General features: G+C 41.5%; 27 protein-coding genes and 5 long non-coding RNA genes across 60 annotated transcripts; 15 read left to right on the forward strand and 17 right to left on the reverse strand.

Moving 5' to 3' along the window:
• Nucleotides 1–9,753: 9,753 nt before the first annotated feature.
• Nucleotides 9,754–13,344, forward strand: LOC144196957 (uncharacterized). 2 transcript variants are annotated; one of them, XR_013326431.1, is made up of 4 exons: nucleotides 9,754–9,856; nucleotides 11,080–11,138; nucleotides 12,265–12,401; nucleotides 13,030–13,344. It is a non-coding gene; the product is annotated as an uncharacterized LOC144196957 (long non-coding RNA). The 2 variants fall into 2 exon arrangements; XR_013326430.1 differs by lacking the exon at nucleotides 9,754–9,856 and adding an exon at nucleotides 9,908–10,718.
• Nucleotides 13,345–13,815: 471 nt separating this feature from the next.
• On the forward strand, nucleotides 13,816–18,493 carry LOC144196918 (uncharacterized). The gene is made up of 6 exons (XR_013326416.1): nucleotides 13,816–13,942; nucleotides 14,309–14,526; nucleotides 15,723–15,801; nucleotides 16,010–16,088; nucleotides 16,152–16,277; nucleotides 18,035–18,493. It is a non-coding gene; the product is annotated as an uncharacterized LOC144196918 (long non-coding RNA).
• On the reverse strand, nucleotides 16,379–20,938 carry oma1 (OMA1 zinc metallopeptidase). The gene is made up of 8 exons (XM_077717427.1): nucleotides 20,427–20,938; nucleotides 19,638–19,866; nucleotides 19,381–19,554; nucleotides 19,198–19,305; nucleotides 18,535–18,663; nucleotides 18,154–18,228; nucleotides 17,309–17,458; nucleotides 16,379–17,235 (listed from the first exon to the last, which is right to left on the reverse strand). Exons 1-8 carry the CDS (start codon nucleotides 20,726–20,728, stop codon nucleotides 17,035–17,037), a joined length of 1,368 nt encoding a protein of 455 aa, XP_077573553.1. The 5' UTR covers nucleotides 20,729–20,938; the 3' UTR covers nucleotides 16,379–17,034.
• A 22-nt stretch (nucleotides 20,939–20,960) lies between these two features.
• Nucleotides 20,961–25,805, reverse strand: mysm1 (Myb-like, SWIRM and MPN domains 1). Its single transcript, XM_077717429.1, has 19 exons — nucleotides 25,695–25,805; nucleotides 25,302–25,365; nucleotides 25,149–25,219; nucleotides 24,995–25,069; nucleotides 24,829–24,916; nucleotides 24,663–24,761; nucleotides 23,719–24,215; nucleotides 23,515–23,645; nucleotides 23,345–23,448; nucleotides 23,148–23,225; nucleotides 23,006–23,076; nucleotides 22,882–22,936; nucleotides 22,734–22,784; nucleotides 22,555–22,629; nucleotides 22,297–22,485; nucleotides 22,092–22,224; nucleotides 21,676–21,781; nucleotides 21,547–21,604; nucleotides 20,961–21,480 (listed from the first exon to the last, which is right to left on the reverse strand). The coding sequence occupies exons 1-19, from the start codon at nucleotides 25,748–25,750 to the stop codon at nucleotides 21,226–21,228; spliced, it is 2,256 nt and encodes a 751-aa protein (XP_077573555.1). The 5' UTR covers nucleotides 25,751–25,805; the 3' UTR covers nucleotides 20,961–21,225.
• A 235-nt stretch (nucleotides 25,806–26,040) lies between these two features.
• Nucleotides 26,041–48,085, reverse strand: suco (SUN domain containing ossification factor). Of its 6 annotated transcripts, XM_077716827.1 has the most exons (23): nucleotides 47,824–48,085; nucleotides 39,722–39,848; nucleotides 38,346–38,429; nucleotides 37,934–38,265; nucleotides 37,228–37,368; nucleotides 36,829–37,027; nucleotides 36,289–36,400; nucleotides 36,053–36,180; nucleotides 35,903–35,970; nucleotides 35,723–35,830; nucleotides 35,380–35,485; nucleotides 34,727–34,747; nucleotides 34,355–34,410; nucleotides 33,763–33,854; nucleotides 33,609–33,674; nucleotides 33,444–33,527; nucleotides 31,706–31,796; nucleotides 30,309–31,508; nucleotides 30,133–30,220; nucleotides 29,732–29,836; nucleotides 29,355–29,652; nucleotides 29,080–29,135; nucleotides 26,041–28,202 (listed from the first exon to the last, which is right to left on the reverse strand). In XM_077716827.1, the coding sequence occupies exons 1-23, from the start codon at nucleotides 47,874–47,876 to the stop codon at nucleotides 27,663–27,665; spliced, it is 4,155 nt and encodes a 1,384-aa protein (XP_077572953.1). In that variant the 5' UTR covers nucleotides 47,877–48,085; the 3' UTR covers nucleotides 26,041–27,662. The 6 variants fall into 6 exon arrangements, with proteins under 6 accessions (XP_077572953.1, XP_077572955.1, XP_077572950.1 ...); XM_077716829.1 differs by lacking the exon at nucleotides 34,727–34,747; XM_077716824.1 differs by having other exon boundaries at nucleotides 29,080–29,652.
• Nucleotides 48,086–48,500: 415 nt separating this feature from the next.
• tmed5 (transmembrane p24 trafficking protein 5) lies at nucleotides 48,501–51,753 on the forward strand. The gene is made up of 4 exons (XM_077717918.1): nucleotides 48,501–49,386; nucleotides 49,943–50,040; nucleotides 50,113–50,281; nucleotides 50,848–51,753. The coding sequence occupies exons 1-4, from the start codon at nucleotides 49,198–49,200 to the stop codon at nucleotides 51,040–51,042; spliced, it is 651 nt and encodes a 216-aa protein (XP_077574044.1). The 5' UTR covers nucleotides 48,501–49,197; the 3' UTR covers nucleotides 51,043–51,753.
• Nucleotides 51,754–51,954: 201 nt separating this feature from the next.
• On the forward strand, nucleotides 51,955–54,466 carry pigc (phosphatidylinositol glycan anchor biosynthesis, class C). The gene is made up of 3 exons (XM_077716669.1): nucleotides 51,955–52,067; nucleotides 52,660–52,892; nucleotides 52,969–54,466. Exons 2-3 carry the CDS (start codon nucleotides 52,665–52,667, stop codon nucleotides 53,623–53,625), a joined length of 885 nt encoding a protein of 294 aa, XP_077572795.1. The 5' UTR covers nucleotides 51,955–52,067; nucleotides 52,660–52,664; the 3' UTR covers nucleotides 53,626–54,466.
• Nucleotides 54,467–54,582: 116 nt separating this feature from the next.
• On the reverse strand, nucleotides 54,583–73,247 carry dnm3a (dynamin 3a). 2 transcript variants are annotated; one of them, XM_077716666.1, is made up of 21 exons: nucleotides 73,082–73,247; nucleotides 72,368–72,633; nucleotides 71,310–71,383; nucleotides 70,987–71,136; nucleotides 70,714–70,917; nucleotides 70,100–70,198; nucleotides 69,011–69,171; nucleotides 68,804–68,946; nucleotides 68,379–68,514; nucleotides 68,097–68,164; nucleotides 67,885–68,023; nucleotides 67,722–67,808; nucleotides 67,558–67,619; nucleotides 67,453–67,486; nucleotides 65,437–65,541; nucleotides 61,308–61,417; nucleotides 58,392–58,503; nucleotides 57,365–57,490; nucleotides 56,285–56,508; nucleotides 56,113–56,217; nucleotides 54,583–54,868 (listed from the first exon to the last, which is right to left on the reverse strand). In XM_077716666.1, exons 2-21 carry the CDS (start codon nucleotides 72,502–72,504, stop codon nucleotides 54,835–54,837), a joined length of 2,310 nt encoding a protein of 769 aa, XP_077572792.1. In that variant the 5' UTR covers nucleotides 72,505–72,633; nucleotides 73,082–73,247; the 3' UTR covers nucleotides 54,583–54,834. The 2 variants fall into 2 exon arrangements, with proteins under 2 accessions (XP_077572792.1, XP_077572793.1); XM_077716667.1 differs by lacking the exon at nucleotides 56,113–56,217 and having other exon boundaries at nucleotides 73,082–73,245.
• Nucleotides 73,248–73,520: 273 nt separating this feature from the next.
• Nucleotides 73,521–77,588, reverse strand: mettl13 (methyltransferase 13, eEF1A lysine and N-terminal methyltransferase). Its single transcript, XM_077716668.1, has 9 exons — nucleotides 77,345–77,588; nucleotides 76,648–76,920; nucleotides 76,099–76,573; nucleotides 75,803–76,002; nucleotides 75,538–75,727; nucleotides 75,290–75,439; nucleotides 74,767–74,979; nucleotides 74,513–74,644; nucleotides 73,521–74,308 (listed from the first exon to the last, which is right to left on the reverse strand). Exons 1-9 carry the CDS (start codon nucleotides 77,495–77,497, stop codon nucleotides 74,034–74,036), a joined length of 2,061 nt encoding a protein of 686 aa, XP_077572794.1. The 5' UTR covers nucleotides 77,498–77,588; the 3' UTR covers nucleotides 73,521–74,033.
• Nucleotides 77,589–77,764: 176 nt separating this feature from the next.
• itpa (inosine triphosphatase (nucleoside triphosphate pyrophosphatase)) lies at nucleotides 77,765–79,689 on the forward strand. The gene is made up of 8 exons (XM_077717180.1): nucleotides 77,765–77,988; nucleotides 78,203–78,260; nucleotides 78,350–78,414; nucleotides 78,495–78,568; nucleotides 78,779–78,810; nucleotides 78,957–79,069; nucleotides 79,134–79,210; nucleotides 79,367–79,689. The coding sequence occupies exons 1-8, from the start codon at nucleotides 77,926–77,928 to the stop codon at nucleotides 79,491–79,493; spliced, it is 609 nt and encodes a 202-aa protein (XP_077573306.1). The 5' UTR covers nucleotides 77,765–77,925; the 3' UTR covers nucleotides 79,494–79,689.
• A 1,248-nt stretch (nucleotides 79,690–80,937) lies between these two features.
• On the reverse strand, nucleotides 80,938–82,478 carry rangrf (RAN guanine nucleotide release factor). 2 transcript variants are annotated; one of them, XM_077717540.1, is made up of 2 exons: nucleotides 82,353–82,478; nucleotides 80,938–81,662 (listed from the first exon to the last, which is right to left on the reverse strand). In XM_077717540.1, exon 2 carries the CDS (start codon nucleotides 81,613–81,615, stop codon nucleotides 81,043–81,045), a length of 573 nt encoding a protein of 190 aa, XP_077573666.1. In that variant the 5' UTR covers nucleotides 81,616–81,662; nucleotides 82,353–82,478; the 3' UTR covers nucleotides 80,938–81,042. The 2 variants fall into 2 exon arrangements, with proteins under 2 accessions (XP_077573666.1, XP_077573665.1); XM_077717539.1 differs by having other exon boundaries at nucleotides 82,174–82,430.
• On the forward strand, nucleotides 82,186–87,258 carry vamp4 (vesicle-associated membrane protein 4). Of its 3 annotated transcripts, none has more exons than XM_077717542.1 (9): nucleotides 82,186–82,381; nucleotides 83,107–83,219; nucleotides 83,343–83,450; nucleotides 84,274–84,320; nucleotides 84,561–84,611; nucleotides 84,883–84,983; nucleotides 85,686–85,765; nucleotides 85,843–85,894; nucleotides 86,550–87,258. In XM_077717542.1, exons 2-9 carry the CDS (start codon nucleotides 83,217–83,219, stop codon nucleotides 86,573–86,575), a joined length of 468 nt encoding a protein of 155 aa, XP_077573668.1. In that variant the 5' UTR covers nucleotides 82,186–82,381; nucleotides 83,107–83,216; the 3' UTR covers nucleotides 86,576–87,258. The 3 variants fall into 3 exon arrangements, with proteins under 3 accessions (XP_077573668.1, XP_077573669.1, XP_077573667.1); XM_077717541.1 differs by having other exon boundaries at nucleotides 82,187–82,367; XM_077717543.1 differs by lacking the exon at nucleotides 83,107–83,219 and having other exon boundaries at nucleotides 82,186–82,367.
• Nucleotides 83,686–85,032, reverse strand: LOC144197012 (uncharacterized). Its single transcript, XR_013326454.1, has 3 exons — nucleotides 84,856–85,032; nucleotides 84,241–84,376; nucleotides 83,686–84,124 (listed from the first exon to the last, which is right to left on the reverse strand). It is a non-coding gene; the product is annotated as an uncharacterized LOC144197012 (long non-coding RNA).
• A 1,983-nt stretch (nucleotides 87,259–89,241) lies between the features above and the next one.
• On the forward strand, nucleotides 89,242–93,789 carry myoc (myocilin). The gene is made up of 5 exons (XM_077717910.1): nucleotides 89,242–89,783; nucleotides 91,255–91,320; nucleotides 91,409–91,483; nucleotides 92,018–92,229; nucleotides 92,372–93,789. The coding sequence occupies exons 1-5, from the start codon at nucleotides 89,312–89,314 to the stop codon at nucleotides 92,951–92,953; spliced, it is 1,407 nt and encodes a 468-aa protein (XP_077574036.1). The 5' UTR covers nucleotides 89,242–89,311; the 3' UTR covers nucleotides 92,954–93,789.
• A 692-nt stretch (nucleotides 93,790–94,481) lies between these two features.
• prrc2c (proline-rich coiled-coil 2C) lies at nucleotides 94,482–110,686 on the reverse strand. 4 transcript variants are annotated; one of them, XM_077716372.1, is made up of 34 exons: nucleotides 110,318–110,686; nucleotides 108,326–108,497; nucleotides 108,079–108,253; nucleotides 107,888–107,997; nucleotides 107,684–107,815; nucleotides 107,302–107,600; nucleotides 107,150–107,229; nucleotides 106,871–107,007; nucleotides 106,711–106,798; nucleotides 106,353–106,530; nucleotides 105,631–106,276; nucleotides 105,312–105,484; nucleotides 104,936–105,206; nucleotides 104,569–104,779; nucleotides 102,041–104,491; nucleotides 101,649–101,803; nucleotides 101,407–101,561; nucleotides 100,691–101,099; nucleotides 100,521–100,606; nucleotides 100,142–100,339; nucleotides 99,694–99,954; nucleotides 99,523–99,615; nucleotides 99,344–99,445; nucleotides 99,049–99,217; nucleotides 98,736–98,957; nucleotides 98,506–98,627; nucleotides 97,696–97,850; nucleotides 97,384–97,615; nucleotides 97,133–97,243; nucleotides 96,737–97,054; nucleotides 96,459–96,559; nucleotides 96,216–96,342; nucleotides 95,705–95,986; nucleotides 94,482–95,625 (listed from the first exon to the last, which is right to left on the reverse strand). In XM_077716372.1, exons 2-34 carry the CDS (start codon nucleotides 108,441–108,443, stop codon nucleotides 95,332–95,334), a joined length of 8,661 nt encoding a protein of 2,886 aa, XP_077572498.1. In that variant the 5' UTR covers nucleotides 108,444–108,497; nucleotides 110,318–110,686; the 3' UTR covers nucleotides 94,482–95,331. The 4 variants fall into 4 exon arrangements, with proteins under 4 accessions (XP_077572498.1, XP_077572497.1, XP_077572495.1 ...); XM_077716371.1 differs by having other exon boundaries at nucleotides 96,207–96,342; XM_077716369.1 differs by having other exon boundaries at nucleotides 96,216–96,353; nucleotides 96,458–96,559.
• A 909-nt stretch (nucleotides 110,687–111,595) lies between these two features.
• LOC144196324 (flavin-containing monooxygenase 5-like) lies at nucleotides 111,596–116,089 on the reverse strand. The gene is made up of 10 exons (XM_077716373.1): nucleotides 115,958–116,089; nucleotides 114,902–115,040; nucleotides 114,277–114,465; nucleotides 113,955–114,120; nucleotides 113,639–113,781; nucleotides 113,368–113,564; nucleotides 113,147–113,294; nucleotides 112,811–113,018; nucleotides 112,548–112,620; nucleotides 111,596–112,200 (listed from the first exon to the last, which is right to left on the reverse strand). Exons 2-10 carry the CDS (start codon nucleotides 115,031–115,033, stop codon nucleotides 111,780–111,782), a joined length of 1,677 nt encoding a protein of 558 aa, XP_077572499.1. The 5' UTR covers nucleotides 115,034–115,040; nucleotides 115,958–116,089; the 3' UTR covers nucleotides 111,596–111,779.
• Nucleotides 116,090–117,440: 1,351 nt separating this feature from the next.
• plpp6 (phospholipid phosphatase 6) lies at nucleotides 117,441–119,235 on the reverse strand. Its single transcript, XM_077717153.1, has 2 exons — nucleotides 118,567–119,235; nucleotides 117,441–117,862 (listed from the first exon to the last, which is right to left on the reverse strand). Exons 1-2 carry the CDS (start codon nucleotides 119,204–119,206, stop codon nucleotides 117,495–117,497), a joined length of 1,008 nt encoding a protein of 335 aa, XP_077573279.1. The 5' UTR covers nucleotides 119,207–119,235; the 3' UTR covers nucleotides 117,441–117,494.
• Nucleotides 119,236–119,528: 293 nt separating this feature from the next.
• prdx6 (peroxiredoxin 6) lies at nucleotides 119,529–122,143 on the forward strand. Its single transcript, XM_077717154.1, has 5 exons — nucleotides 119,529–119,731; nucleotides 120,748–120,904; nucleotides 121,397–121,540; nucleotides 121,679–121,825; nucleotides 121,896–122,143. The coding sequence occupies exons 1-5, from the start codon at nucleotides 119,640–119,642 to the stop codon at nucleotides 122,019–122,021; spliced, it is 666 nt and encodes a 221-aa protein (XP_077573280.1). The 5' UTR covers nucleotides 119,529–119,639; the 3' UTR covers nucleotides 122,022–122,143.
• A 12,690-nt stretch (nucleotides 122,144–134,833) lies between these two features.
• Nucleotides 134,834–137,596, forward strand: LOC144197261 (peptidyl-prolyl cis-trans isomerase FKBP3-like). 3 transcript variants are annotated; one of them, XM_077717938.1, is made up of 7 exons: nucleotides 134,841–135,857; nucleotides 136,056–136,155; nucleotides 136,720–136,812; nucleotides 136,902–137,056; nucleotides 137,122–137,266; nucleotides 137,335–137,394; nucleotides 137,513–137,596. In XM_077717938.1, the coding sequence occupies exons 1-4, from the start codon at nucleotides 135,844–135,846 to the stop codon at nucleotides 136,971–136,973; spliced, it is 279 nt and encodes a 92-aa protein (XP_077574064.1). In that variant the 5' UTR covers nucleotides 134,841–135,843; the 3' UTR covers nucleotides 136,974–137,056; nucleotides 137,122–137,266; nucleotides 137,335–137,394; nucleotides 137,513–137,596. The 3 variants fall into 3 exon arrangements, with proteins under 3 accessions (XP_077574065.1, XP_077574064.1, XP_077574063.1); XM_077717939.1 differs by having other exon boundaries at nucleotides 134,834–135,857; nucleotides 136,720–136,832; nucleotides 136,902–137,266; XM_077717937.1 differs by having other exon boundaries at nucleotides 134,843–135,857; nucleotides 136,902–137,266.
• A 47-nt stretch (nucleotides 137,597–137,643) lies between these two features.
• Nucleotides 137,644–158,415, reverse strand: LOC144197262 (uncharacterized). Of its 2 annotated transcripts, XR_013326503.1 has the most exons (11): nucleotides 158,294–158,415; nucleotides 157,753–157,785; nucleotides 156,828–156,953; nucleotides 143,759–143,941; nucleotides 141,647–141,708; nucleotides 141,323–141,498; nucleotides 139,670–139,905; nucleotides 138,988–139,206; nucleotides 138,211–138,296; nucleotides 138,087–138,147; nucleotides 137,644–138,018 (listed from the first exon to the last, which is right to left on the reverse strand). It is a non-coding gene; the product is annotated as an uncharacterized LOC144197262 (long non-coding RNA). The 2 variants fall into 2 exon arrangements; XR_013326502.1 differs by having other exon boundaries at nucleotides 138,988–139,905.
• A 14,269-nt stretch (nucleotides 158,416–172,684) lies between these two features.
• jun (Jun proto-oncogene, AP-1 transcription factor subunit) lies at nucleotides 172,685–174,603 on the forward strand. The gene has a single exon (XM_077717762.1). The coding sequence runs from the start codon at nucleotides 173,005–173,007 to the stop codon at nucleotides 173,983–173,985; it is 981 nt and encodes a 326-aa protein (XP_077573888.1). The 5' UTR covers nucleotides 172,685–173,004; the 3' UTR covers nucleotides 173,986–174,603.
• A 1,183-nt stretch (nucleotides 174,604–175,786) lies between these two features.
• Nucleotides 175,787–178,089, forward strand: LOC144197201 (uncharacterized). 3 transcript variants are annotated; one of them, XM_077717857.1, is made up of 6 exons: nucleotides 175,787–175,845; nucleotides 176,127–176,333; nucleotides 176,440–176,480; nucleotides 176,614–176,688; nucleotides 176,774–176,963; nucleotides 177,236–178,089. In XM_077717857.1, the coding sequence occupies exons 2-6, from the start codon at nucleotides 176,267–176,269 to the stop codon at nucleotides 177,598–177,600; spliced, it is 738 nt and encodes a 245-aa protein (XP_077573983.1). In that variant the 5' UTR covers nucleotides 175,787–175,845; nucleotides 176,127–176,266; the 3' UTR covers nucleotides 177,601–178,089. The 3 variants fall into 3 exon arrangements, with proteins under 3 accessions (XP_077573983.1, XP_077573984.1, XP_077573985.1); XM_077717858.1 differs by having other exon boundaries at nucleotides 175,807–175,892; XM_077717859.1 differs by having other exon boundaries at nucleotides 175,832–176,333.
• A 136-nt stretch (nucleotides 178,090–178,225) lies between these two features.
• Nucleotides 178,226–181,974, forward strand: faslg (Fas ligand (TNF superfamily, member 6)). Of its 3 annotated transcripts, none has more exons than XM_077717853.1 (5): nucleotides 178,226–178,970; nucleotides 179,503–179,850; nucleotides 180,710–180,764; nucleotides 180,847–180,924; nucleotides 181,418–181,974. In XM_077717853.1, the coding sequence occupies exons 2-5, from the start codon at nucleotides 179,563–179,565 to the stop codon at nucleotides 181,843–181,845; spliced, it is 849 nt and encodes a 282-aa protein (XP_077573979.1). In that variant the 5' UTR covers nucleotides 178,226–178,970; nucleotides 179,503–179,562; the 3' UTR covers nucleotides 181,846–181,974. The 3 variants fall into 3 exon arrangements, with proteins under 3 accessions (XP_077573979.1, XP_077573981.1, XP_077573980.1); XM_077717855.1 differs by having other exon boundaries at nucleotides 179,583–179,850; XM_077717854.1 differs by lacking the exon at nucleotides 178,226–178,970 and having other exon boundaries at nucleotides 179,387–179,850.
• LOC144197202 (uncharacterized) lies at nucleotides 179,356–183,041 on the reverse strand. Of its 3 annotated transcripts, none has more exons than XR_013326488.1 (5): nucleotides 182,854–183,041; nucleotides 181,562–181,749; nucleotides 180,684–180,831; nucleotides 179,946–180,005; nucleotides 179,356–179,804 (listed from the first exon to the last, which is right to left on the reverse strand). It is a non-coding gene; the product is annotated as an uncharacterized LOC144197202 (long non-coding RNA). The 3 variants fall into 3 exon arrangements; XR_013326487.1 differs by having other exon boundaries at nucleotides 179,946–180,009; XR_013326489.1 differs by having other exon boundaries at nucleotides 179,946–180,009; nucleotides 180,684–180,835.
• A 318-nt stretch (nucleotides 183,042–183,359) lies between these two features.
• LOC144196666 (uncharacterized) lies at nucleotides 183,360–185,705 on the reverse strand. The gene is made up of 7 exons (XM_077717032.1): nucleotides 185,457–185,705; nucleotides 184,996–185,048; nucleotides 184,843–184,917; nucleotides 184,603–184,753; nucleotides 184,412–184,519; nucleotides 184,222–184,261; nucleotides 183,360–183,937 (listed from the first exon to the last, which is right to left on the reverse strand). Exons 1-7 carry the CDS (start codon nucleotides 185,661–185,663, stop codon nucleotides 183,360–183,362), a joined length of 1,212 nt encoding a protein of 403 aa, XP_077573158.1. The 5' UTR covers nucleotides 185,664–185,705.
• A 1,490-nt stretch (nucleotides 185,706–187,195) lies between these two features.
• hook1 (hook microtubule-tethering protein 1) lies at nucleotides 187,196–194,170 on the reverse strand. 2 transcript variants are annotated; one of them, XM_077717656.1, is made up of 22 exons: nucleotides 193,932–194,170; nucleotides 192,888–192,973; nucleotides 192,616–192,688; nucleotides 192,404–192,454; nucleotides 192,068–192,200; nucleotides 191,843–191,910; nucleotides 191,521–191,583; nucleotides 191,304–191,378; nucleotides 190,617–190,780; nucleotides 190,306–190,446; nucleotides 190,018–190,219; nucleotides 189,769–189,879; nucleotides 189,616–189,703; nucleotides 189,443–189,509; nucleotides 189,229–189,369; nucleotides 189,067–189,154; nucleotides 188,953–188,984; nucleotides 188,699–188,781; nucleotides 188,521–188,621; nucleotides 188,338–188,439; nucleotides 188,204–188,272; nucleotides 187,196–188,130 (listed from the first exon to the last, which is right to left on the reverse strand). In XM_077717656.1, exons 1-22 carry the CDS (start codon nucleotides 193,974–193,976, stop codon nucleotides 187,969–187,971), a joined length of 2,145 nt encoding a protein of 714 aa, XP_077573782.1. In that variant the 5' UTR covers nucleotides 193,977–194,170; the 3' UTR covers nucleotides 187,196–187,968. The 2 variants fall into 2 exon arrangements, with proteins under 2 accessions (XP_077573782.1, XP_077573781.1); XM_077717655.1 differs by having other exon boundaries at nucleotides 189,443–189,512.
• Nucleotides 194,171–195,397: 1,227 nt separating this feature from the next.
• On the forward strand, nucleotides 195,398–198,619 carry LOC144197211 (E3 ubiquitin-protein ligase RNF170). Its single transcript, XM_077717871.1, has 6 exons — nucleotides 195,398–195,601; nucleotides 196,385–196,472; nucleotides 196,723–196,819; nucleotides 197,594–197,667; nucleotides 197,913–198,023; nucleotides 198,119–198,619. The coding sequence occupies exons 1-6, from the start codon at nucleotides 195,531–195,533 to the stop codon at nucleotides 198,395–198,397; spliced, it is 720 nt and encodes a 239-aa protein (XP_077573997.1). The 5' UTR covers nucleotides 195,398–195,530; the 3' UTR covers nucleotides 198,398–198,619.
• A 41-nt stretch (nucleotides 198,620–198,660) lies between these two features.
• On the reverse strand, nucleotides 198,661–208,270 carry pfas (phosphoribosylformylglycinamidine synthase). The gene is made up of 26 exons (XM_077717870.1): nucleotides 208,115–208,270; nucleotides 206,897–207,016; nucleotides 206,532–206,667; nucleotides 206,289–206,394; nucleotides 205,909–206,107; nucleotides 204,889–205,135; nucleotides 204,703–204,827; nucleotides 204,357–204,485; nucleotides 204,141–204,278; nucleotides 203,936–204,064; nucleotides 203,578–203,651; nucleotides 203,353–203,509; nucleotides 203,224–203,285; nucleotides 202,972–203,133; nucleotides 202,141–202,377; nucleotides 201,823–202,053; nucleotides 201,586–201,766; nucleotides 201,299–201,382; nucleotides 201,080–201,235; nucleotides 200,811–200,933; nucleotides 200,589–200,734; nucleotides 200,311–200,518; nucleotides 200,128–200,219; nucleotides 199,777–200,041; nucleotides 199,236–199,376; nucleotides 198,661–199,172 (listed from the first exon to the last, which is right to left on the reverse strand). Exons 2-26 carry the CDS (start codon nucleotides 207,012–207,014, stop codon nucleotides 198,862–198,864), a joined length of 3,957 nt encoding a protein of 1,318 aa, XP_077573996.1. The 5' UTR covers nucleotides 207,015–207,016; nucleotides 208,115–208,270; the 3' UTR covers nucleotides 198,661–198,861.
• Nucleotides 208,271–208,691: 421 nt separating this feature from the next.
• On the reverse strand, nucleotides 208,692–228,534 carry ipo13b (importin 13b). Of its 2 annotated transcripts, XM_077717424.1 has the most exons (22): nucleotides 228,020–228,534; nucleotides 223,771–223,896; nucleotides 223,346–223,702; nucleotides 222,996–223,249; nucleotides 219,597–219,737; nucleotides 219,385–219,526; nucleotides 219,129–219,295; nucleotides 218,925–219,045; nucleotides 218,626–218,773; nucleotides 218,370–218,551; nucleotides 218,261–218,287; nucleotides 217,965–218,099; nucleotides 217,063–217,215; nucleotides 216,816–216,896; nucleotides 216,589–216,726; nucleotides 216,135–216,231; nucleotides 213,746–213,798; nucleotides 211,745–211,811; nucleotides 210,973–211,031; nucleotides 210,805–210,894; nucleotides 210,499–210,680; nucleotides 208,692–210,404 (listed from the first exon to the last, which is right to left on the reverse strand). In XM_077717424.1, the coding sequence occupies exons 1-22, from the start codon at nucleotides 228,089–228,091 to the stop codon at nucleotides 210,308–210,310; spliced, it is 2,889 nt and encodes a 962-aa protein (XP_077573550.1). In that variant the 5' UTR covers nucleotides 228,092–228,534; the 3' UTR covers nucleotides 208,692–210,307. The 2 variants fall into 2 exon arrangements, 1 of the variants encoding a protein (XP_077573550.1); XR_013326415.1 differs by lacking the exons at nucleotides 208,692–210,404; nucleotides 210,499–210,680; nucleotides 213,746–213,798.
• Nucleotides 228,535–229,591: 1,057 nt separating this feature from the next.
• Nucleotides 229,592–237,423, forward strand: LOC144197063 (uncharacterized). The gene is made up of 5 exons (XM_077717624.1): nucleotides 229,592–229,758; nucleotides 232,828–232,992; nucleotides 233,949–234,437; nucleotides 235,415–235,572; nucleotides 236,236–237,423. Exons 1-5 carry the CDS (start codon nucleotides 229,689–229,691, stop codon nucleotides 236,278–236,280), a joined length of 927 nt encoding a protein of 308 aa, XP_077573750.1. The 5' UTR covers nucleotides 229,592–229,688; the 3' UTR covers nucleotides 236,281–237,423.
• Nucleotides 237,424–237,681: 258 nt separating this feature from the next.
• Nucleotides 237,682–241,946, reverse strand: LOC144197061 (uncharacterized). 3 transcript variants are annotated; one of them, XM_077717619.1, is made up of 12 exons: nucleotides 241,445–241,946; nucleotides 241,271–241,348; nucleotides 241,032–241,074; nucleotides 240,795–240,952; nucleotides 240,351–240,432; nucleotides 240,193–240,268; nucleotides 240,038–240,111; nucleotides 239,821–239,897; nucleotides 239,634–239,728; nucleotides 239,502–239,557; nucleotides 239,021–239,140; nucleotides 237,682–238,140 (listed from the first exon to the last, which is right to left on the reverse strand). In XM_077717619.1, the coding sequence occupies exons 2-12, from the start codon at nucleotides 241,334–241,336 to the stop codon at nucleotides 238,007–238,009; spliced, it is 981 nt and encodes a 326-aa protein (XP_077573745.1). In that variant the 5' UTR covers nucleotides 241,337–241,348; nucleotides 241,445–241,946; the 3' UTR covers nucleotides 237,682–238,006. The 3 variants fall into 3 exon arrangements, with proteins under 3 accessions (XP_077573745.1, XP_077573746.1, XP_077573748.1); XM_077717620.1 differs by having other exon boundaries at nucleotides 240,795–240,916; nucleotides 241,445–241,943; XM_077717622.1 differs by having other exon boundaries at nucleotides 240,795–240,883; nucleotides 241,445–241,941.
• On the forward strand, nucleotides 241,879–248,832 carry mmachc (metabolism of cobalamin associated C). Of its 3 annotated transcripts, none has more exons than XM_077717611.1 (7): nucleotides 241,879–242,214; nucleotides 242,314–242,486; nucleotides 242,589–242,786; nucleotides 242,909–243,058; nucleotides 243,441–243,617; nucleotides 243,703–243,867; nucleotides 248,424–248,832. In XM_077717611.1, exons 2-7 carry the CDS (start codon nucleotides 242,376–242,378, stop codon nucleotides 248,823–248,825), a joined length of 1,203 nt encoding a protein of 400 aa, XP_077573737.1. In that variant the 5' UTR covers nucleotides 241,879–242,214; nucleotides 242,314–242,375; the 3' UTR covers nucleotides 248,826–248,832. The 3 variants fall into 3 exon arrangements, with proteins under 3 accessions (XP_077573737.1, XP_077573739.1, XP_077573738.1); XM_077717613.1 differs by lacking the exon at nucleotides 248,424–248,832 and adding an exon at nucleotides 243,937–245,897 and having other exon boundaries at nucleotides 241,882–242,214; XM_077717612.1 differs by lacking the exon at nucleotides 248,424–248,832 and having other exon boundaries at nucleotides 241,883–242,214; nucleotides 243,703–245,896.
• Nucleotides 248,833–251,129: the final 2,297 nt, after the last annotated feature.

Below are 251,129 nucleotides of genomic sequence, written 5' to 3' on the forward strand. Positions count from 1 at the left end.
GAAATGGAATTTGATGGGAAAAAAGCCAGGAAAAGCTTTAAGAAGATATTATACATCAGGGGTGGGTAAACCGGTCCTCAAGGGCCACTGTGGGTGCAGTTTTTCTTTTCCATAAACAGTTTAACCAATGAGGATTCTGCTGAAATAAGAAGCACTCTGCTGCAATTTGCTGATTGCACTTCTAAGATAGCTGATTGTTGGAAAGGTTTTCTCTTATTGTCTAAATTACGGCCAGCCGCCTCACAATTCTGGGGTCCAGGGTTCGATGCCAGGTCAGTCCTCACTGTGTGGAATTAGCATGTTCTCCCCGGAGTTGCTTGGGTTTTTTCTGTACTCTGGTTTCTTCCCACATCCCCAAAACATGCACGGTAGGTTGTTTGAAGACTCTAAATTGCCACAGGTATGAGTTTGAGCGTGAATGGTTCTTTGCATCCGTGTGCCCTGTTAGCTGGGATAGGCTCCAGCACCACCCGTGACCCTTGTGAGGATAAGTGGAACGCAAAATGAATGAATGGAAGAAACCTTATGATGGTTCTGCTTACAAACACTCCCTCAAACACAACTTAAAATGGCTAAAATTGATGTGGAAGAGTGTGTGGTGCCAATTTATCCCTGAATTTAACAAATGGAAAGAAAACGAGTCAATGCAGCATTACAGCAACTCTCTTTTAACTGCATTTCATTCTAAATCAATTCAGCATTCTATTTATTATGAGGTGGAATGTAAAAGAGTTTGGAAAGCATTAAGTGTTTTGGAATGGAAGTTCATGGTATATTTAGGCTTTAAACTACTGCACAGAGTGGCGCATTTGTTGGCTGAATACAGACGAATACATTTGGTGCACTCAGTTAGTGCAGAAGATGGTGGGTGGGGGGAAAACACACTCTTTACTTACTCAAGCAGCGTCTCCAAAGAGGCTTTCAAGTAAATTGAGTTTGGGTTTAGGGGCCTGTTTATATTAATGAGTCCTCGGCCGCTTGAGTTAGAGCCAGTGCTCTGTGTTATTACCTGCTTGATAATGAATGCCAGCTTGGCTAGCAGCAGTCAATGGAGGCCCACACACACATGTACACACACATGTACACACACACACACACACATGCACACGGTGCAGATAATGCTGCAAGCTGCCACTGGCAGCCTATAAAAGATTAGCAGCGTCCTCTCTACTTTCATGCAGAGAGATGCAGTGGCACTCATGCTAATGTTAGTGTACCCTGCTGTTGTGCCGATTGCAGTGTTATCCTTCCTGCCCCTCGTCTCCTTAGCGTGGCCGGAAAGTAGACGCCGTGATCTCCTCCCTGCATGGTTTTGTGACTAACCCTGCAGCTGTGCCTTAGCTACATATTTATGTGTACCATAATCCTCTTTAATGAGGTCTACTGCAATATGAGAGTGAGCGATCCAGTGTCAAAGAGCCACAAGTGTGAGTTTTGTTGATTAGTTGATGATCAACTCATCAAGGGGGATCAATGGGGATATCTGTTCTTACTTCAAGTTAAGCTGCGTGATCAAGTTTAGTGTTTTAATTAAACAGCAAGACTTGGAGCGGGTTTTTGGTTTGTTGACATTCGAACCACCTCAAAATATGCACCTAATAAGGTCATACGTACTTCAAATCATATTTAAGGGGTTTAATTTTTACAGATTTGTTTTCTTCAACAAACTATATCAACTGTTTCCATATTAAGATAACAAAATTTAGAATTTAGTGAACGGAATAAATGAGTTGTCCAGACAAAAGTTGCCTTTTTTTATTGTATTTATTCATGTTGTCATGAAGTGGTAAAACTTTGGTTTAATTCCAAATTGTGTTATTTCCCGGTTTTAACAATGTTTTTGCAGCTGTGTATCCATCTTATAATGTTGTAAAAATAACACAGGGTTACATTGAGTTGACCATTTCAAGACAGCAGCACGAAAACTTGGTTGGTTGCGAGCGCCCTTTAATTGTGACTCACGAATAAAATAATTTTGCAGTGCCTTAAATCCCATTTGGATTTATAACAACAATCCAGTTTGTGAACCTGCAGTACCACATTATTTCTCCACTGGTCTTTATCTGAGAGGAACAGAAACTGCAGTAAAATGCATCTTTAAACAGGTTGGGGTGCGAGCAGCCGCTCTTCGGAAATCTTGCCTAAACTCACGTCCAGATTTATAGGACGCAAACAATGTGACAGGAAACTGGATGCTGTCCAATACACGCAGCAGGACTTAGGGAAATTTTGGAATCCACCAGCTTCACTCGGAATCATCGTTCGACATTCATTATGGAAAGTAACTGCCAGCCTGGCATGGTGTGGCTATTACCGCTTCCCTCAGTCTATAGTATGCGTGTTGTGGTCTCTTAGTGTTCAACTGTCTCACTTTGAGCGACACTTCAGAACTCTTTAATAATTCAATAGTTACTGTTGCTCACAGACAAATTTGCTTCATACTGGCAGTGGGGGGGGGGGGGGGGGGGGGTTAGGGAAGTGAGTATACAGGGTACTTGGACTTATCTCAGTTCAAGGTCTGGCAAACGTGACAATCTGAAATGCATGTACGAGGAAGTGTAGACTGTATGGTTAACATGTCTTGATTTTACTTTGAAATGTCTGCACTCGAACTGTACGATTTACACTTTTGCTCAGGCATGCGTTGTCAGTTGCACATTTTTTTCGTACTATTTTTGGCATGGTTTGCAGATGCTGTAAACTAGTAAGGCTTCACGAGTGAAGCGTCACTTTTTAACTGTGAAAATTGCGTTTTGTAGAAGACTGTCATTGGTTTATAGCAGGCTGAAGTGGTTCGTCTTTCACCATTAACGTCAATGTAGAAATGCTAACAGTGTATATTGTGTAATATTTAGGCGTGTCTATGGTTGGGTGATGACTAAAAAGCATCTGGGAAAAGAAATGGAGTCTCGTATACAATCAGTTAGTGATGTTTAAACACGGATGGATGCAGAGCTTACAAAAAATTGAATAAATTAAAATTACCGACATCATTTACTGTGCGATTAATTGACTTATTATAGCAGTTTTAGTATGTATGTAAACATTAATTGACTTATTATAGCAGTTTTAGTATGTATGTAAACATTTTGATTTGTTGCCTTCAAGAAAGCACCTCAACGACACGAGTGAGGATAAGCAGAACAGAAAATAATTGAATGAAAAAAAATCTTATTGCATTTTAATAGTTTTCAAGTTTAAAGCAGACCTGAACTGTTTGAGATCAGGTTTAATATATCTCGCTTTAAATGTGTTATCTATAATACCAACAATGTTAATTATATTCATGTAAAATGTAGTTTATTATTGTAATTATCTTGGTTGCAGGCAAACATTCATGCCCTATAAAAGAATTGTTTATCAAAATGTTATCAATATCAATAATAAATGTTTTCTTTATAATGTATTTCATTTTATTGAGTTAAAATGTGTGTTTTTCAACCTATTAATTCAATTACTGTCAAGTGTGCAGCCCTTGAGCCCAGTCTTGTCCAACCAACCTCTGTTCTAAAGAACACTGACGTAGTTTGCTATTAAAAAAAAAAAAAAAATCATATCTCCATTTCTCTATGTGCTTAGATCATGCTGCATTTCCTCAACCACGACAGAAAGTCAGGAGGATGTGATCAAGTGCAACGCAGAAGGAGAATACATGCAAGCGTCTGTCAAGGTGTGTGTGTGTGTCATCTCCTGTAGATTTCAGCCTTTGCTAGCCCTCAGCTTGATGTCAGATGACAGCATCATAATCACATTGATTCATAGTGGAATAATGCTCGTAGAATCTGCCAATCCAATGCATACGTAGGTCTATCCGTCATTCTTTAAAAAAAAAAAAAAAGCTCATTATTATGTATCCTATAAGGACTTTTAAAGGAATTATCATACAATAATTGCTTCTTCTCCCTTCACTACATCCCACTGTATCATTTATTGATATTGAGGATGTGCCCAGAGATTGCTGTGGTTAATATTCATGGGTATTTTCATAAATCAGCATACCATTTCCCCCCCCCCCCCCCCCCCCCCCCCCCCCCCCTTGGATTCCACTGAGAGTACCTTTTGAGTTGTGATTCCAGCCTCAACAAGAATATACATCAATGGAAAATATTGACCCTTGTCCCAACAAGAGCTTCATGGAGATGTAAGAGGAGGTTGCTGAGTCCCAAATACACTTCTGCATTCATTAACCTGCCATTTTTTTTTTAATTTAAATCAAAAAGAAATATACCATGCTTATAAATTGTTAATTTTGTAAGTAGAGGTACCACACTGGACAATAAATATCCCCCTTAGAGAATAGCTTGACTTTTTCCATGGGAAGTTAAAACATTTGTGATAGTTCCACATCAGTAGCGTAGGTGACAAATGTGTTTAATTACAGCTGCCCACAGCTTGCTGTGTGCATTGGACTGGCCCTCCGCGGTTTGGCTTGTCAGCGTGCGGCGAAAACGCTTAGCGACAGCGTGCTCTTTCCCCCGTAGCCCGTAGCCAAAGAGTATGGCGGCGTGCCCCCACCCTGTTCTATACAGTCAGGTGACATTTAAGGCGCGACACATTTAACACTTGATGCCGCTTTAAAATGCGTACGTGCATTTTGTACGCCATGCTGTCGAGCTTAATGTGGCATTTCCACACTTAGGCTGATGCCTCATTAAAGGTTATCCGTTAATTATGGCGAGGAGTCGAGGTGGTGTCAAGGGGACAGTTTGGCTTCACGCTTGCTTGTCTTCCAACACAAAGGCCATACAGAAATCCCTTCAATATCGTGGATCATCGAAAATCCGCAAAATAGGATCCACATTATTATTATATTTTCAAAAATGTCTGTTTCAAAGTTAGTTTCTAAAATTCAAATAATACTTTTACTATCAAGTTGAATCCATTGTAGAACGACTACTACAAGAATCCATTATAACTTCTCATCACTCATATTTTATGAACCGCTTTATCCTCATTTGGGTCGCGGGGGGTGCCGGAGCCTATCCTCCAGGCCCCATTTTAACTTGGGTGACCAAATTGAAATCAGAAGGGCAAGTGTTTATTTTGCTCCGGGATTTTGGGGTCACCAACTTGCATATCTTAACTCATGGAGTTATTAAAAGATGTCCAATCCATGATTGGACGCCCATGCTGTCATTTTTTTATACCAGTTTTCCTCTTTTACTAACTACCACAAGACATACTGTGTAATCTGAGCTGGCAGCGAATGAGTTCATCTCATGATAACACTGGATAGACATTCACTGTCATAACAAGAGTCCCCAAAAATGTTAACTGGGAGGGACGGCAGGGACTCATTACCGCAATTCCAAAGTGCATGATCTCGCCATGTTCCAGATTCTATGCTATATGAAATAGGATCAAAGGTGAGCTCCAACGGACAGAAAAGCAATGTGATAATGATGTCCCGGGGTCACCTGCAGATCAATAAAAAGGAAAATGCGCTCCTGGCGTGTTTATTATTGACTCGCAGAAGCGCAGCCACTCAGCAGGGAGGCGGCTAGCATCCTTCTGGCTCCATTCCACTGCGTCAATGTAATCACGTTAGCGCACAGGGAAGCCATTGTGGCGCTGTCCTGCGTCCGCACTACCCGGCTTTACGCAAGCGAGAGGACAGAGTGGAGATACTTTGCGCTTTTCTTTCTCAATCCGGCTTTGGCGGGGTGAAAAAAGAGCTGAAGGCTTCCCGATTGGACAAGCCTCACGCTGGCTGTTTCATTTCGCAGCAAAACGCAATTAGTGGCCCGTAGAGAAGATGCCAAAGAAAAGGATTTTTGTCATGCTCAAAATACACCTAGTGCATTATGAAAAGAGGTTTTTCTATGAGGGGACTGAGCGGAGTGTTAGGGTCACATTGGAAAAGAAAAAGAAAAAAAGTATGACAGCCATTTGCTAAATTTTGTGAGTAATGCACTTATATTTTTGTTATTGAATTTTTTCAAATGTTATGTTAGTACAAATTGTTAGTAAAGTTTTCCAAAAATTCATATTTGTGAAAAAGTGATGACCATTTTTTGGGGAGCAAAAATGTTCTTAGATGAAGGTTGTTTTTGAGAGAACAAAATTAATAGAGAACTTGAAATATTTGTGGAAATTATATTTAGAACTTATTGTTGCAGTCATTGGCATGACGTTTCATTTTGCTTGCAAAAAAGATGAATACAGTTGTGTATTTTTCCATTCAAGTTTTATTGTAACATTCACCATAATCTTGTGTAAGCTGTAGCCTGGGCCTAAGATAGGATAAAATGCCCAGAGTTGCAACAAGAGATGGTATCCATCTTTCCAAACTTGGCCCAACAATTGCTGTATTTTGGGGGGAATATAAGACTCATCGGATTACTGTTACAAAGATCTGGGTTTGCTTGGTAGCTGTGATCTGGCGTCCCCCTCCTGGCCTTTTGGCCATTTGGCTTTTCTTCCCCCACCCCCTACTTGCCTGCCAATGTGATCCATGCACGAAGACTTGCTGAGGCAGCAGCAGTAGCAGAGAATATTTACTGATCAGTCACAAGGCAGCCGCACGCTCGCAGCAGCTCGTCGATCACCGCCGCCGTGCACACGCGCACGACACGTAGCTGCGAGCGACCAATAAAACCCGGCTAATGACATCCAAGTTCCGTTGACACCGTGAGGAGAGCAATTTCTTTTTTAGATGGGTCATTATTGTGCTTGTAAATAATCAACAGAAATGACTTGGAATGGTGTTGACCTATTCAACAATCCAGAATTGGAGGACATTTGGGATTCAATACTCATGAAAAAATACACATATTTCATCAAAAATAGGTAATACACTATTAAAGGTTCAGGATGTAGTTCATTATTTGTTTTTTTAAACATAATTTATGAATATTTTGGTATAATTATTTATTCGTATAACCACAACAGGTTTCCAGAGAACAGGAATTTGATTAATTCTTGCGCCCCCAAATAGTTTGCGCCCTGGGCAGTCGCCTGCATTGCCCATAGCAAACACCAGCCCTGTGTTGAGACTTAATTTTGTTTCCAAACTGATTGGAATCAGCCAAAACATGTAGTTAGAGTTGCAAATTTTCTCCAAGAGCACATCATTCAAATGCTCTGCATCAGCTGAGGTGAATGTGATGATTTATTCAAAAAAGCAAATTCCACTTCCTTTTCCTGCAACCTTGAGATTACCATCGGCTCCATTCAAAGGCTTCACCGATGGAATCTCTAGTGCACTTTTTCTTGCGGCTGATGTCCTGCTGCTTGCTATTGCATTATCGAGGCAAAAACAAGATGGAGGAAAAACACCAGTGGTGTGCTGTCAGGGCCTACAAGGCCTTCTCTGCTGGCCGAAAAAATATCTGAATCATATATTATAGTTTGTCCATCAATACTTATTAACTAATTCCAAATTGTCTGTTAGTTTCCTTTCATTGCTTTTCCCCTGGTTGCACTGCTTCCAGATGTGTGTTTTCATATTGAAGCATTTAACCAATCACATTTCAGCCATTATTTGTTGCCAGAAGTCAGAAATCTGCATCAAGGCCTTCAAACTCAGTTCTGCAGGCTCTGTTGCATTAAACAAGCATTGATAAGACTGTTGCTTTAACCAATTAGAATTTGATTTGGTATATTGCTAAATAATATTTCAATTGTATTAGGTTATTATTGATGATTTTTTATGTGTCACAGCTGCAGTAGAGGTTTTATAGCCATGAAATAGTTTTTGATGGTTGGATTGATTCTGACAGCTGAAGGCGTCGCTAGGAAATTCACGGACCACCACTGAAAAACACACACACGCATATAAATAGAGGAACTACACAAAAAAAAAACACAACAGAGGCAAAGATGTCGTCGCCGCGAACTGTCATCTGGACAAGGGGACAGTGCCAAAGCATATGGTGCACGTCGTTCATCACACTGACCCGGCTGACTCGTTCGGGGTCCTCGGTATCACCTTCAGGCCCTAGCAAAGGTGGGCCGTTGCTCGTGTGTCACTGGTGGGGGAGGTTTAAAGTCACACTTTGAAGCTAAAAGCTCAAAGCCTTAAGGAGAGCTTGACGCTAACGGGCACTGACAAGTGCATCCGTCGGAATGCTTGCACTTGATCGCGGGGGATACATTGCAAACACCCCTGACATAGGTCAAATTACGACATATATACACATCTACATGCAGTAACACGTATAGTTTATAGAAGGGCAGACAGAGGGAGAGAGATTTGTCTATTTCAGAATTTATCTCAGAAAAAAAATGAGTATGACGGCTATTAATGGCTAATTTTTGGATGTGGAATCGAGAAATGATGTCCGTTTTTCCGCTATCAATTTCTTTTAAACAATAGTATTTTCCATTTTTTTCAAACTAGGAAAAGTCATGTAGATATTCATTGCCTGCCCTCGACAACATTAGGCGTCCATTTCATTCAAACTGAAAGGACCTGCTGTTAATGCTCGTTTCAGCACCACGGAGAGTGCCAGACTTCCAATTCGTTTCAATTGGTAGGGTGGCAGCCACAGCCACTCATTTTAAACAGTGAGGACCCACCTAGGATCGAACTCTCGACCCCAGAACTGGGATGGCGACGCAATAACCACTCACCCACTGAGCTACGGTCAAAGTACTTGGTGTTCCAAATGTTTGACCACATTTCGTAGGCCAATAATTTTGAGAATTTTCATTGGAATGACCTCAAATTTTCACAGCTTGTGTAGAAACGTTTCAAGTTTTTGTTGAAAATGTTTAGCCTTTTTTTTTCTTTTCAGGTTAGGAAATACCACACACTTCAAAAGTCATTAACAAAATAACCTAGTGTACACAATTCTATCATGAAGTCCATCCACTAAATTGGTTAATCCCGAGAACTAAAAACCCACTGCTCAAAATATAATTGATCTCTCATATAAAGAAAGGACTTGGTGGTCCTCCTGGTGGGAAAATCCTTAGGGGCAAACTTGAAGAGTCAGTTCACTTCATAACTGATCCCAAAGACATAAATGAAAGATGAACTGGCGTTCATCTCATTCCACCACACGCCCTTTGTTTATCACATTTGGGGGGGGGGGGCTTATTTGAATGAAGGCTGAAGAATGAAAGAAAAGTTGTGCCATGTATGAATAATTGAACAAGGCATAAGAGGAGAGGAGAGAATGGCTTGTGCAATATTCATTTGTCATATTGAGAAGATCGACAGCCCAAAATCACACACACACACACACACGCATCCACCCAATCAAACACATGCAATCCCAATAAAAAGTCAGATTATTTAAATCTAAAACCAAATTAAAGGGGCTCGTTTTGGATGATTTCTTTTCCCAGAACACTCAGAAAGTCCGTTTTGGTAAGTGAAATAGTAATGTACTATTTTACATCACTAAGAAATAGTGTTGTAATAGTTTGTAATTTTGAAATTGTATTCTCGTGCAAAACCAAGTTTTCCACAAAGACTATAATTTAGCATTGGTGAAGTGTCAGCTACAAAATATTTCCTTTAAGTGAATAACAATTGCTTTTTTTTTAATTTACCAGGAGTATTACAAATGTGTCTAAATTCCATTATTATTGTATTTTAGGAATAACAATGAAACTGGTTCCAGTCATGCTACATTGACAGCATTCATAATCGGTTGTTGTGATCTTAATTTTGGTGCAAAAAAAAAAAAGAAAAATGAGGGCTTCTTTAATCAGCTATGTTAAAAGGCAAATGCAGAAAAAAATCAAAGAGGACAAGCTGAAAGGCATCATTAGTAGCATCAATCTGCTTTTTTTAATTTATTTTTTAGGTATGAGATCTCAGATTCAGTTTGGCCAATTAGGGAGTGCTGCTGCAAGCGACCTCACTTTTCCCCGTCGTTAAATCTCCAACCAGCAGGGGACGCCGGTAAGTAACCTATTTTCTTTTTCTTTAGTTTACTTTTCCAGCCAAGCTTTTACTTCATTGATATGTCTTTGTTTTTGTTTAATTGCTCTAGTTCGACCCCATAAAATAGAAAGCCTGATGCTCTTACTTTGAAACATTTTTCCGTTTCCTTTAAGATGCTCATCTCCTCCAAAAATACTGTCACTATCTTCATAAAAAAAACTGTAGGACACATAAACTACTTTACCAAAGAATAACATTCTGAATCTACATCCCCTTTAAAAATAATGAACACATCACACAGCAAATAAGCACTTAGCATACCTTATCTACCACTTAACCTCATCTCATGTTATTCATCGACAAAAACACAACAATTAAAAGCACAATTAAGCCAAATGATGGTGCGGCGTAGAAAGAGATATGTTGTGGAAGTCTTTATGTTGCCTTCACCGCCAGATTGACCTCTTAATACACACGCAAACACACCGGAATAGTGTGGGTTTGTCTATCGTTGTTCTGCAAGGGGGATATTGGCGCTACTGCTGGCAACCTATCCACACTCCTCATAACAGGGTCTATATGTGTGTGTGTGTGTGTGCCAGGCAGGCCTGTTGTTGTTGATAAGAGCTGAGGGCTTATTCCTCTCTCTCTCTCTTATATACACACACACACACACACACATTTACAGTCACATGCACACATACTGGAGGCATTAATGAGGCCTGGGCACAGAGGAAGAGCACGTGCCAAAATCAAAAGAACTCTTTATCGGCGAGCATGTGGCTTGATTGTGTTTTAGTTGTTGTGTGTGTTAGGAAGAGTAACCTCATGAGGACACACGCGAGATGTGGAAAGTTGACAAAAAGTGGAAGAAATTAAGGTAAAGTACTCTCACTTTAGAAAAATTGGCTCAACTAATAAGTTATCTTCTGAAGGATTTTTGTTTCACTTATTTTTATCTAACTATCTTAGGTCTGAGCTTTTGTAACTGTGGGATGCCCACAAAAATTATATTTAAATTAAATGTACTTTTTCGCAGAACGCCGCAAAAAACGGGGGAATACTGTGGAAATATTTTTCACAGCATTCCCTAATTTTTTGCGGCTTTTGCAGTACAACATGAAAAACAGGGTTAAAAAACAATGGAAACTTTCATTTTCTGTGTTTTTTTATTAATATAATTACTTATTTGTTAGAATATGGTCAGATTCATGTGTTAAAGTGTGTCTTCCTGCTTCCAGAGTGGCCCAATGGCGAGTGTGGATTGTTGCCATGACAACAAAAAAGGCCGAACTCTGACGTAAGTAACCACTTGTTGAGTCTTAAAAAAAACACGAGCAAAAACTACGAGGGGAATGCAACGAAACAGCAAATGAGCATGAAATGCATTTTCCCTGGCGGCGGCAGCACTTCACCACCAAGTCGGCCAATTACAATTAGCTAATTAGAGCCTCGCATCCGTCAGTGTGGCGCAGGGTAACAGTCCACAGATTGGTTTCCTCAGACGGCTGGTGTCGACTTTTTAGAATTAGGAGTCATTACGGCACCGGCGCAACGCACGCAAGTGTCCGTCACGTTATCAAAGCAACCGATAGCTTATTACTCCGCCTCAACGCCACTCAATTATTCAACTAGACTCCGTGGGGAGTTAGGACGAACACTGTAGCCGTCCGTGTATGTGTGCTACTTACAGCACTAAGTAGGCCAAAGAGACGCAAAGCAAAGTGGCACACTCACACACACACACACAAGATGGGGGACAAGAGTGAATAACACAACACAGAAGGCTGTTTTGCCATTCATGCGAATTTGTGTTGAATAAGTGTATATGTAGTACTTGTGTGTGAGTTTGTGTGTGTGATGACCGAGTGCATATGTTGAGCACAAGCCAGACAAAAGTATCTCCAGGGAGAAAACACAAGATTAGAAACAGTGTGCCTGGCCTCCAATTGACTTTAAACTAATGGCTTGTGCCACTTTGTACAACAATATCACATAGTAATGTGTTTACACTCGTAGACATGAACTGAATTAGTATTAAGACTTAGTATTTTTAGCATTAGAAGTCACAATTTTTCAGCATCGGCTAAAACTGCAAAGAGGCTTTTTTTGCAGATAATATAACTTGGACATTGGAAAAAATTCAAGTTAGGGATCTTTGTGAGTCCTAATCAATAATTTATGAACTCTGACAGGATTCTATCATTTAGATGGTGTGCAAAAAATCTGAAAGTGGGCCTTGGTGAGTGGATGATCAAGTTTTAAATGTAAACAATGTGTTTTGATTAATAATAATAATGATTAAGATGCTATGCCAGCATACTAATTATTTGACGACTAATAATGGCATATTAGGTTTTTTTTAAGTTTTAGACACTGATTTTGTGCAGGATTTTGTTATTGACATACTTTCTTTTCTATTGTAGGTCTGTATTATCGTGTTTTTTAAGGTAGGGCAACTGGGCGGGAAACCATGACAACGAAGGAGATGGACCAACGCAGTGTGTCACACCTCGAGTGCGATTGGGATGGAATGGTGTAAAATAAGAAAAACAAACAAAAGGTGACACAATCATCCAGCAACCGACAGGATTATTGTGTGAATGTATTCTAATGTATTCCAAGCTTAATCCCTCCTCCATCCCACTAAGTAGTTGTAAGCGCATTCGCTCACCATCATCTCGCATTAACAACGTGATAACACACAACAGGAGCAGTAATCACAATTTTTTCCTTTTGCGTACCTTGCATTTTACATGTTTAACACGTGCCGCTTTTCATATTCTTCAAAATAATGAAGAATATGAAATGAAAATTGCAATGGCATGAAAAGTAGTGCTACATTTATTATTAATGTTTATTTATCAACAGTTTATATTACATTCATTTGAAAAAATATATACATTTGAAGCTTCATATTGCCGCTGTAAAATGATTATCCTTGCATATGAACTAAAATATTTCTTGTAATATGTACAAAATCTCTCCTTTTTTCGATTTACCAGCACTCGCAACAAAGAGTGTAAAAATGCTAATCCAAAGTAAAACTTTGGCAATTAAAGAAAACTAACAAGTCTTAATTTTGGAGTATATCAAATAATTTTCAGTAGACGACATAGTTTTTTTTTTTTATAAGTATATGAAGTATTCCTTTGTTATATATGTAACACCTACGTACCACATGTTTGCAGGAATGGATGCATGGCAACTTTTGCAAAGGTCAAAGTTGATTCAAGGTGTATAAGTGGACTGGCCCCGCCCACATAGCATCTGCATTCTGCACACTCTCACAATGATACCTGCGTGGGCGCCTTTTAGGAAGAGAAACACAAGATTGCGCACTACTCTCGTCTTCTCCACGCACCAGCAATCATATGCCACCTACAAAGTAAAATCCAAAGTTTTTTTTTTTTTTTTTTACCCCCTTCCCCATGATAGCGCCGTTTACTCTGTGTGTCAAAGCCTTCTCTGCTGGCCTAAGAAATATCTGAATCATATATTATATTTTGTCCATCGATACTTATTAAATAATTCTAAATTGTGTGTTAGCTTCCTTTCATTGCTTTCCCCCCTGGTTGCACTGCTTCCAGATGTATGCAGTATTAGCCATAAAATAGTTTTTGAGGGTTGGATTGAAGGCGTCACTAGAAAATGCATGGACCGCCGCTGATACATATATAGATGGAGCCTTTCCATAACGCAGTCTTACTCTTGGGATTTCTATCCTTCCCTCTTTTCTTTTCAAAGACATCAAGAAACAGTCTCAATAACACAGTTTGGCCTATTCCCTGTGTGAATTCATCAAGCGTTGTCGCCGTTATATAATGGCAACCAGCAAGTCGACCCAATGCCACATAACAAAGGGCTGGCCGGGCCCGTATGGGGACACATGAAATATGGCCGCCAGTGACGTTTAATACAAAAATATCCCAAAGAACTCAGACGAAATCGTATTGGAGCACAGCACATTACGTCATCGATGTGCGACTATTACGCATTCCAACAACACGAGTTGCTCAATTGCCGTCAAAGGCCGTCTTTATGTCACAGATGAAGCATAATCAGTAGAAAAATCAGAAAAACAAGCGATCGAACTCTAACAAGGTAGGTGGACCTTTTTGTCTTTTGGTCACAAATACATTCGCTCACTCGCGGAAACACACACTTCTGTCCCGTCCAGGACGAACTTTTTAATGTTTGCACGAGATCTAGAATATGTATCTTGTCTATTGACGGTGTTGTCCATCCTGAAAAAAAGACGAACGACTGACGAGTAATACGTACTGAGCTATTTTGACATGAAATCTTATTAATTGCATTTTGAAACGCCGATTTCAACAGCAGGCGAATTTCACTAAGTATAATGGAGGTCCGTGAGAACAGAACAAGCGTCACCTAACTTGATAGCCTGATGAAATGAGACCAACTTAGATTGTTTATTCATTGTCTGAACCGCTTTGTCCTCCCTAGGGTCGCGGAGGGTGCCTGAGCATATCCCAGCTGACTTCGGGACACCCTGAACCGGTGGCGGAGGAGACGGACAACATTCACGCTCACATCTAGTGTGCAAACAGCCTATACAGCCTTTGAAATGTGGGAGGAAACAAGAGTACCTGGAGAAAACCCATGCAGACCTGGGAACAACTCCACACAGGTTTATTGACCTGGATTCGAACCCTCCATGTATAGTAAGTCTTTTTTTAACGTCATAGTATAGTAAGGCTTTAAAAAATGACCATATATAGTAAGGCTTTTCTTAAAACATGGCCATGTATAGCATATGTGTCAAAGTGACGGCCCGGGGGCCAAATCTGGCCCGCCGCATCATTTTGTGTGGCCCGGAAAAGTAAATCATCAGTCAGTGCCGACTTTCTGTTTTAGGATCAAATTAAAACAAAGAGTAAAGATGTATATTAAATTTCTGAATTTTCCCCCTTTTAAATCACTCATTGTTCTTTTTTAATCATTTTTTTCTGTGTAATTAGTTAAAAAATCATTTTGTAAAATCTAAAAATATATTGGATTGGATAACTTTATTCATCCCGTATTTGGGGAAATGTCATTGTGGCAGTAGCAAGAGGGTGATTAGACAAAACAGCTAAGCAAAAGCACAAAGTACAAAGCAAATCTAAGTTAATGGAATCATCAAATCAAAGAAAGACATAGTATAGTGAGGCTTTTGTGCTTAAAAAACAACAGCAATGTTTAGTATGGCACCGTGGTGTAGAGGTTAACACACGCGTCTCTTGTCTGGGAGACCTGGGTTCAATTCCCGGTTGGGACACATTTTCACTTATTTGTTTCTGTGGACTTCTTCTCAAGACACTCAAATGATTACAAAGAAAAGTGTAGTCACTTGGTTGGCGCAGAGGTTAGTTCACAGGACTCCCGTGTGGGAGACCTGGGTTCGATTCCCGCTGTCGCCCTTTGGCTGATCACCGAACCAAGTGGTCTGGAAATTGGAATAAGAAGAAGGAAAAAAAAAGAAAAACTTTTTAATTTTTATTAAACACTTAGTCATACTTTTCAGCAAAAGGTTATATTCCGAACTGCCTTCGGCAGTTCGGAAGACACTTGATGGACCTGTATGTGCGAAAGGCGTTCTCGGGTCGGCCTTCGGCCGACCCTCGACCGCTTGCTTGGTCAGTGAACCGCCGACACCGGGAAGCGAACTCACGTTCTCTCGGTGCAAAGGCGAGTGTGCAACCCACTACACCAACTCGTGCCCCACTTATACATAGGTGTTGAAACGTTTTATCCAAGGAAATGGGGTGAAACACTTAGTCATTTTTTGACTAAATGTTTCATCCACCACTGAATACTTATACACTTAGCCATTAGAACTTATTCTTTTAACTGAATAATATTTGGAAAATCTTTGCAGGCATTGGGATTTGAACCCAGGACCACACCGGTGGCAGACTGATGTCTTAGCCACTGGGCCACCACCCTGTTGAGAGAAGGTAGTAGTACTTATACTTTTATCTCATTCATTTACCTGAATAATATTGGGAAAATCTTTGCATGCCCTCGGATTTGAACCGAGGACCACTGATGTGGGAAACTTATGACCTATCCACTGGGCCACCACTGAATACTAATACACTTAGACATTTAGCCATTAGAACTTATTCTTTTAACTGAATAATAATATTTGGAAAATATTTGCAGGTACTTGGATTTGAACCCAGGACCACAGAGGTGGCAGACTGATGACTTAGCCACTGGGCCACCAACCTGTTGAGATAAGGTAGTAGTACTTATACTTTTATCTCATTCATTTAACTGAATAATATTGGGAAAATCTTTACAGGCACTAAGATTTGAACCCAGGACCACAGAAGCACGAGACTGATGACTTATCCACTGGGCCACCTGTCTCTTTTCACTCCCAGATGACACTTAGTACTTTATAGTACCTTCAAGTGGGAAAAGTTAGGTAAGCAGAGCAAACCAGGATTTGAACATAAGGCTTAAACATTTTCATTGTGCGCTCGACTCGTTTGAATTTTTCAAAAATTGGAACAAACACTAAACAAATAAATAGCTTTCATTTTATTTTTGACTCGGTAGAATTGAACATTTTACCATTTTTACTTTTATCGTACGATTGCTGCCAAACCTCCCTTTCCAAATTGATTGGGCATTTTTTCACCATCAATGACAAGACATGAACATTTTTTCTCATTCAAAGAATGTAATATAACAAGTATTAAATCATTCAAATATTGAAGGTAATATACTTTTTCTTTTAAACATGAATTCAAAGCTTCAATTGATCGCTTTAGATCAGGCGTGGCGAAGACTCGGCTCTCGAGCCGCAAACGGCTCCCCGCCAAAATAAATGTATTTTCTTTTACCTCGTTTTAACCTTATTTTTAACATGTTCGCTACCCCTGCGCTAGGTAAATGTATTATTGTGTTTTTGTACAAGTGCCAAGTACAAGCTAGCATAGCTAAAGCAAAGTCATTTAAAAATATATCCTGTCAACCAGGCATGTTTTTTTACATTAAATAAAGTGCCCATCGTAGCCTATTTGAAGAGACATGGATGGATAAATTCAGTTTGAGACCCTCTGCGCTACCTATAAACAAACCTGACTTAACTACTCACATAGTGTGTATTCAGTAGCATGGGTGGGCTGGACTGGCTCTGGGTGGGACAGAGTTGCTTTAGTACCGCTCAATGAGTTCCTTCAGGTGGAGGGAGGGCTTTGGGCTATTAGAGCTGCGGGGGCCGTCACGCCAGAAGGTAACCGCGTCCCGTCTATAGCCGCTTTGGGCTTGCTCTTGGTCTTTGCGTCCTCCAGCAGCACCCGCACGCTCTTGGAGAAAACCACGCGTGGGTCTGTGGACGACAGGGGGGGACATGCGCAGGTTTCCCTCAACTCCAGAGCCTGGGAAAAAATGGGGAGTCCTAGAGTTTGCAACCAGGTGATCGACAAGCACGTAAAAGGGGAGGGCTCATACTTGCGGCATTTGGCGGTCCAGTTGCGCCACGCGGTTCTTGTGCGACGGATGCGTGGACATCCACTCGGGGAGGCTGGCCTCGCCACTCAGCTGCTCCCTCATTTCCATCTGTTGCCAGAAAACCGAGGCCGCACGCACGTCTGCACACGCCTGTGAGGACACGCACACATGTTTGGATGTGGCCTTCCTTGCTCATTATTTTTGGATCGTTTCGAACGACTGGTTTCGTAAATTGGAACAGTGGACTGGGAGATGCTTTGCTTGTTTTTGACAATGGCCCTCCCTAGTGGCACGCATCCAAAGTGGAACAAGAAAAATTATGTGGTCATTTCAGTTGTTTGGTATTGTAAGATGATTATTACGTTGCTTGTCATACTTTGTTAGAATTTTGTGTCATGCAATTGTAGGTAGTGTTTTTCATCATTTGAATTTGAATTTTGTTTAAAAGTGTTATTTTCCTTTATGTTTTACCCCAGTTTATGAGTTCATAATTAATGTACGAGTTCAAAAGAGTAAACGTTTTTTTGTTATCCTATAATTGTCAAAACAACCATTTTATCATTCATGACATTTGGTTAGGTTTATTATTGCTTATTTGAAATAGATCAACATTTGTCAACTATTTTATGGCAAATGTTTAAAAATATCTTCAGCTATCTACAGTTTCTTCTTCTTACTTGAATTATGGTATCTGATTGTCTCTTTTTATGCTTGCTTCTCTTGCAGTAACCTCATCACAATTTTCAATGGATGCATCAAACAGTGCATTAATGCACATTTAGTCAAGTCCAATGTATTAAAAGTGTTACTGAATTGCAGCGTTTTGTGTGAAATTGCGTGGTTACCTTGGCTGCCAACTGTAAGCCGACTTGATCAGCTTCCGCCTCCAACTTCCTGCTGTAAGGACGGTTGAACATCACCTGCAAGAAGCTAAATGTTATACATTCCTTTACTGCAAAACATTGATTAAGTTGGTCAGAATAATTTTTCATTCAAGTGTGTGTGTCTAGTATATGTCATCATTTATCTTCAACCTACACAAGAGACTAAAGAGCGAAATTAGCCCTTGGCTACAATCTTATATGTCTCATATATATGTTCATTAACATGAATATGGAAATGTTAATGGATATGTGCTGTCCTTTATGAAATAAATCCAAGTCTAAATAATTACTCAATGAATCGCCCTTCTTTTAACATTCCTCTTAGTTGTGCGTGCAATTGACCTTGGTGAGCTTTCCCTGGACCCATTGGCCAAGCAGCGCCAAGCTGTCGCGTGGACACACGGCCCAGATGGCGGCGAGCAAGACCACGGAGAGGAGGTCCACCACGTGGGACAGGCTGGCCTGCTCCGCCTGCAATAGTACAAAGCCACTTTAAGTTAGAAAGAGTAAGCCACCACGCACTCGAGTCTGTGAAATGGGAGTTTGTGGTGCCAGCGTGTCGTTGCTTGGGTCTAATTAGCATGTGAAACTCTCAGCGTGAAAGTCCCAAAGCGCACACTCGCTCACGCGACGGCAACAATGGACTTATAACGAGGCTGTAAACACTGGGCGGCCGCCCGAACTACTCCGATGTCACGTTACGCACGTTCAACGGCTTTTTAATGAGCTCAAGGTGTAATTGCGTTATGATTGGATTTTCATTTACTGGCTAAAATATTGGCGAAACAAAACACCAATTCAGCTTTAGGGACTTGTTACAAAAACAAAAAAAAACAATTATGTGTTGTCTTGTGTATAAAGAAGGTCAATTCTACCAAGTAAAAAAAAAGTCATATGGTTGCCAATGTCCACGTTCAGTTCTAATTATAATGATCTTTTTGATGAAATCTTTCAAAGTCAGTAGTAGTGGGTAAGATAGCATGTGTACCTAATAAAGTGACTTACAGCGTGTCCCAGTAAGGCGTGGGCCATCTCATGTCCTAGGATGATGGTGAGCTGGTGGATGTCTGCTACAGCTTCCAGCATGCCCGTGAACATGAACACTTTGCCGTTCTGAAACAACAACACAGTGGCTCATGAGTTTTACGTGAACTTTGTGCGAGGCGCGACGGTCTCCTGTCTTCCGACCGGAAGCACGAAGGCATTGGTGGTGTCGCTCTGCACCACGTGCACGGTCCAATCCACGTTGGCCATTTCGGGGAGGTCCAGATTCCGCTGGGCCAGGTGCTCCACCACTCGCTCCACCGCTTGGTGCCGGGCGTCACTCTTGGGCAACATAAGCTCCTCAAACTCCTCCATGTACTATGCCCGTAAAAGTAGAAAATATGACATTTGTTTTGAACTCAAATGGAATATTTCTATGAAAAATGAAGAGCTCCACTCACTGCTTTGGAGGTGAGCGCTGCAAACTCCATGTAGTTCTGCCTGCTGAAAACCAGGAGGCGTGTGCGTCCGGTCACCGGGGACTGGTCCAAGTGCGTAAAGACGAGGAGGGCCGTGACGACCGCCACCGCAACCGTGGCCACCAGCAATCTCCAGCGCTGCCGCCACGCCCACTGGCGGAGGAGCTGACGCCGGTTATCAGGCAATGCCACCCACCATTTCCTTAAACTCCTGTAAATTGTATCATTGATTAGACAGAACAAAATAGGGAAAATACTCCCTCAACATGTCATTAAACCAGGGATTAGGATTGCAAGACCTCGGAAACTACAGTCAACTATATAGCCGTAATTAAGTCTTCTAATTAATTAGCACTCAGAAAAAATAGCCTTAAATGTGTGTATAGATGTGACTATAAAATTTCATTTGGATCTGTCCATTATAAAAATAAAAAATCTCATACAGAAAAATAAAAGGGTGAAATTTGAAGTCCTTTTCAAAACATATATATAAATGATACAATACTCTGATCCAAACACATTTTAGTTCCTTATCTTTCGTGTCAATATACTTGGACTGTCAGAGAATTTAAACTTTTCAAAACTTATGAAAACACAAATAAATGTATCATATAATATATAGCCATACAAAACATTCTATTTTTATTTTTTTTTCACGGCACTTATAATTTAAATCGTTAACTAATGATTAGAAAATTCAGGACCCATTTCAATTAAAAAAAAAAACATTTTGAACTATATAAAAAAGTAAACATAGATATAGTTTCATACCTTCCCAAAATGATGGCCATGAGCTTTTGGACGGGTTTAAGGACCATCCAAATGAGAGGAGTAGGTATGGCTTCTACCCGTGCCGAGGTTCGAAACTGAGCCCCACGCGGAAGCAAATGAATGCACGGTGGCGTTTTAAACAAGAGCATCTCGGGGGCTCCGCGTGGGGCCAAAAGTGCCCGAGAGGTTCCATGGAGATGACGATGTGGCGCTCGATAAACGCGGACTTGGAAGGCGTGTGAGCGCACCTGAACGTGTCGCGCCAGCTGGGTCAAGGGAGCCCCCTTCAACAAGGGAAACATCGTGGGACCTTTCACCTTAAGTTAGCACAATGTCAAAATGTCACTCTTAATTACAACTGATCGCCATCAAATAGTTTAAGAAGAGTTCCGGTAGAACAAAAACATCTCTCGTTAGATCCAAAAGTTGTTTGATTTGACAACGTTTTGCAGAAATGAGCGACATTGACAACGAATAGTTCACGCGCTGGGGTGATTTGGTCCGGCATGCAAAATGAGTCCCTCTAGAAACAGATCCGGAAATGAAGGTTCCTTTATTAGTCCGAGTTATGAACAGGGTTATTTTTTATTAGAACACATCTAGTCATACTGGCAAATTCTTATTATGATCAGTGCCATGCTTAAACAAATAACAGGAATCAAATGTCCGAGTTCAAATTGATGGATGTCTATCACCATAGGTGTTCTACTAGGTAATATGGATTGAATGGCTATATAATGTACACGTCTGTCATTAAAAGCTGAATAAAAAAAAAAATAGTACTTATATATATATGATGTCATAGTAAATAGTCATGGCCAGTAGACAGTACAGAGCCAAGATGCAGCACATTGTTGTCGGCTGTCGAGTCGCCTCCCGAATCTTCCTCCAAGTCACCCGAATTCACGGGTTCGGGCGAGTTATTGGACAAAGTATTCTCCTGCTCCTGTTGGGCGAGGAAGTCGGACAGGAAGACGGCATGGATCTGATTGAGGAAGGCTTCTCCCTCCTCTTCGGGAAGGGGCTCCAGATACCTTGCAAGCGACGACAGCATCTACACAAAGAAAGGAAGTGTGGGTGCGTGTTGGGGGGGGGGCTGTTGCTCCACAGTTGAGGTTACCTTTTCCAGACAAGTGAGGTGGGAGTCCCTCCGGAAAAATCGTTCCATGTGAACGCTCCTGGAAGAAAAAGTGAGGAATTGAAGCAAGCCAAAATGAAATAGTAGCTGAGTCGGAGGAAGATTTGTCACCCTGGTTCTTGCGAGTACTTGTGGATGATCCACAAGGCTCTTCTTAAAGTTTGATCCCAGTCTGGAATGTCCTGTGATGGCAGGAAGTCAAATTTGTAGGGAAGCTCTAGGAAGAAAGAAAAAATACACTTTAATCTTGAAATTGTGACTTGATCTGGTATAACGTGAATTCTTGTTGTGTGACACATTAAATGTTACTCAAGACAAGTCCATGTCTAAATATTTGACAGAAAAATCCTGTGCAATATTAATCTTTTTCTTGTAATATTACATCATGGATGTTCTAAAATAAATAAGAATAAAATATAGTTATATATAAATATATGAAGTAATTTATTCCTCACAAATAAATTATGAATTTTGCCGTCAATGAGTTCATATCAAAATCAGCTTCAAACATTTGAATTCCAACCTACTTTGCGGCGTCGACGTCTCTTGGCTCTCCTTAACCAACAAGCAGGTGGTTTGGGAATGCGGCGAGGGATTGGCGGGGTCGTACGGGCTCACGATCATCCCAATAAAAGGTGCGCCGCCGCGGGAAAAGTACTTCTACAAAAAAAAAAAAAAAATGTCGGCTACTAGTACTTCAGTAAGCCCAGGCCAGCTTTAATTTCGCATCACCTGAAATTGGTCCTGCGTGTGAATATCCCGCACGGACGGGTTGGGTTGAAAGGACGGGTGGGAGTGGTACCAGCCCACCACGCCGAAGCCCAGCGAGGAAAGCATGTCGCAGGCCTGCGTCTGAGACAGAGGGTCCATTTCGCACTGGAGCCCCGTGCTCACGCTGTTGCATGGCTCCGCTACGCAAATCTATTAACACACTTGGTTCTGTCAAGTACATGTGGCATCTGGGGAGACTTTTACAAAGTGTAGGCCCACCTTTAACACATTTTCCACTTGGTTGAAAGTTCCACCCAGCAGACCGATGACTTCGCCTCGAGACACGTGAGCATGCTGAACAGAAAAAGAAAAAAAAAACAATAATAGAAACTCATGCTTAATAAATGAAAGCCTTTGTAAATATAATAAAACTGATAATTAAGTGAATGTGTGCTCACCATGTCCATAATCAGCAGCGTCTCAGCACAAACAATGACTCGGAATGGTTCCTAGAAGAAAAAAAGAAATATATTAAACTCTCAGCAATGACTTTTACTGTTAAATTCCATTCATTCAATTGAATTCCCACCCATGTTATTCACTAACCTGCACTTCTTTACCAAAACAGCGACATGGAATAAGTTGAAAGGGATCAAAAGACCTGAAACGTGGAAACAAAGTGTTCCTAAACATGCACGTGATGATCGCTATGTGAAAAGGTGCTTCTCACTCTTTGTGTCTTGACATTTTGCAGGCTTTGGGTTGCTGTCTGCGCATGGCTAGCTCCTCAGCGCTAAGATGCTAACAACAACAACAATGAAGATATTGACATGGAGCAGTCAAACCAAAATGAATGTCTTGCATTGACCTACCTCGTATGTCTGTCCCTCCAAATCTTTGGCATTGCACCAGTTACCCCACGTGTCCCTAACGCGGCGCTTCCTGGTCCGCTAAAACAAAAAAATGCACCACCTTCAACTCATTGGCTGCCATTGGCAGCCATTGACGTCCATTCCATTTGAATTGGGAGGGGAGAATGGCCGGGGTGGTACAAAACTTGTCAACTTACCATACTTTGCAGCCTCTGGGCCAGCTGGTAGGCCTCCCTCACGTCTTTGCCCTCCTTCTGCTTGGTCCGATCGGCCACCTGCGGCCGATTGTAGACGGCTTGCTCTAAGAAAGGCAATCAAAATGAACATTGGGAAGATTGAAACCACAGCAGCGGTGGCCGTTCTTTACCGCAGTTGAAATTAATGGCCCCGATGAGCTCCAGGTACGTGTGAATCCTCCCGATGCAGTTGACGTCGCCACAGTTCTTCAAACCCGGTCGGACCGACGTCTTGTTCAGATACTTGGGTTTGCTCCTCAACCTGTTGCGACAACGTTAGCGTCGGAGGTGCTTGCGCTAGTAGGGCGTTTCCTGAATTTTTAGCGGCACTTCACCACTGGTCCAAGATGTAGTTGCGGATCTTCAAGTATCTCTCAGGCGTCTTAGAAGGACGACCCTCGAAGAACTCTGGGATGGCTTGCTTCTCATCATCGCTGATGATTCCCACATCCAACTCCAATTCCTGTTCTGGAGCATTTAGCTCCTCCCCCTCATTATCATCATCATCATCTTCTTCTTCTTCCTTCTCCTGATTTTCTTCCACTATGTCAGGCGCTGTTGCTTCCTCCTCCCCTTCATTAGAGTCTGTTGATGTTTCAGCTTGGATCTTTTGCTCCTCCACGGGCTCCTCCAAAACATTGTGCGGTGACGGTGGGCGTGGAGGAGGGCTGGATTGCCCCTCGCTGCGGGTGTCGTCTGTGATGTCCACGTCTTCGTCCTCGTCTTCATCTGGTCTATCCATGTGCACCGTGTTGGTGGGGCTAAGACGAGCAGGTGGGGGAGGAGGCGCCGGGACAGTAGAGGGCGCTGCCTCATCGGGGTCAAAACTGACCTGAGCGGTGGGGGAGAGGGAGGGGTATGATAGCAAAATGAAATGAAATACTTTTCATTTATGTTGAATGTATGAAGTAAGGAAATTAGATGAGTCAATGAAATAAAAAATAAATAAAAAGCGTAAAACGTGCTGAGCTTAATTAAAAAAATGATTTGAAAAATAATATTTTAGTTATTTTAATAAACTAACACAACAAATAAAGTTAAGAGTATACAGCTTACAACAAAAGAACTGAATATAATAGATGTTGGTTAAATAAATAGAAAAAAATTACACGACTAAGAATAAAGAGATATTAAATACTATAAGTATTCATATTAAACTTGCGGTCAACAGTTTTGCGACACATTCTCATCCTACTGAAAGGCTAAGTGTATCTTGGCTTTCTACACAAGTCTACAAAAAAAGGTTACATTTAATGTCATCCTAAAAAGCACAACTCACTTTGTGTTTCAAATAATGCCTGGCATAGTTCTTGACCTGGAGGACGCTGCGGCTGCCCACAAACTTGGCAATCTTGGTCCATCTTCTCCCAAATTGAGCCTAAACACCAAGGCACATATACTTATATGATGGGAAAATAGACAACATTTTAAAAAAAAATACATACCATCCCATCTTCAAACAACTCTTTCTCTTGTTTGGACCATCGGGACGAAGAGGACGATGAAGAGGAGGAAGAGTTCTTGGCTGGAGACCTGTAGAAAAATATTCAAGGGGTGTCGACTCATTTGGAACAGGAAAATGTTGGAAAAAATGAAGAGGATTGTACTTACTTCTTTGCTTGAGGCTTGTTGCCATCATCACTGTTCCAAATGTGATTGGGAACCGCTTGACCTTTCAGGTAGTATCTACAAGCAGTTAAGGTCAATAGGTCAAGTGACAAAAGGATGTTGCATTCAAAGACACGGAGAAAAATCGGATACGTACTGCTCCTCGAGTAGCATTCGTTGGATGACTTCTCGATTTTCTTTACTAATGGATGTATCCAGCTCCCATGGCTAAGACAACAAAAACATCAGTTGAAAAATACTTACTACACGTTTGTTAAGCTCGATGCTGTATTATTATTGAGTTTGTTACCAGAATCCCCACGTTGCTTTTGAATTCGGGCTGCTCGTGAAGTAAACTTCCTGCATGTTGGTCACTGAATTGAAATGAAACATTGACTGTTATTTGAAATACTTTTAAGTTTTTAAACCAATCAGGATGTTAACTTATGTGATGATCACAAGACAATAGAAACAAATAACTCACTACATATTATGTATTTTGTAGTGGGAAACAAAGCAATTATTTAGTTATTTTGAGTATTATGAATTTTACAGAATCTTGATTTTCATGTTCATCTTTTGCTTAGATCGTGTAACGGAGAATTCTAGACCTCAGGCCCGGAAATTTACGTGTAACACAGCAAGTCAAACATCTAAAGTGTGGAAAAAAAGCGAAAATCGTCTGAAATAGATAGACCAGTACCCGATATTAGACTCAAACTCGTCTCCCTCGATGTCAACAACCACTTCGTCCTCCATCTTGAAAGATGAACTAAAACGCCTTGAAGCGAACGGAAATGACAGCGACACCTTGTGGTTGGAGGAGCAAACGAGGTTACCATTATAATAAAGACAGGCCAAGACTTTTGTTGTTGTCATTTTCTGTGGCATGGTTTCTTTTTAACAGGATATTAAAAACTCTGACTCGCAATATTTAATATTCTTACAATAGTGATATTTAACAGATTCTTAATATAATTTTGCTACATTAGCATCTCATATTTGGCAGATTTTCTCTTTGCTCCAGTACTGAAAACAACAAGCCTAAGTGATAGACAAACAAAAAAAAAGATTTTATTTAGAAATTCACAGTTTCTAATGGCACTACAACTTTTGTAGTAATTCAATCCTGCTAAAAAAAAATACTGTGCAGCTTTTCAAAGGGAATCAGAGAGACCATTATGGAGACAGAAAGAAAAAGACTGCTTTAAAAAGTTGAACAAACAACCCAAAAAGAAAAAGGCATGGAGTCATTTTAAAAAAGTGCACACGGAGCTCATTGAGCAACCTCTTTCCCAAGTTGGATCAAAGTTGTCTCGTCACACTCAACAAATAAAATCTCAGATAGACACTCAAGACAAAAGCGATGACGTGAAAATAGTGTTGCGTACAACCCTCTTTTGCCTACTTTCCCTTTTAAATGAAATCCGCGCAAAACTTAGTGAGTGAACAAAGGACACACACAGATGCAGACTCACAAAAAGCTTATGATAAACATGTTCAATCTTTCTTCACAGTTTGTGCAAATAAGGCGGAAAAGTGGGGTCTTGGATTTCCCAGTTTGTCAAGATAAACAACCACAAAGAGCCTATCAGAAAACTTTTTTTTTATGGTTCGGGGTAAAAGAAAGAAAAAAACTGCAGACATAATACGTGCAAACTTTGCCAGCAATCAGAAAGCAGCAGCAGAGTGATAATTGTTTACTTAAGTCATGTACCAGGAAGTATTTGCAAGTATGAGAAGATATTTAACCACTTTTTTTTGCTGTTCTTTTTTTTCCCACTACCGAGACTGGCCAGCCAGTGTGTGAAAATAAATAGATAAATAAATCCGCTCTTTCAGGCTTGTGCGATCGATCCCCGTGCTTGGCTCAGTTATAGAACAGACATGGGTGTAGAAAAAAAAGTTTGCTTTCAAGCATACAACAATATGTAATTCACTGGATGAATTGAAATGACAAGATTTTGTTTTAAATGGAAAAAGTGACTATTTCTAAAAAAAAAAAAATGTCAATGGCCACTGTGCAGTTAAAATATTTGACTGCAAGATGAATTGTAATTAATACATTCAAAAGAAGTACTTAGCACTTATTTAACACGTCATCTTAACAAAAAATAATTCATCTATATGAACTCCTGATGATTTGATGTATTGTTAAAATGCTAACATTAGTTCTATAGGGGTTAAGTTTAGTTCTGTCGGTCACATGGCCTATAGTGTTCAAATTTCCAACAAAACTATAAAAAGGCAGTGATTATTATTATTATTATTAAACAGTGTGTGCTGCTGCTCTACTGAAAACTTGGTGAAACGTACAAGTTGTTGTTTTCTTCATCAGGCTGCTAAGGGAGTCAACAGACAAAAAGAAGCTGGGAGGAAATACACGGTATAAGACGGTGGTCCCGGGAGACAATGGCGAGCCAGGAAAAATATGAAAAGCAACAAAAAAAAAGAGGAAAAAGGTGGATTTTGTAACTTGGTTCTCTCACTGTGTGTGAAATTCTTTCAATACTTTATGGATGCTTCCAATTGACTTGTCCTTGCAAACAAACATCCGTGTTTTCAACACATTCAAAAAAAGGGGGGGGGGGCAATAAAAGGCACATAATCGTTAAAAAGTCTTTTTGATGGGGGTGGGGGGGATGAATACGGTTCTTTGGGATGCGGCGTCTCAGATTTGTCCGCCGACCGCCGTAACGCGGCCGAGTTCTTTACCGCGCTTCATGAGCTGTCGCACGGCGGGCTGCGAAACCGGGCGATTGTCCGCCAACTGACCGTGACGTGATTTCCGTCGCTTGGTGAGGCGCTTCTCTTGCCGGGATTTGGGTGGGGGCGGAGGGGGGAGTGCGGCCCGGAGTGCCGTCGTCGGGGGCGGCGCGCCGTAAGAGAAGGCCAGCGAGGGAGGCTGCAGACGCACGACGAATGAATCCTCCGAGTGGGTGGACGAGCTGGAGCTAGAGGGCTCCGAGGGGGGCTCCTTTGCGGAAAAGGCGGGTGCTGATGGGGTGTCCTCGGGGGCAGATTGAGTAGTAGTGGGTGGTGGTGGTGGTGGTGGTGGTGGAGGAGGGAGCCATGGTGCTGGTGGGAGCAAAGGGTGGGGGCTTGCGTGGAAGCCGTTGCATTTAATGACGCCATTGGTGAGGGGTGCAGAGGGGTCAGACGCCTTCAGTGTTTCCACCTTGTCTAAAGATTTTGTTTTACAGCGTTTTTTCTGTAGGAAGAAGGGAAGAGGAATGTTAAACTTCAAAAGGGGACACAAAACATCATCATGTACATCCCAGGGGGGAAAAAAATCCTGCTAAATAAAAAATAAATGTTTTTTTTCTGTGTCATAGTGGAGAAAAAGGTAAATGAAAGGTATTTTATACATGCTGGTACCATTTTAGTCAATCAATCAGATTTGCCACTCTCCTGTTAATCACAGTGCAAAAGAGTAGCAGGCAGTGTGTATGTGCATGGGCCAGCCATAAGTGCTGTCATTTTTTTTATGTTTAAGCTATTTTTTCTAAGGAATTTGTGCTTTGCCTGTGTAAGAGTAAACGTCTTTCGCATAATTGTTTAAACAAGGGTCCAGTTAAAATGCATGTTAACATATTGGTGGGGAAAAATGTTAAGGTTTTGAGAAAAAGTTGGATATTTAAAAAAAAAATGGTTTTGATGATTCCATTATCTGAGGTCATGGATGACAATGTTAGCCATTTAAAAATGTAATTTGCTTTGAATTTTCTTGAAGAAAGTACTTACAAGTTAGCTAACTTCAAATTTTGATTCAACCAATTTCACTTGCATTTGCGAGTAAACCAAAACAATTTTAAGAAAAAAAATAAAATGATTAAAAGGAACTTTGATACTTTTACATTAAAGTTGCAAGTTTTCTTTTGGCAAGTATATATAATATAGCAGGGCAACAAAAAATATTTGACATGTGAAAGTGGAGTATACATCTGTCAGACTGCACTATAGTACCACCATCTCGTCTGAAATATACAATGTAAAACATATTTTTGAGTGTTGTAAAAGAAAGTGCTCTAAAACTCCAAGGCATGATTATATTGATCAGTATTGATTTGACATGGGAGACACTTTACCTTTTTCTCTGGAGAAAACCTTAGCGGCTCTACAATATACAAGTCATCTGGACCTACTGTAGAGAAAAAAGGAACAGGAACACAAGTTGAAGAACAGGGACACATGTTCAACGTTTGAATTGGAGGGCAGCTGGCTTTTTTAAAAAGCCTACCGCAAGCCACCAAAGCTTCACGCGCCGTTCTTATTCTCCTTAAGCCTGCGTGTGCACACGAGCCGCCACCGACGGCTTTCAGTCTGAAGGGCGAGGTGGTGAACGGATTGGTGTCATGTTTACCTTCGGCAGAAGACGACAGGTGGAAGGATTTGGAGCGCACCAGCGGACATGACACCCTGCGCTTCAGGCTCATGTCGTCGTAGGAGGAGAAGCATCTTTTGGGGCTTGGGTAGTTGTTGCTCTTGGGCGCCGTTGCCGTCGTTGTCGTCGTCGTGTTCGTCGCCGCCGCCACGGTGCCGACTGTCGTGTCGGCGTGGGGGGTGGCGCAGGAGCTGCGGCAGCACTGTCCGCACATCAGCAGTCCCAGGGACAAGCACAGTACCAGAGCGAAGACCAGGTAGCACTGACGGTCCGACACCTGCGGGAAGGACATTTATTGAGTTTGCGCCTCATTATTGTATCATCGTCCATCATTGACTACTAAGGACAATTTTCACCTCTTTCTGAAGTTTTTCCACAGTGACAGTGAGATTGCCCAGCAGTTTTGTGAGGTTCCCCAGCTGACTCTGCAGAGCCTGGATGGAGTCTTGCTGTTTCTGGTCCTGTGGATCAAAAGAAAATTAGAGTCAGTTCATTCAATAAAGGGTCAATGCACAACTTTTATCATGTCCCTCTTTGTCCAAAGAATCGCAAAAGCATGCAATCCAAAATTTAGGTCCACAAATTTGCGAAACCGGTGTCATTTCCTCCCAAAACGGCGATAAAAAAAGAATCAGACATATTTGGAGAAGATTATTCTTTAACTGGTCATGCATGTGGGGCATACTTGATTGCAAATGCACTATTTACTGCTTTTAACCGTCCTTTTAATACCGACAATACATACGTGCCCGCCCACCTGTTTCTCTGCAATGCGTGAGGTGTTCTGCAACTTGATGATGGTCTTGTTGAACGCCCTCTGCATCTCCTCCATCTGTTTGCGGTATCTAAGCAAAAAATAAGATGGTCAAAAAACCTCCAATAAACCTCCAAGAAGAAACTCAAAACACAATTCCGATATGTCCAATGTTGTACCTCTGGCTAAGCTCTTCCAGGTATCTCCCCGATAGACTCATGTTCATCTCCAGGGCTTTGATCCGGTTGTTCAGCCTCATGAAGACGCTCTCTTTCTGGCTGGAGCCGTGTACGGCCGCCCCATTGGACGTGGTCGCACTGTTACCGCCCGTGGCCACACCGTTGTTGTAGTCCACGCCGTTCTGCAGTTCGGCGTAGAAATCGGTGGCCGCTCGGTTAGCGCTGCCGTTTAATAGCTCTTCATCTGCGCTTTCTACCCGATGGGGTTCCCCTCCTTGGGGGTCCACGTGCTCTTCTAGAGTCACGTTGGAGTTTTGCAGGACGCCGGTTTCGTTAGAGTCCGTTACGGGCGGAGTGGTTAGTTGCTCGGTGGGAGGGAGGATCAGGTCTTCGGGGCGTGATGCCGTGGGAAGATCTTGTTCTTTAGGGGTGGGGAGAGCCGTCTCGGGGGTATCCGCCTCAAGGCTGGGAAGCGGTGGTGGGGAGATGGGCACCAAGGGAGGAGTAGCGGCGCTCAAAGGCTGCGTGTCAGGGAGAGGGGTAGCCTGAACAAGCGGAATGGAAACGGAGTTCGGGGCCACATCCTTGATGGGGGGCAATAGCAATTCCTCGTGGGTGGGAGTCATGGAGCCGTAGATGTCCGAGAAGCTGTTGGGGAGGAGGGTAGACGTCCTGCTGGGCTCCAACTGGAGCTCGAGCAGGGGAGTGTGCGGCGTGAGGGGGAGCTCGCCGAGCGGTCCGCCCACGTTTTGGCCTGGAAGCGTTTCCTCCGGCTCTGGGGGGTTTTCAGTGAGGGGGAGGACTTCCCGTGTTGGTGTGGGGATCTGTACAGGCATGGATGGGGTGCTGGGGGTGCTTACGACAGAGCTGGTCTGGGTGCGAAGTTTACGGAGTCGCTCCTGGGCCAAGACCACGGCGCACCAGCGGTGAAGCAATTCCGGTAGCGTGGCGAGGCAAGACATTGATGTCAAGAAAGGACAGTATGCCGAGCTGTCCCTGTCTAGCACCTCTTCAATTTTCTCCTCGTCCTCTTCCTCCAACAAGGTGACGGTAGACTGTCGAGGTTCTTCCTCGTCGTCTTCTTCTTCTACGAGGGTCACAATTCGCCTGTCCACGTGAGTTTCGGGGGAAGAGATGGACGTGGAAGAAAGAGCGGTGTCCTCAGCGGCTGGGGGCTCTTCTGATTCTACGGGGATCTCTCTGAAGAAATCAATACAAATTATTAGCAAAAAAAAGAGACAAAATGCAGATGGGAATAGAATCCAATGCCAAACTTTCTATCCTGCATGAGAAATACATTTTTTTTTAAATCATTCGGCATGTTGATTTACACCCTCATAATTTCTTTCTTTCCAGGTTCACTACAAAAAAGACCACCCATACAGTATTGCTCTTACACTGTCGGGTCTTGAGGGGTTTCCACTGTTGTGTCGGGTTCAACCTCCACATTCTCCTCCTTGTTGGTCAGCAGTTCTTCTGTCACATTATCTATAATGAAGAAAGCGCATTATAAAGATGAAGGCCTCAGACTAATGTAGTCCTTCGCAACAAGTTGGGCAGCCTTCCAAAGGTAAATGTTTTTTTTTAAATGTCCATACTAGCATGTAATTGCACATCCAATACAGTAGAGGGAAATGATGCTCTTACCGTGAGAGTATGCCCCTGGAGTATTAGCACAAAGGATTGTGGTTTGATAATTACTACATATTGCTATCTGGAATTTTTTTAAGTAGCACATGGTTTTGGATTTGGCCAAAAAGTCGAGGCCGATTTGGTTTTCAGAAGTAAACCACAAGCCCAACTATTACTAGAGAAACAAATGATGTAAAAGAGTATTCTATTGTATATTATTTGAAAAAGCATTTCTTGGAGAGGTGCCAGCAGAGGCCATATTTATGCCAAAATGTGTCGCCTGACAGCAATTATTTTTCAACTTATGACTTATTTTGCATAACACAGATGTATTTTAGTCTTAATATACAAGTGACAAAAACGCATGAGGAATAAAATCGCAATGAAATGAGCCCTCTTACTATGATTATGATGTGCGATGTACTAAGATTGATGTTAATGGTGTCTAAAAAAACATTTGGCATACAGCATAAAGGGCAAATAAATTCATGCGTCACTTTGACTTTATGTCCAAATCATTCTATTAAGCTGCTTCAATTCATTCTATGAAAATGTGCCTATTAATTCCACAAAACTACACTTTGAGCAATTTAATGGAGAAATGTATTTAGTCTCTCCACAGAGTTGGGGCCAAATGATTCCTCTTTTAGAAAGAAAATAATTAAAAACTTGATTCCTGATTTCACAATGCCTGCAGGCTGTAAGAGAAAGTGTGGAGAAGAGACCATTTTGCTAGCAGTTTGACTCACAAGCCTATGTTTGGGCAAGTCAAGAGGCAGAACTGGTCTGATCCAGTTAGAACTGATCATGCCTGCAGCAAAGCAAGCGGGAGTAACAGGGATATAAAGTCTATCATTTAAAGCCATTGTCAGCAAGGATCACTGCCATCCCTGCCAATTAATTTGAATTGAATGTCCGTCATTGTTCATTTAGAAATGTTATGCAAGTATTACCAAGAGATATAAAAAAGATACACCTATGGTGCCTTATATAGTAATAAGTTACAAGCAACAATTTCTACAAATGATTTGTACATGTTAAAATGGCATTTGCTTCCAGTTATTGAAAGTCTAGGGATGTTTTCATCTGACTTTAGCGACTTGAGTCATATCCTCAATGATCCATGTCATTCATTCAAAAGGGCAACAATTGGAAAATGGAAAATACAGTGACTCATTCAGCTGTTTAGGAAACCGAGATAAGACTAAATCACTACATCTTTCCAATTTTTCTAATCCTAGACATTTAAACAAGTCGGGGCTTACTCTACCAGCAAAACAAATACAGTATGCAGCGTTCTAAATCCAAACAAAAGTGCCATAATTGCATAATTTTCAGTATAGAATTATAAAATGGACACATTAATTGGGCAAAGTCTTCCAAATTGGTACTTGCAAATTAATTAATTAACTAAGACTACACGACTGACCCAAAACAGAATGTTAAAAAAAATAAATAAATAATAATAATAATAATAATAAAAATTAAAAATAGCACCCATACCTTGAACGCCTACATGGCCCTCCAGTTCAGGTTTCCCACCAAGCACATTAGCTGCTAAGTTGTTGACCATGTTGAGGATGGCATCTAAAAAGTGTTCAAATAATATAATAATGTCTGTTAATATTTTTTTTTAAACTGGAAAACTTGGGTTTTGTGTGTACGTACTGGTTGCGGATCCAAGCAGGTTTTTAGATGCCTTGTCATCAGAAGGTTGAAAACCAAACGGATAATCTAGAAAAAGAGAAACATTTAAAAAACATTGGGTCACTTTCACAGTGGACACCTAATGACCTTTTTTGTGTGTTTTTTTTATGCTTACCAAAATCTTCATCCGGGTACTCTAGCCTTTCAGAAGGATACTGAGAATCTGAGATCTCCTCATATTCCTCCACCATGCTGGTACCAAACACCCTGTCCAAAACAAACATACACTTTGATACATCCTGTTGTGACTAAATAAGTGATGATGTCATTTTTGCTCTATTGGACACGCCACTGTAAACTTATTTGGGGCATGTGATGAGGAGAGACGGTCATATTTTGAGTTTAATCGAGTAAGAATTGATTACATTCCCATTGGAATTTGTCAAATAAATGACATTGGAAAACACATTCTCAACTTTAACATAATTTGGTCATTTTCTAAACTGATTTAATAGTTAAAATTAATTGAATACAAAACCATTATTTAAAAAAAGAAAGGAAAGTTATGTCATGTTGCTGCAACCAAAAACAAGTCAACACACTGACTTTGTTTAGAGAACCAAAAAGCTACGCATAGCTTTCCCCATTCTTCTTCTATGTGAACGTAGTAATTAGTTTGCTTGACAAAAAGACTATAATTAACGTTTGGTGGTGTAACTGGAACCCAAAATGGTTCCTCAAATGCCACTGAAAGCTGCGTGTCTTACCTGAAGAGACTCAGAGGACAGAAGTGTTCGGAGCCAAAGTGGGAAAGCAGCTCAACCTGCAAAATGTCAGCCATTAATTAGCAGCAATCCTAAAAAAAAACAAATGCTCAACACCCCCACACACAAAAACATTCACCTGAAAATCGCAAACTGGTGAGCACCAAACGTACATCCCATTTATCAAACTCTTAAACCACAAAACTGCCAACAAAGTGAATTAGATAGCATAGTCCGTGTGGTTTTGAGTTAGTACTCCCATGCAATGGTCACAAGCGCTTCCCATTCCCAACAACTCACCAGTTAAAAGACAAACAGTTAAAGACAGATGAACAGCCTGTGACAGACAGACAGACAGAAAGACAGACTTCTAACCTTGATGTACTTGATGAACATCTGAAGCCAGAGCAAGACAGCAGCACGGAAGGTAGGAGAAATAAACAAGAAAATATGTTCAATCAAAAGAGCTGCAAGCATTTACTTAAAGTTGAGACACGATTATTAAAAATATATTGCTGACGGTTCCACGTAATGCCGATGGAGGTAATTCTAACAAGCTCTAAAGAAAAGAAGCAGACTGGCAGCAAGAGTAGGCCAGAAAGAAAAGAAAAAAGATGACATGTTCATACAGAATTTTGCGGGAAATCCTGAAATTAATTACGCAAATGTGTAAAGGAAAAAAAAAAGATCACTGGCAGTGAATGAGTTCAATCAAATTCCATTTTTACCAGGATACAAAAAACATCTAACCTTCAGCTCAAGCAAGCAGAGGAACTGTGACTGATACACAATGTGACGGCAATTAACACGAGTCACATTTCGCCATTCACTCACTCCCCAGATAAAGTTTCGCACAAATGTGGCAGTGTTAAATTACTGATAAGTCATAAGAGGGGGTCCCCTGAGCTTTAAACCATGATGTCAAATCATGCAGATAACCACTAAAAAAAACACACTCTTCATGACTCTTGTCCCCTTTCAGCAGGATTCCACTTTCACTGAGAACAGAAAAAAACCAAGCCAAGTACCTTGACATATTTAGCATAAAGTTGTTCATCCAGTGGAAAGCTCTGTATGATGCGCTCGTCACGGGCGTGAAAGGTCCCCAGCTTCACCCACTTGTTGGTGGGGTATCTACAAAAACACACACACACACAAGCCTTGAATTTCCACCAAACATAGTGTACATACATTGAGGCTGGCGCAAAATGCCAGACAGGTGGAGATATTTATGAACCAACTAAAATGAACTAATTTAAATGATGTCTACTAGTCTAAGAGAAGAACTGTTGCTTTCATGCAGGGCAGTTCTTTTTAAAATGAAGTGCTTGTGTGGCAAATGTTGGAGCTAGTGATTTGTACATGGTGTACCTGTCACTCAGTGAGACAAGGAAGTCTTTCGGTGTCGATGAGAAGAGTTCAAAATTGGCAATGTCCAGCTGTTTGACTTGAATGGGCTCACAGAGCTCGATCACAAACCTGCAGAGCAGTAGATTTGAAACACAAACTCCTACATACGCTAACACAATTGCATCGCTTTGTGGGACTTACCAGATTTTGTTGCTGCAGGGATTCAGCATATAAAGATCCATATTCTCCATGAGAATAGCTGACGTGCTCTAGACGGCAAATATTGAAATCAATTTAACACTCCAGAGGGTAATACGTATACGAGTAGAAAAAAAAAAAGAACTCACTAACCTTGGCCTCATTGTTTGCAGAGAGTATTTTAGCGCCACACTCCACTGAGGCGTAGTTGTTTTTGAAGTTTTTTTGCACTTTCTTCACAGGATTGACAACGCCGCTGGTGGCGGTGTGAAGATTTTGACCTGCATGCAAAAATAGGAGTTTGAGAGAAATGGCGACGACAGAAATTAGTTGTGAAGTGCAATAGAAGGTTCTCCTGGATCTACAGCATGGGTTCTGTCCGCTCTTACTTTTTTCCTTCTCCACCTCCATGACTTGTTTCTTCCACTCGTCAAAGGTTGGGATGTCATCTTTGCTGGGGACTGAAGGATCGGACTCCTTGCCAGCAAAATTCTCCCCCGCCTGTTGTGTACACAGTTTCATAAACACAAAAATATCTAACGTTTTTTTCTGGAAATAAAAATGCAAATCGTAAAAAAAAAAACGTTTTTTTCCTCATATATTAAATTACAATTTTGACAAGTCAAGATTAGCTAACAAAATCCCAAAAGGCTCAACCAATAGCAAACATCAACATAGAATAATACATCAGATAAACGAATAATGTAGATAAAATCTGTCACTCTGGCAGCCAATGAGTTGATTAGGAAAAAAACAAAAAACTAAACATTAAAGCCATTAAAAGAGCACTAATAGTGGTTAATCTGTTTCTTTAGTTTCAGTGTTCATTTAACAAAGTTGCTGTGTGATAAAAGTTGAGTCGGTTTTGTCAGTCTCATCAATAAACTGATAATTCTTGTTTTTGCCTTCAAATTTCCAACACAAATGACCTGATTCTGGTGCAAAGAGGCATTGTCCTGCTGCACTTTGCCGCTTCCCTCCTTCTCTTGCTCCTTCTGCTGCTCCTCCTTCTCCTTTTGTTCCTCCTCCTCCTGTACCTCATCCACGTTGGCCAAAGTGGACGAATCCCCCATTTCTAGACTGCAATCAGGGATCTTGCTTGATTTCTGGTCCTCTTTATTTTCCTCTCTGAATAAAAATGCAAGGAAAAACAAATGAGTGCTGAATACATCCATCTGAAACAATTAAATTAGCAGCCAGATGATTGAGCAAAATTAAATGGGGCTTAAAAGGGCCAGCGAATGACATTGCCGAACAGCCGACTGACCTTATGTCGTCATTGCCTGTGATTATTGTGTCCCATTAGGGGACGTGAGGGGGAAACTTACCTGAGGAGGGGGCTGCCAAAAAAGGAGTTTTCACAGGTTGCCAGTTTGGGGGGGTCGAGCCCACACTGCGAGTCAGGGCACTCGGCAAAGACAAAGATGTCTGCTGGGGGCTCGTCTCCTGCACTGGCAACCCGCATTGCACTACGGGAAAGAAAGGACATGGCGTTTACCACATCTCCTTACAATGGGGATGGAAGGAGACAGGAAAATAGATGTGCAAAAAGGATGGGCCGCCGAGGAGGGGCTCCAAATGATGGCTTTCATCCTTTTAGCGGGTCCCATACATAAGAAAGATGGAGGGGGGTCCATTCTCAATTCCTTTTAGTATGACCATTCATGTCTGAGAGGGTGCAGTCATTTTCATTGTAGAGATTAGGGCTGGGAACCTCTGGATACCTCAAAATACGATATACGATACATGGCTCATGATAACGATCCACTCCCGATATGGAATTGTGAAATAATTTGACAACCAGACAAGAATCTCTGTTCGTACTTCTGCTGTGAGGTGAAAAAAAAATCCATTTGTAGTAGAAGGGTGGAAGCCTATTGACTTTCGTTCATTGGCTGTCATCCCTTATACTTCAAACATATCTGATTTTATGGCTGTCAGTTTATAATTTGAAAAATGGAGCATTTCCTTGTGTGACCAGTTTGCACCTAATCATCATACAGAATAAGAAAATGTACATAAAATGACTCTTACTCCGAAGAAGACGTCCCATCGCTCTTTGAGGTAGGTGTGTCGTCCACTTCATGTTCAGGTACAGATGGATCCAAATCGGTTGGGAGTTGATTTTCGGCAGCCTCCTCGACAAGCAGTTCCACGGTATTGTCGTTTTCATGGTCCTGTTCTGGGCTCAAATCCGAGACTAAGGCTTCCTGTTCACCAGGCTGGTCTGGGAGCTGCGAGTCAGTCTGTAGCTCTGACTCGATCTCAGGTTCCGATGAGAGTTCATCCTCGGAAGCAGCAGGTGGTAGATCAGACTTTTGGTCTGAATTTGTTACATCTTCTTCAACTGTTTGTGGATTTAACGTCTGTATACAGAGGGAGAAAAGAATATTTACTGCTGTTTTAGTTTGAAAGACTTTCCATGACTCAAGTAATTAAACTGGACCTCTTCTTGGTGTACATTATCTGCTGCTCTCTCAGCCTCTAGTCCAACATCATAGGAGGTCTGTATCGTTTGTTCTTCCGCCTCCTAAAATATAAAAATGACAATCAAATCAACCAATTTTTGGCCAACCCACTGGTCATGTGTATTATTAAAAAGGAATAATGTTTTATTTTAACAATCTTTGAGAAAGGATTTGCGTGTTATGACGGTTAAACCCATTGTGGTCACTTTGACCCAAGTGCATGTTGAGAAGAAAAAATAAAATGTTAAATATTGCAAAATTTTGCTTCAATAAAGAATCAAATTTGTTATTGTATGATAATGCCAACTTAAGAGCACACTAGAAATACAGTCCAATAGTTGATAAACATCAAAGTGTCAGTCAGCAATGTTACTTCAATCCATAATACTATTTTCATATCATATAAAATGTATTTAAAAGCAAAAATGCAAAGAAAATAGACTGAAGAACTGTAAATAATAAGACTTATATACCACAGAGTTTCCCTTGGCATTTGTTCAAAACCCAGACATTCTAGTATTTCGAAGGCCAGCCGCATTGAAGAGGATTCTTATTAGAATACGAGAAATTCCTGTGGTTCGGGTTTGTGTGCATGATGTGTCAAGTGACATGGCCTTGTCATCCCCGTTGCCAACATACTGATTTGTCTTGTTAAGACTTCATATTCACACAAAACTCCCAGTGTGCACAAAAAAAAGATTGCTAAATTTGAGCAAAGTGATTTGTCAAGATGGAGGTTAGCAGTTGCGTGTTTACTTCAATTAGAGATACAGCTCAATGAAGACCAGTTGACAAAAATGTCTCCCATCTAAACATTTACAATGAATGATAATAAACAAACAAGTAACACAGCTGTTTTCCCGAGTAGGTATCCTACTATCAGACCTTCTTGCACAAGGCGTGTTGCCCTGAACTTTAAACCCAAGATGCTGGATCTAAACTACTTAATATTGCTACTCCCTGTAAAATGACTCAACTGGCGAAAAGGACCTTGACAACGTGGAACCAGGCTTCTATCTATGAACCACGTATCATCAATTTGATACTTTAGTGATAATCAGACAGCTATGCTAAATACGTTTTCTGGAAAAAAAAGAAGAAAAAAAAAGGAATGCCTTTCTTGGAAGTACATTTACGGGCATCCAAAACCCGGACTAATGCCGGATCTTCCTACGTCTTTTACCAGGTCAATAAGCGCTTGACATCACCATCTGGGTGTGTGTACACTTGCCAGTCTAATGCTGCTGCTAAGCAAGACACCAGATTGACGCAGTAGTGTTCATGTTAAGTTAATCGATGGCTGCCACATCTATTTTTCCAAGCAAAACACACCAAAAAAAAAACAGGAACAGACCTGGAGTTGCATGGAGACCTGCTCCTGCGTATGCTCATTAGGCTGGTTGTTGTCGTCTTTGTCAGCAGCAGGCTGACCTGGATCAGACAAGCTGTGCTCTGAACAATTGGCATGATGATTGGGGCACCTGAAAAACACAAATTCGACTATTAAAGAAACATTTTTTTTTTTGGGTTAGTGATCATCTTTGTAATTAATTAAACTATAACATTGCAAAGGTCTCTTTTAGCTTAAAAAATTGACAAAAAATGTGCATACTTTTCTATGCATTAAACCAGTAAAAATCATAAACTTACAGAAATAGTCAAATCTTGTAGGGAAACAATGCAGTTATAGTACAAATAAAGTGCAATTAACAAGAAACAAAGTACATATTAATTCTTTCAAAAAAAATGTGAGTAGTTGTAGGTACATAAAACTTCCAAACAAAATTAGCTGTGTTAACCAAGTTATGCTATAATTTGAAAAACATTTTTTACTCAGTCACGAGTCATAAGTAGACAAGAAATATATTCAATGAGAAACTGAAAAACTGCCTTTAAACACATGCCAAAAGTTACTGAGTTAGTGAGAAAGTACACACCATGTCAATTCACGAATCTATACAGTACATGAGTAAATAGAAAGCATGAGATAATATAAGCTGCAGGCTAAGTTTAGGAGATCTGCTTTTAAGTATCTGGTGTTGCATGAATGTTTCCAATGCCCTTCTGCTCTGTGGTCAACCACGCCAAGAATTGTGAATGGCCTACAGCATTTCAAGCTCCATGACATATAGCTTATATAGAAAGACGTGGTTGGGCAATAGAAATTTGGACAAAAAGAAGACCTGGAGGTTGGTGCTTATTTTGCAAAGTAAATCAGATTCTGTGTCTTACTCATCAAACTGGTTTCAAAGCATTAGTCACCTATTAGGCAATTAAAATGTTATAATTCATGACACCCAAATGACAATTATTCACAACATCCCATTTATCACAAACTGATGCTCATAAATTCCCTAAATAGGCCATCCATCACTCAAATAAGCACGTGAAAAATACCCAACTTTCTTCCATGGTGTAACACCACTATTTCAGCAAACATCCAGAGTAAACAATCCTGTACAAACGTTCACAATGACAAGCACAAAGACCTCTTGGCTACTGTAAAATGGCTCAATGCCAAGCCCTTAGGCGTCCCTCCTAAAACACATATTTACAAAGAGTTTAAAAAGGTACTGCGGTTGCCGTCATTTTGAATCCCAAAGAGGAAAAGACAAGATTAGAGCGTTCCTTCTGAATGAAAAGAAAACAGATGAAAAGGCCGGCCGGGGGTGCAGTGTGACCTACTTTTGGCCAACAACTGTTACGCAATAGCGAGAGCAGCAAAGAACGTTTGACAAAAGGATAGAAGGCGTATGGTTACTACAGATTATAAATGTTTAAGGGCACAATTATTTACTATATAGTACAACACAAGTAAGGAAGCTCCTTGAGCAAGACTAACAATTTGGCAACTGCATATAATCTCATCTGTTTGAGTCCAGGTTACTCCTCTGCTACTTCAAACAATCAGTCATTTTAAATGTACTCTGTGGGAGTTTCTGAGATATTTAAATTCAACATGAAACACTCTCACCAAGACTCAATTATGTCCAAATGGAACAAGTCAAAATTTTTAAACCAAGTTAAAGTGAGCTAGCCAGACTATTGAGCATGTGGGTCACACAACTCTGTGTTGGATCACTGCACTATGGATGTTTTTTTTCTGGGTAGTACTACTATGGCTTCCATCCACTTTGTTTCACACAGCTATTTCTGATAATAACACGCCCACGCAGACAACAGATTTGACATCAATGGCACTTAAACATTATTCACCACTAATAATCCAAATCAAAATGGATTAGACATCTATCGCCAACAACACGTTCAAGAGTCGCAGTTCTTTATTCAGTTCATAGCCGTTTGTGCCTTTAATTCCTGTTGGTTTTGGAAATCAGCAGGTAAGCCCATTAAAACGTCAGTCCAGTAAGAGTTAACTGTGAGGCGGTAAGAAAACAACAACAGGCTGGAGTTGGTTAAATCTGCTGGGTCAAATAATGCAGACAGCTGCATGGCACACTATCGGTTCTTGATCCCTTCGAGGTCTGGATGTTGGAGAGGTGATTACAAGTGTTCCTAGGTGTCGAGCATGACTGCACACGTGAGCTTATTTCACGTCAAATAAACCTTGGGCCGCTGCCATTCCTGTATGAAATGTTTAACGACTGACATGCATTCCAGGGCAGTCCGATAATGCTGACTCAGGGCAAGCTTTGCCCCCGAGTATCAAGGGGGGGTTGGGAAGGATGTGGGCCGAGTCAGAAGATGACGCTGCCACCGCTACTGTAGTTTGGAATGGAATGCGAGCCAAGCTGCTTGGTGACATGGAAGAGCTATCCCTCCTCTCCCCTGGACCCCCGGCCTCTCGCCTTGATGTCAGATCAGCTGCTCAATAAATTTGCTCGCACACTGCTGTTGCGGAACAAAACCGCCAGTTTGTAATGAATGCTAAATAGTCACGTGTCACGGTTCTAAACCTGTGGCAACATGAAAACGGTGGAGATATTAGGGATTAGTTAACTGCTTTGAGGGACAGAAAGCTTTTATTGTCTATATATATATTTTTTTTTATCTAGATCTACAATGTCCTCTGTGTCTGTATTGCTATTGCAAACAAGGACATTTCCCAAATATGGGATGAAATAAAGTTAATAAATAAATAAAAATGTTTTTTAATAAACTGTCGCTTCATTTTCGGGATGTGTAGTCAAGAAAAATGTCAATAAAAGCCAGAATTTCCAGGAAGTGAATGTGCAACATTTTATTACTGCCAGAACTATTCCAGGCAATGAAATGTAAGGCAGATTGCCTGCCTTACTTCCTGACATCATTAATATTCTATCATGTTGTACTCAAGTGCATTAGTGTTTATGTTTGTAAATGACGTAAAAAAATGGGTGCAATCTTAAGTAGGGGGATTTTCTTGTGTTTAAATATTTTCTCCATAAACAGGTGTAGGAAATGTGTGATTTAAAGACTTAAATACTTTGAGCAACCATCTCTCACATGTAGGCAATTTTTACTAGCTCTCGCCTTTACCTTTAAGTGCAGCCACTAATAATAACAATAGAGATAGGACAATATTTCATCATAATATCAAAATGATCTAGTCAAGTGATGTGCACATGGCCCCGTATCATTCAGATTTTGCTAGGCACTAAACCTGTGAGCCCTCCAAATTGACAAAGAACTTTATATAGGACTGTGCCAGGGCCGTGACGCTTGCAAAATAAGTACACTGACTGGAGTCTTTCTCCTAGTGTGCAAACAGGAACGTACAAACACCTCTCCCTATGTGTCACCATACTGTAGTGGACTGACAAGTTCACTGAGATTATTGACACAGGCCAGTTTGAAAACGTCAAAATACGCAAACAAGGCTAGGGAGAATGTAAATTTGCAAATCTCCGTGGCGGTCATGTGTTTTAATGTCGTATGATAGGATGGGCCATTTTGCTTGAGGAGGGGTGTGGTAGCGTATTCGTGGTCTCGGCTAAAAGGGGGTGGGGGAATTCATTAATATGTCAGAGCTGTACATCGTGTACCCATTGCACTAGAGGTGGTAAAACATTGGCGGCATGTTCTTAAGTAAACAATGGTCAGCTAATTAGCATGGGGATTCCGTGTGAAAATTAGCTTGATACTTTGAATAATGGAATTTTCAACATTTAAGTGTGGCCCACGAAAGAATATCATTTGCATCGACTTTGTTTCTCACTAAAGTAGCAAAATATTATATTGTTTTTGACTGTTTGAAACGTTAAATGTCAGCATTTTATGTAAAAGTGTCCCTTTTAAAAAAATGATAGTGAAACTAGTGTCTTGCACTGTATTGATACCAGATCTCAAATTTGTACTGAGACTTTTAATTAATGCAGATTTCAATCATTTCCAAAAAGTATCTATTTTTTTTGTTGACAGGTTTTTCTGAACTGCTAAAACATTTTATTAGTAATTTAGATAACATGATTTAACATTTTAATTTACTTTGCGAGTCCTTTTTAAATCAATTTGTTCTACTTGCAACCCTAAAACATCAAGTTGGGGTAAGACAAACAATTGTGTGGCATAACTAACCCTAACTACAATGTGGCCATGACAGATGAGATTGACACAACTTTTCTTTAAAGATCACGTGAAACATGGGGCAGCTTGCCTATAGGTCTTCCTGTTAAAAAAAAAGGCCATGCAAGCTTGAGAACACAATGTTCTCATGCACTACTATGGACAGGCCTCCTTTGTGATAATGACCCTCAGCTGGGGGTGTGGAAAGACGCCCAAAAAACTTGATGCAAACAAGACGGATAAAGGAGGCAGGGAAATCGGTGCCAGGAGAGCAAGGTAAATAGTCAAGAGTGAGAAAGGGGGAGGGGAAGCACAGCATGTTCTGGAAAGTGAAGCAATCACAGACGTGGGGGGTTATTTTCTCAAAATTTCCCTTGAATTGGACTATGTTGTGTAAAAACAGGCGTCACCAAGTTGCCTGGAAAGCTCATAGTATTGTCAAAGTTAGCCTGATCACAGATAACGGGCATACTTTGACAAACAGTAAAAAAAAAAGCTTGTTCATGCCTGAGGAGTTATGTGATGTTCTATGAGCTTGGTGGCACACATTAAAAAAAACAAGCTATGCAAAGAACCAGAAGCCAAGTACTGCAAAGTTTGTTTTTTCTCTATCGGTTGTCTACAGAGCTTAGTGATCTCCATGGCCAGTGGGCAGGAACAATCGAGTGCCAGTCTGGCTCAGACTCCATGCAATGCATACAGAACTGGATCTGGCCAGTTTGTCATCTAGAAACAAATCCAATGTGAAGGCAAAACTGTAATTGACAATTTCAAATTCATTTTAATTTTCAGGTTAAAGCTACTTTTCCAAGTATTATCCAAATACATTGAAGATGTGCAGTGCAGCTTCAAGACATTGGCAAAGTCCTCCTTATTTCTCATATATTAACGTGAATATCTTAGTAACGATGCCTCTTACATTTTATAAAAACATCTTCAGTGATCTTTGTTTTGACGAACATTACGTTGAAAGTTACTAGTCACAAAATGGGAAAACAAACATGTTAACATGTTAAGAGTACTTCCATTTGTTTTCTGGGGCCCAGCACCAATACCCTTACGCGAAGCCACATACAGTTGGTCTGCCATTTTATCACAATCCTATCACTCCAGATACTGTACAGAACCTTATGAAAGGCCCCACCATTAAACATGCGCAAAAACCACCACATTTGATGCCAACATTCTCCAATATCGATGCAATGAGAGCCTACTGGCATTGAGCCATAACACGTCCGTACCATATGGGTGTGCGTCCACATGTTTATGACCACCACAATGTGACTTGTCGAGTGTAAGAGGAGAAGAGGCCGAGGGGTTATGCAATAGCATGCACATGCCGACAAACCAAATTCATCCTGCAAGCCAACATCTTTTATTCGGCCGAATATTAGCTTGAGGTTCCTGAAGGCTGGCTTTGTTACTGTTGAATCCCCCTCCCACACCTCAGTATGCCATGCACAACAAGGACAGATAGCACTCAGAGTCTTTTCTTCTCTGTCATAGCCATTCACTTGGAGTGTCTAATTAAAAAGGTGTCGCTAAGGGTTTCCTTGACAAGCCAAAAGTGTTTGCGCTACGCTTTGTGAGACTTTGACGGACGGCAGGTTTGTCAAAAGTATTAATAATACGAGTCATAAAAATTCTTAAGAGGCCAGGAGTCGTTTTAAAAATGTGGCACTTACATGACAAGTCCTGTTAACACGAAAGTTGAGAAAGGCATTCACTTTTAGGACCAAAGATCGGAAAAAAATCGAAGAAAATGTTGGCGTTTCAGTTTGGGTGGGTTGAAGGAGTTTGATAAAGTGCCAATATATAGACTGGGGAACAACCAACTACGCATAAAGAGGCTAACGATTGACTGTATTCGTCACACGGTCATGGTTGACACGGTATCTCGTCGAGCAAAACGTCACATTGTGTATAATCTCTCACTAGTCAATTAGCTGCAGCTTTATCACTAAGCGAGTGATAGTACTGTTGCATCATGTTTTTGACACGGACACAAAATCAATGTAAATTTATGATTACGGAGGCTGTCAACGGCTGTTGTTTCCAATTGATTTATCACTGTAATTTGAAAATGATTAAAATACATTGGATTCTTCTGCAAGTATAAAAGACCTACCTGGGAATAAATATTCTGTAAGGATAGAGCTGACATCACCTTACATCTTCTGGGTCACAGTTAAGAGTGGGGGGCCACAAACAGCAAGGTTAATCATTATGAATGCGATATACGTGTCACTACATGCTCATTACGAATCATGTGGAGAAAATTAAACATGCAAGCAGGAAAGAAGGACTAGTTGGTTATTTTGGACTGAACTCTTAAAATCTGGGCACTTTTGCACATAGGCAGCCCCAAAGTAATCTCAGCTAATTAAGAGTTGAATAAACCTAAAACGGAGTGTTAACGTCTGTGACCAACAGATATTAAAGTTAATTTAATACTGTCCAAATTATTGGAATGTAAGTGAAAAGTGTCAGCCTTCATTCATATATTTGTCTTTAATGCAGTTTAATCTGGTAATTTGTGAATGCTCAAAATAGTCTTTTTAAAGAGTCCAACATCGTTGGATTTTTTTATGAGAAACAGCACCACTCAAATTCACAGAAGCATCAATTTCAATAAAATATTATTACATTAGAGTCATCAAAAGCTTTTTTCAGTCTTCCTGGAAATGTTTTCTCCCTCACTGATCAGACCTTTAGTTTTCCTGAACAACAATTTCAAATGTAAATGTCTTAAATTGTCGTAAATAAATGCGTCATCTATCATCTTAGTGCAAAAACTGCATAGCAGCAAAGTGAAGTAAAAGTAAGTCATTGCGTTCTGCTGCAATGAGGAAACAATTCTATCAGTAAAATCACCTAGAAATTAACCATGTGAACAATAGAGCAGAATCCAAGGTGGCAATGAACATGTTAGATTTGTTGCATGAAGATTTTTTCAGACTACCATTAGTATGTCAGCAAAATAAAAAAAACAAAATCAATCAGTTAAAGCCACAAAAAGATGCTGACGCATTGACAGCCAATGATATTGCAAGTTGGCAGCCAAATCCAAATGGATTGGTCCTCTGTCAATGGCAGGCAACGAGTTAAGGTTTCCAATTAACAACAAAGCCACGTAGTCAACATGACGCTCCTAAGAGTCAACGTTTAAATTCATCTTGTGAATTATTGATCAGTGACCTTTGGCCCCTTAAAAAAAGGAGCAACATCAGGGATTTGATTCTATGGATGATGATAATAAGAGTTGGATTGGGCATCAGTTTTCAAAGCCATGTCTAGATAGTGACACCATCACGGTTGTTTTCACGTTGAATATTAACATTTTGATTAGAAAGTAAAGAGTATGTTCAATAAAAGAATGACTTTGGAAGTATTTGCTCTTTGCACTTGGGTGTTGTGGTTGAATGAACATGGATGGGGTTTCTCTGCACAGTACATATTGGGTAATTAGTCAAACCAATTAACCTAACACAAATGCTTTACTGTACACCTGTTAAATTGTTATAAATCCAGTTAACAATGGTCATTACACTTCATTTTACCATACCACCCATATTTAAAGACAAAATGTCTATTTATATCTAAATAATGTTCCTTAAGGACCACCATACAAGTGACATCAAGTAGTGAAAACGAAGGTTTCTGAGCCAACTGATTAAAAAGAAAATAAAAACCCCACTTATTCCAATTCTAACACTAAACACAAACAGTAAGAATTACGATCGTAAATATTTATAATTAATTATTGAATTCGTCAACATTATCCGCCAACACTGGTGACAGATGGATCACGATCAAAGATACACGAAGGCAAAGACGTGCTGTTTCCCCGATGCAAAAACAAATCGCCAGCTAAATTGATGTGAACATCGAGCTATTTATTCCCAATTCCTGAATTTTGACAAAATCACGTGACATTGAAGTGTTTCTTACCAGCATAAGAGAGCTACAATGAGGCACACGATCAGAATACGCAGCCTCTTCATTATCTTCCCACTGGGAGCAACATCCTCGCTCTTTGGAGCTTCTTTCGAATCTATCACATAAATAAAAGAGAAAATATTAATCTCAGTCTTCCTTTTTGTCAAAAGTTTCAAAATGACTTCGCAACAGTCGACTTGCAGGCCGGTGATAATCTTTAAAGAGTGCTAATTTCCATTGTGCGTTTCAGGCTGCTGTTGACGGCTAGCCTGGAAATGTAGCCCCTCCCATATCGGGAAAGGTGGCCAATGACAAGGCAGATACAGAATTGGCAGCCAACCAGTGAAGACTCTTCAACAACTGTGCGGAAATAGCACTGTCCACCAGAATGAGTTGGACACTTTTAAACACGACGCGTCATCGTTTACCTTGATAATAAATTGATTAGATGCATGTTGTAATAGAGGTGCAACGTCGCACTTGGAAATCATGCTTTTTGGTCCACATTTATTTAAGTGTTTTCTGGAAGATAAATAAGCCTGCTCGATACGTCATTTATGCCCCCAGCTGTGTGTGAACATTGCGTACTTTTAGGATTTTTGTGTGTTCATGTTATCATTGATAACAAAACGTTAAGCAACTTGCATTAAAGTCCAATTGTATAATTATTTTTATATAATTTCCATGATTGCTTCTAATAGGTGTCTGAAATATAAACTATATCATTTTACAACCTGTAAATTGAATTGGAAAAAAATAATCAATCAAAACCGGAATTTTACCAGAAAAGACTGTTATCCTTTTCTGTTCAAAACATTTGAAAACAGTACCGTTAAAAAATATTAATGAATGTGCTATAGCCGAATTCAGATGTTTTGCCACATTAAACACGATAGACAATGATTTATTTAAAATCCTAAATGCTTTCAGTAATTGAAATGCCCAAATTACGAAAATATATGACGTATTGAGAATTTCTTTGGCAATATTTTTGCTCTAAGCATGTTTTGCTCGATGCTGAATTTAAAGAAAAACATACTATATTGACTAAAAGGCACGAATGACAAAAAGAGAAAACCTTTGCATTGTCGCCCCCTAGCGTTAATTTCTGTATCGCGTTTTTAATTATAAAGCGTGGGTGGTTGTGCTTCTAGTTATAATAATTTAAAAAATAAAGATCAGCAACAACGCGTCTTTAAATCGATTGCAAAAACTATTATGGAAACATACAAACATTAATGCTTTTTTAAATAAAATAATATGTGATCAGGCGGGGTCCTTAGATGTCGCGTGTTTCCCGGACTCAAGTCTAGCAAGTTTTTCCCAGTTAACCCAAACATAGGAGACTCCATCACTAGCTTTACTGGTCGCATTACTTTATCGACAATGGCCACGGTGAGGTCGTTCACATGTGTATTGTCGGTATTACTTGTCGCTCTTTCCGAGAGGTTTTCGGTGCTGGCCGTCTTCTCACAGTCTTTGGACAGCGACTTTACGTTCACTCTGCCTGGCGGTCACAAGGAATGTTTCTACCAGACGATGAAGAAAGGCGCCTCACTGGAAATAGAATATCAGGTGGAGACCACTCTAGTCAAATGTATTGTATTAGTGAAATTCATATTTTGCCTGTCTTAGCATATGGTACGTGATCTGGACAATGTCATAACGAAGTTGTGATGCATGTTCTCCACTTGCTTATTTATTGGAGATGAAGTGACATACTATATTTGGAAAAAAAATATTTGGATAGAAGACAAAAGAAGAAATGGAAAGGGTAAAAAGAAGTGTAACCACTTCAAAATAAAAAAAAAAGTGTTATGTATGATTTATTGGGCTTTTATTTCTAATTTGCCAATCAACCCTTTCCAATATTGAATCATGATATTCCTGGACATTTCTGAAATAGATCACCAATATGTTTAAAACTTCTTTTTGTTCATACTCAGTTTCAAATACTATTTTTTTTATTTGTGTTATCAAGAACTAGGGAATAATCAGACAAATATACTGCCTATTTGTTACCTATTATTCCCATGACCTGCCAAAGCACTTAAGGAACCAGGAAGGAAAACATGACAGGAGATAATAAACGTTGTATGTAATAATATCTTTGTACTGTATGTTAACACAGGTCTTAGATGGCGCGGGTTTGGACGTAAATTTTGACATTTCCTCTCCGACTGGGGAGCTGCTGTACATCGACCATCAGAGGTCGGACGGAATGCACACGTGAGTTAAACATCACGTCATCATCGCCGGAAAAGGTGTTGTTTTGTAAAAAGTCAAATATTCCTACTTTAGCGTCGAGACGGAGGACGGCGACTACGCCTTCTGTTTCAACAGCGACTCGGAGAAGCTTGTCTTCTTCGAGCTCATCCTGGACAACATGGACGCCGATGAGGATCCTGACGATTGGAAGGAGTACATTCACGGGGCGGACATGTTGGACATGAAATTGGAGGATATAATGGTGAGACGGCATAAACAACTACAAAATAATCTGTCTTAATGTTTCTCTTCATTTTTATGAGTTGGATATTGATTGACAGGATGGCAATAGTATTAAAGGGAACTTTGTCCAGTGGCGTATTTGCCAAATTGGGTGCAAAGTGACCTAGCAGACTAAACGGGAAGTATTCCAAGCCAGTTTTGTGAACTCTCCCCTATCAGTTTCTAAGAATCCAGGCCAATTGTTTTGCGACAGCGTGCTCCGTCCTGGTGAATTGTGTCAAAGGGCGCGCAGGCGTCACTTTATGAGGGGAAGTGCATCTTCTATTTTTTTTCCTCCATCTCAGTGACTGCAATTGAAAGTGTTAGGAGTCCAATTTATTTTGACTGGGAGGGCTACAAATAATGATTTGGATAGCGGATGGTTATTTCTGAGATAAACATACATAATTAATGTATATTATTAATTTGATTCATCGTTGCAGCTGCAATTCAATTTCAAATGGACCCAATGAATGTATACATTATTTTTGGCTCTAAAAATGATTCATGTTTACCTGTTCGGCATCAACTCGACTTCATTTCCAGGAAACCATCAGAAGCGTGAAGTCACGACTGGGCAAGAGCGTGCACATCCAGACGGCGTTGCGCGCCTTCGAGGCCCGAGACCGCAACCTGCAAGAGAGCAACTTTAATAGGGTCAACTTTTGGTCCATGGTCAATCTGGCCGTGATGGTGGTGGTGTCATGCGTGCAGGTTTACGTGGTGCGCTCACTCTTCTAGGACAAAAGGGAAATTACAAACTGGAAGGGGGAGCAACTTCTATTTTTTTAGGGGATTTTTCAAAAAAATCCATCATTGAGCCTCGTATTTAATTCTGTTTTTTCAGTCCACTGGATATTGAAGTTTTCTTGCCTGGGTCAACATCATTGCTGCGTTTTTAATACTGAATGGATGTGCTTTTTTTGTCAACATTTTGCGTAGAACTCCATGTTTTATTAAACAGACAGACAACAATTATCATGTGCATCTCAGCCTGAAGAATATTTTTTCATTTAAAAGAAATCAAATATATTTTTCTGATGTTACAGTGGAGGAACACATGAGTAAAAGCCACTATTTCAAAAAATATTTTCAGTTATTTTTATATATAACCAGTCATTTTGGGGGGCAAAACACCACAAGTTTGAAGAAATATTTCATTCACATACTTAGAAACTTTCAACAAACTTTCACAAGAAAGTATTAATTAAAATTGTGTTGTCTGTGCCTTTAGGTACCAAATGTACACCTGCCCACATACTGTTTATTACTATATTCGCACATACTTGTCTTTTTTTGTGATTTTGGTATGGATATCTACCACTTTGCGAATTGACTGTTACAATTATAAGTTATGTATGGAGTTTACTGAGCAAGACTTGACTCAAGTTGTATCTAAAGTGGAGATATTTACTTGTAAATGTGTAAATTAATAAATAATTTTGACTTGTATATACTTTGTATTCGTTTCCACATTCTAACGCTTGGAGACACCGCTCACCCTGAATAAGCATAGATATCATTTATACAATGTATAGATGTAAAATTGAGTTGCCAGCGTAGTAACTTCCATCTTGCGGCAGAAACCTGAATGGCTCTGCGGCAAGCTGGTCATAAGATGACGCCCAATTTCGTTGGCTCACAAAGCCCATCACACATCTAGCCTCAAATGTACATACTATATTCATGCAAACCAGCGCACTTCAAGTTCCGGGTCTCTGTCATGCGTCTGTGGTAACATCCGACGAAGAGCTATACGTTTTCAGGTAAACAGGATAAATCTATCGATAAAAGTTTGTTAACAAATCAGTAACTTTACATTTAATGACCAAATATTTAGAGACATCTTCTTCAAGTGTTGTCAAATACCGAAATTGCTGGTGGCAATTTGAATCAGGGAGGCGCGTTGACGAGACGCGTCTAGGTGCAGTGCAACCAATATTAACCTAAGTTAGCAATGTTTAGATTTCTGTAACGTTTTCTGAACATCTGCATGAAAGGGGGAATTCTTTTAAATCAAGTACAGACTGTCCTCAAATGATGACAATGGGTTAAACTGGTGTCATATTATTTTTTCTATGTATTTCGATTTGACACCTAAATCTGATTGCGATTTTTAACTGCTCCCGTCGTCATATTTTTTCCATGTATTTCCGTGTTTTATGTTAATCTATTTGTTTTCCAATACAGTTGTTCATAGAGAGCTCATCACAGATTAGGATTATTATACATGGTGGACTAATCGCCAGCCATTCATATGTGCGCAAAAAGCAATGTATACCTTGTATTGGTCGTTATTCCTTGACAGCATCTCCTTTGTTCCCAATGAAGTACTGCATCTTAATTTTCCGTGTCCAGGGGGGATGGGGCCCGACGACGGCCCCTGTGCGGCCGTGCCCTGGAGGAAAGTACTGTGGGAGCGTCAGTCGTATCCAGACAACTACGTGGACCACCGCTTCTTGGGGGAGTTGCGGAGGAATGAGGGCATCCGCCAGTACCGCTACTGGGCCGTGGTGAGAGAAGCTGTCCTGGTAGGACAGCAGCTTTCCTGCGTGGCCATCTTTGTCACTCTCTGGCTCTACATGGAGGAGGTAAAGCATCTGGCAAGATTTATCTTCTGGTCAGTCTGTTTATTTATTTTTTTAAATCCATGTGCTTTCCTCTTAGGGCCTTCTTTCCCCAGACACCCTCCTGGTTATCAGCCTCGCGACCTCATTGCTGGGCTACGGACTGTACCAAGCCCTGGGGGCGTGGGCAGAGCCCGTTGCCCCGGCTGGAACTCATCTGGCCGATTTACAGAGCGCCATCATCTTCCTCTCCTTCATTTTCGGCTTCTCGCCCGTCTTAAAGACGCTGACCGAGTCGGTGAGCACGGACACAGTGTACGCCATGTCAGCCCTCATGCTCCTGGCTCATTTGGTCTCCTTCCCGTACGGCCATCCGTCGCCCCCAGGTAGCCTGTCTCTGAACGTGGCCCTGTTTGCGTCCGTGTGTCTGGCGTCCCGCCTCCCGGGCGCCATGCATACGTTCACGATGCTCAGCTGCGCTCTGATGATCTTCGCGCTATGGCCATGCCTGCTGAGGCGGGTGAAGGACAGAGCCCCGTGCCACTTCGTGGTGGTGTGCGTGGGGGTGTGCGCGGCAGGGGTGGGCGGCCTGGCGTCGCGCTGGCCCGGAGGGGCGGTCCTTCTTGCACTGGCCTTGATCTCTGTGATGCTACTTTGCCCTTGGCTGCTGGTTCAGCTACAGAGGCATAAAGACAATATCCACGGGCCTTGGGATGAGGCGGAGATTCAGGAGGACCTTAGTCGCTTCCTCCATTGAAGGATGGAGCGTAGATTTCAGATGGCCACAAACTGGAACACTTTACAAGGATAAACTCTTGGAATACCTGTTTTAGAATTAAGGAACTGGAAGAAACTTTTAGAAAGTGCACCATCTTTATAACAGTGTTCATTCTGATCAATTCTGTTGTATTTTTAACAGTGTGCAATATATTTGCTTAACATGTTATGGGATTCAGCTACAATTCGAATGTTGTCATTGGAAAGGGGGATGCTCAATCTGGGATGCTCTTAATGGATTGGATAATAATACAGTACTGGCTGGCATTGATAAAATCTATGTACGCATTAAGAGGAGAGACTTCAAGGAAATAGTTTTTAGAATTTGGTGTTATCCACTATTACAAATCAAAGGTCTCTTTTTTTCCAATTTATAAACAAGGTGTTGTATTTCTCTTTTAAGGTTACTGTGTTAACAAAGTCCACTACATTATTTTTTTCCCTTTCATTTGCTGTTAAAACCTTATTAATTTTTTTTAAAATTCCACTTACAAAAAAATCTTAACAATTACATTCTGTAAAGATCAAGTTCCCCCAGTCTCTAGTTTAGAACTACAATGGAAGAAAAAGTGTCTTCACTCATGCGACTAAGTTTCTTGACCTCTAGAGAGCAGCACACTCCTTCCAAAACAAGCTTAGTTATTGCAACACTTGCTATTTATCATTCGGTGTCTTTATATTTATGGTCTTTAAGTCTTTTTATACAAATATTTTCTGCAATTATAAACTTGAGGAACACTATGGGTAGAAATGTGCAATGTTGCCACTGTAACACCCCTAATGAAGTGTTCTAAAGATAATAAAGAGAATAAAACTAAGAATTTTGTCATTAAAATAATTAATAATAGTTACCTACCTACTACGATGAGGTCCACTCTGTTAGACAAACATGCATGCCGATGTCAATCAGAAAATCCAAATTGAAGAGGAGTGTTACTGAAAAATAAAACAGCTCTTTATTAAAAGAAAAAAGCATATAAAATTGTGGGATTTTTCCCTCTGCTGTTCATAAAATAGTTCTTAATTACACAATATAAAGGCACTTGAGGATACGTTTGCAGCCAAGATCATTTACGGTATGCACAAACTGGAGGAAGTGTGTGACAGACAGCGATGGAGGTATGTATAGTACTCGGGCCGGGTCACATGACACATCTCTGGATAGTGGTCCATGGGTGGGTGATTCTTCCTATTTGGAGATAGGAGCTGGAGGAGCAGGCCTCCTGAAGGGATAGAATTAAAAGAGAAAAAGTCAAGCATAGTAAAATTATTGTTTGTTGGACTAAATTCACATTCTTAACTAATTGACGGCAATAGATGTCTGCTCCATTTTGAATAAGAGAGGCAGAGAGTACATTCAAATTTTTTGGCTTAGCATATTCATGCCTTTGGGGAGGAAATGGATTTTAGTATAGGGAATTTCAGTCAGGTCATAATTCCAATGCGTAATGAAGCAGCAAGCTGAGTTATTGATGACAAGGAGGAGGAGGTCAGGAGAAGTGATTGCTCATTCTTTGAAAGGAATTCTTTTGCAATCCCCATTCTTCACTATGTTTTTCAATAGCATGTTTTTTTGTAAAATGACTTCTATTTGCTCACTCTAGGTTGGTTTCCACACAACTTGACCTGAATTGAACTCAACTCTCAGTTTATTTTCTAGGTTTCTGTGTTTACTTGAGTACTGTTTTCAGTCTTAATACTGAATATTGATTAATTCAGTTCATGATGGTGTATGTTTGGTTGGAATTTGTTTACCACTATCTTTAAAAATTAAAAATGTCAATGTTTCCCATTAAATGTTAATGTTCATGAAAAAAAATCGAGATCAGCAGTTTATGCTTTTTGAAAAATTGGTAACCGGGCAGAAAATTGTGATTGGTGCACCACTATACTGTACTACAGCGTGGTAGATTATACACTATAGACAAAACAGCACAGCGCCATACAAATTAATCATGTACTTTTATCGGTGTATTTTACTCCAGAGTGTTTACTTTTGCCGAGGTAGCTATAGGAGACCAGATGGATGGATATGGTAGGATAAAAAGCATCAGGAAAATGAAAAGAGGTGGACCGCCAGTGGGAAAGAACCTAAGGAACCTTGGAGAGCGCAAAGGAAATGAGGCAGGGAGAAAATGGAGAGGCGAGCCAAGGAGCTGGGGAGGAACCAAAGTGAAGAAATGTATGAGACAAAGAAGTCGGAGGGAGGGAGGGAGTCGAAAAATAACGGCCCTCGCATGAGGGAAATCTGGGACAGCAATAAAACATGCCAGAGCACATAGACCAGAAAAAGGGGGGAAAACTCGACGGTCCTGTTGTCTCTGGCCAGCGTAGAAAGCATGCAAAGAGGGCTCCGCTGCTCTGGTGGCCAATATGAGAAACACATTGCGCCGCAGACCCTCCCTCCCTCGCCCAGCTTGGAAAAACGGCGCCATGCAGCCACCGGCCCATATAGCGCGACTTCTACCTGGGCACGCAAGTTGGGCCCGGGAGGGCGTGGCCGGGCACCGGGGGGGCGCGGTTGCGGGTTCGAGACTTTCCGCCGGTCGTCGACTTTTTAGGGAGGGCGGCGCTGTGTCGGGCGGAGACAGAGTGATGCCCTACGCCCGCTCGCAGACCCGCCGGTAAACGTAGCCTACCTGGCCTGCCGCCCGGCCGTGAAACCGGGATCCGAGGGGGCGACGACGACGTGGCCGGAGGTGGAGATCTCGCCGATGATGTCGAGCGCGGCCTGCAGGGCGGCGTGCTTGTCGAGCACTTGCTGCCGATGCTGCCGCTGCTCGGGTGACTCATCCATCAGCGCCGAAGAGTCTCCTAAAGCGTAGAGCCGGGCCAGCAGCTCCGAGCTAATGAACTCCTTCACCTTGCCAAAGGGATTATAAACAGATGCGACAAGTTAAACATGTCGGACGTTGTCAGGTGATCTTTTACTGGACAAAGAAAGAAAGAACACTATCTTTCATTTTTCTCAAGTGTAACATTAGTGTCAACAGTGATTATTTTGCCTTTAGCAATTGAAATAGAGGAAATCAAGTCAATGAACCACTACACTGTCGGGTGGCTCAATTATAAAGGATCTTTTTAAAATATAATTGCAAATATAATGTAACGTAATGTAAGGAAATATAACGTAATATAATATAACATTATATAACCCATATATATACACAGTTTTTTCTAGCCTTTGAAGTTTTATGTATTTGCTGAAGTATAGTACAGATAATTTTTAGTAGTGGTATACCCACAAGTTAGCCAAAGTGAAATAGCAACTTTATTGGGGAATGCTGGATGCAGCCCAGACTCACACAGGCTCTATTTCCAGCGCCCTCCTTGATGAATTATGTTTGAGAGCCCCATTATAGAGAATGTGTTACATCAGTCTGGTTGTCCTGCAATTAAGTGGTGACCAATCAATGCTCCTAACTCAATTCTCTTTTCAAGAATCAGCTGGAGAATACTACAAAATAACTTGAGACACTAAATGTATTCTACTCATTGTAATCCCTCAAGGGGGAAATCCAGCTGGGCCACATGATTGGCCGGCGACCAGTTTTGTTGCTTCTCAACCAAAGTCATGGAGGACCAATTCCAGCTCGCTCTAAAAAATGGTTGGATGCGTTACACGGTAGTTTCTAAGATGACTCAGTGCCCAAATGAGTCATGGCGGTCAAGTGGCTTTTCATGAAAATGTGAAAATAAGAATGAAGAGTTCAGCCTACATTGTTGATCATCAGGTGCATGATCGCTTTGGGCATCAAGTCCTTAACGGTCTTGTGGATGATGTCCATGTAGGAGTCCACCAGGTTGCGAATGGTCTCCACCTGGCGCTCCAGTTGGGGGTCCACCTGGGCGACATAGAGAGAGAGAGAAGGAGAGAGTGGATTCCACATTTTTCCCATATTCATGCCCAAAAAAAAAGATCATTCCATGAGCTGGGAATAAAAGTGCAAAATGGAGGGGAGTTGTATGGGGGAGTGGGCAGAAGGAAGAAAAAAAATTGGGGGTGAAGAGACGGGGATCTGCTGATTAGAACCAGACTGGAACACACACGCATTACAGTGACATCATAGGCCAAGAATTTTGCGCCGAGGAGCCAACGATGAAGCGCAATGTGAGGGCTGAGGGGTGGGCTGAGGGGGGGCTTGCACGAGAGGGGGTGAAAAGGGGTTACAGCTGGGGTGGGCAAAGTATGGCCCACGGGATACTTTGGGATGTATTCCAACATGCTGACCATCAAGATCAATTCAATATCTGGTGTATTTGTCAAGCTTTTTCAGTAGGTGATGCATTCACTTTTAATAATTGCGTTAGTTTATATCAATGTCTAAAATCTTGAAAAAAAAGTCAATTATTTTCAATTATTAGGAAGATGATTCAAACACTAAATCAGTGAAATGAAATTTCTATTCTACAGCATTATATTCACTTGTATATTTACATCTAGTCATTTAAAATGAATGTTATTATCTAATTATTAAATAAACTGCACTAGTCTTTTGCACAGATTAATAACAAGATAATTCCATAACACTACAACTGTTTATTTCTAAATTCTAAGTTCTAAATGTCCATTTTAACATTGGTTTTGGTTTTTTTTTTTGTACCTGTCTACATATAATCCATCCCATGCGCCTGTTTTAAAGATTTGGCGACATGCATGGCAAAAGCAGGTAGAAGCTGCACTAAGGGGGGGGGGGGGGGGTCTTGGGTCACCCCAGGGTTGTGAAAAAAGGTCAGGGTACTCACTGTGACCTCCTCTGGGTAGACGCCAGCCCGTAGTAGAGAGGACTTCCAGATGTCCAGCTCCTCCTGCGTGTTGCAGAGCAGCTCCAGAAACTTGTGGGCCTTGTACACGTTCCTGCGAGGAAATCATATAATTATGGGAAAACAATGCGCAGAAAAAGTTCAACCAAAATTCAGTGGAAAACAACTCTCACCATCTATCTTGTCATATTGCTAAGGCATTTTTTACAGCGCCATATTTAGTGATTGCTATTCATAAAGCGGTGCAAACGATGCTATGGGTTTTTTCCGCACCTTGTCCCAAGGATATTTATATCATTAAAATACATTTAGTGTACCATAAAATGATGATTTACAGCCTTACAAAGCTATAGACTCCATGAAGGTTGGCTTTTTGCCACTGTGACCACATTGTTTTCTTTTAAACACTCTACCAATCTTAGCAGGATTCTTTTAACCCTTTGTAGTGATTATTTTTGGTACTTGAAAAAAATAATGTGGTCGTAACGTTCACATATGGCATATAAAATGCGGTGACCAGGTATTTTTTTTATTTATCATATTTTTTTTCATATCAATCATCTGTGAGACTTTTTCTACTTTGAAGGCAATGAAATGACTAAAAATGTGCGCATTTTCATGTATTTTTACTTCTAGTAAATTCTGAGTATGGCTCTCAATGAATAACAATTGAAACTATGACTTGTTTATGGCTCTCTCTGTCAAAAAGGTTCCCGACCCCTGCCTTAAACCATCACTGGCGACCAATGAGTTGAATGAGTACAGTTGTAGTCGCAGATCTAATCAGATATTGACAAGCTCTTGCTATCCTTTCCTTTTTATTTGCATTTCATGCACTGCTTCCACATCATCTATGTGCTTTGGCTCCGCAATCCACTCAACCAGAAAAAAAAAGTCAACAATCTGCGTCCCATCTGCAAGACATTTTTCTTTAATGGCTCGGTTGTTTCTTCCCTCCTCTCGCTGTTCCTGCCTCACTCTCATAACCTCAAATATGTGAAATCTGCGAATGTGTGCATGAGAGAAAGAGAGAGAGAGAGAGAGAATTGCAAAGCTGATTCAGAGCAAGTGAGAAAAAGGACAGCTATGAGGAGAGATCAACAAATCGGCCAGAGCTACATTTGGCTGGGACTAATAAATCAGGGTGTGGTGGCTAAGAGTCAGGGCAGAAAGCCAACAATGACAGTAGGAGAATGCTATTACTCTACAACAGAGCGAGAGGACGGACCTACGACCAGATGCAGGCCAGCCTGCATGTGCTTGGTCATTTAATTTGAAAGAATTACACTTTAGCTGCCATTGATGACGATAAAATGTCCAATCCGTTTTGACCGGGAGAGGTTATGACTACAGGACCTGGAAGTAAAGTCAAAATGGCTGCTTTCAATAGGAAAAATGGCTTAATTGTGGGTTCTTGGGATGTGATGAATTGAAATTATTCAGTGCTGATTGTTTGGAATTTGCAGAAAAGCAGAAAAGGTTGAGAGTTGTTGGTTAACCATGAGACATTGTTGACCCAAGAATTGTTCTAAACCTCTTTATGGGGAATTTGAAAATAACTATAGTCATGTCTTTACATATTCCTTTAACAAATATTTTGATAAAACAATATATTTTTAAAAAACTGTAAATATTATCTTATTTTTGTATATCTGTTTTGCAATAAAAATATTTTGTTTTAATAGTTTTTTTTGAGCTAAATACAACAAAAACGACAGTAAATTAATTCTGTAATTTTGTTTGAAAATTCTAAATTAAACAAAATAGAAGACGAAAGAATTCCTTTTTCATCAGATACAATTTGTTTCATTTTTGTTCAAAAACTGTACAGATTGTCTGATTTCCTGTGAAAATTATCTCATTACCTTTACAATGGACTAAAATAAAATAAAATACTCTGCTTTTGTTTGGGAAATGACGACTCATATCTTTTCTGGCAGCCCTACTTTCATCACACATGAACTTATGTTTCCCATTGCCAGCCTCTCCCATTAAAATGAAAAAAAACGCCTATCCACGTCAATGGCAGCAAGCAAGTTGACCACGGCTGAAAAACTGCGCGGACCTCCGAGATGAAAAATCGTCCCCTCTACAACCACGACACATGCACATAATAAAATTGCTCTCTGCGCAGATTTATTACACATCCCTCCCCCCTCTGTATAGGAATTCCTTTGCACAAGACTGCTGCTTTCGATTTCAAGTCATTTTTCAGATTGGTGAAAATACAAAAAGAGAAGCGGCACAGCAAAAAAAAGAAGGCGGGTGGAGATGTTAGGGGTGGGGGGGCAGAGGACAGATTTTGACACATTCCTGGCCGATGGTGCTGATACGCCAATTCGTCCTCCCCTCAACCCCCTTTTTTCTCGTTCTTCTCCTCTTACTCTGCGGCGAGTGGAGCAATTCTTTCCAGAGGAGAGCCGCCTCCTTTGGCATCCAAGCTCTCTGGGTTTCATTAGTTACTTAATGAGCCGGCCGTCGGTATGCTGGGCTCCACACGCTCGCCAACGAACCCAAGTTGCGTACGGTATAAGAAACGCGGCGCGCCTACCCTGCTCCAATCAGCTCCAATTACATTGGTGCCCCCCCCCCCCCCCCCCCCCCCCCCCCCCCTCTACCCCCTAAAGTCCCCTTGTGTTCTCTACATCTGTTTCGCACACTTGAATCAACATATCTGGGCGCTGAAAAGTCTGCCCGGTGTACGTGGAGACAATAAAACCACACCCACCGCCGGTACCAACTGAATACGACAACAAAAACCAACCAGGTCACAGTAAGGGCAAGAGCATCTTCCAGTTTACACCCTTCAAACATATTTGGTTGAAAAGGCTGAGTAGAAGGAAAGCAAAAGTCTATACCTTGCAGAGACAGACAGAGACAGACACTCAATGGACCAACCTTGATTCGGAATGGAAGAGGGCAAAGGCAAACTTGCTGGACATGAAGCTTCTTTCTACATCTCGGATTTTGAGGTTATCCAGAGGGAGCATGTACATCTTCTCTGTCGCCTGGATGAAAGCAGAAAGAAAAAAAATCAAGGTCATTCCAAAATTGGAGAACTTTTTTTTAATAAATTTTTTTAATACCGATTACATGTGGCGTTCCCCAAAATGGCCTTTTTCTAATGTCCAACCCTCCCAATGACCAAAGTTAGTTTTAAATCAAACAGTTAAAATAAAACGGCTTCCTTTATTGGGAGTATTATTTGTAACATTGCTATCTTTCGTAATGTTTATTTTGAGAAAAATCCTACTTTACATATTATTCGTGAGCGCTTGTTTACTGTTTTTTAGTCTTATTTAGTCCTATTTTTTAGGCTTATTTTTCCATGCACACACACACAAAGCGTAAGATAAAACTTGACAGTGGTATGCACAGTAAAATATTACACAGGTGTTTTTTTTTCATTTTTTGTACTCTTGGGCCTAGTGTCTAGTACTAAACATTTTTCAGGCTGCGTCTGAAAGTGGACTTTCTAGCTAATATGTCACATTCACAGGTCAGGCTAACCAATCAGAAGAATAGATACTAACTATACACGGGCTAAGCTTTGTTTAACTTCGGATTGATTTAGAAGCAGAATGTTACGCAAGCTGATAAGCTGGTGAAAAAGGCACGATAAAAGTTACTCATCTCCATAATTACCTTGTAAGTAATATCATAGTGGAGCTTTATTTAGTTGTATTTTTAAACGAGTTTCACAGACTTGGAAATTGCTATGGCGATACAAGAATCGGAGTTTGGACAATTCCGTTAATTGGCAGTGTGAAGGATTTGAGTTTTTTTCTGCAAAACTTGTAACGCTAAAGAATGGGGAATCAAATTAAAATCGCAAAAATCGCCCATAGAAATGCAATTTGTTTCTTAGCATCATTCAGCCCTATTCTCCAAGCAAAGAACCTCCCCTTAATTGACTCCTCCCCTTTCTAGTGTTGAGTAATACATGCCCCGAGCCGTTATTTAGTCTCACCAAAATTCCCAAACATCTTTTTGTTTCATAGTGAAAACACAGACATTTATGGAAAAATCCTGCCTATCATAAGCACATCCTTTTGTGGGATCTATGGAAACGGAATAATGATGTAGCCTTCTGAGATGTGAGGAGAAGCAGACGACGACAAACATAAGGCAACACAGGATCCTAAGTTGGCAGTGGACAAGAACGGGGAGGAAAGAAAAAAAAATGCAAGTTCCACATGTGAAAGCCATTACTCAGATTCAGGCGGCTCCAACGCACTACATTTTTCTCCAAGGGTGAAGCCCCCCCACCCCTCCTTAACTTTTAAGAGCGGGGCTTCCAAAAGGCCGCCACGGTAGAACATACAGCTGTCGATGAGGTAGTCTCGGAATGGGAATTGGAGGACGTGTGACCAACGCGAGAGCAAAGACTTGCTTTAATGTCTTTGATGGCTTCGCAGGTGTGCGTGCATCTGCATTTTTTTCTTTTTAAAGATGCCCTGGTAGAACATTTTGGACTTCCCTCTCCCTCCCAGTGCTCCCCTGAACCCGCCGACTCTCTTCCTCCGCTGACTCTTTCCTTTTTTTTTCCTCCCAAAAGGGGCCCACTTCCTGTAACAGAGGCCGAGGGAAAGAAAAAAAAATGACAGAAAGCGATTGGCGCTGTTACAGCAACATCTGGGATCGTTTTAGATGGGTGGGGGGAGGAGACTGGATGGAGTATAGGGTGCTCCAGAGGCAGAAAGTAGAGATGAGGAAAGAGGAAGGATAGAGAGAGGTTAATTCCGCGGGAGGAGATGCGGAAAAGGGTTTGAAGAGAGCCCGAGTTAGAAAAGCTGGGAGAGAGTACCGACGATTCCAAAGTTGATCCCCGTCAAGCCATATATGGCCACGGGCTTCCTCCCTAACTCTCTCTGCTTTTCTATTTCCTTATGCCTTTCCGAGCTTCACGGTGAGTCAAAGTGCCACGTCGAGAACTGGATACTATCCCGGGACGCTAAAGTCCCAGAACCGCCAGCGGACCATCGCACCCCGAAGACGGATGAGGATGGACCGACCGACCCACGGACGGGAGACGGCTGGCCAAAAAAAGGATAAGATAGACGGAAACTTTTCCCCCCCCCAGAGCGCCAACGTGGGTGAAGGCTCCTGCTCCGTCATCCCAGTGTTCAGACTACCTGTTCAGGATCTTGGTGGTGTACAGTAGTCTGCACATTGGTTAGACTGTGCACGGAAAAACTTCATGGCGACATTTTTCTATTGCAATTTCACCTTATTTTCTTTGATGCAATCTCAGTCCAACTTTACAAAGTCCTGTTTAGGAGTAGTATATTTGTGCTTAGATTCAGTTCAACTTTACAAAGTCCGTTTTTATTTGCAACGAAAAAAAATGTGTTGGGCTGTCGTTTTGAGAGTTTGTGCATGGCTCCTTAATGGTCACTTTTGGTCTTAAATCTGTCGAGGTGTCAGAGTTGCTGTGTCTGAAGCGGCGCCTAATGGATGTTAGATATGGAACAGGCCTTAGACGTACACCCACGCGTGGTGAGTAGATTAAGAGTATGCATTAGTTAGCTGTCTGTTTATTCTCGGGTGGCCTGCAGAGTGGCTGAGGCAAGGGTGAAGGAATGGAAATCTGCACTATGCACTGTGATAAGGACATGTATTCTAACAGAAGATGAGTTCAACTGTTTGTAATCTAGGATGGGGGGGGGGGGGGCAGCGTGTAGTTAAAAATCAGGGAGGGAGGAGATGGAAGGGGGTGGTGGGGGTCTGCGATGGAGAAGCAGCCATGTGGGATTTCTCTGGGCAAGAAGATCTTGGAAGCTAGTGTTTGGACAAAGCTTCAAATTTTCCAGCCAGGAATGTGCACAGTCCCAGTGAGACTGCCAGCCACAGAGGGAAAGACGGGTGGAGGGGGGGTGGATAGAAAATAAAGAAAGGGGAAAGGAGGAAAAGGGGAGGTAAAGAAAGAAAGAAAAAAAAGGCGGCCAGAGTGGAGGAAAAATGTCTGTGGACGCGGCGTGGGCGGGAATGTGAGAGTAGGAATTGCGAGAGAGGAAGCAGACACTTGGCCAGAGTGCGCACTCACACACGCAAGCGCACATTTGGGAATGTCCTATCAGTGAGCTGATTTGTGCAATAGCGTGGATGACTGAAAAAGGCATTGGAGCGTCAAGTGTTTAGAGCCTCCAAGGGACGCCACAGCGATGCCATCGAGGCTGCTTTTGAAAATTGTTAAGTAAAGAAAAACAAAAGTGTGTAAGTCAAGCCAGCCCTCAGGCTGCTTCGTCTGGGAACGCCGAGGAGTTGGAAATGACTGTATATTTGTCTTTGTCATTTGCATGCCAGAGTGTTTATATCAGACTCTGCGTGTATACTGTATACTGTATATACAATTCTGTCCTCTGTGTGTGTGTGTGTGTTTGCTGCTCTTTGCTTGGATTGGGGCAACTCCAGCTGTGTCAAAGTGAGCCCTTCCAAATGCCTGAAATCCCAGAGGAGGAAGAAGAGGGGGAGCGAAGGGAAGAGTGAATGGAGGGCGAGACCAGTAGGGGGGCCGAGGGATGGAGGGATGGAAGAGGGTTCAGTGGCAGCTCCAGGTGGTAAAAGAAAACACTCGGGTCAAGGATGCTTTCATGAAGTAGCTGTGAGTGCGATATGAATGTATTTCCACCATCTGCATCTGTCATTTTTTTTTGCTTTCAATGTTTTTTTTTCCCTCCCTCACATTCATCAGCTCTGATATCACTTCCTGCCGATCTCCCCATGACATCAGCCGCTGACCGGACTGTTGTGGTGTGTCTGCCTGTCTACACTTGCTGTGCAGACCTTCTGCTCCTGTACAGCAGGCACAGACAGGCAGACAGATGGCAGCCCCACTGACACCAGGAGACCCCGCTCTGGTCCCAATAACCCATTGGAAAAACCTCACTCACTTTGTTTGATTGGTTCTGGGAATTCTTGTTACGAGAGTTTACAGAAATGAGCTGTTCTAATAAAGCAACGGGGACTCTAAAAAGTGTTGTGCTGTGTTTTCTTACGAATGTCTGAACTTGAAGAGCTCACTCACCTCGTTGTCCTTGTACCAGGAAAGGCTTTCGGCCGTGAGGATGAACCAATAGTCCTTGGGGCTGAGGCTGATTTTGTTGATGGCAAGCCATCCTTTGTGTATCACCTGCGCAGGTAACAAAGTAAAGTTGTTTAGATAACAACACCAATACTTTAAGAGAGTAGGTAGACATACAAAAGCAGGAGTCTTCAATTACAAATGAAAGGAATTCCCTGTTTTTTTCTTTACTCCTTGCCAGATATGTATACAAGCATAGACATCCAATTTAGTTAAACTGGGAAGATTGGCAGTGGATGTTCATGTTGCAGTGCCAGTGATAAGGGAGGACATTTCATTTATTCATTCATTCATTCCCACTAGCCTCTACTAGTCAAAATTAATTGGACATCTAGAGCCATCAATGGAACCCATTCAATTAATTTATATAACGTGTCTTTGACTTGCAGCTCACTTTTCATAATGACTTCAATTTAAACTTATTTCAAATTTTAAATAATCAGAAATTAAAAAGATCAAGCAGATAAGAACTCAGAGTTTTCCATTTCGCAAATATGCAATAAATGAAAAACAATGTTCACTATTAAGCTTTTCATAACCAGTGTGAGGGGGCAGAACTGATTGCAGCATTCATTGCCAAACCTCCACTTTTGATTTACTGTGTGTAAAGTTTGAAAAAGATTTTCCGATAAAATATTCACGTGGGTTTGAGCAGGCACTTCAGAGCCAAAACTATTTGAATACAAGTTATTCAAGTCAACTTACAAGGATATTCCCCCTTTTAATTTAAAAATTAAGTACCTTATCCACTTTAATTCACAACAGTTTTAAAAAAGAATTGGTTGAGTTGTGATAAAAAATCTGTTTTTTTATACTAAAGCCCCCTGGATCATGAAGTGGTAAATCAGGACCTAACTTTTGAACATGGAACAAAAGTTGTGAAAATAGAAGACAAACAGTCATTTCCAAGAAAATCATAGCAGTAAAAATGAACAGTACTTTCCATCAGAAAGTCAAAACAAGCTGAAAAAGACCAAGAAATACTTGTGATGAATAAAAATAATTGGCAACTTAAGTGGGGAAGAAAGTTGACGTTAGTAGCACATGTACACCAGACCTAAAAAACAACATTAATGAAACCAAAAACTTTTTTTTCTTTAACTTGCACAATTGCAACCATCATGCAGACCCAGAACCCTGCAGAGAGGCTTAAAGAGATTGGTATCCTACTATTGGCCTGGAGGGAGGGGCCACACCCTGGAGATGGGGGGGGGGGGGGGGGGTGCAAGGATTGATGACGTAATCCCACTGTCCCTGGTTTTTATACACAAAAAAAATTTGGCTGGGTGACGCTGATAAGGCAACATTTAATAAAGGGGGACAATGTTAATAAATAGGCATGTGACAATTCAATGCTGTCAATGGGTCCTTTGGTTTGAAAACAGTGTGAGTACAGCCAAAAACAAATCATCATTGGAAAGACTGGGGGGGGGGGGGGGTGGAACTCAAGTCTTACATTCATTTTGATGCATGTGTGGGAGATTAATTTAACACAAACAAGTACGATTTTGATCTATTTGAATAGGGAGGACTGACATTAAATGTTAATGTGGGGGAGGTTGACAACAAATAATCGCTGTCAAACAGCTCAGTCGAAATGGATTGGACGGCAATCCCCTGAAAGTGCATTCTAGAGGAAAAATGTGGAGTAAATAAATCAACAGTTTCACTTTACTGAATATTTGTATAGAAGAGTGCCCTGCAATTGGCTGGCATGAATTTTGGCAAGGAAATTTCCCTTAAATGGGATAAATAAAGTCACCTAATCCAATTTCAGGGCGTATTGTGCTGTTTGTATAGTTTCTGGTTTATCTTTGTGTTTGCAAATTAAACTCTAATCCCAACCATTGTGTGTTTGCCAATAACTTCCATCAGCCTCTCATATCTTCCTTATGTCTTAACAGTTTTTGCTGTAGTTTTTCATATTACTATCCTTGTAATTTAGGCCTCAATTCCTACCTGTTGCACTCCACTGCTGGCACCATGCTGGGCTCTGATGGGGACCAAAAAAAAAGCGTTAAAAATATATCTTCCTTTAATGCCATTTTTTTTAGATTTACTCACTGGGTAAAGTCTTCATGGTTGGTATTAATGTAGGCGAGCTGCATGTCAATGAGCAAAGAGATCTGAAGAGAGGAAGCGTATGTGAATTGGAGGAAAAACAGAAACTGGCCAATGTTATCTGGTAATGAAAAACAAATGCGCTGGTTCGAATGTGCGTGACTGACCTGTTCTCTGCATGTTCTTTCTTGTTCTCGGATTTCAGTGGTGACAAGCCGCTCCATTTCTTCCTGCAGCCTTGGAAAAGAACTAAGCTTTACGTGGAAGTTGCTCACAGTTAGTTAGGGTAAAACAATAGCACTGACGTATGGCTCTCTCGTGGATACAGACCTTACTGAAGCACTCCGATATGGTAGAGAGCAGTTCCTTGCAAACCATGTCGACAAATGCAAAACAGGGAATTTTTAGCTTGGAGATCTGCTTCTTGACAATGGCCTGAAAAGCCATGTCGGGGGTGAACATCCCCGTCCTGGAGAGGAACAAAGAAGAAAGTGAGACAATAACTCTTCCTAGCAATATTAGCCATAAAAAGATGAAATCACCTCACGCCGTGAATGTTCCTGATGGCATAGCCAATCTCCATTCGCAACTTCTTCTCATCACACTTCATCTGTGTGACACATGGACAGTAACATACGATAAACTTACAAATGAATGAACGAGGCTTTTGTTCCTGTGACAAATCATCACACCATCCCTTTCAATTTCTAAAGTAAGGTTTTGAAACTAACTGATTACACTGTAAAAAAATTAATTTGCCCACGCTTCCCATTAAAAAATGGATAGAACTTCTCGCGGCCAAGGAGTGAATAAGGTTTACATACTTCATTCAGTAGATATGGGAAGCGCTCATGGAAGATCTGGTTGATCCTCGCACCTCCTGATAGATTTGTGGTATTAACTTGATCTCCTGAGCCCTGCATCAGCTTCTCAAAGTCACCAGATAATTGGAGCACGTGCCTGAAAATGCCGAGAAATTAGAACTTAAGATAGTCAAATAGAGGAGCTTTTGTGGTGTATTCGCAGCTCAAACATTAAAGTCCAAGTACTGCCTCAGGGGTTTACTGAATTCAATAGATTGAACTTCACTGAGCCACAACCCATAGTCATTTTCTTTGTAAAAATAAGCCCCAAAAAGTACTAAACAGTTTTAAACCATTTACGCCATTGGCCAGAAAAGCAAAGTCACTTCCATCAATCACCACATCATCACAGGTAGGTTCCAAATTTGACCTTGCCAAAGACTGACCTGATGAGGGTCTTGGTCCTGCAAATGGAGTCATCCGGATTATACAGTTTGTACGTCTCAACGTCTTTACTGATAGACGTAAGCAAAGACTGCAGGTGGCCATTGAGCGCGGGAAGACTGTCTCGGATGTGACTTGTCAATTGCTGGAAAAAGAAATCAACATTAAGACAAAGTTGATCAAGTGTTGGGCTTCTGGGCCTTTCTGACCTGGTTGAGTGTTCGCTGTAAGTACGGCGTGCCCATTCTGTCGCACATGTGTCTGTAAGCTGGGTGGGACAGGAAGAACTCCTTCTCCGTTTGCAAGGCTGAATTAATATCCTTTTTCCCCTCAATGTCCCTTTGACTGCGGTTCACAAGCCCAATGTAACCTGGAGAAAAATAAAAATAATAATAATAATAATAATCCTCCATTTTGGCCCAACTAGAGGGATGTGTCAACCCAATGTACTGTCAGTTTCAGTTTCAATTTCATGAACTAGGGGACTAAAATGAAAAACAAAAAAATATTGATATAAAGGTTGAAATCAATGAATAAAAATGAATTTAATCATTTAAATAATTGTATAAAAATACTAATATTTATTATAATGATCACATCATCACCACTTTCTCCTCACAGACTTTCCCACTCAGTTAAAAGCTGAAATAATAACTGTGCTCTTATCTTCTTGGTAACAGCGGTCAATTGTACCTACTGCCATCTAGCGGACGACAGATTGAATTGTTCTGCCTGTCACTATACAATGCTGAAACAGATATAGATGGATGGCATTAAACCAAGTTTAAAATATGAGTGAAATTGTATCATACACTTTACAGATTGTTTTTCTTTCTTGTTTATTTCACTGTCATTTAACACAGCACACTAATTAACTACTTAGGAAACACTGCCTTAACTAGATATATTATAGGATGGTATACTACAGAACAAATTACACAACCCAAAAACTATCGTAACTGAACCCTATTCTCTTAAATTGTTGACACTTCGAATCATGTGATTCTTTGAATTTCCAAATTATTTTTAGACTTTTTGTTTTTACAGAATAGTCCAATTGTTCCTCTTTGGGTGTTTTCCACTGTAGACGTAAAAGCTCCACGACTAAAGCTTCGGCTCACAACTGCTAACTTGAGAGGCTTTTCTGGGGATATTACATTCACGTGTTGTTGGAAGAGGTTTGAGCAACCCCACACCTGGGATTACTTCACTGTAAATCCTTATCTCAACACATACACAGACACACACACACACACACACACACACACACACGCACACGCAAGCGCAGAATGACTCACCTCTTCTCAGTGGAAGCAATCTATTCTCTAGTATTTCCCGAGCATCTGTTCCTTTATCCATGAGGTCCAGCATTGTGATCACACCTATCGTGCGCTGGCCTAGAGAACATTGAGGTGGAAGTCAATTGTGGAGAATTCACAGATTTTAAATCTAAATCACCCCCTGGGTGGGTTGCCCATAGGTGAAAAGTTTTTTTTTAATTATTTTAAAAAATAAAATAAAATTGTTATTCGACACTTAATAATACAAGATATGGAAAGGTTTAAATTGATTAATTTAAAAAGGCTTATTTTGATACCCTTTTTTTACATGGTTTAAGGAAAAAGTAACCTTTTCTAAAAAGAAATTTAGTCCTTTTTGACATTGCATTTTTTTCCAGTGAATAACTACGGGCCATTGCCACACAAAAATATTCCAATGTGATAAACTAAATGATCTTAGTTATGATTTTCTTCATGTTTTACTACTGCTGGACATTTTCTCTTTGTTTTGAAAAATGAAAGCGGAAAGATTTTTAAGTTGCTCCTTGTATTTTTCCATTTTTCCGTAAGCAATAATTATAAGAAAAGGTGCGTGCTGTGTATTACTGTCAGTGAATGTGGCACGGCCTCACCTTTTGGGTCGACATCTTTGGCTAATTTAAGTGCGTCTGAGTTGGCCAGGTCCATGTTGGCAGGTGTCACAGCCAGGATGAGGCAGTTGTCCTTGCATATGTACTGCATGATCATATCTCTGACCTGGTACTCGATATCTGACGGCTGGTCTCCCACGGGTACTTTGGTGATTCCAGGCAGGTCCACAAGGGTCAGGTTGAGCACTGTACGCCACAGATGTTAAGGTGTTAAGGGTGGATGGTTCATGAGAATGAAGTATAGGGTGAGCTTACCGTTAGGAGAGAAAATGCAGAGGTGAATGGGGACGGGAGAGATGCCTTTTTTGGTTCCGGTTAGCTTTTTGGTGTCCGCCTCGATTTCTTGGCGGATTTCATCAAAGTCGATAAACTTCTTCCCCCGGCAGTGCAAAAATTGTCCGTATTCTAGAAAGAGATCATAAAACCAGGCCACACACATTAATAGTATAGTGAATTGAAATGTATTTGAATTTGGACAATTTTGTCGCAAAGCAATAAAATGAGTGTCAAAATAGTTATCGATTAATTTGATGACCAAATAGATGAATGGTTTTGACCTATTCAGAGGTCGCATTCACCTTTGTCGGAGTGATGCAGCTGCAGGACTAAAGGCCTACGAGTGACAATTCCAGTGCCGCGGGGAAGGAAGTCTCTGTGAGAGAAAAACAAAACACAGTGAAAAGGAGAAGGAAACAGGAAACAAACATAAACATTGACACCAAGACACACACACACACACACACGTTTGTTTTGAACACAAAAATACTCTATTTCCCATATAAACCTTGATTAGAGATGTTTACTCTCACAGCATCCTGCTCACATTTCTGGCAGTGTACCCAAATTGGGAGTGTCATCGATTATCGTCAAACAAAGGAACCAAAACATATCAATGCGCTATCAGGAAGGAGACCTTCACGCTTAAGTGGGCAACATTTCCCAGATGGATTGCAGGGATTTTGACTGCTCTCCTCCTCCTCTTTTTTCTTGTTACATTGCCTAGGAAAACATTCTTAAAAGAAATTTGGAAACACAAGTCACAAGGCAGTGACTAGGAACACACTTTGTCACATTGCACATCACAATATGACTTTTAGTTGAGTTATTCTGACTAGTTTTGAGTCTTCAACAATGAAACAATGTAACTAACTTACAAAAAAGATTAGATTCACATATTTTATTATTAAAAATGGTTTCTACTCTTCATTCTGTAGTCATATTTTTTAAGTAGCTCTGGGGTGGTCAAACTATTCCACTAAGAGGGGCAGTGGATGCAGGTTTTCATTCCACCCGGGGACCGGCTTGGATCCAAGAGGGGTCAGGGATGGCCAACTCTGGTCCTTGAGAGCTGGTTTGTTTTGTATATCTCCCTCCACCAACACACCAGAATCAAATAATCGGGATTTGTATTAAGCTTCTGGACAGCTTTCTGATGAGTTCATCATTTGATTCAGGTGTGGTAGAGGAGGGAGATATGAAAAACAGACTGGATTGCGGCTCTCGAGGATCAGAGTTGCTCACCCCTGAGCTAGCCAATGCTTACTTGCTACAATAATAATAATAATAGTTAATAGTGACTAGTTACTAGTTACATTCCAATAGTTAGTAGCCCTCCCAGAGAGTTAGATGAGCTTACCTGCCCACAAAGTTCTCCAGCACCGAGGTTTTTCCGGAGCTCTGGCCCCCCACCACCGCGATTTGGGGCAAGAGGAGGTTGTAGCTCAGGCCCGCGCTGCCCAGGGCATCCTGGAGGCGATTGATCATCGAGATCATGATTCAGAGCTGCGATGATGGAGGTAGCGTTGCGTCTTTGGAATTTCCCAGCCCCGGAATGACCACATGAACCCTTCCACCTCCACTCAAGAGAGGGCTGACTCGCCGCGTGTCAACAGCAAGTTGGAACTTAAAGACAACAATGCAATACTCCAAATCACAATTTGCAAACTTCCAAGTCATTGAAGCAACATAAATAGACACGTTTTGATACTAAAAAAAAAAATTTAAAATGCTGGTATCGTCACATGATGCGTTCAAGAGCCTCCGAGTGTAACTGTTCAACGACAAACACGCGAAAACCATCCCGCTGTTGCCCCTAGTAACAGCGAAAGTAAATTATCTCTATTCCTGACTAATTTACAAAAAGTGGACTATTACCTTTCAACGATGTGTGCACGCCAAACAAAGTTATTCTCAAGGGGGTTTGAGTAAGGGGCGTGTTTGCAGACTTGTTCGTTCACAAGCGCTAAGATTCAGATTTCAGCCGGATTGTATCTAACTTCAGTTACCGATACAGTTACGACTGTTTCTTTTGACACAGAATCGCTTTTCACACGGTTTCGCTTCTCCTTACCTCTGTGTAGACATTTAGGAAGTTCGCCGAGGCGGTAAGCGATCTCCATGATTAGCTTCAAGGTGGAGGAAAAACTAGGGAGAAGAAAAAAAAAACACCTAACTTGACAGTTAACGGGGGCGAAACGTCTGCGCATGCGCCGCTGCCAAACAATTGGGACAATCTATCTCGTGAAAACAAACTTTTTTTTTCGTTTTCATCATGTGATAAAATACTAACATGCGTCCCTTTTTCCATCTGGCAATTTCTGTGATCGAATTAAGCACGTGGGTTGCGATTCCAACTTTTCTAATTCCAACTCTTCCTCATTCCAAGGTTGTGAGGTGTGTGCATGGCAATGCAGGCCACCCTGAGGGGAGTGAAATTGTAACAATGTAGTAGATAAATAAATTCAGGTTGAAATATTTGGGTAAATGAGACAGGACTGATTCAGATAACATAAAATGCACTGCTATTTTATTTGGCAATAGCACATACAACACATAATACTATTCAGGGCATTGAGGGAAGTATTTACAGGATTTAGAGGTTTAATGCTCACTCTTTCCCCTCAAGCTTGAATTAAATCAGCTTGAACATCTCTGATGAGACCTCAAAATATCTTTGCAATTTTAAATTTTCATCTAAAATGTACCTGGCCAAAATGCTTGAATCCACAATGAACCAGTTAAGTTGCAATGTGTCAACATTTTCAGAAAATTCTGTACTTGTATGGAATAAGGCTTTTTGGTTAAAAAAAAAAAAATACAATGGAAGTAAAGTATAAAAGCCAATGCAAACCTTTCTGATGGTCAACCAGTTCAATCTTCCAAAAGCCAGATTTAAAAGAATAGTTCCTTATTATATATACTTGCATATTAGTTTCTTATTGTATACTTTCATACATATACATTATGTATAATTTTGTCTTTAGCTGTTATTTCTTCAACCCTGCTTTAAGTCCCAGACACCCTCACACCATTTTCATATCTTTCAACAAGTCAGCAATGTCTATTTTGGGGGCGTGGGTCGAGCTGGAGCGCAGTGATTTTTGCAGATCATGTCCCGCTTGCTTCAGCGACGGCGTGACACCCACGTTTTGGCTTTGGCTCTGTCGACAGAGCAGCACTTCGTTGACCTCCCCGTCAATTTTCCGGGAGAGAATGTCGGGAAACACCCGGCTCACGCGTTCCAGCACGTCTTTCCTCAGGGCGGGGTCGCGGCACACCAGGTTGAGTATGAAAATACCTACGGAACCAAAAGAATAGATTTTTATAGACATTTTATTTTCTAATTTCTCAGAAATGAAATGAGATTAGCTTCTACAATAGCATGCAAGAAGGAAGACTGAAAATATTAAGGTATGACTGGACAGCCAATGTTTTATAGTTGCCAACAACTATTTGTAGATAATCAAAAGTTAAATTTTACATAGAAAATGGAATACAATACCTTTAGGGGTCAGGAGATTGGCAACTTTTTGAATGATGGAGTTTTCCACAAAAGCGGCAGGTGGACAGCTCATACCCAACGTGCTGTCCTTATTGTCCACATCGTACATGATGGCATCAAACGAATTACCACCTGGACACAAAAAGAATTATACTGCATATCAACATTGTTAAAAAGTTTTACTCCCACACAGACATACAATAGGTTTAGCAAGTGGCACGATCTTAACGTCAAGCAGTAGTCGTATTACTTACCTTCTTTCTCCAGGAAACAGATGCGCTCAAGGCCATCACCGAGGGTGACGGTGAGGCGATCATCTGGTCGGAACTGGAACCAATCCTTGGCAACCTCCAAAACCACGGGATCCAGTTCTGCCACCTCTACAGATATGCCGGGAACAAAGTCACGAAGAAACTGGGGCAGGCCACCTCCTCCGAGTCCAATTAGTAGCACTTTCACTGGGAAGTCTTAAGATAGAGAGAAAAGATGACACAATTATACTAGGGTTACTATTGCCGCACAAAACGTTCAGTAAAAACAACAAATAAAGTCAATGGCACAATCAGGATCACCATCAGATTGAAAATCTTTAGGGTAAGTTGAAGAAAACAGTCCATGGCAAATCTTACAAAAGCAATGACTAATTCAAAAGAAGGTTGCTAAAGAGCACTGATTCCATTTTTTCCCCTCAGAATGAAGTGATTTGATTTTTTTTATTGTGGTTAGATTGAAAAAGTAACTGCTACAAACAATCTGTCACACTTTCTTTCAATTCACCTTTGTTTTTGTCCTTGCCTATACCCAGCATGGCGAGACCGGCCACCATGACTTCGTGGTGGGCGCAACAGAGGAAGCCGCTGTGCACTGACAGGGAAGATGATGGCGGCACTTTGAATTTTTTTTTGTTCTTCTTTTTCTGACCTGATGCTGAATGAAAGGCACATTTTAAGCAAGTGTGTCATTTGGTTTTGAATCAGCCGTGGATGGGGAAATAAATGCAAAACAAAAAAAAAACATCAACTGACTGCTATTGGATGAAACCAGACGACTCTCAGACTGCACCAGCGCCGCATTGGACAGAAAGACCAGCCTGCGATACAGCTCGCCGTCTTCCCCTTTGACATTTTCCACGCAATACTCTCCGGTGTGCTCGCTCACACCCCTGCTCACCTCCTCACGCCAACCCAGGTCGCCGCCCACTGATAGAAATGGGACCTGATTAGAAAGAAACAAAAAAAGTTAAGATCACCCCAAGTGTTGGGATGGTCCATTCACACCGCCTCCACCTACCTGCTGATTTTGCGGCATTCCCGGGGGAGCCAGGTCCATCACCATGGGGGAGAGCTCCGACTGAACGGCTTGCATGTCAGCGTACTCTTGATTCCTGTGCATAGCCACAACCACCAGACGGCGGAAGTTGGCACTGGCCGCCAGTTGCCGTCGGCCCTCGCTGGAGCTGTATAGCCACGCTGTCTCACTGCCTTGTGGCACTGCAACAGAGAAGCAGACATGACTTTTACATGATCATTCATACAAGGTGTCGAATTAAAAAATAAATAAATAAAAAAAAAAAAAACATTACTCACCAATAAATATGGCAAACTGGTTGAACCTTGGCACCTTGGCAGTTGGGGGTGAATCCTGTACGGTAAGAGTGTATCTGGGCAAACCAGTTTTTGCATGGCAGAGTGTGAGCGATGGGTCTGCTTCGGCATCCGTGCGAGTGCGAAGCTTCTTTCTCAGGACCGAGTAGGCCTGCCGTTCCCGAACGGCCGCCAACAAGTCGCCCGCGAGTGCCAGACGGTTTGGGGCGCCGTCGTCGCCGAGGCACATCTCCAAAATGGGCACCGGCATGGGCAGGCGGAACTTGGTGCAGACTAGGACAAAAACGGGAAGGGCGAAAGAATCGCCGTCCTCCTCGGCACTGGTTTCTTCCTGGAGGCAGTGAAGCCTCACTGCCCATCCCAGCTGGACAAAATGCTCAACTGCCAGACGGATTACACTCTCCTGAGCAAGCGTGATGCACACGTACCGTCCGCCAATGCTAAGTACGCGCCCCACCTGCAAACACACGGCAACATACGTACAATCAGTTGAATTCAAAAAGTCTACAGGTACCGTCACTTTGATAGTACCTCGGTGAGCATGTTCCTCGCCAGTTCTCCTCCTTTCTCAGATGCCATCGCGTCAAGGGTGCCTTTGTCCAGGCAAACCTGGAAACACGAGTCTTCGTACGGCATCTGAGTGGCGTCCACTTGCTGGAACGTCAGGCCAGGTCGCCGCTCGGCGTTACGTTGATTCATGTGGGACACCACCGTCTCGCTGATGTCAATGTTGGTCAGGTGCTTGTAGCCCACGTCGTGAAGCTGCTCGCTCAACTCGGAGTTGCCGCAGCCGACCACCAGTACCTGAAATACGGAAATTGTCAGCTTTGGGAAAATGCTTGTTCGATAATAAAACTTAACCTTGAAAAACAATAGTCTCAACTTAGCTTCATGTGATCTGATCTGGTGTGTTTTTGACCAGTTGGAAAAATTAAGCAAAACAATTTGAAAGTTTTGGGTTTTTTTTTAATAGAGGAGTTTATTTAGGAAAAGACACACATGAAAGAGGTTTATCTTACAAAACGAATCAAACATTTTCAACGTTTTAGGCTCATCTCTTTTCTTTGCATTGTTTGTAATCCTAAATGTAGAAACTACAATCAAATATAGACCTATAAATAGAAGTTTGCAGTGCTATTTGTATTCCAAGTGTTCAAAATGACTTCAGTATTAAGGTCTTAAGTTAAGAAAAAGCATATAATGTAAATTTATGTAGGAATGAGTTTACCTGGTCTTGCATTTTGATGTACTTGTGCAAAACGCCGCATAGTTTGTTGTAGTCTCCATACCATTCGAAAGACTTCTCACCTCGCTTCTTGAAAAATTTCTCCCAGTACTCAGCAGAACTAAATTCCTCTGCCGTCCTAGGTAATAAACTCATTTTTACTTCAATTTATTTTTTCTAAATTGTGCACAAAATCTGGAGACCCGGGGCAGTACGTCAACAATTCAACCCGCATGGTAGTTTTAGCCCGGACAACATTGCTAGACGTACGTGCATCTGATTGGCTACATAACAATATGCTATTTTAGATCACTCGTTCATTGGCTTAAAATAATGAACACTTGTTTTCTATTGGTCGTTGCTTGGTGCTTGAGGTTAAATAACCGTGTGAAATTATAACCGGGCGAGTGTCAAACAATGACAAAATATAAATAACATTTTATAAACTCTAATAATTATTAATTTCTACATAAAATATGTTGAAACACGTTAGGTATCCTGCTTTATGTCATATTTAAGATATCCATTCACCTATAAACCGTAGAAGAAGAAAAATCAGGCAACGAGTAAGAAGAGGAGCCAACATGGCGGTTCCGGTTGGTCGGCATGTAGTGTTTGTCACTGGAAACGCGAAAAAGCTTGAAGAGGTAGGACACCTTAGTAGTAACAGTACTATCAGTTTAGTAGTGATTTTTATTCAATAGTATGTATATCTGTTGCTGTCCATAATGAAAGATTAGTGACGCTTTAACCAATACACATGAATCGCTTTGAGACTCTTCACGCACGTCACAGCCACCTGCCGGTTATTTGTGGCGTTGCAGCCTTATAATTCTCATCAATTACCACTTGGCTTCACAGGTAGTTCAGATTCTTGGCGATAAGTTTCCCTACAAACTTATTTCAAAGAAAATTGACTGTAAGTATAAGGTATGTGTAGAACGTATTACTGTTTCATCGAACTTCACTATATTTATATATTTTTTATCTATCCATCAACTTTTGTAGTACCTGAGTACCAAGGAGAGCCAGATGAGATTTCCATACAGAAATGCAAAGAGGCTGCAAAAGAGGTACCTGTACTATTATAAAATGTTGTATTTTTATCCTTTAAAATTGGTATAGAAAGTTTATTACTGTATATTTTGTTCAGGTTGACGGACCAGTCATTGTTGAAGACACCTGTCTATGTTTCAAGGCTTTGGGGGGATTGCCCGGCCCATACATGTCAGTTTTTAAATTTAATACACTGTATATTAGGGTTGCCACAACTGATTATTTTGATGGATGATTAATCATCAAATTTAACTTGCAATCATTTCACTTTTTCACTTGCTAAATAGTTTTAAAGAAATACTATTAAACGTTTTATATTAAAAGAAAAAATGATTTGTTTTGTTTTGGTAAATCTCACAAAATACATGTTTTGTTTTTCAGAAAGTGGTTCCTAGAACAACTCAAGCCAGAAGGTGAGCAACAGTTACTTGCTTAACATTGAATGTTGCAATGTGAAGCCTCTATGGATTAAATAAAATTAAAAAAAAAGTGTACACCCTGATCTCTCCATCCAAAACATTGAATCCGCAAGCCTGTAATTGTGTGTGTGTTTTTTAAGGGTTGTACAAACTTCTCGCCGGCTTTGAGGATAAATCCGCCTGGGCTCTGTGCACCTTTGCCTTCACATCTGGAAAAGACCAGCCGGTGCAGCTCTTCAGAGGAATAACACAGGTGCCTTCACATCAAACCCGGGACAATGTAACGCATGTCCTAAGTCATCATGATTTTTTTTCAGGGGCACATCGTAGAACCTCGGGGACCTCGAGACTTTGGATGGGATCCGTGTTTCCAACCTGAAGGTTATGACAAAACGTAGGTGCTTGTGTTGGGGATTTACCACACGGGGGACCCAGAGATTAACAAATGTCCAAAACTTTTACCACTACAGTGGTCATAGCAGTTTTTTTAAACAATTAAAATGTTATTATACTTGACATAGAAAAAAAAAAAACAATCATGTTGTTCCAGATATGCAGAGTTGCCTAAACAAGTGAAAAACTCCATATCTCACCGGTACCGGGCACTGGCGTCCATGTCGGAGCACTTTTCAACGCCAGCCAAGCGTAGGAAGACGAATCATGGAGAGGAGAAATGACTACAAAAGAGCTCCAAGTGTATTGAAAATAAATGTTTTTTTTTATAATCGTGTTATTGTGTAGTGGGAAAAATCATGCCGAAAATGTAGAAACTTAAGTGAACCAATAGCTATTTTATGGTTCCTCAAGATGTAAATGTGTGTCCTTTATTCTCTTATTCCACTAAAATCCAATAAATTCTTTTTTTCCCTTGGACTTCAACATTTTTTAATGGAAAGTACTATTGAATACTGGGAAATATTTAAAAGCTTAGCTGTTTTTTTTTTGGTTGTTTTTTTATACGAAAATAGGTCTTGAGTTTGTCATTTTGTAAAAATGTCATTCCTTTCCCATCTGCCACTCCTCCAAATTTGTCATCAGAGGATGTGGTTTTAGAGATTTTTTTATTCTTTTGGGGGATAATGCGTAAAACATAAAGCAAGGTTATTAATACTTTCTGGATGCACAGTAGATTCCAAGACAAAATGTGATGTGAAATGAAGGAGCATTACTCACATAAGAAGATCCAGATTCCTGATGGGAGCAGCAGATTAAAGCCAAGGAAAATCATGATGATTGTTCAGGCTGGCTGCTTCAGGGGAGGTAGAGAGAGAACGAGAATATCTGCAGCCCAAACGGAGCTGGAATAAGCAGGGAATTTTGGATAGTAAGTTACCCATTGAGTCACAAATCACAGTACAGAATGATAACGTGACGGATACGGCCCACGTGCAACACATGTGAATTCAAACAAAGTCGTGTGTAGACGACAGGTAAAACCAATTGGTGGAAAAGCAAGATTTTGCCCTTCTAACACAGGAGGAAAAACAGGAAAAGGACTGCAAGACGTAAACCTGGTGTCTGTCTGCCATGATTACACAAGAGGATGCGGAGGTTTTGATGTGGCTTCTAGATGAACATACCTGACCCACATGAAAACCTCCAGATGCTCTTAAAAGGGATAACAAGAACCCACAGGAGTATCAAAGAGACCTTTGTGCCACATACCAAATGGTTGACTCGTTTTTTTTTGTTCCAAAGGGCGCAAACTAATGACTTTCCATAAATGTTTCCTGTAAACGGGAGTGAGGGGGAAGAACGTTTTTTTTTTTTTTGGTTCCAAAGTGATGGAAAAATTCCAACTAGGACTAGTTGTTTGTTAGTAATGTTTTTTTAAATTTTATTGGCCTCTAACTGCTAATAATCGATGTTGAAAACCCCATATTGTTTGATCACTGCTGGAGTACCCAGAGAAAACCCATGCAAAAACTCCACACAATAAGTACTTCCCGGGAATCAAACCCTCAACCCCAGAACTGAGGCCGAAGTGCCAACAACTTTCCACCGTGCCACCCTTAACATCTCATCTCATTTTCTGTACCACTTTATCCTCACTAGGATCACAGGAATGTGGGTAACCAGGGATACTAAATCACATTTCCTTGGATGAAAAAGCATACTTGCTTGGTGTAATATAACGAAATATAGTCATTTTATTTTTGGAGTGGAATAACATTTGGGAGGGGCTGCAGATAAAAATAATAGGCGTTTTTTTTTTTTTTTGTTATTTTAACCAAAAAGTTCTGGGTTGTGAAGGGTGAGCGACTGCAGCAGATGCTGGAAGTCGTCCGCAGTCCAAGGCAAAATGCCGGGCTCCATGGCCGGGGGGATGCTACTGCTGTCCGGGCAGATGCTCTGCGGGTCGTTGAACGTCACCAGAACGTCGGTTCCGAACTGCGGCAGGCGGAAGACGCCCAGGTGGAGCCTGACCCGGTTCCGGGCCGTCTCGTTGTATTTGGACACGCACTGGATTCCCGTCAGCACCCAGGCGGAGTGGCAGGCCGACAGCGAGAGTGACGCTTTGGACAGGGGGATCACGCCGATGATCTCATGGGCGCCGGGCTGCGAGGCGGCGTTGTTCCCGGCGATGTCCTCGAAGTGGAACGGGGCAGCGTCTGGGTCCGACACGTGGCCTTGGTACTCGACCAGTTCCACGATCAAGCTCTGGTCGGTGTTGGGGTGGACGAAGGCTTCCTGGTTGTCCGGAATCTCGCGCAGCTGGCTCACGTCCGCGGCGCTGTGAGGCAGGACAGCCGAGAAGGCACCGCCGAACAGCGGGTGAGGCTCGTTCACATGCTGCATATCCACTTGGCCAGAGGAGACTTTCACTCTGTAACTTTTTAATTTGTCTGCAAATAATAATAAAAAAAACACTTTACATTCCCCTCCAACGAATATTAAATGTGCACCAACATTAAGTGGGCGACTTGCTTCCCAGTGAAGCTTCTTCTTTTCGCAACGAGGCTTGGAAAAGACGCTGCTGCCACCTACAGGCAGGGTAGGAAAAGACACTGGAACTCATCGTGATTTGTTTTTGTTTTTAATCCTTTCGTGGACGGAGTTTATTACAATCGATAGCTATTTAGAGACTTAAGACCGCTAACCTAAATATAGACCAAATGGCTATTATTGATCAGTAGGAAAAAACTTTTTATGTAAATATTATTATTGTATGTTTTTGATTTGTGTAATTACAAATGCATATAACTGCCGTCTATAAATAGGCCAGACTAGTGTGTAACAACGCCGTTTTACTTCCTAAAAATCCATTACGTTCAGAATGATTTTAACCCTGTTATACTGGCATGTTTTCCGTTTTATAACTTAAAACAAATACAAGCAAAACAGTATATTAATGACCTGTATGAGATATTTTAGAAAGGGTGGGTGCGGTTTTCCGACAGACTTCCTGCCATTTTCTGGTCAGCTGATCCGTGATCAAGCTATCGCAAAACAGTAGCAGGAGTAGTGAAGGAAGCTCGATTAACATCCACAATGCGGTCTTTTTGGGACATTATTTGATAAAACCTCGCACCAACCTGGCACCCTAAAGAGTGAGTCTTCCGAGGTTCGCTTATTTTATTAGCTCAATCGAGTGTCGGTTGTTGTTAGCATCCGTAGTTTAGCATGGAGGCTGTGACATGTCAAAGAGGAGTGACATAGCTCGTTCATTTGCAACGTCTTCGTTCATTTTACGACATAAAGCGTTGCTTTGTGACTCAACTATTGTGGTGGCAAATGTTTATAGTACGAAACAGCTGTGTGACAGCTGTGTTTGTCAGAGAAGGCTAAATGGAGAACAGTAAAGAAAATAATTACATTGACAGCAGCATCTTTGCCTTCCTGTCATCCTGCGCACTCATTTCTATATTGACTCCATCTCTGATAAATGACATTTTAGTCTTCTAATTATTTCTCCTTTCCTTTTCAAGTGACTTATTTCTGAGCTCAAATTAAAAAAACTATCATCCAGACTGTTACTATATTTATTATTTCAGTCATAACACCTTTAGTTTTTACTGTTGTTTTTGTTTGTGTTGATTGTTTTTAATGTTCTTTTCCACAATGTGCATGTGAAACCTAAATAAAGGTCCCAAAGATGGAGGCTGTAAGGCCCTAATGGCTCTCGTTTTTCGGCCCATTGACATTTATTTGACAAATGTTGGTCTTAAGATGGGCATTGAGAAAAGTAATAAATGGATTGAAAGAGATTTTCCTATTGCCTTTCTATTTTCTATGTTCCTTACTTACTAGCTTTTGTTACCCGCACTTTCTCTCTTTTACTCGCCCTAGTTTCTTCTGTTCTGCATTTATCGGAAACTTCCTTGCGCTGAAAGGTTTCCAGTCTCGGTGCCAGAATCGAACGTGGGGAAAGCGCCTGTTTCCAAATTGCACTGGACTCAATGGTACAAGCTTTATGGTTGATCAGAGTGAAACAAAGATTATGTGGTAGTAGTGTCTAATGAAACTTGGTATTGCAATATTCTCTCACAATAATAGTTGTAATGGCTTCTCTCCCCTGACGACAGAGGGAGCCCGACCGGGAGGAGCAACAGCAACTTGACGACAACATGCCCCCCAAATTTAAAAGACATCTCAACGACGATGAGGTCACGGGGTCGGTTCGCAGCGAGAGGGTTTGTTTGCATCACTTATTATTATTTATGTTGTATTAGTGGTGCAAATTACTGTTTCTCAATCTTTTTTAAAGATGTGGGCACCCTTTTTGCATTGCAGAAATCTGAATACATATCTGTTCATTTAAAACTGTCAGCAACAGGAATTAATGAAACACGAAAATGTCTAATTTTTCACACCGACTTGTAAAATTACGATTTGGACTTATTGTTGATTTTTCAATTTTATTTTTTATTATTGTCATCAATGAGTTAAAAATGCACCTGTTTTGGTTTGCTGTGGTTACTTAATCAAGGTTGGATGATGGTCTTGATACTTCAATAATCTCCCGGAACATCCCACAAACGCGCAGTGCTGAGAACACCACAGCAACAGTGATCTCCCGCCACGCCGCCGGCCAATCAGAAAGCGAGCCTCTCTTCTGCTGTTAAAAATTGAATGCGCCCGCCCTCGCTGATTCGCCACAAATAGCGTCGGGTGTTACATGTCGCCGCTTCTTTTAGCCCCTCGTCCGTACCTCTTGATCCGCGCTCACGCATTGGATCCGGTCCTTCATTGGCACGGGCTGGCTTCTTTTGATGTTGGCTCAGGTGGAGACAGTGATCAGACGAGTCACCCCTCATCATGATCCTCGTAAATCTCCAAATGAGCTTGAGCGGAAAGTTCAGCACCCCTGTAAAAGAAAAATGTTATCCTTTTATCGAAGTAATACCAATGCCCTTTCAGAGATATTCAAATCCAGAGCAATATTTATAAAAAAAAATAGTCATCTGTGGAAGAGTGATGTACCTTTTGGTAATCGGGCCCTTTTTCTCTTCACAGAGGAATCTGCTGGAAGAAGATTCAGATGAGGAGGAGGACTTTTTTCTGTGAGTTTGCATGTGCTTATGGAGGGTGGTCAAAAAGTGGGTATGCAATCCAGTGACTAGGACACAAATGGGAGGATAGGAAAGATTAGGTCATGACCCAAAGGGTCAGTTGGACAGTTTAGCTCATTGGCTGTCATTGATGGGGAATAGATGTCCAATCCATCTAGCATCATCCACGTCGCAGAAAGAGTGAACCATGGTGCTGTTATGGTCCTGACTGGCTTTCTCCCTATTTTTCAGGCGTGGCCCGACGGGACCCCGAATGGGAGGACAGAATGAAAAGCTAAAACAGTGAGTCCAAGTCACAGTCAGTGGGGTCTGCTTATTTTGCATACGCTGTTTGTTTTCTTTACAGGGGGCTTTTGTTGGTACTTTTTGTGGCACATTGTTTAATATGCACACTGTTTTTAAGCTGTTGGTCCTGAACAAAGCAAATCCCTCTTGGAAAAAAAAGGGGCCGTCCTGTTCAAATACATTTGATTTACGGTGGATTGAAACAAAAAACCAAAAAAAAAATAGAAAACAAAATACTGACCACTCTTTGTGTCCTGGTGGTTGTCAGCGTCCAGTCGCAGGTGGACGAGGTGATTGACGTAATGCAGGAGAACATCTCCAAGGTGATCGAGAGAGGCGAGCGTCTCGACGACCTGCAAGACAAGTCAGGTGAGTCATAGAAAATGACTAAAAATATATATATAAAAAAAAAAAAGAATATATACTCTACTGAATGGGCTATTGTATGCTAAAAGTTTGTGTTGTGATGTCAATGTGTAAAAAAAAAAAAAAAACAACAACATGTGTTTCTGGAGCAAATTTGCACTCCAAACAACAGCTCAATGATGAACACATTGGGAAGTGGCCATTCTCTTGGCATTCAAGCAGTTCTTGTATCCGAGTGGCCAACAACACACACGTGGAAGACATTTGCGAGACCGTGTCGTGAGCGTCGCCCTCGGGCGCTCGTCACAGGTGCAACCTCGGAAGTTGGACTTGCTTACATTCTGTCGGGTTAACGAGCGTCTTCACGAGAGACGGCAGACGCACGACAAAGACTCGCAGGGGAGGTCTGACCGACCTCGGAAGAGGGGACCGGAGTGTTTCTGCACGCTAACGAACGCTCTGTTAACAAGTGGGGTCGGTGTCCCGGCAACGGGCGGGCGGGATTACACCAAAAAGCCATAAGTAGTAAGCATCAAAATGTGTTTTTGTCCTGTTGTGTATAAAAAAAGGCTAGTGGTCACATGTTTTGGAACCTTGCGTAACCTCGGCGCAGTCTGAGTCACGTCAGTCCGAGTAAACGCGATCCACAGCTTCTCCTAGAATTTCTCCTTACTTGTCCTCATGTGACTTTTTCACTTTTTCCAGAGAGTCTGTCGGACAACGCGTCGGCCTTCAGCAGCCGATCCAAACAGCTGCACAGGAGGATGATGTGGCGGAACATGAAGGTGTGTTATCGGCAGCCCCCCTCCCCCCCTTTGCACAACAAGTGTCAAGAGGCTTCTCCTGCCCCTTTTGTTTTCAGATGAAGATGATCATCGCTTTGGTGGTGGTGGGTCTCCTGTTGATAATCATTGGTGAGGATGAAGCCCACACGTTTGCTCAAATTTAGGAAAAATGCAAACATAACTTAACTCTAAGGCTATATGTTGATGTCATAATATGGGATATTTACATAAAGATTGGATTGATCCAAAAAATTAACATCATTAGGATACCAAGTTACAGCCAGCCCGTCATGGGAGCTAAACTGTCACAGAAACTACAAAAACACGACTTAAATTAAATATAAAAATAAAAAACAGGTGGCAATAAATACCTAATGGGAATATTAGTCATATTTACCTTGCCTTTTTATATGGTAGAAGACAAATTCCTCTCAAAGTCCTCATAGTGCTTGTGGGTTTAATAGCTTCTTTTGTAATGGCACCAAGTTTTGGAGAGTAAAAGGATACCACCATACATCCACCTGGATTGAGATTTCAATTTGTTAAGCACAATCGAATTGAAAATCCATGGAAACGTCGATAAACATTGACACTTTTAGATATTCCGTATCGTTCCAATCTTTGACGGGTTTCTACAATGGTCAAAAAGATGAGATTTCAGTGAAATTTAATTGGAGTCATTTGTATTGAATTACAAATATGTCTCATAAGCCACGGTTAGAATTAAATGGCACTTAAAAGCCAAATAGACGGTATGTGGTGACTGAAAACTTTGCTGTCTCAGTTCCAGTTATTCTGCGGTATCGCTAATGTCTACAAACCAAGACGAGGGACTACCTCCATCCTCGTCTTTCTCAAAATCTCTTCAAACGGTCCCACCGTCCAATCAAGGGGTGGACGCCGGAAGACACCACCCTTACTTTGTCATCACTAAGGTTGGCCGCCTTCATCCCTACTTTGGAATTATAGGAAGCGTAGACTCGTTTTCATTGGACGCATCCCTCTTTGCACCAAGTAGTAGTTTGATATGTGACATTACCGTGTAACCTGCCAATCTAGTTAATAAAGGGGGGACTTTTTCATGCTTTTCATTATTTCTTTACCAAAGCCTGCCATTTACGGAGCTGGGCATCAAATTTATTTTGGAAGTCTAGGGCAGTCAATGATTTAAGAGGCTTTGCATTTTTCTTTTTTTTTTTTTAAGTCAGTCAAACTCGCAGATCATGAATGTTTCTAGACCAGGAATAGTCAACAGCACCAATGCACTGCACTATTTTTTTTTTAGTTGTGTTGAGTTTTGAAGCTCGGCTTGTTAGAATTCTAGACATCGTTTTTAAAGCTGTGAAGCAGTCTGGTTTAAACAAGCCTTGCTATTTAATGTCTTTTAATTTATTCCAAGTTTTACGTGTCGATTGTGTGACGCCGCACTTGGTGTAAGCATTCCAATGTTTATCTCATCCTCTGTGTCTGAAATAAAGTGCTTTTAAAAGTCATTTTTCCAGTTTGGTCTGGTTTTCGGGTTGATGGAACTAAACACCATTTGGTGATGAGGGAACGCTTCAAATAGAACTCTAATCAGGTCAAGCAGAAAAAGTCATGTACAATCTTTTTTCTTATACCTGTTACCCAAAATAAAAACACTTGTATAACAAAAAAAACTACTAGTTTAAGTAGAATAGACCTCTAGTGCTGTTAGTGGCAGCCAATTAGCATCCAGCTGGGTCTAACCAGGTGAAGGCTATTAATTTACAGTTAAGTGGGTAGGCATTCATTTAGTATTAAAAGAAAAAGTATTTTTTCCCAAAAACATGATATGGATACATGCCCCAAAAACACACAACAGAGTTTATGGAGAGTCCAAAAATGTTAATATCTTTGAGATCTACCCGTTTTTGCAATTGGACACCTCCATTGTCTCAATTTTGCCTGGTGGCTTCCACATCTGAAGTCGATATGTGGGAAAACTCATAAGAAAAATGTTTTTGCCAATGAATAACAGTTTAAAATCGTACATGTGACGGTATAATCCATTTTGCATATGCTTGGGCAAAAATAAAATGAGGAAAAATAAAGTTTAGACATTTCATTGGACTGGTAAAAGTTCCAACATATCTAAGAGCTCATTGTCGTCCGACCGGGGTCTTTTATATCACTTGGGCCCCGACCATGGCACCTCCACCCAGGGGTGACGCTTTTATGTGACGTTTTAAACAGAAGCAGTCTGGGACTGTTAAAAACATCCACACAATCACATGCCTGTTTAAAAACAATCGTGCCGAAAATCTCACCCTCCTGTAACATTGTGAGCCGAGGACTTTTTATTTTTTGTAAGTCTTCCACATTGGCAGCACAGTATGTTTTGGTCTTGTTCAGGGATGACTTCAGATTCCGGGCATAGCAGCGGTTCCGTGAGTCACATGAAAAGAAATTAAACACACACAAAGTGGAGCGCCAAGTGGTATTAGTCACGCCGTAAATTGATATAAGTGTCTCAGTCTCTGCGAGTAAAAGCAACAAATCTCCAACGAAAGAGACTTTAAGCCTCTTTGGCTAAGATTTGTGAAAACAAGCATGGTTAAACACTTAATGCTGCTGCTCATATCCCCTTTTTCCCCCACCATCTTTCCTCCCTAAAAGTACAGAGACATACAATGTTATTCCTCAACCATGAGTGGGAAAGATAAAATGCCTCAATTTGGTGCCCGCAGGAAATAAAGTGGAAGAGGATGAAACCCAGCTGGGGGTATTATTTTAATGATCAACAAATTAAACAATTGCATATCCATTTAAAATGGGCAATTATTAATAAAACCATATGAAATATTTTATTTTTCATTATTCAAAATATTCCAATATTTTAGTTAACTTCTCCTTTTGTCATTTACAATCAAAGAATCATTTGAATAGACTAATTTTCATTCATTGTTGTCTTTTTCTATGATGCAATTATTTAGTTAGTGAAATTGTATACTATACTAGAGGCTGCAAGTTAAAAGAACTAGAATTTGCAGTTTGTTTGTTTTTTTCATGACTTAATAATAATATATAATGATAATTAACAAAGTAAGTGATGTCCTACTGTTTTTGGCATCCGCTGAAAAACTCCCAGGTGACCCCCCCCCCCCCCCCTTTCTGCATCAGGCGACTCCTGAGCCGGATGACCCCCCCTCACCCATCCACACGAAAGGTGACACCGCTGTAATCTCACCCTGCGAGGCCCCGACTTTCTCAGAACGCGTCGGCCATATCCTAATAATTACTTATGGGTTATTAAATAAAACAATGTGGTGTTTACAGATTCAGAAAAGGTTTATAATTGTATTGGGGGTGAACTGTGGGTTAAAAGAAATCTTTGAAAACATGCAATCCTACTCCTCCCGTAAATTCTAATTTCACCCCTCCCTCGCTCTCTCCTCACTCCCTCCTTTTTACCTCTCCGCTCACCGTATAAATATCCGTGTGGGGTACGGGGGAGAGTCCAGTCGAAGTGACCGGGAGAAAGACGCTAAAAAGTCTCATCGGATTTACTCCTCGCTATACTTGGTCATGTTCCTCCTGCTATCCTTGTCCCTTTTGGGGTTCCTCGCCCGGCCGGGTGACGCCCAAGAGCGAGCCGCCCTGTGGAGAGGCAACGACCGTGCCGGGCGATGCCAGTACACCTTCACCGTGGCCAGCCCTTCCGAAGCCAGCTGCCCCCGAGTCGGAGGCCCCGAAATGGAGGGCGTCCAGGCCAGGCTCTCCCTGCTGGAGGCAACGGTGGCCAGACTGGTGGGAGGGGGCGCGGAAGCATCTGTGCCGTCCGCACCTGATGCGGGGGCTGAACTTCAGGAGGCGCTGAACCGGGCGCTGGGTGAGAGGAACCTGCTCCAAGGGGAGAAGGAGCGCCTGGAGAGGGAGCAAGAAGCGCTTCAGAGGCGACTGTTGCAGATGCTGAGGGAGACGGAGAGCCTGAGGAGCAGACCGTGCCCCCCGCAGACCCCCGCCGTGCCGGGAGCCGATATCATGAGAGCGGCGGGAGGTAAGGATAGCGCCCGGGGGCCAAATCTACTCGCCACGTCAAAAATATGCATGTGTAAAAAGTGCTCATTGAGAGACCAATGGAAGTCAGGGAATTAATCTTAATAATATTCTCTTCTCTTTATATGTTTCTTTTTAAATGAAACGACAAGGTAGTATGTCTAGGATCTCCTTTTCTGTGTTTACAAAGAGATTATTTTAACCCCAAATAACATTGGGAAATTGCAATCATCCAATTTGCTCCAACTTTTAAGCAACTTTTTTTCAGCAGATTTTCGTCCCATTGCACATTTCCATGCCCAATACGGGTTGAAATAAAGTTCTAATCTAATCTAATCTAAAAATGTGATTCGCGTAAGAGCCAATTAGACTGCAAATAATACCAGCACCACCCACTTGAAAAGAAATGGTTGCCACATCAATGGCGGCCAATGAGTGACTTCACATAATGTTTAACATACATGACCGGATATTTTTACCCTCCACCTTCACAGTTTTAATATTCTCATTTAGTGAAAGTTTGCGCGTAAACACCCGACTCGGTTTACTCCCAGTTGGGTCAGCTGACTATTTATGAGCTTTTACGACGGCTGTTTCCCTTCGCGTGGCGAGCCGGGTGCCAAGTCAAATGTAATTCACAACCTGGAAGCAGACATTACGCGCTCCAGGCTTTTCAAGAAAATGACTTGGGGGAGGAATTTTCTGTATATATATACATATATGTATTCATATATATATACATATACATATATGTATACATACATATATATATATATATATATATATATATATATATATATATATATATATATATATATATATATATATATATATATATATATATATATATATATATATATATATATATATATATATATATATATATATATATATATATATATATATATATATATATAAACACCTTGTGTAGCTATAACAACCTATTCAGGGCAAACTGAGGATAATAAACAAAGATGGAGTCCCATCTGGACCACACATGCATACGAGCAGCAGCTTACAATGTGTTTACTTGTAGGACTGATAAATGACTTTGCCCATTAACCTCCTGTTCTGTTTTCATTTGTTTTGTACCGTCGTTATTACTTCCTGCCGTTTCTCTGTCATTAGCGGACTACATATGAAAGCCATTAAAGCTTTCGGCTTCATTACAGCTTTTTGTTTATATGCAGCCGAGGTTGACCTTTTGGTAACTTGTACACGATTCATTCCGATATTCGTCAGGCCTTTTTTTCAAACAAACTCCAGAATGAAAACATGCTAATGTACGATGGCGTGGGGGTCACCTCGCTTTCCGACTGCGTGTCTCCACGGCAGCTGAGAATGTGGGTGTCCACTTCCTACTGTGGTATTCTATAAAGCTGGAGTTACCTTCACACGGCCTCTCAAACTACCCCCCCCCCCCCCCCCCGTGTTATTGCTAAGTAATTAAATCATGGATTGACTGTGTGCAGGTTCGAGCCCCGTGTCCCACCTGATGGCGCGTCCCAACAGGCAGGGTGACAGCAGCAGTTGGAGAGGTCAGGAGGTCGCCTTGCACCCGCATCCAATTTTTCACGTCACAAACACTCTGACGCCTTTTCACATCCGTGTTTATGCGTGCGACAGACTCGGCGTGGCAGGAGGGCTTCCAGGAGCTCAAGGCTGAGGTGACCGAAGTTCCCGCCCCTGAAGAATACACAGGTGGGTTGGAATTTAGACTCCAATTATGACATCATAACCACTCATTTTTTTCCCAAATAAAGAGCTTTGTTTTTTTACTTTATTATCATTTCATTATAATTGAATTGAATTTTTTTTCTATATTTTGATATTTTCATTAAAAAATACACAGTACAGCTCTATTTTTGTACTATAATGTAGTTATATACCTACCTTTAAGTGACTAAAAGAAAAGAACTGGCTACACAATTGTCTAAAACTACAAAACATGCAATTTTCATTTAACCAATAATTTCTTGTACTTCACTCACATGAGCAGCTCTGGCATGAATACAACACCCAAACAACCTTTCCTCACGCCAATATGACACTGCCAAATATGACACCCCCTCAAAAAGTTGCCGCCATGGTGACGGCCTCAAAGCAAACAGCGCTATTAATATTGAACGCGCGTCGAGCACGCGAATAGCAGCGTCATGCTAGCCCGCCCTTGCGACTTCCTGGATTTGGACTTGTACGCCAAGCATCAACAACATTGCCTTTTTTTCGGCCCAGGTTGCGGCGTGCTGACGTCCGTGTCGGAGCCCGTCACTCACAGGAAAACCGACAGCATCGCCGGCAAATACGGCGTGTGGATGCAGGACCCCGAGCCCGTGGCTCCCTACGGGCCCGACATGGTGTGGCGCATTGACACCGTGGGCTCTGAAGTCAGGCAGCTCTACGGATACCAAAATATGGAGCAATTCTCCAAGGGTTTACCCACAAAGGTGATTTGGAGTGGCTTATAAATCGTTCCGTTTGTGACAGATGTCAATGAAATATGGCAATGCTTTGAATTTGGCTGCTTAGGCAGAAGCCTGTTCCCTTAAGAGTGCGTATTTGTCGTTAAATGAAGCGTTCTGTTGCCAGGTGGTGGTATTGCCAGAAGCTCTCGAGGGCACGGGCGCCACCATGTACCGAGGCTCGCTCTACTACCAGCGCCGGCGCAGCCGCACGTTGATCCGCTTTGACCTGGCGTCGGAGAGCGTGGCGGCGCGGCGTGAACTGCCTCACGCCGGCTTCCACGGCCAGTTCCCATACTCGTGGGGTGGTTACACCGACATCGACCTCGCGGTGGATGAGCGTGGCCTGTGGGCCGTCTACTCCACCAGCAAGGCAAAGGGTGCCGTGGTGCTGTCCCGCTTGGATCCGCATGACCTGCGCGTCACCAAGAGCTGGGAGACCACTGTGCGCAAGAACGGCGTGGCCAACGCCTTCGTCATCTGCGGCCGCCTCTACACCGTCGCCAGCTACTCGGCGGCCAACACCACCGTCAACTATATGTACGACACCGACAGTAGCCGGGGTCATGTTTTGGCCGTCCCCTTCCAGAACAAGTACCGCTACAACAGCATGATCGATTACAACCCGACACAAAAGAAGCTCTTTGCGTGGGACAACTTCCACTTGGTCTCCTATGACCTGAAGCTGGGGCGCCCCCCGGCGGCCTGAGACCCCCACCAAGCCAAGAAAATGGACTTTGGCGTATGCGCTCTTTCTATACAGACTCATTACCGTTGGCAAAGCTGCCAGTTAGCTAAAAAGAAAAAAAGCTACACAAATACATAACTATTTTTCATTATGTACATTGTAACTTAACTTAACCCTTTCAGGGACAGTGGTCACTACAGTAGACAGCTATTCAAAAATGTAACCTCCAGACTTTAACCCTTTATCGGGCAAGTGACTATTTTTCGTCATCAAAAAACACGCCATCCTATTTGATTTTTTAATTATTAATCATTATTGGACTTTTTAAATCTAATCTAGAAATGAAAACTGAAATACACAACTAAAGTATTTTAACAATTGCAAAGGTACTACTGGTAGATCATATGACAAAATCTTACCCTGACTAAAACGAGCGTGCTGGTTCCGTGCTTCGTTGGTTCATTTTGTGTCCTTCAAACCAGGAAAAGGGCAAAACTGCTCTCCGTCCGAGCTCAAACCGAATAGTTTTCACTGCTGCGTGCCATTAGGGGAATGAAATATTTATGCTTTATTTTGATGTTCAATGTAAACCATTCCCTATCAGTGAAGGCAATGGACGTCCAATTCGCTTGCACTAGGAGGGTTGGCCTCAATTACTCGCTGATAGCCTCGATTGGACATTCGCTATTGTCAAAGTCAGCCAATGAGTAAAGGAAATATGTAATACTCAGTAGAGGTGTTTAATACTCCTTGGTAATTGTGCATGATTCAATAACAAATGTCTTAGGGACAAAAGTTTTGTGAAACTGTCTTGATGTATAAACTGAAAGAAATTATTAAAAATTCTTAAAACTTTATATGCATTGTAGGCCAACATTGTGTGTGGGTTGTGGAGGAGTGTGTATATAAAAAAAAACACATAAGAATGACTGCATAATTGAATGTAAAATAATTGCTATCATGATCTGGACAGGGGAAAAAACAAACAGTTAATGTCATTACTATAGTATACATGTTATTTTAGCTCACGTGGCAGTAACATGTCCCCTAAATTCACTAACTTTTTAAACATTTATCCACCATTAAAAGTGCGACTGCTAAATGAGAATCTCATTTTCGCTCAAAACAAAGGACTCCAACAACATCAATCTTATTTTTAAATAGCAATCGTTAACTTTTGGCAATGTTATCTACCTTTAATGCGATTTTTTTCTTCAGTAGTAGCTGGATGTGGCGTCCATCATGAAAAGAGCGACGAGGGGCACAGCTTCCTCTTCAGTGATGTAATTAGCTGCCATTTTGGGGAGAACCACTGATGTTCCAATTCAAATCCAAACTCTACATGTTAGACAACATCAGTCAATAATTTCATTGTACACACATTATAATGTGATATTGGGGGAACATTAATGAATCTTTGAAACTTGTTAAATACTTAGGAACGAGTTATATTGCCAACCCACAATGAAATAATTTGGTTAATTAACTTTAGCTAGTAACTCCTAATATCATCCCCGAGTAAATTCCAGACATGAAATGCAGACTTCAGTCGTCTTAACAATTTTTATTAGTTTCTGTAACCAAACCAAGAGAATGTAAATAAGACCGTACATATTTTAATACAGCGATGTAACCCCTGTACAACAAAACAAAAAAGCATGACACTCCTTTCCCTCGCTCATTCATCCATCCATCATCCACTCACACACCTCCCAAACTCTTCCTTGTACAGCGGCCATTTTGTGTGTGTCGGGGGACCTTCCGATTAAGAAGGCGATTAAAAAGAGAGACCGGGCGGGGTGTGCTCGGTTTCTTACTTTGTTTTCTTGATTGGGACAGAAGGCAGACGTGGGGGGAAAACAGTACTGGTGTCTCCCATCAGTTTATATATTTATATATATTTATTTAAAAAAAAAAATCTGCCAACAAGTCACATTTGCAGCTCCTGTGTTTTTTAAATGAGCATGCGCAAGTGTGTTCAGGTCGCTTGACAACAACGCTCTCCCTGTGCTGTTTTAACCTTTGGCTAAATATACAGGAGCGTTCCGTCGCAAACGCACGCGTGAGAGAAATAATTCTTGTTCGAAAGGAGACATTTTGTGCGTGACTGACGCTCCAATGGGTTGGACCACGCCGCCCCGACAAGATTGTTTCCACTAAACAAAACAACTAAAATTCTGTTAACTGAAGAGGTCAAAATGATGCTCTTGGAAAAACAAACAAACAAACAAACAAAAAAGGAGCTGAAGTCGAAAGAGCGATTGGAAAAAGGAATTAAGGGGGGAAAAAAAAAAGAGCATGACACGTCAGTGTCAACTCTTCTACGTTTTGCCCCAAACGCAACAATGCCGCGCAAACGCTGCTAAAAGGCGGCCAAGCATCTTGTTTTGTCCCGGTTTCTATTTTCCCTCCTCTGACTTGACGGCCTGCGGCTTGATGGGTCCGGTGCGGACGGGCTTGGCTGCCGCCAGTACAGAGACTTGGGCGGGCGGTTTGTCAGCGTCGGGGTTGGAGTTGAGTGACGGCAACTGGGGCATGGCGGCCTCCAGCAGCTGGGGCATAGCAGCTTCCAGCAACTGGGGCATGGCGGCCTCCAGCAGCTGTGGTGGTGCCTTGAGCGCTTTGCTCCGCTGCTGTTGCTGCTCTGAGAAGAACTTGTGGGTGGACTGCAGCACCTCGGCCCGCTGCTTGGCCTAATGGACAAAGAGGTAAATGATGGATGTGTCCTTTTAAGAACAAACGACAGAGGCATCAACTGGCAACAGAACTCACCTTGAGGTCCTGTTCAGCCTTCATGGTAGCCTGGGTACCACCCCTGGGAGGTGCGGGTAGTATGCCAGGGCCTCTAGAAGGAAGGTGCTGAGCGTGTTGTGGGTGCTGAGGGTGCTGAGGCCGGGGGTGCGGCATGAGACCTCCGCCGACACCGCCCATTCCCATGTTGGGGTTCATGGGGGGTCCCATGGGCGAGCGCTGCATGCCACCACCACCGCCACCAAAGGAGTTGGCGTGAGGCGCTCGAACAAGTGGGGATACCATGTTGGCTTGAGACAGAAGCTGATAGAGAGAGAACACAAGTGATGAGTCATTTCAAAAAGTGAGGGTATTTTTTTTAAGTCATTAAATCAATTTGATTGGAACCAATGCACACTTTTTCCATTTATGGTTAAGGTTCTGAGCAGAAAAGGCTGTATTCTGTCAATTTTCCCATGATTGACTGCTAATTAATAAAGAAATAGGAAAAGAAGGATTTATTATTTATTAGCCAATTTTTCACCTGTCCGACCTGCGAGTTGAACTGGGTTGGGAAGTGCTGGGCCATCCTCATGCTGCCAGAATTGGCCTGAAACTGCTTCTGGTACAACATGCTGTTCAATTTGGCCGACTGGCTGCTGGGGGACGTGGAGCTCGCCCTAAATGGAGTCCCAAAATTTCAAGGTAAATTCATTTTAATACTGCATGCCCCACGCAATCAAATCAATGCCCGCGATAGAAATTCAATCCATTTGAATTGGGAGTGGAGATCTACCTGTATGGGCTGGAGGTGGGCGTGGTGCTCCGGACACCAACTGGCGGCGTTACGGGCTTCACGTCCATCCCGCCACCAAACAACTTGAGGTCCATATCCATCTGTAACATCCGAACCAAATCACAACTCTGCGTATGGTCCAAACAATCAACATACTGGGGGCCTATGTTTGTCTGTCACATTGAAAACGGACACAAATCCAACCAACGAGCCACATTCAGCACAGGACAAACGACTGATGGAAAATACTAAACCCGCAATCCACCAGAAAACAATACCTTGCTGGTGGGAGCCTGCATCATGCCGTGGCCGTGACTATGACCATGACCGTGAACATGACCATGACCGTGGCTGTGGCCGACGCCGTGGCTGTGGCCGACGCCATGGCCGTGGCTGACGCCATGGCCGTGGCTGACGCCATGGCCGTGGCCATGGCTGGGACCCATGAGGCCTCGGTAAGGCTGCGCGATGGGTGGTTGCCTTCCAATGTTGGGGGGCTGCGGTTGCGGAGGTGTGGGAGGCATGGCCAAGAGGGGCTGTCCTCCGCCTGATCCAAAGTTGGCCAGAGAAAGCTGAGAAGGCAGGGGGACCGTCACCTGGAACAACATACGCTATACGTACATAATTGGATTTCTTTCTATTTTTACCCAGCACCCAATTTTCACGCGCTTTACCTGCTGCATGGCCGAGCTCGGCGATTGAGTGTTGCTGTAGTAACTGCTTTGACCATGTTGCTGCACTTGGCCGGAGTAGATATTGGAATGCTGGTTCATCCCCTGCCGAGCCTAAACACGTCACATCAAATTAAATTGTTGCTATTTTTCAAAACGAAGGCTATAGCCACACAAAAGCAAATGAGAAAGCTTAGCACAAACAGAATATTACACAATATTGCTAAAGAGTCAGTCAGTGAGTGTGCCGTCACCTGGAGCAAGTGGGTATCAATGAGCTGGGAGCCCCCAATGCCGGACGGCTGGTTGAGCTGTGGCTCAAACAGGATGGGGATGTGCTGTGTGGAGGATGGCTGCTGGTAGGCCAGGCTGGACTGAGGCTTGCCAAGTTCTGGCCCCTGCACGCCAGGGTAACTGTGCAAGGAGGGCCCCGATAGCATCATGGAGGGCTGCGACAGGCTGCTCTGCATGAACGCCTGCTGAGACCTGAAGCGACATAAAGACAAAACCCTCATGAATTTGTTCAAGTGAGCGCGACTCGAGTCTGCTGACGTAGCGAGCGGTACCTGTAAGGCTGCAGCGAGGAACTGAACAAGTCCTGAGGCTGCGAGACCGGTGGACCGGCACCCAGGCCAAGTTGGGCCTGGTGGGTGTGTTGGTGCTGGGGTTGACCTTGCAGCGGAGCATAAATTGGGATGGGGATCTGCTGCACCGCTGTGGGCTAAAAAGGTCAGACAGCGTGTTTACCAGATGGATCTACAATTTACAACATGTATCTATCCAAATACCAATCATTCGCCTCAATGTTATAAATGGCAAACAGTGAGACTTTCAACCCTCACTGCATCCAAATTCAAAGTATTTCACTGCCTGCTTCACATCTCTCATTTATTTGGCTTCACATCTCTAATTTATTTTTCACTTTTTTGCTCCAAGATATATACTTTTCAATGAACCAATTCACATCCAGTGAACTACATGGTTGTTAGGGGTAGATTTCAGGGGTGGGAAATCTGGCCTGAGGGAGCACCACAGCTGCAGCTTTCACTTTAATCAACAGGGCTTGTGCTGAAACAAGAAGCACCTGACTGCAATCCACTGATTGCACTTCTATCATACCATATTAGTGGAAAAGCTATGACATGACTTACTGAACAGGTTTTCAAACTTTTTTTTACTTCAAGATCTACTTTTCAAGGAGTTAACCTTCCACAATATATATGGATAGGGGCTCTCAAGGCCTGGAATTAGCCACCTCTGCTTTTGAAGAACATTGAATTGAATACTTTAATTGTTATTATACAAGTAAAATGAGATTTCACCATGAAGTGTGCAAATAACATAAGTAACTGAACAACAAGGACAACATTGCTTACTTGCGAAAGCCCAGGTTGGAAGCCTTGCTGCTGTGCCAAAGAGGGAGGAGCCAAGCGAGGGTGTGGGGTGCTGAAGAGATGGCTAGTGTCCATGTAGAAGGCTGGAATCTGGGCTGCAGAACCTTAAAATGTAAATTAAGGTGAAATAAAAATGTTTTTGATTATTGGAGTGTGTGTGTGTGTGTGTGGGGGGGGGGGGGGGGTCTTTAATATGACAATGTAAGACTCACCTGCTGCAGACTGAGACACATACACCTGCGGGGTCTGCTGCTGCTGCTGCTGGGGCAGCAGAGGGGGCACGCAGCCAAGTTGGGAAAAGCTGCTGGAACTGTTACCAGTAGAGGTCAGGCTCCCACCCTGTAACTGCTGGGGCTTAACCTTACAGATGTTGGGGGGGTCTGAGGCTGTGGTGGTCTTAGTCCCAAGGGATGACGTTGTGTAAGTGCCCGAGGCTGCGTGAGTGATGAGGAGAAACTTTAATGATGACATCGAAAAGGAATCGCCAACACAATTGCGGATGGGGTCAAGTTGAGTGTTGGTTACCAGAAAGCGATGTGCTGGGTGTGACAGAGGCCACAGGAATCTGCGACATTGAGGCCGAGGAAAAGGAGTACGAGGATGCGCAGGAAGTGATCGGCGAGGAGGAGGAGGTGACCGGGGAGTTCTTCTCCAGACTTGGCGAATTCTCCCACGCTTTGCGAGCAGACTCCATCTGAGACACAAAACAGGAGCGTTCAAACATCATTCCTATGGTTAGTATGAATTTGGAAAAGAATGAGGCATGCTTTCATTAGCTACATAAAAACAAGTGGATGTCAGTCTTGTGACTGTTTTGTACCTTAAGTGTTAGGTCAACTGTAGCAGGAGAAACTGTGCTGAGAGGGGAGCTCTGCTGCAAGGTTTCTCTTCGAGGAAGGGGCAGTGAGTGCGGTAGTGCCACCTGAGAAGCACCCACAAAATCAAAGTAGATCTTACAGTCCACTCAGGTTGGGTTTGACAGCTATGTAAAACACTCACATTAGCCACTAGACTCTCTTCCATTTTATTGTTTCCGGTCGGAACGCTATCAGCAAGTGAGGAAGAGGGCGTGGTGTAATCCGTAACAGACTCCTGGAAAGGCAACACACCCAATACAATAAGTGGCTTAATCTTGACAGCGGACAAGCCAAACGATTGTGGAAAAGTTACCTTGGAGATACTGGTGTATTCAGCCGACGGCACAGTGATCATGCCTTCAATATCCCCGCCCAGCTCAGTGACCGCTGTGTCGCTGGTAGGTGGACTTGAGGTGGCGGTTCTGGTGACAGCACTGCTTCCGGTTACTCCCACCTCCAAGACCTCGCCTTCCCCTCCTCGAGCATCTTTTGCCTTGCGGTTCTTTAGTGAGCGCTCTTTGCCTATGGGACCCGGTTTGTACTCCTTGGTTTCAACCAGCTCCATCTCGGGTAGCTGCGAGATACCACAGATGCATGTTGAGATGAACACAGTGATTGCCTTAGGTATTGTCCATCCCCAGCCGTTAGTTGGGGATAGTTAGTGTAAACCTTAATTTGAAAGTCACTTTACATTACTTTAAATGTCCTTAATCCGAAACGTTATAATGTTTGGTTTTAAAACTATCAAGTCATTGGGTTACCTTCTGCGTTTTGATGGGTCCAGCACGAGGTTGTTTCTGCTGCCTTTGTTCTTTGGGAGCAGGAAGCTTGTCTGTAGCAGTCTCTAGTAGAGGGGGAACGCCGTCGCTGTCTGTGCTGCCGGCAGACGATGGTGCTCCAAACTGAATGCTGTCGATGGCCACCAACTCCCCAGCGCCCTCCGTCACAGGTTTCACGCTCTAACAGAACAATAGGCACGTGTCGATGCAATAGTTAAAAAAAATAAAGTTTGCAATATCGAAAAACTCAATATGCGAGCTAAATTTTTCAGGTTAACACATACTATATATAAAATACCTTTTTAATTGAAAAAAAAAAAAAAAACTTTATGAATGTGTATCAATGGCATTGCAAACACACCTCAGAGGAGACTGTGCCAGTAAAAGAGGTCAGAGGTTTGTTCCAGGCACTCACAGAAGGAGGTTGGGGGGGACTGATGGGACCCACTGCCAAGAAATAAAGGATAAGAGTGGTTCTTTACAATTTAGCTGCCAGCTTTTTAACAAAGCAGCAAAATTTCAAAAACGTACACTTGACTTCGGGAAGGACGGTCGGGCCTGTTACTTTCTTCTCCCACAGCTCGGTTCCCAGATTGCCATGCGTTGGTGCGGCCACCGTGGCAGGGGGTAGGCTCTTTGAGGTGAAGTCCACATTGGTGGCCGGCACGGAGGGCACTGTTGCTTCAAGGGTCTGGGGTGATGCAGCCGGCTGAGCCGGGGGAAGGTGAGGATGCTGGGGGGCAGAACTGGAAGGCTGTTGCGTGATTTGGGGCGTGGATGCTGGTGCTGCGGGTTGAGACTGTGAGGACGACTGATGTTGTGGTTGCTGCTGCTGTTGTTGATGCTGCTGTTGCTGCGATGATTGCTTTTTAGCAAATCGTGGCGGTAACTTTCCTCCACCACCTCTGTTTTTGTCACCAGAGGCTTTTTTACCCCAATTCTAAAAGTATAGAAACAGGATGATAACTACAGCAAACAAGGCATAGAGAAAGACAGATATTCCCAGAAGATTAGGGTATGTATTTCCACTGTATCCAACAGTCCAACGTATTAATGAATAAAATCTAAACCAGGGCAGTCCAATTAATTCCACAATGGGCCCCAATGGGGGCAGGATTTCATTCCAAATGGCTATTCTGGATGGGTCAGTACTAAAACCTAAACCTAAAGTGGCCCTTGAGGACCAGTTTGGAGACCCCAGTCTTTATGCCCAAAACACCCATCAAACCACCTGATTCCAATTTTACCTGAGTAGTTTGCTCTTCTTTCTTGCGCTTCTCCTCATCTTGGAGACGTTTCTGTTGCTTCCGTGAGACTACCTCAGTGAAGCCGTCATCATTGGTGCTGGACTGCGGGTCATCCGTGGTGGTGACCTCAGGGTGGTCATCAATGATGACCACGCCTACACCAAACAAGCAATCTGTTCAATATCATTGAAAGTGGGCAGAAATGCCACCATTATATAAAAAAAAAAAAAAAGTTGACTCACTGGCGTAATTGTTGAGGTCAAATTGAGAGAGTGCATTCTCTTTGGGCTTCTTGACAGCTTGCCTGGCCTCCTCTTTGCGCCGCGCAGCCTGTTCTTTTGCGGACCTTGACAAGCCAGAGGTTGCTGCCGTTTCAGAGTTTTGTTGAAGCCCGGGGCTGAATTGGAGAGTCATAAAAATCACAAATATTTTAAGGTGTGTTGTTGAGTTGGTTTTCCGTTTAATTGTTTTAGTGCAATTATGTTGCAGCCATTTACAATCTTAAGTGCTTTGCAAAAAAAGTAACATTTTTACAATATATATTAATAAATAAACTTGAACTAGTGCTAGTGAAAAACAATTTAAACCTGCAGAGGGGTTGTTACCAGTACGGCATTCCTACAAAAAAACTCACCCTTTGCGGCCACCTTTAACTCCGCCTCTTCTGTCCCCTTTAGGTCCACTGTAGCTGCGACCTGGTTTGTTTCCACTGTTGCCTCTGCGGTTTTGTCTTTCAATAGGCCGTTGGCTAGAGAAGCTCCTCTTTCCCGTGGGTGCTCCATCGCGTTTAGGGGAAACTACTCCCTCTGGGGGGCTTTTACTGGGTGCCAGCGAGGACTGAGTGGGGTTGGGAGCTGCCGCGTTGCTTGCAGTCTCCTGTGCTCCTCGTCTCTCCTCTCGCTCTCTTCTCTCGTTGAAGTCACTGCTTTCAGAGGCTGTTTCCCATTCCTCGTTGGCCTGATCCGAGGAATTCTGGTTGGACAAGTCAGGGGACTTGGTCCCGACAGCAGCGCCGGCAGCAGGGGCACCGCTCTCGGGAAAGGGTCCGTCGTGTGGGGCGGGGGGGTTGTGTAGGGATGTGGTCGTCGTAGCTTCTACAGAAACAGTCAATGGGGTTCCTGGTGCTCTTGATAAGGTTGGTGACACCGATGCAGGTGCAGACATGGTAGGAGGGGCAGGGGCAGGCACAGAAGGGAGCAAAACAGGTGGATTCGGGGCCAGATCCCCACTTGCCAAAACTGCAGCCTCTCGCTCCTTTAGCCGCCGAAAACGGGGAGGTTTATCTTGCCTGGGAGGTCTTGCCGGTCTGGATCGGCGAGGTCTCTCTCTACTACTCTGAGGGCCCCCGTCCATAAACCTCTTGCCGTCTGATCTTGGCGGCCGCCGATCAGAGTGTGGGTGATCATATCTTGATGTGGACTCCATGTCCTCTGGCCTGAATGTCTCCATTGGCTTTGAAGGCCAGTGAGAGGAAGGCTCTCTGACTCCTGGTCTTCTAAGAGGGGCAGAGCGTGGTGGGCCTCCGCGTTCCCTAGCTCCACCTCGTCTGCTATACATCCCTCCTCTTCCCCGCCGAGAAGGTTCTCCTTTGGGCAGAAATCCCGGTCTGGGTCTTCCCTCGTCGTCCAAACGAGATCCCATTTTGTCTCCCATGTGAGGTGGTCCAAAGCCTGGCCTGTGGAGGAGAGGACGTGCCTCGCCGGGGAGCTCACGTCGAAGCGGGCGGCTGGGCTTGGCGCTCGGCTCGCGATCAGATGGCCCAGTATCGCTGGCAGACTCCCTTCCGCCCTCACTTTCAGAATCAGTGTCTGAGCCACGGCGGCGTCTGCGCTTAGGTATGACCTCAAAGTCAGAGCTCTCACTGCGGGTCTCACTTTCCTCCCGGTTTCGGAATGCCACCGCTCCAGAAGGTAAATCTGAGCGGGATCGAGGTTCTCTGTGAGGATACTCTCTGCTCCGACCACGACCACCTCTCCCTCGGCCACCGTACGTCCCTCGGAAGCTCCGCCCTCGGGAGTAGTACTCTCCCCGGCCCCGACTTTTAAAATTGAGATCAATAGGCCACTCTCTGTCTCTATCCTTATCCATTTCTTTGTCCCGTTCACGGTCGCGATCCCGGTCCCGTTCCCTTTCCTCCCTTCGGTAGTTACGGAGAGCAACAGTCGACTCTTTTCTGGGCGGCAGTTTGGGTTCTGCATGCTTGTCATTGCTGGGCAGTTTGTCAGTCTTATCCTCCTGAGAGGACGATGTTGGAACCCCAGAAGATGTTTGAGACTCTCTGGCTTTTGAAAGATTAATGTGCGTTTCTACAACCTCTGCAGCAGCTTCTCTCTTACCCTCAGCCTGAACTCTGGAAACTTCAGATACAACAGAAGCAACATTGGTGGCTGTGGAATCGGCAGCAACCAAGGGAGGAACTTTGGTGGACTGGTCCTTTTTGGTCCTATCCCCTCTTTCGTGCCGCTTTTCTCGCTCTTCTCTTTGCTCTCGTTCTTCTTTCATATCTCTTAGGACAGGCTTCTTAATTGGTCCGGACCTACGGAGGGGTCTCTCTCCCCCAGGTCCTTCCCTGCGGCCGGGCCTCCCACCCCAGCGTAGCTCAGCTTTCTGCTTACTAGGAACAGGTAGAGGCAGTTTCTCTGGTTTGTGTAGCCCGTCGGCCGGGGACATGACCCTATTGTTGGTCAATGTGGCTGGTGTGAAGAGTTCGTTCTGAGCCTTATCTTCGGACCGTTCAACAGAGTCCTGCCGCTCTAGGGCTTTACTTCCCAGAGAAAGGCCATCAAACCTGGATTCATCGAGTTTAAGTGAATGACTGGAGCCTTGGGAGACACTTCTCTGGAGCATAGCCTTTCCTAATGCTTCGACTTCTTCCCCACTCGGCAGACCTGACTCGTCAGGGTCGAAGCCAGAGCTTACAGGAGCCCTATCAATAGGTCCGGTCATATCATGGGGGCTCTGAGAAAAAGTTGGTATGGGCTCTGGGGGCTCCCTAAAAAAGTTACTCTTTCGTGAGTCCAACGGACCATGTTCCTGGGGATACATTGGGGGAAGACCCCTGTCCAATTCTAAACCAGAGTCGATCCTGATGAGAGAAACAAACAGTTACACACACTTGAGCATTAAAAAAAAAAACAATTCTGTCTCTTTCTGCTATAATACCTAGGTTCCTTGCTATCTTCATGAACTTTTGGGGGAGTTACAGCTGGAAGTGGCTCTGATGGTGGGTAGGGGTCGGGGCCCCACACCAACCTCGAGTCAGACGGCAAGCCATGGTCACGGATGGGTCGGGTTAAGTGGTCAAAGGAGTCTGAGCTGGAGCTGGAATTGTCCCCTGGCTCTCTGCGTGCAATCTGCTTTGGGGGAATCCTCCCTGAAGAGGACAAAAGGGGAGATGGTGATTTCGCAGCCCTCTAGGAGGGGTCATCTTGTTTGGTTGAAATACAATCCTGCACACACTGCGGCCCCATTTGGGGACCCCAGCTCTATAGGTAAAAGCGAAAAGAAAACACACTGGAAATTGTTTTACCAGGGTGAATGTTGGTCGGCATGTCCATGGGCGGGCGCCCAGACATCATACGAGGGTCCATGTAGGACTGCATCATGATCCAGCGGGGGTCAAAACCCATGGAGGCCAAGTGCTGGTGATGGGGCCCAATGGGTTGATATATTGAGCGGTGTTGCTGCTGTTGTTGCTGCTGCTGCTGCTGTGTTCCTGGAACCCCACCACTACTTGAAGGTGAGACAGAGCCCCCACTTTGTTGTTGGTGCTGTTGCCACTGTTGCTGCTTCATTTGCTCCTATTAGAATAATAATAGGCAAAATACAGTATACTAGTATTGTTAGTGATTCTGTCTGTGGGCAATTCTCATAGAGATTATAGGTCAAGATGGCGATTGTTTCACCTGTTGTCTAAGAAAACGTGGCGGCAGTGATTTCTGAAATTGTTTAGAGTAACCAGAAGTGAGGGTAGGACGCATAGCAGCAGCGGCCTCTCCCTCCAGCAGTGGAGGTGCGATGGAAACATCTTCACTACTGGGGGTGTCCATGTGAGGCAGTGATAGGTGCGCTTCTTCCACTATGGACAGAAATATTCACAATTGAACAAATATTATTTGGGGGAGGAATAGTGGAATAAAAGTGCACCCAAATATTGTGTTAATCAGTGAAACTCATTGCATACTTTTGTCTAACTTTATTTGTATTGGTATTTATAGAACTTACCCACTACTTTGTTTTCCTCCATGTTAAAGTAGTCTCGAATAGGCACTGTTGTTTGTTCAGATTGGGTCTCATCGACGAGCAACTCAACCTCGGTCAAGGTGTTCTCCGCTTCAGTCTGAGGCTCTGGAGGTGAGACCACGGGCCTCGGGTCAGGAGAAATAGGACGATGAGGTAGAGGTGCGGCTTCCTCCTTTTCCTCAACGTTTGGTTCAGCTTGCTCTATTTTGTTCCATTCCCCGTCCCGGTCAGCCCTTTCAGATATAGGAGTTTGCAAGGCAGAGGCTTGTGGCTGTAAAACTGTGACTGAGGTTGCAGGACTGGGTGCAGGATCAGGAGAAGAGGACGCATCCTCTTGGGGAGCTAGACTCTCATCACTTGCTGTCTGAGGCACAATAGCTTGCACCTTGGTGGATTGGCGATGTTTTTCATTGAGCCTTTTCAGTTTCTCAGCACACGCGGCCAGGCGCTGCTCTTCCATTTTGCGTTCCTCCTCCTCTCTCCTGCGCCTTGCTCGCTCCACAGCTTCAGAGACTTCCGAAGACTTCTTGCGCTTCTGTTGCCAAGCCTTAGAGTCTTCTTCAGGGGCAGCAGCTAAAGCTTTACTTCCTGGTGGAGCGACACCACCACTACTTGTGCGAGAGCCAGCCTAGGGTTTAAATACAATAACAGAAAAGGGATTACACATCTTAAGCACACTGCAAGCTTGGGCAAAGGAATTCTACCTGGTAGTCTTGCGGGACAGCCACTTTGACTCCTGCATTGCCAGGTGAAGCTGCTCTGTGATCTACAGTGTATCCCAATGATGTTTTACTGCTGGCATGCTCCTCTGTACCGTCCTTGCAGCCTCCCTGACCATCTTGAGGGCGTGATCTCATACGCTCCATTTTACCCATCCACTCCCTAATGGAAAAATACAGCATTGGCTTGAGGTGTGGCCAATAAGTGAGATAATAGGCAGACATACTCTTCATAGTTAAACCCCCCCACAAATAAACCGTACAAGATTTCTTTTGCCATAATGTGAAGACTGAAAACCAGGATGTACATTATGGAACATGTCCAAAAAAAAAAAACACTTGCCAGTTTTCTCCTTTTTCCTTAGCAGCTTGGTTCTCCTCGTCATCACTGAAGTTAAGCTTTTCTGTGTAGTCTACCTCATTTTGCGCTCCTATAATGCGAAACAGATGTAAATATTAAAATGGGCAGAAACTGAATTTATTGGAAAAACTGTTTTGCATACCTGCCCAGCCCTCATCTGTATCGGTGTCCAAATTGTCCAGCTCTTTCAGTTCTGTTGCGCTTACAATTGAAGGTCGGTCGGGATTCTGGAGCCACGCTTGAGGTGGTGGTTGCTGTGGTCGGGTGGCGCGAGCGGCCCTGAAAAACAATCTCTTTAGGTTACCATGTAGAGAAGAATAACGAGTCATTCAAATTTGGTTCAAACTATTCACTTGCTCGGGGATTAAAAAAAAATTGAAAAAAAATTCCAGCACTCACAGAATATACAAATAAAACCCACCTCAGTCCGTCTTGTGTCACAGGGTATCGGACATTGGCTTGCCTAGGGCCTTGAGACATTTGAGGATAAGCATGAAACATCTGAAATAGAGAAAGTACAAAATAAAAATGTGAACTGTTGGAATTTATTCAATATTTCAGTGGCAGACATACATAAGGTGGCATCATGCTCCTAAATGTGGGGTCAAAGTGGGAGGGGACCCCTGAGGGTGGTTGCTGGCCCCCGTTGAGTTTAGGCTGAGAAGGGCCCAAGGACAGCAGCTTGTCCCTGCCGTCCCTCTTCTCTCTCTGGCTGTCAGTGGTTATGCTTCGCCCCGTCTCATCAGTATCATCAGAGGGCAAGGAGTTATCGGGGACAGCGCTTCCATCCTTTGCGGTCCTGTTGTCCATCTCAGAGGGGCTGGATGCGGTAATCAAATTTCTCCCACCACCTTCCCGCCAGCTCCCCACATCTGACAAAGTAAAACATCTTTAGGGAGGTCTGTTCCTCCAAATAAACAATGAAAGGCTTTTGAATGCACAATCACAACCATACTTTGAGGTCTGAGGCTAGGACCCGGTCCGTAGGGCTCCTCGTCTTCTTCCTGATTGCCCTCTTTTTCCCCATCACCAGCCGCCTGCAAGCTGGGGAATTCCTGGTGGAAGTGGCTGCTGACACGAGGAGCACCTGTCCCAAAACAAAACATAAATTTAGAAAAAAGAAAAGGAAGCATGAAAATAGTTTGAACAGATTCCTCACCGTCCAGCAGCGTCTGCTTGCTATTGGCCCATGAGCGGCTAGCCCCTGTCGGAGGCTCTGGTGGTGGGACAACTGGTGGTTTGGGCTGGGGCGGGGGTGTCTCTTGTTGCCTGGGGAACAGAAATTCAAGGCGCAGGTTAGCAAATCAAGTTTTCAAAGTACTCCAGGAAACAGAAAAGTGGAGACGCAACCTCTCGTCTCCCGCTTCAGTTCGGGATGCCCAGCCGCTGCCATCTTTGGGGACGATGTTAACGTTGGGGTCATTGCCCTTATTCTCCGCCTTCAAGCTGGGTAAGTTGGCTGGAGGGGGCATGCGCCTGCTGGCAGCAACTTTTCCCAAACTCTGCAGTCCATGTCTGGCAGCGACTAATGCATAAACAAGGTCATTATACATTTATTTAACCAACATCACATGAGGAAGAGTGATTATGAGCATACCTGCAGTCTTCTGGGTTTCCAAAGACTTTCCCTTGTAGGTATTGAAGAGGCTAAGCGTCGCATACTTTGTTTTGCCGCCATCCTTTGCCTTGGTGCTCTGCCCTGACTTCTCGGACATTTCGCTGGAAACTCATCGAGTCTGGTCCTTGGGCTTAGCCACCAGAACCAGCTCCTAAGAAAAAGCACATTTTGCTTCTTTTAATAAAAGAGAATAAAGTTGACATTTGGCAATGCTATGTCAAAACATCAGCTAGCTGTGTACCATAATTATTTAGACAAAAAAATCCATGACAGTAATTATTCTTGTATTTCTGTAGTCCTAAGAGAAAATGGACATGAATTTTATAGAAAGAAGCAAAACCAGTTTATTTGCAAACATCTGTTTTTGGAAAACCAAAACTGCATAACAGGGTACGCACTCATTCTCCAAGTGGCCAAGAGCGATTGGAAATGGTATGTTGCAAAGTGAATATTTCCCACGCTTGCAGGCCCAATTTGCCTAAGCACATTCACCCAGAGGAGTCATTCGAAAAAGCTTTTACTTTGAAGCCGAAATATCTGTATCTGCAAATCAAATAATTAGAGATGTCCCCTATCTGACCGGATATACAGCCCGACCGAGTCACTTGTAGAGGATTGGAATTGGGTCAAACATTTCTTGCTGTAAACACATTAAATGTTTAAGTATTACTTATTGGCTGCCATTTAAGGTGATTGATTCCAATCCATTTTGACTGGGAGGGCTGACAGCAATCATTTAAGGTTAGGGACTATGAACTTGGTCTTTTAGAAAAGAATACAATATGTTTACCATAAAACTTATACTGTATTGACTTGTATTTTTCCTCAAACATACCTAAACACAAAACCAGTTTAGTATTCTTTGCCCCATTGTGCATAATTAAAAATTCACATAAAAAATAGGTCAAACAACAAAATAAATAAAAACACCCGTGTAGAGTATATTATCCCCCCCCCCCATTTTAAAATAATTTAACATCTACCATTGAAAATGGTTAGCTTAAGTCAAATACTGTGAAATAAAAAAATAGACCAGAATCACTATGTATTTCTGCCATTCAATTAAATTTAATAAATGTATTGTCATAAAAATTGCACTTATAACTATTCATATTTTTGATGTATTGATTAATGAGTACGATTCCAATTGTATTTATTTTTACTATAAGCTAAGCTATGCCTAAGCACCAATAGCATCATAATTTTTACGAAGTAAACCAAAGATCATTGCACCGTACGATAGACGTCTTAATAACTCAACTCGTAACAAATGCAACTTTCCCCCGCAATAAAACGACTTTAATCCTTTGGCGTCATTTTTCTTTTATTTCAAATGTGGCCCTAACATTGTTTTTCAGTTGGTGTTCGACCAATTAATCGACCAGATTGTGAGGGTCTCGAGCAGCGTGAAGCCTCATTGTCAAAGTGACACATCGATTGGGATCCTCCCCATCCATGCCCACACGTTCTCGCCTTTCAAAGTCATCCGCCCTGGACGGCACACGACTCCAAAAGAAAACCGTTATATGTCACTAACCCCATAAAATGGCGACGACTTCCAAATAAAAAGTGGTATTTTTGAACGCCCTTTTTTCCTCTCCGTCAGCCCCCACAGCTAGCCTAGCAGTCCCCACCGGTGCACGTCGGAGGCCCTCCCGGCTCAAATCACAACCGGGTCGGGGGGAGGTGGGCACGGGTGAAACATAGAAAACCGGCTTGTTGTTAAAGTAGTGTAAAAAATGACTGGTTTGGGTTATTTTGTTGTTATGTGAAAGGGTGGTCTTGTAGAGGAGTAGGCCGCCGCCACTGCTTGGATGGTTGAACGTGGTTTCGTTTCTCACGAGTCGCCATCACATCCTCTTCCAGTCCCTCACCATTTGGCAAAAGCATGCTAGTTACTAGTAGCGGGGAGCTAACACTTACAAAGGGAAAAAAAACTTGACATTATCACAGAAGACGTTCTGGTCCTACCTGCTAGTTCCGGTGCTTCCTTGTTTCCCTTTTTAGCTTCTTTTCGTCTGAATCCTCGGTTTTAAGGCTCGTAGTGGCGGCGGGCGAGTTTTGATGTCTCGGCGGTGGATTACAAAAACTGGTTAGCCCCACTCCGGCTAGTTAGCACGATCGGTTTGTCGGTTGCGACGGAGTCCGAATGCACGTCGGTGGTTGGTCGGTTCTGATGTCTTCGTCGCGTCCGCCTTTAATCGCGAGAGCCGGTATGGGGTCGTCCACTGGGTTCTCGGGGTACTTGCACGGCCGTTCGCCGCGGTGCAAGCGCGTTGTGCTAAGGTGAGTGAGCAGTGAGGCCCCGCTCTAGCCGCGGCCCGTCGCACAATCAAAGATGGAAGCTTGAGGGTTGCCAGATTTATTCTATTTTATCTCCTCCTCCTAGTTTTCTACACCCTGCGACCTTTTCTCATTGATATGGTCGTAAATTATATTTTGTTAGTATTATTAGCTATAGAGTAAGTTATTATTTTTGGTATTAATCATACTAACAAAAAAGTAATCTCACGTGTTACGATTATAATTATTGCTTTTAATATTGTAATAGTATTTATTGTTTGGTTCTTAAGTCATTTCAATTGATAAGCAATTTTTGAAATTAAATCAGCCTTAATTGAAAAATCTATTTATAATGAATTGAAACAGAAAGAATAGGCCCCTGTTGACAATAAATTATGTATTTTTTTAAAAAATTTGATACTATATATGCTAATGATTGTCATCAAAATGGATTGGACATCCAGGAACATTAAGGGTGGCCAATTAGTTAAATTGGTGCCCTATTTAATAAAAAATATCTAAATTTGAGTAAGAAAGAAAATAAATAAACCTTTTGACTAGTATTTCTTTTCATGGTTGTATTACTACTGTTTTCCGTTGGTGTTAGTGTGAATAGTTAATCACGGCTGAAAATGTCTGGCAACCTGAGCATGGACGAATCACGCGGGTGGGATCTTCTTCCGGGTTTTACCGGCATCCACCGGTCGCCAGTCGAAGATATTTAATTAAAATGTTTTTTTTATTAGACATAAATTGCATTGAAAGTTTTAAGTCATATGCGTGAAGAGTTTATAAGTGGAAATGCAGTTTTTTTAGCTTAACATTATTGTGCCGCATGGCTCAAACCCAGCATCGTGGCGCTTTCTTCAACGTCTGCGCCAAGTGCTACGTTCATGGAGACTCTCTAGTGGGCGCTATTTCACCGTAACATTTTCTATCTTTAACTCTAATTACTGGATAATGACATTTCACTTTTTAATGGCTTTATTATTGTAGTGAGCACATTGTCATCCATTTAACAGTTTTACTTCCATGTATGCTCATTGTGAAAATAATTTTTGACACATTCAGTGGATGAATTTACACTGAAAAAAACATTCACAATCCTTACATTAATTCAATGTTCTCAACGCATGTCAATAATCATATTTTATGAATGTGACAACGCAGGTAGATACACCTTGATGCGTTCCAAAAGCACAGCAGGGTCTTGCAACACAGCAGCCAGGCTGCTTCTATTCACATAAGCGGCCACGCCCACGACCACCGACACCACGAGGGGCCATTTCAGAGAGCGTTTGGGTTTGGCTTGGTCACACGATCGGGTCTTCATGGGCTGCACCACCCGGTCCCACTGGGTGAGTATGGCCTGCCGGGCACCGGCCCACTTGCCGGGCCCCCGCAGTCGGTACTGGTACGGGTTGATGGGGCCAAATGCCAAGTTCTGCCAAAGCTTTGGGTCGGTTAGCAAGAGCCTAAAGAGATTGGGCCGCACCCCGACCAGTGTCGCTATCTCGTCCATGTAGTCGGCATAGTCCACCTGGATGGTGTGTCTCTGGCTGCTCACATACCTGAGAATGGAAGAAAAATCCAGGTCTACATTACTTGACTAGTTTAATGTGCGTGGGGCCATATTGTATTCACGGTTTCCCTCAGTGGGCCATCACGTGCGCCAACAAGAACTGCCATAATTCGTCACGAAATCGGCGACTATAGCATTAGCTAATAAAATGACTATTTTTTATTATCAATATGTCATTTAGAAACAGTGTTGACTAATATAAAATATTTGTATTTGTTTTACGCACTTAATAGCAAGCATCAATATATGTAAATATTTGTCTTCACATTTTTATTTTTAAGAATGGATGGAAACAGTAAATATATGTCCCCCATTCTTTTGTCTCATTGAGTTTACCTGCTGGCCATGGCCTCCTCCTTATATTTAATGTCATCCAGCATTTCAGTCGCTGGGGGGAGTTTGATACAGCCTGGTGATGACAGAAAAAAATGGAAAGTTGACACATTTTTAAACTATATCAAAGGTAGTAAATATAGATATTTGGGGTGCTGGTAAAAGTAATAAATATTGACTTGACTCCTTAAGTGTGGCCTTGAGTGATATTTAAATAATGAGTTCAAGATTGTGTACTTTGTTATTTCTGTCAGATTGTTTGTTACCTTTGAAGACTCTGGTGGCCCACCTGGCCTGCATCTCGGAAATGGGCATAATGGCTCCTAGAGGCTGCACGAGGCCAATGACGGCCAGAGTGTGACGTGCCAACTCCGGGGGGAACACGTACTTGTACAAAGATGTCTGGTTATCCGAGACTGTGATTACATGCGGGGCCAGGAAGGGATAGGAAAACCGGTAGCCTGTGGCAAAAACCTGAAAAAGCAAAAAAAAATCAAAAATAAATCCATTATTGTGGAACAATACTCACATGAAAATGGTAAAAATGGAAGATGCTATACATCCCACACTTTACTTTTTTAGTACTTTTTTCAATGACCTACCACTAAGTCCACGTCCTCTACCACACTGCCGTCGTCAAACTCCACAGTGGAACCGTCAAATCGGCAGATGTTGGGCTTCACCTGCACAGTTCCTGAAAGGATGCGGTTGGGAAGCTCGTCGTTCACAGTGGGATGCTGGCTGAACAACCTGAATGGTTCCGAACCAAAGACATGAGAACTAGCAATGTGACACGAAATCTTGCAAAGGCAAGTTTTTCTACCTGTGCTGAGGCTTCAGGCTATACATGCTGTGTTCAAACCGGGAGTTTAGTCGTCTCTCTAGCAGGCTGCAGAGTACACTGAAAGGAAGCAGGTCCCGGAGTAGCATCATAGCTCTGCTATGGGCCAAGTCCAAGGGTATGCCATTATCCCCAACTCTGTTCAGCACCCAAGCCCCTCTCCGGGTGCTCAGGTATAGCTGTGAGAAAGGAACCAAAAGCAATTGGTGAACAGTGCACGAGCCAAAGCAATCTGCTTGAGTACCCAGCATACCTGCTTGGTGACCCTGCTGAGCTCCACGGCGATGTCGCCTCCGGAGTTCCCAATCCCGACGACCACCACATTCTTGTTGCGCCATTCCTCGGGAGTCTTGTAGTCGCGACTGTGGAAATACTGTCCCTGGAAAGTGTCCAGACCTGACTCAGGCAAAACAACACATGCCATGAATCATTAATGTGGTAGGGCAAACTTTGAGCCATCAATACCCGCACCCCGTGAAAGGGTAAATGAGGCGAACGTTGAAGATAACATGACAAGTTAATGCTTGATTATGGCCAAACAGTGCACACCTCCACCTTAAAGCTGTTACCTGGAAAGTCCTGGAGAGGCAGGTTGGGATGGCAATGGTGTCCAATGCAGATCATCACGGCGTCAAAAATGAGCTTGCTCTTTTTGCCCTCCTGGTTTTCTGTTTCCACATCCCACTGGCCCGAACGGGAAAAGTCGCTTCTCTGTCTCACTTGCAGGACTTTGGTCTGGGATTATACAAAAAGAAGATTAAATTACTTGAAATTTATGAAATATATTGTATGGTAGTTCTAAACTGTAGGTTGTTTTAAATTGACTTTATGGTAAAGATGAAAATGTTTTTTTTCTGACTGTCTATATAATTGATATACTAATGTGCCTACATTGAAGCGTATGTGCTTGAGGAGCTGGAAGTGCTCGGCGTAGATGCGAAAGTACTTCATGATGAGACGGTTGTGCATGTAGTTTGGAAAATGGGCTGGGATGGGGAAGTCGCTGAAACACATCATCTCCTTAGAAGTGTTGATGATCACTGAGTGGTAGATGCTGGCCCGGTCCGGCTCAGGGTTCTCCTACAACAATAACCATGAGAAATGTACTCATATGTCATTTATTGTGATTGAGAGTGACAGTCATCCAATTTTGTCTGCCTGCTTAAAATGAATTGGACATCTTTTGGTGCCAAAAAATAAATGCTAAGTAAAATACTGCCAACAATATAAGATGCAAATGCAATAGTTTAGGCTTCATGCCTTTTAAAACATAGTGTTCCCACAGATTAAATGACAAATTTGCATTGACAGCATGGTGCTCTTTTCTTTCTAAAGAGTACCAGAGCAAAGGGCAACGTGTAAAACACTACCTCAGCACTTTCCCTACTAACGTTGCTATCTTTCTGTCTGGAGCAGCCATGTATGTAGATCTCAGTCCACGAATCAACATTTTACTGTGGTTGACCTAATATCACTCTATTGGTATTTTTACTTGTCACCAGTGTATTCAACCCACCTTGAACCTCCACAGACCCCCGATGTCATCGCTGCTCTCAAAGCAGACGGGCTCCAGGCCCTCATCCAGGCAGCATTTGACGCAGGCCAGGCCCGAGCTGCCACCTCCGACCACAGCCACACGCCGAGGCATGATGAAGCTGCGTTAATATATCAACAACATGCAGACAGTTTTTTTTAGTCATCACATTACCTTAGTCATCACATTATCATACTTTAATTTTAGATATGACTCAATGAGGTCTTGCAAATGGTTTAAACCATATACGATAAAGTGTTATTTCACTTTTTCGCCCGAACTGATTACAGTAAGTTTTAATCATGCATTTGATCGTCATTGTAGATAAAAAGAAAGCGATGAAATAAAGAGAAGTTTAATTTCTTATTTCAATGCATGCAAAATGATATATTTTTTAAATACTCTTTTTCCACAAATGTTTGTGTCATTTCATTTAAGGTGTTAAAATGTATTTCCAATTTTTTTGGATGATAATAACACAAAAATGTGATTTTCCTCTGGTATTAAGTATAAAACGTACTCGTAAACATGCATGAAAATACCTATTTTTCCCAGAAATATATTTTATTTGAAATAATATAATTGTTATATACTTTAAATGTCGGTTTTCTGATTTAAAAATAAATAAATAAACGCAAATATCTGCACTTCCCCTTTAAGTACAGCTGTGGCTGAGTATTAGTATTTTTGCCATCTCTACTACTTTGGTGAACGCTGCTAAGCAACAGAAGCTGCGCTCCTTGAAATGAGTCCCACGACACAAAAAAAACGATTAAAGTTTGTCCCTTCCTAGCAAAACAGATGCACGAAGCCAACGAAAATGTCGACACGAGTTAATCATTAGCAAACAACATGATAAATTCACGTAGTCGATGTCAAGCTGCAAACAACACGCTTTAAGCAATATCAAACTCCCGAGATTTCACTTACGGTCAAGGTTGCAACTGAACGCAGCAAACTTATAACTTTGGCTGCTTTTGTAGCTTTAAAAAGGAAGATGAAATTCGATACTTGTATAAAGAGTTAACTTTGTCTTACCTGCGTTATACTCAAGGCAATGGTCTGACTTGTGCTATCTTGTTTTGCTGCGGTCAACTGGTAGAGGTGGGCGGAGTGCTAGACTCTCCCGCGCCCGAATCGACCCCTGAACTCATCATCATTACAGTGCAGGCGGCCTGATCTCTTGGAAAAACAAACAAGAGCTCACTGACAGAAAGTGTTCCTTGATATAAGAGGTCGAGTAACAAAATAGCTTTTGGGGGTGAATTTCATATTACGTTTATCCAAAAACATACAGAAATTATAGGCCAGTTTAAATACCATACCATTTCAAGTTCACCTTTTAATTTTGAACGAGAAAAAAAGACTTGAAACCATGTATGAGTGAAAACAATGTATAAACATTCAAGACTTTTTTTTTTACATTGCTGCTTGACAAAACAAGAAATCAACTAGTTTCAAATAATTTTGGATGATGACCAAATTGGCAGGACATATACAATCTGTGAGCAGTTTATTTCTCTGGGAGTACACATTACAACAATGTGAATTTGTACTACTAAAATACAGATCAGTAAACGGTGGATATAGTTTATATGTTTTGATGTACTGTTTAGTAATCTGTGGGCACAGATGAGTAAACTGCACCCACAGATTACTGAACTGTACCCACAGTATACAACATTTTGGGCACAGATTACTAAAATGTGGCTACAGATTAGTAACAGGAATGTTTTTTTGTGATATTTGGCACAAGGGGATTGAAAAGACAAATAGCATCTTTCCCTTGTTTACTTTGTCCTCAGCAATTATTTTTGTCCTTCTTAAATCAAGAATCATAATCTTCCTGATTTTAAGCAACATACAATTCTGCACTTACCCTCAGTCAGAGGTAAAACAAACAACAAAAAATAATCATGAAGCAACAATTAACCTAACAGTCTCTAAGCATTCAAGTATATATCTACACTTCAGCATTGGAAAATAATAACCCTGTCGATTTTTGATCTGCAAGAATAACATTTAGCAACAGCTAAAACTGCCTTAAAGAAGAACAATATAAAACTAGAGCAGAGGAAAAGTATTGGAACGCACCCACGCCTCCTGTGGCACAATAAATACTTCAAATCAACACAATATATATAGTGTAGCTACAATAAAAACAAGGACATGAGTGCAATATCTGGAAAAATTGCAGGTGAACGCTGAAGAGAAGCCGAACTCAACGTATTAAAATGGAATAAGTTTTGATCGTGATATTGGCATACATATATTTCACCTTAAGATCGGAATACTGTCAAAACTTGTTCGTAGACGTCCTGAATTTTATGGATATTTTGCAGTTGAACTACCTCGGATAAAATTACAAATACGGAAGGATGAGTTGCATTCAATTTATAAATCATTCATTGAAAAATGTGGAATGCTGGAAATGTGAACATTTTTGCCAAGTGGAAATGCTCACCCAAGATGTATAGAATTTTGTGTTCAATTGGAATGGTTTGAAAAAAAAAAGTGTGACTGGTCTTCAGCATTCCGTTTAATAACAACGATCATAAGAAAAAGTCTGTGATTGTTACGCAGCCTGTCCCAAGACCGATTGCAGGTTCTGAGGCGAGAGCCAGAGCGACTCCAGCAGTCTGTACTGGCAGTAGCCCATCCAGAAGCCGAAAGCCACGTCGGTCACATTGTGGCGGCCCAGCATGACCCGGCTCAGCCCCACCATGGCCGCCCACAGCAGCACCAGGACCCTCAGCGGGGCGGCTAGCACCAGGTGCGCTAGCAGGAAGCGGGCGCACATGGCGGCGCGGGTGGCGTGGCCCGATGGGAAGGAGTAGCGGTCCACCGAGAAGGTGGCGAACATGTCCATACGGTTGTGGGCCGGGCGCCGCCGCCGCACTGTTGCCTTCACTATGGCCACCAAGATCAGATCCAACACCAGACCTAAAGGAACGAGTGACATTTGTCAAATGACTGGTTCATTTCAATAGGATTTTTTAATGGTAGTGTGGTGAAATGCCTCTAAAAGGTTTCTTACTATTGTAAATATTTTAAAGTTAATTGGCTGTAAAGTAAAAATAAATACATAAAATAACACATGCAAACATGTAATTGAGTAAAAGGTGATCTGGTATTGGTTGTTCATCTCCTTGTGCTCTGCAATTGGCTGGCAATCAATTTAGGAACTTATTGTATATTATGTATAATATACTATTATCATTATTATTTTGTATTGCCTGCGTCTTTTTCATTTATAACATGTTTTATTACTATTTAAAAAAATGTAGACTTTAAAAAATCAATTAATTGTATGTATGGCTAGATATTTAAATATATATTTTTATTCCACGTTGCAAAATGTGTTTGGAAGACACGGGCTGAATTTAGGGGTATGTGGCAACACCCAGGGCCAGTTTAAGGTCATAAAGGGGGCGTGGTTGGGCGAGAGGAGATTGTTAAACATGCGCAATAATCTAGTGACTCCCTTCTTGGCTGGTCTGGGGGGCGGGACTCGAATCATAACTGGGCCTGCACACGTATAAATTTGTTCAGCCCCTGGAGCAACACAACAGCATACTACTACAATGAGGAAAAATAATCATAATTTGTGCGCGGATGGGTGGAATTGTACTTTTCTTTTTCCTCACCCATGAGAAGGTTGAGCATGACCTCCTGGCCCGCAGCACTGTCACTCTTGTAGAGGGAGTAGGCGGTTCCGGCCAGCCAGGGGATGCCGTGGCCGCTCACCTCGATGATCTTCATCAGGGGCCGCGCACTACCCCACGACGAGTCCTCCCGGGCACACACACCCAGCGTCTTGGACAACCACAGGTCGATGGCGAGCAACGAGCTGAGGGCCACCCGCAGGAGCGACGGGTTGAGTCGGATGCCATCCTCCTCCAGCGTTCCGGAACCGGTGGAGGAGCTGGAGCCGCGGCGACGAGTGGGGCTCTCCGAGGCTCGCAGCCGCGCCGTGGCCGAGTCGGAGCTTTGGCGCTGGAGGAGATGAGGCGGCGTCGACGACCGGTTGAGCGGCTTGGTGAGGGAACCGAACTCGTAGCGGCCGTTGTTGCCGCTGCCGCCGCCGCCTCCACCGAGCACCGGGCTCCCCCCCGCGGCGCTGCGACCTGATCTTTTCGTCTTCGGCGAAGACATTTTCGTCGGCCTTTGTCGCTGCGGCGAGTTGGGACCGCAGTGGGAATCTCTCCGTAACGTCACGCAGGTTGTAGACGCTTTAGCTTGTCGATTGAAATCTCGCGTATTCGAATCACGTACGGAAACTACCATACGCCATATTTGTTGTTTTTTGGCAAGCATGCTGGGAAATGGTGTTCGTTCAATAGACGAATGATAAAATAATATAGTTTGCCCTGCTTTATTTTGTTATTATTATTGTTGTTTTTATTATTAGTATTAATAATACATTGAATAAAATACAACCCAATTTAGTTGAATATCTAATTAAATCTTCAAAAGTTTTTTTTCTACCTGATTTGCTTATGCACGTTAAATCTGCTGAGCAACAGTGATGCTTATCAATAAAGTTGCCCGACTGGGAGGCGGAACTGTAATTACTAATGAGAGCAAAAGGCGTCTTCCTTAATGCTCAACTCTCATTGGTCCGTATCAATCTGACAATTTACGCTTACTTCCGTGTTCAGCCAGGACAGTTTTTGACGCAGTCGTCTCCTTCACCGCGTGGCCATCAAACATTTTTAATATGCCTGGAATCCTTCTCGGTGATGTCTTTCCCAATTTTGAGGCCGACACCACCATCGGCCGTGTTAAGTTTCACGACTTCCTCGGCAACTCGTAAGTGGAGTGCATATTGTGACTGTAGGTCAGCTGTTTCATCAACCTGTTTTTGTTCAATGCATGAAAAATTAGTCATATGTTCTGCAAATAATAATGTCTGCATCAGGTCATATAGTTTTTGACTCCCGAAAAGTATTTGAATAGAATTTGGGTGTATTTTCGATTACAGTTTCGTTATTGCGTGGATTTCTTGCTCACTTTTCCATTTTAAACATTACGTATTTTTACAATGTACATGCACTTTTTTATTATTACTTTATTTGAATTCAGCAGTTTAATTACAATCACTTAATACTCGAAATGAATGTATCCCAACAATTTATACCACATTAAAATGCATCGTCATTGTGTGACACTAGTTTAAATGTGCATTGGTGTTGCAAGAAGCAATGGGTTTTTTCACTTGTGTTTTGAATAACAACTATTGCCTGAATATTTGTACTCCTAGGACACAAGGCTTGCATTGTTTTTTGTCCTCAACTGGGGCATGAATCTGGGCAAATCGCCATTTTTAGGTTCCCATCCCTTTTGGGGCTGCCTGCACTGACATGCTAGTTTAATTAACATTGCAATCATAATACCTAATCTAACAGTGTCCTAATGTTAAAAATCTTAAACTCAAGTGCAGTTGAGAACATAGACCAGGAGTCGTCGACTCCGGTCCCCAAGGACATGTATCTGTTTTTCATGTCTCCCTTCTCCAGCACACCTGATTTACATTCTCAGTTGGTGAGCATTGGCGTAGGCTTGTCATGCGTGAAGTCACATGAGTTAGGAATTTGTTTTTAAAAACCAAATTGTTTCAGTAGTTAAGTCTTCCTGTCATGGTTTCATCACTTTTGAAACATCTGAAAGGCTTTCATTGTTAAGCCATTCACAATAGGCTTTCAATCCATTTTTTTGCAGTTTGAATATGCTTGTAAAATGAGTGTTTCCGATTAAAGACTCCTAGATTGCAATTTTTTTAAGTGTTTTCTTAACTTGAAACCATTGTGGCTCTTTCCAACAATCAGATGGGGCATCTTGTTCTCTCACCCGAAGGACTTCACTCCCGTGTGCACCACTGAACTGGCATGCGCCGCTAGTCTAAGCGACAAATTCACCAAACGCGATGTCAAGATGATCGCCCTCTCTGTGGACAGCGTGGAAGATCATCGTGGATGGAGCACGGTAAAGGTTTTTCTAAGTTATGATAGTGTGCATTGAAATTGCATCTTTATGTATACCTGCTTGCTGAGGTCCTCAAATTGTGCTAATATACTTCAACCTTTGTATAGGAGAATAAAGTTCAAAACATTTTCTAGTAGCTTTAAATAGGTTTTAGTTACTCTATAACCTTCATCATCTACCCAACTTGAACTTTGAGGCGTTTGCAACATCTTTGGTGAAACTGTTTATGGATGTGTTCTTTTTGCACGATCACAGTTAATATTCCCTAAATAAAATAGACAACTAAAAAAATAATAAACATTTACTTAAAATAGGATTCACTTATTTAACCTGGGCCTGTTATTTAAAATAAAAAAATCAAATAAAAAAACATACCCTGCTAAGAAAGATAAAAAATTATGGTATTTTTTTAAAATGATGTATTTCCTTGGTCTGTGTGTTATAGTTAATTCTACTTGCAAAAAGTCATCCAAATGTACTGAATTTTTGCAGGACGTGATGGCCTTCAACAGTCAGGATTCCAGTCCTCTGCCCTTCCCAATTATTGCCGACCACAAGAGGGAGCTTGCCACCAAGCTTGGAATGCTGGACCCTGACGAGATTGACGGCGACGGCATCCCACTCACCGCTCGCTGCGTAAGAACCAGGTTCTATTGAACACTCATTTGGATCCTGAATGCAAGGAAATCATGTACACATGAGATGATTGAGAAACAAAAATTAACACGCGCACACAAAAGTAAACACAAAAAACAGGATATTCTTACTTTTCAGGTGTTTGTGGTCGGGCCCGACAAGCGCTTGAAGCTGTCTATTCTCTACCCGGCGACAACGGGGAGGAACTTTGACGAAATACTCCGTGTCATCGACTCGTTGCAGCTCACCGCACAGAAGAAGGTGGCCACGCCAGTCGACTGGAAGGTACGCCTGACCGAGATTCCCTAATATTTTCACGTCCAAGTGACGGAACGTATGTTCTCTTGTCTTCCAGCCCGGAGACAAAGTCATGGTGCTCCCCAATGTGTCCGACGCTGACGCGGCTGTTCTCTTCCCCAACGGTGTGACCACCAAGGAGGTGCCTTCTGGGAAAAAGTACTTGCGCTACACTCAGCTGTAAAGACGGCATTAGGTTACAACCCATCGCTATCAAAATAAAAGCTAGGCAAATAGACGGCAAAAGCAAACCCCAAATTTGTGCCTTTTGTACAATAACATAATAAATATTATTTGCAAATAGAAGCATTTTTATGTTATACATTTATTTGCCACCAAGTGTCGCGGTCTTACCATAACAACTACAGTAATTACCTGCAGTTATTCGTCTCATAGATAGATGTCACCAAATTTAATGCTTCTCATTTACTAACAAATGCACTAAATTTTTCCATAACATTTTTAAAATCCTTACTTTTTAACGCAAAGTGGCAACATCTCATCTCATTTTCTGAATGCTTTATCCTCACTAGGGTCGTGGGCGTGCTGCAGCCTATCCCAGCTGACTTTGGGCCAGAGACAGGGGACACCCTGAATTGGTGGCTTATTAGGACATTTTTCATTTCACCCCCCATTTGGCATTCACTTCTCAAAACTCACTAATATACTCTATTTCCTCCACCTGGAAGCACCACAAGATGGCGGTCCAGCTTTGTCTTATATATCGCACTCGTGCTTTTGCGCCACCCTTGGACAAACTATTTTGGGGCGGTGCCAATGGCTTGTGATTTTTCACCATTCGCTGGCTCAACAACAATAGCCTTGTATTATAAAGGGCGGGCGGGCATGAGAAGAGCTTAGGAGTGTCAGACTCTGGCTCAACTGCCCTCCTCCTTTTCATCCAACCCCGCACCCCTCACCCCCAGCCATCCCCTCGCCACGCTCATCTGTCACCCTGAAGCTTCGTCCAGCGTGGTAATACAACACCAAATCCCGTACCAGCTGCACGATCGCACACAAGTATGTGTGTAGTAGTGCTGATCAAAGACGTAAACAGTGCCGGCCTCCCAGCAATCCCCTCTCCCGCATCTCGGGAGGATATTTAACCCCTCCTGAGCTGCCCGCCTCTTCTCAGATTGGCCGCTTTTCATGGGCATTGATAAGCTAAACAAGCACTCTTTCTTATTCTGTCACTACAAAGCTCCCCTTTTAAAGTAATTTATGGTTTGCCATTGACGGCAAAAGGCATCCAATCCATTTTGGAGTGCAACCCAAGAATGAATGATTATTATTTTACATAAGGCTATTTGTTATGGTTAAGGTTTCAGAATGAGTTCGTGTTTCATATTGCAAACCTATCCTGCAAGTTTGACAATCCCCTTACTCATTCTTGAATTATCTTGAGCCAAAACAGAGCCGGCCGGGCATGGTATAAGCTTTTACCTCCTGGCAAAAGTAAATATACTGGATAACAAAAAAAACCCAATGAAATTTCTTAAACAAATTCCATTTATTTCAACTTTTTATATAACTCGACCATTTAACACCACTTTTTGGTGTAATTTCAGTGGGTCAACTAAACATTTTCCCCTCTGACATCCATCTTAGTTTAATGTTTTACCAATAGCAAGATTTCTGTCAATGTTTACCTCGGTGTTGAGTTTTCTACCCGAGGGGACATTCTATTCCACGTTTTGCCGGTCATGGTGACAATCAATGCTCACGTTTCAGTGCCATTGATGTCCACTGCCGTCAATGACAGTTTTCTCTCCAAAACTGGACAATCCATACTTTCTCACCTTTCCTCTATTCAGACAATTTTCAACATCCTTCTCCTCTTCCCCAATCAAAGCAGGCTCGGCGGCTTCAACTATTGGTTTGAATTTCTTTTACGAGTGCCAAGAGAACCAACGTAGGATACGAAACCCTCTCAAGAGCCAAGAAAGTTCATGAGAACAGTTCCTCTATCCGCTCCAAACTTTTTGGATGCTAATCTGTGATAGCCAAGCACAGGAATATAAAAACTTAGACGAGGGTCGTTAGTTTCCATTGGAAGCTGCCAAACGTGCGCTTTCCCAATGAACGTTACTGGATGTAAACGGCCCGTTACAGTACACGTATTGTTCCTTGGCTGTTTTTTTAAGGCTCCCCGCTGAGTAGTAACCGCAATGGATGCAATAAAACAAAGCGCTCTGTTTGAGAGTGGCTGTTAAAAAAAATGCAGCAAGGTTGATACTGGATGTGGCGTTTTAAAGCGGGCTGTTCTGCGAAAGGTACCCAGACGGGTTTTGCCGTTTGGGGAAAAATGGCCTGAAATTCCCAAAGTGCAGAGTTTGGGAAGGAGCCAGCGGGCGGCACAAAGAACAACTGTGCCGCCGCAGCAGCCGCACAAAGAACCAGCGTTATAGTCTGCGATCAGGCGAGACAGCACTTTGGGAAAAGACCCGGAGTTGCAAAATACAAGCGGCATTGAACACACCGTCGCAGCTAATGGAAACAAAACATATTTAGAAAATATAGTTTTTTTGTTTGTTTGCCTCCCTTACAAAAAATACTTGACTAAGATTTTTTCTTTTAAAAAAAAGGGGGAAATATACAACTTTTTTAATGTGACTTATAGGATTTCCTTTTTGTTTTATTACTTGAAACTATGCATTCAAATATAATATTCATCTTATTTATTTTCCCTTCAAAAATGTATAATATTTGCATCAAAATGACCCTTTATTGTTCAATAACTCGTTCCCGAAAAATATATTCAGTTCACCTCTCAAAATGTTTACCTATACGCAACTTTTTAAAACTAAAATACATGGCATATTAAAAATACCAGATTTGACCGCTTCAATATAAATTTTCTTAATTCTCAAAAAGTATGTATTCGTTCCACTTTAAATTTCACAACTTTTTGGTCAAGTTATGTTTAAAGATACTTTAAAAAAGCACTATCTAAGCTTACAAAAAGTATTTTTTCTGAAAAATATATACCACTCCCCCTTAATCTCACTGTGAAAATGAAATATGGTTAAACGAACACTTTTTAGGGGGAAAAAAAAGCAATCTTTCTGGTCATTTATTATCTTCAGGGTTGTAGAGGAAGCATGCGTTCATCAAGAATTCCCCCAAAATAACCTCGGCAGGCCCAAAGTAGGTTAGATTGACCCCAGATACCTTTTCATCCCGCTACTGTCAACAATTGTAATCCCCAAGCCCATAAATATACAAACGTGTTTTTTTTTTTTTTTTTTTTGCGGCCTTTGGCATTGAGATCGTTGAATGAATCAGAAGGCGGGCCGTAGTAAATTGGCGCCTTGTTCGGATGTCTTCACTTTGAACGCGTCACTGCTGACCCAAACATAATTCATATTGGCTTGGAAATGCAACACACTCCCTACAATCATTCAAACACATTTTCAATGTTGGAAAGCTCAGAATCATCACTTTGAGAAAACGGCTGAGGAGGAGTAGCCAATAAAATGGAGTGTTTTTAGAAGTTTGCCAATATTTCGCTGTCCATGGTTGCCTGGGATATGCTCCAGCACCCCTACATCCCTTGTGAGGATGAGCGTGATAGATGAATTATTTTAATTCATGACTTTTGACTCCTTTTTTTCCAGAATGTCTTTGACTTTTGTGGCATTTGTTGTCCAAAAGAATCAAGATTATATCAAGTTAATAACATTGTTTTTTCCCTTTTCGGGATCATTTTTTGGTTCAAAATTTAAGCCGTTTGACTTTTCATTTGGGCCAAAAGGCAACTCCCATCAATTCATTATCGGACAGGCAGGCATTGAAAGATGAATGGCGTGTAAATATGAAACTCCCAGTGCAAATGTTATCACGCTGCTTGCCCAGTGTTGTCGCATCCAATTCTCGACTGTACTTTTCTTTGATGGTGGTTGTTGTTATTATGAGGGTGGCTTTAATTGATAGGCTCGGCTCTCTCGCTGTAAAATGAACATAAACAACTTTTAAAGCAAAACATGTGTTAGTCGCTCTCCTCTGTCTGTTTTTGTGTGGCTTTGTGTGCAAAAGAGAGAGATGGAGTGGAGAGAGAGCGAGAGAGAGAGCCAGGCAAGGCAGACTGGTTTCATTACCAGGCCCATTATGGTTAAGCTAAGGGGGAAAAAATCATCCCAAACCCAAAGTAGTTGCTATGGCGATGCCGCCTCACACGACCTCCTCTGTCAACTTTCTCCCACTTTTCTTCTTGTGGTACCTCGCCCTACCGCCAGCATGTTTTTTTTTAATTTTTTTATTTTTTATGCCACCTACACGCACGCGCATGGGGAAAAGTGGCAGGCGGCCCGTTTTCCGTCCGGCTGTCGAGTTTCACACGGGCCTTCTGCCCGCTTGCCTCGGAACGAATTCAAAAGAAAAGTCTGAGTTGTTATTGCAGTACTCGAAATCTTAACTGCACTGGAAAGGGAAATAGTACTTTTACTAACATGCTAATCGCTAATCACACTTGGACATGACAGCATATTTGGCTAAAAATGTATTGAATTTGGTTAGCCGGTGGATCAGTGGTCAGCATGATGGCCTCACAGATTTGGGCTCCCGGGTCCGAATCCAGGTCTGTCCACCTGTTTGGGGCCTGTATGGGTTTTTTTTCTGGGTACTCTGATTTCCTCCCACATTCCAAAAACATGCATGGTAGGCTAACCCACCCGTGACCCTCGTGAGGATAAAGTGGTTCAGAAAATGAATGAATATAATGAATTGAATTGAATGCTTTTATTGTTAAATCTTTCACCACATACTGGGAAAATAACAACAGTCTGACCGATAAATATGCAATAGATAAAAAATACAATAATAAGTAGTCTTTTATGAAGCTCTCTGCCCCTCTAACGCACCGATATTTGTAGTTGCTGGACAGGGTGGGTAGGGGGCAGTTGATCTTTTGGGCTGTGTTGTTCAAGGTTTTACAGGTTGGTGTTCAGTTATTGAACGGATTTTCAATAATAGGCATCTGTGCAGATGTGAATCCTCATTTTTCAGCGCCATTGGCAGCGCTAGACGTTCAATCCATTTGCACTGGGAGGGGTCGAATGAACGTTCCTTGAGTGGCGTCAATGGCAGCCAATATGTTAATAGCACGGGGTTATGATCACGCGCACACATGGAGTAAATGTGCACTCTATTATGAAAGAAGCCATTTTGCTTGTCACCGTGATAAAGTGCTTGGCACTACTGTGGCGGCGTTGCTTTTTAAAGGCCCAGACGTAGACGGCCTCGGCCATTAGTCAGCGCAGGTGATCAATGTGGCTCCAACAGAGATGAGAAAGTGGGGGTGATGTGGTCGTGGTGATAGAGAGAGAGAGAGAAAGCCCAGCAAAGACACGGAGCGGACACTTTTACCTTCTCGTTCATCAACTTGTTTGCGAGGTTCTGACAGCAAGTGGTGCCTTTAGGAGGGAAACAAGTGTATTGAGGGCAGCTTTGTTAGATTGTGTGTCACAGTTACAAGGAATCCTCAAATTTCTGCTGGCTTTTGCTGTTTCAGATCAGGGTAAAAATTATGATAAAAAATAAGTTGCTATACTTATCATTATTAAGTTGATAGTTGTTTATATATTGTGGGGATAAGCGGTTCGGAACATGAATGAATGTGGTAGTTGGACTAATGTACTAATCATTTTGGAGTTTAATGATACACTCAGGTATTTTATTTTGTATGAACATTTAATGCTCTATCTAAAGTGCAGCCTTGATACTAGCGAATCTTACCTATTTCTACTCGAGTTCAGTCATACCTTGAGATACAAGCTAAATGTGTTGTAGTGTGAGACTGTACTTGTATGTCGATTTACTCATATTTCAAATCAATGTTTCCCATAGAAATGAACTCAATAAAAATTAATTTGTTCCACACATATTTGCGAGGCACCTCAGTCACGCGTACACTACTCATATTTTTTAGATTATTTTGTTCTTTATACCGACCGTCATCATATGCCTTTTCTTCGCACTAGTCTGTATTACACCGGCTTGCTTTGGACCCTCTGTGAATTACTTAATTCTGCACTGATTAACGCAAGATAAATGTTTGCTCGCAATTTTACTCCTATCTGGAATTCCTCGTATGTCCGGGGCACTCGTAGGTCAAGGTATTACTGAACGTGAAAGTGACTGTTGATGTGGTTGTCTGCGTAAGAACTCCAGGGTGACGTTGGTTCTCACAAAGTTCATCTTTATCTTTAGGTCAACTCTAAAGCGTATGTGTGTGTGTCTGCTCCTCCGTCATGTCATCACCGGCTGAAGGTGGAAGCCTCCGGGGGCCGTCGCCGCCTCTAGAGAGGATCTAAGTGTAGTGCAGGAAGCCCCCCTCTCCTCCCATGCACGGCGTCCTGTGGCACCGCTGCACTGTTTTGTCTGCGCTTGGGAAAATGGAAGCTGAAGAGGCAAAAACTGTTGATAAGCAGGCGCTGGTGGTTAAGGGAGTTGAGTGTGTGTGTGTTTGTATGTGTGTGTGGGAGTGGGAGAGTGGGTGCGAATGCCAAGCCGAGTTGGAGGGCGGGTGCGTCTGGAAAGCATCAAGTCATGGCTTCGCTTGCATGTGTGTGTGTGTACGTGCTCTCAAGCTTGTTAACCTGGAGGTCACGCGCAGCGTCAGGTGATGAAGTCAGTGCCTGGCACAATCACACACACACACACACACAGCATGGGAACTGGGCGCAATTCCTTGGTGGATAAACATACGCATACATAGAGGCAATATATACAGCATGTTTTATAGTATACTGTATATATGTGGGAGATTGATTATAAACACATATGTCAAGTATATTTTCACAGAGTTTAACAAGTACTGTATACTATGTTTTTGGGGGGGGATATGTTTTCGTTAAGTATTCTTTTTTTTATACTAAAAATGTGCTATAACTGCATCCATTGACAGTGGTAGACGTCCAATCCATTTGGAGTATTGACGTTGTAGTACTCCCAATTGTTACATCATTTTCTGTGGCCTGCAAAAGTACATGATTGGAGGACTCACCAGATTAGAAAATGTTTACGTTCATTCATTTTCCGAACTGCTTCTTCTCACTAAGGCAAAGAAAGGAAACATAAGCAGTTTAAAAAAAAAGTTTATTTTTCATAAAAGTTCCTTTTGATTTTGGTGGGCCAAAGTCAAGCCAGATCCAAAAGAATAAGTAAGACAGACAGCATTTGACAGATGAGCACACGTATATCTATGGCCAAACACCTCCAGGAGCCTACATGGCACTTATCATCTTATCGTTCGTCGTTAACTGCTTGCCAAGCAGGAAGTCCAAGCAAATTACACGCTGTCTTTCTGCAAAACAAAAGCGTTTTTGTATGTTCAAAGGAACAAGTTGAAGCTAGTTGCAGCCACAAGCCTGCACAAATAAAGAAAACATCTTGTATGTAGCAAAAGACATATTTTTTTTCATTAATACGTTATAGATTTACAAAGTATATGTGGATGAAGTATTTTATTCTATGGAAAAATGAAGAAAAAGCATGTTCATTGACAATAGTCAAATATTTTTGGAGTCAAAAATTTAAAGGCAGCGTGGTTGTAGAAAAAAAGAAAACTATTTTTTGACTAAAATTCTTATATTTAAGTCATGTCAAGGGTATTCGAAAATGTTTCAACCCATTTCGTAGGCCAATCATTTGGTCAATAATATTTTGGTTGTGTGATACGCAGAGCGAAGCGAATATACGTTCTTTCCTCTGACAATCTAAAAGCTACTTCTTGGTGGCCTTTTGCCCGGCCGGCACTCTTTCAACTAAGCGCACCTAACAGAGCGGGCGCCTTTTTCCTTTCCCACCCTCAGCAAGGCTGTCACATCAAGGCTGACCTTCCCAAATGGCCTGCAGGCTCACAATTTGGCAAATGTCAAGCACGGCGCGCGGGCGGGCGGGCGGGCTAGCGAGCGAGCGCGAGAGAGCGACGTCGCACCGCAGGGACCGACGAGAAGCTGAAACTTGAACTGCGGCCCAAATTTTTTGTAAGAGTAGCCGCGCCGCCCGCAGCTGTCCCGCTAATCTTTCCCACCGCTACAATCTCTCGCCACATCTGTCTTTACTCCACCTCCCCCGCTCACACACACACACGATTGTACGAGAAAAAAAAAAGTTCAACCAAAAAGTACATGTAAAAGCCATTTAAAATATTATCTGAGTGGACAAAAACACACAAAATGTATTGAGGAAAAAGTCTATATAAATGACAAAAAAGCCCTTAGCAATAAATCTGATAGAATATAAAAAACGTTTTGGGGGTTAAATATGTAGAAATGATAGTTGTTATGTAAAAATGTCTATGTATATATTTTCTAAATAATTTAACAGTGTGACAAATCCTTTTGAAATAAATTATTTTCCAATCATTTTTATAATCTTTGACCTTATCGACCTAAAATGTAATAATCCATATTCAACCTAGTTTGATACATAACCTCCCAGTTTGACAAAAAAAATCACTTTTTCCCATCCTTGCATTATCACGATATTCCTCTTTTGGCAACCCCGACCTTTGACCTCAATCCCCCAAACTGTAATCATTTCTTCTGTGTCATATGACAAACATAACCAAAAAAAGTTTGATACTAAACCGCTTTATTAGTTCTTAAGTTATTGCAAAATTCCTTTTCTGACCTGGGTGACCTTTGAACTTACCACCCACAATTGTAATCACTTCTTGTATTTCATATTGTAAATATATACTGCATATATATATACTGCATCTAGAAAAAAATAGACAGGGGTCAAATTTGCTACCTTTCGCATGTTAATAAAACAATTTAAGAAAATGTCAACATATTAATGAGGTATTGGAAAGATTAAATTAGTGCCTTTCTGGATGAAATAAGGTGCATCATTTCAAATACAAAAAAGTGTATTTCCAATGGCCGAAAAAAAAAAAAATGAAATGAAATCCTTTATAGATTGCCACCCTATTTGTGTGTGCTTAAGTGTGTGTGCTTAAGTGTGTGTGTGTGTGTGTAATGCAAAATCCCAAGTAAGTCATCTCCATTTACACACACACACAAATCCGCCTTGCCCGCGAAACCCGATCCTCTTTCATCGCATTTCCAGTTGAAATGTTGAGAGAAACGTCTGAGAAGGCAATTTGGTTTGGACTTTTAGCAAGTCAAACAAAAGTGCACTATGCCAAAAAAAAAAAAAAAAAAAGAAAGCTAAACCTTTTTTGGGACGAGATGAAAAGAAATTAGCAAACGTAACCTTCTCATGTGTAACTCCACAGCTGATTTTTTGCAATCAGGACATCCAAAACTACACTACAACCCCCCCACCCTAATTTCCAGTTAAGTTAATTTTCTTCTGTAGGCTTGACGGTCGTGTTTTGGCAGGTAAGCGGACCTCCTGCCGGCCCCCCCGTCCGAGCTTGCCAAGCATCAATAAAAGAAAAAAAACTTTTAAAAAAAAACGACTAGCGGCTCAGATGGCGAGCAGATGGACGCCGCGTTAGCAAGGACGAATGTGCACCCCCCCTTGACATTTCTTTGTTTTGAGGGTCTTTTCATTCTTTTGCCGTCTTCTTTTTTTGTTCATGACTTGCATTTTTGGCAACATATTTTCGAAGGCAGGGGGTCATTTCCTCTTCATTCATTTTTGGGGCATCTTTAGGTCGTAGCCAGTTCTCCCAGTTTAATTGAATTGGATGTCAACCATTATCGATGGTGGGCTAATGGCTTTCTTCCTGATAATTTGGGGTCACTTTTTTTAAATGATTTTGCAGTTGCGTTCTGTAGATTTTTGGTCACCTATTGTTAAGTTTGGGCTCCCTTTATTGTTAAATCATTGGTTGCCATTGTGGGAGATGGACGTCCAATTCATTGTAGCACCGTCAATGGCACTGAACATTAACCATTAACAGTCAATTCTCCCAGTTTAAGTCAACTGGATGTCTATGGTTGTCAATGGTAGGCTTGAGGGTCTCGTCCTATACATTATTGTTCTGGGGTCCCATTCTGCTGATTTAGGGGCATCATTTCAGCACTTTCAATCAATTTTTCATAATTTTGTGGCATTTCCAAGTTGTTTTCTTTTTAAAAAAATGTAATGAACAGCGTTGTATTTCAAAAAGGCTAAAATGAGTTCAAGTAATAATACGATAATTCACTCTTTACCTTCTTACTGTGGCTGTTTCAAGGCGTGGCTTATTTCCATTTTCCATCAGCCGTAAATTGGGTCAAATGTGGTTTCACGATTAACGCTAAGCTTCTAACTAGTGAGCATCCATCTGCCACTCGCCTTTAAAATGTGACCGTTTGTGTACGTGGGACGTGTCACAGGTGTTCAGGTGAAGCGCCTCCAATGCATGATGGGTAAGACTAATGGAAAAGGAGGGGGGTTGAGCACTCGCTAACAAGAAAAGTTCAAAGCCCTGGAGTGACACCCCTATTAGACGCTAATGGAGGCAGCTGAGCACCACGCCCAGCGACAAGCCTCGTACTTAAAGCTTTTTATGGTGGGCTGAGGCGGGGGAGTGGGAGTGGGAGTGCGGGGGGAGGATGGGGAGGAGGGGAGCGCATGCAATCCTCCTTCCCCGGAGGTTACAAAGGGTCAAGGGCGCTCATTTTTCATGCTGCTCTTTTACGTGGCGGGCTTTTTCTACTCCACCGATTCACAGTTGAGCTGTGAACCAGGGGCCAACAAACATTTGGGGGATTTGATTCAAAAGCTCCATTTAGGGGGATCAATTAAACAGATGTTTAGTTAACTCCTTGGCTGCCATCGATGCTTTCAGTTCGAATGGATTGTGGTCAATGGGAGTGGATTATTACTTGATTGGAAACAGAATTGTGGGGATAGATCGCTCTATTATTGTTTTTCATTTGCACTTTTTGTTTGGGTTAGTGTATCCCCTTTTTTGGAATGATATACTTTTAACTTGGTGTTTTATAACCAGTCTTTGGAAAGCACTTTATCTGCACTGTTCCAATAATTTGTTGTCTATGAAAAAGAACTAAATAATCATTATAATCAACCATTTTGATATTTTGTAGTTTGCAATTTGTTATGATCTATTTTTTAAAAATGCTTTGTAGAATTATTCACATTTTTTAGATTAGATTACATTAGAGAACTTCATAAATAAGCTAAAGAGTAAACATATCTAAATAGATATATAAGTGTGTTACTGAAATGTTCTTATTATACTGATATTTATATTAGTTATAATAATACTAATTATTCATTACTTTTTCAAAATTGAAGTTTAAGAAAAAAATATTCATGACAATTTGAATACTTGCCCCCCCCCCCCCCCCCCATGAATCTCCCAATGAACTGGTTCACTTAATTTAAAATTATTCATATGTGAATGTTGTTATTGCCCATCACAAAATATGTAGTAGTGGCAACACTAATGTTACAATTTAAGGTCCAATGAGGGGGTCGCATAGGATTGTCTCGTGGAGCACAATTGGCCCCAAACTGTCCTAAAGTAATAAAAACCATTTAAGAAAACAATAAATAATAATTTGTGCACGAAAGGGGGGGGGGTTGTAAAAGTGCCTTGTCATCCATTGTGCCTCAGCCACTCTCACACAAACCGTGTTCTTATCTTCAACCTCGTGACAAACTTGCATTGTTTCGGCTTGATTTTTTTTCTCTTCTTTTTGGGAAGGGAAATTCCCCCTGCAATGAACATTCCAGCTTTTCCTGCAGATCTCCTTCTCATAGTGGCCCTGCTTCCTGTGTGAAAAAAGTCCAGGACTATAGCTGGGTTTGTGCCTTTCTGAGGCCGGCGGGTGGGACGAGGGGTCGGGAGACGCTTTGACCTCCCCGGCGCTCTCGGGAATGCCAAACACGCCGCGGGAAACAAGCCCAGTGTCTATGCTGGCCATAGAAAAAAGAAAAAAAAAACCTGGACAGTGCGATAGGAAAATGAGGGGGTCTACTGAGGGAATATGTGGGTGATTTTGGCAATTACTTCTAAGAGGGAGTACAATTAACCCTGTGCTTCTCTGTGATTCCCCTCCGCCTTCACATACTTAACCCCACCCAAGGGTTACAGGGGTGGTAATATGTTCCAAAAATGTGGAAACAGGAAATCAAATTTATTATTATTATTTGCCCTATTAGTTAGTTCAGAGTTAACCAAGTCAGTAAAGAAAATAAAATGAAGAATTTACTGACTTAGCTACTTGATAAGCAAATGTTTGCTAACTTAGGTGCTGAATTAGACATTGTAGCCACTTAGATAAAGGTTAGTCATTTCCTTGCTTTGGTTGGTTGAAGGTATGTTAACCATTAACTTCAGGATGGTTGGTACCATATCAATTATTTGGAAAACGATAAAAAGCCCACTCAAGGGTGAGAGGGTCATACATTCAAACAATGTGGAAACATAAAGACATCTTTCTTTTTTCCGCAGTGTTTAGTTTGGAACAAACCAAGTCTATAGATAATTCATTTATTATAATCCCTAATTAATCATCCCCTGCGATTGGCTGGCCACTGATTCAAGGCGCCCCCCACTTTGTGCCCATAGTTATCTAGGATAGGTTCCAGCACCCCCTGTGAACCTTGTGAGGAAAAATAAATAATAATAGATCAATACATTTTAGATATATATATAATGATATCCTGGGATGACAAATGTTACAAGGAAATAGTCTCATAAACTGTAAGGAAGACAGTTTTGACACAAAACTGCACGAAGTAAGCCTAAAGTATTGAATATGTATTCCAATTCAATTGCTGCCAATCGTAAGGTTTATCTCACCTCCTTTTAAACATTTAATACAACAGTATTGAGTACTGAGTGTTTTCCCTTGGAGTTACACTTGTGGATGTAATGCACTCTGTGAGTTTGTATGTGTACGCGAATGAGTGGCAGCCTTAAACAAAGCGGGAAGTGAGAGAACAGTTCCGTCTTTCCACAATAACGGATTTTCATGCCAAACAACACAAGACCTACGGCGAAGATTAGCGGCTTCTTTTGTGACTCATTCGCCGGGCTTGCACCGTACGTAACCAAACAGCGGGGCACACACACTCACCTCCTTCCACTGTCATACCAGAGCAATGAGTGTCCTTTAGCCCCGTGAAGTCGGGGTATGCCATGAATATCTTGGGAAAATGATGTGCAAGAACAGGATGTTAATATTTCCAGTGAATCATCATGTTTTAATGCCATTGACGACCAATTCATTTGAACTGGGAGGGCCGGCCGCATTGTAGCTATGGTTTCAATCACAATCTCTTTATCACAAAATTCTCTGATGTTAAAATTTTTGAAAGCTATATTCATCATCTTTAATTCACTGAAAAAACTCAAATGTTCATACCTGGCAATCAAAAAATCAAGTAAGGGAAGAATTTGAGAAATTTGAAATGCATATATAACAACAAGCAGTGGTGGACATGCTGGCCTAAAAATATCTGAATCACAGACTGATGAAAATTATATTTTGGCCATGAATACTTTTTGAATAATTCCAAATTGTGTGTCAGATTCTTTTCATTGCTTTTGCTTTTGTGTGTTTTTATATTTAGCATTTAACTAATCACATTTCAGTCATTATTGGTTGCCAGGGTCAGAAATCCACTTGCAGCCCCTGCAGCACAAGATAAGCGTGGGTAAAACTGTTGCTTTAAGCAGCATGAAACTGTTGCTTTAACCAATCAAATTTCGAGGTGGCGACACCAACGTCTTCTCATTGGGGTGGTACGTCATCGCTTTCACAAACTCTGATTGGCTGGTAATAGAGCCAAGCAAAAAACTATTTGTAGCGAACTGCAATGCATATATATTTTTGTGTTTATTTAATAGTGGAGAATAAGAAATACATATGGTTGCAGATTTATATACATTTTATCATGAAAATAATTATTTTTTTGTGTCTGTTTTTAATATGCTTGACAAAGGTCAGAGTTCACATGACCGCCATCTTCAAAATGGCGGATGAGCCGGGAGCTAGTTCGCTAGTATACCGCAGAGCACCTCAGAAGTGACGATTTACCGAAGAAAGACCCGATAAAACTCTTACGGGACAATGCACCGCATTCGGTACGTTGTCACGTTGTCATTAGGGGATTTTGAAGCCCCATGTCTCATTTTAAGATTGCTTTTTGACGTTAGCATGCTTCGATGGCGTGCTGTAGCTCCTCGTGGTTGCAACCTAAAATGTTTGCAAACAAATTGGCAACATTGCTTCACCTATAACTCTTTATGTTTAAAAGGAAATCATTCTATTGTGTGTTTCAGGTCCTCCCCGAGCACAGACTGCGGGGAAACATCGAGAATGTTGCCAAACGGCCAAAAAGGATCACCTTGTCGACGCCATACGGAGCTGTTTCTCAGCAAAGTAAGTCATTTTCTAAATATTTTGTATTTTCTCTATCCTTGCACTAATTAAAGGTCAGCGTTCAATTATCAATTATTTTTTTCCTTCATAGTGACCCATTTAACTTTTGAATGAAAACATGCTAACTGGTCTGTTTTTTTTTTTTTAATAGCAAGAACCTGTGTGGATAACTCGCACAATTGCCATCAGTGGAGGTGTAAGGAATACACCGTACACTTTTAGAATATATATACTTTTAACCTGGCCTTCACTTTCTTAAAGAAAGACCTCAGTGCTTGGTCCTTTTCATTTTTAGTTTTGAATGTGGTTAGGACAAAACCTAAGGGGGATATTCATTCAACATTAGCACAGGGGTCCTTTTTTAGTTTAAATATGGTAAAATATCAATTTTCTCTGTGTATGAAGAGGAAAAATAAACAATGATGACTTTTTGGAATATTTATTTTAAAGAATTAATGTTTGAAATGATTCCAGGATGAAATATCATTGGAAATGAGTGTGGGTCATTTGTGCATCAAAATGGTTGAATAAGCATTTACATAATCATATTGTGGTGTTTTGTAGTGGTTTAAAGCCAGAGAGACGATGGAAGACATGACAAAGCAGGAGGAAACTGTCAAAATCGACAAAGAAGTCCAGGCAGAATTTGTGGATGAGGTTAGACCCAAGTGCTTCAGGTTATTTAATTTATTATTTTCATGTAATGTGTACTAAACCTATTCATTTTGTAACTTGCTTCTCTTCAGGGTCCGCCCAAGTTTACCAAATCAACGCTAAAGAAAGATGACAAGACTTCACCAAAAGGCGTGATGGTGTGAGCTGATGGTATATGTGGACGGCTATCTTTGACACCAACATCCCCTCAGGGTCTCCAACCTTGGTCCTCAAGGGCCCCAGTTCAGTATGTTTTCCCTATACTCCACCATAACTGAATCAAATGATCAAGAGCGTGATTATTTGATTTAGGTGTGTTTGAGGATATGGAAAATAAACTGGATAGGGGCCCTTGAGGACTGCAGTTAGAGATCCTTTTTATAGCCTTGGCTCATTTTTGAGTTTCTCTGACGTGGACAAAAAGAACACCATGCCACTGACCAAAGCCATCAGAGGGGTATGTCTAATATTTCCATTTTTTTCCCCCCCTCCTGTGACTTTAATATAGCTTGCCTTCTTTTGCAGTGGGGTGCTGGCTTGCTGACTGAACTGGCACCATGGAAAGAAGGGCTAATCTGATGACAGGTATTTTGTTGATAAATTTAAAACTTGGTTATTTTTTTGTCATTTTTTGACTGCTCTAATAGACTGTAATTTTTGTTGGATTCTTATTGTAACTCGAGCCCCTCTTTTTTTCCCCCAGAATTTACCAATGGAAGATTATACTGCTTGACACTCTACTCACACCTGCTTGGATTTTGTGGAAAATAAATGTATTCAAACTGTATACATGTGTTATTCTTCACATTTATGTAGCAAAAATGCAAGGAACAATTCAAGTACAAATTTGTTTATTAACACAAACATTTTAACTCTTGCACACTTAAGAGAACTGGTATATCCAGTTTAATTTCCAGCTGCAGAAAAAGACATAGTAAAAAAAGACTAAAAAGACTTAGATTTTTTTTTAAACACTTAGGCATATTTTAATGAAAAAAATACTTAAAAAATAATTTTACACTTAGAATAAAAACAGAAAAATTAAAGGAAAAAAAAAGACCATTAGGTCTTGGGGTCTTTTTTTCTCCAAGTGTTTTAAAAAAATCAATTGCAACACAAATCTCCTTTATTGTTGGATTAAATAAATAAAAAAAAAATTGTAGGAGTCAGGCTTCTCACTTCACCAGCATGAGCCAGAGATCTCTGGACCTATATAAGAGGGAGAAGTAAATTACAACAAAAAAAAGCAAAATTTGTAGAGATAGGTTTAGTTTTACCTTAATCTATCTCCTCAATGGCGAGTGTTCTGAGCTGTGTCTGGATGCTAAACAGGGAAAACTTGCAACAACAAAGAAGCAAAAGTTACCATATATAGAGACAGGCTTAGGAGTTTTGTTTTACCTTGATCTGTCTGGCTGGAGTCTCCTCTCCTGTAACTTCAAGGGTGTCCATGTTGTGGGCAGGCAGGGAGACAAAACATCTTGATGCTAAACAGGGAAAAATAATTTAAACAAGCTGTTAAACTGAAAAAAAAAACAATTATTTCAAGAAAGAGGAAAAAATCTTACAAGTAAATTAACAAACGATCAAGATAAAAAAATGAATGAAAATAAATTAGTGAGTGCACCGTGCTATTTTCCCTTTTCCAGACAAGGTGATTAAATATACAAACTGACCTTAACAACTAGTTGACCACAAAGTTGGCTTAACTATTTTTGAAAAGGTAATTATTTTAAATGAAAACAGAACAATTACAAATTGTAAAAGGTGTTTAACAGTCGCAATGAAAACTATCATTACATTCAACACACCAGGAACTAAATCGCGCCGCTGGATGTCATTCTTGAATCAGCCTTTACTCACCAAACTGTCCGTTGATGTCAAGGATTTGTTTGATTCAATTAAGTCTTTCCACACGACAAAATAATCGAGAGAAAGCGGACATGATACGTTTTAAGTCTGGAAAGCCTCGTCGTGACGCTATTGCTAAGATAGCTAGTCACATGTAGCACGCGGACAGTGGGGAAAAGGAGCCCCAAACTTAAATAATCGACCCTGTGTTCAACAAGGCATTAAACTAAGACATTGGTTGGCGTTTTAGCTCAATCGATTACCAAAAGAATCTCCCGGTAGCGTGATAAAAACGCAAAAATGCCAGTAAATTGCTCAACGACTTACCTCGTTGGCATGCTACTAGTCTGTGAGCGAAATGGCTGTTGGGAGAAGACGAGGCAAAGCGCATGTGCTGAATTTAAACACCCACGTCATCAAATGGCGCAACCACGCCTATATTGTCCCGCCATATTGAATGTGGAAAAGATGGTGGTTTGTCCTCCATACTCAATGTGTCTGTTTTGAAGATGACGTAGAATATTCTTGATTTTTGTAGTCTTGATGCTATAAAACAGTGTTAGAACACACATTTTTACCAAATATTGAGTAACATTTTTACTTAGAATTTTACATCAACTCACCTTTATTCCAGGCCATATTAGTCAATTAAAAGTTTAACATTTGAAACAAAGAATGCTTTATTATCTCATCTCATTTTCTGAACCACTTTATCCTCACTGGGGTTTAGTATAGGACTAAAAAAAACATAAAATTGGTATAAATCTTTGAAAAGTGAAATGGAAAAAAAACCTTTTATATATTATTATATATTAAGGATTTCACTGTATAGTAGTATACATAAACCCAACAGTTTTTACCTTAAAAAATGCAAGGTGGAGAAATGGCAAGGATTTGCTTCAAAAAATAAATATTCATTTTCTTTTCTTTTTGGTGGTTGTGTACGTCACAGATGGCAAAAGCAAAGAAGGAAAGTCCATTTATGAGAATTAGAAAAAATAAAAACCACCTGATGTAAAACTAGTTGTTCCTGATAATGCTTGCAGACATCTCAGGTTTTTTTTCTTCCTTTCCCTAGATGGAAACTCCAGGCGGCGGTACCACAGGCTCTTTTTTCTTTTGGGCTCCGCCCATCTTTCATCCTTCCACCTGATGGATTTTCCTCGCTGGCTCACTCACTCGGGCGTAGCTGAGCCAGACCGGAACACAAACACAGGCAGGTGGATTGAGGCCGGGGAACGTCAGCTGTGGGGATGGAGGGGACGGAGGAAAAAAAAAATAAAGATGGAGCCGCTTGAAATGAAAGACAGAAAGCAGACACAAACATCAACATGAGCTCCTCTGACTCAGCCCTCAGCCATAAACAAGGGCAGCGTGGAAAGCACCGTAAGAAGCGAGCACAGGAATTGCTCAACTTGGACTTTTTGTCAATCTTGATTAGGTTTTTGTGTGACAAAAACTATGTATGTGGGTAGTCCCAGGCTTCATATGGAGATTTAAAAAATCATTTTGATGGATTTGAAAGAATTTTATGGCTGATTTGCGATACTTCATTTTGAATTTTTTTTTTGCAAATTGATCTGATCGTATTCAAATGAAAACAAAATTAAAATAATTTATTCCACAATATTTTCATGGGTATTTTATTTTAAAGGTAACCTGGGTTAAGGGTCTGTTTAATTTTAATACCTATTGTGATATGACTTAGTTTATTCACATTTTTTATATCATTCATTTACTAGCCCCTTTCTAATTTAGTTTCAACATAAAAGGCAAATTTGTCATAATATATGAATCCAAATCAATATAATTCTGACTAAATCCAAATGGTTGGTTTAAGCTTTTATGTTAAATAAACCAAATCAACTTTAACCGATTACACACACACACACACAGAGTTGGGTTTTCTCCGGGTACTTCAGTTTCATCCCTAATCCCCCCAAAAAATGCACAGTAGGCTGGTTGAACACTCTAATTGCAACTAGGTATGATTAGCCACCCCTCCCAGTAAAATGTTATGGACATCTACCGCCGTCAATGTGAGCCAAAGTAGTAGATGGAACACCCACGCAAGGACGTAGGAAAAACGCTCCAATTCCAGACTAGGACGAAAGTGAGCGCCAATCTTCTAGTGACAGCGTAAAGACTAAGTATATACACTCTATTTTTACATGGCGCGCCACCCACTGCTCGCTGTTTGTTTAATATGGCATTTCACTTAGAGAACAGTATATCCCGCCGCCTTCTTTATAAGGGCACAACTAATGCACTGGTGAGACAAGTCGCCCTCCCCTTCTCACTCCATTTGCAATTACTCTCTCGCTAACACACACACACACACACAGTTGTGCGGTGCCTGCAGCAACAGTCTCTTGGCACCGTCCCGTCGCCCTCGCTGGGAACGAGCATCTGCTTCATCTTTTCTTCTCTACGAGAGCCTTCACACACACATTCACACACAAAGTGAACGCACCCACACTTTGGCGGCAAAGGCTGGGATTTGAAGACTGAAAAAGACAAGAAATCCTGACGAAATAGGATCAAAGTTAGCATACGGATGACTGTCCGTATTCAAATGAATGCGAAGCTATTGCGTCAATGCGTGTTTTACACGTCAAGTAGTTTCTTTGTCACTTTACAAATTTTCAAATCAATAATTTACTTCGGGAGGCAGTCCGGTGGATGAGTGGTTGGCGCGACGCCCTCGCAGTTCTGGAGTCGAGGGTTTGATGCCCACTGGATCCTCATTGTGGAGTTTGCATGTTATTAATGGGCTTGTGTGGGTTTTCTTGGGTACTCTGGTTTCCTCCCACAGGTGCAGGGTAGGTTGGTTGGACACTGTAAGATATTAGGGTGAGCATGAATGGTCTCTTTATGCCCTGCGATTGGGGCCCAAAGTCAGCTGGTATAGGCTCCAGCACCCCCGTGAGCCTTGTGAGGATTAAGCGGTTTAGAAAATGAATGGAGAAAAGATTGGGGGGCATACCTTCCGGTGGATTGAGCGACGATTCCAAGTCCCTTCCTGATGATTTCAAGGTAAGCGTAGTCCTGAGAAACAAAACACACATGTACAAATAAGCAAAATGGAGTCTTCCATCCTAATGACGCACTCAAACAAGCAACCAATGAAGAAAGCCTCGTTAATTGATCTGAAGACATTTTTCAGTACAAATGGTTTGAACTTCCATGTCAGTCAACGAGCTAGAAGTTTGGGTAGTCTAACAAAGCCATTTTGTGGCACCACGGCTCAGGTTGGAGGGGCGCTGGCGGTAAATACAATCTCCCTGTGTGATATGTTCAATGGTCGGTCCTATGGGGCCTAAATGCGGTAATTTGTTAGGTTTTAATAAAGCGCCTGTTTTTCTTGGGTCACATTGTCAAGGGGCAAATTGCTTTTTAATCACATCAACACGCGCCAAGTGCCGCCAGCGGGGACGATGCGCGCCCGCGAGTATTAACACACGTGTGTTTTGATTCCAAAGCAAAACATGTCAGAGTTTGGCCCACTTTTCGCTCACGCGGCGGCCGTGACGGACAGACGGCTGGAACCCAGTCCTGACCGCACCAAAGGAGAGACGGCGTGTTCTGAAAACAAGCGCGCTTCCGTGCGCGTACATCCAAGGAGACGGCTTGGAATGGCTGGGAAAGAAAAATACAATCTGGGATTGAATTCAAATGAAGGTTGAGCTCTCCAGATCGTTCAACTAAATAAGACTAAAAGCAAATTCATGTTATTTTAGCCCAGCATTTATTTATATGGCGTCAAATCAATGCCAAAAGTATTGTGTAAAAATAGGCCTTAAAAAAGCATTTTTTTTCAGTTTAAAAAAAAAAGTGGATCACTAAAGTCTCAATTGAGTTGCAGTGTGAACATGGCAAAGTGTCCCAGTCTGAACAGGTTCAGATCCAAATTGGGGAATTTACATCTGAACAGGTTCAGATCCAAATTGGGAATTTGCATCTGAACAGATTCAGATATCTAAATTGGGAATTTGCTAAAAACAGTGTGAACAGTCAACCCTTAAAATCAGGTTTGAGGAAGATTCCAATTGGGATTGGAGATGCCAAAGGAACCGTGTTGGAATCCAAAGGATATCCTTAGTCATGTACGTGTTAAATCCAAATAAAACAGCAGAGGAAGTTGTAGGGGTTTCTCGCCTTCAAACCCCCTTTAAAGCAGGCTTTTTTGGACGGGTGGGGTGGCGGTGAGTTAGGGGCGCCCCGAAGGAATATAACAGTATTTAGCGAGGTCTTGTGCAGCAGCAGCTCCACACCTGCAGCACACAAAAGCGCCCTCTGTGTGCGTCAGTCCTACGTCAAAAAGTGCCACCGGGAAACAAACAGAGGCTCTTTAGTGGAAGAAAAAAAATTCACACATTTGGACTGGAACGGCCACTCCAAATCTTCCCCTCCATTTCAACGACTTAATAGCCAGCCCGCTTTGCCTCAATTGACAGCTGTTGACACCAATTTACGTCTTATTTTTTTTAGAGGGAGAATCTGGAGGAAAATAGAGTTTCCATATGTCAAAATGCCAGCGATAATGTCACAAAGTCCGTCCAAATATTTGGATGTTATTTCAAAGTGCGTGTAGCCGAACCCACATGGGCTGTGATTCTTTCTCAGGCCAGCCACGGGACGCCGTGCGGACCAATATTGACGTTGGCGCTGTGGAATAGACAGCGCTGGACTAATAGATATAATTATCTCACGTCATTATCTCCCATAATTACGTCCAATGAGAACAAAAATAAGAATACGCCTGTGTTTCTGGGCACGCCGAGTTTGTTTGGATCTTCTGTGGGTAAATGGCTAGTCAGCCATTTTTGGGGTTCTTTTTAGGAATGATCACTTTTGGATGGTTATGCAAGAATGATGATTATTTTGCAAAACCTTGTCAGAGTCCTTAAATTACGATGAAATAAAAAACAAAAATGTCTTTTCATGAAATGAGAGTGCTCAGACAAAGAATAAGTCTTCCATATGTGTTCATAATTCAGGAGTTGGAAGGAGCAGGGGGGGGGGCGCATGATGGCAACATCAGCAGATAAAAACGTGGCAAGAATACGATTCCAGTAAGCGGCGGAGGATGACTCACCTGCTGTAAGACTACATCGCCGACGGCGTGAGATCATCAGGTGACCGGCAGGCATCGTGCCACACGCCGTCCGCCAATAGAAGAAGAGGATTCCCCTTGAGGGAATACGCGCAATGGCATGCTGGGATATCGGATGAGCCTCGTTCTTCTTTAATTAACAATTTGCTCTCCACTGCTTTGTGCCTGCAAAAGAAAAAGGACGACATGACGTCAGCTTTGGGAAAGTTACAAGTTTGATTCTCAAGTCAAATACTTGCTTTGGCCAAATATTTATTTTTATGTTGAAAGATGATATTTAAACACGTATTAAATATAATAAATATCCCATTTTACTTTACACTACAAGCAGGTCTAAATTTTGACATTTATGACCATAAAACATTTGACAAATTTGAATAGAATGCACCAAACATCATAAAGATGACCTATAATTGAATACATGAATAAATGTAATATGTTTGGCTATATATCAGGCCATTTTTTGCTTATTTATCACTGAAATATTGCAGCTATTTGGATTAAAAATGAAAAAAAAAAATACTCAAAATATCAAAACAATGAAAATCTTGGGAGTCAATTACAGCTCATGTTCATCTTTTCCAGGTGCCATCCAAACAAAAGGGACCTACGGCTCTAGAGCCAGATTTGGTTCTCGTCATCCAACGTTAAACATCCCCGTACGGCGAAAAACTGCCACGGCGGCGTGCCCGAAACCAGAGCCAACCTTAACGGGATGGTCTTAGACCGCAAACTGCATTTTAAAGCAACACCCTCCATTATTAATGCGACCCGTGCTGATGGGGCAAGGCAAGTAATTACGTTGCGGCCTCAGTAACACTCAAGAGCCGGCGGGACTAGCGTCAAGTTTCAGACGCCGGGCAATTATGTATGAGCAAAAGAAAAAAAAAAAAAGACAACCCAAATCAGACCGTGGGACAAACTGCTAAATGATAGGCAGCACTAAGCTAGTGTATTTTAGCATTCCCCTGGCCCGGCGCGCTGGTGGACGTTTATTATTGATGCGGCGAAACACGAGCGGGCGCTCCGAAACCAACGCTACTCGCTTACAGTAAGCCACGAAGAGGGATTTGCTTCACCCGCATTTCCCCAAAGAAGTACAGCCTATACTTTTATAAGCTCCTGGGTAGACATCTAACAAAATAAAAAACATTGGGAACAGCGGGAGTCCACGGAAACCAAAGCAAACAGCGAATTTTCCACGGGAACAACGCGGTTGGAGCGATTTTGCCGCGTAAACGTCAGTAACGTCAGCCTGCAATCGGAGAAGTTTCATTGGAGATGCAAGAAATGTGATTGGTCATAGAATCAATGAAACTATTATGTTAAGTTCTCTTTCTAAACTTCTTACAGGATAGAGTGTGGATGGACATTTTTTAGGGATGGCACCATTTTCAAAGACTTTTAACTATTTAAAAGCCAGGTGACTATTTGGGGGATTATTGTAATATTAGGTTATGGAGGTACATGTTAGTCACTACTGTATTTAAAAAATATATATTTTTTATATTTTGTATACGTCATTCGTTATGAAGTTTTTTAATGAAGCATTATGATATTTTTGGTGTTTTTTTTATATTTAATGACTACATTTATAACTGAATACAGTTTTAAGAAAGAATAAATCAATTACATTTAAATCAATTCAACAGATATTCACTTAGGGCCCTAAATTTAATTATTTCGCCTGGCCAGGAATGCTTTACTATTTTAAAATGCATTTTTTTCAAGGAAAGAAGTGTAAAATTGAAGAAAAATATTCATTCTAATATATTAAAAAATCATTTTCTCTCAATTTTGTGGGTATCTCACGTCCTTCATACAAAACTGGGTCAATTTGATCATGTTCATAGGCAATAGGTATGATCGAATTATTGAATAAAATGATGAAAATTAAAAAAAGTTTTTAGTCCGGCAAGTAAAGCATAATCCATTTGAACTGGCACGTTGGGCACAATTGAGCAGTGGACGGGAAATGTAATAAAGAGGCAGAAGGGGGGAATCTCATCACTGACACGACACGGCACGGCTAACGCTTTCCGGGAAATGGCGTCAGGAAGGAAGCGGGCTGATATTTCCAGGAAGTCACGTGAGGGAATCTCCCGCAGGTCACATGACTGCCTCCTCTCTTTCTCGCTCCCTCCTTTTCCCACCCTCATAGTCTAACGTCGCCCCCATCCAATGGCCGTAAAGCGGGTCCGCCGCAAAAGTCAACGGGTCCAGCCCAGCGCGCTGCCATGATGATGCAGCAAAATGCACCGGTCATTTTACTCCCCTTTAGCTAGGCAATTATTAAAATAAATAAATACATACAAATAAAAGAAATGAAAATTTTGGAATATGCATGAACTCAATCGAGCTGCTTAAATGTCCAATTCCCCCCAAAAAAACAATAAAGAAAAAAATCTATTGATAGTCATTTATATTTTTTTTGTTCATACTTTTCAAAATCATAACAGCTATTATTAGCATTTCTTTTAATTATGTTTTTTTTATTTGTTTGCATTGAAAAACGTATTTATTCTTTCTTTTAAAATGCATTTGTTTTTTAACATTGAAAAAAGAAAAGGTCAATACTGTTTTAAAATTTTAGTTTGTTATTTATTAAAAAATGAACTAAAATTTGCAAATATTCTTTCTTTTGTTTCAATTTCTTTAACAGTAAATATCATCTGGCATCTGAATTGAGGCCTACAGATTAAATAAATATATAAGATATATACAAATATAATAATTTTTTTAATTGGAATTTTAACTTGAAGTTATTTATGTGGTCCACGCAAAATAATGCGGTGGGCTGAAAGTGGCCCCCGAGCCTTAGGTTTGACACCTGCCGTTTATCTGCTACCTACGATATTTTCCATCCCCCCGAAGCCCCCCATTTAGAGCGGGCCTGATTCTCATCCCAAGACATCCGATTCCATGCCTTCTCTTCACTCTTGCATAAGACTTTTCCTAATTGTGACTCTGGAGAGCAAGAAAAAACGGGGATGGTGTCGCTTAGAGCAATCAGGCTAAATCCGGTCTCCCATCCAGGTGGTCCGGCGCTGATTACTTTTGCTAATGATTGTCTTCGGGCCCCTGGGGTGATTGTCCACGCTTGCTGAAATAATCAAAGGGAGGGGGTCTCTTTTTGAAAGTTATTCTCCCTCCCCCCTTGCCCGAAATCCCCGCAGGTGCTTCCCCACTCAAAGTTTTTGGGCGTGTAGACGTTGGACAGAATGTCGGCAACTCTTGACATTTTCTTCCCCTGCGCATTTGCTGTCAATCAAAAATATTTGAATGTCACTGAGAGCTGTGGGCTTGGGAAAAACAATACTAAACAACACAATAGAATAGAACCAAAAAAAAAAAAAACACTAAGGCAGACCACCATTCAAACACACTCATACCTAGGGGCAATTCAGAGTGTCCAACCAGCCTACCATGCAAGTTTTTGGAATGTGGGAGGAAACGGGAATACCCGGAGCAAACCCATGCAAGCCCAGAGATAACATGCAAACGCCACACACTGGGTTAAAAAAAAACAACTAAAAGATGAAAATCAATAGAGAACTACTATAGTGTTTTCCTTTTTTTTGACTTAATTTACTGTGCTTTTCAGACTATATGTTTTTGGAATGTGGGAGGAAACTGGAATACCCAGAGAAAACCCACACAAGCCCAGGGAGAACATGCAAACATGTAACATGTAAGTTGCAGGCCAAACTATGAAAAATGCGCGATTTATATCGCGGAAAATGTGTTATGTAGTGAAAAAAAAACTTGTTTTGAAGAGTCTCAGTGTAAATTTCTTTTCACAATGATTGCCGATTTAATCGATGACTCTCTTCATTTTTAAAAAAGCACCTACTTTACCATCCAATGGCAAAAAGTCAACCCCTTAAACTAAGCAATATGACAAAGGCAAGCATGTGCTTTTCCTTTTTTTTGCCATCCAATTCACGCTTCACGCACAGTTGTTTGGGCGCGAAAAGGCCGGCTGTCAATCACGGCCCAGCAAACACTGGAGCTATTCTGCCATTTTCTTGGCAGCGGCCCATCCAGAGAGAGCGCAGTGTGTCACACGCTAGCGACACAAGCTGCCTCCTGTCACCCGCAAACGTCTCCCTCTCGTACGACAAACTTTACGGCCGCTCCGCCCCTGCGGATTGCCTCCGCGCCATTGGAGCCAACGACCAATTGCCGAGGAGATACCACTCGACTTTTGTACTTGAAATGTAACACTAAAATGTTGTATATGTCATTTTTTTTAATGAAAATCAACAGAAATGAGTAGCTGGGAATGAATAATCCTGTTTAAGTGCAATTGATAGAGATAGACGTCCAATCCTTTTCAACTAGGAGGACTGGAAGGAAATATTCGCAATTTAATTATTAGATTTTTTTTACTGACAGCAATATTAGTGCAATGCAATATTTTAAACTTTTTGAATGACCTTATACGATGCTAGTTTGTAAGAAAAAACTAAAAATACTAATAATTATATTTGTAAAAAATTGGGGTCTTATAATATTTTAAACTGATACATAAATTAGTAGTTAGTCAATTAATAATATTTATACATATATGGATATGTATAAAATATTATAATATGAATCTATAATATATATTTTTTATGAACAATAATGAAGTAAAATGATTTAGCTCAACAACAAAATCTAATGAACAATAATGAAATCAAATAAATTAGCTTAACATAAAATCAAATTAAAAATAATGACATAAATGGAAAATTGCTGTTTTAAATTCAAAAAATACTTTGGATTAAACTTATTTTAAAATTTGTAGATAAATAAATAAAACAGAAAAATAGAAAATCTTGTAGATTTATAAAAAGATTGACAAAGTTGAACAAAAAAATCAACCGGACTGAAACGATTTTGCTACTACGTATTTACTCTCCCACTCCCCATTTTTTCTTTGCATTGGCCTAATTCCTTGACGGACACTTGACGTGAAATTTGCATGAGTCGAGGCCTCACACACAAACACACGCTCACACACACTCAAACACACACACACCCAAACACTCCCTGGCGAGCGACCGAGTTGGGCTTCGAGACGGTACGTCATTTCCACAAAAAGCTGCAAATAAAAACACGCGTGAACCTCTCGAGCAAGGAAAAATACATAATCATTGAAAAAAAAAAGTGCCTAGAGACCCACCGATCAACATTACACAAAAACTTGACAACTGACAAGGGCTGCTATTCCAATCTTTTTCAAAAATAAGCCTCCACTCTACCTCGAAATTTCAACCCAACATAGAAATCGCTACGTCAAACACTGGAAGCCTGTTTCAAATTTTTGGAAAATTCTCTTTTGGGTTCTGTGGCAAGTGCTGTGCAAATACTCAAAATACATGACCAGACGAATTGAAGAAATGAATTTGACTTCAAACAAGAAATTTAGCCAATAGTGACCAAGTCCAAAGAGAAAAAAAGCCTGAAGACGGCAGGTTTCCCTCTTATCTAACATCCCTGGAGCGGCCGTAATGAGACTTTTCCTTCCAGAAGCTGCCCCGGAGGCATCACAAAAAAAGAAAAAAAACAAGGCGAGAAGTCCAATTTTCTGCAAGTTGAGAGTTGTAACATCATTGCGTTTCCGATGGAGACAAAGTGCCAGATTCCAGCGCCTTGAGGGACGCCGCACGTCACAATGGATGCAATGTTTCAACAATAACACACCACATACTTATAATACTCTAAGGAATGGGAGGTAACAAAGTAAAAATACTTGATCACTATAACCAATCATTGCCATTGGTATTAAGATACAAGGACTCAAAAGGCAATGGTCGAATTTGTGGAAAACTATGACAAAGCGGCGGAGTACAAGTCTGATACTTTTGAGACTCTCCTATCATACGTTTTCTTTTGAAATGTAGTATAATCACAAATTGCTACACATAATTTAACGTTAAGATGAATAACTGTTCTCTGCAGCTTTTAAGATGTTCATATTTTACCCTTGCTAGAAAGACTTTACCTCTCTCCCCGATGAGTCTTAGTAATTATAGTCCAGTCTCAAATTTTCCATTTTAATCTTAAATGACTGCTAGGATTCTCCCAGAATATATCGTGTAAGATTGCTAGTACAGACTTGGTCAGACGTGACCCCAATTTGAGGGCAATACGACTCTTTATCATTTAGTATTGTACTATTTGGCAGTATTGTTAGCACGTATAACAGTAGCTTTTTTGTTATGACAATAATATCCATGTATTTTTCCCCCAAAAATATTTGAAACCTTATTGCAATATATAAATCTAGGATTCGAAAATAATCTGATTACTCCAAACAAGATGCCGATCATTGTACTTTCCACCCAACTCTTTCTTTTCGGTATATTGATAGTATTTACAAAGTATTTGTTGTGGCAATCCGTAAGAATTGTAATTCAAAACTGCCATTCACGACAATAGGCATCTAATCCAATCAATGTGTTGACCAGATTTTTTTTTTTAACTTATATAATAACAAGTCACTTTTACCAAAGTACTTTTGTACTTTTTCCACCTCAGATGAAAACCCTGACTACGTTAATCCCACTCTTGGGAAACATGAACAATATTCCTTCCAGTGGTTACACTATGGAATCTTTGTCATTCCTTTCTGTCAAAACTGATGACAAGCATGTCTTTGCAAATCCTGCTCAGGTGGAAATGTATGTTCTGGAACTGCTTTTGTTTTGGGGGTGACTTGCAGGACAGAGTCAGTAGGATAGTACAAGAGTACAAGCATACGTATATGTGTGTGTGTGTGTGTGTGTGTGTGAGAGTGTCTCTGGGGTCGGGCATCCCATTAGTAAGGCTCTAATTGCCTCTTCATGAGCAGACACCCTGACAGCTCTGTAATCTACGCGTTCCAGCCAGCACTCCACATGGTGGGCGTCCTTCTGGAGCGAGGACTTAATGTTAGTTTTATGATGCTCAATTAGGGCGCCGCTCGTCTTTGGTGGCTCAAGTGAGGGCGTCGACGGGAGGGGGTGGGGGGGTGCCAGCAGGCAGGTTGCGGTCGGGAGCTACCGACGTTGTACTTAATGGACGAAGTGGGCGTAAATGTCAGCGCTTGTTTGAAGCTTACTTTTAAATTATGGTTTTTTTTGGAGTTGCTACCACAAATGTTTCTCTAAACAAATGTTATTTGGGTGCGCAAGGCACGGAGGGCGAGTGGTGAGAGAGTTGTGTCTCGTAGGAGAGAGGTTCCGGGTTATAATCCGCGTTTTGGATTTGAGGAATGGCCGTCAGTTGGCGACACCAAATATCCGCCATGATGGAAAACGGATGAAGGCGTAAATCGGGCCTTGAAGTCAAAGCATTGAAAATGAGCGTTTGCCTGTAATGTCGCGCAAAGTTCAAATAGTTTGCGATTAAACATTAATAGAACAACTTGGCAGTTTGGGCCTTTGTGTAGATACGCTAATAAGTCAAAGCGCTACCTGTCCGTCCTTTGGCTTTTCAACCGGGATTTGAGTGGAGATAGGCGGGATTAAGCAACGCTCGGTCGGCAAAGCCTTTCAAAGGGGATGCCCTATGAATTATTGACATGTGCTTGGTTGGGTGGGTGCAGCTGTACAAGCCAAATTTATCACGGCCGGCTCGGCAGAAGAAGAAAGCGCTCTGGATTCCCTGATAGGGGAAAAGGTTTCAATAGAGACACACGTCCAGGTATGCTTTCATCTTGTCACCGGCGCGTCTTATCAGGGGAAGCTGGGCTCCGCAATCTCCACAAAAGCGCGGCGTCTGCACAAAGGGCTCCGCTTTCACGGGATGCTCTGTTTTCTTCCTGTTAAATATTACTCTCAGGAATCTCCTTTGGCGCTCCGTGTGTTTTGGAAGGTTTGTTCGGAGGGTTGAGAACACCAGTGTTACAAGTGTTTAAAGGGCCAACCGTCTGTTTTCCACTAAAAAGCTTTCTTGACATATTTTTTGGGGGAAACGGTAATCTTTTTTAATTTATCGGAATACAATGGGTGCCAGTGATTTTGCATGACAGGCAGGGGCCCTTTAAGTATGTTTAGCAATTTGTAGTACCTTGGTGATGGCATAAATATTTAGGGTTGCCTTGAGATGTGACTAATCTGACATGGAGACCAGAATCCCAATTTTGTTTAGGTACACAAAGCACAAAAAAATAAAACCAAGCGACATTGAATTACTGAAAACTATACACAAAGAAGCAAACAATCATAAAAAACATATTTTGTATTGATAGAGTGTATGCTCAAATTCCCTCATATACGATTATGACTGCGTTGACTCACAATCAGACCAACATATTCACTTACTCATTCAAAATACATGATACAATCGAATAAAACAAACTTAAACTAACGCAAACAAAACAATACATTCAACATTTTCTCACATAATCAAACACAAACAAACAAAACTCACTCACTCACACAAAAACAAACAAAACCATCACTCACTCACTTATTTTTTCACTCAATCAAACACATAAACAAACAAAATTCACTTACCCACACAAAAACAAACAAAACAATCACTCATTCACTTACAAACAAAACTCACTCATTCACTTGCTCATTTTCATACTCAAAATCCTACAAACAAAACAAACTCACTCACAAACTCATTTTTTCACACAATAAAAACACAAACAAACAAAACTCACCCGCCCACACAAAACAATCACTCATTCACTTAGAAACAAAACACACTTAATACTCACTCGCTCATTTTCTCACTCAAACATGCACGAACAAAACAAAGTCACTCACTCACTGATTTTTTCACTCAAACACAAACAAACAAAACCCCCCCATTATCCAATTCACTCACGCAAAAACAAACAAAACAACTACTCACTCACTCACTCACTCACTCATTCATTCACCCGCTCACTCCACTCAAATCCCACCCTACCCACCCTGGTCCCACGCCCATCGACATGGGCGAACAAACGAGTCATTGACGGCCAGGCAGGCAATTTGCAGCACTTGACTTGACACGTGAAGGCACGCGGCGGCGGACAACAAGTGCAAAGCATCCCGTCTTGTTTTCCAGCGCGCCAAACAAGCGTCCCGTTTCAGAGGCTGCGTGTTTTATTTTGGACGCACCCTTAGCGACGGAGCTGTTTCTGCTTAGCCCTCACACTCTGGCACCCCCGCCCTCTGGCCCCCGAACGCCGCGGGCTGATGTTTTTCACGTGTGCGCGTCGGTTCGTACATGCTAGTGTGGCACATCTGCTTTGCATTGCGTACGAGATCCCTCGCCATTGCGCTCGCAACCCAGCGATGGGCGAAGACGGAAAATCCGCGGGCGGAGACGGGGGTCCTATAAATGAGGTCCACCTGGCCTATATGAATAAAGTTTGATATGAAGAAAAAAATGAAGTTGGAGGGTTATGGCGCTATAAAAGTTTGCCAGAGAAAACCCCTTTTTTATTTCCCCAAAAGAGGTCAAATGGGGCGAGGCAAGAAAATGTTGATTGTAATGGCGCATGTTGGGGATCAAGAACGAAGAAGGGAGGTAACGCTTGAAGGAAACAAGATGGAGGGTCACTGGGTTTGTCTGGCAATGACCCTCCATCACCTCCTCGACTACTAGGTTTATTTTTTCTTTTTAATAAGAGATCATCCCCACCCCTTTGCAGTTCCGCACTCTCAGGCTTGTGCTAGCTAATTACCAGTCTTGGCCGCCAGATTATTTATCGCAGAATGACTGACAAGACTGAGACGCATTCTCTTTCTCTTCACAGACAAACACGACCTGAAGCAACAAGTTCAAACGTTTCCAAACTGCCCCACTGATTTTTAATCAAAACATTCTCAACTAACCATTGCTGCTCTTTATGAATTCTCATTGATGAAAAATGGGTATGAGGAATATACATGAGTACAGGCTAAATTTAGTCTTTCAGTGCCGACGCCAGAAAATCACTGGGAATGAATGGCATTTAAAGTCCCACTTTAAAGTACTTCACTGAGTTCGTTAGCTTGGACTGGTATTACAACATCTTCAGAAAGAAATTGCTACTTATGAATCAGACTAACTGGTTTCCACTATGCGGAGGCGTAATGTTCCATTATATTTTTTTTACTGTACAATTCAAAAAGTTATGAGTCTTGATAATATATTTTTGAATACTCTTTGGCAAGAATCTATTATTTACAATCAGTGTATAAAGATTTGAAATAGTGGGATTTTAAACAATGTTTCACTGCTAACCTAATCTCAACCCAACAGAGTATGTTTTGGAAATAAAAACAGAAAAGCAAGATGAGTAAATGTCGCAGGGATGAAAAAAAGTAGGCAAAAATTGGGACAGGAAATACTTTTGAATATTCTTCTCCTCTCTGTCTTTCATGTATACTTGCTGTCGGTGCAAAGTTGTTGTTTTGTCAAGGGCTCTCTAGCATGTTATTAGCTGCTTTGCGGCTTCGACACAGATGGCGCGTTGATGGCCCGTGCGCTTGCAAATATGGTTAACAATGTAGGCCTTTGTACGCATGCCAGTCTGTGTGTACGCGTGTCTTTGGAAACTGGATCGCCAAGTAACGTACTGATGTTGTGATGTTGACTAATGTCGGGCGAAATTAACCCTTTTGGGCACAAATTATTATTTTCAAAAAAATAAAAAACAACATCTATTTAAAAAAAAAAAATTATATGAATTAATTGAATAATTACAAGCATGCAAGCTAAAAATAAAACCCATGAGAAATAATTCTTTTAAATAGGGTGCCTATTTGTATTTTTTTCTCGGAATTTATTGATTTTTGTTCATCTCTTGTTACCTCACATAACAGCAAAAGACGTCCAATCCATTTTGACTGAGTGGAGCAAATGAACATTATATCTGCAATAGTGATCGCTCTTAAATATGAGCTATTATTATTACCTTGAATTTTTAATGATGAATCATTACTGTATATTTTATATTGTACTCATCGTAGGAAATGTATATATGAATACAATATTAAAAACTCATTTAAACAGAGAGGAGTGGCTGTCAAAGCTCATCTTTCTGTGGCATTGACGGCACTAAACCATTTTAACAGTCAAAATGGATTGGACATCTAGCATCATCATTGGAAGCCCATGCAAAAAGAAAAAAAAAGTCCATGAAAGGGTTAAATCCCACATAGCGGAAAGCCTAGCCGTTTACACGTGTGACATCCAATGCACCCGCACGCACACACACATGAACACTCACACATGGATGTGGTTAATTTCCAGGTGGAGCGTGTGTTCCAAAGTTGGAGTTCAAAACAAAAATCTGCTCCTTGTCCCTTTTTGACCTGACGTACGTGCCCGCCCGCGCCCCCACGCATACCCGCACACACCCACACGCACACACACACACCCCGTAGGCAGTGATATGAGAGCCAGTTGGTGTTTTTGCAGCACTTAGCTGGCCCGTATTCCCTTACCACAACAACATCCAATCACCTGCCAGCGCCTGACCTCTGAACCCTGTCACACAGTCAAAAAAAGGGGAGTCGGAGGTCTAGAGAGGGGGGGGGGGGGGTATACGGCGCATACCAGTGCGGGGGGTCCGTGATGTTGAAAGTGAAGAGGGGAAAGGCACCAATATGTAACTTTTAGGGGCATCCTTTCATCACGGGAAGATACGTGAACCTCCTCCCCCAGGGATTTGGTTGCCCTCATCATCATCATCATCATTTTCATCCTCTCATTTTTCTTTCTGTCTATCTTTCTTTTCTTTTTTTTAACTGTGCCAAGCACAAAAGAAAAAAAGATTTTGGAGTTCAATGTCATGAAAAAAATAATGAGGAATTTGCCTCTATTGATTTTTCTCATTACTTTCTTGTATAGTAATGTAACTTTTTTATTGACAACAAACTTGCACATAATATATAGAAAATATTAGATTTTTGGCAAATATTTTTTGCTGGTAATGTACAACTATATTAAGAAAAAAACATTTCTGAAAAATTACATTATGTACATTTTTTTCCTATTTTTTTTTTGCCTTTGAAATGGTTTTCCTCATGTTTTTTTTAAAATGTTATTTTATACTACTATATATGGTGCAGCCCCCATTGCCATGTACAGTATGGTTGCACCAACTGTTACATGAACACAGATCTTTGTCTTCACTTGAATACATAAAGGAATGGTACTGACACTCGTAAGAGCCTCATTGTTGCGGGAGTGTTCACCGCTGATGGTGGACTTTTTTTTTCTCTTCTTTTAAATCCTCCCCGCAGTCCCTTTAAAACCATAACGCAATACATCTGAATTATGGGAAGACGCTTGTCTATATCGCAGGCAATTACCGTGAAATTGACCTTTTTATTTTATCAGCTGAAGACCCAAGGGTGCAAACACTCTCACATACTGAAATGCACTCACTTGGCCTGTTTTACATGGGCGTTAAAGGATTACATTAGTCAGTGAGCCCATTAAACGCCATTGGATAATAGCTAGTGTGTGCACGTGTGTGTGTGTGTGTATGTGCGCAATAATCATGACTCAGCACTTTGTAGGGATCATAACTACTAAGTAACGCCAATGAAATAAGCACGTGTGCCCATGTATGGCTGTGTGTCCTCTCTGGTTGTCCCCGTCTTCATAGGTGTCAAACTCAAGGCCCAGGGGCCAGTTCCACCCTGTCATGTGGATTTGTGTGGACCACGAAAGTAAATCATGTTCATCGCGTTTGACACATTGATGATTGACTCACGTTGTCTCTTTTAAACTTTAAAAAACATCTATTCTAAGGAGTATGTGTAGTGGTATTTACTAAAAGTGGGCAATTGATATTTAAAAAAAAACTATTTTAACTGGAAGCTTTTTACTTTACTTTGTACTTTAGACTTTTTACTTTAATGATGAGTGATGAGTATGTTAATACTTGAGTCCTTTTGTTCTGTTGATGTTTGATATGTACTGTTAACGGATGCACTTTTTTATATGTATCATATCTTGTGCTGACCCGGCCCATCTGTCAAATTTTTTAAGTCAATGTGGCCCCCGAGCCCAAAAGTTTGCCCACCCCTGGATTAAACCCACCAGGGAGTACAAAGATGTAAAAGAAGAAAAATAAACTCACTGTATTTGAAGTCTTTTGTCAGTACGAGGTGATGCTGGGCGATTTTGGAGGGCAGAGTCGCTCACTTGACCGGCAGCCGTTGTCGTGCCAGGGCATCAAAAGGATTAACAACGCGGCGGTCATCACCTGGATAAACGGGGATTCCATATTAACTCCTAAACGGTTGACGTCCGATCCATTTTGACCGCGAGAGCCTGCCGCTAAAAGATGGTCAAAACGAATCGTACGTCTGCCGCCGCCTCCGACACGTGAAGATGGACAATTTCCAGGAAACAACGTGAAACATTTGACAAAAATAACAAACGCTGCATTTACAGTACACACAGTCACATTTGATTGTATCCAGCCGCAAAGGGGAAACAAAAAAAAAGAACAGGTGTTGTTTACACGCGCCTCGGTATGTGCACGCTTGTCACTCCACGTGTTTCTGTCAAGATGCCAAGCCAGAACAAGTCAGGTGAGCCCAAAGGAGAATTTATGAATGCCTTGCTTGTTATTAGACGCCGCTTGCTAGCGACCGCTGTGGGTTTTACACAAATCAGCCGGAGGGGGAACGAACGCTGGCATTGAGACGGTTTGGAGTGATAAACGGCGGAAAGTGCGTGCAAACCAGGCCGAAACGCTTGCTTGGTCCAATGATGGCTGCAGGATTGGAAGCACTTTGGTCATTGCAAACTGGTTTAGAAGAGAAACCACAACTCAATATGCTCCCAAACAGATGGCAATGATTTCATTTTTGTTTTTTTTAATAAGATCCTCAAATGGAGATGTTCATCTCAAGGTCTGGAAGGCCACATGCTTTTTTTTTTCTCTTCTTTTGGATCTTTTGTAGGATTCAGATGTTTATTTATTAACATATTTCTTTTTATGTTGTCTTATTTTGGTTTGATTTCCAAATAGTTTGGGATTTTTTTTTTATGATTACCGTATTTTTCAGGCGAAAAGTCAGTCGTACCATCTAAAAAAAAATGAGAGAAGACCTTCTCTTTAAATGAAACCCTTGAAAAATCAAAAGCTTACCAAAATTATATTTAAAAAAATAATCACTAATTACAAAAATCTAATCCATTTAAAAGCACAATTTGAATCAGATATATGTATATATGTGTATTATGGGAGAACTTTTACGTTCTCTGACCTCTTATAACCAAAAAGTAACTTGTTTTATCTCTTTATTTTTACCTTTGAAGTGGTGTGACCAATTCTACGTTTTACAATGAAATATTGAAATAATTTCTTTCCTTTTTGAGTGCGAAAATAAATAAGTTGAAAATGTCAAATTGTCTCATTGTATTTATATTTGGACTCACTGTATGATAAATTCTGTATGATTGCTCTTGTATAATTCTGTAAGAGAAGTATAATAAAATAAATACACAAAAGTATCGATTTCACCATAGCATCACTTTGGCCATTTTGTGGTGACACAATGGGGACAAAAAAGATGAATTACAACAAATACTCACTGAAATGTCATCTCCCAAAATTGTCCAGTTTCCACACACCATCACCTTTCGTTTCTGCAGTACCTGTAAACATACACAGAGAGTAAAAAAAGAACTTTATTATTCCTCCGATAGAAGTCACGGCACATAACGTATCCTAACTTTGGAAATAATAACAGTGAACAAGATTGGGCCTTTGTCTGAACCCTGAAGAACCCCATAAACCATAATAAATGAAGTCGAGAGAGAAAACACAATAAAGTTTTTTAATTAAACCCAGAGGGAGCTTCTTAGTGTGTCGCCGAGACGTCCACAGAAGACAAAAGAGGGCAGACAATAGCTTGCAAAATGTCTCAACACACTGTGGGGGAACAAGTGGAGAAATTGTTCAGTACACAAGGGAGCAAAAATAAATGAATATGGGAAAAAAAAGTACAGGCCGTGGACTCAACTCTTTAACCCGTTGAGTGCCAATGATGGTGCTAGACCACCAATCCATTTTGACAGGGAGGGCTGAACATTTACACTGTGTTTTATCATTTAGTTGTTGAAAATTAATCCAATTCTGCCCATAAATATAAAAAAATAAAAATATGGACTTTTCCATAAATGGAAAAACACCAAACAAAACAGCAGAAACAAATGAACTAACTAACTCAGAGAGAACAAAATGAAAAACTACATTTTAATATTTACAACAAATTTTATCAATAAAACCCAACAAAAAAAACCTTAGCAAGACCTTATCAACAAAATATTCAAAAGCAAACAAATCTTTCATCCCAAACTATTAAACCCTGATCTCAACCCAATCGAGTATGCCCAATAAAAACCCTAACCCTGCACACCACCGTCTTTCTGAGCCTCAACCATCAGAGGAAACAGCTGCCCGGGTTCCGCGTGCGTCGGAAGAGGCGGGATTGGCGAGATAACCCGCAACCACTCAGACGGGAAGTTTGGCGCGGAGCCTCAGGAAGCCACGCTCGGGGCCCCCAAGTGCCAAAACGTGCGTATAAAAATAAACAGTGCTCAGGTGCACAAACACAATGACACCTCTCTGCCTTTCTCTGCCTTTTTTTCGGGTTTTACAAGTTGTTCCGACGGCGAGGCGGTAAGAACAGGACCCGACGGTCACGTGATAGCGTGCAGCGGTTTAGTGTGGCACCCATCAATCAGTCAGCGTTGGCTCCGTATTACGCCGCAAAACTCTGGAGTGAATCTCTATAAAAACTCCACCCGAGGCTGGAGGAGGAGAAACTGGCAGGGTGCCTCCTTTTAGCAACGGGAGAAGAGGAAGTGCTGCGAGTACTTTTATGTTGACTCCTTCCTGCTACGCTTGGAAAGGTACACATTCACACGACAATGAGTGGCAATGTGAGCTGTGATTATGGCGGTCGGGGCAATGGCACTGTTGAAAGAACTGGGAATTTGCATTGGCGTCATTTCCAAACCACTGGTTACACATTTAACATCATGACATGTATCTTATAGTGGGGTAAATCGCCACTTTTATGAAATTAAAGTGATGGATAATTATCCTTTTGCTTGATATATTGATCCAAATTGACCAATTTGGGATTTTTTGGGCAAGAGGCTGGTTTGATACATAGTATATACAAAAAATGACACACAAATCTTGCCATCTTTTATCATTTCAAAGTTATTCTATCTAGAAAAGTGCATCTCGGAACGCCATTTGATTTTTTTAAGCCATTCTGGTGGTGATGTCGTAACCATAGTTGCATTCTTAAAATTTGGCCAGTGCATATTGACAGAATGGCATATGACCACAAGAGAATAGAAAACTTATGCCAGCTTGCAGAATGGAAAAATCCTGACAGCTTCTGTTTGGACATTTTTTTAGTGTGAGTGTTTATAGAAGGGTTTAAGACAGCTGAAAAAAGTAAGAGTAATTAGAATCTACTTTCCTTATTAAGCCCTGTGTCACTTTTGATGGATTTGTTTTCCCGAAAATAGCATCTGCCATCATTTTACATTGACTTGCTGTAGCATTTCACAGCAGCCTTTTAACATACAAATAGGCCTGTAACAAAAGTGTAACATTTTGACCTGGTGCCTTAAAAAAAACAACATTATTACTTGAAATGTGTTAAGTACTGTGTGCTTATCTAGCGACAAAGTTCTTACGAGGCGACAGTCCCCAATCTGTTTCCCATCATTTTTACGTAAGACTGTTTTCACCGAAGATGCTGCACCACAACAACACGGAAACGCCCCAAAAAAACGACGTAAATCCCGCTTAACGATAAAAAAACACCTCCTATTCACCAACTAACTCCAAGCCAATATTTCACGTTTCCATCCAAATCCACTGACGTGCGGCGTACGTCCAACCCAAATGTCAACATGCTGACAAGAGTCTCCCAGATGTGGCGTGCAGCCGCCAAATACCACCGCGACGCTCTATTGTCAAAACAAGTTAGCCTCCAGGGTAGCGGCGCATTCCGTACGCCTTTGCGAGATCTCAATGCGGCCCCTCGGCGTGGAGGCCATAAATTGCCACTAAAGGACGCGTGTCACTCGGCCTGTCGACGCGGGTAATTGTCACTGCTGCAAATCAACAGAAACCAGCAGCCGGCATTGAATATTCCCGTTTCAGCGCCAGTGGTGAAGAAACACGTCCAATCTCTTTCAACTAGGAGGGTTGGCTTTGCAATTTTTTTTTTCAACTGGCAAATTTTGTGTGCATTGCACAGGAAGGACTGTGCGATGAACTCAGTCTCAGTCTGCAGATGGCCCTCACCTTGTGGACTTCCTGGGTGTGGCTCCAGTTTTTTTTAACTAGGTCTACAATGTCTTGTGTGTCTTGTGTATGACTTGGTACTGCAACCGAGAAATTTCCCGAATATGGGATGAAATCAAGTTCTAACCTAACCAAAACTCTTTCAGGGGATGTTAGACGCCCAATGGTGTGGCTCTTAAAACTGACTTTAAAAAATGAGTTTATCACTAGATAACTCCAATCAATTGTATTTGAAAAGCAGGAGTGGAAGTAAGAACTGTCAAAAAGTCACGTTCTGGTAACAGTTGTAGGAAAGTGATGCTAAAATAGCATGTAAAAGTTCTCCAGTATGGAAATAATTGGATTTTTAAGATTATTTCAGTGCATTTTTTCATTGCAACGTTTTAGTATAGGACTCAGTGTTCTCAAAATTAGGCCATTCTGACATGGATCTCTTACAACGTGCTGCCTAATTTGAAATACTTAATCAGTTATTGTATTACATTTACCAAAAAAAGTAATGAAACAAATAACAGCTAGTAAATAAACACATTTTTAAAAAATGTGCTCACCGGCCAAGTCCATTTAAACACACACTGCCTTTTCCCTGTTTTGTACATAGATTATTGAAAATGTGAAGGTTGGGCCAAAACATTTTCCAGTTGAGGAAAGAACCAACAAGCATTTTCCACCACAAGCCTCCATCCAAAATGGCCACAGCCTCCAACACACCTAATACAGGTACTAATAATAATAAATAAGCAAGCTTTCACTTGCAATGTAATCAACGCGAGACGCCAGGCCAACAAGGCCAGCTGTGTTATCGTTGGTGTCCGAAGCCGGGCCGTCAAAAAGTGGCAAAGTGACATGCGTATATGCACAATGGCTAATTACTGCCAGTTAGCCAGCTCATTTATGGCTATTATCCCTGAAATGACTTCCTCTACTGCCCGGTGGGATACGCGTCAAGTTGGAAATGCGCCTTTGAGTTTTTCACCACAATTTAGGCCAAATGGCCAAATAGCCAGTATTTATTGGCGGCACCTGCGGCGTTTGACAGTTGAGGCGTTCAGTACTCACACGGGTGGGAACGGGTGTTGAAAATAGGCACATTTAAATGCAATGAATAATTGACAGCTTAAGTTTGCGTCAGAACGTGGTTGACCTGTCGCTACTTTCCATTATTGCAGATAAACAAAAAGACAAACATGCAGTTTTTCACAAAGTGGGGAATTCGCACTCATGATCATAGCGCCACCGAGCGGAATCGAGCCCACGCCTGACCGCATCGAAGTCAGGTGAGTCAACCACTACACCATCAGACCGCCTATGGAAGAAAATATAGAGAAAAAAATATATCCCATCTATGTAAACTATCCCAAAAGTGTCTCTGGAAATAATAAATAAATAAATAAATAAAAGAGAGGATAGCATCAACAAAAAACATTTCTGGATTGGCTCTTAAATCTTAGCAATTTTCCTTTCTGCAAGCCACACCCCAAAACTTCAGCACCGGCACAAATTGATAGCTTTGACATATTGTTAACAATTAAAAACTGTCCTTGTCACCGTAACTATGCACGAGCGGATGACCCGACCTGGATTCAAAGAAAAAGAAACAGAGACATGGGCCTTCATTATTCACTAGACGGAATAGAGAAGAAGAGGAAGAAAGAAGAAAGAAACGCGATGACCTGGTGTAACGCCGACACCGGTATTGCCTGGCACTCACATCCACTGCCCAAATGGACAGAAAAATGTCCAATCAATCAGAACGGGGGAGGAAGGCTAGCACTGTCAAGCCAATTCAATTGCCAACTATTAAGTGAATGACTTGAGATTTAGTTTTTTTTTGGTACTAGATAATAATGATGCGAAAAGTAGTGAGGTGTCATCAATGTGTTGCTCAAGGACGGCCCACCTCTACGCCAGCTCCAGGGTGGGCCGCCACATCACATTGTTTGGTCTGGGCCGAGGGTCCCGTTGGGAAGCGCACATATCCACTCAGCACGCTTGCGTACAAACATGTCTGGACCTTCCACGGCCGACCTGCCAACACACACAGTCGTCTCACGAGCTGCTCTGGGTTTTGTCAAACAAACACACTCACACACACATACACACACACATGTGCGCTCAGGGGTTATCCAAATACACACACAAGCAAGCAGCTAATGCATGTGCACACAAGAGGCTGTGATAAGAGCCGGAGCCCTTAACCTTAACCAGTGCGCTCAATCACCCTGGCTGTTTGTGTGCGCTTGAGTTTCGACAGACTTTTTTTTCTTTCTTTCTCTCTTTCTTTTACTTCTCTGACAAACCAGTCGGACCGCACAAAAATCAAGGCGCGCTAGAATAGAAGCCATTTGTGGAACTGATTTCTGGTGCTCAAAGCACCACAACAAATAGCGATGACTAACTGACGGATTGATTCAGAAAAAAGCACATTCCAGTGACCAGAAAACTTGATTTTGGAATCACAAAATTGTAAACTCTTAGCCTTATTTAGTAAAATGACTTGACAGCATGATGTGAAACTTCATCCGACTCTAAAACGTAACCAGAAACCCAACTTTGACGACAAGCCATAATTTAAAACTCCAACCTGATTGAAAGTCTAATTTGAAACCCTAACGCACACTTGAGAACCTCATTTGAAACCCAATTTGAAAACCTAACCAGGCATCAAACCTTAATTTGAATTCCAAAACCTGATTTCAAACTCACTTTTTAAAAGCCAACACTGACTTAAAAACCCGAGCAGAATTGAACTATATCCTCCTCATAATGACAACAAACACCGAATAGGAAAGCCTAAACCTGAGCAGACGACAAAAAATGGAAATTTGTCCCCTGAAAACTTAGTCCCAACTTAGAACCTTACTTTGAAAGTCCGTTACTGAATTTGGAATCTTTAATCACCCAACTAGAAACCCGAAACCCCCTTTGAAAACATTGTTTGAAACCACAGCTCCAAGTTCAAATTGGGCTTTCAAACCAGGTTTTCATATTTGGTTAGGGCTTCAAATTAGACTTTAAGGTTTTAAGTCACGATCAAGAGTCCAAAAATAAAGCCTACAGTGAAGATCAGAAGGCAAAATGTTGACTTCTCATCCACAAAGGGCTGATTTTAAATTAAAAATCTTGTACCTGACTCAAAAATCTTAATCTGATTTGAATCCTGAACCAAAAATTTGATGGAAAGCCCTAACCACAACTTGAAACCCAACTTTCAAAGCATGTACGTAAATATCTGACTTTGAAAGTTTAACGTAAAATAACAAGTCATTTAAGTAAGAAAAACAACATTTTGGAATTGACTCGTAACCATGACCCAGACTTGAAAATCCTTACAAATCCAAAGTATAACCCTAAATCTTGAACTTAAAACCAAATCTTAACACTAACTGGAAAGTGTTGGGGTTGCCAAACCCTTTGAAAACAACATTTTTTTTCTGCTTATTCTGCTTGTGATTGTTGTGCCCCCTCCCTCCTCTTTCCTCTCTTGCTCAACGCGGGCGTGGTGCGGATCGAGCGTGGACGCCAAGCCGAGTTTGTTGTGGAGAATTGACAGAGCAACGCTGCAAAGTGTCAGAGGCAAAGACTTTTGTTCAAGGCTGCTTTACACGCTGCCATGTTGACACGAAGCTGCATCAGTCCTCTGTCAACAGTCACAGTCCAAACAGCTCTAAGAACACTACGGGCCAGGCCTACTTGGAAAAGCCAATCTATAACCCAAAGACAGACTGGAAAGCTACTTTGAATTCCAAAACTTAGAAAGGGACTGACAACACCCACTAAAAAGTGACCGTCACGTCACATGACACATTTCTTTGACTTTTGGCGATAAACCAAATCGAGATTTTCTTCTCCTTCCTGTGGATAGGCTCCACACCTTTGTAAAATAAGCGGTAAATGAATTTAAAAAGTACCTTGAGCAATGGAAAAGTTGATTTCCTTCTATTTTCAAGCCCTAGCTCTTAATTGAAACGTCAACTTCAACACTTTATTTCAAAACAACCCCTGGAATTCTGACTTTTCACTCCAAACCACCACACTTTTGACAGCAATAGATGTCCAACCATAACTTTGAAACAGCATCCTAACTTTTAACATGAACCTTGACTCAAAAAACATCATTTAAAAAGTTTGACCCTGACGCAAAACCCTCAAAGGGTGTACAGAAAAGTCCTTGTTAGATAAATGGACTTTCAAGCGGCAAGCAAAGTGTAAATAAAACAAACATGTGAGACACTTAAAGGTATTCAACAGCAGAGGACAAAGAGCGCATTTATCCTGAGAGACAGTGAAAGAGGAAAGGAAAGATTAAAAAAAAAATAGAAAATACAAAAAAGGGAAGGAGGGGTCGATGATTGGAGGAGGACGAAGACGGGAGAAGATGCCAGAAAGGAAAAAAAAAAAATCAACTGTCGGTGGAACTTTTCCAAAATAGCAGATCCTGGAATGTTGGCGTAAGGTGCCACATGAAGCTGCAAGTATTTGTTATTGAGTCGCCGCGGCAACGGGACAATCTGAGACATTCTCGTGCGCGTGCAGCTTTGCGAAATGACAGGAATGCGGACAATTGAAAAAGGCTGTGAGTTGAAAAAAAACAAATGTGCCCCCCCCCCCCCCCACACACAAACACTCAATATACTGTCATCTTCCTACTACTCCAAGCCAGAGACTACTTTTGTCTTTAACGTGTCCCTGGGAGAAGACAAAGTCAGGAGACACTAATTACAACCATCCAGACACATCGGGGCCTCTTGCCACGAAAAAAAAAAAAAAAAACCTGATTTATGGTCACCTTCACCTGCTTTCAGTGCACGAATCAATGTGAGCGTCGCAAGGACAACCCGGAGACAGACGAGGCTGGGAGGTGTTTAAAAAGGACGTAAAAAAACACACACACAATGATAGATGTCTGACACATTCTCTGTCATTCAAAAAAAATACAAAAATAAAGTGAACGTATATAAGTCGCGCTTCAGTATAAGTCACGGAAGTCAAAATAGAATATATATATATGAGAATAAAACAAAAAAACAGGCTAAATAGGCCTGTGTCTACATCACATACATTATTTAGATATCTGTAGCCTACTTTACACAGAATACCATTATTAAATTAGATTAGAACTAGATTTCATCCCGTATTTGGGAAATGTCTTGGTTGCAGTAGCAAGACAGACACACAAGACAATGTAGACCTAGGTCAAAAACTGGAGCCACACACAGGTCGACAAGGTGGGGACCTTCTGCAGACTGAGGTTAACGCACAGTCATTCAGTAGTCTGGAGGTTTTAAAGATCATCTTCCTTACCTAGATCCTCATAAACTGTCCTATCACCTTATCAGAATAGATTACCAATCTACTTCGGAATCACTACCAGAACCATGAGTCTTCATCTTTAAAACAACATGTCTACAACTCCCTTCTCGTGGGTGTCAGTGGAAAAAAAACGAAAAAAACAAAAAACATCTCAGTTGCAGTAGAAAGCAGGGACTCTGAAAAACAAAGAAATATTTAAAATGAACTACAGATAGCATTTGTATTGCTGCTTATCCGTAACTATCTAGATATGCTTCGTTATTGGCACCATGGACAGAATATTTGGTCTTTCACCATATAAAATATTCTGTCCATTGCAGTCGTGATCAATCATGTGCACATTGACAGCGATGGATGTTTCCAGTCAAGCGGTCAAAATGGATTGGATGTCCGTCACCGTCGGTGCCACCGAACAAGAAAATCCACTCGTATAGTACGAGACTGCTTTCGTAGGCCAATCTCTACATGCGAGCCAGCCCCCTCCCTTCTCTACTCACCACTCAATATTGATCTCAGATCAGCTTTCATGGCCGCCTCAGAGAAAAGGGGGCAGGATGCCTTGGACTAGAAGTACTAGAAGTAAGAGAAAGCTGAGTCAGGAGTGGCTAATGTCTAATGTTTCATAGGCTGCCGTCCTATTTGTAACTCTCATAAAAGCAAAAAGGGCCGTCTTAAAGCCACGGTATGATATGAATTTGTCCTCAAAAAATGAATTCAAAGCATTTGAATCCGGTAGCCTAGGAGTTTATTTTGATCCAAACTCAAAATAGCCGAATATGAAAGCTTTGCCTATCGGTGAAGCTGCTTTTTTGAACCTCATTTAACTCATGGCTAGACATCCAAACCATTTTGACCGAGTTTTGAAAAGCTGTCCACTGTCCCTCAAAGGGTTGGTTATAAGAACCCTTATGCTAATCCTTTTCCATGTACAAGAAGAAAGATTTTACAACTGAATCTGAAATATGAATTATTGCTTGCCTGGAATCAAGAACTTTACCTCTTTAGTTTTTTCATAATAAAAAAAAAAATCAATGGAGGAATGGTTTGTTGTCATAACTATAAAACCTGTGCCAGGTGGTATAAGTCAAAGTAGAAGGGCTTCAAGTGACCAAAATGGAGTTCTGAATTGTCCATTTGAGACTTAAAAAGAACAACCTCCTACTCTTCTATGCGGCTATTCCTCCTCCTCCTCCTCTTCCTCCACGCAAAACAACTTTGACTTCTTGATTGCCTCCGAAAGGCCCGGCTGGAATAACCAGCAAGTCCAAACAGATGCTGACAAGCTGCCAGGCGCCCTTTTTTTTCACGCACACAAAACAACACAAACGCACATGGAAGCCCCTTTCCCCCTTCCCCCTGCCTCGTGTGCCAAAACAAAAAAACTCACACCGAGTGAACCGAGTTGAGGAGGTCCCCCCCCCCCCCCCCCCCCCCCCCAGCTTTGTAGAGCTAAATGGAGTGGAACAGGTTAGCATTGCTGCCATACAGCATCCCACCTGTCCAAACATAGAACTGGCGCACACACGTCGAAAAAAAAGGCCTCCATCTGGAGCGAGGCACCGCTGGGTTTTAATAGCGATCGATCATTCTCCCCGGTGGACGCACTCGCCGCCCTGTTTCAGCCAGATGAGAATATGCATGTGCACACACATGCACGTCTTAAGTGCAGCAGAGTAAAAAAAAGAAAAGAAAAAAAGCCATTTACCCTTGCTGTGTGTGTGTGTGTGTGTGTGTGTGTGTGTGTGTGTGTGTGTGTGTGTGTGTGGCTCACAGCCTTTGGTTTTTGATTTCATTTACATAATGAGGCCCAGACGCACTCCAAAAGATTAAATGACACTGGGACAACAAATAGATTCAAAACATCTTTCTCCCTCTTTGGGAAAAGCTGCCTCGTGTTACAGTTAATTTACAATAATAATTGTTAAAGCCCTAAGCAGTGATGAACGGGAAATGGAGATGATCAGATAGCATTGTTTTTAAAGGACTTGGAGTAAAAATACTAGTAGTTTGTACTTATATTGGAGGAGTTGCCGATACCATGTACGGAAAGTTGGCCATTTTGGAGATAGAAATACAGTAAAAACAATTTTTGGGGGTATAAAATAATGGTTAACAGATGGGGAAGGGGCACGTTATGCACATTTGTGTTTGTTGTGGTTTTGTCCAATCGTCAGAATAAAAATGACATCAAAAATCTGATTTCATGAAATATAAATAATATTGTCACCAAGTTAAAGGTAGTAGTCATTTTGAAAAGAGGCTAATATAGATAAACACAGATAACTCATTTTAAACCTCATTTGACAGGCCAATTATAACTGTAACTTCATTTGGAAAAATGTAGCAAAAATGTAGTAAAAGTCCATTTTTTAAAGGCAAAAATAAAAACCCAGTCAAAGCAGATCCTTGTGAGGTGATAAATGCCCTATTTTGATTAGTCTGGGTAGTTAGTGACGATTAATCGCCAACACCAATAAAGTCTTTGGAGCTGCCACCTTTTATGGAGCTAATTAATTAAAAAGATGAAAAGACGTCGGCGGGCAATGAACGTTTGTGGCTTACTGGCGCTGAAGGGCGGAACAATAGGATGTCACCCTTCTTGTGTGCGTATGTGATAATCAAACGTCGCGCAATTCCCGTCTTTAAGCCATCACAGTAAATCTGGGAGGTAACGAGAGACATTTGTCATGTGGCCCAGCCTGGGCTTTTTCATTAGAAAATGGCTGCCGGCGCGTCTTGTTAATGTGTGCACGTTGGCGGGCCTCATTTCAAATTCAAGTTAAGTCTGTAGGGCAGACAAAATGTGATGAAGGATAGGGAGCAAAAAGGAGAAACGGGGAATGAAAGGGAAGATTTCAAGGTGGGCTGTGAGAATTTGGATCATATATAACTGTAATATCAATTCCAGAAATTTGGGGTGTTCGGTTCATGGCTAAAAGTATAAAAACAAACCAAGATAACTTTACTTTTTGTTATTTTTATACCTTACATGCCCGATTGAACGTCTATTATCATCAATGGCGCTGAAGGAGTAAAGAGATGTTATGCAATTGCTAAGCAAGGTTGAAAAGTAGGATTTGACTACAGGTTTAGAGTTTCGGCAATAGTTTTTTTCCCATCCAATATGAATAAATGCACTTTTTTTTGGTATGGAACGCACCTTCTCATCTTTCACTGTTGCATTTACGCATAGGCAAAAAATACTTGCACCCCCTTTGGAGACTCGGCGTTCCCGCTCAGCTGCATCCTGACCCGAGTTGATTCGCTCTGCAGCTTTTCCTCCCATCGTGCCTCTCTCGTTGAACTCACTTTTTCATCCTGACCCTCCCTCCCTCGCTCGCCCCCCGGCCACCCCCCGCCTTCCGCTTTCCTTGCCTCCCTCCATCCCAATGATGACTTTCCCCTCTGTATTGTCCTTAGCCTCCTCCCCTACTACGCCCCCCCCCCCCCACTCTCCCAACACACACACTTTGTTTCTCGCTTATCTCTCTCCTCCATTTTTTTCTCCCTCGTTCCTCTAGCTCTCATCTCGTTCCTATCAGCGGCTGTCAGGGCGGCCGGATTTCCCCCGTGATGGAAACAGGCTGTGGGCCCGACGTGTATTGTTTTTGAAAAAAAAAAAAGTTCTGGCCGCTGAAATCTCAGATGCTCCTTGCTTTTCTCTCGCCACGTGTGTACGGGTGTTGCCATGGTGACAGGGTGAACCGCTGGCCAGCGAAAGGGTTGGGCGATATGGCCTCCAAATGAAAATCTCATCAAAAGATTTCCAAAGTTTTTAACTTGAAGAAAACTTTTATTTTTGCTTTTTTTGTACCTATGTTTGAGCCTTTCAGCATTTGTATTCTCTGCACTAACATTGTTAACATTGTGCACAATTATCAGAATAATTGCCAATAATATAAGTATGATCAATGATTTTTAAATACTAATAAAAAGATAAACATATTAAAATTCTGAGTGAAAAACTTCCATTAGAAGTAGAAAGTAAAAGCTTACTATTCTTTTTAAGGACCACTTTTTTTTACATTTACATTCTCCCCTAAATAAGATCTGTCGGGGTCCCCCCTGAGCTAATTTTAGCCGGGCGACAGCGCGCAGCCAAATATTTTTGACAAACGAGCGTGCTGTAACTGCAACTTTAAACATGGCGGCCATTCAGAGGGATGACCGCATATTGAAGCGTTAAGGCGGCCGCATTAGAGACTGCTGATTGTTGCCAGGCCTAAAATGACATCAGAACTTGTAAACCCAAGCTTGTCGCTGAATTAAGGGCACGGTATAACGCCCTAAATCACTCACATAATCATTTCATATGTGAAGAAGTCACGACGAGATGAATGAAGACGAGTAGGAATAGTAATTCATTTTTAACCCCTTCTATCCCGAACGTCTCTTGATGTGGCTCTTTTGATCCGCGAACTTTTGAAAAAAAGTGTACTGCTAGTATCTGTCCAATCCATTTGAAGTGGGAATGAACAAACGTTCTTTTCGCTGCCATCCCTCCCACTTCAAATGGATTGACGTCTATTGTTGTCAATGTTAAGTCTTGTTGCTTGACAGAAAGTCAAGAGTAAATCAGTATACTAGTGTCATTTTCCATGCATACTATCATTGACAAAGTTAATACCAATAATACAACTAACTAACTAACGAACCAATCATAAGTCTGGCAGTGGTAATAACAATTCCCTTTCTAACCCATTAGATCAGACTACACCTGACGTTATTGATCGCCACCGTGACATTGCACAGCGCCGTTTAAAAGAGGACATTAAAAGCCGTAAAAATGAAGAAAAAAATCAGACGGCGGTGCTGTTTTTTTTTTTTTTTTTTTTTACGATCCAGTTTATCCTTCTTTCGGTGCCTGCCTGAGCCAGCCAGCGCCAGGGGACTGATTTACTCGTCAAGCCGGGAGGCGAGGGAGGACATATTTAGTCGCGGCGCGCTGAAGATAGCGACCGGTAAGATGACCCAGACAGATGGAGTGGAGGAGTTAACCTTCCGCCATTAAACCAGCGCTGATTTCTGACAAAGGGCCATGGGGACAATGGACTGCACTACACTAATTACACACTCTGACACGGATAATAGCAGATGTACTTGCACTTTACAGGCAAGGGCCCTACTGTATATCTGTAACCCTATTACTCCTAAACTAAAATGTACATGGCTCTCAGAATAAGACCAGGGGTGAAGAAGCTTCTTCCCACTAGGGGCAAAGGAAGAATTTATGAAGAAAAAAAAGGGATGTTGAAATCTAATAAAGGTTTACTATTACTGTATATCTTACGGGCATTTGTGAGTCTAATCAAATGCGCTCACAGAACACAAAGGTCCCACAGGATGTTGGTTTCTTTGGGCTTTAAGTCAATCATTTTTTAATGGCAGTTGCTCTCTCTCTCTCTCTGTCAAAATGGATTGGACATTGATTTCTGTCAATGGCAACCAAAGAGGAAAATACTATTGGCCTAATGATATCTGGATGTCAAACCCAGTTTGGTTCTCAGGCCACATTAATGCCAACTAGAGGGACTTTCCACGAGTCTTCTGGTTTGTCCCAACTATTTGGATTTCATACAATTTAAAATAACATTTTTCTTTTGAAAGCCTGCATTTTCTCAGTTGTAACATTTGATCTATCTTCTATGCTTTGAATGAGATATAGAAATGTGTCTCTTTCACATTGTTACGTTTGTTTTATAGACAATTGGTAGAGCAGGCCAGACTTTTAAAAATCTGCTTTCTATTGGTTTTATTACAACTATAAATGTTGGGATTGCCACCGAGTGTGAGAAAAACTATATCAAAATAAATGTGTTTTGGATTATAATTTATGAGGCGTTATTTTATAACCTTTTGAACTTCAATCTTAATACACAATAATTTTAAAAAACCTAACTATCACCGGGAAGCGACGTAGACCACAAACACCCAGTGTCGAAAAGTGAAAATAGTGCCAACATAACTTGCCAGTAAAGTAGCTGTTTTAAACAACTTTAAGAGTGTATTTATGTGGCTTTTAATGGCTTCTAAAGTGTTTTAAAACTATAAATGGAAGGACTATGGAGCTACTGTCTCGAAGGCTGGCCATCCCGCCACTGACAGCAAGGGCGGGTAACCAGATATTCAAAAACAATACGTCAACCCACAATGCAGCGCGCAGGCGCTCTTCCACGCCATGACCTCATCCCAACATGCACTGCGAATTTCAGAAACTTCTGGGCGGGCGGGTGTTAGGTTGCTGTGGCGACGCGTGGTCGCCCCGCCTTTGGACACGCCCCCTAGCCAATGGGAGAGCCCTCTCGTGACATCATGGCTATTTTCGGAGAGGCAGCGGCGGCATAAGGTTTGCCTCCACGCTTCTCCAAGTCAGAGTATACACATGCCCGCGTAGGGGAAACACCAGCCCTCACTTTGGAGAGAGCACCCCGGCGGTTTCTTTTAGGGGGGAAAAAAGTGGATCTATTTCTTAGAAGCTGTCTGAAACCAAAACACTGTGAATATCCAGTGTTGACTGGATTGGCGACTCGAAAGGGCATTTTTGAAAACTTTTGCCTGGACTTTTTGGGGACGTCAGCTGTTCACCAGGAGGAAGTCATTTATCATTTGTTTTTTTTGAGAGAATTTTTTCTATATATTTTTCGGTTTCACTTCTATGTATACGAGGATGGAAACTACTTTCTACGACGACTCGCTCAACGGCGCCAGTTACGGATACAGCGGCTCCAAGGCACTCAAGCACAGCATGACGCTGAACTTGTCCGACCCCGCCGGTAGCCTGAAGCCTCACCTCCGGGCCAGAGCCGGCGAACTGCTCACCTCCCCGGACGTGGGCTTGCTGAAGCTAGCCTCCCCCGAACTGGAACGACTCATCATCCAGTCGAGCAACGGGCTCATCACCACCACGCCGACGCCGACTCAGTTCTTGTGCCCCAAGAACGTGACCGACGAGCAGGAGGGATTCGCCGAGGGCTTTGTGCGCGCCCTGGCCGAGCTCCACCACCAGCACATGCCCGGGGTGAGCGTCCCCTCGGGGACGGCCGGGCCGTCCCTGGCCGGGGTGGCCGTGTACAGCGGCAGCGTCCGCTCGGACTCGCCGGTCTACGAGGATTTGAACACTTTCCAGCCTGCTATCAGCAGCGCCGTGTCTTCCCCGAGTTACACCACGTCGGTGCCAAGTTACACTAGCGCGGCTTTGAGTTACACCAGCGCGTCTTTCCCCATTTACGGCCAGCCACCCTCTTCCTCCTCCTGTTCATCCTCCTCCTCTTCTTCTTCCTCCTCCTCCTCCCACCTGCCGCTGCTCTCCACGCTTAAGGAGGAGCCTCAAACGGTGCCCGAGATGCCGGGCGAGAGCCCTCCGCTGTCCCCTATTGACATGGAGAGCCAGGAGCGCATCAAGGCCGAGCGTAAGCGAATGCGAAACCGCATCGCCGCCTCCAAGTGCCGCAAGAGGAAGCTGGAGCGCATCTCTCGGCTGGAGGACAAAGTCAAGAACCTCAAGTCGCAAAACTCGGAACTGGCGTCCACGGCCAACATGTTGCGCGAGCAGGTGGCTCAACTTAAGCAGAAAGTCATGAACCACGTCAACAGTGGCTGTCAACTCATGTTGACGCAGCAGCTCCAGACATTCTGAGGAGGAAAGGAGGACTCCCAAGAAGTTCAACCCCCCCAAAAAAATCCCGGTTCGGGATGAAGAGGCGGAACACTGGCTGGACGGTCCGAGGGACCGTGCAGAAAAATCAAAAGTTCAACTTAAAAAATAAAAAAAAAAACTACCCCAGTGCCACGAGGTTGGTCCCGATGGGATCTCCCATGGACACGGCGAAAAAGACAGAATTCCATTCTGTTTTTTGTAGCCAAACTGGACAAGACGTTTTTTTTCTTGCTTTGGATCAGTGGAAAATACATTCAGTATTACTGACTCAATATGAAACTGCAATCATACAATGGACTTGTTTTCTTGTTGCAGCTCATCCTAAGCATTTGGACTCAAGTTCTTGAGGGGAGCGGGCGGGCTTGGGGGGGCTTTGCGCAACACGTCGTCTGACTTCTTGAGTTCCGACACAACTTTTTCTTTATTGTAAGAAGTTAGAAAATTCAAGATTGACTTGGTTTAATGGGGTTTCACTCATTGCTATATGTATATAAGATCAACTTTGAGTACTTATGTTTACCATTTGTAATAAGTCTAATTTTTTTTATGTTTGGAAGTCATCCATATTTAAGAAGAAAATAAACTGTCTACAATGAATTTACAGTATCTCCTTGTGTTCTTACTTGTGGGTGTGCCATACAACAATAAGGCATGTCGCAACATGTCGCAAGAAGTGTGATGTGTAGTACCTTGCTGGTTAAATTCCATGAGTCCGGGCTGACGGGCCGAGAAAGCTGACTTGAATTTCACATCTTGAGAACTGAAACAAAAAATTGTCAGGGTGACTTATGACACCTGTGGAATCTCACGTATTTGACAAAGGCGGAATTCAACCACCTAGCCTTCATGTTCTTACACCACACATTCCTTACTACTTCCTGTCTTGTGTAAACATGAAAATAAGCCATCATGAGATACATGAATGACATGTGAATTGAAAGAAAAATCACTTCATGCAGTTCCTGTTAAATATAATAAAACTTCCAAGGAAAATTAAAAAAAACTAAGACAATAAGACATAACTCTAACACACAAAAAAGTTGATAAAAGCATTGTTAGATTACTATATAACAATATAACACTAGGTTTGATAAAGCTTTGGATGCACTAACAAGAAATTAGTGGCAATTAATTTAAAAATAAACTTTCAATGACAGTAGTTGACATCCAGTTCATTTCAAAAGAAATGGCTGGCAACTCCCCCACTTCAAATAATGTACACATCTATTGCTGTCAATATTATAGTTTTGATCATATTAGCTATCACTATCTTTACCGTTAATTCTAATGATAACAGTGGGTGAATGTGTTCATTTACTGCCAGCCTCTCACAGCTTAAATGGATTGGGGTGTCTATCAATGTCAATGGCAGTCAGTAAGTTAGCCATTTGGTTCATGAGCTACTAAATCCCTTCTATTAGCTTTAACACTCTAAAGTTTATTATTAACTGCAGGTGAAGAGTTATAACAGTGCTTTAAAAAGTTTTGATGTGCCTGTGCGCTCAATTCACCACAAGGGGCAACACAGGCCCACTAAATCAACTACCACAGGACTTTCTTCATGTTTTAAATTAATTCTTCTCGAGATTTAAATACCCTGACATGACCTAAAACGGCAGTACAGAAGCATTTTGTCAACATTTAAGCATCTTTTTCTAATCGTGCAGCCTAATTATTTTTCCTGATCCGATTGCCAAAAGGATGGACTAGATGACATCATTCCGGAAGATGTCCCAGCCTCTCCATATAAGGAGATGGGTCGCTCGGACGCTCAACGTCACGAAAAAGGGGCGTCACTTACGGGAAGTGACTTCGCTTTGGTAATCTCCTCTGTATACGGTAAATCGCGAGACCTTTGACAATGGACGACATTCACGACAAAACGTGTAAATTAAATACCGTATTTTTGCTGAAAAAGACTCCTGTTACTACCACATCCTACACAGCTTTTGTATTTTACCTGACACTTTCTAACGTTTACTTTAGATTTTATATCGTGTTCCATATTGCACTGAACTGTAATGTGTACATTTTCCCTCATTAACGTTTCCCAATGACCAAAAGTACGCCATAGTTGAATTGAATAGTACATTTTTAAATGTTACTAATCATTTGTACAGGGTGAGCTGATCCTGACAATGTTCGGGCTGTTCTCGCGATACCATCACGCTGAAGGAGACAGCATGTGACTTTGGCATCACGTGGCTTTGTTTACTTACGCATTGCTTTCCGAAGCAATCGAATCTGTCGGTTGTGAAAAATGGCTCGTAACGAAGAAAAGCAACAAGGACGTTTAAACAGACTTTGGTTACAGAAAGAGAGAGAAGGTAACGTTCTAACACTTATAAATCAAGTACATGATAGAGGTCTTTAGCATCCAACGGCTATACACCCTCATAAATTACATTTACGTTCTACTAATTTTTGTTACAGAAGGTCGACTAAAAGATGTCCGAGAGAGACGGCCAAAGCTGGTAATTAACCTTATTCTTCTCAAGTCTCAAATTCACTCATCTCGACTAAATATCTGAAAAAGTCGTGTGTAAACGGATTCGGATCAGATTTCAAATGGATCTTAATTGCATGAAATTAAATGTCCTTTCTTAGTGTACACTTAACTCGGCTACCTCTGTCAAAAAGTGGATCCCAAGCATCAAGAAAGACATGGAGTATTATTTGCAGGTAATGTCATACTTATTTATGTTAATTTCTTTGCATTTTTGTGTGTGGATAAATATCTGTCATTTTGTTATTTTCTCTCTTCTAGCAATCCCAACTGACCCACTACCCTGAGAGAAAGCTAGCAGAATTCCAACTCAAATTGGAGGCCCTGGAGCGAGAGTACAAAAGGTTCATCATCAAGTTACGTGAGCTTGACCCCACCTGCAAGCACCATCCATGGACCCCCAGAGCTTATTGTAAACGGAGAGGAGACATGCAAGAGTCTACGAGCGTCGGTTAGTGGCCTTTAGTCCAAAATTTAATGTTAGTTAGTTCACATTGGCAGCAAAGGAAGTCTAATTCAACTGCAGTGAACGCGTTTGCTTTAGTGACATGGATGGTTTGCTACACAATGGGACCAGTAAATGAAGAACTCGCGATAAAGCATGGCTTTAGTGCCACCTTGCGGCACCAACAGCTAATCGGATAGTTTCGTGCTTTGTCATTGGGATTTTACGCTGCTAGTTTCTTCAAAATGACTGTAGTTGTTTCTTTGTTTTTGTCACAGTCAAGAAGTGTGTAACCTCAAGTGAACACTTCAATCAACCAGGGAGCAGCATCCCAGTTTCCCTGCATACTACAAAAGTAACCTCCACAGACCAAGACCAGCCTCTCGCTTTCGATCACACGCGCCTATCAATGGCCGCCGCGGCATTCAGAGGCACGCCAGATGACCAAGGCGTCTCAGAAACACAAAACCTAGCGAGGATACTTCAGCGTTCTCTGCCTAACCTGGGTAATGCAGCAGCAGCAGCGTCCGGTCCTGTTACAGGCCTCAAAGACGCTGCCGGTGAGCCGGCTTCCAAATCCTCCGTGGATCATGTCCTTGGGCTGGACTGTTATTCTTCTTCTGGGGAGGAGTCGGAAACGTGATGTTCCGGCCATCTCTTTTTCTATGTAAAAACAAAACACCAAGTTTTAGTTGGGAAATCTTTTTTTTTTTTTTTTACATTTTAGACAAGTGTACACATTTGTTCAGGCTGATCTGACAAGATAATAATAATACAAAAAAAAAATTTGCTGGCTTAAAGACTGATCGATTGAGTTAATTCAAAGTCTAATTGTTCCAAAAACGAGCCTTGAGGTACACCACAAGCTGCTGAGTTATAAGTAGCGGTTACCTGTGCTGACTGCTAGTTTGTTTTTAACTATGAGGTTTAAAAAGTCAGTCAGATTAAATAAATTGTCTTGGCAGCTATATTGAAATCTGTTAAATACCTTTATTTTTTTTTTATTTGAATGTGATTGTTCTCTTCCTATCAAAGTCTCTTTGTTGTTAAATGCACATCTTGTGCATATTTGGCTGTCTGTATTTAACTTTTTTTTAAAAGACCTTCTCAACAGACTTTGTGATCAAATCTCTATTATGTCCTTTTTGCATTGTTTTCCCATGCACGTGTGAATGAGTGTGGAAATAAGGTGTCAAAGGGCCTTTTTCCATATCATCATTTTCTTAAACATAACCACAGAACCTTCTGAAATCTGCCATGATTCATCAGCTAGCGCTTACTCGCAAAGTGCCCCGATTCGCTCACTCAACACACCGTATCGACGACAACCGTTTCAGTATTACACGTCGGCCAAAGTGAAGATTTGCACTGACATATATAAGTTGACATGTCTGATGCAAAAAGAATGGGTTCAAAAAAAAGTCTGAGGTGCCCCAGAAATGAAGTGGAGTTGGCTCTCAAAGACCACGAAGAACTGCAGAGGAAGTCTCAACTGTTTTGTAAATAGGACTTTGTCAGCATTCACACGTTGCTTGCATGCGATGGGCAACTTTTCACATGAGTTGAAATAGGACAAAAAAAACTATCTTTTTAAGGTTAAAATCAATTGACCTTTTTAACTTTTCATAGGGCAAATTGGATAACTTTAGTCATCCCTATTCTGTATTCGGGATATTTCATTGTGACAGTAGCAAGAAAAGGCATAGTTAGAAGTTAAAACAGTACAGTTGCAAAGGCTGCAGATCAAAGAAAAAGCAAAAGCACAAAGTACAAAGGAAATCAAAGCAAATCAAAGTCAATGGGATCATTAAGAATGACCAGAGCAAAAAACTTTCCTGCACATATTGGGGTATATTTTTACATTTTAAATAAATGATCTCTTTGAATGATCGATTCAGGGAAGAAACATAACTGAAATAGTAACTTATTGAAAAGAAAAAGGCATTAACCAATTATACATAAATGAATTTATAAAAGTGTAAAAAGAAAGAAAATTGCAATAAATACAAAAAGGTAAGTTATTTTTTTGTGTTGATTTAAAAATCTGTTTTGAACTTGCACAGCTTTGGCTGCAACACATGTCCAAGTTCTTCTAAACTACTTTTTAAATGATATACTATGATATAAATGATAGTATTTCATTCATTGCATGCCATTGAGTGTTTTATGTCTAACTCTTTTAAACTGGGAAGCCTGGCAGTTAATGGTCATCCTTCAGTGCTTTTGACTGTGCGTTCATTCAATTTGCCTGATATTTCATCTGATATTTTTACATAACAAATTCTAATCAAGCATTAACATAAAATCTACTTCTTTTTTTGAAATCTAACTTGCTAGATGGACTGGAAAAAAAGCACACAACTATTGTGTGGTCATATTAAAAATATTACATTTTTTGTTCTTTGATTTCATATTTAAAAAATCCTTAAAGCAATCTTTTAAAGCCCCAACTTGAATGACTGACGGGTAAAATGAAGTGAGAAAAAGGGTCCTATCAAAGTAGGACAGGTGATTGTGACTCACATCCTGAGTCTTTTTTCAAAAGGCGCTGTGTTAAGACACCGACGACATATGTGCAAAGGGGGCGGAATTTGCCAGCAATGTAATGTTACTACTACATTCAAGACAACAGATACGTACCATGCAGCAGCAGCAGCACGGTGAGATGATCTATGAGCAGGGCAACTTCGTGGACAGGACTCAGCTGCACCTTCACCAGCATCAGCCGGACCGGCCACCAGTCTGGCCTCGGCGGGACCCAAAGGGGAGCGGCGTCATCCCCAAATTGGCCACTGCGGCCCTGTTGCTGCTTTTTCTGGTGGTGTTTGCAGCTCTGGGCTTCGGTGGCTACCTCGTGTACAACATGCAGATGGAGATGAAGGATTTAAGGAAGGTAAGCAGATTTACTATGGGTTCATAGCCTAAACAAAAAACGCTTTTTTTTTTAAATCACTTTATTTGGATGCATTTTTGTCAGTGGAAACTCACCTAACGCGGTTTTGATGACATTTCCGAAAGGCTTGACGATGCCACAAGTTTGTGCCAAATCTGCCTAACCAACCAGAAAAATAGGCATTGGGATTAGAGGCCAGCATTTTGAAGACAAAGCAAATAACCAGTTTATCTCATAAATGTTTTTTTTTTTTTGTGCCAACACATTTTTTCACATTTTTTTAAAATATAAAAATCACAATTAGAAATTTTGGGCCTCTTTGTTTCTTTTTTGTTGTTGTTACATTTGGTAGGATTTCTACATCTCTTTATTACATTATATTTGCTCAATTCCTTTTTTGTTACCTTATTTAGGTTTTCATTTTATATTTTAATTCTGCAATGAAGTTGTGTCCTGTTTTTTTCTCCATATTTTCAAGTGTGCCTATGTTTTTGCTGCCATACAACCCCCCAAAAGTCAAAATGGATTGGACATTTAATGACAACAATCATTTTGAATTTTCCTCGTTTAGCAACTACTACATCCTAAACTCAGCAAATATTATACCTCTACCTTGATTACCAGTTAGTTGGTTAAAAATGTGTATTCCATTTTTTTAATTAGGTTTCGACACATTTTGTAACGAATACGTTGTCTTTTGGACATAATCATTTCCTGCATGTTCAGATGAAGCAAACGCATTATCTGTGGTGTGACATTTAAAACTGTGAGTTTAACTTTGTGTGGTTAGTGCTCAAACAAATTCTAAGTATTTTTGATGGTGTGGTACTCACCACATTTATTTCTTGACTTCTCTCAGATGACACGTGAGCTCAAGCAAGCGCAAGAGTCGAGCAGAGCTCAGAGGCAAATCGGTAAGTGCCGCCGCCGCCTCCTTCACCGCAACGTTGCCCCCTGTGTCAATCAAGCGGTGGCAATGCGCTGTCTTGGTCAAAGGTTTCAAGGATGAAACCGGACGGAACAAAGATGACAAAAAGAAGAACGAGTTAGAAAGGACCGCAGCACATGTCATAGGTAAAGTGTTTCTTTAAAATAAGGCTGAAAGCTCCCACACAACATATGTCGGCAGTTTTTTTTTTTACTTGATAGTAAAATATGAAATACCTTTTTTTCACTCCATTGAATTTTTTTGAAGGGTTAGAACATTATTCTTTAATCCCAATTTTTAAAAAGAACAAAATATTGAAATGTATGATTGTGGAGTAAACAACAGATATTTTCAAAACTAATATTTGTTTACCTTGAAAAAATATGTATATTTTCTTTTTTGGTGCACCTGTTCTATTTTATATTTTTTTCTAAACATGCCCAATGGGAAAATATATTTTTTTTAAAAATAATTTTAAAAGATTTACATAAATTCTAAATAAAAATCCTAATCAAATCTACGTTTATTTTTCCATTGTGCAATAGTTTTCCTTGAATTATTCAAAAAATACTGCTCCCCATTTTATTTGTTAAATTTGCTTCTATTCTACCATCCCAAAAAGTTTCTTTTGTGTTGCAGGTCGAATTGAAAAGAGCCACTTCCCCAAAACGCTTCGCTGGGATTCACGCATCAGCGGCGCCTTCACCGGCGGAGGCGTGGCCTACCGGGTGTCGGACGGTGCCCTCCGCGTCAACCACAGCGGACTCTACCACGTCTACTCACGGGTGGAGTTGATTTTCAAGCACTGCTCTCCCACGTCCTCCTTCGTCCACACCGTGTTCGTCCGCTCGCCGTCGGGTGACGACAGCGCCCTGCTGGAGGCCCACCGGGTGGGCTTCTGCTCTCAGCGCCCCGAGCGGGGGTCCTCGTACGCCTGGACCACTGACAGCTACTTGGCATCGGCCCTGAACCTGCGGCAGAACCAAAGTGTGCTGGTCAAGGTCTCGCACCCGCAATATCTCAGTCACTCCAGCCACGCCAACTTTTTCGGGCTATACGAGATCTGACGGACACAACGCGAGGGAAGGCCATGGCGGTCGTCAAGGAAACCGTTAACACTAATGTCGTGTGTAGCATTCTATTTATTTTCTACCTGGTTTGCCTGGAGACATCTTTGTGCTAACCACTTCTCTCACCATGCCGCCACAATTTTCATTACTACATAAATAAAGAGCCCTTAATCAAATGTGAACTCTTTTCATGTTTCTCTAATGGTGGTCATTTTTTGACCCCAAAAAATATATATTCTTGGTTCGGCTTCAAATTAACAATGGAGGCCTAAAAATTTGTAGAATCCTCAAGCAATCCATAAATGCTTTTTTACACTACAAAATTACATCAAAGTGTCAATCACACTTTAATTACTTTAATAACCGATCCAACTTCCATTTGCTGTTAACCCCACCCTAGCATGGATTTAATGTAAAAAGTGCAAAGATGATAATGTAGATGACAATAGTGTGTAAATGCACATTAACAGTATTTTGGGGTCAGATCGTCTTCATGTTTGGCTTTGCTTTGCACGCACGCTAAAAGAAAGTCGGAGTACAATAGTGATGTGCACCACATCTTTCTTCCTGTGTATAACGTTTTGGGGGTCTCAAGTGAGTAGCAAGAAACTTTGCATTCTGTCAGCGAAAATGTTTTGATCACGTGATTAGCCGTGGACCATCCCAGAAGTGAGATGGATCATTTTGTAACATATTAATAAACACGTCTGTCAATTCCAAAAAACGTTTGTAGGTCAATTCCAATGACCATCAGTTGAAGTTGATTCATATTTAATATATATATAATAGATACGTATGTATACATATTTAAACATGTATATGCAAATTAGCAGTTAAATTCGAGAACCTCAACTGTTGCAGCAAATAATATTAACCTATTCTGTTTGAATGTTCATCCAAATGCTTGATTAAATGAGATGGAGTTAATTAACATGTCAGATTTGAGCAAAATAGTTTTAAGTTGGCGTAATGAGAATAGCCCAAGTGGGTAAATGAGGAACTCACCAAACAATTCAATTCAATACGTAGTCATCGGCAGTACTGATGGTAACTCTTTTCGGGGGGACTTCTCTTTTCTTTTTGTATTAAAACTAATAGTATCGTTTTTACTGTAATTTTACCGTTCTGTTACGATGCAATTAGCGTTAAAATTAGGGATCATTATGCATCGTGCACGCATGGTCACAGGTTGGAAATTCTTCCTCTCTCCTGGCCTACAATGACGATAAAACGGTGCGACTGCCATCTGCTGGTGAAACATATTTACTGCAAGCAATATAACTGCCAAGGGTTAAACCGAATTTATCAATATTTGTAACGCCTTTTCTCCCAGTTAACTTTTAGAATACAATTTTTCGTTGAAAAAAATTGACAACTAAAAAAAGCATTTCCCACAAAATAAACATTTCTGGACTAAGATCACACAATAAAATTTATTTAATATAAAACATAAAACAGCATTTTAAAACAGTAGTAAAATAGTATTTACAAATATATATATATTTTTTCTTTTACAAATCAAAAACAGATAAATCTAAGTCTTCGAAATCATCGAAGAGCTTATCTCCATGCTCTTTTAAAAAATCATTGAGTTCCAGCTCAAGGCTGAGTGGCATCGTAAACTCTGCCGTCTCGTCAAAGGACGTGGAGACTGGGCAGGTTTCGGGAACCGTGGCCGGAGCGGCAGCCGGAAACTCTGCCGTCACGTCAAAGGACGTGAAGAACGGGCAGGTTTCGGGAACCGTGGCCGGAGTGGCAGCCGGAACGGTAGCCAAAGTTGCGGTTGGGGCGGCGGATGGATAGGCAGTGACCAGCTGGACAAAGCCTGGATCAGCATCCACTTGGTGAAAAGATGCTGGATAGGCTGTAACCGGCTGGACAAAGCCTGGATCGGCATCGACTTGATGAGCAGTGACCGGATAGTCAACTGGACTTGTGACTGGAGCAGACGCTGGATAGGCAGTCACCGGATTGGCATAAACTGGATAGGCACTGACTTGAGGAGGAGATGCTGGATCACCAGCAACCGGATAGATAAAGAGCGGATAGGCAGCGACCGAAGTGGCAGTGGGGCGCCGGCTTGTGCACCCTGAAAAGAAAACAAACAATAATTACTACCCACAACTATAACATTGCACGACTTGATTGTTCATTTTTCCACCCTTAAAACGTGGGTATTAACTCACTCTGCCATTGACAGCACGTCACATCCAATCAGTTGGCAGTTAATCATTGGCATAATTCCATCACAAATCACAAATACTCTACTTTTCTTATGTACCAACTATTATCTCAAACTATGTGACTTTTTCATGCAAGGAATAAGCTCCTGAATTGATTTTAAGAATGAAATAGAGAAAGAAAGAAACTTACGTGGTGCCGCATGACAACACTTCCTTTTCTTTTTTTTACCCTGGGAAAAAAAAAAAACACAATCAAGACCAGGCTGGAGTGTGAATATGTTGAAAATAGAAATCATATAATAAATAATATTGAAAACACCATGAAAAACATCAGCTATGACCAGTCTCAAAGTGTATGCATGTGTGTGAATAACACTTACGTAGTTGTCACGGGTCGACCAGTTGGGATACATAATGGCGTGCTCCTCGAACAACCGCTGTGCCTCCTCGAAATATTTTTGTTTGTCATCTTGAGTGAGCGTTTTCCACTATGGAAAAAACACATGAGCGTCAACATACACAAAAAGTTTATAAGGAGCGACAATGAGAGCGCATCGTCAGTTAAACTCACCATCTGACCCAAGAGTTTGTTAACGCTGGCACTGTCTTGTTTGTCATAAAGCTGTTTCAAAATGGGACGGTTCTCCTTTGCATAAAGCATGAATGCATTCAAGGGCTTTTTGATATATTCCGGGGAGCTTCGCACCGGTGTCCTCATTTTCCTAATAAATAAACAAAAACACAAAAATAAGTCAGTTGAGTTGAGAGTTGCTAAAGTGCAAATGTTTGGAGAACGGTTGAGACGTCTTACAAGGTTGATGAGGACTTTTGTGGAAGATCAGCACCATAGTTGGAAACTGGCAGTTGCTGATTCACCTGCCCTTGGCTGCACAAAACCAACTGACATTAGGCAATGTTATAAAGCATGTGTATGTGTGTGCGTGACAGAGAAAATGGTACTTACGTGCTAATTTCAACACTATTTGTAAGACCAATTGAGAATCCAGCATCAGTGTTCTGTTGAAGAAAAAAAAGCAGTTAATATCATCTAAGTACTTGACATTGTTGTAAAAGATGTTGTATGAATGCTTTTAGGTGAGCCTTTTAATTGCAACATGCATGTTTTTTTCATGCAAGGAAATACTTGTGCTTCAACATTCCCATTTATTGACAATTGTGGTACTTTTTTTTTTTAAAAAGTAAGATCATTCAGCAGAGAAAACCCCTGGTGCATTTTCAGTTAAAGCTTTGTAGTGCATTGAGGCCTGAACCAAAGTAAACCTGAATTGTATGAATTTTACCTGAAGAGTTTTAAGATCATCTGGAGGTATTGTCAAAAGTAAAAAGTTAAGCATATTTATTAGGAAAATATCTATATCTAAATTACAATATAAAACTGGGATGATAATAATGTTGGTTTCCTACCTGTTGCATGGCAGGAAAACTTGTGAATTCACCAAGTGAATCTGGAGAAAAAGTCAAATCCCAGTCGATCAGCTCACAAGTGGAGCTCAACTCAAGCTGGTTAATAGTTTCAAAGAACTCCATTTGATAAAATTTAAGTTCTTCTTTCTTGGTGCTTGCAGAGAACCGAATGCTTTGGAGGCCAAGATGGACTGATGGATGCTGCATCTCAACTGTTGAGTGAAGGCCCACTGTGAGACCCCGCCCAACCAGAAGGGTGCGTTCAACCATTCAGTTCGTGAATCAACTCATCGCATTAAAATTCGATATAATTTTTGGACACTGAGGAAAAAAAACTTTACCGTTTTAAAATAACTATATATCGTATAAGAATGATTATAGTAACTTTTTTTGAAAGTTTATAAATGGACAAATGTGTACTTTAAAAATGTACCAAAAAGGTGGTGACTGCACAATTATGATGTGATATAAACAAATTTATTTTACCTAGGTTACTTTTATTAAATAATTCATTGTCTCGTTTGTTAAAAATGGTATTTGAAGATGCAGAAAGTCGAAAATATTTGGATTTTTATAATTGCAACTGAAAACGTTAGCATGGAATGTACTAACACTTTTCTTTGACCTCTTTCATATACGTCACGACGTTTGATGCTGCTTGTCCAATCGGAAGCCGGAAAAGAGAGAGCCATTTAACTCGATTTTTAAGTTTTTACAAACTCATGACATGAACTTATATACATTTTCATATTTACATGAACCCCCCCCCTCCCCGTTGAATTTTATCAACGGATTAATAAAAACAGATGTGGGGAAAAAATAGAAATTGTAATACTACTTTACCGTCTTAAGATGGCGGCCACCCTCCATCACTTCGTAGCTTTGCTAGTCGTCCGTCTGGTTATCTTTGTTTATGTCGACAAAACACAACAAATAGCAAGTTTACACCATTTGAAAGTATTCACAAACATGCTAAACCCAATCAACAAGGAAAAAAAAAGTTGTAATTACGTCTGTGGTTGATTTTAGGAGTAGCCTGTCGATAATTCCTATTTAACGGTTTGCACGTTAGCTAGAAAGATGGCAGGTGATAGAAAAAAAGAAAACGGGCCCCAATTTTAGACGGCGTCTGTCTTAAGATTTTGGGCCCCATAGAAACTATTATAATTTTATTTTATTTAAGGACATCATACATCAAACAAAAAATGAACTAGTTTTATGCACTTTTTTTAAATAGGAAAAATTAATCAAGAAATGACTTATTAAAATTTGGACTTTCTTTTTTGTTCACATTGTACACAAAGGGGGGAAAGGGGAATGGGCAAAACAATACCTTTAGAAAAAGGCCCTAAATCGATAATTTCATAGAATATAATTTGACAGAGTAACTGGAATATGGTTTAAACAATAAATAAAATAAATTAATGAAAAAAGAATATGCAGCCGTCAGGTGAAAAAACTACCCTTGCGGTTAGGTACCATTTATGTTGTTATTTACTAAGTCAGGACTTAAACCAATAACACAATTTTTATGCCAAAAATTGAATCTTTAAAAAAGAATAACTAGGCACACTTACCCGATTTTCCCCTGCATGTGGTCAGTTATTAGAAATGTACACACATAATATAGATACTACTACTACTACTAAACATGACACCAGAAAATTCATAAAAAGTCATTTAATTCCATCATAATTTTGCGTCAAAACATTTCTTTTAAGACAGTCATTTTAAGACAGTCATCACAGATATATTTGGACAGCATTACTTTACCATATAATACAAGAAAATTCTCAAAGGTCTAATCAAAATGAAATACATATGCATATTAACACATCATGACAGAATAAGCCTGCCTAATGTTGATAAAGCACTTAGCAAAGCCCTGAACATCAACTCCCCCGATTAAAAACTATACCATTGTAGGAATCCGGTTTTAATTCTAAGACATTTGGATTTTGGAAAAAAAAAAAGCTGGTGTTTAAGTGCAACTCCATGGTTAACAACATGAGACCGTCACCATTTTGAGCCCCCTGATTGGCATTAGTGAAGAGTCGGTGGCCGGCACCAAATCTACCAAACATAATGCAAGTTTGGATATCACTGTCCTCTATCGTGAAAGTAGTTAAAGGTTGTCAGGCTTCTGTTGCATCCTCTTTCTGATGATCTGGTGTCGAGACAATTTCTAGTCAGCCGAGCGGCCTGGATCCCCATCTTCCTTCAGCCCTTGGCACGTCGCCGACATGTTAAGGTCACTTGAGACTGGATTGGTCTTATTTTTCCCTCAGGGATTTCACTCCATTTTGCCAAAGCAGTGGAGAGAAATGACCCAATACGGTCAAAATAAAAACTATTGCTAGAGCGGTAAAGTTGCCAGAGCGGCAAGTAGAAAAAAGAATGTTCTTCTACAAAAAGACCTAAATAGCTAACTTTGTGAGTAATGTATATACTTTTTTTTACAATAAAGGCCAGAAAATGCTGACCGAGTTAAACATGGGGGCTCCAAACAACTCTACTTGGAGGTCGTGCCGGGCACGCTGATGGAAAGCACGGGGGGAGGGGAGTTGGACACTTGCCGTTGTTGGGACAAGAAGGACTGGCCAGAAGTGGACAAAGCGCCACCAGCGCGGCCACCCAGACGCGACTCCATGGCCAGCTTCTGAAAGTTCAAACTCTGAAGGGCGACAGCATGTTCTTGAGTAACTTGAGCGTGGATGGCGGCTTCAAAAGTGCATCTTGGAACTTACCTTGTTGTACCAAGCGGAGACTATCAGTTTCTCTTCGTACTCGCGCAGTCGGGCCTGCTCACACTGACGCTGTGGAGCCGTCCAGATTGGCCTTAGTTTTCTCCCAATGTGACAGAGGAACATAGTAGAATTACCTCTAGGTTGAGGATCTGCTTGTCTCTGTCAGTCACCTGGTTCCTCAGAGCCTGAATCTCAGCGGTTGCTGGGTTCAATTTAGGGTCTAGAGCTCGGATCACCTGCAGGCAAAAAGAGGCTCAAACCTTCAACTTCTTAAGTGGAGGAAAAAAATAGAACTTGATTTCACTCTTGTCACTCACATTTCGAGCTTTCTCTAGGTACATTTTGTATCTCTCCTCCATGGCCCTCATGTCATCATCCTTCTTTTTCAGCGCAGCCATGAGCTCGTCCAATTTTAATGCTGATATAAAAAAAATAAAAATAATTGGACTGATTCGGGTGGGGAATTCCGTCATCTCGTCGAGACGAGACACTCACAGGTTTGAGTGTTGTCGGGCTGGAGGTCCTCCAGAAGCTCTTTCTTCTTCATGATTTCGTCCTGGGCCTCATTCAGCTGGACCCTGATGAAACAAGCAAAAGGCCTCTAACTGTAAAAAAAACATCCAGATAGTATTGCTGGGGCATCAAGACCTTGTCGCACAAAAATGGTCACATGGCAAAAGTGGGTATATCAAAATATGTATGCCTTCAAGTTCCACCCAGAATCATAGTCCATTCAGTCCGATACTTACATGTGAGCATCCAGTTTCCGCTTCAGGTTTGACTATGTGTCAGGGACAGGAAGGACAGTTATTAATCAATGTATTCAAAGACAATTGTCAATAGACATCTGCCAGCAGACTCACGTCATCAGGCTTGACCGCCTGACTCTGCAAAGCCTTTTGGAGGTCTTCAACCTGCTGCTGCAGCTCCCCGACTCGTTGGCGACTCAATCTGCACTTTGGGAAAGTAGGAATAAGGCAGAGTAAGGACACTGAACAATGAATCAGGCTGCAAGGAAGGGTAACCTGTTCTCCGTGTCCAATCGACTGCGGCTCTTGTGAGCGTCCTCCAGCTGAGCCTGCAGAGATGCGATCTTCTCTCTCTCAAACTCTTCCTGCTGCACTCTAAGCATCCTGTTCTCGTGCTGAAGCCTGATGAACTTCTCCCTACGCGCCAACGACAAAAGTCAGCGTCGGGCTAAACGGTCAGCCGTCGTACATGTTGACGGGACTGTTGCACCTGTGCTCGATGGGGATCAGTTCTGCTGCTAGGTTATCGTGACTGGGGCTTGTGGAATGCAGCATACCTGCTGCACACCAGAGAGAACCGTTGAGGATAATTTTTCCAAATTTTGTTGTTGACCAAGACAACCAATTATGGAATGACCCAAACATTTTGTGAATGCACTCTACCCGCTTGGGAGAGTTGGTGCTGTTGCACTTGGGTGCACCGAAGCTCCTCATTGAGTTCCTTCAGAGAGTCTCTCTCCACAATGATGCGCTGCAGGTGGATGGAAAAGTTACTCTCATTTCCCAACACCCTCCCCAGTTCCTCGAAAGACCCACCTCTTTCTCCTTCGTCGCCAGTTCGTATTTCTCTTCCAGCCTTTTCATTTCAAAGTCGTGATTGTCCGCTCGCCTCGCCTCGTCTGACAACTTCAAGTGTAGCTCATGGACCTGGAGGGGCGCAAACAACCAGAATACACCCAATCAGGGAGCCTTTGTTGTTTTTTTTTTGTCTTTTCAAAATAAATCAAGGACGTAGAAATAATTCTCAAAACTTTTTTTTTTTTTTTTTTAAATACATCTGACTACCTGGCGCTTATACGTTTCCAGCTGTGCCCGGGCGGCGTTGGCCTTGCGCAGTTCCTCCTCCAGGCTGACGGTGTTCTGCATGTAGATGGTGTTGTTTTCCTCCAGGAGCTTCATCTGTCTCTTCAGGTCCCCCAGGTTGTCCAGTTTACGCTTGTACGTTTCCACCGAAGCCTCCAGCATCACCATTCGGTCTGAACAGTTCCTAAAAGGCAAAATGAGATGTTTTCACTTGCGTGGGGAACCGTGAGCCAAATAATATTGCTCATCTATGGGCAAAAGCCAACAGACCTCAGTACATCCAGCTCATCCTTGAGTGACCTGGACTCCTCGGCCAGGCCGGTCAACTCGTCGTTGCGGTGCTGGACTTCCACCAGCTGCTTCTCCAGCTCTTCGCAGTGGATCCTGTAGTCGTCCTTTGCGGCCTCCAGCCTGACAAAATTAAAACAAATATTCCGACATTTACAAAATACAGCCGTCAGAAAAAAAGAAAGAAAAAAAACCCAAACAAAAATCTAATTCTCATTTTTATAGTTTTACTAAAATGTCCCATTTATTTAGTGATCCCCCAAGGTACAAATTGGTAAGAGGGGGTCACCTACCTGAAGTTCTCCTCCTGCAGCACTTCTAGCTGTTGCTGTAGCTGGCTGTGCTTCCTACCCGACGGCGTGTTGGGGTCGTCAAACGTCTCCAACTGATTGGCTCGGTCAGTGAGGACGTCGTTCTCGGCGAGCAGGCTGTTATGTTCCTCTTGGAGAAGAGCCACCTGATCAAGAAGTTCCAAGAAGAAAAACACCGGTAGATAACCTTGGAGAACGAGACTCTTAAAACACTGGCGGTGGTGGTGAACAGAGTGCAGGTTAATCCATGCACAAACACTCAGTTGGCAGTTAGTCAGCCCACATTTGCCTCCTGAACCACTGAATAAAAATGACTCAAATCACACATCGTGTCCATGTAGCAACCTTAATGGAGCCCCGTTAGCCGAGTTAGTGTCAACATCCAAACAGCACGGGGATTAGTTTCGCTCATGTGGTGCTTACCTGACGGCCCGGCGGGACGGCAAAGGGAACGACAACCGAATCTGTCGAGAGTGATTGGTCAGTCAGTGCCCGCTGCTGAGCGGAATGACTGCAGAGTGGCCGGGCAGACTATATAAGCTCACAATCCTTCTGCCACAGCTGCTCCAGACAAAGGCAATATTTTGTTTACACTGGCCCGCAGACGAGTGTGCATGTGCTCTTGCTGTGTTTGTGTGCGAGGGGGTCCTTTAAAAGAAGTGGAGTCACCTGTTGGTCAAGCTCCTGGCAGCGTTGCGCGAGCGCCTCTTTCTCCGACGTGACTTCCTCCAGAGCTTTTCGGAGCTGAACACATCCGGCAGAGAAAAGCGGAGTATAAATGACTGCATGCTCATTTGTGCTTGAACTCATTGGCGTTGAAATCCAGAGAATTCCGTGACATTTTAACTTCAGAGGCTCTGGCAGGGAAGGAGTTAATAGTACTGACCTGCTGTTCGAGGTCTCCAGATAGCTCTGCTCCTATGGGGGCCACAGTCTCTCTATGTAAGAGCTGTTAAAAAAAAAAAAGTTAAGGATTTCCCCCCACATACGAGGAAGCCATTTTCTTCAACAAACAATACATTAGAGTGCCTTGATTAATCGAGGATTAGAGGACAAAAAAACGCAAATTATTTTCCGATTAATCATTTCCAGACATTGTGAAGAATGAAAATCAGAATGAATAAATTGGTTTACATATTAGCCCACAAGTCATAATCCTAGTAATTGGTAACCCTACAAAACATAAGTTTATTCGATGCAGCACGAACCTCCTGAATGGCCGCCATGACGACATGCTGCACTGATTCCTCCAGCGTCATGATGATTTGGATGTACTCTGTTAAAAGATATTCACATTCAGTTGTGTGTTTTTTTCCTTTTACTTTCGAGGCCGTGGAATAAAGTAGCAAATTTGTTTAGAAAAAAAATCTAACTTAAATATATTTAGCTTTTGACAAAAATAGCATATTACATCAATTGGCTTAGCCCTATACCTTGCTTACGCTCACATCTGACAGCACAGCCCAATACGAGCTGCAGTAGCCTGCCCAGCTCCGCCGGGTTCGAGTCCTCGGCGGCCAAAGCCACATCAGGAAGAGGGAAGTCAGAAAGTCCCTGGACCAAAACCTAGTCCAAAGTGCATCAAGTTATGACTACCACAAAATGGTTAACTTTTTTGGCCTCGGCGATATGATCACATAAGCGCATACCAGACTTGATCTGAGCTTTTTTAGCCACAATGCACACTGTTTTCTTTCTTGTGCCTTTTGCTAACAACACAACGCGCCTCATTGGCCACATAAACCAGAACGAAATGAGGAGGCGCTTACCTCGCTGTAATATTCCAAAACCATTTGGAGTATCTTCTTTAGGTTGTTCAGCTGTGACACACAAAATCAGATACTATATTAATCCATTCAGTGCCATTGACAATGACAAATAACACATTTTGTTTCTATAATTTTGCTAATTGGCATGTTGATAGGTTTGTTTTTAAATATTTGGTCATAAAAATGTAGACCGGACATCTTAGCGTAGTTACCTTGAGCCTCCAGTTGTCATCCACGTCGGTTTTGATACGAGCAAGCCAAGCGTCAGTGAACCACGAAGGGTCTCTGTGCGACACACACTGGTTCTTAATGAATGGCTTAGACAAATTTTGACGAAGTAAATTCAACTTTAGAACAAACTGTTTGTCAGTAGTAGCTAGTAATAGTAGATAGTAAAAAAAAAAATAGCAAAAACTGGCTAGGTTCGTCATTGCACAGTAGTAAATGTACAATACAAATATCACGTGCATATGTGTTCTCTCACATTTGATGCAAAGCCTGTGATAAGGCAGCTCCAGAGGTCAAGTCCTCTACTGTTGTGCATGGAGCAGAGGTGTTGAAGGTCTGTAGCTGGGGAGGAAAAATGACAACAAACTGTTACCTCAAATGACACTTTAGTTAAATTCGTACACGGATTTAACAGGTTGCATTACTTATAGGGCTGCTGTTGCTAAAACAAACTGTTAGGAGTGAGTTGAATGTAGTCGCTCGACGGCCAGTTAAACGGATTAGGGCTCTAAATGCAAACTCGTGAAGATCAATAGGCCGAGTGGCTTAAAAAAAGATGTCTGATTGAACTTCAGATGACTCAAAAGCGCAGTACTTAATGGGCCCTACGAATAACACTTAATTGAACGAATAATAAGCCAGATTGTTCAAAAGTTTTCAAAGGCCACAAAATATGTCTGCTTGACATTGAAATTCCTTACAAAAGGATGACTCGATTCGTTGGGCAAAAATAGCAGCAGTCATCAAATTCCACAGTTTTTAAATCATCATATTGTAAAATTGATAGACCAGCTAGAAAGTTGAATTATTACTTACTTATGACAAATATTAATGAAATTGAAATCTCTCACAAGCATTTAGGTAAATTTGTAACTTCTAGATGTCTCACAGAGAAAAGTTTGACCACATACTTTTGTATTTAACCATAGTAGTATATTTCGTTGAATTGAGCCAAAAAGGCGTGTCTGCGAACAGACACGCGTGTAGTGACACTCATTCTATAGAAATTGTTAATGAAATAATGACTTAATTAGATGAATGTCGTCGCTTGTCTGTTTAGATAACCGGATTAAATGGTCTCGGGGTCGCCAGCCTGGCAACCTCTGTTTACATTAACTGTGGCACGCGACATCATGAAAAACTAATACTACAAGATTACAATACAACCAGAATCGAAAGCTTGTATTAGTTCTTAATGACGATTATACTTATGCAAACGTTTACCCCAAGCCCGAGCGCCTCCAAGCAGGTGCGGTGGGCATTATTTTTTGCTATCCGTGCGTCACACAACAAAACTCACCCATATTATGAGGCTTTCAACCAAAACCGTTGTGTTTTCGTCCATTTGTCCCGGATGGAAAAAAACAGACAAACTACTATACAGTGAGCAGACGGTGTACGCCCGCTCCGTTTCCCCTTTTGCATTTGACCTCACCTGCTGTCAATAGGTAACGCCTTAACGTAATTTGCGTAAGAATGGAGGTGGCGGTGGCTCTTTCCACCATGAAAAAGCCTAACCATCAAAATGAATAGCAATCCACTGGTACGCCGAATTGTATCTGGGTTTACTTGCGCTAGTCGCGTATCCAATCAACGTCAAGGTGCGTGAAATTGACGGTTGCTCGGGCAAATCACAGCCCTTCGATTTACAAATGATTAACGCCCACATTTAAAAAGCCAGAGGGAAGATATAAAGGCTATAAACAAGATGAAAAAATGCCTTCGTTTTCAAATTTTCTGCTATTTATTAATTACTAGTAAGTAATTAAACTGCCAAAATGTTTTTATCTCATCTTAAAAAAAATCCTGATGGATTTGGTGTTCACTTAAGACAAAGCAAACAGAAAAAAGGGTCTGTGATTGATTTATGAATCTAATTAATCACAGAACAAAAACAGCAAAAGAAAACAAAAATTAAACGACTCACTAATTGAAATATTTCACATCCCAAAAAAAAATAAATCAAAACACGCATCCCTGTGATGTTCGATCAACAATGACCAAAGCGTGGACTTTGGTTCAGCAACTTCTTCAACTGCTTTTTATCTCTCTTCTGTGACCCTAAATCCACTGACCTCTCCGAGAGTTATTTTTAGCTCTCCTGTATGTGTAGTACCAATATTATCGAGCCAATATTCGTTCAGACAATTCCCACATGATTATCCACACAAATCCAGTGCTGTTTTCTTTTTAAAAAATCTCAGAACGTATGTAATTCAAAAATATAAAAGACAAATACAAAAAGCCATGAGAAAAAAAAAAAATTAAAAGAATTCAAAGTAATGGTTTAGAATTAAAAAAAGAGGCAAATTCATAAACATCTTTCGCTCTGGAATTAAATTTTTACATTTTTAGTTTTATAAATCTAACATATGCTAGTAATGGTAAGAGAAATTCAAGTAATTCAAAAGCACCTTTAAAAAAAAGTAATTATATTTAATAACTGCATGTCCTTGACGGCAATTGATTTAAACTGGGAGAACTGGCCTCCAATACATAAATGCCCGATAGAAATACATACGACAAAAACCCAAGTATAACAGGTTTTAGAGTTCTATGGGATTGGCAGATTGCCTTTCCAAACAGGTCTGATTGACTTGAAATTTCTCATGTCACTGTTTTTTGTGTTGACATTAGTGGTATCACAATCAGGTGTAGTGGCGTGTTTGGTCAATAATTGTCCAGGTCAGCTTTAACCTACTTTCAAGCACGCCCGCTCATGTGACCCGGGTTGGAATGTTTCGTTTTATGGTTTGCGGGAATATTTTCCCGCACTACTTTACAATCCTAATGAGCTGCATTGAGACCAGTTTTATGGAATTGGGCTTGTACCGCGCCAAGCTTTGGAGGAAAATGTGGTTGATGATTAACAGGCAGATCTTATATAGGCTGTGATAACATGGTGGCGTCTGCATTTTACTTCCTTCTCGTCAATTTGGCTATGAGCGCCGGTCAGATCGCCCAAACCAGGTTGGGACACACTTTCCATTACAAATGATAAAAATTGGTAAAGTTTGTGGATGAAATTGTGCTATGAATGAGTAGATTTGAAACTGGAGGTCTGTTGTACTTTTACACTGAATGGGGTGAATGTATTAGAATTTATAAATGTTGGTATTAAGTGTGTAATGAATGATCCATTGTTGTAGATCAGAAATATCGATTTGGTTCGTATTTTTTGTGTGTGGTGAAATATAATGGATTCGTCAAAGACCCTTGAAATAAAGCAAATCTTGACAGCCTCTGAAAAATATCAATTTGTTATGGAAAATCTTGATGTCAATTTTAATTGTTAATTTACTAACCAATATACACTATATATTAAATTTATTAGTTTATTTAACTGTATTTTTTTAAATCTTAAGCCACTTTGGGATGAATTTTTCATATCCATACTTTTCATTGCATTAGAACATTCATATTTATAAATTATAATTATAAAGTAGACCCAATTGTTTTAATTCAGTATCATGTCCAAATTTTGAGCTGTTATTTAACTTTCTTTTATCCCATCCATTTTATGTCCCTAAAATATTGACAATAAAATTTAAATCATCAGAATTCTCAATGCGACACAATTTGTAACTTTCTATCATTAACGTGCATTTTCCACAAAATCTGAATTCCCTTTACCCACAATCGCTATTGATAGCCATACTTCCCCAAAAAGAGACGTCATCACAAAAATGTAATCATTACAGCCATTGTATTTGCCAGTTCATATATTTACCTTGGCACGGTGTCACCTCTCAGATGGCGCTGTCTTCCTTCTCAAGGTCCAACGGGTCAGGGTCACCCGAGCTCGGCCCGAGGCCAGACGCCACAGCCCACTGCCAACATGGTGAGAATTTCAGAATTTCATTAAAAAAAGCCACAACTATTCACATTAAGATGAGCCAGGGCCTTCACTATGCTAAAATGACATGTTCCATTTAGCGACTAATACATGACAAGTTCATGCTATAAAAAGACTGAAATACTACCACTCTCTTTTATGGGAGCTTTAACAAGGTCACAATTGTGTTTATTCCCTATCTACTTCTTCATGGTGCCAATTTTATTGGGGCTAACTGGCCTATAAATGTCTGCAGTCATATCCATTGACAAGCCAACCAGAGCGTCACTGCCCCGTGTGTCTACAGACTGCCAACCTGCCTGTGCAGACCAACTGCGGACACTTATTTTGCGGTAGGAGCACACGCATGCTAAGACATGTAGAGCCTTTCTGCCCCAAGCAAGCAGATTGTAAATTATCTTAAAGGTCATCATTGCTGATTGTGGGGATGTTTATATACATAGGTTAAATGTCTGATTTTTAAAAAGCTCTTTAGAAAATAAGCAATGTGAATGTAAACGTAGGGGCTAGAGTTGACTGTGATAGACGTCCAATCCATTTTAGTTAGGCAGCAAATACAACAAATTCTCTCATTCATATTACTAGTTACAAACTGATTTAAATTCACAGCAAAAAGATAAAAAGAGCCACATCTCCCATCGTCAATGGCACAGAGTGATATAAATATTTTACCTTGTGACTTTGTTTTTTTTGCTATTCTATTAGGACATAAAAAAATGTTGCTTTGTAAGGCTTGGCCTTCCAGAAAGCAAAATGGAGGCTGATACTGTTGTCCAATAGCTGTCTGTTTTTCAGTACAAATTGTTGTGCCGGCTCCCTGCTAGCGTCACCCATTTGTGTATTTAAGTCATCATGTGAAGTGTTTAGACCGGAGGCCATCTGGCACCGTTTTAATGGCTAACTCTTGCCAGCAGCTTCAAATGGAGTGATAGGCATTCTTTAATCCTATTTTTTTCCATTCACATTTGGATGGTCGGCAGTGATTGTTGGATATCTGACCCTAATGAGTTCCTATTTTGCCCAAATAGAAAATTGGCTTTAACACTTTAATATTCTCACGTCTAGTTTTACAATCGGTGTAAATCTCTTTTTCTATGCTTTTGCAGCTCCATGTTTAATCACCTACTGGAGGCACGGCCCATGGTTAGATGCAGTCAACTGCCCACTTTGTAGACAGAAGGTAAGTCATTATGTGCTGATTTACAGTGTCAGTGTCAAAATAATATAGCAGCCCTAACATGCACACAATCATAGACTTGCGTTAAATCAACAACTGTGTTTACTGTAACAACAAACCTCTTTTTATAAGGCTTGTAATTAGTTTCATGTGCACGAACTGACAGGGCATTACACAAATGATACACAAAATGTACACAATTGAGAAAAAAAATCCACCATGGCCGAGCTATGCATTCTTTTCCACAGGTGAGCGTCTTGTGTCAGCTGTTTAACGAGAGTCAACTGGACCACCAGTCCAAATACGTCGCGAGCCAAATAAGCGACTACAACAAACGCTATTCGGGAGCGCCTAGACGGGTCGGTAGTATTTTTAACTCATTTGCTGCCAGTTTCTTCCAGTCAAAACGGATTGGATGTCTAAAACAAACGTACAATGTTAAAAAACATTCTAGATACGAGACTACCTGTCGGATGGGCCCCTGCTTCTTCAACGGGGTTTGGGCACCCTGGGTGGTTTGGTGTCGCTCTTTTTCCTTCGGGTGGCCGTGTGCTGCGTGGGCACCGTCGTTTCCATGGCATCGCCAGCGGGCTCCCCAAAAGCGGCCCCGTCCCTCTGTGGGCTCTTGGGACTGATGGACGATCTGGTAGTGGTGGTCCTTCTTCTCTTGTGCGTCCTCAACGTCAATCATCAGATGTCCCCTGAAAGAGGACATTCTCAAAGTGCCCCTTAGAAGACAAAATGCTACATGTTAGTGTCTTTTAAAATGTTTTAAAAATCAATCATTGTGTATGACAACCAGCATTCTACTACTTTGGACTTTGTTGTAAATATTTGTACTGTTTTTATGTATACAAAAAAATATTTATTGTTTTCTTCCCAAAACAAAAATGGTATCTCTTGCTGTTAATTAGCCTGTACAGTGGGGCTGGAATAGAGTGGCACAGTACCCACATGCACCCCATTAAAAAAAAAAACCGATGGTATTGCAGCCGATTGACATCCAAAAGGCAGTACTTTAATGAGTTGAAACAAAACTTTAAACAGGGGTGGGTAGTCAACATAATCATTGGTTGCCCTTGACAGAGACATATCTATTCCACTTGAACTGGATGTCAACTTGAACTATAGACATCAATGACAGGCAGTGTGTTAAGAGTGACAAAATACAGCAATAAGATGAGAAAAAATGTGCATTTAACACTTTTGGCTGCACCAAGCGGCGGCATTCCGAAACATGCGGAGCCAGGGCGACGTCTCCAGTTGGGGGCGGAAGCTGCGAGGTGCCCACGGCCATTGCCAGCCCAGCGTGCAGCGCTCCGGGTGTGGCATCACGGCCAAGTGCCTGCCGTCCCCGGAACACAGGCCGGCTATGCCCAGCGGTGAGCCATTGGGATTCATGGGGTACTCCTCGGTGGGCCGGCCACCATCGTCCAGGTAACGGAGTGGGGTCAGGCCGCTTGAGGCCAGCTCATCCAGAACCCGTTGATTACGGAATTGCATCAAGCCTGCGAGAAAACAGTGAGAAATGATGCTCGCAATGGATCAATTGAAGAAAATGGATCTGGTACCTTCTCCATGAGCCACCCACACCCCCAGAACTGAGCCCTCCATGCCGGACAGCCACAGAGAGGGTGAATTCTGGATCCCCACGGTGACAAAGCGAGACTCAAACCTGCCCGACTTGTTGTGGCTTAGAACCACATTGGACTCTGAAAGACAATCAGACGGCACACTCATTTAGGAACTTTGAGGAATGGCAAAAATTGTTCAAGACTTTTTGAAGGCAAAAAAATGGACCTTTTTGCCATTAACTTGATCTTAACACAATAGAGTATGATTTTTCTCTTATGAAAACTAAAGGAGCATAATTCAATATAGGTCAACAATTCAACTTGGACTTCAATGAGAATTCAACCAAATGTTACCCTTATAAACTAAGAAAATCAGTTCAACCTATTCCAATCACTGAATAATCCATTAATCACTAACAACCGACAATCAAAAATTAAACATTTTCTTTTAGGTTTTCAGAATTTTAGCACAAAAACAGAAAACATCAAAAAAATCATTCAGAACTGGTGTTGCTTTCACCAAGCAAGCGCATCTCACCTGTGCCATCTTGGCTCTCCCCCACCCAGCCCAGTAGAGCCAGCAACTGGCAGCCATTGCACACGCCCAGGCTAAGCGTGTCATCCCTACGCCGGAAATGCTCGAATTGGGCCTTGGCGCTGGCGTTGTAAGCCACGGTGGCAGCCCATCCTTTAGCCGATCCCAGGACGTCGGCATAACTGAAACCTCCCACAAACACGACGGCGTTGAACTGGTCCAGCGTGATGCTGGCGGAGCACAGGTCCTGCATGGTCACGTCCCACGCCTGCACATACAATTGTTTTTTTTCCCAAAAATCTCATATGTAGATTGATTTTAGCATTGAACTGAGGCAGTTCCACTGTATCCTACCTCAAATCCTGCCATGAATAGCGAGGCCGACATTTCTCGGTCGCCATTGCTGCCCTCTTCCCTCACCACGGCCGCACGAGGCTGCACCGCAGCTACAACAGAACATAAGTTCAACAATTTGCACTTACGCCAAACTCAGCACAAATGAACCTACTGTCCATATTGCATAAAAGCATGTCATACCAGGCTGCTTGCAAAGTTGCACCTCAGAAGGGTCAAAAGTAACTTTAAAGTCAGACTGTGTCCTTTTAGCGAGCCCCTCCTCTTCCTGTTGAACGCAGAGCTCGTCAGCCTGCAGGCGCTCCAGACGGAAGCTGGTCTCCTCCCATGACGCTCGGAGGTGGGTCAGGGGTTGCCTCAGGACCTCTTGCCCATCTACGTGCATTGTCACCTGGGAAAAAAGAGAGAAACTGAGTGCAAATAAAAGGGAGCTGATGAAGAGGAGGAAGAAGAGGCCTCACCATCGCCTCGGGGCCGAAGCCGCTGGTCGTGCCGATATGGTGACACGGGACGCCGGCATCCGTGAATCTGCGGCACACGCTTTCTTCATCTGCCTCCGACACCTCCAGAACAAGACCTAACTCCTCACTAAAGAGAAGCTCCATGACTGCAAGGAGGGCAGAAACGTTTGAGCGGGTCCAAATTGGTATTGCTTTCTTAATGCTCAAAAGATAAAGAGGGACCTCCGGGGGCTCCCAGCGAAGGCACGTCCACGTCAACGCCACGGTTTCCAGCAAAGGCCATCTCCAGTATACAGGAAATAAGGCCTCCGTCGCTGATGTCGTGTCCGGCGCTGAGAAGACGGTCTGAGAGAGAAATTTTCATTTAGTAGAAACAAAAATAAGAATATATTTACTGTTAGTAGGTTCAAGAAGAAAGGGTTTGGACCATTTCTCTCTAAAAAATTAATTGACTATCAAAATAGTTGTTGATTAATGTACTCATTTAGTACCTGTGATTAAGGTCTGGATGGTGTTGAAGCAGGCGGCCAGGTGTTGCGGCTGTTCCATGTCGGGAGAACAATCTCCCAACTGAGCATAACACTGGGCCAATGCGGAACCGCCTAGACGGTGCTGGCCCGGACTGAGCGGAACCCACAGTAGAACGCCTGAACACGCAAGCAATGTTCAAGGGTCAGAACTAGAACGCCCCTTTGGAGTGTGCGCCTTACCTTTTCCGTCTGGATCCTCGAGATCGGGCGTGACGGTGGCCCTGATGTCCGGACAAACGGCATAGGCCGAGATTACCAGTGCTCCTGAAACACAGGCAAAATTAGCCCTTAGCGTAAAGACGTCCTCTAGATCCCCAATGTAGAGAGTCCAGATTTTCAGTGTCTATTATACACTATATATGAATTGTCACAGACATAACAGTTCCTCTGACTAAGAAGTTAACCCTTGTTGAAACTAACAGACAACAATAATAGAAACCTTGAGGAGACTGGAATAGTGAACACACCTGGTGCTTTAACAGTTTCCTTGGCTACTCGTGCAGCCATACTGAGCGAGTCCTTGCCACCGTCCACGGCAACCCCCAACTCCCCCATCACCTTACACATGGCCCTACACGACTCCCAAAGAAGCGCCCCCTCGCCGGGCAGCTTGGCGGCCCACATCCAGTTGCCGCTGCACTTCACGTCCTGGAACGAAAGCATCTGTAAGTTCATGAATTATTCACGCCGAGGCGTCCACTCACCTTAAGCGCGGTGACGCTAGCGAACATCAGGTTGGTGAGCGCTTCGCCCACCGCCATGCGAGCGCCTGCCGCCGCGTTCACCAGAGCTTTGACGGGCTGTTCGCCAATAGCCGTTGCCGCCCCCTCTAAGCTAAAGGGCGACAGGGCCACCACTGCCACATCTGCCAAGGGTGTGTGGAGGGGGCCCACGCATTGTTGTTGGGCGACCAATCCTGTCACAGATCTGTCCACCTACAGAAAAGTTACAATTTAAGGTTTTTTTTTACCTCTCTAGGAGTGTTCCTCTAATTTATTTTATTCCAAGGGTCTTTAACAAACCTTATTAGTCAGATAGCGTTTGGACGCTACGGCGGGCAAGCGCAAAACTCTCTCCAAGGCGTCTTTTACTGTGAGCTTGGCGGGAAGCAGCAATGGCTGAAGCGTGGGACTTAGCCTCTCCATCTTGAACTCCTTTTGAGGCATTTTGCCCAGCACCCATTCAAGCTGCAGGTCCACAGGATGGCGCCCGTTGACAACTGACTCGCCACCTGCTCTCTCGTCGTCCACCAGCACAATCTGTTAAAAGATGCACGCAATGAATACAATGTAGGAAGGCTAACACACTTTTTCCTCATATATTTATCCATATTTTTCCTGACTCTGTATTTTGCTGAAAAATGTACAGTTGGGGTAGAATTGGATAAGGAAATGGTATTTGTTAACATATAAACCTTGCTATAGTATAACCCAAAGGGTTTAAAGTGAGTGTAAAATGTAGTGTAATATCTCAGTATTAGCAAGGGTTTTTGTTGATGAGCGTTTACTTGATGAGTGGTTAAATGATAAATGTCCAAAAAGTAGGGCTGGGTATTGGTTGCTAATATATGTGGGATTAATTGCATTCAGGATAGTAATGAACTGAAATGTAGTAATTAGCCTATTTAGTTTAATTGTACTTAAAGAAAAATGAAATAATTATCTGGAATAAATCATATAGTACATCTAATCCATTTGTTTTGGGAGAGATGACAGCAATGGGCAGTTCATTCATTGACTTTAAAATAATATTTGTGATTAAAGGTATTCTGTATAATAATAATAATTGGTAATAAGTGGTAGCCTTAAAAAAATATACGTAATTAGTAAAACATCTGCTAGTTGAGTGTTCACCTTGCCGTCGCCAGTGATATTCCCCACAAAGTCCACGGGACATTTCTCCCTTTGGCAGACCCTCTCCAGAAAGGAGCGGTCCGACGGGCTTAGCAACAGAGCGTTGCTCTCCTGATACTCGGCCCCCCACAACTCCAGCACGCTCAGTGTGGGATCGCCTTTCTGAAACGACACCCACAGATTTGACCTCCGCCAACTTCTCCACTTCTATACTGTCTTCCCCCGAGTTTAGATCTTTGTTCCTCGGCTCACCTTGAACCGGCTGCAGTAAATGACAGCGCCAGAAGGCTCGCTCAGCTCCTTTAGAACATTTCCTGGAGAAGAAAAGGGGTGAGTGTCATCATTAAATCTCTCCCGTAACATTCCAGCCATGACTACTACCGTTCCCTCCCGCTCCTTGGTCATGGATGCTACAAATGGGGTTGCCGCCACGTCGTTCCAGACAGGCCCTCAGCGCGCGATTCATCTTCTGCTCCATCTCGGCGTCTCCTCGCTGCACGGCGCCAAGGTCCCTGTCGCTGGAGTTGTCACCTTGAACCTGCGGGGCGCCAAAACACATTTAAGCATTAGCGTTGAACCACAAGTATTGGATTTTGCTGGCCCTACTTCAACAGACGACGCCGCTCCTCCTCCCACGCCGATTCGGTACACCGGACCGCCAATCTTGACCACTTCCATACCTGACAGCATGAGAGGGGATAGCGTTAACTCATTGGCTGCCGTCGTGGGGGGTGCTGGAGCCTATCCCAGCCAACTCTGCGTTGCAGGCCAAGGACAACCTGAATTGTTGGCCAGTGAATCACAAGCATTAACACTCATACTCATACCTAGGGGCAATTTAAAGTGTTCAAACAGCTATTTATGCAAGGTTTTTGGGATGTGAGAAGAAAGTGGAGTACCTGGAAAAACCCACACAAGCCCGAGGAGAACATCTGAACTCCCACTAAGTTAGGATAAAATGTACCTTTTTCTGGCTGCTCTTTCTTTACATGCGTATCTTCAATGGAACCTATCCCTCCACTGAACATAATGGGTTTAATCCACTCTCGTCGCTCACCATTGCGCAGCCTCATGCCAAAGGAACGAGCGAATCCTAGCACAAAAATAGTTTCGTGTTTTTTCCTCACCCACACATTGAGGTCACATTTATGATGCCCTCGTGTCCCCACCAGACAGAACCGGCTCCCCAAACTTGTTGCCGTAGTCAGAAGCGCCGTTACTGGCTTCAATGGCTATTTGCAATGGTGGAGCAAAGCTGCTTGGGTACTCCCATTCCTCTCCGTCTTCCTCCCATGGGAGAATGTAACCTGTGGAGATAGAAGAGTTTTTTTTAAAATGGTGCTTTAAACAAACACTAGAGTTTTTACAGAAGTTTGTCTCTGGACCTGGTATGTGTAAGTTGCCAAAGCAGTAACCGGCAGTGCCGGCAATGACGTGGCCTCCCCGCCCGGCGCTCTGAACATCTCGGATGCGGCCCCCGGTGCCGGTGGTGGCGCCACTGAATGGTGCCACCCCTGTAATTTCAATACATTTTCTTTGTATTTCATTTGCAATCACTGTTGAGTCTTAATGTTTTTCGTCTTTTTCCCCTCTGGTAATATTTTGAAATAATTGCCGAGCATGTTTTATCAAGACTGGACTTTGAAACCACCCGCAAACCAAGATTGTGACTTTATGTTGAATTATTTCTAAAATGTTAAATACAGTTTGTGCATCAGCTGAAAACGTAACCTGTTGGGAAGTTGTGCGTCTCGGCAGTGAAGATGACGTGTCGTAGTGACTGGCGTGTTTCGTAGGGACTGGCTTGTGACGTGTCTTTGGGGTAGAGGCATTCCAGCTCCACGCCTTGAATACCACTAAAAAGACAACAGGGCAGTTCGGTCAAATCATTCGCTAGCTGGGTTGTCGGTGTCCTACCTGCTGTTGTCGCAAAACTTGATGACATTATTGTCATTGCTGAGCTTCTGGGTGTCCATGATGAGGCGGAAGAGCGTCTCCTCTTGCTCCTGCCCGTCGATGAGCACTCGTCCCCGGAAGAACCAGTGGCGGCTGTGCTCGCTGTTGGACTGAGCCAAATCGAAACACTCCACGCTGGTTGGGTTCCTCTGTATCCTCTGGAACATGGCGGTGTAGAAGTCCAGATCCCAGGCGTCAAAGGCCAGACCTGCGAGGTGCATGTGTCAAATCTGACTTGCTATGGAGTCAAAATCTTTTAGAACAACTGCCCTAAAGCAAATACAAATTCATTCAAGTCACTAAACAATCAACTACTATTCAATATGCCAATATATATGGTCGATTAAATAGGATACGGCCGATCACCAAGATCCATGTAAAATGTATCATTTTTGACCATCCTTATAAGTGCTATATCTGAATAGCAAAATCGACCACACAATTTACAAACATAAAATCACCCAGCCCTAATTTCATGATACGTTACCTGTGGTCACCTTCTTAAAATATTGTCATGTAATATTATTAGCAAATATATTTAAAAAAAAAACAGAAATGTCAGTTTTTCCTGAAAATCTGTAAAAAATATTTCCAGATTATTTTAAGAAGGCTGTGTTATGTTTGTCCTCAAATACTACAACGCAATGAGCAAATGACAAAAGTGAGCAAGCACAATAGAAGGAAATGCAAAAAAACATGCAGTTTACAACAAAGATAAAGGAGATCATCAAGTTGAAAAGTCATATTACAAGATGATTCCATGGATGGTCACACGTGCAAGCACGAGCAGGCTAATAAGAATCATGATGGCTATGTGACCCGTAATAACATTAGCATGCGCGCATGTGACAGCATTACCTCAACCAGAAGATAAAGAGCAGCAACACTGATAGGAAGCGTAAAGTAGAGAAAAAGAGGTTTGAGATGTTTAACAGCAAGATTACCAATTACTAAAACAAAAAGGAGGGATCGATATATTACCCAGTTGGTCGTTGGCTTTCTCAAGGGCTGCTCGGCCCTCGCCCATGACGTCCACCTCAAAGAAGGGCTGAGCCTTGGCGTCCACGACAAAGGAGGTGACAGGACGCTCGTAAATGCACTCGGTCATGCTGTCGTGCAGGAGATGGATGAGATTTTTCACTTCCTTCTGAATAGCGGTTACGTCCGTGTAGTTCGTCGCCTGTTAGAAAGTAACATATTTTATGTGTATATATAAAGCACAAGGGTTTTAACACATTCAATGGCTTAGACTAAATGAATTTTATGCCTATCGTCATTAATGGGAGTAGATTAGTCAATCTATTCAATGATTTGTGAACTATATTTCAAGTTTTCTAACATTTATTTTCTGGCACGGTCACCTTGATAAGGAATCGTCGAGACAGTTCCACACGTGTGATGTTGGTCAGGCCGGCGCTCTGGCAGATGGACACGGCGTTGGTGGACCAAGCGGTCGAGAAGTTCAGCCTGAAGAGCACAACAAAAAGAAAATACTTTGCTCAGAAATTTTAGGAAGATGGAAGCAGAAGAAAATGGGAAGAATAAGCAAAGCGGAGAAATATTTGAAAAATACTGTACTTTTTTGAGACACTAGGTTTGCATACCTTGGTCCAATTTCCACCAATGTGGCGCCATCTTCCTTTTTGAGTTTGGGGGTCTCACACAATGGTTCGGTCTGCATCGGTAGTCGGAACAACCAGAAGAGGACCTCTTTATGTTCCTGGCTTAGATTCTCGCTACCTGCGACACACAGCATTGACAAACAATACAATTTAAAAAGTCTCCACACACATGCTTGAAATGTCAAGTTTACGTGAGAAAGGATGAGAAAAAAATTCATTTTTATGCTGGAAAAAAGTTCAGAAAGGATTCCTCTCCATCTCAGTTTTAGTGTGACAAAAACTTGGCAATGTGGTGTGCGGACCTTATGGTCGCCATGTCAGCTATTTGACATTTGTGTCACACTTACCTGTCAACTCCACATTGTAGCAAAGCTCTGTTGAGATGGACAACTGGGGGTGGAGCTTGGCTGCCTGCTGGAGGCTCCGCCCCCTCACCTTGCCACCGTAAAACCTCACCACAGCCATTGCTGATGGGCACAAAAGAAAAACTTTTCAAAAGCTAAACACAGTAACTTTTGGGACATAATATGCATTATTTATCTAAAGTATATGTATATATTTTTTTCTTGTTTTCAGGATATGTGGGAAATATGAAATGGAAGAGTACATTGGAAAAAATATTGCACTAACTTGTAAATAACTAGACAATTCAGGTCAAAGGTCACAGAGCCCAGATATGTGGCCATGCTTTGAATTTGGCTGCTTAGACAATACTCAACTCTCTTAAAGTGCTTTCTTAGTTTGTGTTGTATTTTGGCTTTATTCACCAAAATATTTATTGCTAATAGTTGTCCCCACTTTCCCCTCAGATTTTTTTTTTTTTTTACAAATATATCATTAATAAGTCAGAATTTTTCCAAACTCATACTTGTGGAAAAGTTTCTTATTAAATTATCCAAAGCAGTAGTACCTTAATTCACCTAACTTGGATTTTATGATGTAAATCTTATTTGTGCATGCATAAAATAAAATATACCTGTATCTACCATATCACAGTGTTTCCGTTGTGATTTGAAAAAAATCTACTTTAAGGCAAAATGATTTGCATATTGTCTTAGACATTCAGTTATGTAACTCTGCTAAAGTAAGCATACCTGTTGCATCCATCATTTGGTATTATTGATTTTAAACAAAGATAACCTCATCACCTCATTCAGTCGAGGAAGATAGAGGGAATTGTTGATTTTTCTCTTGGCAAATAGCACGTAAACAACCAATCACATGACTTTGCGCAGTGAATGGGTTTCCACACGTAACAAATAGAAAGGACCAATATATGGCAGGCGTCCCTTTTCAAACAATGTGACTCTCACTTTCTCCACTCACATTTAATTATTTCAAGATCCACCAAAACACACGCTTACACGCACGTGGAATAGCAAAAGTTTTTCCCTAGGAAAACGGAAGAACAATATACTGACCTCTCCGCGTTATTTAGCCCTACACACTTATTTGTGAACAAATAACAATTTTTACCCCATTAGTAATTCATTCTGCAACCAAAGTTAGAATAGAAGCTAATCTAGCTCCTAGCTTATCCTCCACCCAAAAGTTGCCCAACTTACGTCAAAGTGTTGCAGCGGTGCCCTTCTTCTTCTTGTCGCCGAAAAGAGTGGCGTTTATTCGGCTGAAGTACGAAACAACGTGCCTTTGGACGATGGCTACAGAATGGATGCACCCGAATGACATCCGCGTGGACTCCACTGGTAGACAAGGTAAGAAGTGCGCATGCGCAGTAATCAAGCAGAGGTAGGGAATTGTAAGGAGAACCTTGTGACACTCAAACGCATCACTGGCATCAGTGTTATTGTGATATCTTTAAAAATGTATTTTAAATAATTTCCCTTTAGGATTACTTGGAATTTTGGTAGTGTGTAATATTTACATTATATTTCATTTCATCTCCTCTTAAAAAAAAGAATTACACTGGTTATGAGCCTTAATAACATAATATTAACAAATAACATTTTATTTTTAATACAGAATAATTAAAGTTATTCTTTTATTCAAGCTATTTTTAAAGTGTTCAAATCAAAACAATATTTATTATTATTGGTTTTACCATTTTGAAACAAAATTCTAGGATAAATTAACTGAATATTTTGAACATTTATTCTGTGTTTGTTTGAAATAAATCAGAGGTTTGCAATCTCAGATATATTTAATAAATTAAAGCCAAGGTACAAAAAGAACAATGTACATTTCAAATCTCCCCAAATTGAAACCAATTATACTTCCTTGAACATGATCCAGTTTCTCACTGTTCATTCCAGAATCCATGTGTGTCCCGAAAGCCTCTGCGCCCTCCCCGACAAAACACAAATACATGCTACATGTCTGCAGGCACCTCGGAAAAGACAGCAGGATTAGGGTTTGATTGGGAATAAATACAACTGAATGCTGATGATGGTCCCCTTCGTCGGTATTCTCGTCCTCTAATCCCGTCGTGGCGACCGCTCCTGACTTTGGGAAGCCTGTCGAGAAGTGAAGCTTGCAAAAGTGTCTATTGTTTTCGGGGGTGGGGAGTGAAAGATGAGCTTAAGTATACTCGTGTACTTGTAGGTCCAATATAAGTGTGCTGGACAAGTAGCTAAAGATGCAGCTAAGAACACGCACGCTTTGATAATCTTGCCAAAATGGCTAAAAATATGCACAATTTTGATTATTGTCATGATAAGTGCTCAGAGTGGTGGGTATCGCTAGAGTCTGGACACGGCAGCAAATTTTCATTATTGTTAAACTCATGGCTGCCATTGAGGGCGAATGAATGATCGGTGCCAGCACCCAGTCAAACTGGATTGGACGTCTATCGCCGTCAATGTCAGTGAAAGGTGATCACTCAATGCCAGCCTTTACAATGAAATGGATTTGATGTTGTTAACTGTCAATGGTATTCAAAGATTTTATTGCCAGTCCATGGTTGGTCACCAAATCACCATCCACATTTAGAGCAACAAAGACCAAATCATTTACAATGCTAACCCTTGTATTAAAAAAAATGGAGCGCTGCATATTGATTCAAGCCAATTTTGAAAAGCCTGGCTGACGTTGTTTTTGAAAATGTGCCTTTTTGCAAGTGCTCAGACATTAGCGACACCCTTGCCTTACGAAAAGAAATAGGAATCATGATTCAAGATCCTTATTATAACCCCATTTTTCCCCGAGTTCCATTCTTGCCTTTGAATTTCAGATGCGATCAGGAAGGCGTGTGAAACATTGTCGAACATGATGAGCATTTTGGCAACAGCAGTTATCACAAGCTGGGATAACATCCAGAACCCAGTACACCATCACCATTAAACATCAACACCACTTTCTCCCGAATAGCAGCTCAAGTCCTTCTCTTGATATAGTTAGTATATTTATATATCTTTATATATAATATACGTATATTTATGTCATCCTGAATAAGAACTAGTAGCTACGTTACGATACCATTTTTCGTTTCATATAATCACCGGGAAACCACAGGAAGATGAGAGAAGGCGGAACAAAGATTGCTCATAAAATGGCAGTTTCTTTGCCTGTTTTTGAGGGTCTTGCTTTGGAAGGAACTCAGAGGGTACACAAGGCAGCATGCTGGGAAGCTGAAGGAGGAATTGGGGTGGGGGGGGGGGGGGTGGGTCCTCTCCTTAAAAACCACGAGGGTGTTTGTCCGTGAAATGAGCTTCCATTCTAATCTTGTCCTGCCATCACCACTTCCTCGTTAGTTGCGTTGTCCTTTGAGGATCATTGTTTCTTTTCTGAGCTTCTGCATTTCAGTACTCAGCGGCGTACTCTGTGCCGTGCAGGCCTCGGCACAGCAGGGTAAACTCCTTGACGATTTCCTTCACCCGTCGCTTGTTCACTCGCTCTCTGTGGAGGAGTACATTTTAAAATGGGTTGGCGCTCAAAACTTTGAAGTCCCTCAAACCCAAATTTGTAATGATAACCCTCACTTAAAACTTACCTGAGTATCTGCTGGGAGAAGTGGTCTTTCTGCGCCAAGGTGACCCGGGACGACGGGAAGCCCGGCGGCTGCAGCGCCACCTTGAGCCAGACAGCTAACAGCGTGAAGCAGTGCTTGTTCAGGCTGAAAAGCACCTCCGCAAACTGGTCCATCAGGTTCCGAGAGGCCCCTCCGCCGATACCCTAAAGTATTGGATTTGGTATTGTGAGCTTTGCCATTAGACATTCCCAAAAACATGCATAAATAAAGATAAATGGACACTTTATTGTGCAGGATAAACTAGAAAATGGAGTTTGCATTTCTTACTTCCAGTAGGGCCTGGATCAGCAGTTTGCCATCCTCCTGGAGCAGCCCGGCCACCGGAGACACGTCCAAACAACGGGGCAAAAGTTCCGTCTGGAATGAAAGGAGACCAACTTAAACGCTATTCCATCCTCGTCATTTCACATACGTGCTGGAGAAGTGCGCGCTCACAAAGAAGAGACACGTTGACTTGACTGTCGGAGCCTCGGGAAACTTGAGTGAAAGAAGTCCTGAAGGTAGGAAGTAAAAAGGATTGTCAAAAGAGTTGTTTTCCACAATATAGTTGTGCGTGCAACAAGCCCATTTTAATATTAACGATTTTTTTTCTTCCGTTAAGCAATACATTTTAGGAAATACATTGTGATTGATTGTCAATGTAATTTAAAAAGGTGAATATTTGATGTGAAAATGAACAAAAATAATTTAACCTTAAATATCCTAAAATAAAAAAACTGCATATTTGTTTTGTTTGACATAGATTAGGTTTTTTATATGTGGGTATAAAACATCATCAGATTGAATGTCACTTCTTGCATATTTTTGAAAACGCTAGATTTTGACTTATAAGAGCAGTAATTCTGTCCAGACTCGATGTATATTTGATTTTTTTTTTATTCTTTAACCCCAAACTTTTATCATTTCAAAATGTAAATTGTAATATTACAAGAACAAATGTTCTCATTTTAAATGAGATTAAAAATTTAGTTGGTGTGTGTATACCTTGCTTTATTTTGTTGTCTGAATATAGCAGGTAAACTTGAATTATATTAAACTATCTACTTTTTTTGTCACTATATATCGCTATATAGATAGACGAAAGCCATTTACTAATAGTGTAAAAATATAAATATGAAAAAATGACTACCAATTGTGAACCAAAGAGTGTTCTTATCAAAAAACGAGATAGCACAAGGGACTTTAAAGTGGAACCAGGCAAACTTACCACAGTGGTACACGGCTTTCACGTCCAGACTCTCAGATAAGTACAAATCGGGCTTCCGTTTGAGAGCCTACGAGGTAGACAAAAGTGTTACGTTTGGGTTGTTGATGTCCTAGCACTACCTCAGTATGCTCCTATCCTTCCTTCCTACCAGCCTGGTAGTTGGATCTGACAGTATAATGAGACTGAAAACAGATCTGCCTACCAGGCCACACTGCTAAAGACTCTCCAAAAAGTCAACAGATTAAATGCTCTGGTGTGCAACTCCGCAGGTATAACAAACAAATTGAAAGCAAAAGCCTGAAATCATAACTGGGAACTAAAACTAAAAGGTAATGGTGGTTTAATGTCTGATACTAGCAAACGACTTTTTTTTTAAATGTGTTTTTGGTTGAATATGCAACAAAAGAGTGCAGGTAATTACCATGTGCAGATAAAGAGAAATACAACTCATCTCATAAACAACTCATTCAGGATGGAGAAGAGGAGAAGAAAGGAGAGGAAAGGAGGAGAATAATTATGGAAGTTCCATCTAACCAGAGATAGAACACATATGAAAAAAGAATGAAGACGACGACAACAATGAAAAATATAGAAAACAAAAACAAAACAGACAAGCCATCAGCCAATTTGTCTGAAGTGATTAATATTACACTTGAATATTAATTCATTTAGGGCTCTGATTGGCTATGGGCTGGAATGACATAAGACAACGCTCAAAGACTAAGCAGTCCCCCTGGTAAAATAATTTCGGTCGTTTTGGTCATTTATTCTATCCATTAAGTATTAGGATCAACTTCCATTCTTATTTTGTTATATAGTAATTAGGATTAGAACATTAGAGCAATTTCAGTGTTTTTTTTATTCCTTCCAGAGTTGGTGGAGTTGTTCAGAAGTGATACCTAAAATAAATACTTCAATGGATTTGGTAGTAGTTGCGAGTGAGATCCGGAGTGCGATAAACAAGGGCTGTTGAGGTTATAATTTTCTGAACAATGTGTTGTTACTCCAAAAGGTGTAAAAGTATTACACAATATATGAAACATTTAAATTCTGAACGAAAATTTTACATCCATTTAATGAGTGCATCAATCAACCCCATTTTTCCTCATTAGTGATAAAGTTGTGTTGTTTTTACAAGTTCACATTAGCGAGAAAAAGGTAATTATGCAGAAAGTATATCATCCAATGAGGATTGTCAACCTCGATAACAAGCTGGCTCATTTATCGGGTTAGGACTTCAGTGATCTCCAAAGTCTACAAAGGTTTGGAGAGGGACTAATTACAGTTGATTATAAGTAGACAGGACATCTCTCTACCAGTACAAAAGAAAGCACCCGGGCCATCCTGAAGTCCATGAAAAATGTGTCTAGAAAGAGAATTTTTTTCCACAAACAGTAGCAAGAGAGAAACCTCAAATTGCACAATTCTAATATGCTATTCCGCATTGAAAAATATTGACACATTTTCCCTTTAAAGATTGCCCTTCTGAGATATTCAACATGGGGGTGATATTACACCGACCAATCGTACCAGTTTGGCCAGAACACCTTCAAAACACCTGTCAAATTCGGTCAATTTTTGTATAGTTTTGGAGGGTATGGGTTTATGTCATTTATAATGCACTTACAGGGTGAAATAAAAAAAAAATAAAAAGGTTTGGGTCAATCATTTTGGCTAATCTATCCTCAAATGTTCATATAGTCTTAAAGAAACATAATATGCCCTAAGTGTAAAATTCTTCTTGTGTTCATAGAATTTTTATGTTCTAATCAAGCAATGTAATGAAATTTCAAATTTTAGGTGACGGTTAGAAAGCTGAGCGTTTGAGCATAAAATGTCATTCCAAAGCTTCACCATACATAACGGGATGTCGTAAGGTTGGTTAAACAAGGCGAGGAGGAGGATGAGGAGTGGAGAGGAAAGGGACAGAAGGAAAGAGAGGAATTAGAAAAGAGGAAGCGAGAAACCCAAAGTGAGTGAAATAAGGAACCAAAAACACACCTGAGCTTGGAGTTGCATAAATGAATCAACAATATCAGGATGATCCCTGGGTCCTAAAATATAATAAAGATGAAACTTAAGAAATCAAAAGAGAATAAGAATAATATACAAACAGCAACGGAACAAATTCAACAGTCATGTGGAACTCAAAAGAGAACTCAAAAGTATTTCATTGAAATAATTCACATATGAGTAAGGAACAAAGGGGGGGAGGGAGTTGGGGGAGTGGCATTTCTTTTTTTGTTTTTTTTAAAGAGCATGTGAAGCGTTGGCGGAGTCTTGAAGGGAGAAAGAAAATAGGCAGGAGACGGAGACATGGGTCTGTTGGTCGACAACAAAGAAAGAAGTAACCAACAAACAGAAGAAACCTAAGAAAGAAAAGTGGCTTTGGAAGTGGGAACCCAGGAGGCACCTCTGTTACTGTGACGCTTTGGAGGAAGGGGCACCCAAACGCCCGCTTGCTCCCTTGCCTCGCCCAGAAACACCAGCTAGGTCATGAGCAGCAAAATGATGTAATACATTTTCCATGTGGTCCTGTATGAATTACACTGATACAAACTTTGGGTGGGTCAATGTTTAGACTATGAAATGTCTTTAGTGTCTTCAATCATGAAAATGTAAAACAATAAAATGGAGGTCCAATAGTGTACTTCCAGGCCCTTTTATTCATTTACACCAACAATTTTAAATATGATATTTCAAGCCAGCAGAAGAAAGCCTTCTGTAGGATAGGAATTTACCAGTTGAGAGTATGGTGCACAGCACAAGAACTTATTTGTGCCCATGTTGCCTGTAGTTTAGGAGTTAGCCAGTAGAAGGCAGCTTACAGGCTTGAAATGCATACATTATATACTTCAATGTCAAATGCACCTTATTAATTATTCTGTCTCAATGATGAGGTCAACTTTACAATTTCCGCAAGTAGTTTCAAAGTCCTGTAGAATGAGGTATTTTTCAGTTAAAAGCTAGAAAGACACTTTCCAAATACACTGCCTGACAAGACTAGTGTTTCAAGGCAAAGTATTGAAAACCAGCTTACCAGATGCCCCTTTGCTCCAAAGATGAACCCTCAGTGTGAAATCGTTGAATAGTCAAGAAAGGTTCAGATAATACGAACCTCCGTTATGTTGCTGGACCGACCGGCCACTTGATATATCTTTTCAAACATTATGACCAATTGCAAAATGTATCAAAAAATAAATAAATAACAGCAACAATGAACATTTCAGAACACGTTTCCAGTCGACAAGCCGTCCTGGCCTGAAGCTGATGCCTCGTAATTGATGTTGCGATGACAAAAGTCAGTAGTGAGTGCCCAGCCTTTAGCTGTTCCCACACTCCAAACAAATTTTACCTCCAGACACCCTGTAGCCCTTTACACACTCACAAGTACACAAAAAGACACTCTCACTCTCTCTCTCTCGCACAGAGCTTATTCAGAGGGTCGCCACTCAGCTCGAGTAAAACCGTCCATATGTTGTGTTTACTGGCAGCCATATGAATAAGCAAGAAAGCATCCTTTCTTACAGAAGAAGGGCACCTGCTTGGAAAGCAAAGAGCTGGTTGGTGAGGCAGCCATTACGTAAACAGTCAGAAGCAAGGAGGCAGAAGAGAGTGGCAGTGGGGTGGAAGGGGGAAGGAGGCAACATAACGGGAAGTGGGAGACGCTGGCGTCGATGCCCTTTTTAGTGTATTGAATATCTAGCCTGAGTGTCAATTCCCCAAAATGGATTTGCAGGCTAAACAGAAATAAAACAGTCAATAAACTCTACTTTAGATAGATCTGTACCTGCTTAATGGAATCCGTTATGTCATAAATTCTACATTCACAATAAAACTATGCTCAGTTCAAAGTAGTATTTGATTGAACTGGCAGAATTCTCTAATACAGTCAAGATTTTATATTTGGTTAACTCCAATTGTCAATAATAACATTGACCTAATTGTTGGGTTGAATGTGGGAGGGGCAGCGGGGGTTTGCCTAAAAAATGATTACTTAAATGATGTCAATTACTAAGCTATTTTATACAGAAAGTTTCCAAATAAAGGCTCCAGATAAATAGGATCTTTTTTTTAATCTATAAGACCCCCCACTTTTCTTTAGATAACAAACAACTTCAGACCTTTTAAAAAAAAAAAAAGTTTAAAACTTATTTCTAAATGTATAATCCCATATAACAGGTGTAGCAAGGGTCTCTCAAACTGTTCTGATATTTCACCATGTAAATTAGATCATTCTGATGTTAACATTTGGATGGTTGTGCCAAGAAAGTTTGGAAATTGAGCAAAATCAGTCCGTTTTTGTGTGACCTTGGACTGTATAAAATGAAAGGCAACACATTTCAAGATCTCTTGGAGGAGTGCATTTTACAGTAGTACAAATCCCTACCTTGCTGGAAGATGGACAGCGTTACCGAAGTAACAAGCTCAAACAGAGCCTTGATGGGAGGGAAGTGCTCCGTTTGGCTAGCAAAGATGTGGACCAGCTGTAATGCACACCAACCAAAACGTCACAATCAGAACACACCCATAAAAATCTATAGCTTGCACGTGTGTAGTCTCATTTGGTTATTTTTTCGGTGTACTAGAATCCTTTGCAGAGTTGCCCTGGCAACCTATGTTCTGCCTCAAGTTCTATTCTTTTGTTTTTGTTTTTTTTCCCCCGACAAAGAATTGGAAATCAGTCAAAGGGGAAGAACGAAAATATCACAGACGGATTTAGATGGAATGCTTTCCTAACAAAAAAGAATGTAGGTAAATATAACCTTATTTGAAGAAAAAAAGTCAGGTCTTACAGGTATTGCATATGGAGTATTCTCATTTTCTTAGTTTGTTTGGCTTACCTGACGTGTTAGGTCAAGTGCCGAGGCTTGGGGGATGGTGCTGTACATCTGTCCTAGCATCTGGCTCAGCTGTGACACCATGGGGGCAAAGTCGTGCAACAGCGTCTTCACAGACTTCTCAAAAATGGCACAAACTGCCTAAAGGGAGTACACGTGAAATCCATTCGATCAAGCGTGGAATAATAATCTCACCAAATTCCAGAGGGAGACATTTTTTTTGGACGTACCTCCACCACTTGTGAATCATTCAACCACTTGCTGAGTACGTTTTGTATGAGGGCAAACACTTGCTGCAAGACCACTACCACCTGAAGAGGCAAACATATATTTGATTGATGCTATATTTAAAAGCATTGTTTTCCACATGCTGTAGCACTGCATGAATCACGCCAGTGTTTAATGTGACCCTCATTCTGGCGTTTCATATTGCTGGTAATGTTGTTTGTTGGGTGGGAGTAGTGGGGGAGCACTGACCGGGTTGGGCCCAGCTGTGGGAGGGGCTGTTTTAACAGGCACGGCAGAGCTGTCCCCTGATTCGTCATCCTGCTTGCTGATGTCGAGCGTGGTAAACAAGTTGGATAACAGCCCCAAGATGTGGATGATAGCTAATTTATTGGATGGATTAGGCTGGAGGAAGAAACAGCATAAAAATAAACATTCAAGATAGGTCAAATATCTACAGTTCAATGGTTGGTATACACATACAAAGATGTCAATGTATTTTTTCTCCGTTTAATGTGCATCCAGCTGCACCAAATTCAGGTCATTAATAACGGTCTCTGTTTCTGCCATTGCCGGTTGCATGGTGATGTGACGCATGAGAAACATCTTTACCTAATTTTAGAATTGAACATTGAATCTCCTTCTATCTGGAGAGGTGGAAGGTCTGCCCGCTAGGAGCTGCTATTTGTCCAGCGGTGGGCGTGCTAGCTGATTTGCTAGTCTGATGTCATGCTGACAAAGCAAATGCAAGGCAAAAAAAAAAAAAGCTGCAATGTAACGAGGATGGATGTGAGATACTGTGGTACTCCGTGCGTGTATGTGTGTAGACTGAGAACAAAGATGAAGGAAAAGCTTTATCGTGGGTGACGTCTGGCGGCACCCAACAGTGATCAACGGCAACTCTTGTTTTGTCTTCCTTAATGGCTCGACGGAAAAAGCTTCCCTTATGTTGAACACGACTGAAAAAACAGACTAGCTCAATGTGGATAATAAAATTGGTTCTGGGGCTTGAAAGAAGAACGGCTAGAGATATGCCACAAGTTATTTTTACAGCCAGTTGTTTTGACCTTTAGCTCGGAAATGCACCACAACCTTTGGAACTTGATATTCAATGAGCTGAAGACAATTGTATCTGTGATTGTTGGTCCACTCACCGTCTCCTCCGCCAGTTTCTCTAATTGCTGGATGTAGGGCGTGATCAGGGAATGAAGGTTCCTCAAGATGTCCTCCACGGGCAGAGCGGACAGAAGGAAGCCCAGCGCCTGCATCAGCCACATGCACTGACTTGTCTACCCAAACAGAGCACAACATTTTAGTCACACAACCACAAAAGAAAATTGTGTTTCGAATTGAAATTCAAAGCTATAAATGTTATTAAATACTTGTCCTTAACAAAATGACCGGTGCATTTCAAACTGAAAACATTAAAAATGCAAGAAAACAAACTGACCTTGTGGATTTGCTTTATTAAAACGTCCTGTAAAAATAATAGGGCAAAACGTTAGTGCCACAAAGCGGAGTGAACATTTTGCAGGTTGTAAAGAATAAAAGCGACATACTTGAGATACGGCTACTATATTGGTGGCATAAGGCGGTAGGTCGCTTTTGCATTCGCGGCAGATCTTTTTCAGCGTGGAAACAGATGAGATGGAGAGCTCAGGGTTGCCTAGAGCCTGCAGCACGAGTGGCAGGACGCTGCTCAACATCACGGGGTGGTCTGCCAACCACTCAGCCAGAGCACCTGGCAGAAGGATTCACTTTAAAACCCAGTAAACACACACTTCAGAATAATGAAGATGACCATAATGGTTTCACCTATGGTGAACATCACCGTGTCAGCCAGCTGAACGTTATTGATGCTTATTCTGGGAATGAGGCCTATGAGGCCTGGAATGACGTCAGAGTAATTCACATCTATGGTCTCCGCTATGGATTGGAAGCCATAGAGCAAAGCCTCTATATGCTGGAAGAGGAACATTGAGGTGAGGTAGACTTAGTCTTCTTAATTGCTTTAATACTACTATTGAGATGAAATTAGGATAGCATTTGTATCTTAAGAGGATGTGAAACAATTGGTGAAAAGATCTGAGCAACAAAGCAAGCCACCCACCCACCTGCCATGACGTGGGCTGCTCCGTATTCGTCAAGAGCCGTCCTAATTTGTCATACAGATTACTCAGCAGCTCAGCACCCAACATCTCATAGACGTACATGAGCGTGTCGGATATGTCCACCCTAAAGGCAAGGCCTCTTGCATTTAGTCTTTTATATAACATATGACATGAATACAAATTTCCCTTGGGATTGGAAACACCCACCTGTAAATTCGGAACTGCTCTTTCTCATCTGAGGACCACGATGCGTACTCTTGGTCAGAAGGGAATTGGGCTTTGTGTAGCAAAACGTCCACAAGTTGAAAATAGACTGGCCTGTAAACCTGCAGGTACACTGCCTGCTTACTGGTCTCAAATGACATGATTTCATCCTGGAGAGAAATCAAAGCCGTGCCTTTCCTTAGTCCGGATGACAAATTCATTCCCAATGGACGACGCGTCTACACAAAGCCACGCTTACTTGTAGCGTGTACCAGAAGGTGAGCGTGAGCGAGCTGGTGGTCTCGTTGACCGGGTAGTGGCCGGGGATCCCCGTGCAGAACATGATCATGTTGACTAAAGCCAAGAAGCTCTGCCAGTGATCGACCTGCTCCAGCAGGATTCTGGGGGGCAAGAAAGGGGAAATTTGGATAATAATACCAGGCGTTTTGTCATCAGGCAACTCAAGCTAACCTCGAATGGTTCTCTCCCAACGTGACAGCAATGCGGCAGATCCCGTGGCAAGTCTCCATGTCGCCGGTCTGGACGGCCTCTCGGAGCTGTTCCTGGAGAGCCAGCACATGAGGCATCAGCTTCAGCAACGTGTTCACGTACCTGTATGACACACACACACACACACACACACCAAACAATAGTGTTTACAGCCTGTATTGAATACTTGCATTCCGTGTTCATTTGGAGGAATCGGAGCAATCAGTGACTATGAAAACTAGTATTTGGTTCCATTGAGAGCCAATTTCCTTCCTCTGATTTTCCAATTGCCTGCCATTGAAATAATTGCTGCCTGCCCTTCAACTCAACGTGGCTTGGGCATCAATCAGCGCTAAAACAAAATTATTCATCACCTTTCCTTCACTTATAAACAGTTCATTCACTATCTGATTCCCTTGTGCCACGTCATGAGACAATGTCATCTTTAATGGCATCATGAAACAGTGTGACATTTATAGATGAAGGGCATGTGTGTGTGTGTGTGTGTGTGTGTGTGTGTGTGTGTGTGTGTGTGTGTGTGTGTGTGTGTGTGTGTGTGTGTGTGTGAGAGTGTAGGGTGGGTGGGGGGGGGGGATAAAGGTTGGTGTTCACAGTGGATACTTATGTGAGAGAAAGGAACAACAAAATTGTGTGTATGTGTGTTTGTGAGAACCCTGGAAGAGTTTTGGGACAAATAGAGAAACGTTTCATCATTCAGCGAATGTCAATATGAAGTGTGATTCTGGCTTGATTAATATTTAATGACAATGACACAGCAAAGTTAAGTGACTATTATTTCCAAATGAACAATTGTGGTTATGTTGACCAAAATACTCCCAATAGCTTAACGTGTTAGCGAAAATACTATCTCCAAGTGTATAAGTGATTGGAAGATTTTTCCCATCACATTTCCGAACCAAACTGTCATTTGCAGGAAAGATACTTCTGAACAATGACATCCATTTTGTAAAGTCCAGCATCTTGTGGACAGACGGCCTGCACTCAAAGCATAATGACAGACTGCGAGTTGCACTTAACTGCTTCATTCATTTTTAACCACTGCTGTACTGCATGTGCGGGTCTTGTCCTTTAAACGAGACAAATTATGCATCTTTTATAGACGTCCAATCCATTTGAAAATTTGCTCTCAGCCCTTTCAGTACAAATAGACTGGACGTCCATCTACCTAGTCAAAAGTTAAGCGATTTTTAAGAGACATTTTAAGAGTGTCTGGCTCAGTCTGGCTCAGTCTGCCCGTCATCCCTAAAGTCAAACACTTCTCGACAACTCCTTGTTGTGATCCCAACCGCAATTACCCCGGAGACGGAGGGGAAAGGGTTGCCTGGCAACAGAATGCGGCTGGACCAATCGTGCGCCCTCTGACGAGTTGATTGTGATGAGTTTAAACAAGAGGGAGAGAACCCAACGAGGGGAGGGGGAGGAAAAAGACTGGAGAAGAAATATTGCTCTTTGTATGGCGGATGCAAAAATAGTTCATGGTATGCTTGCTACGTGCTGAGGCTGCCAACTTTGGCTGATAGTTTAAATAATCAAACACAATTAGACATTGATGATTTAAAAACTGTTCAAGTGCTCTTTTTTGAGATTTTAAAACTAAATTAAAAACATTAAAATGATGTTATAATTTAAAAAAAGGTCAAATAACAGTTCACATAGAATGACAAGGTTGTCACTTATATTAAATGTCAAGTAAATCAGCAACTATTTTAATAATAAATCACTAAGACATTTTGACATAAAAAAAATCTATATCTGCTTATGTGAGGCACTTAGTAAATATTCCTTTATTATTATTAGAATTTAAAAAAAATCAGTCTTTTTAATTTGTTTATATAAACAAAATCTGTATTGTTTTAATGAAAAAAGAAAAAACTAATATTCCTAATTATCACATTCAATTCTTTGCATTTTAAATTGGGGGTAAAAAAAAAAATCACATAACATTACTCACTACAGCAACAGAATGGCTGCCATTGACGGTTATACACATCCAAAACATTTCAACTGGGAAGGCTAGCATTGACAAATGGAAAACAATCCATTGTCACAGTAAACTTAGCCTCTCCCAGTTCAAATATAAATTGAACATCTATTGCCAATAATGGTAGTGAAAGATGACCATTTACATTCAGAGTTAATTAAAGAAGGACTAGTCTATTTTTCAATCCACATTAGAGCTTAAAGCAGAGGGGCGGACCACCTTCTTTTTTTCCCCATCTCCATCCTCCCGCTTGCATTCGGGAAGAGGGGGTAACGAGTACTTGCCACATCTGAATCGACCGGTCGCGATGACATCTTGGCCCGGCTCTGTAACCATAGCGACACCAGCCAACCAAGACGTGCTCCTCTTTTCCTCAATTCCCTTCGCCTTCAATTCACCCCCCCCCCCCCCCCCCTAGCCGTCGACATGCTCCTGCATCACGTGATCACTTCCCTCCCGCCGGCATCTACCCACCCAGTCTGCTTCTAATGGACTAGCAATTCTCATATAGCTCCAAGGAAAAGGTTTCCATCATTCTTGTGACAACCTTTGATGCTGTTACAGTGGAACCTCAAGTAGAAAATTCAACTTTGACCAACATTATTTGGATCATGCATTAAAGAGTACATATTATAGTAAAACTTTTTAAAAGGCACGGATTCATTTTAATAATAGTTGTTATAAATGCTTCTCTGGAGTGCCTTCCTGCCTAACAAGTGTGAAATTGAACAAGCTGGCTAATCTTTTCTTATCAGACTAAATATCTAATCATATTTTATATCCTGCTTTGCGGAAATGTCAGTAGCAAAGTAATATTATCAAATTAATATTCTTGTCATTCTTTAAGACTTCATATTTTTAATAAATAAAATATCAAAATCACTGAACAATAATTGGTTTAACTCATATTATATTGGTTTTACTTTCATTTGAGTGCATCGCTAGTTATGTTATTACTATAATAAATTATGCTTTTTTATTAATTTTAAGATTGCATTCCTGGTCTCTGATCAAATAAAATCTCCTTCTTGTGAGTGGTCTTAATTTGCAATTGTGTGTTAGTGTTTGCTCAGTTTATTACTGTGGCTCTCGTTTGAGACCATTAATTGACTTCAATCTGGCACTCACTACTGTTAACACATTCACTTCCAAAGAAGTATAAACAATGTCTTGTAAGGTGATGTTTGGTAGAAAATGACTTAACCTTACTTTGACCTCAAAGTTAGCACAGAAGACAAAACAGATGAACAAAGTGATGGCCTGCAATACAAAAAAACTCAAATATAGGACCCCCCCCCCACACACACACTTGAATTCTTCTTAAAGTACAGTAGTCTGTACAAGTACAAAATACTATTGAATTATAACTTGACACGTACCTTTGTGAGTCGGGCTGCGAAATGGCGTTGACCAGCGCTTCCACGGCAGTGTCAAAAAGCTCGGGGTCCGGCAAGGCTGCAAAGCAATCGTGCACCAAGCCTTCACTCTCACTGAGGGGGACGTCCAGCAACACCCACGATGACAGGCAGCGCAGTACTCGGGCCTTGACCGCGGCAGGACTGTCTGTCCGTCGCAATAACTGCTGCAGCAGCGGGGAAACTGAACCCCACTCTCGGCCCAGGGCGCCCCTGACCTAATGGGATTGAGGACAGTTTGCGCATTAGATTTTTTTTTTTATTATCAAGCAATGTAGAAATTCCATGCATTGAAGTCATGCATACAAACATACCTGTCCCTTTCTGTATTGTGGCAAGCGGCTGGTCTGGAACTCCTCGGGAAGCACGGTGAGCAGCTCCAAGAGGGCAAGGCAGCGCGAGCGCCCGTCGATCCCTCCGCCTTCCTCTTGAAACACTCGCACCATCTCAGTCACGGCACCGGGCCAGGCTTCGGGCATGGTGTTGAGCGCCAACGAGGCTAGCGCCACGCACAGCCGCGTCAGAACCATTTTGGCTCCAGATGAAAAGCAGGCGATCTGCGTGAACAGCTGGCTCTTCAGCGACTCATATTGGTCGCTAGGGATGTCGGACCAGTAGCGAGAGATCTTGGTGTGGAGCGCGTTGGCGCCAAAATATTGAATCTCTGGCACCTGTGGCATTGGCATAGTACAATGTTTAATTTGAAAGCTGCCCACGTGACAGTGTGTTGGTATTGTACCTTGTCTGGGCTGAGCAGAGCCCAGCAGAACTGCCAGGCTTGAGGAGACACTTGGGCCTGCATAAGCCACTTTTGGGCCAAATTCTTGTTGTCGATGTTGGGATCATAGTACAGTTGATGCAAGGCCTGCCAGAAAAGACAGAGATTGAATACAACTCAATCCATACACCATACATTAAGATAACAGAATAATATTCATATAAAAAAGGAATAGATTAGAATAAAGCAACAATATTGCGCTAAAGCAATGATTCCCTTCATGTGGTCCAAAACTATATTGAATGACCACTTTATAGGCGACGCATTTATCTCATTAGCTGCAATTGAATGTGCAAGATGTCCAATTGATGGATCGCGGGCATCTGGATGGATCTATGATAGCTAGCGACTTACAGTGATCAACAGAGTAGTTAACTGTGCTTCCAACATTACATGTCCTTTTGATTTTGTCCTAAACCATAAAAGTGTAGTATGCCGCCATCTATTATCAGTCCAAAAAAGCCCCGGGACACTTTTTGCGCTATTATCAAAACCAATGACCTAAAAACGGAGCGCTTGAGTACTACTGTTTAGTGGTGGCGGGGGTTAGAGAGGACACAGTCGTGATGAATGATGGCATCTGAAAGCGCACAGGCACAAATCTACAATGAGAAGGGTTTTTTTATTTTTTTTTTAAACGAGGCATAGCAATCTATCATCTCGCAGGCTCAGCTAAGCAATAATGATGCTGGCGAGAGCTTACTTATTCATTTTGAACCTCATTCAAATTCACAGAAAAGATGTTGTTGGTCCCCTAAATCTGGGTTTTAGATTTTAGATTAGATTTTGTCAATGGTGCTGAAAAAGCAATAAAAAAAATACATTACAGTAATAAGAATGTAAAAAAAGGAAACCATTCTGGGGTCAATCATTGAAATTGTGCTGCTCCTCCTGGTTTGCAAACATTGACCACCTGGAGGCAGTATAACGTACAATGCAGCTTAAAATACTGCATGTAGAGCTAATAAGTTTCTTGGCAATGGTTCCACCCTGAAACACATCAATTCAACTCGATTCCTTATTTCCTTGCTCCATCTAATGCAATATTAATATTCAGTCTGGGTAGAAGACATTTTACAAGTTCATTATGCATTACACCATGCTTTGTGTGTGTATAAAAGGAAACTAAGAGATAATATAAAGTAGTTCTGGATTCATCTTCCATCATTCTAACAAACATGTGCATTAGGATGTTTTTTTTCCTGCATCAGCTCCACTCTAATTCCCCTTTCAGCTAATTGCGGTGTTAAAGTTGAACACAGCAACGCGGCAGCGATGGATCATTAGTGGAGCTCACAGGGCTTGCCTTACTTTAAACCCCCTCAAGACCTCTAAAAGAGTTCTCAAGTGTCTTAAAAACACATCTGTTAGAGCTCAAAATATTCCAAAGGAAGAGGAACTTTCTTTTCGAGCCTATTCATGAAAGCTATAGTATAAGGGAAAACAGGGGTTGTTGCTCAATAGGTTCGAGGTCACACTTGTTAGTATAACTCAACCACGTCTCTTTCAAGTTCTGAGGGCCAAATTTAAATGCTATGGTTTATTTTTAAAGGGCATTTACACTACAGCATGTTAGTTATGAAAGTGTTGCCATCAAAAAGTATGAGGACAAACCTACATTTCGCAACCCTGTACTCCCCGATACTGTCCCTGCAAATACTGCTGGAATTATTCAAATAACACATTATTTCATCCACTATTGGCAACAGATGGAGGTGGAGCCCATCTATGCCACCCGGCTTCACCTGAGTACACCGGGCTCCCGTCAGTTTTGCCACCGAGAGGCGGAGGAGTGACGCAAGTGAGAAAATGTCCCCTCGGCCACAGCCTCGCCATCTGCTCTCACATTTGCCAAAGTCACACTAAAATGCGCCAGCGGAGTCAAATTAACGATAAGAGGCAGTCGCAAAACATCAATGACGAGCAATGAGATTGGGAGGAGGGAGAAAAAAATGATACCTACTTGACAGGGGGCATAATCATTTTCTTTCTTTTTTCATATGACTGAGAAGATTATTAAGAGAATTAAAGGCGCAGGAATGCTGAGAAGAAAACACAAAAATGAGGTGGGCGGCCATTGCAACAAAAACGAAAGTTGTCAAAAATGGCTATTATTGGATGTATTTACTCCCGCTTTGAATCACTGTACTATAAAGGTATTAAGAGAATAAAAGTTAATTCATTTGACAGTCAAAATGTGAGATATTTAATTCAGGCCTCACAGTTATGGGGTCGTGGCTTCATATTTCTTTGATGGTATTGTAGTTTTTACAAGTTTGTATTTAATAGTATTAAGATGACTTACCAAGATATGTATTAATGTTATTGATTTTGATCAACACATGGCAGTTTGTGGAACTACCAAACGTCAACAATGTGGAACATTGTCTGTCAACCGGATAAAGAACAAAAGCCATCTTGGTGGCTGCGGAGCTAGGAGCCACTGTCTCTGGCATTTGTAAACAAAAATCAACAGACACACCATCCCACAGTGAGATGCTACGCTGTTGTTTCATGTTTAATTAATACAATTTAATCCACAATTCCGCTCTTGAAAATTTTTCTTTTAGAAAAATACATTAACAAGAAGCTATATTGTAGTGAGTTGAGGGGCTTTTCTAGTAATTACAGCCAATTAAAAACATTTTGCAAATATTAATTGCATGCAACTTTTAAAATAAAAAAGTTATAAAGAATAATGATACCCCTTTTTGTGGGGTTCTGCATTAGTGCCAATTAGCATTTGGCTCATGAAAAGAACATAAGCATCAGGTATTTTTCTTATTTGAATACGGTATCAATAAACCTAAAAAACACATTGGTCCATCTTTTTATTAATAATATGTGAACAAGAAAAATGACAGGAAAGGTCCCAAAAAGCTATTAAAATGAAGAGCACAATAACCGTCTTGTCATTGTAGCATTTATTAAATCGCCACGCTCCAAGTCTTTCCCTTCCCCCACTAGTCCAATCGGCACCCCTCCATTTCTGCACATTAACTCTGCTTTCACACACACACCTTCCTGTCTCGATCCTCCCCCAACCATCCCTTTAGCAGCGTCACTGGCTACCTAGCAGGGAGATTTACTGCAACAACACAACACTACACACAGTTCATCACCTTAAATCAATGTCTCATAAAATGGTGGACGACCCGAAATGACGGTTGATTTCAAACTGAAAGGTCTCTGGACATACCAGACATCATTGTTGACTAAATTCTAGCCCGGAAAGCAATTATCGATGAAGGTTAGTCATGCTGTCAAATGTAAACAACTACAAAATATCACAGGGTAGTCACGTTGGTCTCAAGGACTACCTGTACGCAGGTGCCATGTCTGTTTTTTTAATCATTTATTTAAGGTACCAACAGGTTTGTAACCAAACTGGGTGAGCTGTGGAAGTAGTTACTCAATGAGATATGACTAAGTTTTGTGAGGACTTTTCCAAATGTATATATATATTTTTATTATTATTATTTACCATTACTAATGGCACCAGACATGTTAATTTTATCCATGCCTTAGCAAATATGACAAGTCCTACAAATTTTCCAGATTTTATAGTAAACAAACACATTGCTAAAGTACTACATTATCTCTTTGCATTCAAATAAACACAATCTGAGTAATGCATTTTCAATGTTTTTGCCTATTCACATTTACAAACAAATTTAATCAATGTTATGAAACAACAAATTCCTGTTACCTGTGATTGATTTATTCCTGTTTATTAATTTTTACAAGTTAATAACCATCTTTTGGCTCATACCAACCAGCAATCGTTCACTGTCAACCTGTCCCCAATTCAAATGGATTGGACATTTACTGCCATCAGTAGCACTGAAACCATCATGTATTGCCATATTTTTTATTCATCATATACTGTCTGTTTCTATGTTTAGAAAACTTTCCAACAACAACATTCTTTTCACACAGTTTCAAAGCTGTTATAGATATATGGGAAAACAAAATTCAATGTAATCACCTGAAATCTTAAATACTGTTGTTGGTAGTAGAAAGTGAAGGACACCTACAGTATGTTACTGGAATTGTCTTTCAAAGATCCGATGATGCTGATCTCAGGTAAATTTTTGCACATTATTGCTTGACAGGACAGGCTGTTCCACGTAGTTCAAATAGACAGTAGGTACAACATCTATCTCATTTTGGAGTAAAAGAACATGAAACGACGACTCCGTAAACTCACCTTTTCTACGTTTTCCACTGTGAAGTCCAAGGCATCTGGTGTGGTTGCTATCCTCCCCGGTGTCTGCATCATAACAACCCTCCTTGGACACAGAGCTGTCAAATGTCCCTTAACCCCTCCCAAAAATCAGGGGGAAGCATAAAATCACAAACTGGGAGAGAGTTAAATAGGCATCCCAATTAAAGTGCAGGGCGATGATGGTGGTGACAGGATCAGCTAGCCGGCAAGCTAACCAAATGCTAACGCGCACCCATAGAGAAACACTATGGAGACGTTAGCGGCTAGGCTAAGTTTAGCAATGCGCGCCTCTGGAAATTCAAGACTCCCCTACGCTAAACCACGATCAAGACCCTACGACTTATTTGTGCACGCCCGTGCCTCGGTTCGTGGGTCTTGTGCCTAACATAACGACGTTTTCCACACCTTGGCGTCCGGGAGAGACGTGATAAGATGTGGGCTGGTTGGCAGCTTGATGCCGCTCACTGCTTTGCGTGCGTCCGCCTCCCTGTGTTACGTTCAGGTGCTATAGGGAGGAAACTCCAACATCTTCAGGGTGTTGAAAGTAATGTGGGAATTTTGGGTGCCAAATCGCCAGTGACCTGTCTCAGGTTTTCTGACAGCTTCAGTCCGTCCATATGCCATGTTTGTATTTATATATTTATTTAATTTTATTGTATTTATTTGTTTTAAGTGGCATTTTACAAAACAATGCTGTTAGAAAATATAATTTAATTGAATGTTTGTATTGTCACAATACAAGTTATAATTGGATTTAAAGCTTCCCCACGAAGAGCACAAATAACAACTACCCAATAGGCGAATGAATAATTCATAAATAAGTAGTCAATATAATAAGTAGTCAACAACATAAATAAATGGGAAGTGCACAAATAACAACAACAGACTTACAAACGAACAGATAAATAATCAATGTAATTGATAGCAAAATTTGACTTTTCATTAGAATAATAACATTTTGCTATAATTATCCAGTTACATATGTTGTTTTTATTATAGCTCTTTGCCACACTTGGGTGAAAAGACGTGGACTTTCAACAATTGACACGTTCAATATGGCGATCACGCATGCTCACTGTATCAAAAGACTGACACATTTTAACCAAGGGACAACAGCGACATGGGGTGGACAGACAGCGACATTAGACCCTCACATTAACCTATCATTGATTTCACGAGATATGCTAATTCTATGACTTGAATTCAACATTAAAAAGGATACAAACACCATTCTAGACTTTTCAAACGATTCATTTGACACTGTAGAGACGGATTGTGTGACCTTTATCATGTGACAGCCAAAGCAGTGAGCTCAGCGGGCTATTTTTGAACTGAGAACACGTGGCACTGTTTCTGGTAAACGAAAGAGCGAGAGAAGCGCGTGCGCATGCGCACTCGCTTGTGCGTCTATGTATGTATGTGTGCGTGAGTGTGAGAGAGAGAGAGAGAGAGAGAGAGAGAGAGAGAGAGAGAGAGAGAGAGAGAGAGAGAGAGAGAGAGAGAGAGAGAGAGAGAGAGAGAGAGAGAGAGAGAGAGATAGAGAGAGAGAGAGAGAGAGAGAGACTCGTGTTTCAGCCACGAACACAACACGCAGTAGCAAAAGAGACAGATCACCTCTGAGGATTACAGAATTTGAGAGAAAAAGATAGAAATGATGGAGGCTAGAATATTTATTTACCTTGGTGGCTTGATGCTGCTTCACGTGGGATCTGCTGATCACGGTATGCGTCAATTTGTGCTATTTTTGTTGGATGAGTATTATTTACTCCAAACTTGATCATCTCGCAGAGTATATATATGCAATTCAAAATGAATGAGTGTACTTCTATCCGGGCTACTGTAATGTTGGGGCATTATGGTCGTGTATTTAAAGTACAGTATTCCAAGAAAATACTCTATTTACCTCTTCAAAAATAGCGAACCCCTGTTTATTATTGGCCAAACTAAAATAAGTAAACGTTATCTGCCTTTAAAATACTAATTATTGTATGAGTCAACAGAAAAGATTAAATAAAATAAAATGAACATGCAATCATTATTATTATAGTTAATAATAATAATGATAACCATGATAATAATAATAAACATGACAATATTAATAATAATAACAATTATAACAATGATAATAATAATATTAGTATTATTATTAATAATAGTGACGTATTAATATATCAAATATTTTATTTTTAAAAGGCTTAAAAGAACAATTTTCAGGTCAACAATGTCCCTTTAAGTCTAAACCATTCATTCTATCAATTCATGAAAGGCACTGAAGGAGTTAACTCTTTTGGTAGCAGTTGAGAAAAAACAAAACAAACAAAATCCCAACATTGAGTTCCTAATTTAACTCATTCAGTCTCAGTGACATAGTAATAAGGTCTAATCCATTTTAAGCAGCAATTATTCTACCATTAAAATGGATTGAACGTCCATCACCATCAACGGTTGCAAAAAAAATTCTAGTGAAGTGCCATTAATTTCACACATTTCTCCCCTCCTCTTCCTCTTTCAGTAGCACACTGAGCCTGTATGTTCACACTTGATGTATACTTCCCCTTTTAGCCCCTCTAGTTCCCCAATTCTGGGATTAAAGCCCCCGTTTACAAGCTGTCAATGGACAAGGGAAGCGCTCAGCAGTGCAATAATGACACCTAGCACCAACGTCTTCACACATAATTGGGCCCCTGCAGTCTTGTAGAGCGTGTGCTGGTCCTCTGTTGTCTATGTAGCCTCTGCCTTTGAGACAATGGCTATTATTTGATGATAATGAGCTAAAGAAAGTCCAAAAATGTCAGAAAGCACTTCATCAAGTTATTGCAAGACTACAGTGCATGCAGGGATTTCTGTTAATTAATGCTCATCACATCTCAGACATTTTGTCTCTGTCGATGTTATTTTAGCCAATCAAATTAGCGTATATTCTGCCCTTTTTGTCAATACTTAACATCACAGTACTCGAGTCTATCAGTGTGTATGTGCATGGGTATAAATGACATCACAAAAGAAATGCGCCTGTAAGCAGTCTTTGTTTTTGTCTTTTACCATTATTTACTCCATTATCAGAGAACTCAATTCAGAATTCATGTTATTTTTTTTATAGAGTTGACAATAAGGTTCTAGTGACTAACCTAACATTTATTACAGGGCAAAATATTGGAATGGAAGAGAAAATGACAGGCTCGAGGCAGTTTGAGGTCATTCAGTTGGCAGTGAACACCTGCAATAAGTGTACTGGGAAAAGGCCCCGAAAGAATGTCAGAGCAAATCTATTCAAATACAATATGCTCGCATGTCGCAAAAAAAAAAAAAATGGAAGAAACAGAGTGGAGGATTAAGATTTATAAAAATGCAGAAAGTTGCAGCTAAAAGGTCACTAAATAGAGTGCGTCAGTTGTCATTTGTAACCATCAAGTAATCATTCCATGCCAACCATCCTCCACACTTGAAAACAAGTGTTGGTCTATCGTCAACAATGCCAGTAAATGAGTTAAGAATGTTAATAAAATAATCATGAGGTGCAAGGGCATATACTATGAAAGGTAACTAAGGTAGTAAAAATAGTAGGATAAAACTTCCTGCTTTGGGGATAGCAGGAGACAGGTTTCTACATGTTGAATCTCATGTACACCAACTCCAATTTGCTTCATGTCGGAAACAGAGATTCTCTGTACCGTGTGACCCCACTTTGTACACATGCACAGGGCTTAAGATATACAAAAACTCCAAAGTCAAAGAGTATCAGAGTCAGGTTCCTGAACAAGTCCGGCATTATGCAGCTGCTATGTCCGTCTATTTACGTGAATGTTTACCAGAGGTGGGTATAATAACGTTGTCAATTTACTTAGTTATGACTACACAAAGTTTGTGGCACCAAAGTTCTACAACAGGCAATCCTTAAATTAAATTTTAAAAATTACATAATTAAATGTAGCAATTTTAATGGCGTTAAATCTGCAAACTATAACTATCAAATTACTAACAATACATTTCTTTTTAAAAAACTAATAGAAGTAGTAGTAGTAGTAGTGCTGGTAGTGGTGGTAGTAGTGGTAGTAGTTATAGTAGTAGTGGTAGTAGTAGTAGTAGTAGTAGTGGTGGTAGTAGTGGTAGTAGTTATACTAATAGTGGTAGTAGTAGTAGTGGCAGTAGTAGTAGTAGTGGTGGTAGTAGTAGTGGTAGTAGTAGTAGTAGTAGTAGTAGTAGTAGTAGTAGTAGTAGTAGTAGTAGTAGTAGTAGTAGTAGTAGTAGTAGTAGGAGTAGGAGTAGTGGTAGTAGTAGTAGTAGCTAATAACCAGAAATAATAATCACTTAGCAGAAATAATAATCACTGAGACTAAACATTATAGGTAACCGGATGAAGAACTTAAAGCAAATCTTCCTCAAAATAAAGCATAACTTCTAACTGTGAGCATGTGTTTGACTGATTGAGAAGGTAATAAAAGGCACCATGTTAACGAGCTGACCAGCGTTAATGACATTATCTCAAATGAGTGTTCTGGTTTTCCTCAAAGAGAAATGGAGGAGGCCGAAACTTCTTAAACTGATCAAGAGCAATAGAGAGAGGAAGCTGTTTGCTCAATTAGCAAATTAAAGCATTGAGGGACATTGTGGTTGTTAGCTGATAATATGTCATATTGTCATAGCAATGGTGACTGGGAAGTGGACTCATAGCATAGTTGTAGCTGAAATGTAAATGTACATTGAAAACAACCGTGTCATTGTAACAAAGCCATCATCCTCAATACCAAAATAACCATTAAGCCACCATGTCATGATTTGCTTCCCATTAGGTAACGATCACACGACGCAACCAGCACCAGAACGGGATGTGGTTTTGAGCACTCATCTGCCCAGCATTGCCCCAAACAGCTCCAACCCCAATCCTTTGACTGGGGAAAGTACAACCACGCACGGGCATATGAACAATGCGACGGCACAACCGAGCGGAGGGAACGGTAAGTGTGGAGATTTATGGACGCCGTGCACCACAGGAAGTCATTAGCCGGGCTATATTTGTCGTCGACTGTCAAGGATGCTGGCGGATAAGCTGATGAAGTGCCAGTTGATCAAGAGCGACCGACGTAGGGCAGACCGAAACCAAGTCATGAACGGAACAAGAACAAAAAAGCTAATATGATGTAGTCAGGGTTCCCTTGATATATATACAATTATCTAGTTTTTATCATTGATGGGCTATGCTCCCCCGCAACCCTAGTGAGGATAAAGTGGTTCCGAAAATGAGAGGTGAGATGAGATTATCTAGAAAGTTGTCACAGTGCTTCACTTCACAAAAAAAAACAAAGAACAAATGACCTGTGTATGAATTGCACAGTTTGATATCAGATGGTGAAAATGCATTAAACTGTTTATTGCCACTCCCAGTCAATGAAAAAGTAAGGAGGGTGTGAAATGATTGAAATAATTCTACAGCTAGGCTGTGTGAGACTTCACTTTCAAGTGAGAAAAGCGGTGATGGTTGGAAGGAAAGCACACACACACACACACATTGACACATACACATTGACACACCACATTCCGAGGCACTTGAAGGTTATATTGGACAGTTTAGTTTCACAACTCAGCACTACCTGGCTTTGCAGATAAAACCAGCTTCACTTAGTTTTTATTCTGCTGCCTTGTTTAGCACTTGACTCAAATACCTTAATAGCTGTTGATTTCCTTCTGTGGCAAAAACAAAGGTTGATCTAAAATACTTTCTACTATTTTCTTGTGATATAGGTATAATGCATGTTCCATTTTTAAAGGCTAAAAGGAAATCAATATTGCAATACAGCAGTAACAAAACGTGGAAAATGCAGAGCACCGTAAATACTACTTTCTAGAAGATATGCATGAAAAACCTATGTATGATTTTTTTTCCAGTCAAGATAACACAATTCTTGTTCATTAGCGACAGAGATGGAGCCCACAGCAGCGTCATCCAACCCCCAAAAGGCCACAAACCTGACAGACGTTACGACATGGAAACCTTCTGTGCCGACCACTCTTTCCACTCAAAGCCCCAACACGACATCTCACAACCACTTGAACATAACCCACGAGAACTCAACTACACACCAGCCATTTTCTGCCTCCTCCACGCTGTCGAGCAATACAACAACCATTGAACCGCATCCTTCTACGTCTTCCATTTTGGCTCCTACCACATTGCGTACATCGCCCACAACTACTCAGCACTCTACGACGACTATCCCAGCCACAAGCCCCTCAACAACCACCTCAACCACGTCTCAGACAACAACAACGACAACTCCACCGTCGAAGCAGGAAACCAGAAGCAAGGCCCCCCCTCTGACCACCATTGCCCTTCAGACCCACACCTCCATGAAGACCAAACTGCACCCCGACACCCCGTCGCAGCTCAACGTCAATGGTGAAAGTAAGTACATGTGTTATCAAGTATGAATGATAACGGTTATTGTTGTTAATGACTATTTCCCCCCTGAGCAGTAATATTCCCGAATTTGCCTTTGGTGTTAAGTTTGATACAGGGAGTCCTTGAGTTACGACTGACTTCCGTTCCTTCGCTAGTGACGCAACCCGAATTTCCCACATTCACTGCTTAACTTGAAATACTACTGTACATAATGTGCCCTACATGTGACAAAATCCAGTCCTGAGTCCACCCTATTTCCCTCAAAAGTCATCTGGAATTGGTCCTACCCCACTTAGTCCAAAATCCATAATAGCCACTAAATGCCTTCTAAACATATCCTGGGCATTTCACTGTTTGGATGACGACAGAGTCTAAACTGGCCAAAGAAGAAGAACAACAAAAAAACACACTGCTCTTTTGTTTGCTTAGACACAAGCCAGCTCTTTTCTGTTTCTTCTCCACACAAGTGCCGTCGGCACCACCATTCCGTCCACAGTGGTCCCTCTGTTTTAGAGACAGTCATGGGACTGGTGTTCCTTTATCTGCCCCGTTCAATTATTTAGACACCCGCAGTGCCGTTCTGTAGTCGTTGTGGGAGCGTGCCACGCTATTCATTTCATCTTTCCCCAACTGCCTAGCAGAGTTTTCTAGGACGTTGGCGAAAATGAAAAAAAAAAAATCTCATCATTCCCGCTTCTGTGGCATTGTGGTTATATTAGTCCAAGTTTGGCACGCTCCCTTTTTTCCATGATCCGAGCCGAGTGCCTTCCTCTGTGGTTGTTTTGACTTGATGATGTGAAAACAGTTGAGTTGGCAAAACAGTGCTCCATAGCAACGTGCCTAGATAGATGTGTTGGGGCCGTGCATTTGCTAGGCAGATTGAATTCACCCCTAATGCAGTAACTGGCTCACTGCTTTTATTGATGGCAGCTATGAGTGATAATATCTACTAACGTGTAACTTTGCCGTCTTGACTCCAGCCGTCCAAGTGCACGACTCCCCGAGGCTGGATCCGCTGCTGGCCGGCTTGGTGTCGGCCTTCGTGGTCAGCGCCGTCGTCATCGTCCTTCTCCTCTTCCTCAAACTGCGACGACGAGATAACAGGCCGGAGTTCCGCAGGCTGCAGGACTTGCCCATGGTGAGCAAGAATTTTTCAAGATTCAAGTGAATGCTAGCAAATTAGGAAAAAACTCTTTATCTGAAAGGCAAGAACTTGATACGCAAAGTTTTCCATGCATGTGTTTAAAAGTGAAAGTATTTTTAAAATCGTCAACAATAGAAAAAATATTTAAAAAATGAAATGTGCAGGGGAGGCACCAGAAACTAATTATGATTGATTATCCAATTAACCAATCACAGTCAGATATTTAAAAAAAAGCCACAGAAGCTAATTTTCTGAACCTCTGTACAAAAAAAATCCAACACATCAGCATGGGCTGGCTCTAGAAGTGAATGTGTAGTTCCCTTCAAAAAGAGTGGTTTTCAGTTTAGTTCAGTTTATCTTCAATCTACACAATGGCCTAAAGATGGAAATTAAACCTCGGCTACAATCTTACATATTCACATATATATGTCCAGTAACATGAATATGGATATGTTCAATAATACGTGCTGCCCCTTATAAAAAAAAAACTAACTAAACAAACTATTTTGATAGACACCTAATCATTCTGAAACATTGTCGACCTTAAAACTGTCCAAACCTTATTAATGTTTTCATCTGCAATTGAAATATTCTCTTTAACGATTTCTATGAGGGTGTATTAATTATCTTTGTTGTTGTTTTTTTCTTTTTTCACAGGATGACATGATGGAAGAAACACCTTTGTCCATGTACAGCTACTGATTCTGGATGCAAAACCAAACAATGACTCCCCTTTCAAAAGCCTTGTTTTATTAAGGGTAATATTTACCATGATTTAACACACTGGCTACCATTGACTGTGATAGACATCCAATCCATTTGAACTGGGAGAAGCTGGCTGCAAATCCTAGTCAAAGGTAGCCAATGAATTCTTCTTAGTCTTGTTCTTGAAGAATTCACGTTGTGTGAAACCACATGCAATGGTAATGTGGGTCGTGACTATTTTATCCAGGTCTGATGGTGGCTTTTGGCGCCACCCTTGTCAGGTTTTGTGGAAAATGGTTTTCATCTTCATACGCACAGCCCATTCTTTCGCGCGTTCACCACATTTCCCCCACTGGCAACCAGTTACTAAGTAAACCTTTCATGGGAAAAAGTATTGAACGTTATTTGCAGATGGCGACATAATTCCCAAAGCAATTTCAAGTCTTTTTTTTTTTAGTACAAAGAATGACCTCCTCTAACCAATCTGCAGCAATCTTGTTAATAAAGGCTTTTTGGGATCATTCACATGCCCTAGAGGAGAACTGACCAAAATGGTCTGAATAGTATACTTTTAATGAGGTTGCACTTTATTTTTATTCCGTGTTTTGGTATTGAGGAAAATTATTTGTGTGAATGTTTTTTCAGTGAGTGTGTTTTAGAATTAGTGTGCGTTGGGGTTTGATTTAATGCAAAGGTGGGTCACAACATAAGGCAAATGTGCACTGTAAATACAAGAGCTGCATGGAGCATTTTGCCCTTCACTAACATGATGATACGCCGATTTTGATTGAGGGGAATGCGCTGGATGAAGATTCCAGTGTGTTTTCAAATACAGTATTGTGAGTGGTGCTTTAACCCCCCAAGCGACGTCCACGTGAGGGTGCCTTTTCAAAATTCATTTGGTTTAGTGGCCTTTATAAAGTGTTTCTACTGTGAATAGTATTGTTGTTGGGTGTATAAGTTATGACAACTCCCCCAAAATACATTCCCTTTTCAGATAAATAAATCCACCCTTAAAAAATGATGCACTTGTGTTTAGCGATTGAAGTGTCAAACGCATCATCGTTGCTTTGTGAAGCTTTGCTGGTCAATGTGGATTATGGACTTGTTATTGTGACCAATAAAAAGGTATTTCAAGTGCATGGTTTTTTTTTCTTCATTGTCCACACAGGTGAAAATCAGTATTATCAAAGAAATAAGATAATGTTATTTGGTGATGAGTGAGAATGGTTATTATCTACATTGATATTTGCACTTCTTAAGTCGGATGGGCTGATTTTTGCTTAAGGAAGATAGTTATCAAAAATAAGGCAATCAAAAAGGGACTTTTAACTGTTTTTTTTACTATCTTAAACAGGTTTGTTTACATATTGAGCAAAATACAAAATGAGGATAAAATCAGTATCCGTAAAAACATTTATTTTTGACACTGGACAATAAGACCTTTCATACATTTGAATAAAAAAAACATTCTAAAGATGACAATTTTGTGTTTTGATTTATTTTCATTTGATTGTAGTTAAAAAAAGCAATATATCAATCTAGATCAGTTAAGTGATGTACCCCTACCACAAATTAGGCATGCGCCACATAAAGACTGTTGGCCAACAGCATCCTGATTTTTATCAGCCTGGGAAACCCATTGCACAATCCTCTAATGCTTAACATGCCAAAAACTGATCCCCATGTAGTGAGTCCAATCCCTGACCTCACATAAAAAAGATCAGAGGTCTGTCAGACTCAGATCAGATGCTAAATCCAGATTCACGTCATCGTCGATATCATTCAAGATGTCATCCACGTCATCGTCCTCCCTGTGTAGATGATCACGACGGCCTCTGGAGTGATGTTCGAGAGCTGGCAGAGGAGCACAGGAAGTCATTATTGTTCTAATATGCGTGTTAGCTTGTTTTTTTTCCACATTTGGGATTACGATGGAACAAGGAGTATTTTCCCAGAAACACTATTAGCCTGGTGTTGTTTGTTTTCATGTGTGTGTGTGTGTGTGTGTGTGTGTGTGTGTGTGTGTGTGTGTGTGTGTGTGTGTGTGTGTGTGTGTGTGTATAAACAATCAGCCTGAACCACTCTGGGAAGATTTGATGTCTCCCCTGGGATCTTGTGTTACAGTAAGACCATGTGCATAACAACCATAGCAATCTAATTACTAATCAACAATACAGCAATTGGCAAGGTGACTAAAGGGGTTAATTTACAAATTCAACATACGAGACACATAACATTGTAAAACTAGTGTGCTTTAACATCTTATTTGTTATGCACTGAAAACACCAATGCAAAACGACAGAAATATGCACATATTGGGTCATGAAGGTCATAATATTAACATATTGCCTACATGATGGGAAATGTAATGTCCACATATGTGGATGCAATGTCTCAGTTATATTGAACATTAGTCATTATTTTTATGTATAAGTTAAGTTACAATTTAATCAAAAGTTTCAACAAAAATCAAATTGAATGAATTGCTTGAGATAGAACATGATAAATGTCCAGTTCTCATGTTAGATTGGACGGCACCAGATGATTGCTGGCATTGGATTGGGGCATCTAGAACCATAAATGGCATCCAGTGAGTGACTGGCTTGTAAATAAGTACCCCTATGCCCCCCTCAAGGATGTCTAAGAGAAAAATTATGTTTTGTCGCCCACTTGTGGCCTTTACAGGAAATTAGGCTCTAGTGTAATCTATGCAGGACATCATTGTTACACTCACTTAAGTCATCGAGAAGTGAAAGTTCGTCCGAGCTGATGTCAGCCAGGCTCGCAGTCGGGCTAAATTCGTCCGAGTCCAAATCCAGCCTAGCCTTCCCAGCTTTGACTTTGCGCGAACCACCTGGAACAAGAGTGTGTCAAACAAATTATGGTCGGCAGCCAGAAAATATGTCTGCAAGTGAAGATATTAGAATGTAGTTATAAACACATGCAAGTCCAAATGAACTACAAAAACCTGACACTCAGACTAGATGTGACACAGTACTGTCATCTTTTGGTCAATTGGAGTAGATAATATACGTAACAAGTCAGTAGAAAAATTATTCAGATCTAGAAACTAGACTAGGACAACAATCAAATTCTGGAGTAGCTATTTTAGTTGCATTCGACCAAGAATGGAAAAAAAAAAAAAATAAAAACAATAAAGCGACTCAAAAAAAAAAAATACATAAACAGGCTTCAAATGGGAATTTTCAACTTACTTCCTCGGCGTTCCCTCAGGCGCTTGACGTCACCTTCCAGCGCTGAGACTGCAGCACTAATGTGAGAATCAAAATTTGCAAAGAGATGAATCTCAATACAACACAAACATCCACGACTCGAAAAAAACATACCTTATGTGGCGGACTTCCTTTTGTGTATACTCAAAAGCACTGTTAGCCACACCTGCATTGTGAGCTTTGAAGCCATTGGTCAGCTGCTGGAACATCTGCTCCGGCCCAAAAATAGATTTTTTTAGCATACGAGGGGCCATTTAAATAAAAAACTATGATTTCTGTTCAACTGAAGAAAGGAACGCACCTCACAGGAATGTTGGCACCGTCGCCGGCCATCTCGGGCTTCTTTATCCTGGTGCATCATGGCTTCCTCTTGCCTCACTTGTCAAGCAGATCATTTTTTTGTTTATAAAAAAGATGGAAAGAGGATATTATAATGTTTTGGACAAGGCTCGGCCTGTTATTTTCCCTTGAAGAACAACTAAGGAAGTGCACAGTCCATTATATTTCATATAACTCACCCAGGCGCATTTTCAAGTGGTCTACTTCAATGTTCAGGTGTTCCAGCTCTGCTCGGCAAGCCTTGGAGTTCCGACTATAAAAAGACGGAGAATATATATATTTCTATATTTTTTTGTAAAACTCACTTAGATGGATTGGATTTTTTTTTACGGACATCTCTGCAGAAGAAGCTTCTGTAAAGCCCTCATTTCTCCTCACTCTTATGCATTCACGCAAACGGTCCACCTCCGCTGAAAGACACAAAATATGCATTGACTATTAACTACTCATGATCCTTCTGATGCTCGCGTCCAACGGAATTTAGATTTTTACCTTGCAGCGTCTGAATTTGAAATTGCTGCGAGTGTTTTTCCCGTTCTATGTCGGCCAGTTTCTTGGTAAAGGACTCGATCACCTTTTTGTAAAAAAAAAAAAAAAAAGAATTGTGGAATGATGTCAGTGCGAGGAATACCATGGTAATGATTTTTGAACACTTTAAATTGCCCCTGGTTGTCCGTCTAATTGTTCCCTGTGATTGGCTAGACGCCAATTCAGGGTGTCCCCAGCCAGGGGTCAGCTGGGATACACTCCAGCACCCCCTGCAGCCCTTATGAGGAGGATATGTGCTACAGAAAATGAGTGAATATAGTAGTAGCAATTATTTTTGGGCCATAATGTATATATGAAGTGATCTAATGAAAGGCATTTGGATTTTATGTACTCCTAACCCAGAGAGAGAAACTCTATACATGTCTCCAATCCCTCTCCCACATTTACCTGGTTCTGCGTGTGAAGCTGAGACTGGATTGAGGCTAGATCTGCCCACTGCACCCCGGGACTGACAGGAGGCATCTGCCATCGACCAGCTGAAGGAAAGCAAAAGCTACGACGTTCAAAGCCTGTAAAAGGAATCTTTCTCTTGTAAGGAACTAAGTCTGAAGAGAAGGAAACACTCATTCAACAGCAACTCACAAATAATGACCACACTGCTCTATTGTTATGGACGGTACCCACCTTCCTCCCTTCGATTGGAGTGACCCAATGAGGACAGCCTCCCCTGGGGGACACACATTAGAACCATTTAAACATGTATGTACGTACAGTAAACCTAAGGATGACCAGTTTCTAATTGTCCATGCCTGACTGAGCACATTCACATAGCTACCATTACCAAAACCATACCATAGCAAAGAAGATCTATACATAATAGTATATTTGAATGTGTGGGAAGGATGATATTGTATTGCATTTACCCTGATGTTAGCCACGCTGTTATCTGCATCAGAGAGGATGGATTTTAGCTGTCGGTCCCAGCTCATCTTGCATTTGACCTACGAGCAAATAACGCACCGCTAAAGTTAGCAGTGTTTACAAAAATACAAAAGCAAAAAAAAACAATCGGACAACATGTAACCTTACTCATTTACCTAGGTAACAGCCTCGTTAACTGATTTGACATTTGTATGGGGGATTAGAATATTTGAGCAGAGAATAAGGCTGACATTAAAACCGATTAGAATACATTTTGATGGCGAATTTGGTTTAGGGAACTGTGCCTTGTAGTAATTAAATGCAATGATAAAAAATACAAAAAGCACGACACTATTACCAATAGATATAAATTATAAAGACGAAAAAAAAACTACTTCAACACAACAAAAAAAAACGTTAATAATAAATACTCTTAGTTTCGCGAGCAATTTTCAAAATCCGGGAGTCAACGGGTTTGCGTCATTACGTCACACGCACGGGCCCAAGAGCTTTGGTTATTGTAGTTGTGGTTGGCATAGGTAACATAAACTAGGCTAGATGTCTGACGTGAGCTGTGAGGTAAAGGAAATTTGCGTCATCAAAAGTGGACCATCTTGCGTCGGGAATACCTCGCTAAACATAATTTTACTCAACGGAGCTCATACTTTTACATAATGTTTTCCAATGTATAGGTTTTATACATGTCAGAGGTGCTAACCATGTATTGCACGTCTAAAAATGATAAGAAATAACAAATGTGCAGCCAAACTTATAGCTACTTTCTTGTATTGTGTTGTACCAGACGTTTTGTAAATGTGTCAAGAATTCCAATATTTAGGAGCATTTTTGTGAATAAACTATTTCACCTAGTTACTCCTCTATTAGAGGACCTGCCAAAGTCGTTCTCCGACGCAAGATGGGCGACACTTTATGTATATTTATCATGGTAAGAGTGTATATTTTCCCCTTCATTTCCAGAAAAAAAACATGGTAGCACTTCTTAAATAGTTTATATAATATTCTCTCGTTTTATATAATAATTTAGACTGATGTTTCCCACATGGAAATGACTCATTTAATTCCTGTGAGCAAAGAACACAATATACCATGATTCCAAGCAACGTCAAAATGGCAGCCTCCGACGTCGACGTGAAAACCGTCAAAAGGCTCCTTGATGAGAGTCTTTCGATACTTGGTTTTGAAGTGTATACATTGAAGGTAATTTGCCTCTAATGGTTTATTGTTCTAAAATTCTTAACTTCAACGCTACACGTTATCAGTAGCAGGCACCAGGTAACGGTATGTTCCCGTCTTTTACAGGTGGGATGGTATAATTCTGTGTTACCAGACAATCTGCACCTGCCTTACCAAGATGATTGCCTGGCCTTTGTGGTACTCAGCACTCCTGCCATGTTTGAGAAAGCTTTCCTTCCCTTCATGGAGGAGAGAAGATGCCAGGGACTCTCTGATCCTATTGACCAATGTGTCAAACACTGTGTCACCTCTGCTATTACACAGGTTGGTGATAAATGTCATGTTTAAAGTCCCTTTATTTACCAGATTTATATGAGGTGTTACAACTAAATATACAATTAAATCAATTGTTTTCTCTGATTGTTCCACTGCTTGATCTCCTTTAGTTTACAGAACAGAAGGTGGACGTGAGGTATGACTACGAGCTGTTGCCCAGCAGAAAGCCAAAATTCTTAGCCCAGACTGCTGCACATGTATCAGGAGCAGCTTTCTACTACCAGCAGTCGGGTGTCAGCGACCAACCCTGGGCTAGCGAAGTAATCCTTTGAATTTTGTAAAAGTTTTCATATGTTGTCCCGTGGCCACCTTATGTAAGAAAGCCATTTTAGAAGGGATGTATCATAAAAACTTAAATCAGAGTTTCTCAAGGCACCCATGATTGCTGCCACCCTTTCTAATTAAAAACAGATTGGTCAAAACTGCTAAAATTGCTATTTTCTACGGAAAAACAAAATGGTGTTATAATTTTTCCAAATGTCTTGTTTATAATAACACCTGTGCCTAACCAGTTGACTTAAAGTGCAAAGAATATACTAGCGTGGGCATTAAAATAAACCTCAAATACAGTAGTCACCCTTTGAAATCAAATCCAAATCTTTTAAGCTAAATCCGATTTTTCTTCCTCTTTATACTTGACAGAAGATGTTCGGCGTGTGCGTGCATCCCAAACTGGGAGGTTGGTTTGCCATCAGAGCTCTATTAGTCTTCCAAGATATTCAGATGGACCCGGAGGAGCCGCAGCCTCAACCTGTGGACTGTGTGCCCACCAGGGAGGCCAGAATTGAGCTGCTGGAGGAGTTCAACTTGCGCTGGCAGGTCTGGTCATCGCCACAGTAAAATGAAAAACTCTAGGTCCACCTTTTCACTTCCTTGTTCTTTCCATCTCTTAACATTGCTTTAGGACTGGAACTACAGAAATATTATTACACCTACGCACACTTACTCCCAGAAACAGAGAGATTATTTTGGAACCCCGCCCAAGCAGCGTGATGCTCTGCTAAAACGTTGGGGTCTCCTGCCAGAGTCTAAGGACACGCCCTCACCCGACTCAGGGGAACATGTTCAGGTAAATGGCTTTAGTTGAGGTGTAAAATCTAAATTATTATGGTATCTCTCCTAACATATACACTTGCAGATGTGGGTATGATCATTATTTTTCTTCATTTGAATATGCATCAAAGCTGGAGATCAAGGCTTTATTTTATGCCTTTATTACGAGTTAAGGCACCATTTTAAATAGCAGCTATAGGGGTTACATTTAGGTAAATGTAAAATAAAAACACTATACTTTTTTTTTAAAACTTTTTATCGTTTTAGGTGTCTGAACATTTTTTGTTGTTGTCAGAGGTTTTTGTTTGGTGTCATTTCATATTTGTCCCATACATTGAATTGTTTATCAATTTGGAAAATGCATTTGTTTTTATACAATGTTTTTTTATGTATGAAAAAAACAACAATCAAATATTAGTTACATGAAGCAATTTATTCTATTATATAATTAGTTATTTCGTTGCCAATACACAATTGCAAAATGAATTGTCTCATTACGTTCATTTGCATATGTGAAAATGGGGGAAAATAATCTCTTGGAGCCAATTCCTTTTTTAGGAAGAAAAAAAACAATCATTCCGGGGTGCATGCATTTTTCAAACACTAGGTGTCAATATTATATTAAAGTCTGTGTATGTGTGCCAACCCACACATTAAACAGGGGTGGCCAACTCTGGTCCTCAAAAGCCCCTATCCAGTTTGTTTTCCATATCTCCCTCCAACAACACACCTGAATCAATTGATCAACTCATCAACCAGCTGTCCAGAAGCTTGATACCAATCCAGATGATTTGATTCAGGTGTGTTGGTGCAGAGAGAGATGGAAAACAGGCCGGATAGGTGCTCTCGAGGACCGGACTTGGACACCCCTGCCATAAATAACAGTAGTATAAAACATCAATTCCGTCCGGGGCCCACTAACGTAATACCCACAGGCACCCAAGGACTACATAACTAGTTTTTGGGCCTTTTCTACAAATGGTGATGGCCCATTATGCTTTTCCCAAGGATGTCCTAGAGTAGTTTTTACCACATTTTAGATTTGTTGGCCTACCCTTTAGCTTCTCTGTTACTCGATTAATGAGGATTTTTGGACCATTTCACCACATGTTAGCATTTTTTAATCTGTTCCTTTATCGCAAAAGAGCTTCTCACCTGAGCCGTTTCTCCCGCCTGGTCCATTAGATCTATCAGTGTAGTGAATCAGCACTCTTGCAGAGTTAATTATACTCCCACTGATACGGCATCACCTCATTTTTACCACCTCCATCTCTTTCACTTTTAGCTCGTATGCTTATCGCTGAGGATGTGCGATGACTTGAGTCAGATCGGTATATGGTAATTGGCTGTATGAAAAATTCTAATGTAAAGTCGTGTAGAAATATAGTAGTTAGTTTCTTGCGTTATCAAAGGCTATGATGTCTTTTCGTCCCATAAAACTACTCCAGAGAGTTGTAGCATTTAGAGGTCGAAAAAGAACACATTTTAGAGAAAAATGTGGGTGCAAAAATTGCCGTCACAGCTACCGTGAATCAGATTTGGGGTGTGCAGATGAAAAGAGCAACGAGCAGAGAAAGCGCAGCGGCAGAGTGGTGCTTTAAACGAGTGGTGGGTGAGTGTAGCAGCGCCATCCGCCCACGGGCCTCGGTCACTCAGTTCACCAGGATTGCGGGCAAAGGCCAGCAGCATAGCAACAATGAGGAAATAACGCATGAACAAGAATTTAGTGCAATATGTTACTATATGGTAGGTAGGTGGGTTTAAACAAGTATACAATGCAGATACTGGGTAATCTTTCCATGGGTCCACCATCGCTGATGCAGTATTTCAACCAAGATAGTATTTATATATACATACACTTAATTGAGCATGACTTGGACCATTGCTGCCAGTCTTCAGAGTCAAATTTGATTGGATGTCTGTCGATGTGAAAGGCAGAGTAAATGCCATCAAATTAATATGCGAAAAAAATTTTTTATATCATATTTCCCATTCATTCAAAACTAATTTGGCGCGGCTTTTGGTTTAAATGTAAAAGCAGAAAATATTTTTTTATGTATTAATGCAGTGTTTTGATCAGCATTTAAATTATTAATGGATAATTATTTATTGAGGATTATTTTTACTCATTTTTTGATAATGTAAACTCTTCCCACAACAATAAATATAATTTCAAGTAAAACCTTTTAGTACTATCCAACTTTTGGCTCCATCATTTTTTTTTAGAATGCACACATAAGTAGCCAATGAAGTGTCTGCTAGGTGTACACTTGCAATGTTTACAACGCATTCTCTTTTATCACTCATTCGATTAGCATAATCAGCCTGGCCTCTGGCACCTGTACCTCGCTGTCTTATTCCCGAGCGGGTCCGTGAAGAGGTCAGTGAAGGTCATAATGATTTTGCTTAGACAAGGACAATTGGGCCATTTTTTTTCTGGAAAAAAACGACAAGGTTGCCACATAAATTTACTTGGTCCACCAGTTCAAATGAATTGATTGGTTAAATAAATATCCTTGTTACTAAGCAAAAGTGGACTGTGTAAGGCCTCTTAGTAAAACCGACAGATCAACTGACGCTGATTATTTGCAATAAGAAGGTGGTGGCGACGACCCCCGCCAACCAGTCGGCGACAAATACATCGCCATGCCGGCAAGCTAGCCTGCGAGTGTATAGCGCTGATACGGTAATAGGATTACGTTCGTTATTCCACCGAAGGGGACGAGGACGCAACAACGTTCACCTGGCAACCTTGACGTCTCTGTTAAAAAAAAATAAGCCCATCAAAGGACAAACATGCTCAAGTTGCTGTTGCATAATCCAACGTTTGAGATCTTTCCTTTCAAGTCATAGCTTCTGTGTGGTGTATTTAAATGTATTATATACATTTCATTTTTTGGGCTGCCAATGACAGGGATAGGCGTCCAAGCCATTTGAACTGGATCATGGCACTTAATAGTCACGTGGACTAGCGAAAATATTACATCACATTTAATGAACGACTAGGAAATGTCACTTGTAGTTGATAATGCCACCTTCCAATCCACCCAGCGCACGTGCACTTTATCTTCTATTTGCATAATCCATCTCTGTTTCCCACGGATAAATTACATTTTTTTTCTGTCGTCGCTTTTCACATAATGTTGTTTTCTGCTTTCTGCGACCACATGCTGTGAAGAAAATAAACACCTCATTTGCCCAAAACGGATTGAAAGTGTGGGAAGGATGAAGTTTGAAGAGATTTTTCATCCCATCAACTAATTTAGATAGTCAGGTGCTTATTACAGTGAGTGAATCTTAAAATCTAGGGTTAGATTTGACATTCTTGCCATTTGTCAAATTCTATTTTTATAGTTATTTCTGATTTAAGACATCCTGAAAGTTTATGACAACCACCCACTTTGGGAGTCTCCCTACCTCTTTGGCATCCCCTGAAATTTTAAAAGTGAGACGAATAGCTGACGGCAGAGCAAAATGTGAGAACACATGAATTCATTAAGGCTCACGCTGACCCGCTCGGATGAGCCGTTTAGCTTCAACACACTCTTGTAGCACCTGCGGGAAGTAAAGCAAATTAGCATTTCAAATAGGGATCACTTCGGGCCGGGCCAGTCGGTGTATGTGCACGTTCATAGCGCCACACTCATCCATCCAATTGCTCACTCGGGGCTCAGGTTGAAGTATTGACAAAACATTACGCCTACATGCAGGCACCTTTTGGAAAAAAAGACACATCTAAATACAGTGGAGAGAACGAGCCGAGCGCAGCTGGAAAATACTTGAATGTGTGTGACATAACAAAGCGGACTCCCACAGTAGCAGGCAAATCACACCGACTTTATATGATATAGCAGAACTCTGTCTTAATCAAGTTTACTTTGTTAGCTTTCTTGGGTTGGATGTTCAACTATGTTAATTGCAGCCATTAGAAAATATGGTGCTAATTGTTAACACAAAGTCATGTGAGAATTTGGAGATTAAAATGTCGTATATAAATCTTAAAATAGGCACATCTTGGGGAATGGCTTCATATTAGAATGCATACAAAATAATGCAAAGTATCTGGTTATTTACATCCTCATTGTGTACAGTTGTTCTCATTGTTTGATGCACGTTCAAACTCCCGCAAAAACGTCCTTCCTCTGTGTTGGTTTGAGGGGCTGAAGCTATTGAGTTTCCACGAGTGGCTGTCCCCACAAAGCGACTCACTCCAGAATGCAAATGAATCTTGTCGTGGTAAATCCATTAGCACTTTAGCCTCCAGTCACCACTTATCTCTGTTATCGGCAGGGCGAATAAAATGAAGCTACAAAACAAACACGGCTACAAACCGTGACCGGACATTTCGTCGCCGGTCACTTGGTCGCCAGACAGTTCGTCGAACAGACATATCATTGCCAGACGTGCGTAATTGTCGAAAGATTGTTACGACCAAACCCTTAAAACAACCATCTTTCTCTTTGATTTGTGCTCACTCACTCAGTTAATTGACTCATTGTGTGTTTGTATATATATAAATATGTATATATAAAAAAAACTTTCTTTTTATAAAATGTATATCTTCTCTTACAGGCCATGGAGTTCACTGCTACTAAACGTGGTGGAAGGAAACTACTGTATAAAGGTTATGCTTATACAGTTGACAAATTGAGGGATAACATTACCTATTGGAAATGTGAAGAAAGAGGAAGATGTGGAGGGCGACTTAAGACAGTGAATGATATACTACATGGTGTTCCACTGCCACATTCTCACCGACCAGATCCCTGTAGAGTTGTTGTACTCAAGACAGTACAGAAGATGAAGGAACGAGCCTCTAATACTCAAGAAATTACGAGTAGTATAATTCAGAACTGCACATCTAATTGTCCCTTTGAAGCAAGTGGATCTTTTCCCAAAAAAGAAAGTCTTGGCAGAATGATTAGAAGACAAAGGAAATTCACAGATGGGAAGAAAATAACAGGGTTTCGTTAAGAGGGGAGAGAGCTACAAGCCATTATTGCACATCATTTGTAAGTTTTATGTATTTGTTTTGATAAGATTTTTAATACTTTTATTTATTGCCTTTTATTTTAATGTCAACGTTCCTTTAAGAAATCTGTAGTAAAAACTCATGATTATAATTTTGAGAGAGAGAGACTACCTGGTTGATCGTTTTCAACAAATTATTTATGCAACAAAACAATTTTTGGCGAGGAAGCAACCATTCAACAAAAACGCTCTTCGACTAAATAGCCATTCGACATGATATGACTGTTCGACGGACTGCCTGGCGACGAAGTGTCCATCGACGAATTGTCCATCGACGACTTGTCCCGGGCGTCCTACAAACGGCACGTTGACTAAACGACTTTGATAAAGAGGACTCATCTATATGCCGGAAAAAGACGACAGATGATTCTTCATCGTCATCAGTGTTCATTCATCACTGTCAAAAGCACAAGATAACACAGGTGGGTGATAAGTTAACATAAAAACATTTGATTCCAGCAGCAGTGTATTTTTGAAACACACTTAAAAATGGTTTAAAAAATGGTTACACAAGTTGCAAAAGAGTGGCAAACATTGTTTAGAAAAAAGTATTTTAACCCATTTTCATTGATTGACAGCGATACATGTCCCGAACATTTGAACTGGGACGCCCAACGGCCTGACCTCCCTGTTGTCAGTGAAAAAAAAACATCATAGGTTAAGCGAGGGAAGTCCTTGTGGAGTAGAGCAGAAAGCATTTTTTTCCCACTTCCTCTTTCCAGCTTTCTTCCTCATCTCTTTTGTATCGAGCCATTTTCCAGCAAATGACTTTTCAGCTTGCAGCCTCTGCGTTGGCGTCTGACCGTGATTCCTGCCAACTAATCTTTCTCCTGGAGTGTGTGCTAAGATAGTGTGGCTGCCACTAGGTACACTTATGATGAAAGTTCAAGCGTACTTCAAAAGTTCCAAGAGTGGTCGTGCAATGAATGCGACTCACGAGTCAAAGCACTGCTGCTTTCCGAGTGACACTCGACTAGCGAGGACTAAAATACATAATGAGGCCTCATTAAGGCTAGCATCTCACAAGTATGTGTGTGTGTGGTGGTCCCAGGAAGCCCCCTCTCAGGAGATTCAATTCAGGAAAGAGAGGAGATTGAGGTGGGGAATTGTCGCCTTAAGTGTTTAAATCGGGATAAGTGGAAGAGGGCGAGGGGAAGTTCTGGGGATTTGTGCGTCACAAGGTGGTGGCGTTGGGGGGTCTCTATCTCTGGAGTAGAAGGGCCGGGGTGGTCCTTGAAGCGGCAGTCTGATGGTAATGAGTTGTTAATCTCAGAGGAGATCCACGTCTATTCCAGGAAGTGGGAAATGTTCTATTCAGGGCTTTTATGCCAGGATGCTTCACCTCTCATTAAAAAGGAAGCAATGATATTAATGCCACGGCTGTGTATCACGAACATTTTTTTTTAGCAAACTCTAACTTGGGGAATGCATGAATATTTGGGGACTTGTAGGGCTCACAGTGTCAAAAATAATTGGGCGTCCTTTTGCGTCAATGGTAATGAATGAGTAAGTATTCCCATTTAGTGGTGCTATGTAGACTGGCAATGCCAGGACTCTACTGCACTTGTCTTCAAATCCTTGTTTTCACTATTGCCCAGTGTTCCACAAGTGAATTGCATACTCTATTGGATTCAGGTCTAGTAATTGACGTTTCCATTGAAGAATATTCCACTTGTATGCTTGGAAAAGCTCTTTTCCATTGACCAGTAAGTTTTATTATGGAGAAATACAAACATTGAATATTTCACTAAACTTTTAAGAATGTATCCTGACTCATAAGGCAGACTGAAATCAAAAGCATGAGCTAAATCGTCTATCTGGAAGACACCTTAAACTATTTTACAACTCGGACCCACACTTCCTTACTTTGAAACTACTAAAAACACTCCTACAAGACACCTGTCTTGAAGCGTTTAAAATCTGAAACTGACCTTCAGTCGAGATCTTCTTTAAACCCTGATTTACTTGGTTTGGGAATGAGATAGTCATCAAGTCTAAAGAACACAAACAACCAGAGGCAGAAGAGCATTGCTCGGAAAGGCGTTGATCCTGTTATTTCTCTAAGGGTGATGTTAGCTCGTAAGCGTGAAGCCCATATAGACCATCTAATGCAATAAGTCAATAACATGGTCCGGGTTCACACAGACACGTGCAGGCAAGCCTCCTAGGGTTCCACACGAGCTGTTTGTTATTCACTTGCTTTACTGCAAGCGCCCCGACGTTAAAACCCAACAAGGCGGCCGGGCA

This window comes from Stigmatopora nigra, chromosome 5 (genome assembly GCF_051989575.1).
Source record: "Stigmatopora nigra isolate UIUO_SnigA chromosome 5, RoL_Snig_1.1, whole genome shotgun sequence".
In the NCBI taxonomy this organism is placed as follows: domain Eukaryota; kingdom Metazoa; phylum Chordata; class Actinopteri; order Syngnathiformes; family Syngnathidae; genus Stigmatopora; species Stigmatopora nigra.

Coding starts and splice junctions, on each gene's coding strand:
- LOC144196666 (XM_077717032.1), bottom strand. CDS start 185,663: ATGCAGCATCCATCAGTCCATCTTGGCCTCCAAAGCATTCGGTTCTCT. Junction 184,918..184,995: donor AATAGTGTTGAAATTAGCAC/GTAAGTACCATT, acceptor GGTTTTGTGCAG/CCAAGGGCAGGTGAATCAGC. Junction 184,754..184,842: donor CAAAAGTCCTCATCAACCTT/GTAAGACGTCTC, acceptor TTTATTTATTAG/GAAAATGAGGACACCGGTGC.
- tmed5 (XM_077717918.1), top strand. CDS start 49,198: ATGGCCACGGTGAGGTCGTTCACATGTGTATTGTCGGTATTACTTGTC. Junction 49,387..49,942: donor CACTGGAAATAGAATATCAG/GTGGAGACCACT, acceptor ATGTTAACACAG/GTCTTAGATGGCGCGGGTTT. Junction 50,041..50,112: donor AGGTCGGACGGAATGCACAC/GTGAGTTAAACA, acceptor TTCCTACTTTAG/CGTCGAGACGGAGGACGGCG.
- itpa (XM_077717180.1), top strand. CDS start 77,926: ATGGCGGTTCCGGTTGGTCGGCATGTAGTGTTTGTCACTGGAAACGCG. Junction 78,415..78,494: donor GCAAAGAGGCTGCAAAAGAG/GTACCTGTACTA, acceptor TATTTTGTTCAG/GTTGACGGACCAGTCATTGT. Junction 78,811..78,956: donor AGAACAACTCAAGCCAGAAG/GTGAGCAACAGT, acceptor GTGTTTTTTAAG/GGTTGTACAAACTTCTCGCC.
- pigc (XM_077716669.1), top strand. CDS start 52,665: ATGGGGCCCGACGACGGCCCCTGTGCGGCCGTGCCCTGGAGGAAAGTA. Junction 52,893..52,968: donor TCTGGCTCTACATGGAGGAG/GTAAAGCATCTG, acceptor CTTTCCTCTTAG/GGCCTTCTTTCCCCAGACAC.
- prdx6 (XM_077717154.1), top strand. CDS start 119,640: ATGCCTGGAATCCTTCTCGGTGATGTCTTTCCCAATTTTGAGGCCGAC. Junction 119,732..120,747: donor CACGACTTCCTCGGCAACTC/GTAAGTGGAGTG, acceptor TCCAACAATCAG/ATGGGGCATCTTGTTCTCTC. Junction 121,826..121,895: donor CCACGCCAGTCGACTGGAAG/GTACGCCTGACC, acceptor CTTGTCTTCCAG/CCCGGAGACAAAGTCATGGT.
- vamp4 (XM_077717542.1), top strand. Junction 85,766..85,842: donor TGATGTGGCGGAACATGAAG/GTGTGTTATCGG, acceptor TTTTGTTTTCAG/ATGAAGATGATCATCGCTTT. Junction 85,895..86,549: donor TCTCCTGTTGATAATCATTG/GTGAGGATGAAG, acceptor TTGCTGTCTCAG/TTCCAGTTATTCTGCGGTAT.
- jun (XM_077717762.1), top strand. CDS start 173,005: ATGTATACGAGGATGGAAACTACTTTCTACGACGACTCGCTCAACGGC.
- mmachc (XM_077717611.1), top strand. CDS start 242,376: ATGATTCCAAGCAACGTCAAAATGGCAGCCTCCGACGTCGACGTGAAA. Junction 242,487..242,588: donor TTGAAGTGTATACATTGAAG/GTAATTTGCCTC, acceptor CGTCTTTTACAG/GTGGGATGGTATAATTCTGT. Junction 243,868..248,423: donor ACTCAGGGGAACATGTTCAG/GTAAATGGCTTT, acceptor CTTCTCTTACAG/GCCATGGAGTTCACTGCTAC.
- mettl13 (XM_077716668.1), bottom strand. CDS start 77,497: ATGAGTTTATTACCTAGGACGGCAGAGGAATTTAGTTCTGCTGAGTAC. Junction 76,921..77,344: donor ACATCAAAATGCAAGACCAG/GTAAACTCATTC, acceptor TCCGTATTTCAG/GTACTGGTGGTCGGCTGCGG. Junction 75,728..75,802: donor GAATGCCGCAAAATCAGCAG/GTAGGTGGAGGC, acceptor CTTTCTAATCAG/GTCCCATTTCTATCAGTGGG.
- myoc (XM_077717910.1), top strand. CDS start 89,312: ATGTTCCTCCTGCTATCCTTGTCCCTTTTGGGGTTCCTCGCCCGGCCG. Junction 91,484..92,017: donor CGCCCCTGAAGAATACACAG/GTGGGTTGGAAT, acceptor TTTTCGGCCCAG/GTTGCGGCGTGCTGACGTCC. Junction 92,230..92,371: donor CCAAGGGTTTACCCACAAAG/GTGATTTGGAGT, acceptor TTCTGTTGCCAG/GTGGTGGTATTGCCAGAAGC.
- LOC144197061 (XM_077717619.1), bottom strand. CDS start 241,336: ATGAGCTGGGACCGACAGCTAAAATCCATCCTCTCTGATGCAGATAAC. Junction 241,075..241,270: donor ACAGCGTGGCTAACATCAGG/GTAAATGCAATA, acceptor TGTGTCCCCCAG/GGGAGGCTGTCCTCATTGGG. Junction 240,433..240,794: donor AGCTTCACACGCAGAACCAG/GTAAATGTGGGA, acceptor TTTTACAAAAAG/GTGATCGAGTCCTTTACCAA.
- prrc2c (XM_077716368.1), bottom strand. CDS start 108,443: ATGTCCGAGAAGTCAGGGCAGAGCACCAAGGCAAAGGATGGCGGCAAA. Junction 100,607..100,690: donor CGTCCTTCCCGAAGTCAAGT/GTACGTTTTTGA, acceptor ATTTCTTGGCAG/TGGGTCCCATCAGTCCCCCC. Junction 97,244..97,383: donor TTGATACCCACTTGCTCCAG/GTGACGGCACAC, acceptor TGACGTGTTTAG/GCTCGGCAGGGGATGAACCA.
- LOC144197063 (XM_077717624.1), top strand. CDS start 229,689: ATGATGGAGGCTAGAATATTTATTTACCTTGGTGGCTTGATGCTGCTT. Junction 229,759..232,827: donor CGTGGGATCTGCTGATCACG/GTATGCGTCAAT, acceptor GCTTCCCATTAG/GTAACGATCACACGACGCAA. Junction 235,573..236,235: donor GGCTGCAGGACTTGCCCATG/GTGAGCAAGAAT, acceptor CTTTTTTCACAG/GATGACATGATGGAAGAAAC.
- LOC144197201 (XM_077717857.1), top strand. CDS start 176,267: ATGGCTCGTAACGAAGAAAAGCAACAAGGACGTTTAAACAGACTTTGG. Junction 176,481..176,613: donor GAGAGAGACGGCCAAAGCTG/GTAATTAACCTT, acceptor GTCCTTTCTTAG/TGTACACTTAACTCGGCTAC. Junction 176,964..177,235: donor GCAAGAGTCTACGAGCGTCG/GTTAGTGGCCTT, acceptor TTTTTGTCACAG/TCAAGAAGTGTGTAACCTCA.
- hook1 (XM_077717655.1), bottom strand. CDS start 193,976: ATGGACGAAAACACAACGGTTTTGGTTGAAAGCCTCATAATATGG. Junction 189,880..190,017: donor TGGAAACGTATAAGCGCCAG/GTAGTCAGATGT, acceptor GCGCCCCTCCAG/GTCCATGAGCTACACTTGAA. Junction 189,370..189,442: donor CTGATCCCCATCGAGCACAG/GTGCAACAGTCC, acceptor GTTGGCGCGTAG/GGAGAAGTTCATCAGGCTTC.
- oma1 (XM_077717427.1), bottom strand. CDS start 20,728: ATGTTTCCCTTGTTGAAGGGGGCTCCCTTGACCCAGCTGGCGCGACAC. Junction 18,229..18,534: donor TCCAGGGAAAGCTCACCAAG/GTCAATTGCACG, acceptor AGCTTCTTGCAG/GTGATGTTCAACCGTCCTTA. Junction 17,459..18,153: donor GCTTACAGTTGGCAGCCAAG/GTAACCACGCAA, acceptor GTGTCCTCACAG/GCGTGTGCAGACGTGCGTGC.
- LOC144197211 (XM_077717871.1), top strand. CDS start 195,531: ATGGTGGCGTCTGCATTTTACTTCCTTCTCGTCAATTTGGCTATGAGC. Junction 197,668..197,912: donor GCCCACTTTGTAGACAGAAG/GTAAGTCATTAT, acceptor TCTTTTCCACAG/GTGAGCGTCTTGTGTCAGCT. Junction 198,024..198,118: donor ATTCGGGAGCGCCTAGACGG/GTCGGTAGTATT, acceptor AAAACATTCTAG/ATACGAGACTACCTGTCGGA.
- pfas (XM_077717870.1), bottom strand. CDS start 207,014: ATGGCTGTGGTGAGGTTTTACGGTGGCAAGGTGAGGGGGCGGAGCCTC. Junction 206,108..206,288: donor CTCGACGATTCCTTATCAAG/GTGACCGTGCCA, acceptor ACTTTCTAACAG/GCGACGAACTACACGGACGT. Junction 201,383..201,585: donor GGAAACTGTTAAAGCACCAG/GTGTGTTCACTA, acceptor CCTGTGTTTCAG/GAGCACTGGTAATCTCGGCC.
- LOC144196324 (XM_077716373.1), bottom strand. CDS start 115,033: ATGCCTCGGCGTGTGGCTGTGGTCGGAGGTGGCAGCTCGGGCCTGGCC. Junction 114,466..114,901: donor GGGGTCTGTGGAGGTTCAAG/GTGGGTTGAATA, acceptor TTATTGTTGTAG/GAGAACCCTGAGCCGGACCG. Junction 112,621..112,810: donor GGCCACCAGAGTCTTCAAAG/GTAACAAACAAT, acceptor TGTCATCACCAG/GCTGTATCAAACTCCCCCCA.
- dnm3a (XM_077716666.1), bottom strand. CDS start 72,504: ATGATCTCGATGATCAATCGCCTCCAGGATGCCCTGGGCAGCGCGGGC. Junction 71,384..72,367: donor CTGGAGAACTTTGTGGGCAG/GTAAGCTCATCT, acceptor TTTCTCTCACAG/AGACTTCCTTCCCCGCGGCA. Junction 57,491..58,391: donor TCTACCCAGAGGAGGTCACA/GTGAGTACCCTG, acceptor TATGTCGCCCAG/GTGGACCCCCAACTGGAGCG.
- rangrf (XM_077717539.1), bottom strand. CDS start 82,303: ATGTTAATCGAGCTTCCTTCACTACTCCTGCTACTGTTTTGCGATAGC. Junction 81,663..82,173: donor TTCTAAAATATCTCATACAG/GTCATTAATATA, acceptor TATTATTTGCAG/ACAAATTAAAAAGTTACAGA.
- faslg (XM_077717853.1), top strand. CDS start 179,563: ATGTTACTACTACATTCAAGACAACAGATACGTACCATGCAGCAGCAG. Junction 179,851..180,709: donor AGATGAAGGATTTAAGGAAG/GTAAGCAGATTT, acceptor GACTTCTCTCAG/ATGACACGTGAGCTCAAGCA. Junction 180,925..181,417: donor GACCGCAGCACATGTCATAG/GTAAAGTGTTTC, acceptor TTTGTGTTGCAG/GTCGAATTGAAAAGAGCCAC.
- LOC144197261 (XM_077717938.1), top strand. Junction 136,156..136,719: donor CGGAGCTGTTTCTCAGCAAA/GTAAGTCATTTT, acceptor GGTGTTTTGTAG/TGGTTTAAAGCCAGAGAGAC. Junction 136,813..136,901: donor AGGCAGAATTTGTGGATGAG/GTTAGACCCAAG, acceptor GCTTCTCTTCAG/GGTCCGCCCAAGTTTACCAA.
- ipo13b (XM_077717424.1), bottom strand. CDS start 228,091: ATGATGCAGACACCGGGGAGGATAGCAACCACACCAGATGCCTTGGAC. Junction 219,296..219,384: donor CCTTCTGGTACACGCTACAA/GTAAGCGTGGCT, acceptor ATTTCTCTCCAG/GATGAAATCATGTCATTTGA. Junction 211,032..211,744: donor GAAAGCCGTGTACCACTGTG/GTAAGTTTGCCT, acceptor TCCTACCTTCAG/GACTTCTTTCACTCAAGTTT.
- mysm1 (XM_077717429.1), bottom strand. CDS start 25,750: ATGGAGGACGAAGTGGTTGTTGACATCGAGGGAGACGAGTTTGAGTCT. Junction 24,917..24,994: donor AACAAGCCTCAAGCAAAGAA/GTAAGTACAATC, acceptor ATTTTTCTACAG/GTCTCCAGCCAAGAACTCTT. Junction 23,226..23,344: donor CCCAGAGGCTGCAAAGTATG/GTAAGTTGACAA, acceptor TTTTTGTTTTAG/CGGACCAGGAAGCGCCGCGT.
- suco (XM_077716824.1), bottom strand. CDS start 47,876: ATGAAGAGGCTGCGTATTCTGATCGTGTGCCTCATTGTAGCTCTCTTA. Junction 38,430..39,721: donor AGGTCTCCATGCAACTCCAG/GTCTGTTCCTGT, acceptor TTTATATTTTAG/GAGGCGGAAGAACAAACGAT. Junction 37,028..37,227: donor TTTGGCAGCCCCCTCCTCAG/GTAAGTTTCCCC, acceptor ATTTTTATTCAG/AGAGGAAAATAAAGAGGACC.
- plpp6 (XM_077717153.1), bottom strand. CDS start 119,206: ATGGTAGTTTCCGTACGTGATTCGAATACGCGAGATTTCAATCGACAA. Junction 117,863..118,566: donor CATGCTCAACCTTCTCATGG/GTGAGGAAAAAG, acceptor TCGTTCCTTTAG/GTCTGGTGTTGGATCTGATC.